Source organism: Crinia signifera, chromosome 1 (genome assembly GCF_055691185.1).
Source record: "Crinia signifera chromosome 1, ASM5569118v1, whole genome shotgun sequence".
Lineage (NCBI taxonomy): Eukaryota > Metazoa > Chordata > Amphibia > Anura > Myobatrachidae > Crinia > Crinia signifera.
The window spans coordinates 99,173,034-99,461,391 of record NC_139217.1 but is presented as its reverse complement, the minus strand read 5'-3'; the positions used below and the strand labels follow the sequence as shown (position 1 = coordinate 99,461,391).

Genomic DNA, 288,358 nt, shown 5'->3' with positions numbered 1-288,358 from the left:
CCATACTTACCGGAGACAGCAAGGAGGCGGACGGCAGCGGGGAACGGGGCGCAGCCCCCTTCTGACGGATGGCGGTGTATGTATGGGTAGAGTTAGGCTGCGGGAGTGTACTGATGGAGCCCCTCACAGTCAGCTCCAGCACTTGCCAGCGGGGATGTCCCCGCTGACGAGCGCAGGACTGAGAGTGACTCCATTAGAATGGGCCGCGTGAGCAACTTACACGCACGCGTGTCAAAGTCACTCGGCGGAACCCTGCACGTCTCCACTTCAGGGAGATAGGCAGGGTTAGGGGGGGAATACTTACCGGCGACGGCTAGGTGGTGCACAGCAGCGGGAGTTCTGTCGGAACGGGGTACTCAAGCGTTCGTTGCATGCGTGACCCCCTTCTGATGGGTGGCGGGGCCTGGGGGTGTGGGTAGAGTTAGGCTGCAGGGGGGTTGGTGTATGGGTAGAGTTAGGCTGAGGTAGTGTGTGTGTATGGGTAGAGTAAGGCTGAGGGGGTGTGTGTATGGGTATAGTTAGGCTGAGGGGGTGTGGTTATGGATATGATTAGGCTGTGGGGATGTGTATGGTTAGTTAGGCTTTGTTGGGTGTGTATGGATTTGTTGGGTCAGGCTGCAGGGAAGGGGGTGTATGGTTAGGATTAAGCTGTTTTGGGGGTGGTTAGGGCTAGGCTGTGGGGGGGATACTGTATGGTAAGAATTAGGCTGTGAGGGGGTTGTATGGTTAGGCTGTGGGTGGGGGATGTATGGTTTGGGCTGTGGTTGGAGAGTACAGTATATGGTTTGGGTTGGACTGCCAGGGGGGGATGGGGGCGGCTACTGATAACCCTGACTGTTTGAGCACCTTTTGTCCAGTGTAGTGTGGTGTACTAACCTGGCCCTTTGCACCAGCTTGAGTTTCTTCATGTGACCTGGAGTCCCCTCCATCGCTGACCGGTTGTACGTCCGATCCCTTTCATCGCTGTGCTTCTTCATCCCGATCTCCCGGTAAACCCCTGACAGACAGCCTGGCAGACATAGACTTGGCGGCGGAAGTCAAGGAAGCCCTGAGATACAGCCCAGCAAAAACAATGAGCCAGGCACTTCCAGTTAGCGTGCCACAGTGGCACACAAATCCAGGAACGGTGGCAGCTGGCCAGCAGTGTGGCAAGGCAGAGTACTGACTGATCGTCCGGCCAGGGGATTGCCAGGTATCCCGGTGGGGCAATCCGCCCCTGCAGTGTATTGGAACAATCCCCCTATCCCCTGACAGTCGCAATGGGTGATCGGGATATTAAACATCTGCAAAAATGGCAATTGCAGAATCTGGACTTTTTAACGATCCTCCTACTGGTTACCGATCAGCGAAACAGTTGACGGAATTGGAGTTCGTGCCCACAGGTGTATGGGCACCATGACACACACATCCTCCTACTGACATTCCTCCACACACACTGACAGGTCCTTCACACAGGCAGCCCCACTGCTTCCCTTGCAACTGACACCTCTCTAACACTCATCTGCCCCCACACATACTATATGCCTATACATCCCCCCTCACACACATACACACACATCTCCCCCCAAACATACTGTATATATACATCCCCTCCCACACATACTGTATATGCACACATCCCCCCTCATACACACACTGTATATGCATACATTCCCTTCCCCCTCACACACACACACACTGTATATGCACAACCCCCTCAAATACTGTATATGCACACTGCCGGCACACACATACTGTATATGCACACCGACACATCCCCCCCCCCCCCCAGACACATACTGTATATGCACACACATACCCCTCCCCCCCACCACCCAAACACACACATCACCACACCACACACACACACACACACACACAATGTATATGCACCCGAACATGTTGTATATGCACGCCGCCTGCACACACTTACTGTATATGCACACATCCCCGCATACACCCTCCCCCACATATACTGTATATGCACACATACACACACTGTATATGCACACACCACCCCCCCCCCCACACACACACACACACATGCAAACGGATTCGGTATGCATCCACACCGCCTGCGCACACACACACACACACTGTATATGCACACACATCCCCCCCACACACACTGTATACGCGCCCCCACACATACTGTATATGCACACCGACACATCCCCCCCCCAGACACATACTGTATATGCACACACATACCCCTTCCCCCCACCACCCAAACACACACATCACCACACAATGTATATGCACCCCCACATGTTGTATATGCACGCCGCCTGCACATACTTACTGTATATGCACACATCCCCGCATACACCCTCCCCCACATATACTGTATATGCACACATACACACACTGTATATGCACACACATCCCCCCCACACACACATGCAAACGGATTTGGTATGCATGCACACCGCCTGCACACACACACACACATACTGTATATGCACACACATCCCCCCCCCCCCCCACACACACACACACACTGTATATGCGCCCCCACACATACTATATATGCACCCCCACACACTGTATAGTCACATATCTCTCCTCCCTCACCCCGACAACTGCACAATGCCGCGGCTAGCTGAGTTTTCCCTCCGTACACTGCGAGCAGCAGTGTGGCGAGCAGGTATTTAGGCCACGCCCACCGCCGATCTTTTTACGTTCTTCCGCGGCGGCTCCCTGTCCCTGAAACGGCTGTTGCTAGACTACTAGGTTGACTACCGTAGTGGTAGTCATGACTGCCGTAGTGGTAGTCATGACTACCGCAGTGGTAGTCATGACTACCGCAGTGGTAGTCCCCAGTGCACCAGTCCCATAGTGCACTGCTTCACAGCGATCGCAGTACAGCTGGCTCACAGTATTGTCGGAACCTACCTGCAGATGTGTGGGTGGGTGGGTGGGGGGGGGGGGGGGGGGGGGGGCGGCGGATTACTGTCCAGGGTCAGACACTGAGGAAGAGCTCCGGGAGCAGGACAGGGACAAAACTCTATGAACACCAGTTCCTGCTGACCTCAGCCACACACATTCAGCAGTCAGCCATACGTCACACATGATTCAGCAAATCAGCAGTGGACTGCTAGGGATGGTCATCGACCATCGATGATTAGAAATCATCGATGGTTTATGGCCGATGTTGAATATTTTTGACATCGATGGGGGAGAACCAGATGGTTTCCCACCATCGATGTCAAGCTTAACGTAATAGTTTCTTTTTTCATCAAGAGGGAGCTGAGCGGGTGAGTGTGATAAAGACTTCGCAGCCACCGCGGCCTCTCTCCCACCGAATCTCCGATGTCCCCACTCTGTGTCCATCCCTGGCAGTGGCAATAGCTCCTGCAGACCCCAGCGCCCAAATTTACTCTGCGCCTCAAAGCCACAATGGGGTATTGTTACGCCACTGGGTAAGGATGGGTGGCCATCGGTGCAGATGCCATCGATGGTGATTTTGCACCCAGCCATTGTTAGTAGTAAACTATTTGATGAGTAACCATCGATAGTTTTAGTGATCGATGGTCAGCCATTATATGTCAATGAATGGGCCGTGGGACAATCAGAACTCGGGGGTGGGACTTCCGGGTGTCGGAAGCTATGCTCTGTGTCCCGGCACCTTGGGGGAAAAAAACAGAAACATCGGTGCTTCTTTGCCATCGATGTAGGGAACCATCTGGTTCTTCCACATCGATGGCAAAAGTATTCGGCATTGGCCATAAACCATCATTAAATCATCAATGGTCGATGGCCGTCCCTACACTGCGGCCAGCCATGAGGTGATATGTACTGCAGTGACGTGCAGTCAGGGGAGGCAGGGGAGGCAGAGCCTCACCTGTTATAACTAATAAAAAAATAAATCAAACATGATATTTATAACACACAATAACATATGCTGATGTTATAAATATCTTATTTGACTTTTTTCTTTATTAATTCTTTGATGGGAGTCCGTGGGGACAGTGCGGGGAGGCTGGGCGGCAGGGGGAGCTGTGCCTCAGGCAGACAATAGAAAACTGTCAGGCAGCTGGGGGCGGGCATAATGCGCAGGGAGAGAAATGAGGCTGGGAAGCCCATTGGAATTATATGGGGAAGCGGCATCTACTCCTCTGCCTCAATGACAGGGACGGATGCCCCAGTCACTGAGACAGATGTGATAGGACAGCGGAGCAGGCTGTCACTCACTGATAGCCTGTATCCGCTGTCCAGGAGCTTCAGTGTGTCAGTGAGTGTCTGCACGCAGGGAGGAACAGCAACACCGACATGTAAGTGTTTAGTTAATGCACCTAAAGTCACACACACACACACACTTTTATATTAAAAAAAAAGCCAAATCCCCCCCCCACTACAAACACATTGATTTTTATTTAGTAACCCCCTAGCCTAGCTAGCCTAGCACACATTTTATTTCATTATCCCCCCGCTCCCCCCTTGCAGCCCAGCGCGGCTGCGGTAGCGGGCTGCAGGCATTAGATAATAAATAATTGCCTTATAATAATTAATTATTTTGTGCTCCCCCCATGTTGGTACTTTAACTTTAATTCAGATAGGAGTATGATTTTTATTTCTCCATGTCCCCGGCGGCTCCTGCATCTCGGCGCGGCGGCGCGGCTATCACACACAGTCGGGGTGATAGCTGATAGCGGAGGCTAAATGCCCGCTATCACCCCGCAGGCCGCCGATGATCAGAGCTGCAGAACGGCGGTGCGGCTGGAGCTATGAGCCGGCTACGCGCTACCACACAGTACAGACTGACTGTGTGTGATAGCCGCGCCGAGATGCAGGAGCCGCCGGGGACATGGAGAAATAAAAATCATACTCCTATCTGAATTAAAGTTAAAGTACCAACATGGGGGGAGCACAAAATAATTAATTATTATAAGGCAATTAGAATGATTTCTGCGCCGTGGGGGCAGCCGCAGCAGGGAAGAAATATGTCGGGCATAAGTATTTATTTTCTGTAAAAAAGCAGGGAAATGTACTGTATGTTACTGTTCAATTTCAATTAAATGGTTAACCTATTGGGTCTATACTGTAAGTGTGTAAATCTTACTCTGATACTAGCCAGTGCCTCACCAGTCATTGACCTCACCGCACGTCACTGATGTACTGTACATGCAGGCTACTGTCTGGGGACTCCATTTATTTGTGCCTAGTGCAGTGGTTCCCAAACGTTTTTGAATCACTGCACCATAGAGAATCTTTTTTTCATGGCACCATTAAGTCAAAACTTTCTTATTGACACATTTTGAAAAAAAATATTAACTAAAAAAATATTAAATAAAGTATTTTGTGTTTATACTGTATGTCATTTCTAGGTTCAATTTTGTGGTGAAGGACAGGATTTGCTTGTGTTTGTCCACATAAATTATAATTGGAAGCCACAAGCAATGGTTTGGCCTATTACTTTGACCATAAATAATTAGCCCAACCCAGGGCATCCCTGCAAGTGTCCTAAGCCACCCCAGGGTGCCTGGGCACACGGTTCGGGAACAACTGGCCTATGTACTGTATATACAGTAGACAATATACATATGTTTATGTATGTACAATTGTGCATATATACATACAGTAAGTTTCTGTATATATATTGTGCATGTGTGCGGGAGGAGTGGGTTAGACTGCAGGAGGGGTGTGTTAAAATAACGGTACTTTTTTTCCTAGCAGGGCACCCAATTTCCTTACATACGGTATCGTACTGAAATTGCATTGCACCGCATGTCACATTATAATGGCATGCACTTCGATTTCAGTACGGCTCCCATTCCCACTCCCTGTCATTCCCGCCCTATCAGATCCTGTCAGAATCATTCTGAGGTGAATTTCTGACAGGAATGGTAGCATCCCTCAGACCTGCAGGAGAAATGTCCCTACCAGTGAACATGTTCACGCAGAATTGCACCAACGGGCACCCTATGCGGTTGTCCGTAAAGGAATGTATGTGGTGGTGCCATGTGAAAGCATGTCTTCTCAAAGTGAGCCTCAGAGCGGCCCATTGGTTTCCAGGGGGCTGCTTACCTTCGTCACTATGATTCGCTTCATATATTCCTGGGCCCAGGAGCTCACCTCCATCGAATATTGTGGGCGACAGCTGGAAATATCTAAAAAAAACTGTGGTCCTGTATAACCGATGGATGCGGGAGGCTTGCACCATGGACATTATGGCGCAGCCCCAGTGGCATATCGGTGGTCCTGGACACATTGTGGAGGTGTAAACCATAGGTTTCATTTCATTGTCCCGGCCACAGGGGTTCATACCGAGAATGTGGAGAGACTTTGGGATGCATGCAAATGGCGCAATAAGCGCCAAAGAGGCACAGCACGCCACCAGCTCCAATCATATTTGCAGGAGTTTATGTGGCAAAAGACTTTGGGTGCTGATAACCCATTTGAACGCATACTTCGTGCACTTACGCTCAGTGACGTGCGGTGAGGTTACTGGTTGGTGAGGCACTGGCTTGGTGGAGCGAGCGCTGTCAGGCTCTGTCGGGAGTGTTGGGTCAGGGTTGCTTCTGTGCTGACAAGCAGGTGCGGGCAGCCCCCGGCGCTCACCCGCTCCACGGGGAAGGGGATGACGCGGCCACCGCTTCGCTCCACCGGGGGTGGGGGGTGGAAGCGGGAGATGTGGCGTAGCGCAGCTCCACAGGGGGGAGAGGGAGCAGCGTTTCGCTCCATGGGGGGGAGGGAGCAGCAGCTCTCCATGGGGGGGCGGCGGGAGGTGCGTCGCTCCATGGGGGGGTGGGAGAGGGAGATGCTCACCTTGACCCTGGGGGGGGGGCTCCCAAGTGGCCAGCACCCTAGGCAAATGCCTAAGGCTGCCTAGTGGTGGCGCTGGCCCTGGGTGCGGGAGCTGCCTGTCAGCAGAGAAGGACAGAGCAGAAGCAAGCCAGATGCAGCGCTTGCCACAGACCCCGTCGTCGCTGGCTCCAGCAAGCCGCCATGGGGTCTGCCCATTGGTCTGCCCACAGGGCCGGACTGGCCATCTGGCACTTCTGGCAAATGCCAGAAGGGCCGATGGCCTTGTGGGCCGATTTTGTGCAGAAAGTGAGAACTTTCTGCAGCAGCATCGAGCCCAGTCCTGGCTTCACTCACTGTGCGCCGCTGACCGCGTCATTTGCATATGCGGCCGTACCTGTCTGCAGCCAGCGTGGGTCGGGGGAGCTGGGAGGGCCCTCTCCCCACTTAAAGCACTGTAGCGGCAGTGCCGCACTATGACCTGGCCGCGACATCCCCCGCCAGGCGACATCCCCCCCTCGTTGTTGCAGTGACGGACCTGGGAGCCTGACAGCCACCGAGAGCCGCACACATGATGGAGGAGCTGCACTCACAGTCCGCGGCCGCCCGACAGTTTACAGCTGCCTGCAGGTTAGACAGGGGAAATGGATGGGGAGAGGTATCGGGAAACAACTCCAGGACCAGTGAGAGCAATGTGTGCGTGTGTGTGTGTGACTTCTATGTGTAACAGTGTGTGTGTGTGACAGACTGTGTGTGCGTGCTGTGTGTTACAGTGGGTGCATATTGTGTGTACAGTGTTTGCGTACTGTGTGTGACAGTGGGACGGTGTTTGAAGTTGAACATTGTGTAATGCAGTGTGCATCTGTCCTCAGAAAGGAAGGTGTCAGGCCAGTTCAGCAGCCTTGTGGTCTCCATAAAGCATTAATAAGTTTACTCCAGGGTGGATTGAACTACTTCAAGTTTATATGTGACCGCTGCAAACCAATCCATCCATGACAGGAGTTCCCTGTGTGTGTCATAATGTGTAATATGCATAATGGATTGTGTCGTAGTCTGTAATGAACATCATGGTGTGTTCCATACTGTGTAATGGGCACTACGGTGTGTTCCACAATGTGTAATGCCTCCTTTTTGTGATGCCACGCCTCATTTCCATGAGGCCACGCCCCCTTTTCGGTGCGCGGCTTCACCGCGAAAGGGTCCCGCCTACTGCGGGTGGGCCTGTGTGCTCAAAATGCCAGGGCCGATTTCTGGTCCCAGTCCGGCCCTGTCTGCCCACATACCTCCTGTTCCTTTAAAAAAAACACGTGGCCAAATGTACTAGCCGGAGTTCAGTGGCTGTGTGGGATGCCGACTGAACTCTGTTTTAAAAACAAAAACAAAGGCAATCATGGTATTGCCTTGTAGATGTCTGCCTCTTTAAAAGAACCTCTGAGTTCAGCCGGCATCCTGCACAGCCTTTGAACTCTGACTAGTACATTTGACCCATATATTTCTTTCATTTACAGAAACACACAGATACAGTGCACCCCTCTATCACTTTACACAAACACACACCTCTGTCACTTTACACAAACACACACCTCTATCACTTTACACAAACACACACCTCTATCACTTTACACAAACACACACCTCTATCAATTTACACAAACACACACCTCTGTCACTTTACACAAACACACACCTCTATCACTTTACACAAACACACACCTCTATCACTTTACACACACTCCTCTATCACTTTACACACACCTCTATCACTTTACACAAACCTCTATCACTTTACACAAACACACACCTCTGTTACTTAACACTAACACACCCAAACCCCGGTGTCACTTGACTTAACACAAACTATCACCTGTGTCACTTAACAAAAAAAACACAGCCTCCACAAGCGCCACACACACACACAGCACCATTTTGCACAGCTTACCTAAGCAGCACAAACAACTGTGACTGGCACCCAGATAAAGAACCAGAGTGCCGGGCGGGAGGCAGAAGAGAACCCCAGAGAGGAGAGGGTAAGAGACCGCATGGGGCATGATCCGGTGCCCAGATAGCAGCGGGAGCTGTCGGCGTGGCTCCACGAACTCCCCCCCTCCTCCTCTCCCCTGACGACAGCAATACAAGTCGGCGGATGAGTCGTGCAGCAGTGCACTGTGCGGCTCGTATGACTATGCAGCAGCTATAGAAAAGCTTTGGTGTTAATTAGGGACGTGCTTTCTGCCTATATTAAAGCACGCCCCTGTCAGTCAGGAGTCGCCACTGTCCCCAATCACATCCGCTGCAGTGACAGGGGCGTGCTTTCATGTAGGCAGAAAGCACGTCCCTGTCACTGAGGCACCGCTATAGGTGCCGTATATGCACCTTTTTAAATAGGCTTGTGCAGCCGGGTGCTCGGCCCCTCCCACTGCCCGCCCCCTGCTTCTAATACTACACTATAGGCAGCGGGAGGCACCGCACTTGGTGCCTCCTAAACTAATAAAAACGGAGTAAAAATTATTATAATACAAAGCATATACTTATGACACATAATATGTGTCATAAGTATTTTCTTTGTATTATTTTATTATATTAATCATTAATGACAGGGGAGGCACAGCCTCCCCTGCCTGCACGTCCCTGCTTACGCTCCTCCCTAAAACAGATTGACTGTTTTTTACTATGTTTTCTTTCATGATTTTTAGTAATTCATTTTGTAATGTTGTAAGTTGATTCATTGTTATTATTATCATTATTTATTATAATTAATGTGATTAATTCATTATGCTTTTTCATTCTTATTATTTAAGTAAATTACAGTTATTCATTAACACATGTTGTCATTACTGTCAGATGTATGATATTGCAGGTGTGAATGTGTTCCTAAAACACCACCACTATCCATGCCACCCCGAAGCGTAGAGTCAGGGAGCGACTCTCTAATGTTTGGGGGAGCGAGCTGCCCCCTTGCCCGGTACCGGCAAGCCTGCATACAGGCATATGTGTGGGTGTACAGGTGAGCAGACGGGCATACAGGTGGGTGGACGGGCATTGTTTAAGTGGTCACGGATGGAGACAGGTAGCTCCCTGTGAAACATAGCCGCTGAGTGGGTAAGGGTATACAGCTACCCTTGTGGGTGAGCAGGGGAGGGAGCCAGGTTCTCTGTCTCATAAAAAAAAAAAAAGCAATGCTCGAAGAAGTGTCAGTATGCCATACTGGTGTATACCGGCACTGACAGTGGTTGAAGTGTAAATTTAAAGTAAGGGTATGGAAAAAGTGAAGCTTGCTGCTATGTGCGAGCAAGAAAAACAAATGTTGCCAAGCAACAATACCGGGCGCTGGTCTGGGGTGCGTATGCGAAACAGCTACTTAAAGGGGTGAGTAATCCCTTAAAAAGATAGGTACAGAAAAAGGAAAAGAAGTAGCGCTGATAACACCAATGAACATTCACAATATTTAATAACAAGAAATAAAAACAAATAACAATAATGGTAAAACAACAGGATCCGTTCCTATAAATGCCACCGCTAATAGTGATTTGCTCCAATAATATCCAAAGGAAAATATGTAATGGGCACCAGTTGGTGGTATGCTGGTAGTGGGTGGAATTGAATAGTTACCACAGTTGCCACAGTTGGATCACCAGGAGGAATTGTTCCATTCGGAGTGCATAAACAGCACTGTCTCTCCAAAATAGGTGAAGGTGCCAGAGTCCAGTGGAATGAAATAAATGGAGTGCGCGGTTGTGGCGCGGGGGGTGGCTGGTCCAGATCCAGTGGAATAAAAAGTGCTGGGTGCAATGTCCAGGGCTCCTGACGCGTTTCCCTGCAACTAGGTGCAGCTTTGTCAAAGGAAACTTTGACAAAGCTGCACCTAGTTGCAGGGATATTATTGGAGCAATTCACTATTAGCGGTGGCATTTATAGGAACGGATCCTGTTGTTTTACCATTATTGTTATTTGTTTTTAATTCTTGTTATTAAATATTGTGAATGTTCATTGGTGTTGTCAGCGCTACTTCTTTTCCTTTTTCTGCTATGTGCGAGCCAAAGGATACAGAAAAGGGGGCGTGGTCACTAAAACGCAGGCGTGTGCATGAGTGTAGTGTGCCACACCATATACCTCTTATACACATTATGCAACACAATAGTAGACCCCCTTTTACTTGCCCCATAAACATTATGTGACACACAATGAGCCAAAATTCGAATGGAATTAGCCAAAAATCACATTATACAGTACCACACGGATGGAGCAAAAATTCACGTTAAGGTACCAATACATGGAGGTACTCTGTATGTTTTTTAACTAGATCGCATTGCATCTAGTTAAAAACGTATGCGATGAGCTAAAGCAGCGTCGTTTTGAACTAGATGCAATGTGACCTAGTTCAAAAACACATACTTTTAGTGCTTTGTGATGTAGGGGACCACCTATCACCTCGCAAAACAGGATCACTCTGTGTATGGGCAGCTTAGGCCAAAATGAAAGTGCCAAAATTCACCCAGATTTAGCTAAAATCTAGTGTCAAACGCATTATTTTTAGAGGTGCATTGGAGTATGTATAGGAGTCTGGGGAGTGGTAACAGCCTTGAAAAATGGTCTTTTTATACACTAGATACTATGGTATACAGTATTAATATTTATCAGTACAGATGGTCTAAAGTATAGGCTGTTTCAAACATTTAAATCAGATAAGTGGTCAAGAAAAATTCACATCATGCCACACATATTGAGTCAAAATTCACATCATGCCACCCGGAATGAGGCAAAATTCACATCATGCCATCCAGATTGAGCAAAAATCCACATCATGCCACCCAGACTGAGCCAAAATTCACATCATTCCACTCGGATTGAGCCAAAATTCACATCATGCCACCCCGAATGAGGCAAAATTCACACCATGCTACCCAGATTGAGCCAAAATCCACATCATGCCCCCCAGACTGAGCAAATATTCACATCATGCCACACTGAAAGAGCAAACATTCACGTTATGCCACACATATTCTTTACGGTCAGAGCAGTCAAACTGTGGAACTCTCTTCCTGGAGAGGTGGTGTCGGCGAACACAATAAATATGTTTAAAATAAGGTTGGACAAGCATCTATTGGATAAAAACATCCAAGGGTACTAATAAGAATCATATTCTTATATATCTTTAAAAATGATTAAAACCCAGGTTGAACTCGATGGCCGCAAGTCTTTATTTATCCTTATCTACTATGTAACTATGGGCCTTATTCTGGTCTGTGTGGATGGAGCCGAATATGCGGCCAGGACCGTGCGTCCTAAACCCCGCCTTTCGTACGGATCGCTCACTCCGTCCGAATGCGGTAAGAAGCTGTCCGAACGGACCGCAAGTGTATTTCTCATGAATACACCTCCTCCATCTCAGGGAACCTCCCCCATCATTCGATGGTCGCAGACCATCGAATGCAGGACCGAGTGGTCAAGCAGCTCCCGCAACCTCAGACCACACGGGCATTTCTCCGTGCAAAAGCAGGGATCTGGGCAAGCAGCTGACATCCGGCAATGTCATATGTCCGCCCCCTACACGTGCGTCACGACCGCATTACCATACGTACGCCCAGCGTTTTCATGGGAACGCCCATGAAACGCGGGGTGTAAACATATGGTAATGAGCCCAAACAGCCCTTCACACCCCTCTCCACCCCCTGTTCGTAGTGTACACATTTAATGCGGAATGTGGCCGTGCGTCCCGCTCGCACATGCGCAGAGACGCCTCTGCACATGCGCAGACACAAAACATCGGCGGACCGACCGCACGCAGTCATTACCGCACCAACCAGAATAAGGGCCTATGTATGTAACTATGTAACTATGTATTATGCCAAAATTCTCATCATGCCAACCGGTTTGAGCCAAAATTCACATCATGCCACCCAGACTGAGCAAAAATTCACATTATGCTACACTGAAAGAGCAAAAATTCACATTATGCAACACGTATTAAGCCAAAATTCACATCATGTCACCCAGATTGAAACAAAATTCACCTCATGCCACCCGGATTGCGACAAAATTCACATCATGACACCCAGATTTAGCCAAAATCCAAGAATAAAAAAGAATGGCAGAAGAAGTCTCCAACTGCCATGGAGATGAACCACTTTGCGTCACTTCTGGTTCCATCTGCAGCAGCATCATCATCATCTCTTGCTTTTGCCCGCACTGCCCTCAGACATCAGCAATCATCTGCCCTGCACTGACACGGTGTGAAGGAAACAGCAACATAAATTATACAGGCATTAACCATTCAACTGCAGTGAATCCTGTTTTGGAATCACCATGCTTTTGCCATCCTCCCTATCCGCCACCAGCCCTCCCTCTCACCGTATTCAACTTGTCAGGGGCTCAGTGCCCCTGACAGCAAATTTGTACTCACCCCGCGAATGCCGCACACAGCTGGGAGGATGGCAGCCTCCCTGCCTGCACCGCACGCTGCACACAGCAGCAGGGGGACGGTGGAGGAGAAGGAGGGCTGGAGGGGAGACAGGCAGCAGAAGCTGCGGCCGGAGAGAAGACAGAGCAGGCGGGGAGGTGCTGGGAGCGCTGTGCTGGTCCTGCATATGAAATGATTGGGATCTAGTGCAGTGAATATTATTGAGTGGGTCCCCATCCCCCTGCATACGTCATGTAAAAAAAAAATGTTTACAATATATTCATGTGCTGCATGTTTTTTTAATAACATTTGCAAGACCCTTCAAATAATAAAATAAACTGATTTTTGGACACCAAAAAAATGAATAGAAAACATTTATTTTAAAAATACACATTACAGTTCACCTAAAAAAGATGTTGCATGCAACATGATGAAACTGCGAAAATCACGGTGACAGCAGTTCTCCAATTTAGCATTGAATACGCTTTCGGCGAATTAGAGTCAAAACCCCATTGAAATACACCAGCGAACAGTGAACATTGAATACAGCGATTATCATTTTTGGAGAAAAAATTCACCGCTTCACTGAAAAACAGCCAAGTTCACCAAAAAAAGCTGTGAATCAAGAGTATTGAATACTGTCCAAAGTCTGGGCAGAGAGGATTATCTTCTGCCATGAATGGCAAGCCATGGTCCTTTTTTTTACAAAGGTAAATGTGGTCACATTTGTAGTTTATTTTATATCTTACAAACATAATTTTTTTTTAAAACAATTTATATTACTTAAATAGAGTAATAAAATATATTTTTTTAAACCCCTGATAAATATTATCTAATCAGTAAATCAGTGGTATTATATAAATAAACTATAACAAAAATAATATAATAATAAATATATACAGTATTTCATGTTTTTTCACAATACAAAATTTAAACAGAGAACCAGTTCAGCTTTTGATTGCAGATCAGGAATCAACTCTGCCACAGGGCCATCTTAACGTACGGGCTCATAGGCAGATGTCCAAGGGCCCCCCAGTTCTAGGGGCCGTAGAGCTGGGGCAAACTGGATTGTGGGCATCTGCGTCCTGAGCTTCTTGGAAGGCAGTGGAGAATGCGGCCTGGTTGCTCTGATTGTGAATTGAGTGGTGAGGCAACATTCTCTACCTGCCTCCCAGCCTGCAGCCAGACAGCGAATGACTGTCAGCATGCTGATTGGTGCATGGCTGGAGCTATCCACCTATCAGGTTCAGTATTCAATTCTTGTGAATTGTGCTGCTGATTACTTGTATGCTGATTTGCTGTATTCCTGTGAAAAACCTGGAGAAATAAAGAAGCTGTGATCCTTGCCACAACCACATAAACTAGAGAACATGTTTTTCCTCTAGGAGATTGTTAAAGTAGAGGAATTACTGCCTGGGAATACTGGGTCCTGTGTCTATTCTGTCTAATTTTATACTGTATATGTCAGGAAAACACATGCAGATAACTTTTTCACAGAAGTCAATATATACAGTACTGATATAAATAACTGATTAAAGTCATCTGTCTCCATGTTCTACAAAATCATCATATACTGTAAATAATATACTGTAAATCTTCAACAAGTCTGTACTCATGTTTCCACTCCTTTTCTATTCCCAGGAAATATAAATTCATCTAATGACATAAAACATAAGAAAAAGGGCAAAGGCACAAACCATTAGTACAGTATAATGCAGTCTGAGGGCCAGCAATGCTGTGCATTGATACTACAGTATATCATTAGATGACTTAGTTCTAGTGCAGTGTTGAGGGGGAAATTTATTAAAGCAAATTTGTAAAAAATAGTTGGATTTGTATCCAGAAATACACCTATTTTTTACACATTCGTATATTCGGGATTTACTATCGCCAATTCGTATTCGTATTGATGGCACATTCATATTTGTATTTACAAATATGAATGGCTAATTAAACGGTAAACGGACGATAATTGCTGGACAAATACGCCAGGAAAATACACTTCATTTTCCTGGCATATTTGACTTTAGTGTGTAAAAAACAAAGAAAAATAAATACATAAATAAAAATGGCGTGGGGGGTGGCAGGCTGTCACTTTTAGGGTGTCACAGGCAGACACAGAAGAGAGGGAGGGGCATGCTGTCACTTGTTGGGAGTTACAGGCAGACACAGGAGAGAGGGGGGGCAGGCAGACACAAGAGAGGGGACAGGCTGTCACTTGTGGGGGGGGGGGCAGGCAGACACAAGAGAGGGGGCAGGCTGTCACTTGTGGGGGGGGGTGCAGGCAGAAACAAGAGAGGGGGCAGGCTGTCACTTGTGGGTGGGTATGCAGGCAGACACAAGAGAGGGGGCAGGCTGTCACTTGTGTGGGGGGGGGGTTGCAGGCAGACACAAGAGAAGGCACAGGCTGTCACTTCTGGGGAGGGGGTTGAATGCAGACACAAGCGAGGGGCCAGGCTGTCACTTGTGGGGAGGGGGTTGAATGCAGACACAAGAGAGGGGGCAGGTGGTCACTTGAGGAGGGGTTGCAGGCAGTCACAAGAGAAGGCACAGGCTGTCACTTGTGAGGGGGGTTTGCAGGCCGACACAAGAGAGGGGGCAGGCTGTCACATGTGGGGGGGTTGAATGCAAACACAAGAGAGGGGGCAGGCTGTCACTTGTGGGGGGGGGGGGGGGGGCTTGAATGCAGACACAAGAGAGGGGGCAGGCTGTCACTTGTGGGGGGGAGGGGTTTTGCAGGCAGACACTGAAGAGAGGGAGGGTTGCAGGCTGTCACTTGTGGGGGGGGGGGTGCAGGCAGGCACAGAAGAGAGAGGGATAGGCTATCACAGGGTGGGTTGGCAGGCACATGCGGACTGTAAGGGACTCAGGAGGAAGCAGGCTTTTACTTGCAGGGGGAGGGGGCAGCAGCACCTCCAGACACCCGGTCGCCCACCCCACCCAGTTACCTGTTCCTCAGTGAGTTTGGTGGCATCCGGTGAGCTCCACAGCGGGCCGGGTCCAGGGACGGGTGATTGTCAGTGGCCATCTGACTCTGCTCAGTCTGCTGCACTGGGCACTGGCCTGGGGAGGAGCTCTGTGTCACCCTCCAACCGACGTTCTGGCGCAGCGGCAGCATGTGATAAGCGTACATATGACTCACTGCCGCTTCTTTCTAGCCACCAGGCGCTCTCCCATATGGTCAACATGCACAAGGTCGACATAGACAAAATGGTGTCGTGGCAATGATCGACACATGAAAAGGTTGACATGAATTTTAGGCACACAGTAGGTCGTACTACTTTATCATGGATATTTTTTTAATATACTGTACTATACAGAACAAGTGTGTAATCCTTGTCACAGTATACTATTTACTGTATATTCATTATATACCATGATTAGCTCCACTAAGTTCTTATATGACTCCATCCAGGGGAGTCGGGAGGGTGGCTCCGGTGGAGCATTAGCTCCAGGAGCTGAGGAGGTTAGAGGGCATGCCATCAGCCCCCTCTCCTTCATTCTTACTAGTCAATCAGAGCTCATGTGCTGGCAGCAGTGGTTAGTTATAGGCTGCCAGGCCGCGAGCTCCGATTGGCTCGCAAGCCAGTGCCATATTTGAAATGACTGCCAGACAAAGTGATGGGTGGACGAAGCTTGTGTTCCACTTTCCTTCCTTCAGTGAAAGCCAGTGGAAAGGATAGAAGTGTCGGAGGCCGGCCCAGAGCAGTAAGTCCTACTAGGAGCATTATATTTAAGCAGCAATAGTGGGGGCATTAGGTCTATAAGTGACACTAGTGGGGGCATTATGTTTAGAGGTGGCTCTAGTGGGGGCATTACAGTATGTGTAATTGGCCCTAGTGGGAGAATTATATGTATAAGCAGAATTACAGGCATGGGCGTAACTAGATATTCGTAGGCCCCATAGCAAAAGTTTGTAAGGGCCCCTATATACCAAATAATGGCGATAAATGTATATAGCAAATATAACTTATACAGTAAAGATGGGCCCCCCTTTAGCTCTGGGCCCCATAGCAACTGCACCCCTTGCACCTATGGTAGTTACGCCCTTGATTACAGGGGGCATTATGGAGGTTATTTTGGTTCACTCTTTCTGACAAATTCCTTCTAAGATGGACAAAACCATGTGCACTGTAGGTGGGGCAGATGTTACTTGTGCAGAGAGAATTAGATTTGGGTGGGGTTTTACTTCAAAGTGAGATCTATATTGCAGTGTAAAAATAAAGCAGCCAGTATTTACCCTGCACAGAAACAAAATAACTCACCCAAATCTAATTCTCTCTGCACATTTTAGATCTGCCCCCCTGCAGTGCACATGGTTTTGTCCACCTAAGAAAGATTTTGTCAGAAAGAGTGAACTAGAATAAGGCCCAATGTGTGTAAGCAGCACTGCATGGGGCATTATGTGTAAGTGTCTCAACATTGGGCCTTATGTGTATAAGCGGCAATAGTGGAGGCATTATGGGCCTTATTCAGATCTGAGCTTAGTAGAAATTTGTTTGGAAAATGGTCAAAACCATGTGTACTGCAGGTGAAGCAGACATAACATGTATATAGAGAGTTAAGGTGCCCATACACTGAGGCGATTTGGTCCGACTCCGGCCAATTGCGACCAATTGGCCCGTTAATTCGGACCAAATCGCCTCTCCTTGACATCCAGGTCCGATGCACACGGGACCGCGCATCGGACCCGATCAGGTGGTCGGACCAGCTGGCCATCCTGGGACATCCCTCCAGGCAGCGAGGCGGGCGGGAAGCAGGGACGCATGCGATCCATCACAACAGATGCCCCTGTAGGGTCAGGTGTCCGAACACTGCTGCGAGACGTTGCAGCAGTGTATGGGCACCTTCAGATTTGTGTGTGTTATTTTGTTTCTGTGCAGGGTAAATACTGGCTGCATTATTTTTACACTGCAATTTAGATTTTCGTTTCAGCACACCCCGCCCAAATTTAACTCTCTCTGCACAGGTTACATTTGCCCCACCTGCAATGCACATGGTTTTGTCCATTTTCCAAACAAATTTGTACTGAGCTCAGATCTGAATAAGACCCTATGTGTATAAGAGGCACGACAGGTGGCATTATATGTGTAAGTGGCACTAGTGTCAGCATTATGTGTGTGTGTGTGTAAGCACCGTAAGTTTGTGTATTATTTGTGTAAGAAGCACTACAGGGGGCATTGTGTGTGTATCTGGCACTAGTATGAGCATTATGTGTGTAAGCGGCACTAGTGAGGGCATTATGTGCATAAGGGGCACTACAGGGGACATTATGTGTATAACCAGCACTGCAGGGGGGCATAATGTGTGTAAGCAGCAGTATTGAGGGCATTATGTGTGTAAGCGGAAATACAGGGGGCATTATCGGCCTGATTCTGGTTCACTTGCAAAGCACCTTTGGTTTGCTAATGGACAAAACCATGTGCACTGCAGGTGGTAACATGTGCAGATAGAGTTAGATTTGGGTGAATTATTTTGTTTCTGTGCAGGGAGAATCCTGACTGCTTTATTTTTCCATTGCAATATAGATATCAGTTTGAAGTACAAACCCCACCCAAATATAATAATCTCTGCACATGTTACATCTGCCCCACCTGCAGTGCGCATGGTTTTCTCCATTAGCAAACAAAATGTGCTTTGCAAGTGAACCAGAATCAGGCCCTACAGTATGTGTAAGTGGCACTAAAATGCCATGGGGGGGTGCAACATGTATAATTATGCCACTGCGTGTGTAGCATTACCCAGAAGTGCTGGGAATGCTGTTGCCACCAGGAAAAAATGTAGACAGCTGCATGTTTTGCCATAAAACCCCTGGCAAAGAGTAATTACAAGCCTTAATATGGGGCATAATTTGTAAGGGGCATTTTTGTGTGTGGGACATAAAATTGTGTCAGCGGCATAACTGTGTTTGGCATATTATGTAACAGGCATTATGGTGTGTGGCATAAAGGTAAATGAGAAGTACAATGTGTGGCATAATGTGTAATCTGCATTACAGTGTGTGGCAAAAAGTGAAATAAGAATTGCGGTGTGTGGCATAGTGTTTAATGGGCATTAAGTCTGTGGCATAATGTGTAATGGGTATTTTGATTTGTGGCATAATGTGTAAGTGGCATAACAGTGTGTGTCATAATGGGGTTTATTCTAGTTCATTCTTTCTGACAAAATCCTTCTTAGATGGACAAAACCATGTGCACTGCAGGGGGGGGCAGATGTAACATGTGCAGAGAGAATTAGATTTGGGTGAGTTTTTTTGTTTCTGTGCAGGGAAAATACTGACTGCATGATTTTACACTGCAATATAGATCTCACTTTGAAGAAAACCCCCACCCAAATCTAATTCTCTCTGCACAAGTTACATCTGCCCCACCCGCAGTGCACATGGTTTTGTCCAGCTAAGAAGGATTTTGTCAGAAAGAATGAACTAGAATAACCCCCAATGTGATATGTTGCATAATGTGTAAGGGGCATTAATATAAGAAGGAAAAATTACAAGGGAGGATTTCTAAACATATCCTCACTTCGAGCACCATTTCAACTAGCTACACTTCTGCCTCAACCAAAAGATAGTGCTAGTAACTGCTTATTGAGAAAAAGTAAATTGTTAGCATTTTGCTGTAGAATAGAATAAAACTAAAATGTATTCTTACCAGAAGAGAGATTTCCCATAGAAACTTTGATTTGCTAATTTTGTAGATGCTTGCCTTTGTTTTTACAGGGCAAGAATAACAACGAACATACCTTTTTATTGTACTATGACTTGTTTTTAAATATTAACAGTAATAAAACCATTATGTAACATAAAGGTGTCAATGTGTTCTTTGTGACATGCTTTGTTTCAAATATATATATTAAAGTAGTGGTGATGTTCTTAATGTTTAACTTTTCCAGTAACCCCTTTGTGATGGCTTTAAATTATAAAATATTTATACTGTAGCAGTGTAGCAGATAGCAGTGTTATAAATACTGTACTATTAGTAATTATACTAATCAAACCAGTTCAAGGTTAATATGACACATCCCCCCCCCTTAGTAGGTAACTGAATTTACTAAACAGTGTTTCTGAATTAAAATGCAATAACAGATTCCAGTAGAAATCAGAAAAAATGTAACAAATTATGTAATGTGTGGAGTCCATCTGGACATGCCGGAAACAATCCAGATGAATATATGATAATCTATGTTGCTGCAGGCTGCCTCCCAACGTAGTCATCAATGAAGGAACTGGGAGGAAACTGAATTGAAATAATACAAGGAAGCCTTTTCTCAACACCCATCCCTAAAGCTTCATCTAAACAACCATTGTTTTGATTGTCTTACGTTAAAACTTAATAATACAGTTAATTTGTAGGACTACGTTATCTGATTTATAAAAAAATATATGTTGGCTTCATCCAACAAATGGGGTTTTTTGGATGTAGATCCACAAACTGGTCTGCGCTATTGTTTGAGCAGCCCAATATGAGAGGTTACTGTGGGGATGCTGGGAAGCAGAATATATCGGGCGCTTGTTAAAATAATAAAGAGAATTTTGAAAAAATAGGGATTTTTTTGCTGCAGGGAGTGGTAGGGGTGGGAGAGATAAAGTGAAGCGAATAGAATAGTTGGTGAGATTAGGGGTTAGGCAGAACAAGTGCTGTTTGCAAGAAGGAAGAAATAGAATAAAAAGTAAATGGAAGATAAATAAAAATAAAATTAAAATAAAAATAAAAGTAAATTAAATTGAAATAAATAAAATAAAATAAAATAAATAAATACAGGCAAAAGTGAATAAAAATAAAATAAAATTACTAAACAAATAAAAGACAAATAAAAGACTATTGCGGCATGTTTACAATTCCCTTGTAGGAATAAGTAAGGAGGATTACAGTCCAGCTTGTCTAACTCACCCTAACTAGTCCTGCCTGGGGTCCGTTTTTTATGGACGCTCCGGGCGGCAGTGGGCGGCACGGGTCCTGCGCTTGTATGCGCCGGGCTTCTGTCGGGTTTCTGGGATCTCGGCAGAGCAGCGGCTAGCAGCGGCTGTGGATCTCGGCAGTGGCTGGTTCTGCTGGTTCTTCTGGTACCTCCTGTAGTACACATCCAACGGGTTTCACATCGGGTAGATGCTTTGTCAAGGATGACTGTGTTTGGGGCTTGCTGCTTTTTATAGCAAAAAAACTTTATTGATAAAAACGGAAGTGCCCGGAATTTCTGGTACTTAATTCAGCGGCAACCTCATGGCTTTTTTTCTAAGTGATTTAAAATATTTTTTTTCTCCTATTTTTTTCTCCATGCGCAAAAAATAAATAAAAATAAATAATAAATAAAACAAAAAAATAATAAAAAATAAAACAAAAAAATAATAAGAATAAAAATAAATAAACGAGAATAAACAAAGATGTAAGATTTTGAAGCAAGATAAGGATAGTTGAAAGGGTAGGGGAAGTTGATCTGCAGGGGGAATTTTTTATAGAAATGCTTTGAGCTCAATGTCAATATTCAGACCCTTTGGCTCCAGGGTGTCCAGAAGATATATCCACTTTGTTTCTGTTCTTTTCAAAGTGGATACTATATCCTCTACTCTCCAATGCGGGGTTACATTCTGGATCCCCATAAAAGTGAGGCCTCTTGGGTCTTTGTTATGTCTTTCTAGGAAATGGGCAGAGACACTGTGGGTTTTCAATCCTCTTTTTATATTATATATGTGTTCTGTGATCCTTGTTTTTAATTTCCTCTTGGTCTGCCCAACATATTGGTGGCCGCACGGACATTCTGGGGTTTATTCTAGTTCATTCTTTCTGACAAAATCCTTCTTAGATGGTCAAAACCATGTACACTGCAGGGGGGCAGATGTAACATGTGCAGAGAGAATTAGATTTGGGTGAGTTATTTTGTTTCTGTGCAGGGAAAATACTGACTGCATGATTTTACACTTCAATATAGATCTCACTTTGAAGAAAAACCCTACCCAAATCTAATTCTCTCTGCACAAGTTACATCTGCCCCACCCGCAGTGCACATGGTTTTGTCCATCTAAGAAGGATTTTGTCAGAAAGAATGGACTAGAATAACCCCCTCTAAGAGATAAATTGCCCCTTCTGTGTTGCAGGAAAGGTGGTCCTTTACTTGAAAGACTTTGTTATTTTGTTTTGATGTAAACTCTTTTATGGGTTTTGTGCTTGTTTGTTGATTTTTGCATCCCGTGCATTTCGTGCATTGGAAAAAACCTTTTGTTATTTTTTTCTTCTTGTTTTCTGTCGGAAGGTAGCTGCTTGTTAATGCTTGTTTTAGATTTTTTTGCCTTCCGATAGATGACTTTCGGTTTTGCTGTCAGAGTTCCTTTTAGTTGTTCGTCTAGCATTAGAATATGCCAGTGCTTGTTTAACATTTTTTCTATGGTTCTGTGATTGCTATTGTATTTTGTGATGAATGTGAGTGGCATATCTTTTCGGGTTGTAGCTGATTAACTCATCTCGCTTCAATTCTCTCGTTTTTTTTATTTGAGTTTGTAGAAAGTTTTGCTGGTATCCTTTTTGTAGGAAATTTTTTTTCCATGTCTTTGCTCTGGTGTTAGAATACTTCATCTTCTGTGCAGTTTCGCCTTAGTCGACGAAATTGGCCTCCTGGAATGTTACTTATCATTTGTTGATGGTGGTTGCTGTTGTGTGCCAGCATGTTGTTCCCATTCACGGTGTTTATGTGTTCTCGTTTGAATTTTTTTATTTTTGATGTAGATCTCTAAATCTAGGAAGACAACCATTTCTGTTGTAAACTCTAAGTTGAGTGAGTTGCTGTTCATGTATAGTTTGAATTCTTCTAGTTCTTCTGGTGATCCCTCCCATATAAAGAAGAGGTCATCTATATAGCGTTTCCAGCATTGGATCTTCTCCAGATATACGTTGTTCTTCCAAATGTTTGAACGAATCCACAGTAATGAAGTTCACCAGCAGTAATTTCAGTCATGCTAAGATACTATATATATATATATATATATATATATATATATATATATATATACACACAGTGGTTGAAGTGGGCCGGTATACAGCGGTATGTCATACCGGCACTTCTTCGACCACTGACCCGGAAGTGCTTTTATTTAATATAAAAGTGTGCAGCAGGAGGCAGTGGAAGTGGCCAGCCTGCCGCACTGCTGCCGACAGATGTATGGAGGCTGCCCGCTGAAGATTTCATCTACCAGCACCCTCCTCCCCCCGCAAGTGGTGCCGCCAGTGGCATAAGTGTCGACGGTGCAAGGGGTGCAGCTGTTGTGGGACCGGAGCCGTCTCCAGGACCCACTGCTCACCTGCGCCCGGTTTACACAGACCACACTACAGAAAGGGCACCAGCGAACTGTGCCGCTCTCTCCCCCCCAGACGCCGGAAATCTGAGGCGCTCTCTTCCCCTGGACGCTCTAACTCACCCACCCCAGACACCGGAGATGTTCTGCGCAGCCATCTCCCTGCCCAGCAGCCTTGACGCCTCCAGCAGCTGAACCGTTTGTAAAGGGCCAGGATGCGGTGCTTGCCTGCCTTCTGCTTCTGCACAGGGATGACTACCCTGTGCTTCCAGCCTGGCGGGCACCCTTCATTCCCATTCAGGATTCCTCTGCTGCCAGTCTCCCCTTCACCCTATGCCTGGGTCCATGGGCCTTATACATTACACCCTGCAGCTCATTACCCCACAGATATGTAAGTGCCTGGTGAGCCCTATATCTATATGCACCCCCCAGTGTGTGACACCCTGTGTTTGTAAAACTTTTGTACCCCCTACCCTGTTCCTCTGTGTATGACCCCCCTCAAACCTCCATCATCTCTGGTGTATGTCCCCATGTGTGTGACACCTTGCCTCCCCCCCCAATCCCTGGTGTGTCCCCACAACCCCTATGTGTGACACCTTGCCCCCCCCCACCCTAATCCCTGGTGTGTCCCCACAACCCCTGTGTGTGTTTGTGAAACCTTGTCTCCCACTTTCCTCTGTATGTGACCTCTACACCCTCTTTATCCCCTATCCCTGTGGTGACCCCCCCCCCCCTGGAGCCCACTACCCATGTGTGTCACCCTGTACAAGTATGTGTGTCACCCTGTAAAAGTGGGTCCCTCTTAAAATGTTGCTATGGGGCCCCTGGGTGCCGCTCTCCCAGTAGAAGAAAGCAGCTGCACGCTGCGCTTACATCCAGCCACACGGCCGTCTGTCACGCACAATAGAGATGCGAGTGTCAAGAGCCGCAAAAAGGATTCCATCTGCCAGACCTTCAGCAAGCGATCCCTTCCGTCGCACACAAGCAGAGACACAAGCATCAGGAGCCGCTTCCAATACCCAAGTCTGGTAAGCTTTAATATTAAACCCCATCTTCCCAAAAGTACTCCCCACCCTGCGTCCCCCTCCCACCCTGCATCTCCGCGATCCCTGTCCCTGCATCCCCGCGGTCCCTGTCCCTGCCTCCCCGCGGTCCCCCCAAAAAATTTTGGCTCAATCTGTGTTGCATTATGCTCAATCCCTGTGGCAAAAAGTGATATTATTCTCAATCCATGTGACATAACATGAATTTTGGCTCAATCCGGTGACATGATGTGAATTTTGGCTCAATCCGGGTGACATGATGTGAATTTTGGCTTAATCCGGGTGGCATGATATGAATTTTGGCTCAATCCAGGTGGCATGATGTGAATTTTGGCTCAATCCGAGGGACATGATGTGAATTTTGGCTCAATCCGGGTGGCATGATGTGAATTTTGGTTTAATCCGGGTGGCATGATGTGAATTTCGGCTCAATCCGGGTGGCATGATGTGAATTTTGGCTTAATCCGGGTGGCATGATATGAATTTTGGCTCAATCCGGGTGACATGATGTGAATTTTGGCTTAATCCGGGTGGCATGATGTGAATTTCGGCTCAATCCGGGTGGCATGATGTGAATTTTGGCTCAATCCGGGTGGCATGATGTGAATTTTGGCTCAATCCGGGTGGCATGATGTGAATTTTGGCTCAATCTGGGTGACATGATGTGAATTTCGGCTCAATCCGGATGGCATGATGTAAATTTTGGCTTAATCCAGTTGGCATGATGTGAATTTTGGCTCAATTTGTGTTGCATAATGTGAAATTTTGGTCTGTCAGTGTGGCTTGATGTGAATTTTGGCTCAATCCGGGTGTTATAATATGATTTTTGGGGGCTTATCCCATTTGATTTTTGCCTCATTGCATGTCGGATAAGGTGAATTTTGGCTCAGTCTGTGTGGCATAATTTTTAAGGGGCAAGTACTGTATAAAGGGGTCTACTAATGTGTTGCATAATGTATATAAGAGGTATATAGTGTGGCACACTACATGGGACCACGCCCCTTTAATGTGACCAGACACCCTTTTAAGTGACCACGCCCCTTTTCCTGGAGCGTGCGCATGTCAATTTTCTTCACTTTTCCATACCCCCACTTTAAATATATATATATATATAGATACACATATTCCTTGTACAAGAAGTTACTGACTATATGCAAATGAAATATAAAAACAACATGTAAAAGTGTAGGCATTCTTTAAATATACACTAGCTGACTTTTAGGTTTTCTTTTTTTTATATATTATGTAGAGTGAATAGAGCATATTAATTATTTTCATATTAAATGTAATTATTTATTTATTAACTGTTTCTTATATAGCGCACACATATTCCGCAGCGCTTTACAGAGAACATTCACATCAGTCCCTGCCCCAGTGGAGCTTACAATCTTTATTCCCTACCACATGTACACGTACACAAAGATATTCTAGGGTTAGTTTGTTGGGAGCCAATTACAGATGGAGCGCCTCTCACTATTGCTCCGGGATCGCCAGAATCTGTTCGCTGGCGATCGCCGGCGGAGAGGCGCTCCATCTGACTGAGACGCGCGTGCGTCTCACACGATCGCGAGTCTCAGTTTCCCGTCGGTGGGGGGACGGGAACCCTGTCTGTCTCCGCTTCAGGGAGACGGACAGGGTTAGGGGGTGTGCAGCAAGGTGGCGGGGACCCGGGCCTACCCTCGGCGAGGCAGCGGGGACCCGGGGGGGACCGTTGTAAGGGGATGCGCGCATCTCGTGCGCACGCATACCCTTATGGCGGCTGGCGGGGGATGGCGGATGGCGAATCTCTCGCCACCCCCTGCAAAGATGGCACGAGCTCCATCTGTAAGTTACTTTTACATTTTTGGATTGTAGGAGGAAACCACACAAGTACGGGGAGAATATACAAACTCCACACAGTTAGGGCCATGGTAGGAATTGAACCCATGACCTCAGTGCTGTGAGGCAGTAATGCTAACCATTACACCATCCGTACTGCCCCAATCTTTTCACAATCTCAATCTGAAGTAATATCTGAAGTAATAATGAGGCTTACGCACACACACAAGGGCGGCATTTTCTTGTGTCCGTGAAATCACACACATGTATGACATTTTGAGGGCATCTTTGGGGGTCATGCCCCAATTTTTGTAATGCTGAGAGCTTGCCCAGAACTCTGGGCACTGCTATTCACCTCCCCGGCAGAATGTGGATGACGCGTACAAGTTCTGTTACACACCTGGTGCAGCCCACACCCCTCTTGTGATAACATTGGCTAAGTATACTGCAATCTCAGTGGTCAGCCTTAGCCATTATATCAGGGGTGGGTGAACCTTTTTTGTGGCAAGGGCTGTTTGTATGGGGAAAAAATCCTTCGGGGACCATATGTAAAAATCGAGCGAGATCTACCGACCTCTTGCGAGAATTCCCCTGTACTTGACTCCCGCAAAAGCCGAGGGGTGGGTGGGCGGGCCACCTAGACAGGCTACGGGGGCTGCATACGGCCTAAGGTTCCCCACCCCCTGATATTTCACATCACACACAGCACAATGGGGGTTATTCTAGTCCATTCTTTCTGACAAAATCCTTCTTAGATGGACAAAACCATGTGCACTGCGGGTGGGGCAGATGTAACTTGTGCAGAGAGAATTAGATTTGGGTGGGGTTTTTCTTCAAAGTGAGATCTATATTGAAGTGTAAAATCATGCAGTCAGTATTTTCCCTGCACAGAAACAAAATAACTCACCCAAATCTAATTCTCTCTGCACATGTTACATCTGCCCCCCTGCAGTGCACATGGTTTTGTCCACCTAAGAAGGATTTTGTCAGAAAGAATGAACTAGAATAAACCCCAATGTCCTTTTATATGATGTAATTTTGCAAGATTTAGATACTACCGCCATACTAAGCTTCTGAAGTACAGCAAAAAATGTGTATTTTATTCCCATTGGGCCTCATCTGCAGCTGACATTTTTAAATAAATAAAATTATTTTTTACAAATTAAATTATTGGTACTTGTTTCCTAGCACGGCGCCCACTACGGCATTTGCGTAGTGGGCTATTCAGCATAGTTAAATCGCATCGCATGCCATTATTGTATGGCATGCGATGCGATGCGATTTTTGTATGTAATGTATTGACTGCTCTCAGTCAGTGAATACATTACAAAGATAGAGTGTGATAAAAAATTGCTTCCCATCGCATCGCATACCATTACTGTATGGCATGCGATGCGATGGGATGCGATTTTTTATCGCACCCTATCTTTTTAATGATATGATTGCACATACAATAATGGCATTGAATGTGCTACACCATTAAATGACATATATGTCATTTATTCCCCCCCACTAACCACATCATCCCGAAGCGTGGCAAGCGCAGTGAGCCCCGCGAGGGGCGGTGGGACGCGTCCGTCTGACCTTTTCATACCCCCACTATCCACGTCGGCATGGAATTGATATTATATAGTGTGGCAAGCGCAGCAAGCCACCGAGCCCGAAGCGTGGCGAGTGCACGCGTAATACATGTTACATAATGTGCGTCCCATCGTGGGGCTCGCTGCGCTCGCCACGCTTCGGGGTGACGTTGATACTGGGGGGGGAGGGGGGGGCATAAATAAATGACATTATATGTGATTTAGTGGTATAGTACATTAAATCCCATTATAACGGGTAAAATCGCATCGCATGCCAAACAATAATGGCATGCGATGGGATGCGATTTCACTACGTTTGCGTACGTAGTAAAATCGGGCGCCGTGCTAGGAAACAAGTATCAAAATATCGACATTTACAGGAGGGTTAGCGCTAGTCACTAGGGGCGGGATGTATTAATATACATCGCTGCCCTTCGTCTGACAGCCGCCACGATGCTGCCGCATATGTACTAATATATGCGGCCAGCATCGGGTTGCGGTGACGGAGACCCTCGCAATACCTTTGATGTGGTCTGTGGGGGTCTCCGTCACATCCCGGCGGCTGCCAGTGTCACCCTGCGTCTCCTCCTCCCCCCTGCAGCCAGATGTCCTGCCGGCTGTGACACCTGCTGGGGGAGGAGGAGATCAGGAGGACGGGAGGGGGGGGGGGGGGGGGGCGCGCGGACGTCGGACGTCGGGTGGCGATAGAAGCCCATAGGCTTCTATAGGGTATCGCCACCCTCTGGGTATTGGTAACTAGGAAAATGCTGTAAAACCCCCGTTTTACCGCTTTTCCCTTTAGTACATCCCGCCCTAGGAGAAGAGTTGGGGTTCCACCAGAATTAATCATTAGATGAATACCAGACCTGGAACACATTGCTGAACCTTGTGAATGTTGACATAATGATTTTCAATTAAATATAACACACCTTCTACCACAACGGGGAACGATTTATTTTTAGTTGATTTGTATAGCATCTTATTTCTATATGTGGCACTACAGATGCATTTAGCACACTATACTAAGTTGCACAACTAAAGCTCAGTATTTACACATTTTCTGTGTTGGATGGAAATACATTTAGGGAGATGGTCTTATTCTGCTTAGCACCTTTGAGGATGCATGTATTGCTGTCTTGAGATAGCATTATGGGGGTTATTTTGGTTCATTCTTTCTAAAAAATTCCTTCTTAGATGGACAAAACCATGCGCACTGCAGGGGGGCAGATGTAAAATGTGCAGAGAAAATAAGATTTGGGTGAGTTATTTTGTTTCTGTGCAGGGAAAATACGGACTGCTTTATTTTTACACTGCAATATAGATCTCACTTTAAAGTTAAACCCCACCCAAATCTAACTCTCTCTGCACAAGTAACATCTACCCCACCTGCAGTGCACATGGTTTTGTCCATCTAAAAAGGAATTTGTCAGAAAGAGTGTACCAAAATAACTCCCTTTGTGCTTATTTTATTGAAAACTAGTCTTACGGGCCATCGGATGGGCGAAAGTCTATGCTTATGCAATTTTCAAAAGTTTTGTAAAGTGAAAATGTTTTTCATTTAATGGTCCCTTATAGGCCATTAACCACTTCAGTGGTATGCCCTGAAAATAAAGAGCCTCATCCACAACTATGACAAAAGACTTTAAGCTGTCATTGATGTTAAAAGGGGCAATACACGGTATTAACAACTGAGGTATGTAAACTTTTGATCAGAGTCATTTGGGTAGTTTCTGTTGTCATTATGATTTAAAAAGAGTAAACACAGTTGTTTGACAGTAAATGGCTTCACCCAAACACTACCCATGAGTGAAAGAAAAGTTTGTGAGTTATCATTCATATTCTCTTATAAATGGGCAGATAATCACAACCTCTGCTAGGGTATGTAAACTTATACATAGGCAGAACATTTTGACCCACCTCCCCCCCGTGGCTTGAAACCCCCCGCGACCCCCGCTCCCATGATTCGCGGACCACTTGCGACACCCCCGCCCACCCTCCCATGATAAAGGGGATGCCGTGCCTCGCGGGGAAATCCGGCCCTGCTTATGAACTGTATGTGCTGCAGAAACCACAGCTGTGCAAAAAACACCAACCAGCAGTGGCGGGCTGGGCTGGGGGGCAGGGTGCCAACTGTCCCCTGGGCCAGTATAATGTAGCTATTTGGGGCCGAAGGCAGGTTCACATGCACATACAAGATTGCGGCCGGGAGACATACAGTGTGCTCCCGGGCACTCTGATCTGATGAGACACAGTCACACTCAGTCAGCAGTCAGCACTGTGGCCACTGAGGAAGGGGGCGGAGTTTTGGTTTGGGGGGCAGAGTTATCTCGGATCACTGCAGCTGCTGGAATAAAGGGCTGCGATGTGGCTGAAGCTGTGGCTGTTAAGGTGCTGTACTGGCTGCTGCATTCTGTAGCATGTCAGACTGCTCAGGGCTGCTCTCAGTGCTGTCCTCCAGAGTTATTAGGAAGACACTCAGGGAAGCCATACTGTGAAGTAAGTAGCTGGACCCTCCTCAATAAGCTGAGATCTACTCCAGGCTGCCCCCTCCCCTCCTGTCCCCCATGCTCTTGCCTTACCTATCCCTCACCTCTCCTCCCAGTATTCCCCATGCCTCTGGCTTCTTTTTACTAGCACTACCCTCTGCTCTGACACCTGCATTTATTAGCTCCAACCAGGGCTAATACATCACATTATGCAGCTAACCTTAGGACACTGGGACTGGGAGATAGCCCCAGGGAGAAAGGAAAATGCAGCATTAACATTCAATGCTAACAGTGAGAAGGACATGCAGGAGGACCAGCATTGTCTGCTTTTGAGTCCATGCTCTTGTCATCATTAACACCTGGGTATTGCCTGGCAAACATGGCCAAACTGCACTTGATGCACTTGATGCGCAGGAGAAAAGCCAGAGTCTCTGGGCACAGGAGAATCTAATCCCAGGTGAAGAGAGACTTCCCTGGTATGTACAACGCTGGACCACTGGCGCAGTGCAGTCATGTCCCCAGGTCATGTGTTCCTCCTCACCCCCAGGTCCAGTGCCCCTCCTCTATGCTCCCCCCCCCTTATATTGGGCCCAGCAACCCCAGAGTCTTCAATCCCCCCTTTCCACCCCATCCAACCCATTCTCTATTATGCATGCCCCACAACAATCTTACCCCCTCTCCCCGCAGCCTGACGATAACCCTACCCACTAGTGCCTAAACCCATAACCCCACTACCTAAACCTAACCCCCTGTCTAATTTCCTAACCTTCCCTCCCCAGCATAACTCTGTATATACACACTTGCCGAAGCAATCTGTTCAGACAGGGCTACGGAGGGCATTGTTAATGACCTGTGGGAGTGTGCATATATGGCGATATTTAGCATACACACTGAGCAATATTTTAAACAATATCGTTCTCAGAAGGGGGGAAATTAGCAAAATTGTTTAAAATATTGTTTAATGTGTGGGGGGCTTCAGTTCCCCCCCCCCCCCCCCATGTTCAATGTGAACGTGCCCCAATGGCTATTAAACCATACCCAAGGTAAACCCCCAACACTTTTTGACATGCCTATTTTTTCCGTTTCATGCATTGGCAGAAATTCTGGGCCACTTAGTTGAGTCTGCCCCCCCAGTGCCTTAGTACTGTTATAAGAGAAATGAAAATGCAATGGAATCTGTGGTTTCTCTGCACTTTTCTTTTTCTACATAAATGAGCGCCTTTCTCTACCAAAAATACTGGAGAACAGCATTTATATCATTCACTAAATAGACCGCTGTTTGTCCTTTTTGCAATCATTATGAGTCTGATGGTGCGTTTGTTTATATGGGTTGCCATGGCGTGTAATGAGGTTAGGGTTCTCTATGTTGGGTTCATTCTGCACCAGTTTGATGTAGGAGAGTAATATCATTACCCTAATATGCTGTAACAGTGATGTCATTTTCTTTGAGATAATTGTATGTAATATGCTGAATGTTGGAATATTTATGGTGATGTCAGTTGCTTTAATATAAATGTGCTTGAATAATGCCTATTATTGTGATATTTATAATGATGATTAGAAAAGAAAGACCAAACATTATGCACAGAGAGAAATGACAGAAATATATACATGACTCTATTCCAGGCAGACTGCTTCCAACAACAAAGCGCAGGGTAATGACAAAGATTATGTTGGCATACACAGGAAATGACTTCACATTCAAAACAAAAACAAAAAAATATGAATAAATATATTGTAAATCAGTGTAAGTCCATACACATTATATAAATAGCAATATACAGTAGGGGAGGGAAAAGATCAAAATGGCATGTGTTGTTTGTTAATTTTATAGTTTTTCATCAAGTTCCCAGTACTTCAGAGTTTATAGTTATCAAAAAATAGTTCAAAAGTATATATAATTTTTATAAAAAATACACACATTATGATTTCAGAGAAAATATAAGATATAAGGTTAAAGAAATTCCAGAACTTACTACAAAGTGCACTGCAGGTGGGGCTGATGTAACATGTGCAGAGAGAGTTAGATTTGGGTGGTATGTACTTCAAACTGATATCTACAGTATATTGTAGTGTAAAATAAAGCAGCCAGTATTTACCCTGCACAGAAACAATAAAACACCTAAATCTAACTCTTTCTGCACATGTTACATCAGCCCCACCTGCAGTGCATATGTTTTTGTCCATTAGAGAGTGATTGTGCCTTTCCGAGTGAATCATAAAAAAGGTATCAGTTTGAAGTACACCACCCACCCAGGGCTTAAAGTGGTTCTGGAGAGGTGGTGGAACTCCGTTCCCCCAACAATGACCCCACCCGGTTAGGCGGAGCCTAGACCAGTGCCAGGGAATTTGTACCCCACCACCCATAAAGGGATAATGGTTCCACAACACATGGTAGCACAATAGTATACACATTACACTGCATGTAGTGCCATTAATTCATATTAAACCACACAGTAATGCCCCTTATACACATAATGTCCACAGTAGTTCATCTTAACTTTACATTACATACGTCGTACCAGAAGAAGCCGCTGGGACAGGCTTTTCTGTTGGAATTACTTTTCAGGACGGTGGTAGAGGTGGAACTCAGTTCCCCCTACCATTAGAGGTGGTGGAACTCAGTTCCACCCCGTTCCCCCTCACTTTAACCCCTGCACCCACCCAAATCTAACTCTTTCTGCACATGTTACATCAGCCCCACCTGCAGTGCATATGTTTTTGTCCATTAGAGAGTGATTGTGCCTTTCCGAGTGAATCATAAAAAAGGTATCAGTTTGAAGTACACCACCCACCCAAATCTAACTCTTTCTGCACATGTTACATCAGCCCCACCTGCAGTGCATATGTTTTTGTCCATTAAAGAGTGATTGTGCCTTTCCGAGTGAATCATACTAACCCCATACCCCTGTACAGTGATGAATGGATTATGTATGCTGGACATGCATTCTGCATGACAAGAAATGGGAGTGCGACAAGCAGCCACGCCACTAAAACATAATACACAAGAAAGTATGGCCCTGTAGGCACAAATACCCACCTCCCTTTGCAAGCACATGATTTCCTATGGGTCCCTCTGATAATGTTGGGAGGCATGAAAGTCCTTCAAATGCCATAATCATAGCGTGGACCAGAGTTGACTTTTCAACAAGCCAGATACAAAAAACACGCATCTCCTTCCATAAGGTAACCACTGGTGGGAACCCGACTTCTTCATAGCCTTAGTGGATGCTTCCTGAAAAGAGAAATCAAGACACAATTTCTCTCTCCTCTGCACTCTCTTCTGTCCAGCACTACCACAAATGAAATTCCATTCTGCACAGGGATGACCGCATTATCAATCATATGTGCTGACAGTAGAACAAAATTGACTATACTTTGCAACATAGGGCCGTATTCAATGTTGTGCGAAAATGGTTATGTTTACGATTTTTCGCACCTTTCTCTTCTTTCGGTACAGTGAAGCGATTACTAATTTCGATTTTTCGTGTATTCAAAGTTTCGTTTTCGTGGAACGCCTAAATGCGTAAACTAACCAATGAAGTGAAAACTGGGCGTTTCGTTTTCGCTACCCAGCCTCGCCCGTTTACTATATAAGGAAGAGTACTGCGTAGTGTACTGCGTAGTTTACCCTCCATTTTGGAACACTGCGGAGCGCTGATTTGTATCGTGGACTGTGTGCTGGAAAAGCATATCCAAACGAAGGCAGAGCACTGGAATCACTCGCGGTCTTGAGGTTAACCTTTTTTTTAAAACTGAGTGTAATGTAATTGTTTTATTTTGTTTGCAAATGTTTTTTATGATGACAAGTGTGCAGGGATGAATTCCAGTTTTGGGGTGGCCGGTTTGATAGATTTGACAATTCTAAAATGCAATTTTAGAATGTATGTTTTTTGTGAAATTGCGGTTTGCTGTTTTATTGTGCAGGTTTGGGGTGTCCTTTTTTTTGCGCCAAAGATCAGGGTGTGGCTCTTAGCCTACTGTACACTGCTAGTAAGGTTTGTTTGGGGGCTGCAGGGCTGCTGAATGATGTCTTTGGGGTACCATGTGGGGTGAATATTGTCATTGTCCCTGTTTTTTATCCACCACACATCAGGGTGTGGCTCTTAACCTACTGTACTCTGCTTGTAAGGTTTGTTTGGGGGCTGCAGGGCTGCTGAATGATGTCTTTGGGGTACCATGTGGGGTGAATATTGTCATTGTCCCTGTTTTTTATCCACCACACATCAGGGTGTGGCTCTTAACCTACTGTACTCTGCTTGTAAGGTTTGTTTGGGGGCTGCAGGGCTGCTGAATGATGTCTTTGGGGTACCATGTGGGGTGAATATTGGCATTGTCCCTGTTTTTTTGCCACCACACATCAGGGTGTGGCTCTTAACCTACTGTACTCTGCTTGTAAGGTTTGTTTGGGGGCTGCAGGGCTGCTGAATGATGTCTTTGGGGTACCATGTGGGGTGAATATTGTCATTGTCCCTGTTTTTTATCCACCACACATCAGGGTGTGGCTCTTAACCTACTGTACTCTGCTTGTAAGGTTTGTTTGGGGGCTGCAGGGCTGCTGAATGATGTCTTTGGGGTACCATGTGGGGTGAATATTGTCATTGTCCCTGTTTTTTATCCACCACACATCAGGGTGTGGCTCTTAACCTACTGTACACTTGTAGTAAGGTTTGTTTGGGGGCTGCAGGGCTGCTGAATGATGTCTTTGGGGTACCATGTGGGGTCAATATTGGCATTGTCCCTGTTTTTTTGCCACCACACATCAGGGTGTGGCTCTTAACCTACTGTACACTTGTAGTAAGGTTTGTTTGGGGGCTGCAGGGCTGCTGAATGATGTCTTTGGGGTACCATGTGGGGTCAATATTGGCATTGTCCCTGTTTTTTTTCCAACAAACATTAGTGTGATAAGTTGAGATTGAACATATTTCACTTTTATTCATAGAAATGTTGAGGAACTCTCAAAGACATTTCAATGAGCAGGAAGCACATTCGGATGATTCCCTGAGGTTATCCAGTGAGTCAGGGCAAGACACAGAGGAAAACAATGTGCCCGGTCCAAGCACAAAAGAATGCAACAAATTAAGGAAGTCCAAAAGAAAGGTAATGTTCTCCTCAATTTGTACCACCCCACTATTGCATTCGCATGCACTGTCCAATAAATGTATTTAATTAATTTTCATTTTCTTATAGGCATGTCACAATTGTTGTCCGACTTTACCTGTTATTTTACATTGATTTTATATTTATTGTTTCAATGGCTGCATGTGTACATTATTTACGCAGACTTCAAGAATGAGAAGCACTCATCTTTCTGAAAATTCGACATCTGAGGAATCGCTAGGAAGATTTGATAATGCTTGGGAGGACAGTGAAGAATTTAGATTGTGGCGATCAAAAATATCATCATCTCGCCGAAAGGAAAATACTTCTGCAAATTCTCAAACCAAAGTAAGTTAAATACTGTATACTTCTTGTTTTTATTTCAAAAGAATGATGCTAATATTTTGGCTTTGTATCTTTTTTATTAGCAAAATGAAGAAACCCATTCCCGTAGGCATGATACAACTGTTCGACACAGGCGTCAAGAAGATGGTCACCAACATGAAATACGTTGTACAGAACCACAAGCTCCAAGGCATACAGGCAATCGTGATAATGATGGAAATTCAGATGCAGGTGGATCACATAATTCTCCCGGAGATGGATCTGCAGAAGAAAACTGCAAGAAGATGCAGAGAGGAATCCGTTTCAATGAGTCAGAAAGCTTTGCCTTAGTTGATTTAGTTGATCGTTACTACGACATGCTATTCGGGCCAAGGGCACAAACTACTGCTCCTAGACAAAAAAGAAAAATATGGAACACAATTGCTGAGAAAGTAACATCGATTTCTGGAATACGCAGGGATGCAAAGCATTGCATGAAGAGATATAACGACTGCCGTCGTCAAACTAAAAAAAAAATTAGGAATTCAACGAAGGCACGAAATGGGGACCGGTGGAGGGCCGGAACTGAAAGTGAATTGGCTTTCATGGGAGGAAGTTATAAAAAAAAGATTAAACCCAATCATGGTTACAGGCGTAGCAGGCAGAATTGACTCCAGACGTCAGGGAGATTTTGTGCACGAAGAGGAGCCTTCCAGAAGGAAAAGAGGATCTGTAATGAAAGACAGAAACAATAAAAGAAGGCAAATAGGTAAATACAATTTTATTTTACACTTCAAGTTTCAGGTATGACCCAAACACTCTGGTCTGAGATGAAACTTGATCGAAACTGAGGTTTAAGCCAAATTCTCAAGTATGTATGGCTGCCCATTGTGTGCTGCCACACGCTATACTGCGTCAATGTCACCTGGAAAGCTATTCGTCTGCAGGTTATTTTCGCAGATGAACAGCATTTATGATGGCGTTGCAAAGTGCTCGGCTATGCAACGCTGTCTACACACTATACTTTGTTGATGGGTGGTGTTTTGAACTACTAGCAAAAAAAATCAGTGCTTATTGACCTGATATTGTTACATAATAATTTCATAAGTATTTCTTCTAAATGATATTGATTTTTTAAATTATATTTGCAGATGATCGTCCAGTTATTGGTCAAAGCATTTGTAATGAAACAGCTGTAACAGCACTTCAAAAGAACGCCTTTACACCCAGTAGAACCCAAGAAATGCTAAGCATACCAAGTTGTTTTTTAAGTTCATCAGAGACTACTTTCCAGGGTTTTGAAGCAAGTTTACCTGAAAAACAAACATCATCAAGAGATTTGCATCAAAGTAAATCACGAGGAAACAGTGTTGATTCAGTAGAAAATGCACCAACACCGACTGAAGGTACAATATTTATTTTTCCACAGTTGAATGTCCATGGTGTACATATATATATATATATATATATATATATATATATATATATATATATATATATATATATATATTGAAACAACTCAATTTATAATTTTATTTATAGATGACAATCCAATGAACATTGCAGGAATGTCCTCCTGTATTGATCCATGTTTTAGTCCAGATTTGATCGGAAATAATTCCAATGAAGAGAATGATGAGCATCAAGCAGCTTCTACACCAATTGGTAATTAGTGTTTTGATAAATAACATTCATCTAAAAAACTCTTAAATTACTTATTAAACCATATAACTGTAATTTGTTTAACTTTATTCACAGCAAGACAGCCAAGGGTGCAAGTAACAACTAGCAAAGAGATTCCAGATGCAGAATATCAGCACATCCTTGCTCTCTCTGATCAAATGCAGGATCGACACAAATCATTCCACACTCTTTTACAGCAAAGTATGGGTAGCCTGGAAACTTCATTAACAGAATTAATTACCACAGTGCAAGAGAATGAAGTTAACCGTCAAAAAGACAACAAAGCATCTCAGGATATTATGATAATCATGGCGACTGCGCTTAACAAATTAGTAGAAAACACATCATGTCAAGCAAGTAGTCTAATGCTAATTTCAGAGGCAAATCAACATTCTGCAACATATTTGAATGTGATGGCAGAATGCCAACGTCAGACAGCATCAAGTTCTGTTTTGATTGCCACATCTTTAAAATTGATTGTTGAGAACATGGCCAATAAAGCTCAACGTAGATCGGATTCACAGCATGCTCAAACAAGTCATCAACAGTTAGAACGAAAGACCACTGCCCTTACAGCAGGTTCAGCAACCTATTCATATTCACAAATGTATACGGGGTTTCCAGGAATGTTGCCACCGGGCCGTTATCCTCCAACAGCAACAGTATCTGTGCAACCAATACAATCACCTTCCACGACTGAGAAGCTGGCTTCAAAGATCGCTGAAAATGAAGAGGAGTGTATTATACCACCAGAATAGGGTAACATTTTTGTCCATCTAATTTTTGGAAAAATATCCTTTTGAGCACTTCCCATTCCATCACGGCAGTGCCCTTTGTGCGAGTTCTCACCCACATCCCATAATGGAATGTAGGTGAGAAGAAGTACAGGGTACTGCCATGTTGGGATGTGTTAATGGCCTTTTCAGCTGTATCTGCTTGTACCCACACTTCCCATTCCATCACGGCAGTGCCCTTTGTGCGAGTTCTCACCCACATCCCATAATGGAATGTAGGTGAGAAGAAGTACAAGGTACTGCCATGTTGGGATGTGTTAATGGCCTTTTCAGCTGTATCTGCTTGTACCCACACTTCCCATTCCATCACGGCAGTGCCCTTTGTGCGAGTTCTCACCCACATCCCATAATGGAATGTAGGTGAGAAGAAGTACAGGGTACTGCCATGTTGGGATGTGTTAATGGCCTTTTCAGCTGTATCTGCTTGTACCCACACTTCCCATTCCATCACGGCAGTGCCCTTTGTGCGAGTTCTCACCCACATCCCATAATGGAATGTAGGTGAGAAGAAGTACAGGGTACTGCCATGTTGGGATGTGTTAATGGCCTTTTCAGCTGTATCTGCTTGTACCCACACTTCCCATTCCATCACGGCAGTGCCCTTTGTGCGAGTTCTCACCCACATCCCATAATGGAATGTAGGTGAGAAGAAGTACAAGGTACTGCCATGTTGGGATGTGTTAATGGCCTTTTCAGCTGTATCTGCTTGTACCCACACTTCCCATTCCATCACGGCAGTGCCCTTTGTGCGAGTTCTCACCCACATCCCATAATGGAATGTAGGTGAGAAGAAGTACAAGGTACTGCCATGTTGGGATGTGTTAATGGCCTTTTCAGCTGTATCTGCTTGTACCCACACTTCCCATTCCATCACGGCAGTGCCCTTTGTGCGAGTTCTCACCCACATCCCATAATGGAATGTAGGTGAGAAGAAGTACAAGGTACTGCCATGTTGGGATGTGTTAATGGCCTTTTCAGCTGTATCTGCTTGTACCCACACTTCCCATTCCATCACGGCAGTGCCCTTTGTGCGAGTTCTCACCCACATCCCATAATGGAATGTAGGTGAGAAGAAGTACAAGGTACTGCCATGTTGGGATGTGTTAATGGCCTTTTCAGCTGTATCTGCTTGTACTCACTTTTTACCCACACAACAGCAATTTGTTTAACGCTTTATCAATATCATTTCAGATGTCCATTTGAGGAATTGTGAAGAAAACAAGAATTTCTTTCAAAGTTTAACCAGTTTTAATTTTATTTTTTCTGGAACAAATTTGTTTTAAAATCTCTTTGACTTTTTCAAAATTTGGGTTCGATGGTCCGCTTTGAACTGCAGTACAATGTTGAGGTTCATTTCAATATTCTGAAGACAACACCCTTTAAAGACAGAAGAAGTTCGCAAATGTTAGAATTTTTTACGAAATAACAGCATTTATAAAAAATAATCGTAATAATGTTAAATTTTCTGTCAACAAGCAGAAATATGAGTACGCTTGAAAAGTTTAATGTCTGGCTACAATAGTAATGTGCATGTGATATCGCTTATAGGTGATACCTCATTTTAGAGTGACAGAATAAAAAAAAGCTTGTTCAGCATCATCAGTTACTCAGGATGACCAACTTGCACTATTGGAAATATCTTTACAGCCACCAGCGTACAATTTTTTTTTTTTAATAAAAAAAAAATCAGGAAATATGGTTTGGTTTTGGTCAGATGTGCGAAAAGAACGATTGCTACATTTGCAATGAGTGTTGGTGAATGACAGAATATACTTGGAGCAGATAAGATGGATAAATAATAATACAGATGTTTAGGTGGCACAGGAAAATTAGTGTGCAGTGTAACTAGGTTATCCTTGATTATGCCCCCAGCATGCGCAATGCTTTAACCAGTGCATAATAAAATGCAAAGGTTGCCACAAGATCACATGTCTGCAGATGTGTATTTGTAAATATTGTACTACCTACATAGCTACATATCAGAGACCCATACTTTAATTGGGCATGTGCTAACAACAGAGAAAGGTAATATCTATGGGAGTGTGGGTTTGTGGACATTTCCAGATTACCTTGCCTGGAACTAGAGGTTACAAATCTAATTTAAATAACAGCAGCCTACATTTTCAGAAGATTTTCCAGGCCAACCTTTTGGACAAAGTTTAATTTCAAGAATAAAATATAGATAAATGAATCACGTTTTGCCAAAATGTCATCCGTAAATCAAGTTATATGGTAAGGAAGAATATTAACCTCTGTTTCCTGACATTTTTTAAGAACGGAAGCGCACACACTTTACAGGGGGGCAGGGGTTCAGATTAGCATACTCACCAATTTCATCAGCAGAGGAGCAGATAATCCCACCGTCAACAGATCCATCCGTAAAGGTGAGCAGGCAGAAGGGTCATAACTGAGCAGGTCCGGCAGCCACACAGCACATCCTGCAAGGGAAAACAGACGGGGGGCACAGGTTATTGACTGTTTGGATGGGTAGGAGTCTTGACACTGGATTCCCATGCGCACAGAGCGCACACACTTTACAGGGGGCAGGGGTTCAGATTAGCATACTCACCAATTTCATCAGCAGAGGAGCAGATAATCCCACCGTCAACAGATCCATCCGTAAAGGTGAGCAGGCAGAAGTGTCATAACTGAGCAGGTCCGGCAGCCACACAGCACATCCTGCAAGGGAAAACAGACGGGGGGCACAGGTTATTGACTGTTTGGATGGGTAGGAGTCTTGACACCGGATTCCCATGCGCACAGAGCGCACACACTTTACAGGGGGGCAGGGGTTCAGATTAGCATACTCACCAATTTCATCAGCAGAGGAGCAGATAATCCCACCGTCAACAGATCCATCCGTAAAGGTGAGCAGGCAGAAGGGTCATAACTGAGCAGGTCCGGCAGCCACACAGCACATCCTGCAAGGGAAAACAGACGGGGGGCACAGGTTATTGACTGTTTGGATGGGTAGGAGTCTTGACACCGGATTCCCATGCGCACAGAGCGCACACACTTTACAGGGGGGCAGGGGTTCAGATTAGCATACTCACCAATTTCATCAGCAGAGGAGCAGATAATCCCACCGTCAACAGATCCATCCGTAAAGGTGAGCAGGCAGAAGGGTCATAACTGAGCAGGTCCGGCAGCCACACAGCACATCCTGCAAGGGAAAACAGACGGGGGGCACAGGTTATTGACTGTTTGGATGGGTAGGAGTCTTGACACCGGATTCCCATGCGCACAGAGCGCACACACTTTACAGGGGGGCAGGGGTTCAGATTAGCATACTCACCAATTTCATCAGCAGAGGAGCAGATAATCCCACCGTCAACAGATCCATCCGTAAAGGTGAGCAGGCAGAAGGGTCATAACTGAGCAGGTCCGGCAGCCACACAGCACATCCTGCAAGGGAAAACAGACGGGGGGCACAGGTTATTGACTGTTTGGATGGGTAGGAGTCTTGACACCGGATTCCCATGCGCACAGAGAGCACACACTTTACAGGGGGGCAGGGGTTCAGATTAGCATACTCACCAATTTCATCAGCAGAGGAGCAGATAATCCCACCGTCAACAGATCCATCCGTAAAGGTGAGCAGGCAGAAGGGTCATAACTGAGCAGGTCCGGCAGCCACACAGCACATCCTGCAAGGGAAAACAGACGGGGGGCACAGGTTATTGACTGTTTGGATGGGTAGGAGTCTTGACACCGGAATCCCCTACATAGTTTTGGAATATGGCTAACTCACCAGATTAGACGGAGATGAGATCACTCATCCAAGGTAACCAGGCTTCCACAGAAACATCCTTAAAAGCAGACAATAGAAAGGGATAACCACCAACAACCTGTATGGAAAGTATGTGAAAATGTAAAACAGGACATATGAATTTTCAATCAACAAAAATGTAAATAGATCACATCTCACCTGCATAATGAACAATCTTTTGAAATTTATTATCACTTTAGAGGACTTTTAAATAAAACTTCCAACCACGAAACAGTAATAACAGCAACTGGGCAAACAAACTCAATGAACTGTAATGAACTCCATCAAGAACAAACTCTGTAAAATAAAAGGTAAATAACATTTATGTAGATAAATGATATATTTATATATATATATATATATCTATATATATATATATAGATATATAGATATATAGATATATATGTGTGTGTGTTTGTGTACAGATGATTTGTATATACTCACATGAGAAGAAGGTGTCAATAAGATGCCTTCTGGTCTCTGCTCCTTCGTCCATACCCACAGATAATACCGAAGAAAGATCCCCATCCTGGCTAACACCAGCATGAATATTCACCGGCAAACGTCTTGCGACACAGATATTATGCAGAATGCAACAGGCATTAATAATGCCGCAAACTTTTCCCGGTGAATATAAGAGGGTCCCGCCGGAGATATCTAAACACCTGAACCGGCTCTTAAGTACACCGAAGGTCCTTTCAATTACACCCCTCGATGCAATGTGAACCTCCTGGTATCTTCTTTCGGCATCACCTACAGGATCAGGTAATGGGGTCAACAGCCAAGGTTTATTCGGATAACCCGCATCACCTAAAAGGGATAATTGAAAAGGTATTAAACTTTTTTAATTACAGTAGCAACTTAAAAAAAATAATGAAAACTTACATACCCAACAGCCAGCCATCTGGCATTCGACCTTCCTCAAAGTCCAGGAATAGAGATGACTGGCTTAAAACGAAGGAGTCGTGGGTCGACCCAGGGAAACCCACACAAATGTCCAATAATCTCATTGTGGAATCACACACCATCTGTACATTGAGGGAATGGAAGTGTTTTCGATTCCGATAACATTCTTCCGATTCCCTGGGAGGTGTGAGTCGCACATGGGTGCAGTCTATCGCGCCCAACACATTGGGGAATTTCCATTTTTGAAAGAAACCAAATTTGATCTCATTCCATTCGCTGTCAGTGTCTGGGAATTTTATAACCTGGGTCGTTAATTTACGGAAAGCTTTTATGACCTGGGACAAACAGCGTGACATTGTTGGCTGAGAAAAACCGCATGTCTGGGACAAAGTAGGCTGGAAGGTGCCTGACGCAAAAAATTGCAATGCAGCCAGTAGTTTCTGGAAACCACTGACTGCATGATTTGACCGTACCCGAGGTTCCAGGTCAGCTTCCAACAGATCATACAGCGAATAGATATCCTGAGACGATAAGCGAAAGGTACCTATCACTTCCGCCTCAGAGAGACCGTCCAGTACACGCCTAGTACGATACTGGCGTGGACGTGGAATTGAAACACGCACTGACTCACCAAATGTAGACAGATGCTGACCACGATGCTGATATCCACGCCCCTGACCATGATGCTGATATCCACGTGCCAGGCGACGACGTTTGCATCGCAGCATGTATGTCGATAGGACCATGAACATCACAATCAAGTCAGCAAAATACTCCATTATTGTAGGCAGTGATTGAAAAATAATTATTTCTTCTCCAAAAACGCAAATTGCCCTAAAAAAACGCTTCCAAATACAGCTGACTGCAATAAGCTGCTACTCCCTGAAGTCCCAAACGTAGGAGTGAGGCACTGTGAGGGGTGAACAGCATCTTGGGAAAAAATAACATGTGCTTTACCAATGCATGATGGGAAATCAAGTGTATTAATAACAATTTATATATGCCCCTTCTTAGGAAAACAGCAACTTTCAAAGAGGCAAACATTTCTCCAACAAGAATGTTTAGGTTCCGGAGGTTAAAAGGAGGCATCACTCAATAAAAATTTGTATTCGTGACCCATTGGGCGTCGAAATGAAAATGGAGAAACGGATCAAACATGTGCAGATAACAATTTCGTCATCTCACGATTGAATACATTTGTGCAAAAAAGCGAAAAAATCTATAAAAAAAACCACGAAATGTAAGGGTTTGACCAAGCGAAATAAGCGAAACGCAAGCGAAACTTAAAACTTTCGCATGCGTGAAAAATCACAACATTGAATACACGAAGTCTTTTCGTCGCGAAAAAACGAAATTTTTTAGAGAAAAAATGGATTTCGCAAGGGATTGAATACGGCCCATAGGCAGAATTATCTATAGTATCTCATCTGTCGTTCACTGATCATGGCACACATCAGACAGCAGAAGGGAAATTACCATTTGTGCAGGCTCTAGTAACTGTCTTTCAAAGTTTAACACAACATCTGCTTTTCTATTGTGTATGAAATCGCTATACAGTAGTAACCCCTTTGTGGTGGGTTTTTTTTGGGAGCGCTTCCCACCCGGGGCAAGGTTTTTATGGAGAGCGCTCCCTTAAAAAAAAAACACCACTGTCTCCCTAGGTCTGGGCAGCGCCGCTGAACTGTCAATCAGTGGCTGCCCAGACCTGCACCCCCGCACCTTGTCCCTGTCCCCCGCAGCCGGCTTGTCATAAGCCGGCACCGGGGACTTCAATACAAAACCCGGAGGGGAGGAGGAGGCGCCGGAGAGGGGAGGGAGCCGGGCAGCGCTGAAGCTGCCTGAGTTCAGTGATTGAACTCAGCAGCGCTGTCCGGCTGTAAACAGTGGCAATCCCGAGAATTTTCTGGGCTTGCCAGACTGGGCACTGAGGCACAGTCCGGAAAATTCTCGGGATTGCCACTGAAGGGGTTAAGCCTGCTTCATTCAAGCTCTATACAGAGGATTATGTCTGACTTGTCACGACCACCATCTCAGCTACCCTGGCTCCCTATGCTGTCCTGGTCCCATATACCACTGATGTGCTACCTTCTGTCTTGGCGCTCACCTCCGCTGCTAATACCCATGCCGGCTGTCTGCGTCTTGTCACTCTGTCACCACCGGGTGACAGCTGTGGTGTGCAGTCTCCTGCCGTGCAGGCACCGGGTGGCGTGATGCACGAGCCGCCATGATGGTGTCCGCATCATGTTAGGCCTCAGGCTGGAAGCGCCGGCTGGTTTCTGTCGCTGCACCTGGCAGCGGCCATCTTTTTGGTTTTCACAGCCTATGCTGCTCGGCTCCAAGGATGATGTCACTCACGCAGCCAATCATCATGAAGTTCAACCCTTAAATACTGACTAGCATTCAGTACAATGATGTCCACCCATTAGCATCATTGGACATTCCTGGCTATCCCTGTAATATCCACTACAGGTCTCCATCGCGTCTTGGTGAAAGTCTATCCTGATCTCCCTGCTGATCGTCCACTGCTCCACCATATCATCACGGAACCCTCTGCCGCCTATTAGGATAAGGACAAGGTTATCCCCCCCAAAGGGTGTCATCTTCATCCTCTTCTCCTGACGGTTATTATCCGTGGTCAGCATCTCTGGTTCTGCAGCTAGGATCTCATTCAGCACAGATTTCAACTGGACTTCATCTTCTTCTTATTCCCTTCTTCATCCAATCAGCCAATCATCCAATCCTTCATCCAATTATTCAATCATCCAATCTTTCATCCAATCATCCAATCTTTCATTCAATCAACCAATCATCCAATCCTGCAATCATCCAATCATTCAACTTCTCAATCATCTTCAAGCTCTTTCAATAAGTATTGTTTATTATTGTCTCATTCCTGTCAGGAACCCCGGTTCTCAAACCGCACGCGTGCGCCCCTTACCGGTACAGTCTGTAATCCCTGGTGTGATGTCTCCTGCTTCCAAGTCATCCCCTGCGTCACTTAGAGCTCCAGGTGTATTCCCTGATCAGATTGCGGGTCACATGATCCAGGTAAGCTCTAACTGACTTCCTGGTCTGTGTGCTGCTGCTGCGGCTGATTCCCTCACCTGCGTCTGATCCCTCATTACCTGGAGGGATAAAAGCCTGTCTCACAGTCTCCTCCCCATCTTGAACAACTCGTCAGTTTCCCCTGAGAGTTCTCCAGTGTCAGCTCCTGTCAAGACTCCCCACTTGCTCCAGAGGTCCGGTTTCCTGAGTCCGCTGTTACCTGTATCATTCTCAGCGTCCCTGGTCATTCCACTCCTGCCAAAAGCTTTCACGAGTTCCATCTGCCGTGTGATCCAGCCTTCTCTGTGCAGCCCAGGTTGTCTCCTCAGTGTCCATGCCCATCTCCTCTCGGCTCCCAGGCCGCTCCAGCGATCCCCAGTGATCTCCAGTGTTCCCCAGTGATCTCCAGTGATTCCCAGTGATCACCATCGAGTTCCCTCCGGCTCCCAGGCCGCATCTCACGGTACTCAGTCCCCATCACTGTGTACATCCTGCTTTACATATTCCTCTGTGCCCTCCGTGTTGCTACCAAGCATTCAGAGCCATCGATCACCATCGATGGTTTAAGTACCCCTCAAACATCTTTGCTCTAGAGACTCCAGAGTATAAAACCCTGCTAAAGCCACAGAGGAACCTGGGCAGAGGGCCGCAACCTGGTCGGCAGTTGCAGCGAAGTCCATATCCCCTTGCGGGGGTCCCTGGTGAATACCGCTGTCTGCTTAGACCCCGCGCCTCTGCTTTAGGTCTCAGCCAATCCTCTGTGTCCCCGGCAGGTTATCCTCCGTGCATGAGCTCCAGCTACCTCAAGCCTCCCCGCTTCCGGTTCCCTGCGCCCTCCACTGGCGCACCCAGGTCAGTGCCAGGAACACAGCTAGTCCAGGCCGTGACAATTCCAATTTATCAATATCTACAGTTATTCATTGGGCCATCATTCATATCTTGTACTGCAGTATCTTTATTAAAAAAGGTTTAATTTTATCCAATTGCTTCACTCCAGTCTGTCGTTCATGCAGCAGCCCTACATTAAAGCACCCAGCCTCCGTTACACTCCAGCTGGTGCTTCACGAAACGTGACATGACTCCTATGACCCATATATATATATATTAACGTTTTATCTAATGTAAGGAAACTAACACTCACTAACTTGTTAATTTTGTCATATAATGTATAAGTGATTAATAAGACACTATACACATAGTAATATGGTTTTTTGATTGTGTTTTTTCCCCAAGCACAGGTATGTTTAGTTTCTATTTTAGTTTTACATTTGTGCCTGTTATTTAAGCCTCTACAGTATATAGCCTATATAGGTGTGATGCACTGCATTCAGGAGGTGCGAAGTCTGAGGTGAACAGTGGAATCTACACAGAGACCAGCGCCAGCTGAACTTCACTGCCAGCACCAGTCAACGGCCACCATGGGGCATACACCTCCTACATGCCTTCTACAGCAGGCTCCCCACACACACCGGCAACAAGCAAAGGCCCAGGGAAGCAGGGATGGGAACAGTAATGATGGGGACTGGATAAGCTACTGCCATGCTTCCCTGCACTATGACCGTGGTGGCAGGTGGCAGGAGGGGATGGCATCTGCCCGGCCTTACCTCGTGCAGCCAACCCGTACCTGCTGCAGTCTAATCTTAAACATTCTTATAGTGCCTAATCATTCCTTTAATGCCTACCATAACTATCCTCCTGATATCTAACCCTAATCTCTCCCCAAAACCTAACCTCCACTTACACCAAATCTCCCCATAAACATAACCTAAACTCTAACCTTCCCCCTAAAGAAAGGGCACCCGTGGACGGGAGGAGGATGTGGGGGAGAAGACCTGCATATAACACGATGATCCCCACCATTGACCTTCAGAGGTTCAGGACGCGGCATAGGACCCAGCCGCAGGCGCACAGCTGGGCCCCCAGAGGCACCCAATGCTGCAGCACACACAAATGCTCTGGGTAATACACACCTGGCAGCAGCGCCGCCCCCCCCCCCTCCCCATGGGAGGAGGTAGGATCAGACTATCGAAGGCAGCAAAGTGTAACTCAGCCCAGGGAGGGCCCAACTCCAGCCCCAGACCTCACTGTCTCTCCCCAGGCTCCTCAGTGACTCTCTCCCCCCCCCCCCACCACAGCCCACGCTGGCTCTCCTACAGGAAGATGGCCTGTTGAGGCCTTCAAGATGGCCCTGCAAATGGCTACCAAGGAACTGTGCACTCAGCTACAGTATGTAACCCCGTGTCTTTGCTCTACTGTTACCTGCCTGGCTGCTGCAGCGACCAGTGGCGCTGCTGATGGCTTCCTAGGTGCTGTGCAGCTTGGATGGTATGTGTTTCCTGTGTGATAACTATACAGTCCCTGATTATATTGTTACTACCTGGCTTCTGCAACGACCACGGCTGCCTAGGCGCTGTGCAGCTCGGCGGGTATGTGTTCCCTGTGTGATAAACTGTACTGTCCCTGCTTATATTGGGGGAGATTCTTTAAAGCAGACATGCAGTAAAAACCCAGTTATCGGGTTTTTACAGCATTTCTGTATGCTCTGTCCCCCCTCTGCAGTGTCACCACTGCGGAGGGAATCTCCAGCAAAAGCTGGCGATTTCCTGCAGAAGCCTATGGGCTTTTTACCGCAGCGCTGTGTGAGGGATCCCTCCCAGCATGCCCTGCGGCCGGCGCTGTGCTTTGCACATGCGCAGATGGACTCCTGGATCACAGACCTGGAAGTCCAGCACCGGCGCCGCATCGCAAGGGACAGCTCTTATCGCAAGAGCTGTCCCTTGCATTAATGACCACATATGTTAGAGCATATGCGATCATTAAGAATGCGGTGGCCGGCGAATGGAGGCGATAGAGGGCTGCGGATGTTAGAACATCCCACCCATTGTCACCTAGCAGCTGCTGCAATGATCAGTGGCGCCGCTGATGGCTGCCTAGGCGCTGTGCAGCTCGGCGGGCATGTGTTCCCTGCATGTAATGTCTTAGTGTAATGTATGTAATGTATCCCCCCCCCCCTCCATCCCTGGTTGATGCTGCACTGTAATCCACAAAAAATTCCTAGGAATCCAAAAACTCCTCCTCCAATGCAATTTCTGCAACTAGGATTTACAGTATCTGCTGGCACATAGTTCAACTATGTTTCATCTATCAATCATGTGACTGCCTGGTTATCAAGATTGCATTTATACACTAGTTTGAAGTTAATTAAGGATGCCATAAATGTCAGGAAAATTACTTCTACAGTGTTCCCTCTAATTGCCCTTTTCAGAATGAAAGATAAGAAAGGTCAGCTCTTACTTGTTTTCCCAAGGGAAACGTTCAGCTATAAAATATAATATAGGATGCCACTTATACTAAAAATACAGCTAAAAGTGACTTCGGAATTTAATGTTTTCCAGTCAAATTGTTGTGGTGTTTTTTCCTATAAATATAACAAGCATTGTATATTTTTTTGTTAGATTACAAAGAACCTGAAGTGCTTCATACTATATAAAGAAGAATGAACTCTATAAAGTGCTAAGCATGGCGTCCTGTGAGTAAGTGCACTCGGAGCGCCTCAGTGTTATAGCGAGATTAAGGAAGCTGGGAGTTTCTAGGCAGAGGCACATTTCATTCATGGAATTTCAGTTAGCGCCAGATAATTATAGCTGAGGAGCTAAAAGGGAAGAAAATACTCACTAGCCAACTTTTATGTCAACACTGGCACTCTGTGTGTTTCTATTGCTGACATCCTGTGACTTTTCACAGATCACTTATCTTAGCTGTTTTTCTTTGTATTTACTATTTCTTGACTGTGGAGTTAATATATTTTTAAAATATACTATAAAAGAACCAGTGCACACAAGTAGTAACAACACCAAATTGACAAATCCATTCACTATAGATATACATACACCATTTATTTTAGGAAATCATCATAATCACACATTGTTAATGTTTCCCTAATAAGATGCGTTCCTGCAGGCTTAAATTAGTTACTATCAGCTATGTGGCAGAGCATGCTTGGACTGGTAGAACAACGGAGTTGTCCAAATTTGAACTAGGCGTTATTTCTAGGCAATATATGACTGGTTTTGTGCATGTCCCTGTCCTGTTGGGTATCTCTGTGCTATAGATATAATTGACAATTGGGGTATGTTTGTACCTCATGCAGTATTATTCAAAGTGTAGCTGGCAATGGTGGTACTACTGTGTATGTAAAGTATGACTTTAAAATAGTCCAAAATGGCTTGCAAAAAGAATATCTCTGAAATATACGTCTTCCATTGGGTTTTTTACTGCCAGAGCTGAGGGGCACTAAAGACTGGGTGACCCTGAAGACCAACAATTGGGATACAGGGATAGACCCTTATTCAGATGTGGTTGGAGTGACTATAGCTGCTGTTTGCATATTTATTTATTCATTTATTTATTAGCAGTTTCTTATATAGCATAGAAGCAGCAGAGATAGCACTAGTGTCGGACTGGGGCATGAAGGGCCCACTGGAAGATGAAGTTATAGGAGGCCAGGAGTGTGGCCAGTCTCCAGAGGGAGTGGGGCCAGCTGCCACAAAATGTTGACTAACTGATAAAGAGTATGAATAGTATAGTCAAATAAATACTGCTAGTGTATACATGATAGTGTACCAAATTTATAACAGCAATGCGCTGTCGATAATACACCATAGTGTTGTGCAGTATAATATAACATTAGTATAATGTATAATTCATGTCCACAGGCTGGAACCTTAACCATATTGTTGAAGGTGAGCTCCAAGGCAGTGGGGCCTACTGGGGTCAGTCCAACACTGGATAACACTAATATGGTCATGCAGCAGGAGGCATCCTGCCTCACACATTGCTTCTCAGCATCACACGCACAAAAGGCGGGAGCGTTACCTGCCTCCTTTACTCATGCAAACAGGACTGTCCTACCAAATTGTGATGGGAAAGGGAAGCAGTCAGCACCCTGGTGATCAGATGTCAGTGTTTAATATACACCAGCCCTGGGATATCGTTTGTATTCTGCACATGCATATATACTGTTACACACATACAGTCACACATACATCATACATTTGTCATGCACAGTAATAAACATATATATATAGTACATGTATCACAAACCTACAATACAGTACATATAATGACACAGTTTACACACATATATAGAGTACCCCTCTCCTCCCTCTTACCTACACTATCACTGGCTTGCCTGACTGGGTGGGCTGCTGGGTGGGCACATTGTGCACAGCTCCTATTCCTGCCTTCTCCCCATCCTACTTTCACATGCAGTGCTGCAGCACTGAAAGCACAGTGCCCTGTAGCTCCGCCCCCGGCTCGGACACTGCCCCCTCCCTTCTCCCTTGTAGTTTAAACAGATGGCATGCGATTTGCACTGAAGCTGCAACTAATTCCCCCTACACACAGGGCAATTCATGGTTACTTTCGTTTCGATTTTGACTATATAGTCGAATCCAAAATAGTATGGTTTTCAGCCGTATTGGATCCCGCGGTCCCGTTCAGTCTACAGTATATTGAAGAAAAAAATAGACGGTGCAGGCAAGACTATATAGCACAGATATAGTACAGATCTGTATTATATAGTCAAAATTGAATGGGAACACTGTGCCATCCGGTTTAATGCCGATTGAATAGAAAAGGAATCGCATGTGTGTACACCCCTTAAAGCTGGTGGGTCCCCAACCCTGGCAATGAGCATGGAACTCCTGGCAACGAACATGTAGGTAAGCTGTACTAACAATTTGATTAATTGCAGAAAAATCATGCGATTAATTGAATGTAAAACTTGTATTCATTGCACAGCACTATGTATAGTGGGCACCTTTAGAGTAGGGCATAGTAGTTTGGTAACTATAAATATGAGCTTGACACGGTAGTCTGATAAGTAGATGTTGGAGCTCTAGTAACTAGACATGAGAGCATGGTATGGGACTTTGATAACTACATGTTGGAGCCCTGATTGTTGCAGTGGCATCTAGATGTAGAAGCATTGCATGGTACTCTGATAACATTTTTAAAACAGCATTGTTCTTTGGCAGCAACATGTAGAACCTTTTTGATACTTTGATATCTAGAGGTTAAAGCTCTGCTCGGCAGATTGATTACGAGATAATCGATGCAACATGCTCTCGTGGAAATTTGTAGAAATTTCTATTAGTGATGTGTTAATAATAATTAGAACTTTAACATTGCAACATGTTATTAATTTTAATGACTGAGTAAGTCATGCCACCTTCAATTGAAAAAAAACCCCTCATCCATACATTGCTTTACTATGCAATAGAAGTATCATCAGTTTCTGGTCCAGGCATCAGCAATGGATGCAAGAATTATAAATAAATGGATTACTGTTGCATTGGTTTAAACAATCTATTTAGTTGTGAATCATTAGGTTGACCAAAAGGTTGACATAGTCAATTGGTTGACATGTAAAATATAGACACCTGAAAGGTTCAACAGGTACAAAAGGTCACACAGTAAAAATGGCAACAGAATTTTTTTTTTTTTGTCATTTTGTAAGTTCAACCATTTAAAAGCTAAATTAGTGGAAACTCATTGGCTCGCTGCACTTGCCACACTTTGGGCATCACAATCCACTACCATTGTGCTAATTGGAATCCATGTAGATCAGGGCTGGGCAACACCGGCCCTCCAGATGTTAATGAACTACACATCCCAGGATGCTTTGCATTAGTTTTGCTATGTGGCCATGCTGAAACTGATGCAAGGCATGCTGGGATGTGTAGTTCATCAACATCTGGAGGGCCTGTGTTGCTCCGCCCTGATGTAGATGGTAAAGTATAAAATAGTTGAAAATAATTCAACCAGTAGCCCAGTTTAACTTGTCGACTTTAAGCACTGTTGACCTTTTACATGTTGATTTATTGACCATGTCGATCTTTCACAAATACCTCTTAATTAAATTTGAAAGAAATCCCCTCTTATAATTAAAAATATGTTTACATTTTATTTAACAAATAAAAGGGTTGAAAATAAGATTTACATTTCATCTATTTTTACGGCTTCAGTATGAAATCCCGGCGTTCAAAATCCCGACGCCGGAATCCCGACCGCCGAAATCCCAACAAGGGGGGGAAATGGATCGCCCCCCCTTGTGGGCTCGCTGCGCTCGCCATGCAGTGGGCCCGGTGCATAGCTACACTCGGCACGCTCATTTATTCTCCCTCCAGGGGTGTCGTGCACACCCCTGGAGGGAGAAACTGTCGGGATTTCGGCGGTCGGGATTCTGGCGTCGGGATTCTGAATGCCGGGATCCCGACCGCCGGGATTTAAACTGCATCCCATTTATACATATATTTAAAATCCAGAGAAAGATAAAGAGAAAAATTCACAATTTGATATTAATTAATTAGTTAAGACATTTACTGTAGATGAAACTATAGGCCTAATTCAGATCTGATCACTGTGCTGTGAGTGTTCAGATTCCAACGCTGCCCCGGCTGAGTAAAAATCTGCCCCTGTGCACAGCTGCAAATACATTTGCAGCCATGAACACTGGAGGAAAAACATTTGCACTCACTCACCTTCAAATGGTTTCCCCCTGCTCACAGCCGATGAGTAAAGGCCCCCATACATTAGTCCGACTTGTCCTAGGGACAAGTCAGACCTGATTTCCCCTGCAGCTTCCCGGGAGGGGGAAGCACGATTAGGCACTTGATGTGCCAAGGTTTGCATATGATAAATCACATGGATTTATCATATGCAGTCCCCGGGGAGCTGCAGGAGGAGGGAGCCGTGCGGGGGATGGCAGCGGGATGCCGGCTAATTGAGAGCCGAGCAGGGAGAGGCAACATAGGGACCCGGGCAGGAGGAAGCTGTGTTGCGGTGGGGTGACAGCGGGAGGCGAGCAGGGAGAAGTTGAGAACTTGATGACATGACGCTGGCTGCCGGGCAGCGCCGCAGCGGCGGGAGCCGGGAGAAACAGATAACTTAAAAAAAAAAAAACGCCCATAGAGATGACTAGCAAGCCATTGATTGGCTGAAACCTCTCTCAGTTATCTGTTTCTGTTTCTGGCTGCCGGGCAGCGCCGCAGCTCCCGCCGCTGCGGCGCTGCCCGGCAGCCAGCGTCATGTCATCAAGTTCTCCCTGCTTGCCTCCCGCTGTCACCCCACCGCAACACAGCTTCCTCCAGCCCGGCGCCATATGCAGCCTCCCCCTGCTTGGCTCTCTATAGCCGGCATCCCCCGCCCGCTGCTGTCCCCCGCACGGCTCCGGGGCTGGGCTGCACATAAGATTTGGCAAATCTTATGTGCAGCCCGTCCGACCTCCCGACCCCGATCCGATGCGCACGGGACCGCGCATCGGATCGGAGGGGATGTCTGCAAGTGCGATTTGGGCCGATTTCACTGCCCGATTCATCCGAATCGGGTGAAATCGTTCCCATATCGCATAATGTATGGGGGCCTTTTGTCTACACTTACTCAGTGACTGCAAAGGCCATGGTGAGAAGGAGGCCACTGCTGATGTCAGCTGCCCTCCCACCCAATGGCCGGGCGGAAGCGTTTTTTGGGGCACTCCATGAAAATGCCAGCATGTTGCCCATAAATGGCCACCAGCTGTCAATCACCTTGCGTATGGACAGCAAAGGCTAGCCTTCGCTTGCTCCATATGCATTGACAGCTCGCACATGCACACAGCGTACTGTGTGCATTCGCATTCATTCGATAAACACTTGGGCGGCGAACTTGCAGCCCAGGGACTGGGTCTGAATTCAACCCTATGTTTCTTCAGTTATATTATATTACAAAAATACTGAAAGTATTGAGACTAAATACATAAAGAAAGATAAGTGACAATAATGTATAAGTGGGTGTGTGAGGCATGTGGCAATATGTCAGCAAATTAGCCTGTTTTTTTTTTTATATATACTGTGGGAGAAAAAGAACCCAAAACACCTGATAGACTGTGAAAATAATAATAATAATAATAATAATTATAATACAAATAAATACAGAATTGTATGACAATCCTTTTGTTGTTTGCCACATATAAGAAAAAGTATGCAGTGTCATTTGTTAATCAGTCAATAAATAATTAAGCATAAATTTGAAAATAAGTGGTTATTTACCTCAAAAATAACACTGGCAAACAAAATGTTAATTATTTTCAAATTCAATCCCATAAAGTAAAATGTGAAATTCAAATCTGCTTTAGAATTTCTCTAAAAATTCTTTGCATATTTTTTTTAGAACAGATGAAAATGAGTCAGTGTACACATTTTTCCCCAATGGGGCTATTACTACTGTTCATATAAAATATATATAAAATGTACCCTTGAAATGTTGACTATTTTCGACTATATTTCCCTACAGGAGTACTGTATCTCTTTTCAATGTCCAGCAATAGCTAACAAAATAGTCTGGCTCCACTTTCACCGGTACCGCTTTTCCATGTGCCTGATGAAATTGCTCTCAACTTATTGACCCAAGATTTTAAAGGCAGATACAAGACTCATATTGCATCCAAGAGCTCTAAACGAGGTCAGAAGGTTGTCAACAATGTTATGATAGTTTTTTGTTTAGTGATTTCCCAAAACTTCCTTGAAAATTCTCTTGTATGACAACCATGCAGCTTTTTCATGTTCATTATACTCTGCGTCAATTTTTTTTTTATACAGTATCTTGAAGCAGTTCCCTGAAGCAGGTGGGGGGCTGTTTGTATGTCTGGTTCAGTCATGTTTGTACAGGCTTCTAGAAAGTTATTGATCTTTGTATTTAATAATACTTCTCTTTGATTATAATAAATAATTATGGATTTAATCGGTTAAAGATAATGTTCTTTAACCCCTTCCTGACAGAGCCAGTTTTTGCGTTCCTGACAGAGCCCTTTTTTTCAAATCTGACATGTCTCACTTAAGTGGGGATAACTTTTTTTTGCTTTTACTTATCCCAGTGGTTTTGAGATTGTTTTTTCGTGACACATTGTACTTCAAATTAGTGGTAAATTTGGGTCGATACAGTCTGTGTTTTTTTGTGAAAAATACCAAAATATCGTGAAAAAATGGAAAATTTAGCGATTTGCAAAATGTTAAATTTTCTGCTTGTGAGACAAATAATCTTACCACTCAAAATAGTGAATAACTAACATAGACCATATGTCTACTTTATGTTGACATCATTATTTCAACTTCCTTTTAATTTTTTGGGACACTAGGAGGCTTACAATATGAATAGCAAATTCTCAAATTTTCAAGAAAATTTCAAACACTGATTTTTTTAGGGACCAGTTCAGTTCTGATGTGACTTTGAGGGACTTGTATGTGAGACACCCCCATAAATGATGCCATTTCAAAAACTGCACCCCTCACAGTATTCAAAACAGCATTTTGGAAGTTTGTTAACCCTTTAGGTGTTTCACAGGAATTAAAACAAAGTGTAGGTGAAATTTCAAAATTTCTTTTTTTTTGCAGATTTGCAATTTTAATACATTTTTATAAGGAACACAGTACATTTTACTAGAGAAATGTGACTAAAAATTGATTCCCCCAATTCTTTTGTTTTCATAAATATCCTATATGTGGCCCTAGTGTGCACGGTGACCAAACCACAGGCTTCATAATAGAAGGAGCACCTACTTGATTTTGGAGCCTCCTTTTTATGAGATTATTTTTTAGGCACCATGTAGGTTTCAAGGCACCATAAGATGCTAAAAGTTAGGAACCCCCCCACAAGTGACCCCATTTTGCAAACTACACCCCTCAGGGAATTCATCTAGGGGTATAGTGTACATTTCAAACCCCCAGGGGTTTCACCAATTGTGGTACAACTGGGCAGTGAAAATGAAAAATTATTTTTTTTACACAAAAATGCAGTTCTGGCTCCAAATTTGTCATTTTCAGAAGGTATGAAGGAGACAAAGCACCCCAAAATCTGTGCCCCAATTTCTCCCGAGTACGGCAATGCCTCACATGTGACCAAAAAATACCAGTTGGGTGCATGGCAGGACTCAGAAGGGAAGGAGTGATTTTTGGATTTTGCAGCTCAGATTCTGGTGGAATTTTGGTGGGTGCTATGTCGCATTAGCAAGACCCCCCAAGCACCAATACAGTGGAACCCCCCCACAAGTCACCCCATTTTGCAAACTACACCCCTCAGGGAATTCATCTAGGGGTATAGTGTACATTTCAAACCCCCAGGGGTTTCACCAATTTTGATACAAGTGGGCAGTGAAAATGAAAAATTACATTTTTTTACACAAAAATGCAGTTCTGGCTCAAAATTTTTCATTTTCAGAAGGTATGAAGGAGAAAAAGCACCCCAAAATCTGTGCCCCAATTTCTCCCGAGTACGGCAATGCCTCACATGTGACCAAAAAATACCAGTTGGGTGCATGGCAGGACTCAGAAGGGAAGGAGTGATTTTTGGATTTTGCAGCACAGATTCTGGTGGAATGAATGGTGGGTGCTATGTTGCACCAATACAGTGGAACCCCCCCACAAGTCACCCCATTTTGCAAAGTACACCCCTCAGGGAATTCATCTAGGGGTATAGTGTACATTTCAAACCCCCAGGGGTTTCACCAATTTTGATACAAGTGGGCAGTGAAAATGAAAAATTACATTTTTTTACACAAAAATGCAGTTCTGGCTCAAAATTTTTCATTTTCAGAAGGTATGAAGGAGAAAAAGCACCCCAAAATATGTGCCCCAATTTCTCCCGAGTACGGAAATGCCTCACATGTGACCAAAAAATACCAGTTGGGTGCATGGCAGGACTCAGAACGGAAGGAGTGATTTTTGGATTTTGCGGCTCAGATTCTGGTGGAATTTTGGTGGGTGCTATGTCGCATTAGCAAGACCCCCCAAGCACCAATACAGTGGAACCCCCCCACAAGTCACCCCATTTTGAAAACTACACCCCTCAGGGAATTCATCTAGGGGTATAGTGTACATTTCAAACCCCCAGGGGTTTCACCAATTTTGATACAAGTGGGCAGTGAAAATGAAAAATTACATTTTTTACACAAAAATGCAGTTCTGGCTCGAAATTTTTCATTTTCAGAAGGTATGAAGGAGAAAAAGCACCCCAAAATCTGTGCCCCAATTTCTCCCGAGTACGGCAATGCCTCACATGTGACCAAAAAATACCAGTTGGGTGCATGGCAGGACTCAGAACGGAAGGAGTGATTTTTGGATTTTGCAGCTCAGATTCTGGTGGAATTTTGGTGGGTGCTATGTCGCATTAGCAAGACCCCCCAAGCACCAATACAGTGGAACCCCCCCACAAGTCACCCCATTTTGAAAACTACACCCCTCAGGGAATTCATCTAGGGGTATAGTGTACATTTCAAACCCCCAGGGGTTTCACCAATTTTGATACAAGTGGGCAGTGAAAATGAAAAATTACATTTTTTTACACAAAAATGCAGTTCTGGCTCAAAATTTTTCATTTTCAGAAGGTATGAAGGAGAAAAAGCACCCCAAAATCTGTGCCCCAATTTCTCCCGAGTACGGCAATGCCTCACATGTGACCAAAAAATACCAGTTGGGTGCATGGCAGGACTCAGAACGGAAGGAGTGATTTTTGGATTTTGCAGCACAGATTTTGGTGGAATGAATGGTGGGTGCTATGTTGCACCAATACAGTGGAACCCCCCCACAAGTCACCCCATTTTGCAAACTACACCCCTCAGGGAATTCATCTAGGGGTATAGTGTACATTTCAAACCCCCAGGGGTTTCACCAATTTTGATACAAGTGGGCAGTGAAAATGAAAAATTACATTTTTTTACACAAAAATGCAGTTCTGGCTCAAAATTTTTCATTTTCAGAAGGTATGAAGGAGACAAAGCACCCCAAAATCTGTGCCCCAATTTCTCCCGAGTACGGCAATGCCTCACATGTGACCAAAAAATACCAGTTGGGTGCATGGCAGGACTCAGAAGGGAAGGAGTGATTTTTGGATTTTGCAGCTCAGATTCTGGTGGAATTTTGGTGGGTGCTATGTTGCATTAGCAAGACCCCCCAAGCACCAATACAGTGGAACCCCCCCACAAGTGACCCCATTTTGCAAACTACACCCCTCAGGGAATTCATCTAGGGGTATAGTGTACATTTCAAACCCCCAGGGGTTTCACCAATTTTGATACAAGTGGGCAGTAAACATGAAAAATTACATTTTTTACACAAAAATGCAGTTCTGGCTCAAAATTTTTCATTTTCAGAAGGTATGAAGGAGAAAAAGCACCCCAAAATCTGTGCCCCAATTTCTCCCGAGTACGGCAATGCCTCACATGTGACCAAAAAATACCAGTTGGGTGCATGGCAGGACTCAAAAGGGAAGGAGTGATTTTTGGATTTTGCAGCTCAGATTCTGGTGGAATTTTGGTGGGTGCTATGTCGCATTAGCAAGACCCCCCAAGCACCAATACAGTGGAACCCCCCCACAAGTGACCCCATTTTGCAAACTACACCCCTCAGGGAATTCATCTAGGGGTATAGTGTACATTTAAAACCCCCAGGGGTTTCACCAATTTTGATACAAGTGGGCAGTGAAAAAGAAAAATTACATTTTTTACACAAAAATGCAGTTCTGGCTCAAAATTTTTCATTTTCAGAAGGTATGAAGGAGAAAAAGCACCCCAAAATCTGTGCCCCAATTTCTCCCGAGTACGGCAATGCCTCACATGTGACCAAAAAATACCAGTTGGGTGCATGGCAGGACTCAGAAGGGAAGGAGTGATTTTTGGATTTTGCAGCACAGATTCTGGTGGAATGAATGGTGGGTGCTATGTTGCACCAATACAGTGGAACCCCCCCACAAGTCACCCCATTTTGCAAACTACACCCCTCAGGGAATTCATCTAGGGGTATAGTGTACATTTCAAACCCCCAGGGGTTTCACCAATTTTGATACAAGTGGGCAGTGAAAATGAAAAATTACATTTTTTTAAACAAAAATGCAGTTCTGGCTCAAAATTTTTCATTTTCAGAAGGAATGAAGGAGACAAAGCACCCCAAAATCTGTGCCCCAATTTCTCCCGAGTACGGCAATGCCTCATGTGTGACCAAAAAGTGGCAGGACTCAGAAGGGAAGGAGTGATATTTGGATTTTGCAGCACAAATTCTGGTGGAATGATGGTGGGTGCTATGTCGCATTAGCAAGACCCCCAAAGCACCAATACAGTGGAACCCCCCCACAAGTGACCCCATTTTGCAAACTACACCCCTCAGGGAATTCATCTAGGGGTATAGTGTACATTTCAAACCCCCAGGGGTTTCACCAATTTTGATACAAGTGGGCAGTGAACATGAAAAATTACATTTTTTTGCACAAAAATGCAGTTCTGGCTCAAAATTTTTCATTTTCACAAGGAATGAAGGAGACAAAGCACCCCAAAATCTGTGCCCCAATTTCTCCCGAGTACGGCAATGCCTCACATGTGACCAAAAAATACCAGTTGGGTGCATGGCAGGACTCAGAAGGGAAGGAGTGATTTTTGGATTTTGCGGCTCAGATTCTGGTGGAATGAATGGTGGGTGCTATGTGGCATTAGCAAGACCCCCGAAGCACGGTGAAATTATGAACCTAATATTCCATAGATGTGTGGTATATTTTAAAACACTCCTTTATACATAGGCCGGGTTTGTCGGGGCAAGTGTCACACTGGAAAATAGTTTGCTTTCTTATTCCCTTTTTATAGCAAACTTTGCACCTTTTTTGTGTCCTGCCCTTTTTTCCAGTGGAGGGGATTTCATCAGGAAAATGCTGCCCTGGTACAATACGGGGGCCAGTACTAGAAGTACTGGGGCCCTCTGCCTGCTGGTTCCCAAATATTAGGCCCTTTATGACTTCCTCTTGAAAGTGCATAAATGTCCCCCTCTGGCCGGTAGAACGGAATAGCACGTAAGCGTTATACAGTGCCATCTGGATGATATACACGGCCACCTTCTTGTACCAGATTTTTGTTTTCCGCAGGGCACTGTACGGCTTCAGTACCTGATCTGAAAGATCCACTCCGCCCATGTACCTATTGTAATCCAGGATACAATTAGGTTTTGAGGTGTGGGTACTGGTACCTCGTACAGGGACGGAGGTGGTACTGTCTCCGTGAATTGTTGTCAGTATAAGGACATCCCTCTTGTCCTTATATTTGACCAACAACATATTTTCGTTGCATATTCCCCTGCTTTCACCCCTTCTCATTACTTGGGCAATGTGCGTTTTTGGGAGGCCTCTTTGGTTCTTGCGCACAGTACCGCAAGCTGCTGTACCTCTTGAACCAAGGGCCTTAAACAGGGGGATGCTGGTGTAAAAGTTATCCACATAGAGGTGATAACCTTTATCCAGGAAGGGGTGCACTAAATCCCAGACAATTTTCCCACTAACACCTACGAGGGAGGGGGGGCATTCTGGCGGTTGAATTCTTGAATCCTTCCCTTCATAAACCCTAAACCTGTGGGTGTACCCTGAGGTGCTTTCACACAGTTTATACATTTTTATGCCATACCTTGCCCTCTTACTGGGAAGGTACTGGCGGAATTTAACCCTTCCTTTAAAATGTATAAGGGACTCGTCGATACAAATAAATTTTTCAGGGATGTACACCTCTTCAAATTTGGCACTGAAATGATCAATGACCGGCCTGACTTTGAATAGCCGGTCAAAGGTGGGATCATCTCTGGGTGGGCACTGTGCATTATCGGTGTAATGTATAAATTTAAGAATTGTCTCAAATCGAGTCCGGGGCATGGCCATACGGTAAAATGGAGTACTGTACAGAACATCTGTACTCCAATATTGCCTAATTTCTGGCTTTTTTACTATGCCCATATGAAACACCAGACCCCAAAACGTCATCATCTCTACTGCATCTACAGGGGTCCACCTAGCAAATGATGACGTGGGGTTTTGAGCAATAAACTGCTGGGCATATAAATTAGTTTGGTCCACCATTAAATTTATAAAATCATCAGAGAAAAATAATTTGAAAAAGTCAATTTCTCTGAGACCTGTGGAATCAAATTGGATTCCTGGCATGGCCAAAAACTCAGGAACCTGGGGCTCAAAATTGTCTGGTGGTGGGGTCCATACTAGATCAATTATTGGGGGGGGAATCTCAGCTGATCTACGGGGGCGTCTTTGAGGGGGTCCCTCATCACCAGAGAAGGAAGAGGAGCTTAAGACGAATCCTTCAAATTCCCCGCTTGCATCACTGCCTGTGTCAGAGTCAGAGGCAAGCATGGCATATGCCTCCTCCACTGAATACATTCTCCTGGATGACTGGGAGGACATTTGGGAGGACATTTGGGAGGACATTTGGGATGCCATTTTTATTTTTGTGTTACTGGTAGTGAAATGTTTCAACACGTGTATAGTGTAGGGGGGGGTACAAACTTTATTTCAATCCGGGGGGTATGTAGTGTGTAGTGTGTATGTGGTGCAGAAAAAAAAAAATACTTTATACCAATAAAAAAAAAAAAAAATGAAGGGGTTAAAAATAAAAAATTGAAGGGGTAAAAAAAAAAAAAAAAGGTCCTGCGCCAAAAATTGAGCACAGATGTTGGTCAGTAACGTCTGTCACTGAACAGCGCTCAAAGGCAACAGGAATCTGATCAAAAAAAAAAAAAAAAATTGATCAACCCTGTGCCGAAAAAGCTGATCAGTGATGTACGTCACTGATCGGCGCACAGTGGCCACAGGACACCCACAAAATCAGTGTGTGTAAAAAAAAAATTAAAAAAAGACCCCACAGCACTCACAAAAAAAAAAAAAGGTGATCAGTGATGCGACACTGATTACCAGTGAGGGACAGCAGGTGCACAACCTTTGGTGCAACTGACAGTGCAACTGGCAGCAACTGACAGGTATATATATAAAAAAAAAACCTCTGCGCCCCCAAAAAGTTGCTGATCAGCACAGATATACTGATCAGCACAAAAGGGGGGGTAGCAGACACAAAATATACACTCTCTATCACTCTCTGTCACTATCTCTCTCTATCTCTCTATCTCTCACTATCTCTCACTATCTATCACTCTAGGACACTGCAGCAGCAGCACTGACAGTTATATGTATAAAAAAAAACTGCACCCCCAAAAAGGGGGGGTAGCAGACACAAAATATACACTCTCTATCACTCTCTGTCACTATCTCTCTCTATCTCTCTATCTCTCACTATCTATCACTATCTATCACTCTATGACACTGCAGCAGCAGCACTGACAGTTATATATATAAAATAAAACCCCTGCACCCCCAAAAAGGGGGGGTAGCAGACACAAATCTCTCTATCTCTCTACCTCTCACTATCTATCACTATCTATCACTATCTATCACTGTATGACACTGCAGCAGCAGCACTGACAGTTATTTATATATAGAAAACCCCTGCACCCCCAAAAAGGGGGGGTAGCAGACACAAAATATAGCTCTCTCTGTCACTATCTCTCTATCTCTCTCTATCTCTCTCTATCTCTCTCTCTATCTCTCTATCTCTCTATCACACTGCAGCAGCAGCAGGAAGTCTCAGGAAGTCAGATCCAGGAAGCGTCCAGCACGCTACAAGCAGTGATAAGGTGATCAGGTAAGGTATTTGCAAGGATCAGGTAAGTATTAGCAAGGATCAGGTCGGTATTCACGGCAGGCAGGCACGGTGACCGTTCTGCACGCTATTCCAGACCGGAATGGCGTCTGCAGCGCAGTCACCGTCAGTTTAAATGTCGCGCCTTGGCTGTGATTAGTCCGTGGGTCCCACGGACCAATCACAGCCTTGGGGGCAGGTGGGGTGAGGGTGGGGTGAGGTGTCATCGTCACCGATGACCCCCTCATGCCCCCTGACGCCCGGCGGTGATTGACACCTGTGTTACCGAGCGTCCGATTCGCTGGTAACACAGGAAAACGCTGTGAATGGCTGTTCACACTGAACAGCCAATCACAGCGATCGCCGACGGGGGGGCGACATCGCAGCCCCCCCTGGGCATGCAGGGACATGTCTGCTGTCAGGGACAGCAGACATCGTCCCTCTGTCACTGCGTCTCGAGACGCAGTGACAGTTTAAACTCATGACGTACATTTATGCCATGTGTCGGGAAGTACCTCCCGGCCATGACGTAAATGTACGTCAAATGTCGGGAAGGGGTTAATCGATTAAAAAAAACTATGAAAATAGCTACAATATGTTTGCTATTATTTTGGTTCCAAATGATCAAAAGAGCTTTCGCTGGCACAAAAAACTATGGGTCATAGTAAAATTCTAAAACCATGTTTAAATTCAAGGTGAAAAAAGTATATTAGAATCACATATTTTGCATGAGACTATCTCTGGTAACAAATGTAATTTTACAAGTGGATTACATTTTTTGCTAAACAAAAACTTATCCAGATTACAAATTAAAGCTTTTATTACAAAATACATTTTATCCATCAAAACAGTTATACATTTATAATTCAAAATCTCCAGATAGGAAAAAAAATATATAAATTTTGTTGTAAATAGTAAAATGTGCATTTCCAATGTGTGTCTCTTCCCTGGCCAGCTCCACTGGGCATGTGCGAGATCTCACTAATCTTCCAAGATCTCCTGTGTAGCTTGGATCAGGGGGATGCTGCTGACAAGGAAAGAGATGTCCCTGCTGCGGTGAATGTAGAAAGGCCCCTTATAGGCTCATCTCTGCTTGGATGCATAAATTATAATTATTTATTTTATGACAAAACTAAAGACAGACACTCAGACGCAGAACTCATAGTGGGACACACTTTGGATTAGTAGGATAAATTATGACTTTTATTATTATTATTATATTAATACAATGGGTAGACTGTAAACAAAGAAACAGGAAGTCATAAATACCCTTCAGGATTATTTTCATGACAACAGGAAAATAGTGTGTAAAAGGCTGAGAGAACCGAAATGAACCAGAGAGTCAGTGCATCTGTATGGCTATATGAACATAAATAACAGGATAGTGGTGAACAAAAGGATCAGATCACAGTTACTATGTCAGAAATACATGATAGATTGCTGCAGAAAACACTAGAGGGCTTCCTTTATGGACATGATTAAGCAAAACCATAAAGGGTCACAAATTGGACAAAGAGAACCAGTGTGTGTACTAAATGCTGCCGTTTAGTAGTGGTAAAGTATATTAGGACATGTTTTTTGAATAAACAATTGTTATTATTTTTAATAAAGGAGTAATTATACAACGATACATTTGTGTTGTGCGAGGTCTTTCACATAAATTATTGAACTAGCCACGCATCAAAAGGCTCAAACTGGTAACATGCAGGTCTGGTCATGGACCACCAGGATCTAGTAGGCGATATGTCTAATTATAAAGCTCATAACTAGAGCTAGAGTTCCAATGGGTCAACACAGCCGCCCCATGATAATACGAAGATGTGCGTTGGCAGAATGATAAACCTTGACATTGCTCAATTGCCTGATCAGGTCCAACACAGCAATATTAACTAAATATCAACTTATGAAAGAAATCAAACAACAACAGATGAAAGGTGTAGAGACAGTGAGAGGAGGAGGAGGGGTGGGAGAGGGGTCAACTGGTCGTAGTGATTACTAGTTTGTTACATTACACTATCCATGGGGTGGGCCTCATGCGTGGATCCAGACATCTCAAAATATTAACAACAATAATAATAATAATGAAGGAGAAAGTAAAAACATGGGTATGTTGCCTGTGTAGAGAGGTCATATCTAGAAAAGTAAACAGTATTGAGAGAGGCATTATCAAATATTAGTACATGTTTTAAAGAAATACTTTGCATGTTGAAGTCAGCTAACAGCAATTCCTCCAATCCAGCTCCTGCATTACAGCACATAACTTCCGCTGACAATCCACAGCAAGGGTGCCATATATAAGTCTCACCAGGTCCATCTCTCAATTACCAGTCCAACTTCTGATAATCCTGTCTTTTGCCTCAGAGTTTTGGGTCCACAGTACCGCTTTCTGAGTGCTATTCTTGTAGTGTGTACTTTGACTATAAGCACAACCTGCCAGCAGCAACCTCTACTCACTTTTGCCATGAAAACACCGGGACTAGGCCTACTACCCCTCTGTCTGGGGACATCAGGGCTGCCCATGGGTCTACTCCTCAAACGTACTTCAGCCACACCATGTGCTTTTCATGTAATGTGTAACTCCACTGACTGCAACCCCTGCCAGCAGCAATCTACAGCGTGCACCCCAGATTGTTGCCTAGGGTGACATGCTTATGGATGGCATGAAAATACATGGACCTGGTGGTTTTGTACGGACCTTATTTTAAACATTAGGATGCTACCATCACCCTATTTAGTATCATCTTTTCTAGGTAGACTACTCCTCCTAGCTTTGCTAAAGCTCCCAAATAGGAGCAAAATGCGTAAGATGAGTTCTGTGGACCCCAATATTGTGTGGTGAAAAGTTGAAGAGACAGGAGCGAAAAGGTGCCCAATCCCGGCACTAGGAGAATTGGAACCCAGCCACATACTGCAGTTCAAGCTGCACAGCACAGACAGGATACGTGTGGCAGACATTTACAAACAGCTGCATATTATGGAAAGGTCAAACTGAAAGACGGCCTGACCGATTCATGGTCTCCCGCAGTAGGGAAAGGGCACACTATTACATTACTGAGTTATATTGTGCTCTACAGATGGAGCCGGTCTCATCAGAGCAGCTCCCATCATTCCGTCCGCCACACTGCGATGCCGGCAGCGAGCAGATGGGTGCACATGTGTCTCACACGCTCGTGCACCCCCTTATCCACTATGGATGCGCAAACGTGTGGGACACTTGCGCATCCACGTCCGCCTGACTGCCCACTGCCAGTGCTCGCCAGCTAGTGAAATCTGGTGCATTGGCGGCAAGTAGGAGTCTGACTCCATCTGTATTTTGATGATCATTGCTCCAGATATAGTCACTAATGGGGATAGAAATCATCAAGAGAGAGGCTTCAACATTTAAAACTTTGGATACATTATGACTTGGTCCAAATGAAGATTCTTTTTATCGTTTTTAATATTTTTTTTCTGATCCACCTATTTCTCCGTAGAAAATGTGTAGATAAATTCTATATTTGTTTTTCAATTGTTTTATATATAATATATATATATATATATATATATATATATATATATATATATATATGTGCATATATTTATCATTGTATGGTGATATTACTTATGGTACGATGATACTATATTATTGACATTGAGGCAATATTAAATATTTTATATGCTATTAAAAAGTGGATGTGCATTTTGTTGCTGAGTATCTAATAGTGCAGATGTTTATGTTTGTTTATTTATTTGCAGACCCTGCCAGCAGCAACCACTGAGAACACAAGAACTAGGCCTACTAACTCTCTGTCTGAGAACATCAGAGCTGCCCATGGGTCTACCCCTCAAGCGTACTTTAGCTGTGTGCTTTTCCTGTAATGTGTACCTCCACTAATTGCATCCCCTGCCAGCAGTAAACTTCAAAGTGCACCCAAGATGGTGGCCATGAGTGGGTCTTCCATAGGCAGGATGTACTTCATATGAAAATTTCCATACAGAGTATATCATGCTACTACACAAATGTCAGTTTTCCTATAGGCATTGGGACCTTGCTTGTATGTTTCACCTCCCACAATGTAACCTTCGTAGTGCGTACAACATGGTGGCCGTATCGGCTATGCTTATGGATAGGATAAAGAAAAAAAATGAGCCTGGCGGTTTTGTAGGGACCTTACTTTGAATATGAGACTGCTGCCATTACCCCATTAAGTAGAGGTAGAATGCTCTTCTGAGCATAGGCAAACACAGAGGGATTACGGTTGCACAGAAATCCCCCCCCTGTTGGCAAGTTACTAAAATTATTACAACAATAGCATTGGTGTACATGCCCAGTGGTAGCATCTTCTACCAACTTTGCTGTGTGTGTGTGTGTGTGTATCTGAGCCCTTAATAAGTGCACTGGACAAAAGAGTAGCTACCAGGAAGAAAAGGCAGGAGCCTTACAATGAGGTGGGAGAACGGGTGCTTAGAAAAGGCAGTATTTTTGCTCTATTATGGTCATGTATTTATTTATTATGCAATGTTCTTTTTCCAGATAATTAATTTATTTATATTATTTAAATGTTTGATACAGCCTACTGTATATTAGAGACTATCTATAGTGTTAAAAATCAATACTGTATTTCATATCCAATGTATAAAAATACAAATTTTTTACATTAATATCAAGGGTCATCACTAGGTTCCTCTACTGCTCCCCCAGACTCCTGCACTTGCTCCAATGTCCCACAGAGTGGGGGATTGTGGAATGCATTTGGTAATTCCCCTCTAGAAATCATGCATTTGCCACTGCCTCACCTGGTTCCCTGAGAAGGTGTTATTTCCCAACTGGTGAAAATTTTAATGCCTAAATCCCTTTTTATGTACAGTATGTTTGGCTTGTCAGTTGCTGTATTACTCAAATATTTTGTATTTATGTACATTCATTTTGATGATTGTAAAGTGTCTTGAGTTTTGTTGTCAACATTTTTGTTCTTCTTACTATTAATATTATTATCATTATTATTATTTTCATTATTATGAGACCATGTTTCATATTTATTTCCATCACATCCTGCTGAGTCCTGCTTTCACCTCAGTTGTTATAGTGCACTTCAAGTATTATTCTGTTCCCATCTACAGCACAAGTCTCAGTCTATTCCTGTTAAAGTGCACTTCAAGCACCAGTCTGTTCCTGTCTACAGCCCAGGTCTCAGTCTGTTCCTGTCTACAGCACAGGTCTCCATTTGTTCCTGTTAAAAATGCACTACAAATTTGAATCTGTATACAGCATGTGGGCAATCATCTTCCTGGGTAGCTCAGCCATCTCCTGTGCCTGCAGTGTCTACCCTCATTGAAGGACTTCCTCTCCTGAGCTGTCTGCTTCTAGTGCTACATCCTTCTCCTGGGTTCTTGCTATTGTACCTTTGCTGTACATACTGTATACCAGTCTACAGGATATCACTGTTTGATTGTATTTGCCAGCCCTGCTAGTAAACAGAGACTGCGGCTGTGTCTCTCACCTGTATCCTGTTATTAATAAATAATATCTATTTGTATGAAGAGGAACTTGCTCAGACCTCCCAGATTTCTCCATACACACTGAAGCTGTCTTTAGCCAAAGTTACCAATCCAAACCAATCATCTATCATGCTCTAGTAGATGATGTGAGCCCGAATTTATACACAAGAACAAATTCTAATGAACTTATCCAAAATAAACTTATCTAAAGCAAAGAAAATGAGACATGTTGGCAGGTTAAGGGTCAACTTTTATTAAATAAAGAGGGATATCTAATGTTTCCAGAAGAGAAAATACCTGGGTGTTTTCCTCACGGGTCAGTATTTTCAACTCTATCAAGCGAAAAATCTGGCCTTGATTTATGGTACAACCAATTTATAACCTGGATAGGTGAAACTCACATCGACCTTTTAACCATGTCAACCTTTTGTCTGTCGACCTTTTGACCATGTCTAACCTTTTTAATATTGACCCTTTAACCATGTCGACCTTTTACCTGTCACCCTTTAGACCCTGTCAACCTTGTGACTGTTGACCATTAGTGGTCAACCATATGACTTTCTATCATGAGTCAGTCTGTTTTCATAGTAGATAGCAGAACTGAAGCAGCCTGAGACAGCCCAGTACCTAAACTGGTGCTACTGTATATGCAGTGACAGAGGGACCCTGATGTTAGCCATGCCTTGATCAGCAGACCCTCAAACCTCTACCATAGGTTCCAAAGATGACACTAGAGAATTGCACGGTGTGAACACCACCACAAAATCCAAACCAGGGATAACAGCAGGTGCAGAGAAGGGTATACCAGCCTGAGCACTTGGTTTGCGCATTGTGATGCTGCTGGCCATACCTAGCCAGCATAAGCACACACTCCCCTAGGTAACAAAGCTGGGCCATTGCAGATAAAATGACTCGTATAGCAGTAGAATGCTCTAACAATATAGAAGCCAATCTGAGTTCTTATACAGGTTCATAAACCCAAGGTTCAAGGTTCATAAAAACCAAAAGGTATCACCAAAAAGGGATGTGATCCTGGGTAAAGCTAGGATTCCTGCAGAGCTTTACCCAGGCTCACAACCCTTTTTGACATCAAAAAGTGGTTACTTTTTATGTTTACATTCTGTATACATAATCTAAGTATAAGTTTAGTTTTTAAATGTACAGTTCTATAGAATGAAGAAGAGAAAGTATTCTCCTGGTAATTTTACTTTGCCTGTCTGTTCAATACATCATTTAGCTGAGCCATTGTTTGGGAAAGACAAGGAAGCTTGTTCTATTTATAGAATTACTAGGTTTAACATATTGTCAAGTTGATAATCATTCAGCTCATTGTTATCCTTTAGTGTTTATTATTATATTGAAACGTGTTACTGCACTGCAGCGAACCCATGTAGCACAGCACTGAAACCTTTGCACAGCCTTCATTTACAGTATAAATATTATTCTAAACTTGTTTTATGTCATAAAGACCATCTAGGAAATATGAATTTAGTATAGGTATGTAATTTACTGGATATCATTCATTAGGATAAAACATTAACCCTGTGAGTGCCAATGTTGCTGTGAGAGATCCTCAAAATATCCGTTAAAAATGCCAGCGTTACCCCCCCTCCCCCCTTTTTCTACTCCTTTCTTCCTTCCCTCCCCCTTATTACTCCAAATCGCAACACGTTTCTATCCTCAACACATATTCGTCTCTTCTCTGCTTTTCTATCTTTTGAGATCCATTAATAAGCACTTATTCAGTGTTTTAATGTTTCAATGTATAAATTGTTTGTTTTGCTTCGTACATGTACACTGGGTGTGCTCTGTCACGTTTCGTGAAACACCAGCTGGAGTGTAACGGAGGCTGGGTGCTTTGATATAAGGTTGTTGCATTAACGACAGAAGGGAGTGAAGCAATGAGATAAAGTAAAACCTTATTTAATGAAGATACTGCGATACAGGTTGTAAATGGTGGCACGATAATATACTGTAGGTTATGGAATGATAAAAGTCAATAATACAATACTTTCTTGAAGAGGATGGAGATGCTTGGTAATTGGAAGAAGTATTGGAGGATTGGTTGAAGAATTGGATGATTGGTTTTAGGGTTGGATGATTGGATAAAGAATTGGATGATTGAATGAAGAGTTGAATGCTTGAATGAGGATTGGATGATTGGATGAAGAATTGGATGAAGAGTTGAATGCTTGAATGAGGATTGGATGATTGGATGAAGAATTGGATGAATTCTTCACGACACCCATAGAGGGAGAATAAAATAGCGTGCCGAGCGTAGCGAGGCACCGGGCCCGCTGCGTGGCGAGCGCAGCGAGCCCGCAAGGGGGGGCGATCCACGTCCCCCCCATGTCGGGATTTCGGTGGTCGGGATTCCAGTGTCGGGATTCCGACCGCCGGGATCCCGACTGCCGGGATTACGTATCGGATCCGTTTGAAAGAGCCTATATTGTAGACCATCTGTACTGTTAAATATTAATCCTGTATTTCATATAGTAACCAGTGTATAAAAAGACCCATTTTCAGGGCTGTTACCACTCCCGACTCCCGAGCTTACTCCATTGTGCTGCAGAGTGGTTTTGGATTACATTTGGAAACAAAGAGGCAAGAGGGCCCTGTTCTCAAGTTTACAATCTACAGTATATAACATCCATGGGACATAGTAGGAGTACCTAGGAGAATTATTACTGCAGGATATTGCACTGATCCCAATAAAGTACTGCAGCACATCACACTGATGCCAGGAGGACAATGAGCACAGAAAAATAAGTAGCACACATGACATCACTTACACTATAAATAGTAACACTGCAGTACATTGCGCTAATCCCATTAACACATTATATCTAGGCAGCAGCGTTTTAAGAGAGGCGGAGGCCCATGTGCTGACTCCTCCGTAGGGCCCCCTTCTCTCTGTCAGCAGCTGCACTATAGAACTGTGAACTAGGGGGCTGTAACTATAATGCACATGCGTAGCAGCCATTTTTCCTGCAATTTCTGCAGCACTTCTGCTGTCAACGCGGGACCCCAGAAAGGTAAGTATTAAAAACATTTGTGTAGCATGTGCGATGTGGCTCCCTGGTCTCAGAGTCCTGTGTGCACTGCACATATTACTTCCATTTTAAATATACCACTGATCCTTGGGCTGAAGGACATTGCACCCCAACCAGTATGACTGGAGACCACTCCCAGGGTTGCAGTATGCAATTGCATTGACACCAGTATAACTGAAGACCACTCCCAAGGTTGCAGTATGCATTGCATTGACACCAGTATGACTGAAGACCACTCCCAGGGTTGCAGTGTGCCATTGCATTGACACCAGTATAACTGAAGACCACTCCCAAGGTTGCAGTATGCATTGCATTGACACCAGTATGACTGAAGACCACTCCCAGGGTTGCAGTATGCCATTGCATTGACACCAGTATGACTGAAGACCACTCCCAAGGTTGCAGTATGCATTGCATTGACACCAGTATAACTGAAGACCACTCCCAAGGTTGCAGTATGCCATTGCATTGACACCAGTATGACTGAAGACCACTCCCAGGGTTGCAGTATGCCATTGCATTGACACCAGTATGACTGAAGACCACTCCCATGGTTGCAGTATGCCATTGCATTGACACCAGTATGACTGAAGACCACTCCCATGGTTGCAGTATGCCATTGCATTGACACCAGTATGACTGAAGACCACTCCCATGGTTGCAGTATGCCATTGCATTGACACCAGTATGACTGAAGGACACTACTCAGTCCCAGGTTTGCAGACCATTGTACTCATACCTGTATAGTTGTTGGACATTACTCCCAGGGCTGTAGCAGCTTTGCAACCGCATCTGAATTAGGCCCAGGGTTTGATATTTCATATTGTATTGACTTATTTCTGAGTGCTCCAGATTCCTTCAGTGGCCCATAAACATATTGTACGGTGATACTAATTGGCTATATATTAAGCCTATTTCCAATACCCTGTGTATTAGCTGCAATCAGAATAAAACATTTCTGTGAAATTAGTTTGTAAACTCCATTTGGGACATGGGCTTATTCATATATAATTATCTCCTAGTAAATGATTTGTGCTAGTATGCTAAATACAGAAATAACCCTATATTTGGCACTGTTTGATTTGACTTGTTTTCGCTATTTGTTTGTTGTTTTCTCTAAGCTCAGATGATATATTATATTGTACGGTACAAACAAGAGAACAGTTTGACCTATTCTATTTAAGCTCTGGCAATTTACCCTCGCAGCGACACCCAACTCCTGATATCTGTGTGTACCATCTGTACTGAAGTAATGCATGAAAACATGATTCAGGTCACTTTAAATGTAAGTTCAGCTTTGGGATAAATGGCAACACTTTCTTACTCTTTTTTTTCCCCACCACCCATGTTGCTGAAACAAATACAGTACAGATAAATATGTAGTGATTTATACTGGAAAAATACTGGCCAGATGTCAGGCATAGGAAGAAGAACATCACAGTGATAACAAACTTGCTGACATATAGGCTAAACATACCACGGACTAGTGGCACTTGCCAGACAGGCCTTCTCTCATGCCCACCAGTGTTCAGACCCTGTGTGTGCTGGATAATGACACGATGACATAAACACTGAGACAAATAGACGAAATATGAACCTCAAAATGTTATAAACCGTAAGGACATAGGGGGAATGCCACCTCAAATGGCTTCTTTACCAGAACAACTAATGCTCATACAAATCCTTTGCAATATTTCAGAAGTTTACATTGTACATCTTAAATAACACACACTCAGATGTTTATCATTATGTGTTAATGTTTCCTGATACATTTCTGCACAATTCCTGGCATGGTTCCTGGTTCCTTTTGAACTTATACCTTTCTATTTAAGCTTAGTAGTCTTCCTAAGTCTGTATATATCTCCTCTACCCTTCTGCCATACAGTATATCCTTTCCAGTTCATCCTCCAACTGTTTACCCCTTCCACTTAGTAAGTGCTGTAAGCACTCATAAGCAAGGCCCTCTGTTCTCCCCATAGCAATATACATATTACCTGTGCTCTACTCCCTGGACTCCTATTCCCCCCTTGGAAACCGGGCACTACTTGAGTATAGAGATACATGCATGTGGTAATGCAAATATATATCTATATAGAAGCACCCAAACATAGCATGACGAAGAGAATGCGTCCTTTAAAGCAATCTCTGTTCATTACTGGTTCCTTCATGTTCCCCTTGAGCAGGATGGTCTGAGGACGGGCATGGCACAATGGAAGGATCACTTTCCCTTACTAAGTACTAAGAAACTATTGAAATCTCTGGATATTTCTATCAATTGGTTTCTACAGCCTCCTATACAGAGTTATTCCTGAATATTTTGCATAGAAAATATTTATCCCCACACCATTGCGACTTGATGGGTTTGATTGATACTCATATATGCCTAAGATGTGGCTCCCAAAGGGCGGAATCATACCACTGCCTGTGGCAATGTCCCACAGCCAGGGGCTTTTGGACCCAAGTCTGGAGATTTACCACAATTAGGCCCTTATTCTGATCGGTGCGGATATATCCGCGTGCGTTCGGCCCGCCGATGTTTTGTGTCTGCGCATGTGCAGAGGCGTCTCTGTGCATGTGCGAGCGGGGCGTACGGCCAAATTCCGCATGATATGTGAACACTCCGAACAGGGGGTGGAGAGGGGCGTGAAGGCTATTTGGGCTCATTACCATATGCATACGCCCCGCGTTTCATGGGAGTTCCCATGAAAACGCTGGGCGTACGTATGGTAATGCGCCCGTGACGCACGTGTAGGGGGCGGACATATGACATCGCCGGATGTCAGCTGCCCGCCCAGATCTCTGCTTTTGCACGGAAAAATGTCCGTGTGGTCTGAGGTTGCGGGAGCTGGTGGAGCACTCGGTCCTGCATTCGATGGTCTGCGACCATCGAATGATGGGGGAGGTTCCCTTAGATGGAGGAGGCGTATTCCGTGAAAAATACTCGTGCGGTCCGTTCGGACAGCTTCTTACCGCATACGGACGGAGTTGGCGATCCGTATGGAAGGCGGGGTTTCGCACGCACGGTCCTGGCCGCATAATCGGCTCCGGCCGCACCGATCAGAATAAGGGCCTTAGTCACAACAATGCCTTTGGCTCCCGAGTGGGTGATATTTGACATTTCATGTGTCCCAGGGGTTCTGGAAACCTTTTATTATTGTGTCCACAGCTGCTAAAAAATATCATCTTATATATCATGCTACTGCCCCACTCCCCCCCATTCTCCCTCTTGCTAAATAATTGTTTCACATTTTTAGGATGGAATGGCTTGAGGCCTCTATACAAAAGGATCTTTCTACTGAAACTTTGAAAGAACAAGTGTGGAAGTGCTTCACAAATATTCTATGGTACGAAACGTGAATTTTCATGCAAGACCAACCAATTTCATTTGACAATGCCTGCCCTAGATTGTCTGTGTTGGGGATGTTGTATGGACATTTGGACCCGGGGGCCGGGGCCATCAATATGTTGTGCTGCCATATTGTTAGTTTGGTAGATATCTTTTTTATTTTTCCCTGTTTTAGTGATATTACTCTGTAAATTAGAGACAGTTATACACTGGAATGATATTGTATTGTACCTGTTTTATTTTGATGATGCATTGTATATTTTGCATGTTATCTTATGCACATACTTTCATTGTTATGACTTATACTCTGCTGCTTCAATGAATAAAAGTAAAAAAGAAAGAGAGACCACAATGAAAATCACTTTTTGACCGTTATTCTGGTTGAATCGGCCAGGTATGAATTCGCACTGGGACCGATGTTTCACATATGCGCAGCAGCATTTCTGCGCATGTGTATACACTGGGAGCGTGCAAAATCGGCACAAAATCTGTTCGCCAAGTGCAGGCTCCCTGCCTTTCGAGCGGGGGTGGAGAGGGGTGTGGGGTACCGGCCTGGGACATTAGCATATGTGAACGCCCAGCATTTCATGGGCGTTCCCATGAAAATGCTGGGGGTACACATGCTAATGCGTTCACGACGGACGTGTGTGGGGGGATTCAGACAGCTGACATAACCGTATGTCAGCTGCATGCCCTATTCCTGGAATTCTAAAGGCATATGTACGAGTGGTCTGCACCACACTTACATATGAGTGCGCCTTCACCATCATTGAGCGAGTCAATCAGAATAAGGGCCTTTGCTCACAACCTGTACCAGACGGGAAGCAGTCGGCAGGTCGACATTCAATAGTTCGACTTCGATTGGTCGACAGGCCATAGGTCGACACATTAAAAATATCAACATACAGTAGGAGCAAGTTTCATCTTTGCTCCTTTGTCCATGGCTAGCCATGGCTATTCTATTGTTCTCAGCTGCAATACAATACGTATTGTAGCTGAGAACAATAGAATAGCCATGGCCAAAGGAGCAAAGATGAAACTTGCTCCTACTGTACCTTAGGCTGACATGGTCAAAAGGTCTTGCAATATGTCGACATGGGAAAGGTCTAAATAAAAATGTCGACAGGAGTTAAAAAAAAAATCCAAAACAGGTGGTTTATCATACTTTACTATCCAAGTGGACATAGCGTTAGATCAGCGGTTCTCAAACTGTGGGTCCTGACCTCAAAGTGGGTCCCGACCTTCTCAGCCTGGGGTCAAGACTCCATGTTGCTGACCATCAGGCTGATGACTTATCAAATCTCAGTCAGTGATTAAAGGAGTCTGACAAATCTGTTGAATTGTCTGTTATTTTAAACTCCTCCCATCATTTTGTGCCTCCACAATGCTGCCATGTATTTGCTGTCTGCTGCCTACACATGTGATGTGATGACTTTCTGCAGTAACTTGCTGGGGTCCCGTAATAATTTTTTTTGGTCTGATGGGGTCCCAGAGCAAAATAGTTTGAGGACCCCTGCGTTAGATTATATGCCCAAAGTGTGGCAAGTATAGCGAGCACATCGAATGGATGCGTTACTCTTATACGGTGTCCATGTTAAAGGATGTCAACATAGACACCAAAAGCGTGAAAAACTCATGTCAACTTTTTTTTAATGTAAACCTATTGTCTATGTTGACCTTTTGATCCCATCCACCCAAAGCATGTTGACATTTTTCATGTTTTCGACCTATGGCCTGTCAACAAATAGTGGTCGACCTATTGACTGTGGACCTTCTTACCCTATGACCCATACCCTTTTACTTTAATGCTCTGGTATTTTATTCTGTATAAATAGTTTACAGATAACTTTATAAACTATATGTTGAAAATAAAATAAAATTTACACGAAAAGTTTTACCAAACAACTTATTTCAAATATTTTCATGCAAAGCCATTCGTAGTTTGCTCGTACCTTACACATGCGTGCAATTGTAGTTTGTCAGTGGAAGTATATGTCAGTCACAATCACTGGGCTACTGTAGGTGCTGATCTATAGGTTTTGAGTGTGCAGTTAGGCCTAAGGGCCTGATTCCAGTTCACTTGCAAAATCAAATTCTCTCTCTAATGGACAAAACGATGTGCACTGCAGTTTGGGCAGGGCCGGATTAAGGGGGGGGGGCTCAGGGGTCAGTTGTGGTGTTCATGGGAGTGGGGTAGTGCTGCAGCTTCACATATCTGCCTTGTGTGACAATGATTAATGGTGCTAAGCATCGGGAGCCATGGCACACTGACTACACAAATGTGCAGTGCATTACTGGAAGTTAACATAAGACTTTGGACAAGAGATCAGAGGCTGAGAGGCTTGGTGGAGCTCAACACATCATTCTTAGGCCCATGGAGGACAGCAGCAGCAGCCTCATTTTCATTTTTAATCAGAGGTAGCGCTGAGCCTTTGAGGTCTCTTATTGAGTAAGGTACAGAGCGACAAACACGGGATATTCATATTGTGTGTGTGTATAACTATATATATATATATATATATATATATCAGAGAATATATATGAGCAGAGTTATTAAATCATCAGAAGATGTCACCACGCTTCAAAATGATCTTGACAATCTAGACGAGTGGGCAAAAAAGTGGAAGATGAGGTTCAATGTGGACAAATGCAAGGTCATGCACCTTGGGAGACATAACCAGTGTGCTAGTTATAACCTAAGCGGGATGAATTGAGTAATTCAGTACTCAAAAAGGATCTAGGAGTCCAAATAGACAACAAACTAGGGTGTAGTGCTCAATGTAATATAGCAACTAAAAAGGCCAATAAAACTCTAGCATGTATTAAAAGGGGCATGGAAACTAGGGACTCAAAAGTAATTATGCCTCTGTACAAATCATTGGTTAGACCACACCTCGAATACGCAGTGCAGTTCTGGGCCCCTCACTACTGTATAAAAAGGACATCATAAAATTAGAAAAAATCCAAAGAAGAGCAACTAAGCTTATTAGGGGAATGGAGAGAGACTTTAAGCTACGAGGAGAGATTAAGCAAGCTGGGACTATTTACACTTGAGAAGAGACGTTTAAGGGGGGACATGCTGAACATGTACAAATATATCAGGGGCCAATATAAGGTACTGTCAAGCACCCTTTTTTCTGCTAGACAGGAATCTAGGACGAGAGGGCACGAGTTTAGATTAGAAGAAAAAAGATTTGTTCATTTAGAAGAAAAAAATTCTTTACAGTCAGAACAGTGAAACTTTGGAACTCTCTTCCTGCAGAAGTGGTGTCGGCAGACACTATGAATACGTTTAAAATAAGGTTGGATAAACATTTATTGGTTAAAAACATCCACGGGTATGAATAAGTAACAATCTGTCTTTAAAATATCAAAACATACCATACAACAAGGGATTAGTTACTATAAACATAGGTTGAACTAGATGGACGCAAGTCTTTATTCAGCCTCACCTACTATGTAACTATGTAACTATATATATATATGACAAGTGGGAGGAGGACTCCCTGTCTAAAGTGACCCAGGCCCCCCTGAAGGTTTAATCCGGCCCTGAGGTGAGGCAGATGTAACATGTGCAGAGAGAGTTAGATTTGGGTGGGGTTTGTACCGATATCTATATTGCAGTGTAAAAATAAAACAGCCAGTATTTAGTCTGCACAGGAACAAAATAACCACCCAAATCTAACTCTCTCTGCACGTTACATCTGCCCCCCTGCAGTGAACATGGTTTTGTCCATTAGAGAGAGCATTTGCTTTTGCAAGTGAACCAGAATCAGGCACATTTTTTCTCAAATGGACAAAACCGTGTTGCACTGCATCTGAGAGAACTAGAATTGGGTGAGTTATTTTGTTTTTGAGCAGCGTAAATAATGGCTGATTTATTCTTACACTGCAGTTTAGATTTCAGTTTAAACACACCCAACCCAAATCTAACTCACTCCGCACATGTGACATTTACCTCACCTGCAGTGCAGCATGGTTTTGTCCATCTGAGGAAAAAATGCGCTTTGCAATTAATTCTGAAATAAGCCCTAAACCCTCTGCTCTATCTGTGCGCCAATTATATTAACGGTAAAGTAATGTAGATGATTTTTACAGTAAACTCATTAAACAAGGAGATTTAAATATGTACAGACAGTGCTACACTTTATAATTTTAAGATTAAATGTTCATTTAAAATGTCCGTACGAAGACGCTTCACTTGTTAAGGTTAAAATGAAAATGTCCATTTTTTTTAAAAGTGAATATCAAATGGAGAGTGAAAAACCGAAGAGAAATTAGCTCCCCGTAACCTGCTGCATTCCATAACACTTGGTGATTTATGAAGGACTACACCCATGATAACTGGCGTATTTGAGAAGAACCACGCATATTAAAAACAAATGTCAGGTACAAAACAAGGAACTTATCAGACAGACATGAAACTATTAAAGTCCAAACATGTAAAATGATTGTTTAAAGATTCAAACCATGAGCCCGAAATTTAATATTTCAGGAAACTTCACCCTTTTGTCTAATCAGGGCCATACTGGCAATCTGGCAGGTATAGAATCTGAACAGAACATTTAATTGAGGAACATACACCGCCGGCCAAATATAATAGCCTCCGAGTTCGATGGCCATGCGGGATGCCGGACAAACTCAGGGGATTTTTTTTTAAAGGGGCAGTCATTTACAAGGCAAGGCCATGCCTTGTAAATGATGGGATAGGGTCATAGGTTGACTCAATGAAGGGCGATATACATTGAGTTGACCCCTGAAGGTCGACAGGGATTAGATCTACACTTGAAATAGGTCGACTTGGCTAAAGTCAACAGGGTCAGAAGGTTGACACAAGCATTAGGTCAACATTGGGAGAGTCAATAGTCAAAAGGTCCACATGAGTTTTTCACTGTATTTTTAGCCGACATGCGCCGACAGACGGTATTTCATACCCCACCATCCACTATGGTGTGGTGGGAGAATATTATAGTGTGCTGAGCGCAGCGAGGCACCTTGCCATAAGCATGGTGAGGAGACTCAGTACACTTAGAAGGTGTCCATGGTGACTATGTTGATATTGGAGACAAAAACGTGAAAAACTCATGTCAACTTAGTGCTTGTGCCAACCTTCCGAACCTGTCCGAACCAAATGTGAGAGGATGGCGAGGGTCGCCGCAAATGCAGTGAGTTTGCTGTATTTTGTGGTGAGCCCCGCCGTTTTAATGGCTACACTTGCTGTGTCTACTTTGCCTCAGGGAACCAGCAAGGGGAGGGAGTTAAATACTTGATGGCGTGCTATCGGGACTTCTCGCCATCATAGCTCGCTGTCAGGGGCATGAAATACCCCTCATGATCTTAACCAGTTGAACAAGCATATTTTTTAAAAAATCCTCAACTAACGTATCTACAGTAGCTACAGTAGATATTTGCTGTTTTTCGGTCAATGACTATCTGACACAAACACATAAAATAGTTAGGTGGCTACACCTTATAAACAGATCACTGTATACTATACTACATTTTTGTCTGTTCATTTCCCTTTTCCCCTGTCTTCCGGACATCGTGGTGCACAATATAAATGAAAAGAGAAAATTTGAATTTTCATCAGTCAACAATATTTGGAAAACTCATGTTCTTTTGGATCCGATATGATATCCCGGCGGTCGGGATCCCGGCGGTCGGAATCCCGACACTGGAATCCCGACCGCCGAAATCCCGACAAGGGGGGGACATGGATCGCCCCCCCTTGCGGGCTCGCTGCGCTCGCCACGCAGCGGGCCCGGTGCCTCGCTACGCTCGGCACGCTATTATATTCTCCCTCTATGGGTGTCGTGGACACCCACGGAGGGAGAAAGTTTCGGGATTTCGGCGGTCGGGATTCCAGTGTCGGGATTCCGACCGCCGGGATCCCGACCGCCGGGAAATTAACCGCATCCCGTTCTTTTTAGATGAAAGATAACCCCAAATATTCTGTATTGATATACTTGGAGTGTAGGATTAATGTTATTTTACAACTCTAGAAAATTCTATTGACTGACCCTGTGCTTTATCCTTATACAGTATTCAGTACTATTTATCTCTTTCCTTATTTTGAGTCTGAAATCTGTATTCAGTTCAATGAATAATTTTTTTCAGCACAAAAAAAAACATTATTCCTTTGGAACCTATTGAACCCACCCTACATATCCAGTTTATTAAATCACTCCACAATCAAAAACTGTATTTCATTTTAGTATTATTTTTTGCCATTTGTGTTGGCATCTGTATATTGTATTAAGGCCAAAGGTATATTAAAAATGTTTGTAGATCCAAAACCTTTTTTCTTTATAACCTTAATAGTACCAACCACTCCTTTCACAAAACAGCAGGAATTCTGTTTTGAAAATTCTAATTTTCCTTGAGGGATTGGATGTTGATTGGGCATTTAAAACCTAACCTTGAACTGTGTCCAGCAAGCCAGTTCATATGTATATCTTGATACTAAAATAACCCATTTTATTTCGTGTTTAAATATGCAACCATCTGTTTGAAGTTACACTTTTCCAAATTCCATCACATTGTTGCAGGCACGTGTTTAAGATGTTCCGTCATAATGTCATGCAGATAGCGATATTTAAAAGGTATTCTCATTTGTGCATACTCTATCCTTATTTGGCGTATTTACTGACCTGAGCTATGATTTTATTTTGGAAACTGTAATATATACATTTATAGTTTGAAGCTTGTGTTCAAAATTGCTTGAAAGATGTTTGTGGTTATAGTAACACTAATATTTTATTGCTATGACTTTATTCTCTTTTTAATGAACACATTATTTCCATGCAAAATGAAAATATGTTCAGTCATGACAGAAGGCCTCTATGCTCAAAAAATATTTGTTGATTTATTTTGACTGGAATTATTTTATTGCAATTCTGTAAATTAATAAAATGTCATGAGTGCTAAAGAAGACCTTTAAGTACTGCAGCTTTAGTTTATTTAGATGTTAACCACTTCGGTGGTATGCCCAGAAATTTTCCGTGCTCAGCTGTACCTCCGCAGCGGGCTGTCCTGGAAAATTTCCGGGCTTACCACCAGTAGATAGGTGTGCGCCAGTGCTGCCTCCAGCTGTGCACCACTGGCGCATCAAGTGTAGCGGCACTCTCCCATTGCCCCCTCTGTCGCTCCCCTTTGACCTCTGCGCTCCGGCAATCTTATGTCAAAGCTCCCCTGCCGCTGCTCCCGCTGCCATTTGCACTGCATCAGTGACCAGGAGGCAGACCCCGCTCAGGGAGGTTTGGGGCAGCTCGGGGGAAATCGGGAGCGCTCTGGAGTTTGGGAGCCTGAGTCTCCCCAAGTCACCCCGAACCTCCCCAAGCATGGCCTGCCACCTGGTCACTACTGTAGTGAGAATTGCATCAGGGAGGTCCAGTGTAAGATCGCAGGAGGGCGGAGGTCAGTAACAGGGTGGGCGACAGAAGGGGGGGAGTCTGGACTGGCTGCTGCCCTTGAGTGCTGAGTATTGCTGGGGCAGGACAAACCTTCCCTGGTAGGTTTGTTCTGCCTCAGCAAATCCCACCACTCAAGGAGTTAAATTGTCTGTATGTGTTCCCCCCACTTGTTACCCTTCTGGCTGCGGCACTGTAAAAAAAGCCCCACACTACATATTCCCTCCCATTCATACCTTTGGGTATGGGTTATTGGGTCAACGTGCATTGGGTAGACCACTGAAGGTCGACAGGGCTTAGGTCTACACCTGCAAAAAGTTGACATGGCTTAGGTCGACAGGGTTGAAAGGGCAGCACAAGCATTAGGTCGGTAATGGCAAGGTCAACACTCAAAAGGTCGATATGAGTTTTTCATGTTTTTTCCTGAGTGTCTACATAGTCGGCATGGGCACCATCAAAGTGTACCATGTCCCCTTGCTTGGCTCACTGTGCTCGCCGTGCTTCAGGCACGGTGCTTCGCTGCACTCGGCACGCTATTTTATTCTCCCTCCAGGCCGTAGGGCATAAAATACCGCCTGTCGGCACATGCCAGTTAAAAAATGTCAACCTAATGCTTGTGTCGACCTTCCTACCCTGTCAACCTAAGCCATGTTGCCCTACTTCAGGTGTCAAACTAAGGCCCTTATTCTGAATCGTGCGGTACGGCCCGCGTGCGGCCGTACCGCCGATGTTTTCAGTCTGCACATGCGCAGAGGTCAATCTGCGCATGTGCAGCCCAATTCGCCGCAGACGTAGTTCGTCCGCCGCAAAGGGGGCGTATAGGGGCGTGAGGGGCTTCATACCCTCATTTCCCTATGCATACGCCCCACGTTTCATGGGCGTTCCCATGCAAACGCGGGGTGTATGCATGCTAATGAGGGTATGACGCCAGTGATGGGGGCGGGAAGCTGACGTCGCCGGATGTCAGCTCTCAGCCCCCATACAAGCTATCACACGGACGATTGTCCGTGTGGTCTCAGCTTGCGGGACCTGGTGGGGCGTGCGGCCCTGCCTTCGATGGTCGCCGACCATCGAATGCAGGGGGCAGCTCCCACCATGGTGGAGGCGTACGCCCCACCATTTTCTTGCGGATCGCCAGCCGTCCGTGTACGGACGGCCGTGGCGATCCGTATCGTGGGCGGGAATTGGTTTGTGCGGCCGGAGCACCGTGTGCGGCTCCGGCCGCACAGATCTGAATAAGGGCCTAAGCACTGTCGACCTTCAGTTCACCCAATGCATGTCGACCTAGTGACTGTATCCCCATACCCTTGATGTCGATTCATACAGTAAATTTAGAGAAAGTTATTAGAGTTGGATACGTTATACACAAGTTCATGAAGACAGATAAGAGATATGCATTTCAGTGTTGTAAACCTGAGTTTGTGTGATGTATTGGATTATGCCATTGTACTGTAGGTACATGAAGGGCAATTCATATTCTGTCATTTTCCATTCTTGGAAGGTACAGAAATGCAATGCTTGTTCAGGGTATAGCAGCCTTTTCTACTTTTTCTTCTCTTACCCCACAAACTTTTGTTCTGCAAATGAGACACTGGTGTTAGCAGAGCCATATAAAGGGGGGCTCTGTGCAGCCACGGGGATCAGCATCTGGCCAGTCTTTTAAATTTAAGCAGCTCTATCCTACCCACAAATAGCGACACAGGCTATCAGCTGCCAGTGGAGCTGGGGAATGCGGCGTGTCTGCAGTGCCACTCACCTCTGGGAAGAGTGCTGCTGTGCTGCCACTGAGAGCGAGTGCGGGCTCGGCTGTTAGCGAGAGCGGCGGCTGGGGGTGCACTCACGGCTCTCTGTTCTGCTTGTAGCGGATTAGTGGCAGCGGCTCCCCCTCCACTTGCTGAGTTGGGAGAAAGTGCAGTGATTGGACGCCATCCTCACCGAGACCATCCCCATCCATGGCCGCGGCAACTTCCCCATGCTGGATATGAAGCTCCGGAAGATCATGAAGGTGGTGCGGTGCCGGCTGGAGGAACATCAATGTCCAGCTGAGCAGCTTGGCAGCCACTCACACTCTGTATGAGGACAGCGGGCTGGTTTACAAGGACCTGGACCGCTGCTGCCCTGATCACCACCTCCCAAATGAACAGATACCCGACATCCAGACCCCGACGTCTTTCCCATTGGGAAAGACGGCACTACATGGCAGTGGGGTAGTGCTGCAGCTTCACCTATCAGCTGACGATGATTAATAGTGAGACCATCGATTTGCATTGAGGATTACAGGCTGCGACTGAGTTTGCAGTACATGGATCACAAATGCAGCAAGGAGGATTGCAAATGACACTTTCTTCTGCATTTGCATTTTTAGTGGACGGATTTGCAGAGCAGCTTGAGTGCAGCTTTGCCAATCTGTCCACTTCTGAACAAAGCCCTAGATCCGTAGATTTGCAAAAATATATTGGCATCATAATTGGATGCTTTGTTTGGAGTTATGTAGCAACAACCACCTACCATTAAATGTGACAGTTGGTGAATGATGTGGGTGTTCCCCCACAGCCTGCAAATGGATGTTTATGTTAAACATCCATTTGCAGCCCTTGCGTTTGAACGCGGCGTGCAAGGGGGGCACGTGTATCGGTATTCGTAGGGTGGCGTCTGGTGGACTCCCAAGGCTGTGAATTCAACCAGAATAAGGTCCTTTCTCCAGTCAATGCACTACCAATCTGGACCAGACCTTGTGACTCATTTGCTGCTTAGTACCATCCACCTGCCAGCAAGAACTGTTGGCTCCACTCCAAGGACCTCCCTGGCTATACGCAAGCCTCAAACAAAAGAGAGGTCCTACAACTGGAGAGTGTCAGAGACCACCCACGGCAAGGTTATACATTATATTATATCTTCCCATTTAATAAGATCACTATTAGAAACAGGACTACTGCACTTTTCCAACCCACTGGGTGAGAGACTGCTACACATTGCTACTAATGGTACTATTTTTATTATCAACTGCCATATTTTAATTTTATTTTGCATTGCTATTCATAATTTATGCACCAATTTTAATAATAAATTGTTATATTAACCTATCCCATGCTATATGAATTTTATTCTCTCCCCTCAACATTAGCGCTCCAATATTATTGTTGTTATTATTTACTAGCTATATAAGACACTGTAACGGAATCTGCTGCGCTATATAAAGACGCTGTAACGGAATCTGCTGCGCTATATAAGACACTGTAACGGAATCTGCTGCGCTATATAAGGTGCTGTAACGGAATCTGCTGCTCTATATAACACTCTGTAACGGAATCTGCTGCACTATATAAGACACTAACGGAATCTGCTGCTCTATATAAGACACTGTAACAGAATCTGCTGCGCTATATAACACTTTGTAACGGAATCTGCTGCGCTATATAAGACACTGTAACGGAATCTGCTGCACTATATAAGACACTAACAGAATCTGCTGCGTTATATAAGACACTGTAACGGAATCTGCTGCACTATATAAGACACTGTAACGGAATCTGCTGCGCTATATAAGACACTGTAACGGAATCTGCTGCGCTATATAAGACGCTGTAACGGAATCTGCTGCGCTATATAAGACACTGTAACGGAATTTGCTGCGCTATATAAGAACCTATAACGGAATCTGCTGCGCTATATAAGAACCTATAACGGAATCTGCTGTGCTATATAAGACACTGTAACGGAATCTCCTGCTCTATATAACACACTGTAACGGAAGCTGCTGCGCTATATAACACACTGTAACAGAATCTGCTGCGCTATATAAGAGGCTGTAACGGAATCTGCTGTGCTATAAAAGACACTGTAATGGAATCTGCTGCGCTATATAACACACTGTAACGGAAGCTGCTGCGCTATATAACACACTGTAACGGAAGCTGCTGCGCTATATAACACACTGTAACGGAATCTGCTGCGCTATATAAGACGCTGTAACATAATCTGCTGCGCTATATAAGAACCTATAACAGAATCTGCTGCGCTATATAAGACACTGTAACGGAATCTGCTGCGCTATATAAGATGCTGTAAATAAATACAGCATCCCCTACCCTACCCCGGGCCCCACCAATCGCGCAAACCCCAAGTTTATAACATCATGAATTAGCTGTATATAAAAAAACATCCACCTTCACCTTGGCTAAGGATCAATGATTGCAGCAGGTCCAGGGCAGCACGGGCAGCAGCAGAACACCGTCTCCTCCTCCAGGCTACAGCCAGCGCTTGGGATGGCTGATGACGCTGCTGTAGCCAGGGAGGAGGGTAGCATGGGCAGGTGACTGTAAGAGGAGTCTGGAGTTATGCTGCGCTGCGCTGCCCGGAAGCCGGCCCGAGCAGCAGCAGCAACAGAGAGCAGTGAGTTAGCCGCCCGGCCTCACCGTCCGGTCCGTGACGTTTGGACCGGGTGAGCAGGGCAGGAGGCAGGCGCCGGGCAGGGCAGCCGCCGGCGCACGCTGGCCGCTGCCTGTTAAATTCTATTCTTAAGATGTAGTGCACGGATGATTTGCAGAGGGGGGGCGGGCCAGCGGCTCTATTCAACCATTCGGCGCCCGGAGCGTGAGCTCCAGTGGCTCCGCCCTCCCTACGCCTCTGAGTATGCTGTGCCAAAGACCTAAGATTGTAATTTGTTAAAGATTCCACCATAATGTTAGAATGTGTTTGCATTGATACTCAATGACGGCAATGAAATCAGGTGTGGTGTTGTTGTTTGAAACACAACGCTCCTGAGTATAACTTGTATAACACATACATGAATTCCACATCCACTCCTGAGATTTAGCACCTATGACATACCTTCAAACATCTGAGGGTCAGAAATCGGTACAAAATCAGAAAGGGACGTGGCCACACCTCCATTTCTATACTTTCAATGGTACAGTTTCTAGGGAGTGTAATTACAGGCGCTGAGTGCGTAGAGACGGGGGTGGGCTTTACTTACCGCGCCATAATTAATTAAAAATTCACCGCTCCCTGCCACTGCCGCTCCCCTCACCGATCCTGCCTGCAGCAGTCTCTCAGGTCTGGAGATCTGTAAAGCACATGCACCGGGCGTCTCTAACAAACAGTGGGGCAGCCCCTGAGTGTGGAAGCAGGTCTGCGGGCCTGGCCACATGACATCATGACGTGACGCACGCTACCCGCACCACTGCAATGCACCACTGGGAACGGGTGCAATGGGCCAAATTCTTCCCTACACCCGCCGGGCCAATCCACCGATCCAGCCATCGCAATCATAAATGGGTGCATTGATAAGGTTTGGAGTGTAAGAAATTGAAGAATAAGACTGAGATAAAGATTTGCCATGTTAAAGTGCACAATTTACTCAATAAATCGTAAAAAAAATATAAGTGCAATCAAGAAATGAAAGTAGGATTTAAAAATAAGTTCTGATTCAAACTGATAATTGTTTGAATGGAGGTGGGTTGCAAAAAAAAGTCTACAGGTGGGGGGTATGGATATTGTGGGCATAATTGGTGTTTGGTACACCTACAGGGGGTACTCAATTTATGGGATTTTCACTACAGTGTCACGGTCACAGTGTCACCATAGCGGGATTTCCAATTATGGTCCAAGTGGTCTTTTGGGGACCCTTTACAATCCCGTAGGTCTCTTCTCCTTGCGCCTATGGTCTCCCTTAGTGATAGTCAATCACTGAGGGAGACCATAGACTCCAGGAGAAGAGACCAACGGGATTGTAAAGGGGTCCCTAAAAGACCACCTGAACCCCAATTGGAAATCCCCCTACGGTGACACTGTAGTGAAAATTTCTCATCAACTGGGGACCCCCTGTAGGTGTACCAAACACCAATTATGCCACCAATATCCATACCCCCTCCACATATAGATTTGTTTCGCAACCAACCCCCATCCAAACAATTATAAGTTTGAATCAGAATTTACTTTTTAATCCTACTTTCATTTCTTGATTGTACTTCTATGTACACATATTTTTTTCACGATTTATTGAGTACATTGTACATTTTAACGTGAAATCTTCATCTCAGTCTTATTCTTCAACTTCTTACACTCATAACATTCAAATAAATACATGCAGCACTCATGCCCATCGACCAAACATTATCTATGAACCAAAAGGGTCTGGGAAACCCTTAAGGCAGAGCAGCACCTAACATCCAACTGACTAACAGGGTGAGTGCAGTGTACCCACTTTGTATTGATCAACGGGTGCATTGGCCAGGACAAAGATTTCTCAGTGCAACCGGCCGGGGAGCGGAGTGACAGGCTGGAGGACTGGAGAGACGGATAATGGAAAAAAAGAAAAAAAAAGTACATTAGGTACAGTTTTTATTTGCCGGTACAGACTGTTAAATAAATGGCAAATTCTTTTTTATGTGTTCTGTGTGTTTGTGTGTGTTGTACTGTTTTTGCACGTGTGTTGTAGTGTATGTGGTTGTGTGTGTTGTGTTGTATGTATCTGTCCAATGCGTAAGTGTGTGAGGTGTGCTATGTATATACAGTATGTGTATTTGTGTGTTGTGTCTTTGTGTATCTGTGCAATGTTTAAGTGTGTGTTTTGTGTGTGTTGTACTGTTTTTTGGGTGTGTGTGGTGAATGTGGGTGTGTGTTGTGCTGTTAGAGGTATGTTATGTGTGTGTTGTGTGTATCTGCGCAATGCGTAAGTGCGTAAGGTGTGCTACGTATAAATGTGTGTGTGTAGTGTGATGTGTGTATCTGTGCAATGTTTAAGTGTGTGTGTTCTGTGTGTTGTACTCTTTTTGGGTGTGTGTTGTAGTGAATGTGGATGTGTGTTGTACTGTGAGTGGTGTGTTATGTGTGTGTGTTGTGTTGTGTGTATCAGCCGAATGTGTAAGTTGGTGAGGTGCGCTATGTATATATATGTGTGTAGTGTGCTGTGCTTATCCTGGCAATGTTTAAGTGTGTGTGCTCTGTGTGTTTCTGTATCTGCACAATGTGTGTGTGTGTTCTGTGTTTGTTGTACTGTTGTTGGGTGTGTGTTGTAGTGTATATGGGTTTGTGTTGTACTGCATGTGGTGTGTTATGTGTGTGTTTTGTTGTGTGTATCTGTCCAATGTGTAAGTGTGTGAGGTGTGCTACGTATATATGTGTGTCTTGTGTGCGTATGTGGTGTACTGTGTGTGTGCGTGTACAATGTGTACGTGTGTGTGTCATGTGTGGTCTATGTATATCCTCAATTACTGTATTCCTAATTGTTTAAAGCCTTCACCATAATGTTATAATGTGTAATTCATGCTCAATGACAGCAATGAAATCAGGTGTGGAGTTGTTCCTACTTCAACGGTTTCCCAGATCGTCGATCTTTTCCCCAGATCATCAATGAAGGCAAATTAAAACTTGGTGTTTTTTTTAAATTTCTAAGTGAAATTTCCCAAAAACAGCTTCGAGGTGCACACCACCGGGTCCAGAGGTATCTTGTTGCTCGCACACACGCATGCACACACGCATGCACGCACACACACTCTTCAATTTATTATATAGAATAGATTATTACAAATTACATTTGTATTTTTTAAGAATCACCTTTGCAAAGCCTAACAATAAAGAATGAATCTAATAATGACAGTATTCTTCTACACAAAACAAATGTTTCCAAATGTTTTACTGCTGAATATTTTAGTGCAAGATATGGAAGACCATAATCCAGGTTATATAACAGAAGCAGTGTTCTTGTCAGTACGTTTTTTTTTTTGCAATATCCACAATTTGCAATCATCAGTCATTTTACTTTAACAATTCAGTAATTCATTTCAGGTACATTCTTATCTTACTCCATAACATTGCAGTATGTCAGTCCTCCCTGGGAAGAAGGAGATAAAATGCATATGCCACACACACAAACATTTCCCAAATGTTTGTGTGGTATATTATCCTTATCTTGACATGATAACACCAGCAAATCAATAGCACCTGAAATTACTAGTGATTTAAACTATATTCCAAAAGAAATTACAAGTATAGTATTCTAGACTCTTAGGGGGAAATTTACTAAGGCAAATACGCCTAAAAAAAATTGTATTTGTATACTAAAATGCGATTTTTTTAAGCGTATTCGTATTTTTGGCATTTACTTTGCCAAAAATACACATTCGTATTCGCAATTATGACAATACGAATAGGAATCACCATTCAAAAGAATGGTGATTCCTAATTTACTAAGCGTCCGTATTGAAAATCCATCCGCTAATTAGCATAAATCAGCTGTAATGGCCGGCCAAATACATCAGGAAATAGACTTCAAGTTCCGGCGTATTTGGCTTTAGCCTGCATGGATCAGTCAGATCCGTGCAGGCTGCAGTGTGTAAAAAAATAATAAACAAATTTAAAAAACGGCGTATAGATTAGTATTCATTCGTATTAAGAATACGAATACAAAAAAAATCGTATTTGTATTCTTAGTAAATTTCCCCCTTAAGGTGCCCATACACGCTGCGAGAATCGCATTCGTTATAGGCTAGATCGCATCGCACGGCATGCAATGTGCGTGGGATCAGAAAGCAGTACAAAAATTATGCAGACATACTTTTGTACTTTGCGATGGGATGCCCGCGGGATGTCCATCGCATCGGAACGCACGCTGCTGTCGCAGCGTGTATGGGCACCATTAGGGGTAAATTAACTTGGAAACATGTTCAAAATTTTACATGTTGGGCATCGCTGGGATAAATGGGAGCTTTTTAAGATCAAATCAAATTTATGAAGAATCGGATTTCAATGAGTCATGTTTTTTGATGGCCTTTTCCCTTTCACATTCTGCTTCCCCCTGCTTTTCCCTGTCACCCAGTGCCGTGTTGCTATTTGTGTACTTGGATTTGGATGGAGGAAGGGGGCCCAAAATATATTTTTGCACCTGGACTCCCAACCCATAAGCCCTGCCACTGTGACCATATACATATACATATAATACGGTGCCTTTTATATACAGTATATACAGTAAATCATAAGAGCAAGTTTGACCCACTACTGCATCTAACCAATTATCTCTGCTCTTTAGGAGGTTTAACATCATTGGCATGAAGCAATTAGCCCATCTATTTACGAAGCCTTGGAGAAAGATAAAGTGCAGAGAGATCAAGTTCCAACCAATCAGCTACTAATTTCCATGTTACAGGCTGTGCTTGAAAAATTACAGTTTTGTCACTGGGCACACTTGTAGTTCTTCAGCAATGTTAGCCGATTGCTACAAATTTGAGATGAACTTTTCAGCTACAATTTGAATTACACTCAGACTGGCCTAGCATTTTCCCGGACACTCCCAGTGTTTTCCTAGGCACGTCGGCATTTTTCTTAGCACTCCCACTTAATGGCCTGTTTCCACCCCCAGACGCCTACTTCCTGTCATTCAGCTTACGAAAGGCTTGCAAATAGAAAAAAGTATTTTATATGAGGGGAAACTGGGGAGGATGGATGTGGTTCAATCCACACTAATCTATCATCACATAAATTGTTATTGTCTTATTATTTTTATTTAAATTTCGTCATCCATTTACACTGAATTATAATCTATTCTCCTTTATCATTAGGGTTGGTGCTACCAGTCTCTAAAATACGTCATTTATATGCAAAAAAAATAAGAACAAAAAGTAGAATAATATGGTGCACTCTAAGGAATTTTCTGTTGGGACTCCACTGAGAAAAAAATGGACTATTTAAAAATGAACTTTTTCAGTGGAGTCCCAATAGAAAAGTTCTTATTGTGCACCATATAAATAGAAAAAGTAGCAGGATTTCATCGCAGAACTGCCTCACACATGCAAAGTGCATGCCGTACGCATACGCAGTCTACCAATAATTGTCTGCCATGCAAATTCACAGCCTTGCAGTCAGGTCTGAACAACCCCTTCTGATAGTTTGCCTCTAATTGCGGACAGCTTTGCCATCCACTGGTTCTCTGACATTGATGACTTAGAAGCCGTGATTTTTTCCACCACTTGGATCCCTTTTGATTAATTGGTAATGCAACCTAGTGGCTTCCTAAGGTCTATGATGGTCATATATAATGTCAATGCATCCCTGCCCCCCCCCCCCCCCTTTTTTGTTTAAAAAAAAAAAAGGGACACAATATAACAGTTTATTTAACATATTGATCTAAAGGAGACATGGTTGATAAGTATAAGCCTGTCAGGAAGGGGGCGCAGCTACTTTTAGTAGTACCCCCCTTCTCCAACTCCAGCCTTACCTGCATCTACAGTAAATACCCACATGTTTTACTATGGCATTGACTTCATTTATTGAGTCAAAAGAAACATACTGTACATAATAACAATACGTTGCAAGAATAATATATAATACATTTTAACCTATCCACATCCTATCCAGTCCTTATCACCTACAGTATATGAGTGTAAGATGCCAGTGGTGTGCAATGCAAATGTCTGACACCTTAAGGCTTAAGCTGTGCTCTTGTCGTTGTTGAACACATAATAATTTCATAGTTTCCCTAACATGACACAGTCAGATTACTAGGGATATCCTTATTGTTAAAGCATTAACTCTTTAATATATTGTTTTCGGCATAAATACAGGAAACTCTATATAGATAAAACCTCTCAGACAGTTTTAGATTCAGTTCTATTGACCATTTTTGTTCACTCAGGAGATAACTAGGGTTAAATGCACTAATCAGGTCCAAACTCAATATGCCCTCTTGTTTGAGGGATTTGTTGTTTCACTAGCCTTTGAATGTAAAATTTAATGTGCAATTTCCACTGGGCTGAAGCTTCCTCCTCACTTCCTGATACAGGGATTAATTGTTCTATGAAATCTCTTAGGAGACATTTTGAAGTATCTGACGTAGGCACTTACTAAAATACTAGTAAGCCCGCTCCAAGCAAAAGCCTGGAAAGCTAGTCTGCTTCTGTGTTTGTGCATGTGTAAGAAAGAGTTTTAGTATTACTCTCTGTCAGCAGATGGTAGTGTTTTGGAGACTCGTGGACATTAGACATAGATATAGGGATTGCGGTCAGAATCCCAGTGGTTGAAACACCAACACCGGGATCCTGACCCACACCATCCTGACATATTCTCCCTCTGTGGGTGTCCACAACACCCATAGAAGGAGAATAAATTAGTGTGCCGAACGTAGCGAAGCACCGGGTCCGCAGAGTAGTGAGCGCAGATAGCTCGCAAGGGTCGGTGTGGATTGTTGTGGTCGGGATCCTGGCATCAGTATTTCCACCGCCAGGATTCCAACTGCCGGGATCTCATACCGGACCTATACATAGCAGGGTTGCCTACCTTTGGGGGAGAGGGCAGACAGTTTTTTTGAGGCAGGGGGTAGGAAAGGGGCTGGATGGAGGTGGCGCTAGAAAGGTATGATGCATTTGGGGGCATGGCCAGCATGATCGCATCATTGTAGCCACCCCCTGATGGGCACCTTTCCGGGGGGCCAGGAGGGGGGCCCAATTTTAGGGACCATCCGGCCATTCTGGTAAGGGTAGGCAACCATGATATATAGATGATATTCTAGACACAAGCTATTTAGACCAGGCATTGGTGTTATAATAGAATAATTGTACAGATGGTGTAATGGTTAGCATTACTGGCACACAGCACTGAGGTCATGGGTTCGATTCCCACCATGGCCCTAACTGTGCGTAGTTTGTATATTCTCCCCGTACTTGCGTGGGTTTCCTCCGGGTACTCCAGTTTCCTCCCACAATCCAAAAATATACTGGTAGGTTAATTGGCTCCCAACAAATTAACCCTAGAATGTCTGTGTGCGCGTGTACATGTGGTAGGGAACATAGATTGTAAGCTCTACTGGGGCAGGGACTGATGTAAATGTTCAAATATTCTCTGTAAAGCGCTGCGGAATATGTATGCGCTATATAAGAAACTGTTAATAAATAAATAACACACATGCATTCAGCAAAAGATTAAGTGCTATACATGGAATGCTATAATAACCACAGAGGTTATGAAGCAGTTTTGATAGAACACTGCTACTACAGCAGCTGTCAGACAATCCTACTCTGGATGCTTATGAAAATAGTGCCCAAAAAAGTACTGTAAATCATAACCACCAATCAAAGTCACTTTTATTACAGTTAAGATAATAAAAGCAAATGTCTCATTGGTTGTTGTGAGTATCAACACAATTTCTAGTTACGCGTGCAACAGATTTCATAACTCTGCTATAATGTCTCAGCTGTGAATAGTTGTGTGTGTTATTCCGACGTTTAAATGTCCTGAAGTTATGGCATGTGCACACGCTTCTTGGAAACAGTCATGCATGCAAAAATCAATTTGTATATGAGAAGGCAAGAATGTGCCATTGATTTTATGTGACATTAATGGACATTACCTAAAGTATTTTGAAATCTGCAGGTTGAGTGCACATTAAAGCATCACAACTGATTTGTGCTAAGTACATTTGGAACTGGATAAAAGTACATGTTCTGCGAACCTCAGATTAGTTTTCCTTATTACCTTAAATAGCCAGAATAAAATATCAGACAGTGATCTGTTCTTGTGTGCTAACATAACAAGCTACTTGAAAACAAAACAAAATACAAAAAACACAGAGGCAGATGTACTAAGACTTGGAGAGTGATACATTCAAGAGAGATAAACTATCAACTGATCGGCTTCTGTCATTTTTCAAAAACAGCCTTTAAAAATGACAGTTAGGGGCTGATTGATTGGTAGTTTCTCTCTCTCCCCTTTAAAACTCTCCAAGGCTTAGAACTACTCCTCCATAATCTGTGCAAGTTTTGCTGACAGTTTTCCAATGCCATGACTGATCATTTTTAGAAACCTCTGTATTATACCAAAGTTCCAAAGCTGAATGTAGCCAGACAATGAAATAATAGAGATAACTTTGTTCCAGAAACATCCAAGTGGAATATGAAATAAAAATGATTTACTAAGTTTATGCAATTGTTATTTTTTGATTTGTTTCATTGTTCCATCACAGATATTGTTTGGCCAGTAACGCACAGACATATTATAAATGCACTTATGGGGATATTTATATATTGGCTTTCTCCCATTAGTGGCCGGTTATTGCTCCTGTTTTCTTGTCCATTGATAGGCTCATTCCTGTCCATAGCACACATTAAGCTTGGATTGCCTGATCTAGACAAAGACACCATCCTGATGTTTGCGTCTTATTTGTTCTGCACGTCCATCTGAACTACACTGCAAATACATCAGGACAGATTACTGGAATCGGCTGCAGTGAGGATTTCTATGCAGCGATTGGCAGTCTCAAGGTGTTTATGGGAGGTACAGTAATGTTGTTGTTTTTTACCAAAGGTGGAGTCAACACCAAAGACCAAATAGATGGGAGTAGAAGGAGGACTCATGGACAGGTTAAGGAGGAGGAAGGTCAGTGACGTTGCCAGGGTGATGGTACAGGCCAGGGGCAGGGCCTAATGGTACTCTTTACCTATCACGGCGCCCACGATCTCCATCGCGGGCGTCGCGGGTAAAGAAATCGCGGGGATGGCGGGGATCGCGGCCAGTACATTAACGCAGCGAGCCCGCGAGGGGCGGCGGTACGCGTCCTCCGACCTTTTCATACCCCCACTATCCACGTCGGCGTGGAGTTGAGAATAGAATAGTGTGGCGAGCGCAGCGAGCCACCGAGCCCGAAGCGTGGCGAGCGCAGCGAGCCCCGCGAGGGGACGCGGATACCTTCACAGGTAAACGTGGCCCTACGCGGGCTTCACAGGTATCCGCGTGCGCTCGCCACGCTTCGGGCTCGGTGGCTCGCTGCACTCGCCACACTATTCTATTCTCAACTCCACGCCGACGTGGATAGTGGGGGTATGAAAAGGTCGGAGGACGCGTACCGCCGCCCCTCGCGGGCTCGCTGCGCTCGCCACGCTTCGGGTTGGCGTGGATCGTGGGGTGGCGTTACAAATTTGGGGGGACATTTAAGTGTTAATTGTGCCTATTTGGGCTCTGTGGCCCATTTAACATTGATTCCTATGGCCAAATCGCGGCCATTGAAGCATTGAATGTAAAATCGCGGGCAGCACTAAATTTAACATTGAACCCTATGGGAAATCGCGGGGATCGCGGGCATCGCGTCGCGGCCGTTAATGTACTGGCCGCGATGCCCGCGATCCCCGCGATGGGCGCCCAACTAAGTAAAGAGTACCGGCCTAATTAGCAGAACCTTGATCCCAGGTCCAAACAAAGTTGCAGCCATGATGTAATGATATCATGATGCTGCAAGTTGGAGACTGAAAGGGGGTAGCACAGTACAGGACATATAGATGGAGTGTGGGGACATAATGCAAAACACAGAAATGAGGAGGATGTACGGTATGAAGAGGAACAGCCAGCGTATGTGCACCTGGAAACAACAAAACTGTGTGTAATGTGTAGAGACAGGATTATATGCAATATAAAAAGCTTGAAATATGCATGCAAATATGCATGAAAAATACTTAAAATATGCATGAAAAGTGTTAAAATATGCTACATTAAATAATGGAAAAAAGTCATTTTTAACTTATTTATTTAAAAATCAGCAGCCAGTTGCAAATAAACCTCAAAAATAGGCCCACAGCATCTGCAGATGTTTAGTGCTGTACACAGGATTTTTTTTCTTCCAGGCTGCTACAGCACACTGCAGCGCCCTAGGCTCTTCTGTTATCAACTACACATACCCTCATCTCCAGCGCCGATGGATCAAATGTCAGCATAGCATGTGAAAGTGGCGCAGTGGAAGGCTTTCTCCCTGCGCCGCATACTCACTGTGACCCGGAGTTTCCTCACAATCCATCCGCCCACCTCCTCTGCTACAGAAGTCTCTCTCTTGGCGCAAAGTCCCAGGACAGGGGCAGGCAAAGGTTCAGGAGCTTTGTGGCATAACCTGCCCCGACTGACTTTTATTTTATTTGCCTAGAGCAATGGCCCCCACACTGCGCACATATTGGTCCGGCCTGCACACTCTACCACTAACTGGCCAGCAGGAGGGCAAATCAGTGCTGTGATTCGTGGATGGAAAGGTGGTGGGTCCTAAAATATGCACCATCACTAGATTTTAGGTAAAATATGCAATAACAAGTGAGAATGGGCAAAATATGCGAATGCATATGCAAATATGCAAATGCATATAATCCTGTCTCTAGTAATGTGTGTTTCATTTACCAGGAGATTCTGCACCACTCCATAATTATTGTGTCATTGTACACAAGGATACTGGGCACACCGCTCCATAATTGTGTCATTGTACACAAGGATACTAGGCACACTGCTCCATAATGGCTGCCGGACGGGGTCCCGACAGTCGGGATCCCGACGTCGGGATCCCGACTGTTAAAACACTGACGGCCGGGTTCCCGACGGCTGTCAGCTATTTTCCCTCATGGGGGTCCACGACCCCCATAGAGGGAGAATAGAATAGGTGGCGAGCGTAGCTCGCCACTGTGCCCGCAGCGTGGCGAGTGCAGTGAGCCCGCAAGGGGCTTTGTTGCGCTGGCCACGCTGTCTGAGACCAGGCAGTTGGGATCCCGATGTCGGGATAATGACTGTCGGGATCCCGACTGTCGGTGAATCATACCACACCCCTCCATAATTGTGTCATTGTACACAAGGATACTGGGCACACCGCTCCATACTTATTGTGTCATTGTACACAAGGATACTGGGCACACCGCTCCATAATTGTGTCATTGTACACAAGGATACTGGGCACACCGCTCCATAACTGTGTCATTGTACACAAGGATACTGGGCACACCACTCCATAACGGTGTCATTGTACACAAGGATACTGGGCACACCGCTCCATAATTGTGTCATTGTACACAAGGATACTGGGCACACCGCTCCATAATTGTGTCATTGTACACAAGGATACTGGGCACACCGCTCCATAATTGTGTCATTGTACACAAGGATACTGGGCACACCGCTCCATAATTATTGTGTCATTGTACACAAGGATACTGGGCACACCGCTCCATAATTGTGTCATTGTACACAAGGATACTGGGCACACCACTCCATAACTGTGTCATTGTACACAAGGATACTGGGCACACCGCTCCATAATTGTGTCATTGTACACAAGGATACTGGGCACACCACTCCATAACTGTGTCATTGTACACAAGGATACTGGGCACACCGCTCCATAATTGTGTCATTGTACACAAGGATACTGGGCACACCGCTCCTCTCTACACTGTAAGAAGCAACCGTGGCAAGTGGTTTTTGATTGTGTCAATGCTTGGGTAACGTCAAGAGAACTATTGACAACTGCTGAAAGGATATTAAGGGGTACATTTACTAAAGCTTCTAAAAATGAATAGAGGTGATGTTGCCCATAGCATCCAATCAGATTCTGTCTATCATTTCTCTAATGCATCCTAGAAAATGATAAACAGAATCTGATTAACTGCTATGGGCAACATCACCTCTTTTCCTTTTTAGAAGCTTTAGTAAATTTACCCTTAAGTGGTGGCTGAATTAAAAGCTGAGTAACCACTGCATATGGCTTATACTCAAGTGAAGAGGTGTGTCAGATCATACCACCAGAAATCATTATTATTATTTCCTTATAAAAAAATCACCCAAAAAGCAGTATCGGGTGGATCAATTCAAGCTCTGATGAAGACACATAGGGGGTTAGTCAATTAAGTCTGGGGTTTTTTTTCTGACTAGCCAAAAATACATAACTATTTGCCATTTTTAGATCAAATTTAGAACTTATTCAATCAAAGAGACGATTTTTGGGTAATTGAAATATTGGGCTTGGCCAATAAATATTCGACTAGCTTTTAATTATTTTTTTACTGATGCAGTTTCCCAAAAAAAGTGAAACTGCATTAACGAAAAATGACTAAGAACCATCAAAAAATGGCTGCAATTGAATAGGAATGGGTTCAATTAGTCCTGAAAAGAAATGACTAATTGAATCCCTCCATAGGCTAGAAACTTTTCATTATTTACTATTATTTTACATTTTTATGCATCAACATTATCCACCTTATACATACTGTACATTGTAGTGCTTGTTTATAAACTGGCGACAGACCTACCCAGCTTCATAATATTTCACTATTTATTTACAAATAATATGAAGGAATTCTTGTCTTGCTAATTATTTTGGAAAATTGCTGTATGGAAAGCCAAACGCAGTTATCTATGAAGATTACTTAGATCATTTAAAAACAGAACAGATCATGGCCAGCTACATGCTTAGAATAAACTCTGTTTCACCTTTGCCCCTTTCCCACAACGCACTATTTTAGACTTTGCATTCTAACATTCATCTTTATAAGATTTTTCAAGCATAAATATATTTTATGAAAAAAAGAAGACAAAATAGCAATAAAATAAAAATAAATCTTTTCTTTAGTGTGGGTAATGTCTCCCGTAGAAGCTTACATGAGCAGTTAGACATTTGCAGCAGTTGTTATATGATATCAGGTGACCTTACCCTAATCCCACCAGCAAACTACTGTATGCTGTCGTGCTCTCCACTGAATATCCAGACTTGTTACAACAATTTTCATATTATTAAGTCCTTTGTGATTCTTGCCAAGCTTGTTCTTTTCTGAAAATGCTCTCAGAATATTTGACATCGCTGTCATGATTGATTGAACATTTTGTAAAATATTTAATGGTATCATAGTATATTATATAACGAATGAGTGTGCTGCTAATAATTGTTTTTGTTTTTAACTAGGCTTTGTAATAAGGCATTATGTATGGTATACTGTAGTGTACATTTGAAAGATATTAAAAGCTACTCAATAGTTCTATGATAATATACTAATGTAAGAGGCAGTATGGATGGTGTAATGGTTAGCATTACTGCCTCACAGCACTGTGGCCATCGGTTCGATTCCCACCATGGACTTATATACTGGAAGGTTATTTGGCTCCTAACAAAACTTAACCCTAGAATATCTATGTGTGCGTGTACATGTGGTAGGGAATTAGGGTTACCAACTCATCCCTTTAATCTGGGACACATATTAATTACACAAGTTCTGTGGCTGGCTTTCACCTGGTTTTAAACTGCCATACCTCGAGACTCCATTTCACCTGGTTTTAAACTGCCACAGAACCTGTGTAATTAATATGTGTCCCGGATTAAAGGGATGAGTTGGTCACCCTATAGGGAATATAGATTGTAAGATCCACTGGGCAGGGACTGATGTGAGTCTCTTATATATTTGGCTACATCTGTCACTCAAAGTGTGCCTTAAGCTGTAACGCTGGGTGGAGCCTCTGACTCACATGACTGACTCACACGACAGAGAACCAGCCCAGTGAGCCCACAGTGCCAGACTGCCAGGGTCTGCCTCTCCATGTTACACAGCAAAGACACAGCTACTCACCAGACACACCAGGTGAGTGCCCCACACCTCCATACCTCCCAACATGATCCTCTCCAGGAGGGACAGAATGCTCTGTTTGTGGACTTCCATCTTAATTTATGATTGTCATCACCTGTTTTAAACAGGGTAATTGATAAGAAAGGTGTTTAAGCACAGGTGATGGTAATCCATAAATTAAGAAGAAAGTCCAGAAACAGAGCAATGTGTCCCCCCCCATTCACGGCAACCCCACGAGTAAATGGCACATGCAAAACACTGACATGGCTATGGTCGACAATGAAAAAGGTTGACATGAGTTTTTGAAGATTTATTTTTCACTTTTTCAATGTTTTCATATTCATTCTCATGTGTCGACATGGACACCAATGAAGTGCCACACTTATGTCAACATTTACATGTGTTGACCTTTCTGTGTTGATTTTTTCTTGTAGCAATTTTTTTACAGTGACAATTATGTGCACGTCAACCTACACATCATCAACCAATTCGTTGTATAATATATAACACCTGTTCTGTTTTACTGTAGGTGTTTTAAGTCAGATCTTTTACTGCTACTATTACTGTTTATGTAAATGCATTCTGAATGACAGCAACATCCTACCATTCTTCTACAAGAATATATAACCAACTAGGTGATTTATCGCGCCCCGTGCCCCCCCCCTCCCGCAATTCACGGACCCCCCGCGCACCCCCCCCCCACGATTCACGTCACCCCCCGCACACACCCCCCTCCCGCAATTCGCAACCCCCCCCTCCCGCAATTCACGCCCCCTCCCACGCTTTGCGGACCCCCGCCCTCTCCCGCGTTCCATGGACACCTGCGCCCCCTCCCTCCCTTGATTCACGGCACCCCCCACGCCCCTCCCACAATTCACGGCACCCCTAAGCCCCTCTTTAGTCCCCCGTATACTCACACACCCCTATCACTACCCAGCTTCCTGCTCTCCTGAACCGTAACTTCCACCACTGGGGAGTCGCTGACGCTGTTTTGCCCACATGCCCCTATCATGCCTCATAGCCCAGCCTCCTGCTCTCATGTACCCTAACTCCCACCCAGTAGGAGGAGACACTGACTCAGGGCCACCATCCTGTACTCCTGTACTGCCACACTGGACCCTCACCCACTGGCAGAAGCTGCACAGTATCTCCCACCCTCCTCTTTAGTCCCCCTTATGTCCACACACCCCTATCACTACCCAGCCTCCTGTTTTCCTGTGTCGTGACCTCCGCCAGTGGGGAGCCGCTGACTCAAAAACACCCTACTATACTATTGCACACACACACACCTAAACAACATGCACGCACAGCCCCCCCCCACACCCACAAATGTCACTGTACCATCCACACTATCAATGTACATCTTACTCTGTAACCGCTTTTTAATTAAACAAAACAATACACACCCCCTTCCAAATCATATGCTCTCTATTTAACACATTTCACCTATAACTCAAGTTGCAATACAGGCCATCTTTCATCCAATTTTAACCGTCTTTCTCATATACAAATGTTCACAAATTAAGGGGGCGCAGCCCCTGATGACGGTGTGAAGAGCGCCCGTAGGGCGCGATGAATCACCTAGTGTTCATATATTCTCTGTACAGCACTGCGGAATATGTGTGCGCTATATAAGAAACTGTTAATAAATAATGTTCTTATTCATGCCTAACTTTTGTATTGCTCCTTTGCAAGATGCAAAAGGGAAAGATTACCAAGTAGTCTATTGGAATGCAGTTTTCAAATCACTGCACATCTGAAGGGGTTTATACCCAATCACAAGGGTGATGCGGGCCACATTAACAATCCATGCTAAATTAGCCAACCTGTCAGGATTCTCTCCATTTGGATTCTGGCATCGGTATTCTAACCGCTGTCATCCTGACCACCATCCATATGTATCCCCATACTTTTCTACATGAAACTGTACCTCTGTACCTCAAAAAATCTGCAAATACTTGAATCAGTTTAGGACACTGATTGCAATCATTTTTCAACCATTAATTAAAAAAATAATAAAATGCATTTTCAAATCCTCCAGTACTTTTCTTATTGCCACTAACAACCTTATCCATGGTCCTACTATCTCAGTTGCCACTTTTTGTGCGGTCCAGATGGTTTACCCATACACTTCTCGTGGGTTGTTTTTTTGTAGTCACACAACCTCAAGCAACTAGCATGAATTAGCATTTCTAATTGCATGTCACATTTCTTAGGTGAGCACATTCGTGTAATGTATGCAAGTTTCTGAAAACAAACACACCGGATCCAAGTTCCATGGTGTCATCTACTGACAAGTTTTTTTTTTATAAGTAGCAAGGGATAGGATAATTTCTTACAGCACACTATGCCACCAGGGTAAGAGATGCCAGCCAGCCCCTATCATCTGCAGAATGTCCACATTAGGACTCGGATGCTGGCACAAGCGGGCCAATGGTGGAGCAGTAATACTCACCTGATCTCCGTGCCATCAGATATCTCCATCACCATTCTATCATGGTATTTCATCAGTGCTGTCATGACTAAGCATGTCGACAGTATGACCATGTCTACATTATGAATGTTAACATACCACATCCATTTAAAGATGCTACTATTATAATGTGGTTAGCAAAATCTGAATTTGTCTTTCTTGATTTTAGATTAATGATTCAATACATTTTACATTTAAAAAAAACACATACTTGAAAAATTTGGAATTGACCAAAGTCTTAAGAAACCAAAGAACCTGGCTGTACGTGTGATAAATAAAATTGTGTCAAAGTTTAACTGTCAGCCAAATCCCTATAGAAATGCTGAAACACATCCAAGGAACTGAAGGACATATAACCACAGCATTTGAGTAGATCTTTCCAACAACCAATTAATATATTTGAAACACTTTCAACTGGAACCTTCTCATTGTCTGGGGACACCATTACAAATTCAAGATTTGGTGATGAACTCCTTACAACTGTGAAGAAACTGGATAAACCACCTGGTCGATATACTGTATACATATTTTAGAATTAAACAAATCATCTTAAACAAATACCTTCTAGAAATATGAGAGCAAAAGTTAAAGAGCTATTAAAGCTAAATGAACACAGCATGAGCCTTTTTAAGCACCTCAAATCTTTTAGGAGGTATATCTATTGCTACTTCCTATCCATGGGACAAGGGGGGTAATTCTGTTTTGTTTGGCCCCCCGTGCGTTTTCATGGGGGACCAATGTTTTTTTTCTGCGCACGTGCAGATGCAGGTTGCGAGTGGGCACGGCAAAAAAAAGAAAATCGAACTTTGAGGTTTTTCCTCCTCCGACAGAACAATCACCTAAAGCACATCTCCAAATTATGCAATAACTATTTTGGGAAAAAGCAGGCAGCTGGCATACTGTCTGTAATGGAGTGGCCAGAGCAGTGACCAGATCTCAACTAGGGATGCCAGTCCTGGGGTATTTTTTCAATCCCGGGAACTGGAATTGAAAAATGCTCAATCCCGGGATTCCCAGGATTAGCATTACTAATTTAAAAAATCGCCCCCCGTCCCTCACATTAATTTACTTTGGGGAGCAGAGGAGCTTATTATGACCTAGTCATGCTGTGCAGGCCGCATGCCAGGGTCGGGAACAGCCAGGCAGTGTCTGAGTGGGTGCTCAAAAGCTGCCCGACATTAGACTGCGCATGTACAGTCTAATCCTAAAATCCCAGGATTGGAGTATACATTCCCGTGATTGAAATCCCAGACATTTTGGGGCCAAATCCAAGGATCCCAATTTTGGGATAGGCCACCCTAATCTGAGCTGTTGTGGTAGTAGCTTTATCGTATGGTACGCAAGAAGTGCCCATCCAGCCAAGATGTCAGGGTCTGCAGCTGTAGTGTAAAATGAATCTGCACAATGACTAGTAAAAGGCAAACTATTGGTTGTTGGTAACAAACTATGGACTATGGGGTAAATTTACTAAAATGGGTTAATAAAATGGAGTTGTTGTCTATAGCAACCAATCATATTCTACAGATGGAGCACCTGTCATTCAACGCCAGAGCTTGCCAGATCCCCTCCACTGGCGAGAGCCAGTGGACAGGCACTCCTACTGGCGGGGACGTGCGAGCATCTCACATGCACACGCGTCACGATCTCACAGCGGCGGGGAGCAGAATCCCTGCCCATCTCCACTTTAGGGAGATGGGCAGGGTTAGGGGGGGGGGGGTGTGGGGAGACACAGGGGAGCAGCGGGGAAGCAATGGGATCTCTTGTAATCTGTCTGTCTCCCCTTTTGTAAGCTCCTCTGAGCAGGGCCCTCTTCCCTCTTGTTGTCAAAGCCCACTTCTCTTCACATTTCACTCACAGCTCTCCTATACTCCAACACTCAGTGACCATCTTTATCCGCATACTTCTCTCCATCATTGGCATCTAGCCTCTAGTTGTATGTTGATTGAGTCCTCACTACTTACATTTAAGCTGTAATGTGTATTGATCTGTGGCGCTATTTATTTGTACTGAATTTTTGTTATTTATTCAATGTTATGCCAAGCTTTGTCTCCCTGTATTGTTCCTTTGTACGGCGCTGCGAAACACTTGTGGTGCCTTATAAATAAAATTATAATAATATTAATGGGAGGCGGTGGTGAGCTCCGACAGATTAGGGCGTGCAAGCTTCTCCTGCGCGCGCCCCCTTCCGTCTGATGGCGGGTCATGGTGATTGAATAGACAGGACCCGCAACAGTGAGGGTGGCTTCATCTGTTCTTCACATTTATTTAGCACCTTCTAGGGCAGGGCTGGGCAACACCGGCCCTCCAGATGTTAATGAACTACACATCCCAGGAGGCTTTGCATTAGTTTTGCTATGTGGCCATGCTAAAACTGTTGCAAGGCATGCTGGGATGTATAGTTCATCAACATCTGGAGGGCCGGTGTTGCCCAGCCCTGTTCTAGGGCATGTGGTTCTGAAACTCAGTCCCCCCACACAGTTCTCGTTTTCCAGGTCACCCAGCACTCATTACTGAATTACACATTTTAAAAGATCCACAGGTGGAGCTAATTATTTCACTTGTGATTATGTGAGAAGTCTTGCAAAACATGCACTGTGTGGGGTCCTGAGGACCGAGTTTGAGAACCTGTGTTCTAAGATGTAATACAACATTAGTGCTAAATTCCAAATCCAGAATCGAAATATTTTTTAAGAGACCTTAGTGCTTTAACAGATATTAGAGTAGAGAACCTATAATATCTATTTTTTATCCACAAAGAAGGAATGCTACAGATTTTTAACCTAACACCTAATCATAATTATTTCCCCAGGAATCTAAAAATTAAGTAATTTACCTGATGTTTAAAGAGCAGAAATCACAAACTGTATTTATTTATTATATTAATAGCTTTCTTTCTCCATCTTGTTTCATTTTGGCCAGAAATACAACATAGTTTTGTTCCTGTTGGTTACATGAGGCAATGCGTGGTAAGGAAAAGGGGAGTTTGTAAAGGTGCCCATACACGTTACAATTATTGTATACAATATTGTATACAATATCGCATCTCATCGCATATCGGTTTTGCGGTGAGATGAGATCTAGTACAAAAAGTATGTTCTGCACATACTTTTTGTACTAGATCTCATCTCATCTGATCTCATCGCAAAACCGATATGCGATGAGATGCGATATTGTATACAATATTGTATACAATAATTGTAACGTGTATGGGCACCTTCACTTCCACAAATGGGACTTTGGGGGGTAATTTACTAATGAAAGTGCAAATGTACAGTTCCCTAAGTAACCAAAGGCAGCTAATCAGGCCTTGCTGCCAGGACTTAAACCTCTAGCAGTAGGGGCTTACACAATGATTTAGAGACCGCAGGGAATTAGCTGGAGAACATGAAATAGAATACTGGATTGGAACACATGAACTAGAGGAGACATGCAGGGGCCGATCCAGGAGAAAAGGACAGGGGGCACCCTGATAGGAGAGGATTTGGGAAGGGGAGGGGGGTTTGTTAGTGGTGCCAGTGTACATGCTAAGAGAGCGGTGAGAGAAAGGAAGTGAGCAGAGAGAGGGCGGGAATGGGATTAAAAATAGGCCCTGGTGTTTATAGTACACAGGCCCACCTTGGTGTCAAAGTGAAGGATGTAGTTGTGCGCGCACCAAAGGCGTGCTCTGGAAAAAGGTGTGTGTGGTTGCTCAAAAGGGGGCGTGTCCTTGAGTGTAGTGTGCCACACCATATACCCCTTCTACACAATATGCAACAAAATACTAGACCCTATTATACTTGCCCATTACACATAATGCCACACGGATTGAGACAATATTCACATAATGCCACATGGATTGCGCCAAAATTCGCACAATGCCACACGGATTGTTCCAAAATTCACATAATGCCACACGGATTGAGCCAAAATTCAACTAATGCCACACGGATTGAGCCAAAATTCACATAATGCTACACGGATTGAGCCAAAATTAACATAACGCTACACGGATTGAGCCAAAATTCACAATATGCTTCATAAACAGGGGCATTGCACGCCTTTAGTGCCCATTAAAAATGTACACCATAATGTCCATTATATGTTACGCCACACACCATGTCCATTACGTATTATGCCAAACACATCATTAAAAATGATGCTACATACTGTAAGTGCTGCTTACCTACATGCTCGTTGCCATGTGGGATTACATGCTCATTGCCAAGGGGGAATACATGCTCGCTGTAACTGAGGGACAGCCGCCGCCACGCAGAAGTGACAGCCATTGTCAGCCGGGCAAAGAGCGTGGGGCTGCCCAGCTGTGTTCATAGCACTGCATATCCCACCTATATAAAATAATAACCCTTTCCTACCAAAAAATGCAGGGATTTACCTGGGAATATGGTCCCTGGATCATGCATTTTCTGGTGTGAGGGGGAGAGAAAACCACACCCCTTTAACCAGCTATATTGTTTAGCAGGCTATATCTTCAGAACCAACTGACCCATTTACATGAGACCAGTATCATATTGAAGAACTTTTTAGTGGACTTCGAATGATTTTGGTCCCGTGAATCTGGGCCATTTGGTTCAAAGGAAATGGCCCTCATAGAACATAAACAGCCATGAAATTACATTTCAGAAATAAAAAAATTGGTTTAATCGCAATACTGTATCCCTGGAATCAATTAACCCATATATACCAGCGTGGTATCAATTTAAAGGCCCAGCAATTTGGTTTCAAATGAGATCAACCACAAGCTTCTGTGATTTCAGGGGGTAACTGGTATCCATCAGAACAGGATGGGGTCCAAATTAATGTGTCCTAGGTTATCCTATAGGGAAAATGTTCCAGCTTTGCCCGGTGGTATCTCCTGTTCCCGGGGGGCTAGAGACGTGGGACTGGGCTTGTTGGAAAGCCCCAGTCCTCAAATGAGCTATGTCATAAAGGACAGGGGAGGACATGCCCATGTGCCCTGCCCCCCCTCCCCCTGAATCCGCCACTGGAGACATGGAAAGGTTCAAGATGGCACAGTTCAGATCGTAACAACTTTCAGGGTGAGCACAAAGGGACACAATGGAGATAGACAAGAGCTTAATAGTACTGGTACAGGACAGGGATTCAGTGTGACTGATAGGCAGATAATTCAACCGATAGAAAAATTTCAGGATGAGAACAGGTCCAGGCACCTAAAACATAGACCAGCAGTTCACACCAAGGCACAAACTATAACTGCATGCTGGTCTGACTGGCCTTTAAAGGACTCAGGACCAATCAACAGTGCTGAGGGGGAGATCACCAACTAATTACAAATCCTGTGCAACTGTTGCACTAAATGTCTCTCCTGATCCTGGCTGCCGGCAGTAGACAGCCCCAGGAACCTTAGGGCTGATGTCCTTGTTGCCTAGCATTCATCAGGGAATTGCGGGTGGGAGCAATTGTCAGGACCTGCAGGGAGGACAAACTGCAGCAGCATCGGCTGGTAAAAGTTAGCGGCCTGTTTGAAAAAGAATATATGCATCTCAAGCAGCCTAACAATAGTATTATTCCCTATCTCCACGCTGTATCTATCTCACCACTATAGCTTTCTCGCTGACCATAACCTCCAAAGCGGTCTGCCTCATCCCCCCATCAACATCTGAGCCAACTTATCTCCATATTTCACTGCCTCGCCTCCATAGCAGTTTCATCAACCAGAGTCCCAACTTTCCTATATCTGTACCTCCACTTCAATAGCATTTACATTGCTCCTTTTGCCACTCTATCTACTCAGAGTATCTACTTACTAACCATTAGCATCCCTACCTGCAGTGACACCTGGTTAGGAATCATACATAGTGCATGTGGTGAAACCGCAAGCCAGTAATAAAGCATCATGGCCTCATGGATAGGTGCATGGGCTTGCGGCATGAATCCTCATTGTCATCACTTGGAGGCTTTCAAAGCTGCTGGGCTGTCCTCGGAGACCAGTCTGTATACAGTGCCAGCTTATACATGGTGTCAAGAGCCGGATGCTCCAAATAATGTGCAGCACCCAGCTCCGGCCACCGAGGGGTTGGCATTGTGGTTTACCAAAAGATAATTAAAGAATATGCTGCAGACTATCAGCTTTAGTTTTGAGGGTATTCACAACCAAATTAGATATAGAGTTTAGGAATTACAGTGGTTTAATATGTAGCCCTTATGTAGCGGTTTCATGGACAGTTTTTGGCTATTCCTTTCCTTTATTTCTCCATCAATTAAGTAAGCAGTACATTTGAGTTGATTCCAATGGGGCAATAATTTACAATGCACAACCATGCCTTGTAAATGATTGCCGCTTTAAAAAAAAAAAAACATCTGGCCCTATTACATTTCCCTGTAAGTATGACATTTGCATTTGGAAGCTGTTGCTGTAAACCCACAGCATCTGGTCACTGGAGCTCTCAATGCAACTGAAACAGGCCATCCTCAGGCTCAAAAAACAAAAGAAATAGTGGGAACCTTAGGAGCAGCCAAATCAACAGTTTGGTACAGTCTGAGCAAAAAAAAAAAAGAATGCTTTGGTCAGCTCAGCAACACAGAAAGGCCTGTACATCCACAAAAGACAACCATGGTAGATGATTGTAGGATTCTTTCCATTGTAAAGCTATTAGGGGTATCACCAGGGGAAGGTTGGTCAAAGGCGTTTTATGATCCAAAGCATACCAAAGCTTCCAGTGGCACTGGGTCAGTCTGTGCAATTTCAACTCTGCTAGCCATATGCTTGTTTGAATAGTTGTCATCAGAGTGCGCACAATACATCTCCAGAATGGGATAATGTGCAAAGAATATTTCACACTTTTTTATTTTCTTTTACTTTCACTCTCCTCTGACAAAATACATGACTGCCCAAATGGGCCACAAGAAAATTAGGAAAAAGACCAGAAAAACCTATATCTCTGAGCTGGTGCAAAGTTCATGAGTTTTTACAGCATGGAAATATACTCCTCACCTCAACACCGAAAGAATTAAAATGTGCCTAATCCACCTCTTCACCATCTCAGTTCAAGAATCTTGCCCCAGATAAGAAAATTACAATTCAGCAAAACTCTGTATGGTTCTAACTCTCCACAGACATTCCCATCCTGCTTAGCAACATATGCCCTTTGGCATTACTGCAGGTACACTTGCAGAAATCAAGGTGCATGGTGGGACCTAGGCTAGTTTCTGTTACGTTTTCAATGACCTCCAGAGAATGGCTTTGAGGAAAAATAAATGTGTCCCTCAGTCAGTTATTTTTGGATATTTCATTAGAATTAGAAAAATGTCAGCATTGAATTGCTATTTTGGATTTATTTTTAAGGACCATAATTATAATCTCTCTAAATGACAAGTAGCTAATCCCATCCAATGCATATTTTATAAACAATTTCCTTGGTTTAGTAGCCATCAAGATGCATAACCATTTGTTTTACACTGCATTGTAAATGAGTAACTCTTAACTTGTTAATGTTTACCAGTAAGTATTCAGAGCCATAGACGTCTTCAATACTTTAGTGTAAAGCTGGAATCGTTGGCCTTAACAATGACTTAAAATCTACATTTAAACTTATGACCACATAAATGTGCCTTAAAGTGTGCACAACTCATGCAAATATTTATTGTAAAGATGTTTGTAAAAAGTGGCTCAGTTACTAAATAAAGCAGTGGAATAGGTGGGCATATCCTGGAATAGGACCATTGTAAGAACATCTGTGATGCCCTCTTTTCTCATCAAAAAGCCATTCGATCAGATGTGCTTTCCTATCTCTGATGGCAGTTTCCCCTAAACAGCAGGTACTATGTTTTGGACACTGCAAACCTCTGGATATTAAATAAGATGGCCAGGGCACTAACATTTGAGGAAATATGACCAAATCCACAAGCTGTGACCATGTATCCTTTTGAAATAAAATAAAATACGTATTGCTGCATGCTATTAATAAAGACAGCTGGTAGCAGGAGCCTCCATTAGTTCCATCTTCTTTTCCCTTCAGTGCCCTAACCAATGGCTTGGAATTCAAAAATCTTAATCCAAGCACAGCAATTTCAAAACTGACAAAACCCCGCTGTCTTCCTTAATGTGTCCCATAATTCTTCCAGTTTGGGGCCGATTCAGGCCCTTTCATACATGTCCGAAATTTGGCCCAGTTTTCGATGGTTGGGGTCTGCTCATGGGCGAATATGTGCAATTAATTGAGATTTTAATATGAGCTCTGATTTATTCTCATGAATGACTATTTAAGGAAATGTTTTTGGTTTGTTAACATATATTTTTATATTCCCACATTATATTATATATTATTATACATCACTTAGTTATTCACATAACGCAAATACAGAGACCTCACAGCTCATTCCTTTATGGAGTATGAAAACTCTTTCTAGGATTGTTAGTATACAAAGCAGTTCCCATTCTTGGATTGCATGGATACCATATAGATGCCATTGTAATATTATTCATTTATTTTATTTATTTACAGTTTCTTATATAGCGCAGCAGATTCCGTTGCGCTTTACAATAGATCAGGTAATATGGTCAGGTATGCAGTAAAAGATATTCCATGATGGACCAACGGGTAATGGAAAGCATTTCTAGGATGGCCGCCTACAAAATAGGATCAATGCAACATAAATCTTACTTGTGGCTAGTGTATAAATTAGCCCATTATCTTGTGATTACTACTGAAGTTAAAAAAATTGTCAATGGCATATGTTTAAAAAATATTAAAAACCATGATTGATATATGTTCCACATACTACGTTGATTGAGATATTTTAAAAACCGACCAACTGAAGGTAATACTGTCTACTTGGTTCTATACATGTATGTCAATGACCATTTACAATATTTAAAGATTAGGGGCCAGATGCACTAAGCTTCAAAAAGTGATAAAATGGAGAGTGATAAACAACCAACCAATCAGCTCCTACCTGACATTTATCTAACACAGCCTGTGACATGGCAGTTAGGAGCTGATTGGTTAGCTGTTTAACACTCTCCATTTTATCACTTTTGAAGCTTAGTGCATCTGTCCCTAGATACCTTATCCAACTTCCAACAGAACCCAATCCTTCGGATCCCAGTGAGTGCATTCCTTATTGGCTCCTAAGGGCTATAACCAGCCTGTAAAAAAATAGCTGTTCACTGTTGAGAGTTCTCACACCTTCTAAAGAGGACAGATGGAGAAGGAACCAATTCCAAACAATTAGCTTCTAGATATTGTATAGAATTCACATGATAAACTAGAAACTATCTGCAATTTTTCCACGATGTCTTCTTTAGATGTTTTAATATTTTCCCCTTTCAGGTATTGGTATCAGTAGCTTTCTTGCTGTACTGAACTACTATTCCCCAAGTCTATACCATATAATGTACACTATTAGTACAGAGGTCAGGCACTTTGATCAGCTCTTTATGCCTTACCATTAAAGATCTATCAAACCAAAAAAAGTCATCACAAGAGAAAAATCATTGATGGTATGTGAAATGTGCATTTTTGTGGTTTTGGATTTCCCATACAATTTATCAATTTTAAAATAAAAGGTTTAATGTACAGTATTTAATGTTTTAAGGATTTTTTTTGTGACTGCACAATTTTTTTCCTATGGAGAAATAATTTAAAATAGATAACTGGTAGGGAAATCTGCTGATTCAGGGGTGAAGGGTAAATGTATTAAAAAAACATAGTTATGGGGATGTATCAATATAGAAGTGAGGGGACCCAGGGGAGGGGTGTGCTTTGCTCACTATGGGGGTTATTTTGGTTCACTCTGACAAATTCCTTCTTAGATGGACGAAACCATGTGCACTACAGGTGGGGCAGATGTTACCTGTGCAGAGAGAGTTAGATTTGGGTGGGGTTTTACTTCAAAGTGAGACCTATATTGCAGTGTAAAAATAAAGCAGTTTGTATTTTCCCTGCACAGAAACAAAATTACTTACCCAAATCTAATTCTCTCTGCACATTTCAGATCTGTCCCCCTGCAGTGCACATGGTTTTGTCCATATAAGAAGGAATTTGTCAGAAAGAGTGAACCAAAATAATCCCCTGTGTGAGATCCGCATCTATTTAATGTTTAATCACGCTGTGTCTAATGATGCTCTCCCACCTTTTGTGCAATACTGAGAGGTTGGGAAGGCTGCAAAAGATTGTGCTTTTCCTATAGTAAAATGGTTTGTGAATACATGATCTAAGATATTTGGGGAAAAATATGCTGAAACCTGCAATTATTTTTTTGAAAATACAACTTTAATAGTTTAAATATCAAGCAATTACTAAAATAGACTTTAAAAGTAACAAACTAGGCAGTATAATATGTTTTTCAAATATTTATTGCAAATTCAGATACCTCAAGCATTTCAGAAATATTTGCACTTTCATGGAAATCCTGCATAAAACATTTATACGAAATAAAAAAAAAAAAATGGCAGAAATGTAATTATGTCATTATGACCATATAATAGCAATACATTCATTTTTTCATGAATTTAAAACCACAAAATGTGGGTTCTTATGGACTGAGAGAGACAAGTGTATCCTAAACAGCATTATAGGGAATAGGAATAGGTTAAAAATAGTAATAAATGCCTTCAGACTTTGGCCATCTTTGGAACAGATCATTTTTAAAAAGTTGATTTTGTATCAAAAGTGCAATTGTTTCCTTTAAATTATCATTCTCCCTATAAAAGTATGAAGCCAAGAGCAAAAACTTAAAAGTGTGATTTTAGACAATAGTAGAAAAAAAAAACCTAAAAAAAGCAAAAACTTGACAAACAATGGTACATTTATGCTGAATTCAAAGATATTTCTCCAAACATCAGATTTCATTTTGGCTCAGAGTAAATGTGAATATTTTCACATCTTGCATAACATCACACTTCGGTAAATTCAGGTTCTAATGTAGTCCAACCTCACGTTCAGAATTAATTCACACTTCACAAAACATTACAAACATGGTCAAAAGGTCGCATGTCTGAAAATAAAACACTCATCAAGGTCATATTTTACATTCTAAATGCAGAGAAGTACTGTACTTAGACAAAAGATACATGGCACAGGCAAAGTATGAGCTATGGCTTCTCAAAATACAATTCACAAAGTTATCCTGTGCTATATATATTATAGCGATTTAATGTTTAATATTATGTATAAAGTAATACTATATACCTACACCAGTGTTTCCAAACTGCAGTCCTTAGTAACCTCTAGCAGTGCATGATTTACAGATCTCATCAGTAGCACAACAGAAACATTTGCATAACTTTTTGAAAATGTGTTAGCCAGTAATGAGTTCACCTGTGCACCAACAAGGAGATCTGTAAAACATGCACTGTTAGGGGTACATGAGGACTGGAGTTTGGGAACACAGAAGTACACTATATACATATAATATTATATATACACACATATAATATTACTATATGATTTTCTGCTAATCCCAGGAGCCACAAATGTTCAATAAATTCTTTAACAGAGCAAACAGAATTTATTTGTTTCGTTAGCTGCCAGATTGTTTTGTAAGGCCACTGGAACCCATGAAATAAGGTGCCAGCAGTTAGACATTTAGGCATGAGAGCTACCTGGGTTTTCCCCTAATGATCAGATACTAGAATGACATAAACATGACATTTTTGCACAGGAAATATTTAGTTGTAAAAGGGAAATGTAACCTTTTTCTTTGTTTTGAATGTTTTTGTAAACACAATGTATAAAAGTGTGAGCTGTCACATTGGCTTTTCGTCTGACATTATTAAAGTGTGAGTGGTCACACTGCCTATTCTGACGACATTATAAAGCCATGAGATAAGTTCACTGTTGGATGATGTAGGTCAGTGGTTCTCAACCTTAATCCTCAGGGACCCCCAACAGTGCACGTTTTCTAGGTCTCCACACAGAATCACAGGTGAAATAATTAGCTCTACTTGTTACCTTTTAAAATGTGCCAGTGAGTAATTATAGTGCACCTGTGTATCTGTGAGGTGACCTGGAAAACGTGCACCGCTGGGGGTCCCTGAGGACCACTGATGTAGGGGACCATACACCTTTCACTACCATAAAGGTGCACAATTACACACAGCACCTATCTGATGTGCCCATCCTCAGGACACCATTAGCTTCGGTACAGTATATGATCTTTGCAAATCCATTCAGATGTCTTTCCTGGTCAACATCCGATACCAATTTGAACTGGAATTGGTTGTTTGTCTATAAACTCTCATAATTCTGTGTAAATCCTCCAAATTTTTTACTTCCTACCCATCTCAATCTCAATCAACTCCTCAGATGGTGATACTATAGTATATGCAACCCTGTCCTCATATAAAAAGGTCACATAGCTCCCACAGTATAATGTCACTAACAGCCTGAAATAATATGTGCTGCTGTGAGCAGTGACATCACAAGACCTGCTACAGGTAATTACATGCCTGTTCACATAAAAACAGGAGACCTAAAAGAAAAGCAGGAGATGACGATTGTTAGATAAGACACAGAGATGAGTTTAAGTCAAGTTCAGCTATGTGCACCATAAAATTTCCATTTATTAATTATATAAGGTATGCTGTTTTCTTCAATTATGCTTTCAGTGTGCAAATATTCCATGTGATGCTCTGCATTTTATATGAAATATATATATATATATTTTTTTATTTGTCATCAGAACACTTTTGGAAAAGTAATGAGAGCTTAAGAGGAAATATTTTGGTAAGAATCCATTTGCAAGCGATGTGTCGCTAGATAATGTGTGTTTATTTGATCAATTCTATTGTGTAATGATGATTCATGAACGCTAATATTGTACAATCCATGTGCTAGCAACATATAGAACTCATGGCAACTATCGCTGACTTGTACCCAATTTATATTAGACATACTGTAGTTGGGTACACTAATCTGAATGTGAAGAAACATTGGAGGTTTATAGAAATACAATAAAAGTACAGTACTTATAAGACTTCTGTTCCCAGGTGCTTCCTTCCAATTAACGTAAGACCTAGAAATGAGAAGGCAGTGCAATACTGGTGGTAAATTTGCATTGTTGAATAAAATCTCAGTTGCAAAATCCAAAATACTAAAATTAGAATAAAAAAATAAAATGATTTAGAAAAAGGGTACTCTTGAGGTGTGAAATGGAATCCAACGGAGAATATTTGTGGCTTATAGTACAAGTATTTTTTTTTTTACTTTAAACATATTTTACATGATATAAAAATATTACTCACAGTGCACTTTTACATTAATATTGCTATAAACAGAAATGATGCACAATATTTTTAGTGGAAATAAATTATATAGTCATTATCTTGATTTAAAAAAAAACCCACAAGGGAAAACATGGACTTGCTTTGCCATTGTAGAAAAATGTCCTATCAAGTCATTGTAAGAAAAAAAAAAAAAAAACTTGGTCGAAGTTAAAATTTGGTTCCAGACTTGTACATAATGCATAGTGTAGGTGTCTTTACTCCATATAGGGTATCCAATGCAAAAGTAGATCCAGAAAGTAGAATAAAAAAAAAGTATTTTTTTTCCATAGCATATAAAACATATGCTAATTCTAGTTCATTTGTGGTCTTTTCCAGTATGTGGGTACACAGCGACATACTTCTTCACTATAATAAAATCCAGGTTCACAACGTTTCGGTCGAGTTTTACAAGGGGGTCTGTAACAACTAGAAAAGAAAACAAAAGAATTAGTCATTATTAATGTACAGTATAATTCAATTCTCTTTCTTGTGACAATCTTGCTATTTGTAGATGAAGCTAGAGTGCAACACAAAAGATCTAGGTTTCCTTAATGAATTGTAGTTTCCTTATATTTTTGCTTTTGAAATCAATCAGGTCTACGTAACGTGCCAAAACATAAATTATTAGGGCTGTTGAACTTAGACATCCAGTAGTGGCTCCAGATGTGGCTCCAGACATGGGGCTGGAGCGGGATATGGTAACTAGATCAACAAGGGGAAGGCCGACATGCATTGGGTTGACCACTGAAGGTCAACATGCATCAAGGTCGACACAGATGAAGGTCGACGTGGGCTTAGCTCGACACATGCATTAGATTGACATGGGCTGTGTCAACAGTCAAAAGGTCGACATGGGGTTTTCCCCCAAAAACATTTTTAGGTGACATGTGCCGACGGTATTTCATGCCCTACCAACCACTAGGGCGAATAATAAAATAGTGTGTGCCGAGCGTAGCGAGGCACTGTGCCCAAAACATGGCAAGCGCAGCGGTGCACATTTTTAGTGTCTATGTCGACATTTGGGATAAAAAACTAGGACTGTCAACCTAGCCCATGTCAACCTAATGCATGTGTTGACCTAATGACCTGTTGACCTAAGCCCATGTCAACCTTCAGGTGTGTTGACCTTCAAGCATGTCAACCTTCAGTGGTTGACCCAATGCATGTCGACCTCAATGCTGTCGACCCTATGACCCATACCTGGCTGCAACACAGATATAATAAGGGAGCTGCACTAACTGCCAGTGAGTCCCAGCCAGTGATGTTTGGCATTATTAGGGGTGATAGTGGGTGTTGCGCCCCTATTTCTATTCTGGACTGTGCTGCATACCCGCCTCTGGAGCTGCCACTGGTTGGATCTCCGTTTATGTTGTGTAAACGTGTTTCACCAAAAATTAAAGTTCTGTCTTTTAGATGCCGATTTTGAATAACTGGATAATATTGGCATAAAAAGTGAGACTATAACTCACATAAATGATGCCTGGTACACACCAGATCGATTGAGATCGGGAGCAGATCGTAAGACGATCGTACGATCGTCTCGTGATCTGTTGAAGCACACAACCTGAGCACGATCTGCTCCCGATCAGTACCTAGTTGATGGGGTCATTTTCAAAAATACCTGCTGCAGGTAGGATCTGAAAAAACGACCAAACGACATGCGGGGCCACGCATCGGATCAGATCAGAAATGGACCAAAACATGCCCAATTTACATACAATCGGTCGAGATTGTATCTAAGTCGGGTGTTTTGAGGCCAAATCGTTCTGATGTGTACCCTACATAAGATGCAGCCATCATCTGATTAGACTTAACCAACTGTCAATCACCAACTGAAAGATCTTGATCAGGTTTAATGTGGCAATGGTATTACTTGTTGCCGATATTATAGTATGTACTGTGACATACATTAGTTCTGAATGGCAAAGTGCATTGGGACCTGTATTCATAATGGCTTACTTATCTTTTGAAAGCAATAATTACATATCATTTTGGTTCAGTAGGTTTTAAAAATGACCTTACTCTACTTTTGGCCATGGCACACTAACAACCAAGGACATGGTGGTATACTTAAACAACAAGAAAGCAATACGTTTCTTCCTTATGTCATATGCTGGACCCTTGGTTCTCGTAATGCAATAGCCAAAAACAGCATTTGTACATGTGACTATTCATTGAAGGATTCAGGAATTGGAGAATAAAATAATAGTGAAATATTTACTTATTCTTGGCTGAATATACTAAATATAAGAATACTTTCCACAATATATATATATATATATATATATATATATATATATATATATAAACACACTTCTAACTGAACAACCTGTGACTATAAAAGATGGTACCCTAGATTTACAGTGTTCTGCCGATGTACCTGCATGTTTGAGGATTAAATCTCTGTGCTCTGAGAAAACATTTATTTGGCGTCTCTACACATTCGCAGGCACATTTTATAGGATTCAGTGGCTGGTGTTTTGGGCAGGTCTTTTTACACACACACTGGCATCTCTCTTCATCGTACTCCTTGTTGGGACCACAGGACGTGGAAAGAAGTTTGTTTTTGCAGACACACTGACAAGATGTCCGGTCTAGCTCTTTATGAGGAGCGCAGCTTGATGGTAACAAGCCCCCTTTGCAGACACACTGGCAGGTTTCTTCATCTAATTCTTTGTTGGGGCCACAGATATCATGGAATTCCTCAGCGGATTCTAAACAAAATAAAAACAAAGAGAAACAAAAATTTCAATACAAAAAAAAAAAGGTATAAACAAGTCAATCTTGAACTTGTATACATACAGAATACGTGCTTATGCAGACAGAGCTGAAAGCAGGTCACTGTGTAGCAGAGCCTTAACTAGCTGTGTGCAGAGTGTGCCTTGCACACAATGCAGGTCACCTTGGGGCGGAACAGACAGCCATCCACTGCTGCCTTCTTTCCTCACCAAGCCTCCACTCCCCAACTCCGTCCCTCTGCACCCCCGGCAGCAGCAAAAGCAGAGTAAAGCAGGGAAGCTGCCTCCCCCCACACCTTCCCTGGCAGTAGCGCTAAGTGGGGAAGCTGCCTTTCAGACCAGCTCCGATCGCTCCCCCTCGCTGGCAGCAATGCCATTCAGGGAAGCTTGGAAGCTGCCTCTTCTGTCCAGCCCCCTCCCCCCCCTTGCTGGCGGCAGTGCGGAGCGGGGAAACTGTCTCCTCTCACCACTGAGCCTCCTCTCCCTAAATAGACTACCTGCTTCCCACTTGGCTTTCCCAAGGTTCCCCACATGGAGCAGCGAGCGGCTACTGCGTGGGTGCCATCGCCATGCAGCTACACTACTTGTATTATCATGTGAATAAGGGTCACTGCGTGTGCTGTAATGTGAAGGGAGAAGGTACAATTACACCATCGGTGGCAGCGACATGGAACCCAGCCTAAAGAGGGCCCAACTCCAGCCCCAGGCCTCACTGACTCTCCCCAGGCCTCACTGACTCACTCTCCCCCTGCCCCCCCCCCCCACACTGGTTCTCCCACAGGAAGATGGCGCCGCAAATGGCTGCCAAGGAAAATGTGCACTCAGCCTACGTAACCCTATGTCTCCCTTGTGATAACCATACTGTCTCTGCTATACTGTGCTGTCTTGCTCTATTGTTACATACCTGGCTGCTGCAATGACCAGTGGCGCCGCTGATGGCTGCCTAGGCACTGTGCAGTTGGCAGGTATGTGTTCCCTGTGTGATAACTGTACTGTCCCTGTTTATATTGCTACCTACCGGGCTGCTGCAACAACCAGTGGCGCCATGGACGGCTGCCTAGGCGTTGTGCAGCTTTGACGAGTATGTGCTCCCTGTGTGATAACCTGTACTGTCCCTGCTTATGTTGTTACCCACCTGGCAGCTGCAACGACCAGTGGCACCGTTGATGGCTGCCTAGGCGCTGTGCAGCTCAGCGGGTAGGTGTTCCCGTGTGATAAATGTACTGTGCCTGCTTATATTGCTACCCACCTGGCTGCTGCAATGACCAGTGGCGCAGCTGATGGCTGCCTAGGCGCTGTGCAGCCCGGCGGGCAGGTGGTTCCTGCATGTAATGTCTTAATGTAATGTATGCAATGCCTCCCCCCCCCCCCCCCTCATCCCTGCCTGATGCTGCACTGTAATCCACAAAAAATTCCTAGTGTGCGCAAGCATACATGGCCAATAAAGTTGATTCTATTCTATTCTATTCTATTCTATAATGGGCACTACATGTGTTGTAATGTGAATAAGGGCCACTATGTGTGTTGTAATGTGAATGATGGGCACTGCCTGTTGTGTAATGTGAATAATGGGCACTATGTGTGGTGTAATGTGAATAGGATTTTTCTACTTTGTGACACAATTCAAACTGAGGATACTATTGTGTGGCTACTGTTCATTCTTGTGATACCAAACCCCTTTTTGTTGCATGAGCCTTTGGCACTTGCTGTTCTTTTGTGGAACATGGGAGGTAGGAATCAAATTTATAGTTTTTAGGGTGGCGTCGAACACTCTAGCACAATGGCATGATGTGTAAAAGAGGGCTCTACATGGCTTAATGTGTAAAAGGGGCTCTACCTGGCAAATTGTGTAACTGTTGGAGTAATCTACTTGGAGTAATGTGTATAAGTGGCACGACTCTGTGTGCAATTTGCATTAGTATTATTTTGTGACCACACACCGTACCCACGAAATTACGCCCCTATACTTTTTGGCACGTGCCTTAAGAATGCACTGTCCCTATTTTAAGTATAGGGGGAGCACAAATTTTCATTCGGGCACAGGGAACCAAAATGTCTAGTTATGGTTCTGCTGTGTAGACATATCCTGTGTATGTTCTGGGCGATATACAGTAAGTAATAAAGTATGCAACCCAGTTGTTTCTCAACTTGCAGCTGACAAGGGGTATCTGCTATATAAAGGGGTATTCTCATGTCAACTCATTTAGGTCCAGATGTACTAAGCTTAAATAGTGATAAAATGAAGAGTGATAAAGCACCAGCCAATCAGCTTCTAACTGCCATGTCACAGGCTATGTTTGAAAAATAACAGGAAGGAGCTGATTCGTTGAGTTGATCACTCTCAATTTTATCACTTTTTAAGCTTAGTACATCTCGCCCCTAGTCTGCCTACAGATGAGGCAGCTCTCAGCGTTGCCGCCAGAGTGCCATCCGCAGGTTTTTGGCAGATGGCGATCTGGCGGACAGGGACGGGACATGGATGTGTGATGACCGTGTCCATTGCCAAGAATTGCGAGCGTCTTGACGGACATGCACCACATTCTGGCGCAGGGTGTCGCACGGCGGACGGTCTGATGAGAGTGGCTCTATCTGTATGTACACAAAACACAATTACACATAAGGGATGATTTTTGTTAGGAACCATTATATTTTCAAATTGTCTGAGGAAACTCGAGTACCTGGAGGAAATCCACGGAAGCACGGGGAGAATATACAAACTCCACAAAGTTATGGGCCGTTGTGGAAATTGAAGTCAGGATCTCAGTATTGTGAGGCTTAATGCTAACCATTACACCAGTTTCAGTCTTTTTTTGCAGATATTATTCTGTGTACCCAAAACGAGAATCCATTACAGCCAACTTGCATGTAACCCTGATCAGCCCCACTGTGTTGCATATCTAGAGGCAAGATGCACCCCTAAGGTAGTGATTACCATTAGCCAAAAATAGTTAACACCCATCAATGATTTGCCACTGATGGTCAGTGGTTCTTCACCATCATAAGCCAACTGGGAGAAGATTTTTTTTTCTCTGTCATAACCAAGAGCACATAGCTTAGCCTCGACTTTGTGACCCATTAACTCAGTCTCCAATACTGATTGGCCCACAGCCCGCTATTCCCTCCAACAGCAGTGGCCCTTGAGAGGCAGAAACAATCAATGGTTCAGTGTTCATGGTTTTATGCCATTGACTCTAATCAATGAGGGCACATCAATGATTAACCCACTGATAGCCACCCCTATCATAAGGTGGATGGATCTAGAGGGGACAGGGTAAATTCTTGACTGAAACATGTTACTTCTTACTACATGTGATCATTGCTTTACTTCCAAGAGCATAACCAGACTTTCCTCTCTGAAGATGCTGAACGTCAGTTAATGCAGGATACTACTACCATTTTCCTTTTTTTTTTTTTTAAATATACTAGAAATCCAGCCAGTACATTGCACATGAATAAAGAGGGTCAAGTGATTGTTTGGATGATACACAGCAAATTAATTGTTACTGTATCTTCCAATTTGAGAAGAATTCATACTTTGTTTTTAGTTAATAAAATGTCTTCCGAATAATTACAAATCATTCATCTTTAAATAAATAGATGGAAGATAATCATGCATGCGGAAAAGTTTAACATTTATCGTACGGTATTTATTATAATATTATCATATTTCTTTGCCGTAATTGTCTTATCTTGGTAGAACAAGTTGTCACATTGCCTGAATTATTCATTATAATGAAAACAAAGCAGTAATGTGGTATTACGTCAGTACTATGTAATAAGCATAATTATTTTATAGTTGAAATGATTTATGTAAACAATAACTCATGAGCATGGCAATTTTTCTAAAGAAGAAATGTTCTACTCCCCAAGGATAAGAACACACACAAGTAAAGAAAATAATTAATTACATTCTGAAGGAATGATCTCTTGTAATGAGTTCAGCATGGTGGGAATCTCTTCTTACCTGATTCCTCCTGATGTGATGCGTACCCAAAGTCGTGCTGCTGTATACATCTGCACAAATGGTTATTCCAAATAAGGTTTCTAGGACACGTCTTATTTGTCACTTGGCATCTGAAAGAGATGTATTTTATAGGTTATATTCTAGCAGTTCTTTGTTGAGAAAGGTTACATCAACATCATGTTGTACTGCCAATTCTAGTTTTTGGATGCACAACGCTACTGGTTTACGCAGTGTGTATGCGGCCTTATCCTTCTGCTTCAGCTTAAACTGCTTAATCTTCCAGATGTGTTTTGGGGTCAAACATAACACGTGTCACAACTTTGGACTCGGGAGTCTGCATGACATATGAATGTGCAAGGGTTAATTAAGACCAAACCTCAGTGGGGATTAAAATCGCATCATTAATATCCCTCTCACACCCTTTTGTCCTCAATTCTGCCACCATTAACACTGGTTTCCCAAATCCAAAGTCAGACTAGATGGACTTCAGTTCACCAAAAATTCTCAACTTACAGTAATCACATGCAATGTCCCAGTGAACAGGACGCCAGCGCAATGGAGCCCTGCACGTGCCTTAAAAGGGGAATGGCTTAATGGGGATGCCACAACTGCAAGCTATGCCACCTGTTTTATGTAACTGGGGCATGGCCAGCATTATGTAAGCTGCTGGCCATGTCCCTGGCCCATATGCTTCACTGAATATATGCTGTGGGCAATGCTGAGCAGAGTAGCAGCAGGCAGGGGAGAGGGGGGACTCCCAACTGCCCCCCACCGCAGACACTATAAGACAGGCATGTCCAACGTTGGCCCTCCAGATGTTTTGAAGCTACACATCCCAGCATGCTTTGCAATAGTTTTAGAATTCTCTAATAGCAAAACTGTGGCAAAGCATGCTGGGATGTGTAGTTTCACAACATCTGGAGGGCCAACGTTGGACATGCCTGCTATAAGAGATGTTACTTGGCACTACTTTGTGACTTAAAATGGCTTTCAATCATTTTATTAATGCCATTTTTCCCTATCATCTTATAGGTAAGAGTCATTATTATACTAGTCATTTTGAAAGTTTAATAAAGATGTGCTCTTTTTAAATTATATTCATTTTAAAATGTTGTAGTAAAGTTTGGTCTATAAAAAAAAGTGAATTATTCCACCTGGAACCTGGTTATTATTATTTCATCACCTTGCTAGAATAGCACAGCTGGATTGTTGTAAGACAGTTATGGGAAGAATTTCTGGCTACGAAAAAAAAAGGCAGGCATGTGTTGATGCTGAATGATGACCAACAAAAGCAGCACTACATGTTGTAGTCAAGTAGTCTCAAACATCAGTACCGGCCCACAGCTGGCAAATAAAGATAAAGCACCAGAAGTAGAAGACTCTTCAATACAATCAAATAATGCTTACAGTCAAATGGTATTGTCTGCAAAATATTCTAATGATAGAACTGTAACCTCTCCTAGGCCCTTATTCTGATCGGTGCGGATATTCCCGCTTGCGTACGGGCCGCCGATGTTTATCGTCTGCGCATGTGCAGAGGTCACTCTGCGCATGTGCAGGCGATTTCGCCGCATGGATTCTTTATACGCCGCACAGGGGGCGTAGAGGGGCGTGAGGGGCTACTTATCCTCATTACCCTATGCATACGCCCCGCGTTTCATGGGCGTTCCCATGCAAACGCGGGGCGTATGCATGGTAATGAGGCCGTGACGCGTGGGTACGGGGCGGGCATCTGACATCGCCGGATGTCAGCTGCCCGCCCCCATACAAGATTTCACACGGACAAGTGTCCGTGTGGTCTTGTGTTGCGGGACCTGGTGGAGCGTGCGGCCCTGCATTCGATGTTCGGCGACCATCGAATGCAGGGGCTGCTCCCACCATGGAGGAGGCGTATCCCCGTCCACATTCATGCGGACCGCCACATATCCGCATACGGACGGAGGTGGCGATCCGTATGGAAGGCGGGGATTCGCCAAGACGGACATCACCGCATATTTCTGATCGGGCCGCACCGATCAGAATAAGGGCCCTAATTATTAGTTCTGAACACTGCTCTTTATTACATGGAAACTCTTTAACCACTGGAATGTAGAGCATCCTACCAAAATGCCAGGCACACATGCACAGAACATCCTACCAAAATGCCAGCCACACATGCACAGAACATCCTACCAAAATGCCAGCCACACATGTACAGAACATCCTACCAAAATGCCAGCCACACATGCACAGAACATCCTACCAAAATGCCAGCCACACATGTACAGAACATCCTACCAAAATGCCAGCCACACATGTACAGAACATCCTACCAAAATGCCAGCCACATATGTACAGAACATCCTACCAAAATGCCAGGCACACATGTACAGAACATCCTACCAAAATGCCAGCCACACATGCACAGAACATCCTACCAAAATGCCAGCCACACATGCACAGAACATCCTACCAAAATGCCAACCACACATGTACAGAACATCCTACCAAAATGCCAGCCACACATGTACAGGAAGGGACATGCTCCCAAGAAAGTGATGTCATTAGGTTGTCAGTTACAATTTTGACACATGCATAACGTCGACACCATAATATTGACTGTTAGGTAACATGTTGGCATTGTCAGAATGTGAATATTATGGTTCTGCTGTGCGTGGGAGGGTGAGTTTTCTGTTAGAAGTTGGGGATAGGCAATAGTGTTTGTGTGTGTGTGTGTGTGTGTGTGTGTGGAGGGGGGAAGATTAAGGACTAGCTAGATAGAAGGTTAGGGATTAGGGATAGGGGAATAATACATAACACTGGAGTATGAGAGGTCTGACTTGGAAGTAATGGTTACAGGACTGCCGGGACCCAATAGCCAGCAAGTCAGTCCACCACGAGGGACAATATGTCCACATTATAATATGTGGTTATGATAAATGACAACATGATCAATGGTTACATTCCGAAATGATGAATGTTAAAATGGTTGTCAACATACCACACCCATGTGAAACACTAGATAAAAAGAATATGCTATGAGACAACTTATTAGCATTTATTCATAGGGTACCATAAAGTTGACCACCACCATGAACGTACACAAAGGAACAGTTATATTTTGTGTAATTATGTGTATATGTACAGTAGGTATACATACAGTGGAAATGTACAGTACACAGTACCAATAGGTTTAGTTATTGAGCATTAAGCAGGATGTTGAAATAAGTGGGAGGGAATGCGATGCATAGGAGTTTATTTTCAGAATTTTTCATGCATATGACACATGAGTGGCTTATTAGAACACAATCCTAACCATTTAAATGCTAATAAGACATAAGACAAACATGTGCGATAAAGTAAATGTTTTTTGCCCATATTAAACACTTCTCATTACAAACATAAGTGCATAAATCAGGTGTCCTCATTTACCAGTAAGGTAGCACTATGTCGACCAACATTTGAACTATGTTTATAATAAATAATTAATAAGTATCCTGAATTCCCTGAATGCTTATATTTGTTTCATGTTTTCAGCGATTTCTAACAATAAAATGAAACATAAATCAGATCACACTTAAAATATTTTTTCCTCTGATGTATATAGTAACTTAAAACATCTCAGGGGCCACATTTATTGAGTGCTCGTAAAGCCGTAATAGACATTTCGGCCCAGTGCATAGCCCACATCTCACTGCTCTGAATGTACATCATCTATCTTATAGCGGAACAGATGTTTCTGACAAGAGATTCTGATTGGCTGACAAAGAACCAAAGATTGTAATTCAACTTTTAATATGTACCTTGTGACATAACAGCGCGTAAGGTAAAGATTGATAAGTTAGTTTAGTTAATTATTTTACAAAATATAGCTATATAATCTATAACAATCCAAAAGAAGCTTCAATATCACAGGTTTATCAGGAGGTTTTCCTACCACCACAAGCATCAGCCTGCCACAGCACATTTGAGCCACACTACTGAGATTTCAACACTTTAAACTAGGGCTTCAATGACACAAACTGAAGCATATTTTCAGCCAATTTTCAGACAGCAGCTTTGAATGCAGCCAATCAAAAGCTTCCTTCAAACCATCTGTGCTACATTGAACATAAATAAAACCAAGTCAGGACAATGGAATGTGGAGTACTGGGAGCATGTCAAGAAGGATCTCACTTCTTCAGCAATATAAAATAGGTGGAAAAAAATATACCAGACATATCCGAATGCAGAAATTGCACAAATAAAAGTATGCTAGCCAGGAGATAGGGTACTTCCTCATTTTTGCAGCAACCGCTAAGCCAGTTACGTTAGCCGCTACTTAACCACTATGTAAGGATTTTCAGCTAGGGAACCCTGGGTCCACACCACCATCTATTAATACTAGTAAAATTGTGGCAAGCGGAGTGGAGTGAGCCACCGAGCCTGAATCGTGGCAAGCGATGCAAGCCCTCAAGGGGACGATGATGCTTAGCAGCACTACGTAAGTTCCGTAATGTAAGCAGGGGCCGCGAAGATGAGTAAGTACAGAAGATAGTACCAAACAACTGAAAAGCAATACAGTATAGATTCTTTACATTTTCTATCTACCACCACTTTGGGCTGCTCTGTTTTTTTTCCCTGAAATTCCTAAAAACATTGTCTCGGTGGCAGTGGCTCTGCATTTGGGACACGCCAGTGGCCAGGGGCACCCTAAAACTAGCGGCACTGTCAACAGGAGAGATTGGAAGTCAACATACCCCTGTGGAGGTAGAAAGTAACTTTGTTTGTGTGGGCGGGAGCAATGTAGGGGGTGCCGGTGGCAGTCTGGGTATGAGAGAGAGAGAGAGGACAGGCTGCCGCTACCACAACCCCCAGCTCAGCACACAGCACTGTGCAGCATGTACTGAGCTGCGGAGAGAAGCTGCAGCAGCAGCAGGTAGTTTTCTTTCTATCTGCAAAGGGACTGGGGGATCTGGACTCAAGCCCCACCATCAGATCCGGGCCCGGGCAAAATGTACCCCCCCTCTTGGCGCCATTGCCCATGGCAATCCCAGAATGGCCTTTTTGTTTAATGTATATGTCAGACTACCACCCAGTCACTGTCCATGATTGTGCATTGAGAGATTGCAAGAGATTACATACACAACTGGGGTCTCTATGTACAGTCAGGGGATGCGTCCGCTGCAGGGGTTTTCCTGCATGTGCTGGAGCAAATTAATGGCTCAAACATCACCATTGCATCCATCTCTGAATCAGGTACTTAGCACTCCATAAACGAATGTCATTCTACAATGAAATGCGCTGCACATCTCAGTATTGTACATTCTACATGCAAAATTAGACTTTTTCCAGATGTGCGATGGCATTAGGCCAAGTTTTTCTATGTTTTTCTTAGAAAATCAATGCAAACACAGCAGCTTGTCACTTCAGCTTATACCAAAGTATTGCAAGACATAACAGCAGCAGACCTACAGTGATCTACAGCTCAATGGGAAACAGGACTGTCCTGAAGCTGAAGTGAGTGCGGTCAGTATGTCTAGTCAGGTAACAGTGACCCCTGCATTTCAAAAAAGGTACTGCTGATTTCAGGTACTGGAAGAATAATTACAAATATAATCATTGCAAGCAATGCCATTTATTATACTACTGTAACGTTAAAAGTCCAGAGATGAGGTATCTCTTATTTCACATGAAATAAAAAAAATGTTTGCTGTATTGACATAACGGACTTTAATTAAGGATGTTGGTGTAGAAGGACATTAACTACCAACGTTAACTGTTGGTAGCTCTCGAGGACTGGAGTTGGCTACCCCTGGTCTATACGAATGTTAAATGTTTATAAAAATTCAACAGTGGGTAATGGGTTCAAAATGTAAAATAATTTTAAAGCGAGGTAGTTTACACAAAAAAGCCAGGTATATTACAAGTAGTAATAGGTAATAATAGATTTGATGGCTTCATCATTTACTTGGTATCCAGACTCATGATAGTGATAAGGCAGACAGGGTCCAACTGGAAGAATGTGTCATGTGTGTCCTGATGACATTTTCAAAGCAGAGATGCATTGTCAAACTATATTCAGCTAACATTGCTGACTGTCACTCTAATACAATCTCAATTCCACTAATCTGGTTATGGTATTTTAGATCTACAGGGGGAAATTTACTAAAGGAAATTTGTAAAAAATAGGTGTATTTGTATTTAGAAATACACTTATTTTTGACATTTACAATCCCTAAAATACCGCCATTCGTATTCGTATTGATGTGCTATCAATACGAATAGCCGTATTTTCGGGATTGTAAATGTCAAAAATAAGTGTATTTCTAAATACAAATACAGCTATTTTTTTTACAAATTTCCTTTAGTAAATTTCCCCCACAATGTCTAGGTCTACAGTCATATGGGTCCAAAGGTTGACATGGTCCAAAGGTTGACATGGTCAAAAGATTGACATGCATTTTTTTTACAAAATTTTGAGCTATCAGGACACATGACACATTCTTCTAGTTGAAGTTATAAGGTTGACTTTGCATAAGACATATGAGAGGTATCCATAAAACAACAGGCTTCCTTGGATAGACGAATGATGGTCCAGCTGGATGAAGGAAGGTCATTCATCTTCATTATTGTGCATCACGTAAGCAAGCCACCATTTATTTTTATACAGAACAGATACATAGACATTTATTTGCATCAAGGTGATGTAGTAATCTAAGAAAAGGTTTTCACAGATATTTTTGGTTTACTTGAATTTAGGGACCAATACAGTATCATTCTTTTATACCTGTTGTTAATACAATGTCAAGTATTTTTATTGAACTTGATTGATATATTTAAACTATTGAAGCCACCAAATCTTACCTACAGTATTACTAGAATACAAAGATAGGTTAACTAGCCTGAATATGTTTTCACTGGAGAAATGGAGGGTGAGAGGAGATATGATTAGTATGTTCAAATACAGGATTGGGAATCATATGGAACTGGGAGATGTTTTGTTCACAAAATACTTAGGACACGCGGGCATGTACTGAGGCTCGAGGAAAAGAAATTCCGTACTGAATTAAGAAGAGGACACCATTAAAGCAGTAAAATTCTGGAACTCATTGCCGGTGGGGGGTGGTTACAGCAACTACTGTTAATGAATTTAAATCAAAACCGGATGGATTTTGTAAGGAAATCCCATAGATTTGACTTACGTCTTTTTTCAACTTTAATTACTATGCTACTATGTTAGCCAGCTTTTTTGAATAGACTATCTTCCCGAGTGCCAAGTGAATTTGTCAAAATTGGTGTGAAAATTGCCAAGCAAACATTTGTATTCATCACAATGACCTGTAATCTTTACCTTATATAGGGAATATAATCTTTTTTTACACAACATTTTCTATTTGAATTTATATATCAAATGTGAGCGACGCTGGCATTTTTAGACATTATATTGCACATCTTTTACAGAGCTGTTGGCATTTGTAAGAAGATTTTGCACATCTCACAGAGATGGTGGCACTTAAAGGGTTAAAAAAGTTTTAACTATGAAACTATTTTCCTCCCACTTTTATATTTTTTTAATTTAAATATTCTTTATTGTATCTGAACATTTTGTTCACATGACAGATCCGAGGGTACACATATTCCCCTCAAAAACAGTAAGTACATACACAAAGAGACATGACATACAAATAATGACAGAAAAATACATTACAACCCTCACATTACCCATACAATGACAAGACATGTTATCTTCCCAAGAAATATCTTATAGCACTTTATATCTGAAGGGGTAGGCGGGAGAGCCAAGGACCTTTCTTTTAGGAGGTCTCTTCCCCCTCTTTTCTAACTCCCAGACCTCTTTGTTTATTTTCTAGCGTGTCAACATGAGATACAACTTTCTCAGTACATCTCCCAATCTCTCCATAGTTGACTATTCTAGAGTTGCCATTTTTATCTAAAGTTTCCATCTTGTGATTATAACCACTTTTATATTTTGATAAACAGTTAGTATTGTTTATTAAGAATATCTTTAGTATAGAGTATTTCCTGAAATGTTGGGAATTTTTTATCAGCACACTTTTTGAGGTAATCATGATCAAAAATTTCAGTTTGAATTTGAAAATAAAAATTACTATTGTTTTGTATATCATAGGAAAGTTTCATAAAATTATGCGGTAAAACAAATAGGCGTTCCCCTGGATTTTATAAAACCATCACCAGGCTTAAGGGCAGGTCCTGGTTCCCAAAATACGGGGGAAAAATGAGTAGGGGTCCCCTGTATTTCTGATTTTTTATACAAGTCCCCCTGGCCAAAGCATCATCCCTCTTACCGGTCAGCATGGGCAGGGGTCCTGGAAAAATAAGGACCCCCCAAAGAAGGGCCCCCCCTCCAGAACTTACCTGCTCATGCTGAAGCCCGAATGATTTGGTGGGTACACGCAAAACTAAGACACTCTCAGGTGTGTTAGTTTTGCGTGTGTCCTGTACGAGGACAGGGTGGGCAGCTGAAATCCAATGATTTAAGCTGCCCGCCCCCGGCACCAGTGTCATTGGGGCGTTACCATGTGAAGGACCATGAAATGCTGGTGCTTCCCCTCGGTCGCCGCCCCACTGTTGTGTGCTAGCCCCCCGGCGAACACTCTGTGCACTACTGTAATGGGGACAGTTGGAAGGTATGGCTTATCTATGACGGGTACTATTCTGTATACACAAACATAGCTGTAATCTATCAATGTACAGTATACTGTATACAAGCAGGTGCATAAACGACAGGCTCAACACATGGCCAAAGCTCACATCTGCTATTATACTTACAGTAAGAGATTTGCTATCTTCATTTAAGTTGACTGAAAGCTATAACTTATGAAATCTCTCCCACCTTCCCTACTGTGCGACCTCCACATGCCTGCCCCCCTGTGCATACAATACCATTTTGTGTATTAAATAGTAAGTCTAGATGGGGCTTTGAAGAGAAGAACAGCTATAGGAGAGTAAGATTAGTTTCAGTGCAGCTGCCTTCTATAGGATGTCAGCTCTTAAAACAACTGTAACCTCAAAAGTTGCTCTTGCTTAATGATGACTGGTAATGGACTGTATACATTCAAGGGCTAAACGCAGGATTCTTGGAAGGGGCTTGTCAACTACTTGAATGAATTACATCTGAACAAGTTTTCCAATAACTCATTTGGACTCTGAACTTTGTACCTTATGTTCTGTACTATCACACTAAACAGGTTGTTGTCAAAGGGAGACATTGGTGCCATCTCACTTGTATTGTTTGTTTAACTACATTATGAGGTTCCCCACCTTCTGGAATTGAGTAGCCTTGTACTATATAGAATATATATCATCCATATATACAGTATGTCTAGTGTCCGCGAGTCTCGGAAACACTGCCATCTGCTGGCAGAGAGAGAAACTACATCTGTCTCACACAAGCACAAACACAGAGGGTAGCAGACTAGCTGTCAAAGCTTTAGCTTCGAGCGGGCTTACTAGTATAGGAATATATATATTATATAGATATTTAAAAGTGGTTTTTAGCACAAGAAAAATATTGTTTTGAGAATATATATATATATATATATATATATATAGCCTCAAAATACGAATATATAACAAATTAGAAACAGCGCACTCTAGTGTGTAATATATTTGTATGCAAATTTTTGAATATTTGTAATGAGCGTACTGTATAGAGAAGAATAATGAGCTCATCAATAAACCATATCCATTTGTCCTTATGGATGAAATCAAAATTACCAGGATGCCCCCAGATGTAGCCAAACAGTGGGGACATTATTTTCTCTGTGTATATGAGATTGCTCCTCAGTGTGAAGCCGTGTAGTTAAAAAGGAATAAACTCTAATTAAGAATAGTTAATGGAGTTTTATTTTATAGTGACAAATTACAAAAATAAATAAAAATGCTTACATAAACACAAAGGGAAGTAAATGTTTTTGAGAAACGTAAAGTCCAGAGCAATGTGTAATAGGCAGGTTATGGAAAGTTCAATCCAGACACCGATAAATAGTAAACAAACAGGTAAGTATCAAGATAAAAATCGGATTGTCCCACCACCAGCACCTTAATAGATTCTTAACTACTGTACAGGGCGTACAGTATTCTAGACTCTATTAATGCTCTGCTGGTGGGACCAATCCGATTGGTATCTCGATACTTACCTGTTTATAAACAGAAAGGTGCTGGTGTTAAATATATAGATCTCTCAACGCGTTTCATCACTCACGCCACTCGCTTAGAGCTGGACTTCAACAGGAGAATGTGCCGGCTTATGTCAACATAAGCACCAAAAACTATGAAAACACATGTCAACCTAATGCATGGCGACCTATGGACTCTCGACCTATTGCGGTTGACCTAATGGCTGTCTACCTATTATTGATTGACCCTATGACCCCATTGCCCTTCTGCTCCACGGGAGGTTTCTGTCCTCCCTGAGATCGCCTGCAAAACCAGTGTGTTTTGCCGCTTAAAAAAAACCCTGGAGATTTCTTACCAAATCTCTCACTTTCTGAATCTCTCATCCTATTAAATTTATGCATACACACAGACATAGTGTACATATAGTGACACAGACACATAGTATACATATACACGGACACACACATCCATAGGATACATACAGACAGACACACTTACTATGCATACACATAGCCGTGCACAGACACATGTTTCACATAAAAATCATCCGGATTTATTAAGGCACATACGCCACCACACTTTATTATAGATCATTCCACCCCCCTATCCCATATATGTGCTCACCTGGCCCGTAAAATGTATTACACACCTGCAGGGTCTGTCAATAATGAGGCAATCACTGCCTCCCCAGTCAGCCAAGCTCAGAAAAGTCAGAAAAGTCAGAGAAGATGCGCTCTGCAGCCCACTGCCCAGCGGCCTCTCAGTAAAAATATAAATAGGCAGCTCTGCTGGGTTATGACTGAAGCCGGCCATGATCCACTGCTAGAAAAAAAAACTATCCATCTGTGCAGATTTATCAGCAGGCAGGGGGGGGGGGGGGGGGGGGTTTCCAGGTATTCGGAACCCCCCTGCTTGCACGCATGGCATCAGACATAGCTGTATTGTATCCATTTGTGCAGGGCTAGGACAAAACTACTTTCCTGACCACAGTTCATTTAAAAGGATACCCTATTCTCAATTATAAAAACACATATACCCATGCCCACAAAACTGTATTCTGGGAAGATTATCACTATCAATTTGACATTTTAAGAATAGAAAATTGGGCAATAGAAAACAATAAAATTGTGCCATGAGGCTCTTGCAGGAGTGCCTCAGGTTGGTGGTGAAGGAGCAGATCAAATTGTTTATTTAATTTATGGGCAAAACCAGTGCTAGTGGCTGACATGGTAAGACATGTGGCCATTCAGAAGCACAACTGTACACACACAGAAACACACCACATAACTGACCCTAAGGATGACAGTAAAGCACAATTTACTTAATTTCATATATTTCTTCCCAAAAAATTTATCCTAGGGGTGCCAAAAAAAAAAAGCCATAATTCTTTGTGAATCCATGCAGTATTACCAGATTCTTGTGTCCCACCCAATCCAAAAAGATTCCCCAAATCTGCTAAGGGCATGTAATACTCTCAGGTCCTTAATCTGGTTCACTTGCAAATGCAAATTCCTTCTCAAATGGACAAAACCATGTACGCTGCAGGGGGGGCAGATGTAACTTGTGCAGAGAGAATTAGATTTGGGTGGGGTTTTATATTGCAGTGTAAAAATAAAGCAGTCAGTATTTCCACTGCACAGAAACAAAATAACTCACCAAATCTAACTCTCTCTGCACATGTTACATCTGCCCCCCTTCAATGCACATGGTTTTGTCCATTTGAAAAGGAATTTGCCTTTGCGAGTGAACCAGAATAAGGGCCTTATTCTCCCCACTCCAGCTAAGATGAGCTTTTCATAAAAGCAGCATGCAGTCCTCTGCCAGCATAACTGCTTGGGGGAAGAGGGGGCACCGAACCCCATGTAAGTAATATAATTCAATTATCTTTTACTTATGGAATTCAATCCAAATAAGGATTTGCGGTTTTGGAAGAATTATTATTTAATGGTACTGTGTGTCCTGAGTGATCCCTTTAAGTAGATTAAAAAGGGACATAAAGTTGGTACTTTATACATTTGTTCCGTAATGTTTACATTGCATGATCACAAGGGGGATAAAATAAGAATTATAGGCTTAAAGACGGTTTACTGTTTTACTTGCCAGCACAGAGCAATCAGCGCAAATGTAGAGTTCTTATCACAGGAAGTAGTTCCACACTATGAGCGCTGCCTGTCACACTTATATAAAGCTTATCTGCACTACTGTTTCATGACCTCATCCTCCAGTCTACACTGTCTGGCAAAGCAGGTGCATAAATGACAAGCTTAACACATGGACAAAGCTCACATCTGCTATTACACTTACAGTAAGAGATTTGTGATCTACATTTAAGTTGATTGAAAGCTAGAACTCATGCAATCTCTCCCACCTTAACTACTGTGCGACCTCCACATGACTGGCCCCCTATGAATAAAAACATCTTCTGTGTCTCTTACAATGAATTCGGTAGCAAGTAGGGAGCTTAGATAGAGCTTTGACTAGAAGAATAGTGATAGGAGAGAAAGATTAGTTTCAGTGTAGCTCTTAAGGCCTCTATACACTACGCGATTTGTGCCCGATTCCAGCGGGATGAGAAATCTGCCCAAGTCACAAGTGTATGACAACCGATCGGATGTGATGTGCCATCCAGTTGATACTCTAGGGCACCGTAACTCTAAAATTTTGAAATCACTGTAATACACTATTAGCTGATTTTTCTAATCAGTGTGTGTGTGTGTGTGTGTGTGGCACCCCTGAAAAGACACGCATGGTTATTAATACTTACTGTATTTGGGTTGCTGGCACTGATCGCCTAATGATTGAATGGACTTGTCTGTAAACATCCAATTTAGACATGCACCGGCAAGATGTATGGTTTGCAAAACTAATGGTTACTGGTTTTACTGGTCCTTGAGACAGCGGGACTGTGATTTCAAACAGCTAGGAGAAAAAGAAAAAAATGAAGTTTAATTTTTTTGTTGCTTTATCAACTTGAATCTAACAACATGAAACAGATGCAAAGCGCTTGCAGCTAGTTCGATATTGTTAAACTCAATGCACATATTGTTAACCCCTTGAGTGCCAACGTTGCTGTCAGAGATCTGCAAAATATCCATTAAAAATGCCAGTGCAGCGACTGTTCATTTTTTGGGTGCAATATTTAACGAAATTGCAATTAACGGACTATTTGTATTTATTTAAACTGAATGAACAGTCAGTGTGAGCAATTCTTATTTAGCGGATATTTTGAGGATCAATCACTGAAACGTTGGCACTCGGTGTTAATATTACCATCCTTGTACATATATCACAGTTAAACATTACACAGCACTTTACAATCAATATGTTTAGTTATTCACATACAGGGCAGTATTCAATGAGAAAAATTTGCCCTGTTTTATGGCGAATTTGTGCTTTTTTCGCCTTGGACGGAGCATTTTGCTCTCCAAAAGCGAGCAACCCTATTCAATGTGAAATATTTGCCGTCTTTTTAAGTGATTTTCGCCGTCTCTCGCCGTGTAGCAATTCTCCATCTTTTCATGGAGAGCTGGAATGTGGACTTTTAAACTAAAAGGTTTTTTTTTTTAAATTTGGTGTAAAAAAAAAAATCAGTATTTTTTTTCTGTGAAGGGGCATGTTATTTTTATTCATGTGCTTATAGCACATGAATATATATTTAATAAAAAAAAAATAATAATTTTTTTTTTTTTTTTTACACAGAGCAGCCAGCAGGGGGCCGGAGCGCTCGAGCCGCTCATTAGATATTCATATATTCACTGCATCCGATCATTACATATGCACGATCGGGTGCAGTGAATACTGGGTCCCCCGCTGGCTATAGGGGGGCAGCTTGTGCTGCCTGGGTCCCAGGGAGCCCACCTCCCCTCCCCATATGTTCTGGGGCAGCCAGGGAGACTTTAATCTCTCTGGCTGCCACCGTCCCACGGCTCCCTGCCAGCTCCCTGCCGCGGATGCTCGTCCGCTGCAGGGGTTAAGACTCGCCGCGAGTGGCGGCGAGTCTTAACCACATTGAATACAGGGAGCAGGAGTGGCAGCGAGCCCTCCGGAACAGGGCGAGTGCATGGCGAGAGAAAAAATCTCTCGCCATGCACTGCGAATTTTTTTCATTGAAAACTGCCCACAGTATGTATCTGCTTACAATCTAATTCCCTACCACAAACACAAGCACTCAATGCACTAGGCACATAGGATTTGGGCACTTTTTATGCGGTTGCAGTGATCAATCACATGAAAATGTTCTACTTATTTCCTCAGAGAAATGAGGAGGTTTGTACCGAACACAAATAATGATATTGTTATACAGTTATAGGAGGGTTAGGTTGCAGTGGGGGTTAGGGTTATGGAAAAGGTTACAGTACTAGTCAAAATATGTAAGTATAATAACAGTTGGGGTGCACTGCTGCTTCAAAATATTATTAAGCAAGAATTTCAGAGCTATCACTGTTGGGGTAGTGGCTTCGCTTTTGAACCCTTCCCTGATTCGGGTAGCATCTTGTTTAAACGGTTTGACGCAAGTCATCAGACAGTAAGGGCATCATTGCTAATAGGTAGCAGTGCTCAAAGCTTCAGATGTATACATAAAAATTTTAAACACATATAGGAAATGATATATTATTGTATTAATATTATACATAAAACATGTGTTTAACTTTACACAACATCATTTAGTCAATGAAAAAAGGTACAAATTTAAAAATAGATAATCACCGAGAGTGTTAACGCCCATACACACTGGGCACCTTTGAGCTGAAAGTCACTCAAAACACCCAGTTTGAGTGGCTTTGAGCTCAAAGCCGCCCAGTGTGTATGGCCCGGCGATGAGCGGTGAGCACTGCAGCGCACTCCCGAATCATCGCCGGGAAAGCCGTACATCTGCTGGTTATACCAGCAGATGAGCGGCTTTCAGGATGGCTTTGCATAGCGCTCCGCTATGTAACACCGTCCTCCCCCCTCTGTCGGCGCCGGGCAGGGGGAAAGTCGCTCAGTGTACATGCACTGAGCGGCTTTCCCCGCAGTGATGATTGGCATCATCGCTGTCCATACACGCTGGGCATAGTCGCCCAGTGTGTATGGACCGTTATACATTAGTTTCTTCAAAGATATTGTTCATGGACATAGACACCTGTTCCTCTGGAAATCACTGACGGGAGTTACTGATTTACTGCTTCCCTATTAGAGCAAAGTACTGTCCAATAACCACCATTGCAGGAAAAGATACAGTGGTAATTCCTTCTGCAGACAAACTGTTAGATGTGTGGAGCCCTGAAATTACTAAGGTGTATTCAGAGTCCTTATACCAGCAGAAAGCAATAGCATTTCAAGTGCAAATCTGGCACACCAGAGGTCTCCATTATACTGCAAGTACAGACAATGGAGGACATCGCTAATGACCCACAGGAGCACGCATTGTTAACAATATAGTGCATTCACACTAGACAATAGCATGCATATCATTACAAAAAAGAAATCACCTAGTGTTTATTCACCTTTACTTTTTTAAAGTGCGGGCTAGCCCAGTCAAAGATCGGAGTTTATGGGGTCTATTTACGAAGTCATGAAAAGAGATATGAAGAACCAAATAGTATGTCTTTCTAAACTCCCAGCTGGTCTAGTAGCCAAAGGTGAGGGGGATCAGGCACAATAGCCTCTGCCACTCTAGGTGCTCCTTGAAGCAGGCTCCCTCTTTCATTTGTAGGACACATTTCTTTCACAGGACATCAGCTGCACTTGGAGTCTCTGAGGGAATTACAGATGGGGCAGGTCCCATCTTGGCAGGGGATGGCGATGCCAGCCGCCATCCCCCGCCAGCGCCATATAGATGGCGAGAAGGGGACGTGCGCGCACGAGAGGCACGCGTGTCCCCTTCCGACGGCGCTTCCATCCGCTCCCCGCCGGCTTGTCGGCGGTAACCCGGGGTCCCCGCCACCTGCCCGCACCCCCCCCTAACCCTGTCCGTCTCCCTGAGGCAGAGACGGACAGGGTTTCTGTCGCCCTGCTGACGGAGATTGAGACGCGCGTGCGCGTGAGACGCACGCGCATCTCAGTCTGATGGATGGCGAGACTGCTGGCGGATCACCAGCGGGGACGTTCTGGCGATCCGCCAGCCAGGATGAGGCCTGCCCCATCTGTAACCTCAGCTAGCATCACCTGCTTGGATTAGTTTGGATGCTTTCTGCTGGCAGCTGACAGCAGAGCCGGGCCTAGCCTAAATGATGCCCTAGGCAAGATTTTGGCTGGTGCCCCCTAGCACCGCCACTAGTTCTGTCTCTGACCCTACTCCCCTTTCCCAGTACCATCAACCCTCATCATAGCAGTCATCATTTTGGTGCTCCTACCCGCAATATTTTAAATAGAAACAGTGAACACATTCGGTGCGCGGCCCAAACAGGGGTATGTTCTTGCTGGGAAGGGGCATGGCCACACAATAGTACCCCCAAAACACTGTAGTGCAACTTTATTCACATTGTATCATGCAATGGTGTCCCTTATACATGGAGCTTCCGGTGATTAAAATGATATGCAACATGCCTATATTCTGTGTGCGAATGTGGCTGTACCTGAATACGGAATGCTATGTTACAGTGATTTCCATGAATACACTATTTCATATGCAGATACAGCCTCACTCACACAAAGAATATAGGCATGTGGCATATCATTTTAATCAGCAGAAGCTGCTGGTGCCCATTCCAAATGCCCTAGGCAATTGCCTAGTTTGCCTATGCCTAGGGCCAGCTCTGGCTGACAGAATCCCGTAGAAGACATGTAGCAGATTCCTTCATACTAGATAGGGGCAGTTCATAAACAATGCTTCAAGTTATAGCAATAAAGCATATTTGGGTACTTGTTTCCTAGCACGGCTCCCATCGCATTGTATACCATAAGCCTTACAATGGTATGCGATGCCATATGACGCGATGGCACCCGATATTATACAATTTAAAATCGTATACCATCGCATTGTATGCCATATACAATGGTATACGATTTTAAATTGTATAAGCACCCTAATGGGTGTTTTCAATGTTAAATGGCCCCCCCTATAAGATTATTAATTGTATAAGCAGTAATGGGTGCTTACAATGTTAAAAGCACCCTCATGCCACCCCCAGTATCAACGCCAACCCGAAGCATGGCGAGTGCAGCGAGCCCGCGAGGGACGGCGGTACACGCCCTCCATCCTTTTCATACCCCCACTATCCACGTCAGCGTGTAGTAGACTTTAGATAGTGTGGCGAGCGCAGCGAGCCACTGAGCCCGAAGCGTGGTGAGCGCAGCGAGCCCCGCGAGGGGCCGCAGAATACATGTAAAGTAATAGTGTGCGCTCGCAACACTATCTAAAATCAATTCCACGCCGACGTGGATAGTGGGGGTATGAAAAGGTCGGAGGACGTGTACTGCCACCCCTTGCGGGCTCGCTGCGCTCGCCACGCTTCGGGTTGGCGTGGGGGTGCATAAGCACCCATTAGGGTGCTTATACAATTAAAAATTGTATAGGGGGGCCAAAATCGCATTGCATCGCATACAATGCATAAGATGCCATACGATTGAAAACAAGTACCCATGCCGTGCTAGGAAACAAGTACCCATATCTGTTCTACACAGTGGATATTTACAACCAGAATGTAGATTAGTAATCCATTAGTGATTGCTTAGGGGGACTATGGCTCTGATAGGTTTGGACTACAGCTCCCATTAGAACACTGGAGCCGGCTACTTATTCATGGATGGGATATATCCTGGAAATAATACAGTAGGTAAACAACATATTGGCAGTTACATAGCGGCTGATGTGTATCGTGAGTTAGTAATGGGCATGCTGAAATAAAAAGAAAATGCGGCTATTTCAGCTGTATGTAATTTGGGGGCACCAGTCATTATAATAAAGAGACTGGGGTGATAATGGGCATAATAGTGCAGGCACACACCCCTGCCAGTGTTCGTACAAATGTGAGCCATGCACACCAGCTGTGAGAAGTACTATACTTGGTAACTAGTATAGGACAGGTACAAATAAACTGCTGAAGATACTTACTAATATTAATCTAGGGGTATAAGGTACAGAGACGTACACGCTACCCACACTGATGCATCGCAGGTGCTACAAACAGTAAGGGCATTATTATACCGCTTTCACACTGCCAAAACGTTTAAAAATCCGGTATTTTTAAACGGTATTGAAAACGGGTCCGAGCCTTCACATTGCAGTAGATTACCGTTTTAAATACCGTTTAAATACCATTCACATCAGTCAAGCCGTTTAATCCCCTGAACACGTTTCAAGGCAGAATGCAGGGGACAGCCTATCACAGGTCTGTAGTCTGTTGTTTTTACTAAATACCATTTCAGAGCCATTCTCACTGCATAAAAAACGCCTCTGAAACATGTAGGACTATGCTTTTTAAATGCTTTGAAATACCGGTTATCTTTAACCGGTAAATCAACTCTGGTCCTGTCCCACTGCAGTCTTAAACGTTTTGAAATGGGAAAAAAAACGACAATATACCGTTTAACAAATGCGCTGTGAAAGTGGTATTCGTTTGCACATCTACAGTAATTTAAAAATTACAGATTTACGAACAGTAGCGGCTAAACCAGAATCCAACATTTCCAATGAAATAAAACTGCAGTTGGCTTCATGGAATCCTCATCCTTGTGTACAGAAATAACAACATTCCAATATAAACAATTAGATATATTTCTCCGCCAAGTAACAAATTACACTAGTCATATCAAGTAACAAGGTTAAGTAGAGTAATTACTACACACTCTGCACTAGCAGACAGCATTTCTGATGCTCCCAAATGTGTGATTGGCAATTAAAGGACTTTAGCTGCACATTACAGTATATAACAATTACTGTGCGGTCCAGTGTGATGTGGATGAACTGCTGATTTAGGTGTGTATCTAGGGATACAGCAGTTTCACTAAAGACACACAAGTGGATACTAATGGGGCATACACACGTAGAGATACTGTAGGGCCATTTTCTAAGCAATCACACTACATAGCTCTGTGCGTAGGGGCATAGCGATGTGATGCGTGGCCCCAGAGTGTTCTTACCGGAGAACATTGGCCCTAACAGATCGCTCAGCACACAGCGCTTACACATAGCTGTGTGCTGAACGATCTCCCCCTGTGTAGGTCCCTTCACAAGCCATTGTACTATGGCATGGACGCTATGGCTATTGTCTGACCTTAGTTAAAAATGTATTCTGTACATCTTTAGGTGTATGTGACACAAGGCTACTTTCTCTGGAAGCCCTATCAATCCATTGATAAATTTGCCTCTACATGTGCAGTTTATATGCAGGCCATTATAACTATTTTACTATTGTTCTGAAGTCTTTTGGAGGAATCAACAGAAACTGAATATGTATCCCGATGAGCATTCCAGCTACTACAGAGGGGTCCAGTAATGCTAGCAATGCATTTTCAAAAATATGTTATTGTGTATGTTTTAATAACTTTTGATATCTGCTGATATTGTAGGATTATTTTGGTAGATACATCGCTTCAGGTCATGTGCATCATTTCGTTTTCAATTTACAGTATATGGGAGCCAATTAACAAATGAGTACAGAATGGCCCTTATGTACAAAGCACTCCAGGAGCACCTGGAAAAATTGGGTTTGTGTTCGCCAGTGTACAGTATCTGCAGGTCCCACTAAGCTCACATCAAGGTGCAGGTCTAGTCTTGATCTTGGAAGTCTTCTCCCACCTAACAGAAGTAAAGGAGATGCAGAAGAATCTGCAGAGGTCCTCTGTGCAAAAGTGTAAACTTCGCATTAAAGTCCAACCTCAAATACTTTAGATTTTACAAAAATACCACTTGTCAATGCAATTAATCGCCTAAGCTTATCATTCGAGCAAAAGGATATTGTGACTACTTGTAAATGATTAAATCTACAGTATAAATACACTTCTAGGAATGAACCATAAATGTGCACAATACATCCAAATAAAAGAGTAGGAAAAATCCCAAAAAAACACCAACTGGGTGCAGGGGTGGAACATTTCACTGCGGGGTTCCAGAAATTTTTCTATGTCGACATAGGTCAACATGGACACTGTATAAGTGTACCGCATCCACTTGCATGGCTCATTGCACTCGCCGTGCTTCGGGCACGGTGCCTGGCTGCTCTTGGCACATATTCTCACTCTGAGCCCGCTTGGATAGAAAAGTGTGAACCAAGTCTGTCTTATAAAAAAAAAAAACATGAAAAATTGTTGTTGACTTCTGAGTGCTGACCATGTCAACCTGTGTCGACGATTCTTAGGTGACCTAGTTACTGCCGACAAACAGTGGTCGACCTAATGACCATACCTCCCAACTGTCCCGCTTTTCTCGTCCCGATTTTCTGTGACGTTCCCGCGTCCCTCTCTGGGGGCTGGCAGTGACATCAGGGCGGTGTGGGGCAGTTGGGAGTTCCCCCCTATCATTCGTGAATAGATGCTGTGCGCATGCGCACATTGTCCATTCCTGCAGCCTAAGGTCAGCAGCTCACAGAGCCACTAGCCATGCCCCCACAGAGGCGACAGGTCACACCCCAAAATTTTGGGCGCTTACCTCCGGCACCCGAAGTGTCCCTCCTCCGCATCTTCGAAAGTTGGGAGATATGCGAATGACTGTTGACATAGACATTGTTGACCCAGGGACCTAGGGTTACCACCCGTCCGTGATTACTCCGGACAGTCCGATAATTAGACCGGGTGTCCGGAGTCTGAACGGGTGTCGTTCCCGGACTATACAATGTCTGGGAACTGGAGACCGGAGATCCTGCGCAGCGCTGCCGGGGACAGCCAGGTAGAGACCGGCAGCGCTGCGACTGTGTGTGAGGACTCGGGAGAATGAGCAGGACCACCTGCGGCTATTTCAAATATTGCGCGTCCCCTGCTCGTGGTCAGCCAGCCAATCAGGTGCGGTGGCTCCTGATTGACAGCTGGACCGCGAGCAGGACAGGCTCAATTTTTGAAATAGCGCAACGGCCTCCGGGTGCAGCAGCCAGTGCCTACCTTCATTCAGCAGCTTGTAGCTCTGGGATTTCCTGCTCCTTCTCCTCTCTGAGAACTCCATTCTCCCCGAGCCTGCGGCGTCCAGGGCAGCAGGAATGCACGTATTGTTACGGTGATGCTGAGGGCATTAATAACTATGAGGAGGGGAATGAGGAGCAGGGACGGGACACCGTGGCTACAACCCAGCAGCAATGTGCTAAGTCTGTACATAACGCCTACCTCCTCCCATGCAAGCATCTGACCCGCTGTAAATGCCCCCATCTTGGACTGTAAAACATTCTTATTTTGTGTACCTAATCTTCTATATAACTTTAACTGTCATAAGAAATCCTCCAGAAAGTGGACATGAACATGAATTGAAGCTACAAACAGCATGCAACGGAAACAGAAGACGACCTTATGGGGCAGGCATAGCTGTAGTAATATGCAGGTAATATTATGAAGAAAATAATAATACCCATAACTGGGAACAGTGGCGGTTTTTACCTATGGGTTGCAGCCCTTCCAGGTAAAATCCGCCATTGTAGTGAAGCCATATGCAGTCTGTGAGACTGCACTGGCTTCACTGTGACTGGCAGTGACTTCCTATTGGAAGTCCCACCTGCCAGTCACCAAGGCTGTCCCATTGAGAGGTGTTCCCTCGCTCCGGGATGCCTTTCTATGCACAACTGCGGGGCAACGCCTAAAAAATGGGTTCTGCGCATGTGCAGTACCGCTGATGATACTGTGCATGCACTGGACCCGGGCCGTATACTATTCTACGGGTCTGCTCCCGAAGCAGCCCCATAGAGGCTAGGGTCGGCTCATGCGCTGTATCAAAGAGGCGGCGGCGGCTGCAGTGATGACTTGCGGGGACAGTCAGTGGCAGGCGGCACTGGAGGGGAGGGGGGGGCGCGGCCTCTCTGCCGCCACTGACTGGGAACATTTTTTCTGTTTTCTTCCTCGGCATATTGAAGCTAACCGTGCAACAAAATAGATTTGTATGTTAATACTTTGCTTCTTTCAATGTTTTTCTTCACCCTACAGCTAATTTGCATAAAGCTATTTAACAATGCTGAAAGGTGTTTACAGAGAATACCACGTTTCCAGAGCATAGTGAAATGAATCTGTAATTCACACTACTCAGGAGCCTGGTTTCCGAGCTTTCTTTAATTGTTGGCACAAAGACATTTCTGAAATTTCTGCAAGCAGCTGTGTTCGATGTATGAAGTCTGTTAGGAGCTTTTAAATTTGACACGGCTCATAAGAAAGGAAGATTAAAACCACACACGCCAGGAAAATGTTTTCACACCATACGTCGTCTAATACGTAGTATAAGGCATTGAAACCATGAAACCATTTTGGAAACAAACGGGATCTTTTTACTTTGTTTTGCAAAAATAAGTTCCTCGAACATGTAACTGTTCTATGTATTTATTTTACAGCCAAAATACACGTACTACAGTATATGTTTCCCTAGTTTGGCAGAGCTTGCAAGTACTGGCTGTAGGCAGCTCAGTGAGACTGTTGTTGTATATTCTACATTTCCCAATACAGCGTTAGTGAATTATTTGCTTAGCCGTTACATAGCGCTGTCAGCAGTCGTTGTTATACAGTGGTCACTGTATAAAAGGACCAGCATATTCCAAAGCTATAGTACGTCCAACAATCATGGCGCAAATCCACAAAAGAACTCCTAAACAATAGTTATACACACACCCACACAACACAAAACAAAAGAAAGAGTATGTGCGCCTGATAGACTATCTGAGGGAATACAGGGGCAGCACGTCTCTAACTTGACTCTGTATTCATCCTGGTGTCAACACTGCACGTGGTGGTGTGATGCCACAGTGCAGAGTCTGCTAAACTCTGCCATTACAGACAATGTTTTAAGAAAACAATGTGATAGGGGCACTATGACCCTTCCCCGCATACACATACATCCTCTCAAGCACATAACACAGAGAAGCCACAAGAAACACACGAGACATGTTGTAAAGCGCAACGGAATTTGCTGCGCTATATAAGAAACTGTAGATAAATAAGATATGTCTGCATACATCCATCCTCCATGCGCTACAAGTTGGGTTATATATAACTTGTGAGCACTGTATGACTCTGTAGTGCCAGGCAACATTGCTTGCAACTTTTTCCATTAAAATGCTAATTACATGCACAAGCAGCATCAGCGGATTAAAATGATGTGCAGCATTCCTGTTTTAATTTTGTGAAATTTTATATGCATATATAGCCACTGTCACACACAGAATAAAGGCATGCTACAAATCATTTAATTGTCCCACCCTGGAACACTACATGTAGCTAACGGTACCTCATACACTAACATGTGATATTAAGGCTTTGGTTGACGATGGCAAAACAGTATGCAGAGTGCCTTCCTTCATGAAGCCCCACAGATAATCACTTTAACCCTATGGAGGCTCACATTAGCATAGTAGTATACTACTAGCGAAGAAGTAAAACAGGTTTCCATGGGATCACAGAGCCATTTAATAAGTATGTCATTTCACTTTAGCACAGTACTTTCTGCATCATAATACATTTCACGTTTTCTTACTTTTTTTCTATTACTTCTTCCTACAGAATTTTCTTTGCCAAACTCTTATCTCACACATTTAACTCTATATGTAATTCAAATAAAACATCACATGGGAAATAAGTACAGGTTGAGTATCCCGTATCCAAAATGCTCGGGACCAGGAGAATTTTGGATAACGGATTATTCCGTATTTCAGAATATTTCAATATTTCAATGATGTATTTTGAAGTATCTTGCATTTATGTTGTATAAACACATCAAACACATGAAATGCACACAAATATATTTTATTTGTTCAAAAAACAAGGTTTCAAGAACATGAAAAAAGTTTGTGTACTATCTCAGATATTGAATTTGAATGCCAAGCAATCATGTTCTTGTACATATATAGTGCCAGTTACATATCATGTCCTCAGTAATGCTGTTACAAATGTCCCCAGTGAGTTTTTAACAAAAAAAAATAAAAAATTTCACTTTCTGGAATGTATGGTTTTCGGAATAATTCGGATAAGGGATATTCGGATACGGGATACTCAAACTGTACTGGGATCCTTGATATAAGCACATTCTTTCCACATAGCAAATCCGGTCAATACATCCAATACCGCTTTCACACTGCAAAAACTTTTCAAATACCGGTATTTTGAAACAGTATTTAAAACGGGTCTGAGCCTTCACATTGCAGTTGATTACCGTTTTAAATACCGTTTAAGTACCATTCACATCAGTCAACACGTTCAATCCCCTGAACACGTTTCAAGGCAGAATGCAGGGGACAGCCTATCACAGGTCTGTAATCTGTTGTTTTTACTAAATACCGTTTCAGAGCCATTCTCACTGCATAAAAAACGGCACTGAAACGTGTAGGACTCTGCTTTTCAAACGTTTTGAAATACCGGTTATCTTTAACCGGTAAATGTACTCTGGCGCTTTCCCACTGCAGCCTTAAACGTTTTGAAATGGGAAAAAACTTCACTATACCGTTTAACAAGTGCGGTGTGCAAGGGGTATAAGATGTCTAAATCGATCATGCTATGGTCGACTACGCTTAGTCAAAAGCATCTAGTTAGATGCCTAAAGATAGTCCACCGCGTCTACATAGACAGTAACGGAAGTTAGACGCAAGCGTTAGTTCGCTGGGAGCGTGGTCAACAGTCCCATGGTTGACATGAGTTTTTCACTTTTTTTGTGCTGTTGGTTTGTTGTATTTGAAATTCCTGCTTGTGAAGACTCCAAAGCGATATACAGTAGTATACATATGATAAAAACAGTAACTTCCCGGTCTTTCTGGTTGAAAATGATATGCAGTAATTCCATAGAAAGGAAGTCTATGGAATGAGCAGCCTATAACGTTTGCCTGGATTTTAGGCATAGACTTGGATCAATCTGAATTTCAAATAGTCATTTAATAAACTTAAACACAAAACTTGTTTTTAAAAACACACACACGCAAAAAAAAAGTCCCTCATGAATACAACTTTATTGATTAGATATAATTGTCAATATTGCTAATTTTGGCCCTTCTGAGCGATATTGCACTGCGTGTGTGCTGCACCTGAGTGCCGATGCGCACTATTGTTGATTTACTACCCTCTACGTCATCTGTGCATGAATCATTAACGAGGGCCATGCAGTATACATAATGCCCCCCGTCGCTCGTCACCCAACATTTGCAAGTGAGTATGCCGGCACCCCACCGGATCCCAGTGGCCGCCGTTACACACCTGCGATCCCCGCAGCAGCGGATAAGACAGAATAAAAAGAATAATTTATTTATATAACACTTTTCACCCAACAGGACACAACACTTAAAAATTAGTTTTGAAAGAAGACCAAACATTCAAGGCATCCCTAACTTCATTGTTACGGCGCACAAATCTACTTTAACAGTATACCAAGTAAAACACACGGTGAAAATCACAAGTGTAAAAGTAAAATTAAATTGGAAACCAGCACTGCATTCTAATTGTATATGACAAGTGAAAGCCTGAGATTCCTACAACATGAATATATTATACTGAATCATCGCAGTAGATAGAGGAGAATGTGCCCAGATGTGTTATTCTGTTTGCATTATCACTTCATAATACAAAAACGCAATGCTACATATGCAGTGACACGAACACTGATAAACTACATTATTTAAGCACATTGTCTGCGATTGTTTCAGTATGCTGAATAAGACAGCTTGGAATTTATTGGTCTGAAAATATTTCAGTCTGGAACACAATCTTCTTAAAGATTAACCCCAACCAGGAGCTTAAGATTCATCAGACACATTGGGATATAGTCATATAAATAGTGGCCCATAAGAAATAAGATCAACGATGTTTCAGGGTGCTGAAAGGTTTAATAGCAGCCAGACCATGCTATTGGATTAGATAAATATGAGAATATTAGGTCAATAAATAAGATTATATATAGATAGATGGATAAGTAGAAAGAGGAGATAAATATACAGATATTACATGGATATGAGATACGAGTGATAAATGGATGTGCAGTATGTAAGTTGATAGGAGAGAAATAAAGAATGTTCTAGGAGATAGAAAGATAACTTTCCTGAAGAAAGCACATTCCTGTACTTTGTTTCAGTAAAGCAGTGGGGGCTCTTTAATATAATAACCCTTTCATATCGCACCTCAGACATGGGTTATTGCTGGGTTGGTGACGTTTGGACTTGGGTTGAAGTGCGGCCACAGTTTATATCCCGGGTCGACCAACCTAGCAATTCGACTTGAGTTATAAGAAGGGTTAAAACTGGTTTTCCCTCTGTACAATGGCCGAACCGGGTTTTGTTTGAAAGTGCCAGACCCGGGTCAGAGCCATGTCGGACCCGACATTGCTATCCCAGGTCTGACACGGCTTAGTGATGTGAAAGGGGTATAAGAAATGCACAGTAATGGGGGCCATACATCAGCCAGGCTACTCCCGGACACCGAATCTGTGATAAATGCTCTACCAGGAATCAACAAAATACTGCATGTTAAAAATCCAAGAATCTCTTATCACAATCAGTTTTTTGGACATAATCAGCAAATTGAGGATTTCAAACATTTTGAATTTACCTGAACTCCCAATCCAGGCATCAGAGAATTACCCAGGATTAAGGATTATACTGATGTATCGAATTGTTAAAACATACTGTACCTTTATGTTGGTGGGATTGCAGCGGTCGCTGTACTGGGGAGAGCTTATTTTTACAAGTCAGATATGACTGGAAAGTTTAGCTGCAGTTTCCTATGGACCATTTCATCTCAAATCCTAATGTAATCTTGTTCTAAAAATATTGGGTTCAGGGGAATAAGTGTGGTGTGTCAATGTAAAGAATCATTGACATGGGTAGGATCTGTATCCAGATGATAAATCTACACTGTCTAGTTAGACAGTCAATAGGTTGACACCACATGCATTAGGTCAGGGATGGGAAACCTTTGGCCCTCCAGCTTTTATTGAACTACACATCCCAGCATGCCCTGCTACAGTTTTCTATTTGGCCAAGCTAAAACTGTCGCAGGGCATCCTAGGATGCATCAATCAACAGCAGGAGGGCCAAAGGTTCCCCATCCCTGCATTAGGTTCACAGGTACAAAATGTATACAGATGGAAGGTAGACAGAGCTTATGGTTGACAGGCAGAGAAGGTCCACAGGTTCCAAAGGTTGACACGACAATGGTCAACACCAGTGGCAGCTCCAGGGGTGGGACTGCAGCACAGTTAAAAATTCAAATGGGGAGAACGCCAGCTGCCATTGAGTCAGTTTAGAATGGCAGTTGGCGTGGCTCCCCTATTTGAATTTCGAACTGTGATGCAGCCCCTCCTCTGGAGCGGCCACTACAAATTATCTACACTTTATTTACTAACCACATGTACTACGATTAGTAGTAACCTGTGGTGAGTGCAGAGAGTTTGCACATAGCATGGCAAGCCCACAAGGATCTACAGATGTAGGTCAAATAATAGGGAATATACAAGACCTGGCCCATAAAAAAAACAAACCAAAAAAAAGTGTTGACCATTTTTGTGACAACTATTGTTATGTCAACCTTAACCACTGTTGACATTTTATCTGCTGATCTTTTGACCATGTTGACCCAATGCATATCGGCCATATGGTGTCAACCTGTTGATTCTTTATTTAAAATGTAAATCTATACCACACCAGTTACAAGTAATTACAAAGGATATTGTGGATTTGTGAAGGGCAGATTCAGGAGGTAGGCTGAGTAAGCTACAGGCTAGGGCTCTTCAACCCAATCTGAACCCACCACCAAGACAGTATGCAATTTTGCTATAAAATTCTAGTATTATATACAGATGAAGCCACTGCCATCTATCTCTATAATAGGATTAAGTGAGTAATTGGATTACTCTGCTAATCCCCTACTCTATTGTTCTATGTATTGTATTGCAGCTGAGAATAGGATAGCCATGACTAGCCATCCTGAGCCACGGCCTAAGGAAGATAGATGAGATGGGCTCCTACTGTAACTGCCCAGGTAGTATCCATTTATTATTAACAGTTTCTTATATAGTGTACACATATTCTGCAGTGCTATACAGAGTATAGTTGCCCATTCACATCAGTCCCTGCCCCAGTGGAGCTTACATTTTGCTGACATCTTGCCACATCCAGCTGTACGCTCGCCCTCCTTCATAAATCTTAGTTAGCTTCCTCACTGCAAGTCTTGTGGTGCGCAGTGATGTGAAAAAAGCTGGCCTATAGTTACATCTTGTTGGTTTGTATACAGAGAGCCCCAAAGTTTCTTAGTCCCTAACCTGATACCAGACTTGGAGTTGTCTTACTTGCCAGTTACAGTAAATTCCAGGCCTCAGTGTTACAAGTCATCAATGCTAGCTGCTGTGCTATGGAATGTCTGTCTGGGAGATAAATCTTTAAATCAAGCATTTCTTATTGGGTTTAACACAAGCCCAACAGCACACTCCTAGTTTCATGCACAAGTAACAACTGTATATAAGTAGAGATGAGCAAAGTCCTGGTCAATTGGCAGATAGAGTTTTGAAAGCGGAATATTAAAGGAATGTTTTAAAGTTGAAAAGTTCCATAAAATCTTTGATTTTGCTTTTGATCCATTATTCCATGGAAAGCAATTCCACACTGTTATTTGCATCATATGGAATGAACAGTGCTGGGGCAGCAACTCTGCAGCACAGTCGGTAGGGTGATTTCATGTGTCAGAGAGAAGGGACTGTCATTGGTAATCTATCATCTATGAACACTATACCACCCTACAGTTGCAATAAGCTCACAATTATTTCAAATGCCGTCATTGAAAACAAAAATGATGGATTACACATAAAATGCATTCATTGTAAATGTAACTTTCAGGTCACAGATATATGGGGAACATGGGGCTGATTTTTGGGGAATTTTGATCTGCCTGTCTCAGACGAGCAAAACAATTCCAAGATGACTGTTAGCAATGGGGACAATTGAATATCTCAAGAAGATTACTTATCCCATGGTAAGCTACTGCAGGCAATTTGATTCCCCTATGTTCTTCAAACAAGAAAAAGTTTAACTTTCAGAAAGATCTGGATAGTTAATATAATGAAATTCTAGGGTTAAGGCAGAGCAGGAGGAAAAGCTAGATCTTGTGGTGGGAGGACAAGGTGTGGAAAGCAAGAACTGTAGAGTGGGGGAGAAGTCTACAAATCGATGGTCAGATTAAGACTGATATAGAAGGGGGAGTAGCTAAAAAAAAAGCTTTGAAGATAAGAAGACGGAAGTGATAAAGTGTTTGACCAGTAGCCACAGAAGAGCTCTAAAGACAGAATGACGGGGAGGGGAGGATAAATTAGAGAAAGAATCATGTAAAGAATAGACACTGGCTGTATGAGAAGTAATATGTGAAATTATCAACAGTTTGCAGAAGATGTAACACACACACACACACGTGCGTCCTTACTCATAACGATGCTTTAAGATCTAAGTAGTGCTATGCAATTATTAATAAATAAAAGGTCATGTTAATGCTTCCTCTGATTTATTTGATGTGTGATGGTCCATTATGTAATGACTTGAACAAATGACAGATTTCACTTGCGGATAACTTTTGCTCCATTCAGGATGAAGACATTGGGCCCAATTCAGATCTGCAAACAAGTGCATTTAGCGTCTGGAGCTGTGATTACTGTATTGCACATAAGTCCGAGCCCAGCCCCACACATTAAGAACCTATGGGAGGTCAGAGTTGAATGCATCCTGTACTCCTTCATCGCACATGTATCTACATTTGAGATGAATGAGCGTAACTGTGCGGCACCTTGGTAGTGACACACATGCTATGTTTTTTGAGGCGTATAAAAGGTAATTGTGTACTTTATAGATCTGAGCATACACAGGTATAAGGATTTCACAAGTGGCCAGATAGGGGGAAATTTACTAAAGGACATTTGTAAAAATATAGGTGTATTTGTATCCAGAAATACACTTATTTTTGACATTTACTATCCCGAAAATACGGCAATTCGTAGTCGTATTGATGTGTTATCAATACGAATACGAATTGCCGTATTTTCGGGATAGTAAATGTCAAAAATAAGTGTATTTCTGGGTACAAATACACCTATATTTTACAAATTTCCTTTAGTAAATTTCCCCCATAGTCTCGGATCAACCCCGTAGAAGCAACCAATTATGAATACAGAAGATCTATATTTTGCGGCTGACTTTTGTGCAAAACTGAATATGGCCCATTATGATCTGTAGACAACATTCTTATCAAAGTACAAATTTCAATATAGTAAGAAGTGGAATGGACTTCTACCATTTAGGAAAATGTATTCCAGTATATAGACAGTCACAGCGAGGTCAGTGCTGCAATGTGATGTGCTTAACATTCATCCTTTTTTATACACAGTTTAGGTATTTTGTTGACCTACATATATCTATCTACACAAACCTTAAACTGTTCTGCCTAATAATAAGGCATATGATTCTGTAGTCTGTATACAGGTGGTATATGGCAGGCATGTCCAAACTGTGGCACTCCAGCTGTTGTAAAACTACACACCCCAGCATGCCTATCTGCCAATAGGTAATGTACCTTTACAAGACTCCATATACATATTATTACATTTTTTGGAACAATAACTTGCATGGCCCAATAACCGTAATAAAACATGCACGTGGCTTTGCTAAATACTGCTAGAACCATGAGTGGTAATATTCAGTTGATTTTACGGGTCACACACACTATTCTTCTGTGCTCTAGTTTCCATAAAATGTCCTCAAATTACTGAACAATCTGATTACCTAACATAAGTAGTGCAGCAATTCAGTTTACTTAACATGTAATTAGCTTACAGGAAACGAGATGTAATACCGCCTATCACTTTCACACCGTGACAGAAAAAAAATACATGTCATTCTGCGTCAGAAAACAATTGTCATCTTGGATTAGCATGTTTGCATATGCACGAAAAATTAATCCGGAAACAAAAATCATTTGGAGGACAAATACTACTTCTGCATAAAGCGCTGAGCAGAGCGGGAGTGTTTGGAAAACATTGGAATGTTAAGGAGTAATCAGCTATTAGGAAAAGGAGGTTGTATACAGAGATTAGAAGAGCTTGGATTTGGCTTAACATACCAAAATGATTTTGTCACCTCTTGCCAAATGCAGCCCTAGATGCGTGAATAACAGTAACTCACAAAAACATAAGAACTACACATAAAAACAAATAAATTGTTTGATTTATAGATTCAATATAATGTGAGAATTGTCTTTTTCCCCGTCGTCATGGTCAACATCTATCACATTAATAATTGCATTAAGTTTTGTAGTACATAACTGATCGGTGTCCTCTCTTTATCCCCCACCTAAAGCCACTATTTCTGCACCATGTCTCAATGATGAAATGTGATAACTACAGCAAAGCTCATCCTTGTATTTACATTACTGGCACGCTGTCATTTATTTTGTCTGCTCTCATTCATGCTGACACTTGCTGCTTAATGTCGAAAATGTAAACAACTAAAGAAAATAAGGGCTTTGCAGCAAGATATATATATATATATGTAGTTCATACAAAACCACTCCGTAGCAGTTACAAAATAATAAAAACGTGTATAGGAACGGCATTATATGGATTTCAATAGCGCAAAAAAACATCAATAATAACACAATAAACCTAAATTTTGTGCAGACTTTAATTAAAAAAACTAAACAAAACACAATGTTCTTCCAAATTGCTTTCCCATTTCAACTGAAGCAATTATTATTTGAAACGTCGAATAATCTAATTGGACAAGAGTGGTCTGCATTACACACTATTGCCTGACAATGATGAGTGCTCGTGAGAGTGCTAAACATACAAACTATTTCCTTTTCTTTTGATCACCACAAGTCCACTAATCACTGCCAAACTTGAACTTTACTACATGCGTTATAATGTAAAATCTGCTGTGTGGCTTTCAGGAGAAAGACATTACTTCAGGGATCAAAGCTGTAATAGAAATGTGACAAAACAATATCCTCAGTAACGGAAAAGAAAAGTCAGATGTTGCAGACCCTTAGAAATTTTTGGGAAAAGTGTTCAGTACAGTACAGATAATTTGTCTAAATGGGTAGAGAGATTTGCTTTGTTCCTTTGCTCTGTATGGTAAGAATCTGAGTGTGATTGAACTTACTGTCTTGCTGACATACGTAGAGCTAGTGTTCATGCAATGCAACCCTTCACTGTTGCAGCAGCCCCCACATCTGTACAGGGAAACACAGGGGGGTTTAAAGAAAATGTTTGTTGCAGCCCCAAACTCTTTCCCCACGTCCACACACACTTCACGTGGCATACATAGGGTTTTCCTCCATTCTGTTTCAATACCTGGGGAAAAAAAAGAGGAAAGTTGATCATTGTTTTTGAATGCCAATAACCCATAAGTACTTGGAGGTACATTTAATAAGCTTCTAAATTAATATGTATGTATCTATCATTTCCTAGACTGCAGTAGGTTAAAATGGTTGTCATTGTCGCAGACAGATCTGCATATGCACAGTACAGATCCTGTGCAGATCTAAAAACTTTTTGCATAAGCAGCCGGGTTTTGTATAGATCTCTCTGAATCTGATCTAATGTTGCCGATATAGACCAGAACATGCATGTTTTCCTCCTTGTTTTGTTTTCTGCACATTAACCCTTTGAGTGCCAAATGAATTTGTCAAAATAGGTGAAAATTGCCAGGCAAACATACTGTATTTATTCGCAATAATGAACTGTAATGTTTACCTTATATAGGAAATATTTTTTTATTTGAAATTAAAAAGCAAATCTGAGCGATGATGGAATTTTTTGCAGATATTTTGAACACCTTTCACAGAGATGATGGCACCCAATGGGTTAAGAGCAATGTACTAATGGGATCTTCTAAAATTGAAAATATGATATAAAGTCTCTGTGATTTTGCTGTCCGTGTGTATAAGACAAACAGCTTCATAATGTGCCTTTATGCAAAACCCTATCCAACTTGTAGATTCGGTAGGCAGTGTAGTGGTGAGTGCTGGTGTTACCCAGCAGTAGACCATGGTGCCGATCCCCCCCCCCCCCCATGGATGCTGTGCTGTATAAGACCATACTAAGGGCCTTATTCTAGTTCACTCTTTCTGACAAAATCCTTCTTAGATGGACAAAACCATGTGCACTGCAGATGTGCAGAGAGAATTAGATTTGGGTGAGTTATTTTGTTTCTATGCAGGGTAAATACTGACTGCTTTATTTTTACACTGCAATATAGATCTCACTTTGAAGTAAAACCCCACCCAAATCTAATTTTCTCTGCACAAGTAACATCTGCCCCACCTACAGTGCACATGGTTTTGTCCATCTAAGAAGGATTTTGTCAGAAAGAGTGAACTAGAATAAGGCCCTAAATGCTTAGTAATTTTTTTTTTTTTTTACTAATGTTGCTCTTAAATCTAGTTTCTGTTTATGACTGAATGTAATGACAAAAGTAGTGACTTTAAAAAAAAAAAGAGGCAAAATTAAAAAAACCTATAAATTACAATATAAAAAACGCAATCATACTACAGTATGTCCAGTGCCCCCTCTCTCCCAGTTTATATCAAATATAGTGCCCCCTCTCACCAAATGCGATTCACCCCAAATTACGTCATCAAGCTCTAGGATGTTACACTTCACTGGGAAAGTGGCCAGGATCTGGAAGGCTGACCTACTCCCAAAATCTGGCACTTCTATAATCCAGGACAGTAGGCTAGTAGCTAACTGCTATGCGGCTTAACTTGCTTTTTAAGGTGGCTTTCATAGTGCCTTGACTGCAGATGTAACATGTGCAAAGAGAATTAGATTTAGGTGGTGTTTTACTTCAAAGTGAGATCTATATTGCAGTGTCAAAATAAAGCAGTCAGTATTTTCCCTGCACAGAAACAAAATAACTCACCCAAGTCTAATTCTCTCTGCACAAGTTACATCTGCACCCCCCCCCCCTGCAGTGCACATGGTTTTGTCCATTTGAGAAGGAATTTGCCTTTGCAAGTGAACCAGCATAAGGGCCAGAGTCTGTTGCTGACACTGCTGTTGCTCCATTTATTTTCTCATATATTGAAGAGGTTAATTGGAAGAAACACCAAGTGTTTTATTTGTATTCAGTGTATCCATAGTTGTATTAACAACCGGTCTATAACTACACTGAAATCACACTCTGGGCTAACTGCGTGTCTGACAGAAGATAATTAATGGAATTACCTATATCACTAGCACTATGTCATAACATAACCCTACTTTAAATTCACTGTTGAGAAGGGGAAAAGAGTGGAGAAGTTGCCCAATGCAACCAATCACCACGGAGCACATAAAAAACCAGACTCAGACTCATGGAATTGATCGAGTTTTGCACTACTGTGTAAAAATGTGTAAAATGCGCATGTCATACACATTACACCAGTGGTTCCAAAACTTTTTCAAGTCAAGGCACCCTAGAATGTCAGAATATTTTTCATGGGACCACAAGGCCAAAAGTTGCTTGTTGAGAAATTTCAATTTTTGTGGAAAGGGGCCAGATATTCTTCTGTTTGCCAACTTATGCTATTAGGTCAGCCACCACCACTGGTTTTGAGTATTCCATTGGTCCTAGATAAATATGAATTGGTCCTGGACCACCAACCTGAGGCACCCCTGCAATTGTACTGAGGCGCCACAGAGCACAGTTTGGGAACCACTGCATTACACAGTATGTACTCAATTTAGGAGTCCTTCATAAATGCCATTGAGAAGTACTGAGGAGTGTTTCTAGTAAGTGACAGGGATGGGGTTATTAAAGTGTACAAATATCGTCTTATCCGTGTCAGCAATGTCTCACTAAAGTGGCTTTATCGTTCAAACTGGAAGACATGCACAAACAAACATGCAGATGTACACAAGGGCAGGACTATTTTGCAGCATCTGCATAAAGTTGCAGATGGGCAAATGCCAAAAGACACAGATGCAGGACTGCATAAATATTCATATTAGAATTAACAGATTTAGTTAGATGTTAGCATGGATTTAACTGTATCTAATTTTAGAAAGTAACTCAAACTAGTTACAGGTAAAGCCACTTTAATGTCTAGATACATTTAGAACTTCCAGCAGGATTTAAATAAAATACATTTTAATTGTGGGTGTAAAAGGCTATGCCAAAGGTCATTATTTCTGCATTCACCATGTAGACACTGATGAACTATCTCCATTGTTAGAATGTCAAAAGATCATACAGTGATTTACTGGCTCCTGACTGATGGACCTGCTCCAGCAGAGTGTCTGGGACCCAACAGTCTCTCTTCTGGGTCAGACTTGAGAACCTCCAGCGATCTGGTATCATTACACTTTTGCCAAACCACAATTCCTATCCCGATCTCTCCCCCTAACACCTAGTTCTAACAATCCTCCCCCATGCAGCCTCTCACCCCCAAAATCTTAAACGTAATATTTATTACAAAAAGCACATTAGTAGGTATGCAACTGCTAATTCGTTTTCACTAGTTTTACTGAACATGTGTGTGTTCCGTAGAAAAGTGTTTTTTTATTTTTGGGTGGCCAAATTGGATTGCCTGAAGAAAAAAAAAATACAGCATAAACATCGGGAAACCAAAAAACCCGGTGTTTATTCTCTTTTAATTGAATTCCCCTCACAAAATGCTATGTAATGTGCATATTACTTTATATTTGCAGGTAAATTACCCTCTGTGTTTATATTATACACACACAATTCATATCTATGTAATGGCAATACACTGTTAGAAGCGTGACGTCAGCGAAAGTGATTAAGGTATACAGTGAACGTAAAACACATAAAATGATTCAGGGCGGATTGCTTGGATTAAGGTTGTCATGCAAAGCTTGTGTCTGGTTTGATCTCATGTTAATCCCTTGGTTGCTAGGGGGGACAGGAGTTTGCAATGAAGTATGTTGTAAATGAATGATTTCACAAAAATGTAAACTTTAGATTTGCTGAAGCCATTCTCAAAGAAAGAAGCAGAGGCAGAGAAAATCATTAGCTATTTCTGCATACATAAAGGCAATGCCTATCGGTGCACCAAATCATGTCTCCCATATAAATGAAAGAACACAACGAGCTTTTTATTTATGAATGTGCAAATGTTCCCTGCAGAACCTAAAAGTACAGTATGTTGGTTTTTATAATGTGGTATACCTATTTCTGCACAAAAATGCAGCACTCCGTAAAAGGCACTTTTTGCTTTTTGATGCATGAACTCATAACTGTAGCATTTGAAAGAAAGTTGCATGAAAACAAAAATCTATTCATGTATAACTAATAAAACATTGCAGTATTCAATTATTAGTGTTTGTATACAGTAGTGGTTCCCAAACTGTGTGCCGTGGCTCTCTGGGGTGCCTCGGGACACTTGCAGGGGTGCCACGGGTTGGTGGACCAGGACCAATTCAAATTATTTATGGTCAATTATTTATGGCCAAAACCAGTGCTGGTGGCTGCCAATCGTAAAATATGTGTATAATCGGAAGCAAATCCTGCCCTTTACCACATAACTGAACCTAAGAAACACATATAAACACAGGCTACTTAATTTTATATATTTTTGGGGGGGCCTAGGGGTGCCGCGGAAAAATTCTGATACTCCAGGGTGCCACGATCCGAAAAAGATTGGGAACCTCTGGTATATAGAATAGGTATACATCCTCTGTTGACTATTTTTCCCTTAAAATCTATGGGCTAAATTGCCAAAATCATCCCGCTGCCGATTGCAGGATTCTCTATTTGGGCCTATACAGTATATTGGAATTCTAGTTCACTTCTTTGCTTTTGAACCTTTGTCAGATATATATCAATCAGCTACAGATAAACGGACTTCATCATATATGAGCAATTCACAGCTGCACTTACTTTTTTAGCACAAACTTTGTGATTCCACCAGTGACAGATGGTGGATATAGGAAGATCTGTCTGGTTGATAATGAGAAAGACACAGAAGCTCTAGATAACTCTTCATGACAAGTATAAAAGACTACGGGGTAAATTTACTAAGATGGGAATTAGACTTCACATGTGATGTTGCTATGGGCTATGATGTATCAACGGTAATAGTGCAACTGGCCATCGATAGTGTAAACTATGCAATGGATGACCATCGATATTCTGCTACCTAGCCTTGTTTTGTAGTACACAGCGCCCTGCCCATTTTATAATGTAGTAAAAGCACCCTGCCCTTTTGAATGTGCCCTGCCACTGAGCTGACAAGCCAGAGACCTCAGCGGCATGTCAGCACAGCTGAGCTGACAGCCACTGTAAGCAGAGGAGATCAGCTACGTGTCAGCACAACAAGGGGGCATCTGGAAGAGCCATGTTGTCTCGGCGTGTATCACTTAAGTGGTGGAGCAGTGAGAGCAAGTGACAGATTCACCAATCTGCATAATTATAATTAAGGGGAAACTGGGCAAATGCTGTACTCTGGATAAGGGCGTCCTACATATGATTGCTGTGTGCTCCCCTCTAGTGTGTAAATGGGTGTATAGATGGGCCAAGTGGTTCTTATCTGATGTCATACAAATGTAGCAGCACTCATCGTTGCCGTGTCAATTTCCATGTGCAAGATCCGTGGCAATTGGCGCTGCCCGATCGCCACACTTGTGCATCTATTTTGGATGCAGATTTGCTGCGATAAACGGTCACGAGTGGCTGTATCATGGCAACCATGGGAGCAGCTATATCTGTATTCTATTGTATTTATTAACTTCTGCCTCTCCTGGTTGCGGGAATGTGTCCTGCTCAATATATATATACACACACACACACACATATATATATATATATATATATACTGTATGTATACCGTATATAGCGTATATATATATATATATATATATTCTGGTTGGCCAGGTCCTGGTACCGTGTTGCCAACTTGTAATAGCCGGGGTGCGCATTTGGTGCATATGTAGGGAACAAAATAATTGCACTCCCACAGACGCAACAACCAGAGGAACACGTAGCACAGGGGTTGATTTCAAATCTACGTTTCTGTATTTTACTAACTTTTTCAAACCAGTAGACTGTTTTTTGTCTTGAAAAGTTAGTAAAATACAGAAATGTTGATTTAAAATCAACCCCTGTGCTACGTGTTCCACTGGTTGTTGAGTCTGTGGGAGTGCAATTATTTTGTTCCCTATATATGCACCGAATGTGCACCCCTGCATATATACATACACACACACACACACACACACAAATACTTATACAGTACATATTATATAAACACACACAAAACAAACACACGGTATATAACTGAGCCCTTCCACTGTCAAATGCATGCATGGATGGATGAATGGAGGTGATGGAGTCAAAATTTGAGGGTGTTTCCCAAAGCCTCTATAACTCCTGCAGTGTGATAGAGTTTCCATGCAGACTGGAGCACATACTCAAAGTAATATAACTGCTAAAACACAGTTAAGAAGGAATAAATGCAATTTGTACTTCTCATGAAATGCTTCCAGAGGGGTAACAAGGCTTTAAAGATTAGGGATTATTAATCTACGGTTTGCATAAAAGCAAATTAATTTCTTAAACTGTCCCCCATAGTTATTTTATTATGCAAAACAAAGTTTACAATCATGTTTTGTAAGGTTGCAAATGTCTTTTTCTAATGCTACAAATATTGTATAGAACGAACACCGGGTGTCTTGTGCTCTAATGCACTTACTTTTCCAGATATCAGCATTGTAATGTGCAGCTGCAAATTTAACACTATCATCTCTTCTAGCATCAAAGCCGGATTGTCCTCCTTGCCTTAATTGACACTTGAACATTTTCCAGGATTCAGGGTAAAGCAATGTCATCAGTTCATCCACACTGGACACGGATCGTAGTTGCTCTTCCAGCTCCTTGCCCGGTTGGTCCTTTAAATGAAAAAGACAAAATAAAGTTAAATTTTTCTTTGCCATTGGTCAAGACAAGTCACACGCCCTGTTATAGATATGTGTAGTGTTCATTCTAGCAACTGCCATCTTTGAAAACCCATGCAGTTCCTATTCCCTGCCTGGGGTGTCGCTTTCTGCTTCTAGCACAGTGGTGCTAGGATTGCTTCAAGCACAGTGTGGTCTGCATATCAGCACTGATATGCAAACCAGACCTGTGCTAGAAACACCACAGCAGACAGTGACACCCCAGGCAGGGAACAGGTACTGCATGGATTTTCAAAGATGGCGGGTGCTAGAATGAACACTATATTTGTATGGAGGAGGAAGAAAGCTAAAGAGAATCATTGCCACATTGTACATCTGGGTAGCCCATTTGTTTACTTTTAAAATATAGGATCTGGCTAATTAGAAAAAAAAATAAGATACGACATATTGGCACATCTGCTGAATTTAATAAGGGGCAACATTTGTTTTAGTTTATCTTAAAATGGGTATTGTGGTTATTCCAAGCCAAAATAAACTGCCAGGTGTGTGCTCAAACATCTATCCTCAATACACCATGCCCCACAAGATTCCTCTCAACTCTATTTACGCAACATTCCACACCATATGTACATAAAAAAACCATCAGCGATTTGCCTATCAGTATTCAATCATTGCCAAATGAGTTCATCTTTGGCCATGTCATTTCACTTTTTTTTTTTGGGGGGCAAATCGGCATGGACAAAAACCGCCGCAACAATGGGCACGAATTTGGCAAAACCATGTCAATCACTGTTTTTACCAATGCTGGATTTTTCACCCAGAAGATAAATCAGCACGGGGATTGAATAGGGCGTGTCAAACCTTTAGGGCGAAAAAGTGCAATTTTTTTTTCTAACATGGAATAAATCGCAGTTGCACACACAATATACAGTAAGAATACCTCATATCAATCAAATCAGCAAGATCGACTTGTGTGTCTTATTCAATGAGCAATGAGAATAAGACACATTTGATAACTGTTGCTACAAAGTCGCTTGGTACTACCAGATCGCGCCAATAGAGGGTCTATTTAACGCACAAGGAGGCTATATTTATGTGGACACATCTGTTTGAGGTGTTGTTAAAGTTAACAAATAGTAGTACAAAAACGGTGTTGCTCATAAAACCATACCATAAGGTTACATGTAAAATCTGCAAGTTTAGTTAGTACGCAACTCCAGAGAAGGTGAAAAAAATTATTATTTTGTGGTAAATGCCAGGACAAAGTGCAGTACCCTTAAGACACCTCTCCAAATGAATAGCAATGAATTTACAGTTTTGAAAAATCAAAATATATGGGCAATCAAGACCATCTGAAAAAGCAGAATAATGGGTAAATGTTGTATTAGAGGAAAATAGGTTCTGCAACATCAAAATGGGAGTCACCAAAGCGTCTTTAATCACATTTGAAATAATCAATATAGACGCAGTAAAAGTATTTAAAACCTACATTTCAACAAATTGACAACATTCAACTGCCTCCAATATGGCCATAACCGTCATACAAAGAACAATCAAATAAGTTGCATGGTGTTGCTCAGTGACATTGGCCCAAAGGTGTGTTACAGTGCTATAGCATGTAGTTGTATTCGTGGTGTGCAGGGTAGTCACGCATTACTTTGTGGCTTTTTTTCTTAATACTAATATGATGTAAACACATACTCAAAAAGGGACAAATGACACAGCACATTCCAATTTTATCAAAGCCTAATGCTATAATGTTATTTGGACATGCAATGGGGAAGGGAGCAATTCCTACAGCAAGACCTGGCTCTTCTCATCAGTTTGGGATTGGCTTGCTTCATAAAGGGATTATAGTGGATGCAGAGATAATTACTACTGTCACATGAATATCCCACATTTCTGGACTTCTAATGGTGGCAGTTCTGCCACTATACTTTATGGTTGTCAATTCTAATAGACAGTAAACTGCTTTGGCAGGGAAATCCTATATTGGGTGTATATTGTAAGATGATCAGTGTAGTGAGCATTAAATGTTCCTTATTAGCTGAGCTATTTGGAAAATAAATAGCTAATGGGCACATTTAATGAGAGCTCCACCATGAAGTCTTCCATTCATAATCTGCAGCATTTTCCTAAGAACGTTTACTTTTTAACACTATGATTTCCAGATCATTTGGCTTAAAACGAACTTTGGTTACAGGTTCCAACCCTCCCAAAGCCTCCTAACACATGGTACATATCACAAAGATGTTTAAACTACACAACCAATCAGCTTCTGTCATTTCATAAGCCGTGCTAGATCAATGAGGCTAATTAGTTGCTATGGGCACTTTTTCCACTTTTTCAAATGCTTGAAAAATCTCTCCTTTATAATTTAAAGCCAAGTGCAAAGTATTTGTTAAGCATTTCCTACTAAAATAGATAGAAACATAGCACATAGCAGGAGAAAACTATTCCATTAGTGCGTGACAAGTATTTGTGGTACTAAATAGCTGGGGAGTGGGGATATCCCAATAAATACCAGCCGAATCCTGAAAAGGATACTATACTACTAGCACATGTCTTCTTGTGGTAACTTCATCCTTCAATTGTACAGTCATTTACTCTGGAGGGAATGGAAAGGTCTCTTAAGAAATCACTGTCAAGTCACGAATTTCTCCATAATATAAAAGGACTGGATCTCCATAAAAGCCAGCACAGTTGGCCTGACAGACTTACCACACACGCCGGAATAAATGCTCTTTACAGCTCTGTGTATAGTTGGCAAGGTTTCAAACTATGCCAAAAACGTGTGAAACGTGCAAACTTTGCCAAAAAAAGAAAAAAATATGATACAACTCCTGCTATTCTAAAACACTGTAAAATTAGTGGGGTTGTTTGTAGAACCCAGATGGAATTTCTTAACAAATTAAAGCTGGTGCTTTGATTTTGAGAAATGAATCCGCATTACATAGAAATGACATCCTGATGTTGATACCATTTGTTGCAATAGCTGTAATTTCACTTTTTCCTCCACATGTCCCATTCAGCAAGTATATGGTCAAAATGTTTATTTTCCTGGCAAATGTCCATCAGCTGAATGGATGCTGAAACATGATAACCGCGCCTGTCACAATTTGTAATGTCACCACTTGGAAACGTGCAAGCTGTGTGACGAGCAGTATATGCTACTTGAAATATTACAAAATCGTGAATAATATTTCTCTCAGTGCCTAACACTATGTCTTCGGCAATGACATTATAAACACATCTATTTACACTTATTTACATGTGCTCGGCTACAAGCTGTTCCCTTTGGAGGAAATATAAATATGTTCCTGTTTAATTATATTAAACTAACCAAACACACTGACTGACTCCTCCATTTTGTTTATTGACGCTCTACATAATCATGCCATATAGAGCCATAGAATATTCAGACATGGAGCGGAGAGAAGATAAATTATCTGCAATAAATTATGTAGGTGCTATTATAGGATTACCAATACATTTTGAAATAGTAATATTACTTTAATTTGCCAAGTATTGAAGATCTTCAAAAACAAGCGCATAGTTCACCTTCCCGGTGTAAAAGGTTGTGCAGGCCTGGTCAATGGAGGTCGTGCCAACCAGTGGCGGCTCCAGGGGTGGGGCTGCTGGGCAGTCCAAGATTCAAATAGGGGAGCCACGCTAACTGCCACCACAAATGCTGACAAACATTTCTTTCTGGGACTCACTGGCAGTTGGTGTGGCTCCCCTATGAGAGTTTTGGACTGTGTTGCTGCCCAATCTCTGGAGCCACAACTGGTGCCAACTAAGGCAGAGTTGTGACCAAGTAGAATGACGAAAACTGCTGAAATGACAACTGCGTGACAAAATAAATGTTTGCAACCACTTGCTATGTTCTGACAGAGAACCATGAGTGTAGGAGATATTTCTAATAACTTACCTCCCAACTATGCCAAATCCACTAGATTGTCTTAATCGCTGGGCAGTAGGGTGGGTGTGTCTGTACACCGCTGCTTTGCTGCACCTGCCATTGGTACACGTGGCAGTTAAATGGTAATAGCAAAGTAACCAAAGGCACACAAGGGCAACCTAGCTCTTGTCAGCAGGCCCCTTACATGACATTGTCACACCACCTAGCCACAATTGGCAACAACCAATTTTTTTAGGTATGTAATACATCTTCATAGCGTCAAGCACATGCCAACCTTAAAATTAAGTTTTATATGTGGGATTAGATTGGATTCATGTAGTGGAGAAAGCAGACATTTTGACTGTAAGTCAGTCATAAACCTATACAATACAGCAGTGGGTCCCAGACATGGTCATATAACCACAACAGTCCAGGTTATTTGGATAATTGACTGAGATACAAATTAAGGGCCTGATTCACACCTGTTCGCTAGGCTGCATATGGTCGCAGCCTAGTGAAAAGGTAAATGCCGCCCGGCCGTACGCATTTAAAAAAAAAAACTTTTATGGGGACGCCCACAAAACACTGGATGTTTGTTTACCTACTACAGCACCCTGCCCTGCCAAATTCAGACCCGAATGAATGTGTCTGAATCGGCCCCTAAGTCACCTTATTTATTATATATTAACAGGGTACTTGTTTCCTATCTGGGCGCCCATCGCGGGCATCGCGTGTACATCGCATGCCATTATAATGACATGCGATGCGACCGACGCGATTACCGCGATTTTACATAGGGACCAATGTTAAATGTCCCAATTGACCCGCGATGACCACGATTTACCATAGGAAACAATGTTAAATGGATCAATTTCCCCAAATTATCATAGGGAACAATGGGAAATGGGGCAAAAACACCCCTGAACATAAAAATGTCCCCCCAAAAGTAGTTGACGCCACCCCGCCATCAACGTGAACCCGAAGCGTGGCGAGCGCAGCGAGCCCACGAGGGGCGGCGGTACGCGTCCTCCGACCTTTTCATGCCCTACTATCCACTAGGGCGTGGAGTGAGAATAGAATAGTGTGGCGAGCGCAGCGAGCCACCAAGCCCGAAGCGTGGAGAGCGCAGCGAGCCCCGCGAGGGGACGCGGATACCTTCACAGTTATACGCGTCCCCTCGCGGGCTTCCCAGGTGTCCATGGCGACGCGGACACCTGGGAAGCCCGCGAAGGGACGCGTTTACCTGTGAAGGTATCCGCGTGCGCTCGCCACGCTTCGGGCTCGGTGGTTCGCTACGCTCGCCACACTATTCTATTCTCACTCCACGCCCTAGTGGATAGTAGGGCATGAAAAGGTCGGAGGACGCGTACCGCCGCCCCTCGCGGCCTCGCTGCGCTCGCCACGCTTCGGGTTCACGTTGATGGCGGGGTGGCGTCAACTACTTTTGGGGGGACATTTCAATGTTCAGGGGTGTTTTTGGCCCATTTACTATTGTTCCTATGCTGATTTGGGTAAATTGATCCATTTAACATTGTTTCCTATGGTAAATCGTGGTCATCGCGGGTAAATTGAGGCATTTAACATTGTTCTCTATGGGAAAATCGCGGGCATCGCGTCTGGCCCATCGCACCCGATTTTTTTTATTAAAATCGTGGGCGCCCAGATAGGAAACAAGTACCATTAACAGTTTCTTATATAGCGCACACATATTCCGCAGCGCTTTACAGAGAACATTTGAAAATTCACATCAGTCCTGCCCCTGTGGGGGTTACAATCTATATTCCCTACCACATTCTAGGGTTAATTTTGTTGGGAGCCAATTAACCTACCAGTATATTTTTTGGATTGTGGGAGGAAACCGGAGCACCCGGGGTAAACCCACGCAAGTACAGGGAGAATATACAAACTCCGCAGTTAGGGCCATGGTGGGGATGGAACCCATGTGAGGCAGTAATGCTAACCATTAAACCATCCATACAGTGAATAAGAATGCTTATCCTTTAAACCTGAATGGTTCAGGTACCATGAGGACTGTTTTTGGGAACCTCTGCAACACAGCACAGAAATGGCATATTTAACAATAGTAGCACATACATAAAACACAAACAGTCCCCCATACAGTACATGTAACATGCTTAATAGATGTTTGTAGCCTACTAGATATGGAAGTTTACCAAAAATGCAAGAACCTATTTTTTATAACAGTGTCTGTATTTTTAATTAGTACTTTATATTATTTACTTTAGATATGAATCCAGACACTTTACTAAGTGAGACTGCATGTGGATAAACTGAATTCGTACTCGGCAATACAAACCATGTGTGTTTCGGACTGCTGACTGCTGTGGTTAATGTATGTAAATAATGAAAGTAACAGTTATTGTTCTGCAAAACCAGGAAAATGTTTTGACACGCACAAAAAAAAAAGAAAGAAATTGTTCTGCAACTTAAATGAAACAATATTCTCCTAAAGTAGACACCAGAGGGACAATGGGGAAAGCAGGTTTTAACAGACAGTTGTATCTAGAATATAAATGTTGGCACAGAGAAAGGGAGAAATGAGTTTGAAGAAACTCAGGGAGCCCGAGGTGTGCTCCCACCACCACCAGTGCTGTGCCTAAACACGTGCAAAGGGGGCAGCCGTACGAACGTGTGGACCCTCTCCCAAAGGAGAAAGGCCCCATGGTTCCCCTAACCCCCCTCAACCATAAGGCCGAGGAAGGGAAAAAAGGGATCGGTGGGTCCTCTTCGCCGAAGCTCAGAGAGACCCGCGTTTCCTCCACCCCCGGAAGGGTTTTGGACGGTGGGTCCTCCGCACCCGAAGGTTTGGAGAGACCCGCATAGGCTTCCCTTCGCCTTGCGGCTCGGGGTTGCCCTCGAGGGGACCGGGACTCTCCCCAAAAGGTGAAGAGTCCCAGTCAACGGAAGGCCCGTTAGGGACAGCCGCACTACCCAAATCAAAAAAACGTGACAAACTAACGAAAAACGTGAAGTGCTCAAAAGTGCAAATCAAAGAAAGAAATAAAAAGAGGCCCTAGCCAGAAGGCCGGGGTGGGGGTGTAAAAAATTGTCCTACCCCATCCAAAAGGACGAGGTAAGGACGTGTAGCCTAACCTAGAGGAAAGTGCGCGGTGCAAGTGCCATTCAGTGCATGGTGCTGGACATCACCAGTGCAAATCAGGCACCCCCGAGTTACCCCGGGGGCACAGTGCAGCCTCGGGCTCCAGGCAGCCGACCAGTCAGCGTCCGACCAAGTGTTTCTCCGTCTCACCAGCAGGTACTTTCCAGCCCCTGGCATGGGAATGGGTACTCCACTGGGCTTTTCGAAAGACTCCCTTAGGTGCTGCACCCCCCTCGGAAGAGCAATCTACTCAGTCCCAGTGTTTCTCCGCTCCCAGGGTTAAGATACTAGGCTGAGCTTTTCGCTGTGCCCAGGCTGGTGGCTTGCCCAACCTGGACCAATCTACTCGGTCTCAGCTTTTCTCCGCTCCCTGGGAATGGATACTAGACTGAGCCTTTCGCTGTCTTATCCTTCGGGGGCTACGAACCCCGTCAAGAGAGTCAAACTACTAGGCCCAGTGTTTCTCCCCCCCTCTTACCAGTGGATTTACGGAAACAACACCTCCTACCAAAGGCAGAGGTGAAGGTACTCAGCCAGACTTTTTACCACTCCCAGGCAAAAAAGAGGGGTCCCACACCCTCCGCCCATCAGAGCAGCTACTCAGTCCAGCCTTTCTCTATTCTCTGCCAGAGGCCAGTCCATACCCACTGATAAGAACAGATACTACACTTGATCTTAGCCAAAAGGCCGAGAAGCCTTTCATCTCTAGAGTCTTGCAAGGGTTTAAATCAAGGTTGTTCCTGTCACATTATGATGCCAAATGGCCTACTGTGCTTCTGTATGAGGTCTCATGCCCTTCTATTGACTAGCATTATGACTGTGGGATCATCTGCAAATTTGATGATTTTTTAACGATTGGTCTAAAGAGATGCAGTCATTGGTGTACAGCGGGGTGGGGTGGCGGCTATTGGTGATAGAATCACCAGGAGCAGCTCAAATAAGAACTGCTCCATCTGCAACAGCCAGTATAAGGAGATGGGGAAACATGACTGCATGGGTGTGGGGAGGTGCTGAGACAGAGTGGCTCCTTCTCGAGGCTGCAGTAGAAGTTATTCAATGCATCTGCCATTCTCTGATTCATGATGGTGGGTTTTGAATTTCTAATAGTTGGTTATGGATTGCAGCTGAAAGGATCGTTGGCTGAAATGTAATTTGTCAGCTTATCAGGGAACCACCTTTTTAGTCGATTTGATTTCTCTCATCAGGGAGTTCTGCACTGTTTGTACAGAGGTACATAAATACTAATTATTGAGTTTTGGATTAAATAATTTCAAATTTATCTAAGCTCTTCATAGGCAAGCAACTTCAGGTGGGGCAGGGCTTACATGTCATTAGGCCCCTTCCCATTGCTGCAAAATTATTTCTTGGTTGAAGAGGAAGAGGGTGGTACTAAATGTTCCACACAAAATGGATCCGTGCAAGGAATATGCTGGTCAATATTAAAAAATAAATAGGCCTGTGAGTCAGGTACAGTATATGCAATAATAGCTACAGTATTTAGCTACAGTAATAGCTACATCTACAGTATTGTACCCCCAAAATGTTAGGAACTTGCTTGACTAATGAGGTCACCTGGACGCAGTAAGCAAGCCATTACTTATGGCCATAACTATGCGAAGAACCTAGCTCAAAATGCAAAATTTTATTGCAATGATTATTATTAATACATTGGGAGTTTGAACTGTACACCTGCAACCTTTTCTTTGTATGCAGCATTACAGAAAGGTCTCCGCAGGGTCACACCTCATTACCGGTATGCACCCCAGGAACCCACCCCAGTGACCAGGAGGTACCACAGCCTAACAGATGTCTGGAAACGTGACACACACCACTGTGCGGTGGTGGCCAGGGGGTAACAGGCGGCACAGCCTAGCTGATGTCTGGGTACTGTGGCAGTAGAACAGACACCGTGGATTAGTGTCTAGTGGTGTTGCAGACCAAATGGTAGTGGAGTCCTTAACGCATTTCATCACGTGCACCGTGACTTTTTAAAATTTTCCGGGAGAGTTGGCAAGTATGGAGCAGCCCTGAGATAGCAGTTAATGCTTATTTCTACTCACACCTTTGAGAAGTGCAAAGACAACACAATACAACACAACACATGACTAACTGAATCAGCCCCTGAAGAGGTAGAATGGATTGCACTGTTACATTCAAGTGTAGGAAGAGTACAGGGGCTTTCTGGGTTGGAAAGCCAGCCCTAGAAACTTCTGAAGTCCTAAATAGGGATAAAAAAAAACCCAGAAAAGACAGCATATAGTTTGTTGGTTTGTGGAATACAAACAATTTTTTCCACCAGATACCTGAACCAGGACTTTGTGGACATCAACAACTTTGGAGCCATGCAAGGCCAACATAAGGACAACAAACAGCTATCACCAAATAGGAACAGGATCCAATTTAAATGAGGACATTAGGGGAGCTCTTCCCTAATCCAAAGCTGATTTATAATGCTTATTGACACTTTGCATTAAGTATTTTATTTAGTATGTCTATGTATCAGGTAATAAATTGTTTTTTCAAATTTTACACGCGGTGTGATAATTCCTTCCTCAAAGCGCAGTTTTCGCTTTTCTTCAGGATTCAACAAAAAATGATTGCAATCTCTGGGTTGAATATGTTGTCATTACAATATGTATTATGTCTACAGTTTTCAATTTTCCAGTAAACCCAGGTTTAAATAGTACGTACCGGCTTTTTGGCTACACAACGGAGTGAACTCATTCAGTCTTATTTTTCAGAACATCAGCTATAATACGTAATGTAATAAAATAAGTAAGCAGTCCGAAGCACAATTATACCATTCCATTTAACTTTCCAAAAATCACTACAACTGATACAAAATCCTTGCAGCTGGTGCAGTAAAATAGATTGATTTAGGAAAACATTTAAAATATTGGTTGCTTGCCGTATAATTGCAAATGTGTTAAATGGTTATTTGCATACCATTATAAAATTGGCTTAACTATTTAAATGCCTGAAAATATTGCCAAGTAAATAAAATGTAATTAAGATTAGCAATGGCACCTTGTATTCGCTAAAAAGAGACCATTGTATGTGGTTGCTGAAAATGCTAAATAATGTTGTTTCCCTCCGTCACTGCATGTGCAGTGCTGGTAAATGTTGGAATGTGATCACATCCACTTACTGTGGCTTACAACGCTGATGGTGTCTCACACATCTCTTGCGCTGGATGTACAAGCAAATTGCTTGGGAGTTCAGCACGGAACCACATCCTACCACAGGAAATTCTTACAGGATTTTCTTTCTTTTTCTTTTATTAGGAAAACAGTGTTTTTCATCCAAGTGGATATTGGTTTAGTCAAACATAATATAACCACACTTGATACACCAATCTGAAAAATAAATTAAACTGTGCCTATATCATTACGTTCTGTAAGTAAAAGCAATGCTATAGGTACAGTAAGAAGCCTGTGAAACATTTTTCCCTTTTTCTTTTTAGACCTGGTGAGTCTATCAATTTCGAGAATATTAATCTATAATAAGAAACTGTAAATAAATAAATAAATGGATTACGAGTACAATTTGCTTAATTTAATATTATTTTTTCAAATGTATGAATAAACTTTAATCCTAGGGGTGCTGTGAACAAAAAAATGCTGATACTCAAGGGTGCTGCTCCCCCGCCGCCTCCTATTCCCTTCATTAACATGCAAGGGGATGTGTAACGAAAACACATCCCCTCATATGCCTGCGCTGCAGGCGAAATACTTTGATGGTTGCTGACCATCGAATGATTTCTCCTGCCTTTGCAAATAAAAGTCAAAGCCAGTGGAAATCAACTTTTATTTGGGTGTACCTGGCCGAATATGCTGCGGGCGACTGACATCCTGTGACATCAGCCGCCCGCCCAGGATGTCGGCCCCTGCCCTCCGGCAGGAATCGGCACGTCCGCATCTCCATGGGAATGCCCAACATTTTCATGGGGATGCCCATAAAATACTGAGCATTCTCATGGGTGATCGCCGTCCCCTTACAAACGGCTATGCAAGTCTCCAAAGCCATCCGCAAAGGGGAGCTGCACATTCGGATAATAGGTTGTGCGCATGTTCAGTCCCCAAAACATTATGCATCAAAGTATAAAATTTCTATTTACTGCAAATCTTAGGGCCAAATTCTATTATTCACAGTAATCTGGATATTTACAGCAGCTAAACATGCTTATTGTGCTGTCATTTCTGCGACGGCCCTCCTGCTAGTCATACTACTGAATAATAAAATGCTTCTCCCAGGGGTGGTACAGTAGTTGTGCATAGCATTAGCAAAGTTAAGTCAAAATTGCCACTTGGCCCATACACACTGGGCTGAAAGCTGCACAAAACAGCCATTTTGAGCGGCTTTCAGTTTAAAGCCGCCCAGTGTGTATGGCCTGCCGATGAGCGGTGAACGCTATGCAAAGCCGTCCACCCCCTGCTGACGGTGCTGGGCAGGGGAAAAGCCGCACAGTATGTATGCACTGAGCGGCTTTCACCCTAGAAATGACAGTGGTCATTGCTGTCCATACACGCTAGGCATAAATCGCCCAGTGTGTATGGACCTTTAGTTCTCAAAACTGTGCCAGCCACTTTGAGGGGAGAGGCTGTCATGTCATTAGGCTCAATCACCATCACCCTAAAATGCTGTATAGGGGCATTTAGACACAATTAGCATAATTTTGCACCATTCCTCAATTCGGCACCGCTGTTCTAGCGATTATACCTCTATCTTGCCAGATTCCATATGAAGCTGCAAGGATGTAGTAGATCGGGCAACTGTTGCAGAGGCCCACCTGAGAATAAAAACCTAACTTCTGCAATATTAAAAACACCTCTCACTAATACCGCGCCCCCATAAAAAAACTTTCCAAAATCACTTAACCCAGAGGTTCTGAGATAAGTCTTAACATTTATTTACCTTAAACTAGGTATTTCCCCTACTTTTCACCTCAGAGGTTGCAAACAAAAAAACATGTTAAATCTTATTGAATGCTGGGTTATTTGAATTGCAAAAAAAAAAACAACAGTTGGCTGGTTAATGGTTATCATGGAAAACTGAAGTCAGCCCTTAGTATTTCATTGTAATAAAAATAAATAAGGATACCTGATCTGCGCTATGTGCCATGTTAAGAGCTGCTCAGTTAAACGGGTCAGATACGTTTAAATATTCATTTACTATAACTACATACTTTTAAGTATGAACAAGACTTATGGATGTTGGCCATTTATGCATTTAGAGGAAAACTAGTTTACAAAAAAGGTATTCACACTGGTTGCGATTAACCATACCATTGTATTCTTAGGAGGGCTGAATGCTGATGACAAAACAATTACTAATTTAAAAAATACTTTTTGGTTAAGAACAGGAAATATACTGTGTATTTACACTAATACTGCTTTAACACTGCCTTAACTATTCCAGGTTACTGCACGTGAATGTGAAACGAGCCTGCATTTCAACACGGCTAGCAAGCAGAGTTTAAAAAAGATTCAACCCTGCTCATGGTGCAGTGTAAACAGGTAACCGGGGCCGATGCGAACGGAGACCCATTCATTGCAATGTATCCATCCCTAAGCAAAGGCTCAGGACCCGCCTCCGCTGATGTAACCCGCTCGACATTATGCCAGGTAGGGAAGGCAATGTGAAAGGGTTACAAGCCGGGTCGTACCTGGGTTGTAGTCAAGTAGAAAATTGTCCATTTGGTATAAAAGCGGTATATGTAATATGATTACAAGCACAATGAAAATATGAACAGGTGCATAATACAGAGATTACATTTATAATGAAATTGTTGCAGGATCGCAGATAAAGAAAAAGGACTTCAATTACCCATGTCTCTACCTGCATATAAACCCACAAAAACACCTGGAGGGAACGTAGAGATTAGCAAAACTTCCTATTCACACTTTCATTGGAAAGAGGCAGCCAATACCATCTGGCTTAGGTTTTCAGAAATCAGTACACAGGGCTAGGCTGAGGAAGATTGATCAACATAGGAGAACGAGTAATATCTCCCATGTTCACACAAGTTAAATAGGCTAATCTGGATACTAAGTAGGCCCCTAAGCATCAAGGCCCCAAAAGTGCAAGAGGGTATTCCCTCTAAAGAGGAAATACCCTCTTGCTTCTGTACTTTCCTAGAAAGCTAGATAATTCATCTAAATGTATTGCAGTGGAATTATTGTATGATAAAATATTTGATATTATTCCATAATTCACAAGAAAAAAAAAAAAAAGATTCTCCCTCGTTAGGGGACCAAGTGCTGCAGCTGACCACAGGGGCTGGAGGCCACTCCCTCTAACAACAGAAATGTCCTTCCTTCAGATCTATACATGTCATTCATTAGATAAATGCTTTGGTGAAAGTAGATGAGTATGCTTAGTAAGCTACACCTACCAGTAGGTGTCAGTGGTTTATACTACAGTAAGTTAGAATTCTATACATGGGATAGAGGTTTAAGAGCAAACGCTTCCTCTCCACTTGAGAATAGCATTAAATCCTGTTGTAGTACAATCAAAGTATTTCCCCATGTTTTAAACCACAAATTGCTTCTAGTACAAAATGCAGTAAACTACCTATTTGTTCCCAATAGCTAAAGGGTTTTATAGAAGTGGACACCCCATGGATCTAGTTGTATAACCGCTTTGCATTAAATGAATATTGTTTGCATTCATGTGTTCTGTGCTAAATCCCTTATGTAATGCCAAGTACTTACAAGTCATTTAACTACATGGACGGAGATACTGTGCAGTGACAAACAGTTATAACCCAGGTGGAAAATGCGCTTTAACCGATGACACATTTAGAGGAATGATAATATATGTTTCCTTTCTTTTTTTTTTGGACTGATATAAAGATTGCAAGAAAGCAAAACTGCAACAATTACGGTCTAAAATTAAATATGAACATATGTAGACAGAACATTATTCGTAATAAAACAAATACCACCTATAAGAAAATGACTTAACTATGGTTACTACCTAAAAACATAGACAGAATGAAGCCCTGAATAGCTCTGGTCAACCACAATCAAGCATTTATGGAAGCAGGCGCTCTCCACTTAACCTACAACGCTGAGCCAAGGGAGAGTTGAAGCTCACCAGAAAACGGAAAGAAGACATGTAATCCAACACATATTCTGAGAACTCCAGTGCAACGAGGCAGCCAAATATACAACCAGAATGCAATGTGAAAAGCTGACAGGCCAGAGTACCAACTCACGTCAACAATATTGTAGCAACAGCATCGTAAACCCCGATCTGTGCGATTAAACAAAAAGGAATTATTCCATGCACATTATTTTACAAAATAATTGACACCCAATTAAGAAATGGTTGGGACTTTTAGAAAACCATAATATCTTTTAGGGTTAGCTTTCCTCCTGCGTCCAGTTTATAGTTGGTGACTTTATGGCAGCTACTGTAAAATTTAAAAGTGACTGGCATTGTACAGGGGAAAGGGGGGGGGGGGGTGATGCAACAGCCAGACCGGGCCACCAACTTTCAGTTACAGCTGCAGGGACCTGTGTGCAAATATGAGCAGTTGACTGGCTCAAGGAGACTTTCCCATTTTCCAGGTGGGGGAAGGAGCTTCACCCAATTTCACACTGTACATGCTCCGTAAATCAGCATACACAATGTCAAGATGTTGCTGCACGAATTTTAAGTTGTACAAGTCTCAGCCACGTTACCGGGCGGCTGAGAACAAATAAGCTGGGTGTTTGAGGCATGTAGGCTTTGTTTTTAAATTTCAGTAAGGCATCAAAAGGAGTAGCCGTCCACTACTGAATCAAACTCCACCTTGTAAATCTCAAAGCAGGGATGGGGAACCTTTGGCCCTCCAGTTGTTGTTGAACTATACATCCCAGCATGCCGTGCAACAGTTTTAGCATGGAAAAATAGAAAAACTGTAGCAGAGCATGCTGGGAGGTGTAGTTAAACAATAGCTGGAGCGCCGAAGGTTCACCATCTCTGCCTTAAAGCAAAGGAAGAAAGCCAACTGAAGATGGTAAGGAAAGGCTCTATTACTGGATACCTTGAGACCATATACAGTATGTGGGCCAGTTTCATTTGTGGACATCCTTTTCCAGCATGGAGATTCTAGTCAGCCATTGCTTGTACCCTGCAAGAAATCTTATTGATCTAACAACAACATGGACCTGGGCATTATGTCAATTACATTCATACTGTGGGGGGTATTCAATGTTTAGGTCACGGTGGTTGAGCTTGCTCGACTGCCGTGACCCTGTCCCGTTCTCGGTCAGCTCGACCAAGAACATGCAGGTGGGATTCAATGTGCCGCCTGCCTGGGAGCGAGAAGGGGGTGTGGCCGCGAGTTGCGGCTGGGAAGAGGCGAGCTGCAGCCGGCAGCTCGTCCCTTCCCAGCCGTTCTCGGCAGAACGAGCCCAACAGCTAGTGAAGCCAGGCTTGTTCTGCTAAGAAACCCTGCTCAATTACATAGTGTGGCGAGCGCAGCGAGCACGAAGCGTGGCGAGCGCAGCGAGCTCCGTGAGGGGACGTGTATTACATGTATTCCTCGTCCGCTCGCCACACTATATAAAATCAACTCCACGCAGACGTGGATGGTGGGGGTATTAAAAGGTCGGAGGACGCGTACCGCTACGCTCGCCACGCTTCGGGTTGGCAGTGATATTGGGGGTGTCGTGGGGGTGCTTTTAACATTGTAAGCACCCATTACGATACATTTAATAATATTATAGGTGGGTGGGGCATTTAACATTGAAACCACCCATTAGGGTGCTTATAAAATCGTATACCATCGCATTGCATCGCATTGTATGCCATATACAATGGTATAAGATTTTAAAATTGTATAACATCGGGTGCCATCGCATCGCATCCCATTGTAAGGCTTATGGTATACGATGCGATGGGCACCGTGCTAGGAAACAAGTACCTGCGGTTATATTCAAATGTTTTATTTTTTCTTACTTTTTTCACTGTTTTCTTTTCTAATAAAAGTCTTTGGACTGAAATAAACCAACACAGTCCGTCATTTGATTTCTATGTTTCAAGACCCATGAGAACCACCGAATATGCATTACATCATAAGTATTAATTTACTTTGGGGGAAACGGCATGATTAAGTCTACCCTAGAATGCGATTCATTGCTCCCTTTCCCCCTCTATTTGTCAGTATATACAAGTAACAGATAGCAGTGAGAGATGGCAGCACCCTCAGAACAGGTGAAGGCATAAGTAGAGCCATTGTCATTAACTCAAAACATAAACAGAGCAGTAAAGGGAATAAGGGACGTCCCTGGAGTATCTCTAGTGAGACCGCAAATCCACAAAATGCCTTCGTTCAAGAGACACCATTACAAATGTTCTTGAAACTGCCTGGGAAGGTTTCCCAAAAGTATTTTAGGAATACAATTCACATTCTAGTCTGTTGAAGGTGTCCCTATAGAAAAAAAAATGGTATCTAATCATGTGCTTCAAAATGGTTTGCTTAGAGAAAAGTTACTATGCGCCGGGCATTTTGAAGGCAGGCTGAATAATACTTTTGCTGAAAACCAGGCATTTCTTTCTTTGAACTGTTAAAAGAATGCACATAGTTTAATCATCTTAAGTGTATTACGATCCAGGAAGACCACCTACACTGTCATGTTACGTACTATGCCCTCTATAGTACACTACTATAGGATATTAATTTTCAGGAAACTCAATGGGAAAGGGAGATGTGAGATAAATGATGTCTTATGCTGGGTTGTTTTTAAAGTTGTATCAATAAATAAACTTTGTAAGGGAAAAACAAATCCACCATAAAGCAACAAAAGGTGTAACCAGGTAGGATGCTTCCTTGGTTTTATGGTTTCTCACCACCACAACAGAGAGGGAAGAATCTGGCTGCCCCTGACCCAAAGGAGGGCAAGTATAATGGGGTGGAATTTAGATAACCCAGCATATGCAGGGTTCTTATACTATTTGGACAATATGGTCTTTATTTTAATACTAAAAAGTCATCCCTAGTCAGACATCTGCCATAGAAGCACCTCTAACAGACTCATGAACATGCCCTACACCCAGCCCTCCCTACCAGCTCCAACAGGAGCAATGGAGAAAAGAGTCTACAGTATATTGGTAAGTAATATTTCCAAGACGTCTGAAGCCTTTCAGCAGCCATCAGTGCATATGGTTTACATGAAAAGTCTGTGACACACCAAGACATGAGCGTAGCTTATAAATAATGTACCACTAATACACTACACATGAAAAACTATTTAAAATGATAAAAGGGAGTAAGGTCACATTCTGGCATTTGTTATAATTACCTATTGAGACAAACTACAATATTTCTATCGCATATTAATAAACATTTTACCACTATTGGCAAAACAATGATATTCCAGTATGTAATGTTAGACTATTAATGACCAGTTTTAGATCCCAGGTGTATATTGATGCCTTTAAAGCTCAAACAACATGACTGTAATATGAGGCAGCCTCGGTGATTCATCAGCTCGGAACCGCCAGCTACAGTATAATGAGTACTGTGAAGAGAGACTCAAGTAAAACAATTTGTAAAGCAAAATTTTGTGCCACCAGTTCTTCTCACCACCAGGAGAAAACCAGGCTATCTTTCACTGGCAGGGAAACATCTGCATATTATACCCCTGTCAACATAATTAAAACTGAATGTGGGCCATTTGTACATATCAAGAACATAACTTAACTTTCTGGAGAATCTTTTCAATTAAGCAATATAGTTAAACAAAATGGTACTTCTTTACTTTCACGGCGCCACTAGATTAGGACAGATAGAAAATCGCGGTCATCGCGGGCATTGAATGCACTAAAAAATCGGGTGCGACGCGATGCCCGCGATTTCCCATAGGGACCAATGTTAAATTTCTCAATGGACACGATTTTCTGTTCAATGCCTCAATTGACACGATTTTTCCATAGGAAACAATGTTAAATGGCCCACAGAGGCCAAATAGGCACCCTCAAGTTGTTAACGCCACCCCACGATCAACGTCAACCCGAAGCGTGGCGAGCGCAGCGAGCCAGCGAGGGGCGGCGGTACGCGTCCTCCGACCTTTTCATGCCCTACTATCCACTAGGGCGTGGAGTGAGAATAGAATAGTGTGGCGAGCGCAGCGAGCCACCGAGCCCGAAGCGTGGCGAGCTCAGCGAGCCCCGCGAGGGGACGCGGATACCTGTGAAGCCCGCGAAGGGACGCGTTTACCTGTGAAGGTATCCGCGTCCGCTCGCCACGCTTCGGGCTCGGTGGCTCGCTGCGCTCGCCACACTATTCTATTCTCACTCCACGCCCTAGTGGATAGTAGGGCATGAAAAGGTCGGAGGACGCGTACCGCCGCCCCTCGCGGGCTCGCTGCGCTCGCCACGCTTCGGGTTGACGTTGATCGTGGGGTGGCGTTAACAATTGTGGGGGCCATTTCACACTTGAGGGTGCCTATTTGGCCTCTGTGGGCCATTTAACATTGTTTCCTATGGAAAAATCGTGTCAATTGAGGCATTGAACAGAAAATCGTGTCCATTGAGAAATTTAACATTGGTCCCTATGGGAAATCGCGGGCATCGCGGGCATCGCGTCGCACCCGATTTTTTAGTGCATTCAATGCCCGCGATGACCGCGATTTCTAGTGGCGCCGTGAAAGTAAAGAAGTACCAACAAAATATTAAACACTTAAATAAATTAAACATTGATGTAATGTGTATAAAACCTACAGTAAAAATAGCTATTTACTATGTAAAAAAAGCAAGCAGGCAAAATAAAAAACAAAAACAATTATTTCCCAGATTGTAAAGTGCATATAAGAAACCTGTGGCTCATCAGCAATTTGGATAAACTACCAGAGGCATGCTGGGCTTTCTGTTCTGCAAAAAGCTGCTTTATGCTTCAGGTGTAAGTAGTATGTCAGAGAATAGAATCCACATCCAGGCATTCTTCCCTGGTTTAAACCTTTGGCCAGTATTCAATGCCCTTTTTCGGCATGTGCAGCGAATCCTGTTTAGGATTCGCTGCATATTCGCCGTGTTCCAGAGGGCTGGAGCATTCTCTGCCTGCCCTCCTTGTCTCCCTATTCAACGCCTCAGGGGCTCACTGCACCTGACGGTGAATTTTAACCCACTGCAGGGAGTCGGGGGACGGCGGCAGACAGGGAGCTTGAAGTCTCCCTGCCTGCACCGGAATGTGTGTGTGCAGGGCTCCCGGGGACACAGCGGCTCCCCACCCCCTGCTGGCTTATGTGTAAAAAAAAAACGTTAAATATATATTCATGTGCAGCAAGCACGTGAATAAACATAGCATGCCCCTTCACAGAATAAAAAATACAGATTTTTTTACACCAAATAATAAAAAAATAAAAACTTTATTTTAAAAGATCACATTTCAGTTCACCATAAAAAGATGGCGATTGCTACACTGTGACACCCGTCGAAAATCACTTAGAAAAAAATTCACCATCCAAGCACCGAACACACTTATGGCATGTCATGACGAATCTCTTTGAAAAACCCATTAAAAACCAACGGCGAATTGCGGCGACTAGAAGACAGCGAATTGTCGTCATTCCTAGTTCGACATTGGCGAATTGTGAGCATTGAATACGGCAAATGACTTTCCCAGGCAATAAAATTGCCAGGGAGCACGAAAATAGGACACATTTGGAGTGAAAAGCGGCGAATCAGCGGCATTGAATACGGTCCTTTGAGTTCCAACGTTGCTGTGAGAGATTCCCAAATATTCACAAAAAATGGCAGCATCGCTCACAGCAACTGTTCTTTTGGTATAAGTAAATACAAATACGGCCAAGTCAAGTAATTGAAGTTTAGTTAAATATTGCAACCAAGTTGCCAAGAAAATTACGATGATGGACATCCTCAACTCCACCTTTCTGATCAGCTGTGAAGGCGACCCTGCTGCAATGATTGTATATGGATAGGAGAGCTATGCTCCCTGACATTGAAAGTGGAGTCCTAAAATTCCATTAAAAAATGGGGTATTTACGTGGTGCAAACTCACATCTACACCATGTTTAAGGGTACAAATTGGTTCTTGCAGCGAGGATTTATTTTCTTATTTTTCTCTTGCATCAAATTACCGCTTTAAAAATTGCTGTGGGACAGGCTGTTGTGTCTTTGGGCAGTATTCAATGTGAAAAATTTGCCGTGCATGGCGAGAGATTTTTTTCTCTCGCCATGCACTCGCCCTGTTCCGGAGGGCTCGCTGCCACTCCTGCTCCCACTATTCAATGTGTTTAAGAATCGCCACCACTCGCGGCGAGTCTTAACCCCTGCAGCGGACGAGCGTCCGCGGCAGGGAGCTGGCAGGGAGCAAGGGGACGGTGGCAGCCAGGGAGATTAAAGCCTCCCTGGCTGCCCCAGAACATATGTGGAGGGGAGGTGGGCTCCCCAGGACCCAGGCAGCACAAGCTGCCCCCCCCCCTATAGCCAGCGGGGGACCAGTATTCACTGCACCCGATCGTGCATATGTAATGATCGGATGCAGTGAATATATGAATATCTAATGAGCGGCTCGAGTGCTCCGGCCCCCTGCTGGCTGCTCTGTGTAAAAAATAAAATAAAAAAAATTAAAAAAAATATATATTTTTTTTAATTAAATATATATTCATGTGCTATAAGCACATGAATAAAAATAACATGCCCCTTCACAGAAAAAAAATCCTGATTTTTTGACACCAAAATTAAAAAAACAAAACCTTTTAGTTTAAAAATTCACATTCCTGTTCTCCATGAAAAGATGGAGAATTGCTACACTGAGAGACACGGCAAAAATCACTTAAAAAGACGGCGAAAATATCACATTGAATAGGGTGGTTCACTTTTGGAGAGCAAAATGCTCCTTCCAACGTGAAAACAGCACAAACTCGCCATAAAACAAGGCAAATTTTTCTCATTGAATACTGGCCTTTTACTGGATACAGAATGCTTTGAGCGACCGATAGAATGTAAAAAGAGCAGAATTGTACATGTTAACAATGCGATTGTGATCGGATCCCTGCCCCTGTCGGTTGTTTGGAGATTTTTTCTGCTGCACTAAAGATTCATCATCTACATTGGATTGTGTACTCCAATCCAACTGTGCGACCATCATACGATTTCAGGGAATTGTTTCACGATCGTCGCATGATCATGGTCGTTCTGGTGTGTACCTTACATTGGGTGAAATTATTTTTATTTCCCAAATGATTTTTATTTTGTCAATTATGTCAGACAAAACATAACTTATGATGATATGCAATTATTCCTATATGGATAGCACTGATATATATATATATATATATATATATATATATATATAATTAGCAACAGTGCTATCCATATAGGAATAATTGCATATCATCATAAGTTATGTTTTGTTATTTGGGAAATAAAAATAATTTCACCCAAAAAAAACAAACAATTACCATGAGCGGCACTGGCATTTTAAATATATATTTTGGAGGATCTCTCAAAGCAACACTGGCACTTAAAGGGTTAATAAAAAGGTTTGACTGGCAATTTTCACTCCTACTTTGATAAATTCCCTTGGCATTCAAAGGGTTAAATGTTATTGTAAGAATGGTTTCAGTATTTGTACTGAAATATTAGCACTATAGACTGCAAATACAGAATAATGACTGTAATCATAGAACTTCGTATGAGCTGTTATTATCTAGTACCCATAAAGTGGCATTGATTTTTATGGTCATCTACAATTATTAAGCTGGGGCAGTGTAATGATGAATCAATGATAGAAAATTGTAATAATACAAAAAAACTTCAATGAAAAAACTTCAATGAAAAAGCTTAAGGGGAGTATTCAATCTGTGCCGATATTTCCTGACAGGGGAAATACCGGCACTCACCTATTCAATGCTGCCGACATTTTTATCTTTTAAAGTCGTATCGGTCTTGTTGGAAATGGCCGCAGATTGTCAAATTCACGTCTGGTTTCCGACAATCCGCATGAGTTTCTGACAATTTACGGACTTTACGACACTCGACAGTCAGAACATTTAATTCGGAGTGTCAACTTAGTATCGGATCTAATGAAAACCTTCGCGATTCCGACTGTCGGAATCTTAAATGACAATTTATTTACAACAATTAGCAATACAAATTAATGACTAAAGCAGCATATTAACAATTTTTAGTTGTGAAAATAATATGTAAATGGATCATAGTGTCGAAAGCAGGAAGGTCGACAGTCAATAGGAAGACAGTCCACAGGTCGACTCTTGAAAGGGCTAATTGCTCCCCAAGGCAGGGCCATCTTAACACTATTGCAGGCCAAAGCAATGTACTGGGGCCCCTACACATCCACTCCTTGGAACCAATTAAAGTAAAATCTTAATATGTTCCTCCTTGTGCCCAGTGCAGTCTCTCCACAGGCTTCCATAAAGTAAATGGCTGTTATCACTTTGGTGGATTGTTGGAGCTACCCACCAATCTGCATTCTGATAACCATTCGCTGTCTGACTGCATGCTCTTATGCAGGAAGAGAATGCTGCCTGGCTGTTCTGATTATGTGGCTACCACCTGCCCCTTCCTAAAGGCCTCCAGGATCTGTGCAGTTGACCAATATACCTAGACCTGAAGATGGCTCTACCTCCAAGGCTAGTCAATTAGACCAGTAAGGCAGCCCACAAGCTGAATTTAATGGGGATTTATTTTTACATCTGAACAAACCCAAAAGAAATCCCCCAAAAAATAGCTTAGTTTGAGGCTCTATGCCAGTGTTAACATGTTAATTTAATGGGTCAGAAAAATGGTCTGTAATTGAATAACCCCAGACAAAAATAAGACTGTGTTCAGATATTGGGCACCAATGTCTAAATAATTGCAGAACGTCCCCTCCTATTGCTACACCTCTCCACATAGCTGAATTTAGACTGAAAAAATGTATATAGAGGAAAAGGACGGGTAATTGCGCTATTAATATCAAGAAAAAAATATCAAGAAAAATAAAACTGGTGAACTTTAAGTGAATTAAAGCTTGTGGCTACCTCCCTTTTTCACCCTGATTAATTTAACCGGGCTAAATAAATTCACCCGAGTGTGTAAAATACATAAAACACTATTATACAAACAAGAACTCAAAAAGAGCATTAACCAAGACTAATATTTATCAAATCCTGTAGTTGGAGATAAAAATGCCTTTTTTCCCCGCGTGACACAGGAAAAACAATATTTGTTCTCTATTTACAGTTAAAAAGAAGGGCTCTTCTGAATAAAGATTACGTCTTCTGTGGATTTACTTTTAGTGATCATAATTATTATTTTGATTAGCAATTAGTTATGTATAATTATAAACAAACCAGACATCCTCTGTAATCTGTAGTGATGCATACTAACATGTGAGGTAAGGGTCAAACTTGCCAAAACCGCAAATGTAATCTCTAAAGCATTTTTTAAACGAAAATGGAATCCAAATTATGACTAACTAAAACAAAATAAAAAATGCCAAACGGCATTAAAAATGGATATCTGCAGCTAGATTCCGATGCACACTGCAGTTCCCCAAATGATCTGTTTACACCAAATCAATTATTTACTGTATAGTTTTTATTTTGGAACCTGCCTGAAACACTTTTGGAAGTCATACAGAGTTGTTGTTTACTGAAATTGGTGCTAAATTGCTACATTCATTTTGGAATACCCAGCATAAAAATTGACATCACTCAGTTTATCCAATAAATGATCTGGTACATTTCCATAAACCATAATAGTATAAATCATTTTTCCTGTTTATGTTTAAATAAAACTACAATCTTCCTACTTGTATGTGCACATGAAAGCAGCGTCAATTCATAGATAAATAAATGTGGTAATCATTGAGCTCTGATGCCTGATTTACAGCACATTTCAATTATTAAAAAAAACAATCTGAACTTCGTCAAAAAGTGTGGAAAGCTGCAAATAGAATGGAGCAAAGGTCAAGATGCTGATCTGAATTCAATTACAGACATATCCAACAACAGTTTCAATTTCACAAAAAGTAAAAAAAAAATTCCTAACACTTAAACATTACAGAAGAGTCAAATAGATAAAACATTCATGCTGTAAAATGTGCAGAATCATTACCGCACTCATAACTGTCTTAAAATAAAAACTTTTTTTTCTGCTTGGATAGCTGTGTGTCTTAAGCAGTAAAATGGGAAATACGTACATATGGTTACTTTTAATTTTCAATTTTACCAATTGTTATAAAATTAAGATGAACAACAGAAAACGCCCAATGGTGAGCTATGTATAAATCAGTAAAAGGCAAAACACAGTAAATAAGGTCTAATTTAGAAACAAAAAAGGAGGAAGTGAGAGCCAGTCTCCCATCTACCCCAAACCCAAAGTATTGCTGCTCGCTGGTTGGACATCGGGACAGTTGGGATGTATGTTTTAACATAAACTAGTAATTCAGTCTCTAATGGGTGGCCCATAATGATACTCATTTTACTCAATACTCAAGTCACCAGTCCACTGCAGCAAATCAACAGAAAAATGCCATGGTGGCAATCTTCCCTGCACTGTGCCCATGTGCAGTGGGAAGATCTTAGGATATCTGGGCATGCGTAATGCATTGTTTACCCACTAATGCTTAGACCATAATGATGCCAGTTACAGGGAAGGTGGAAGGGGACCAGACCAAGTAGGCTGCACATGGGCCCCTCCTCTGTTAATATGCCTGTACCTTTTTTGAATCACGGTGCCCCATATCAGTAGTTGACTCCAATCCTGACCCAGTCACCAGCAGACTACATTCCTGGATCCCTCATCTACATGCATATATATCCACAGGGAGCACCTGGCTGTCAGGCACTACCTGGGGATTTGGGGCTGTAGGACAATTACAGATAAAACAGGCAGACTACAATCAGACTCAGAGGAGCCAGATCTCAAGATGAGCTCTGAATCAAAAGAACCTCATGTAAGTAAATTCAGCACGGAGGTGGGAGGTCATCCGCAGGCAAAAGGAGAGGTGGTTCCAAAAAGTAGCACAAAGCAGGGCCATCTAACGTATGGGCTTACTGGGAAGCTTCCTTAGGGCCTCACAGTCATAGGGGCCTTCAAGCAGGGGTTTGCTGGTGCCTCCAGGGTTACTTGTGAGGCTAGTAATCAGAGCTGCCTGGAAATATTCACAGTTAAAACCATGGTGGGAATTGAACCCATGACCTCAGCGCTTTGAGGCAGTAATGCTAACCATTACACCATCCGTACTGCCCCGAAGTCTGATGCAAAAGAGTAAATACATCCACCTCCCACCTAACCATTTTCTTATACTTGCCAACTCTCCCTTAAGAGAGTCTACCAGATTGCACCTTACCCCATTATGTAGCTCTTATATACTTAGAATTAAAATAAATACTGTAGATCTAACCAATGCAGGGAAATTATAAACATTCACATGGGAGAATGTCTATGGCTACATGCAAATTCAAATAATGATTCTCATGGCAGCTTGTATATGCATATTATTTGCCAAACTATAAAACGTAACATTAATTATGATTTTTACCTATATGCTTGTTGACAGGTTTCATGAACATTGCCAGGTGTTTCATGCTCACCGGTGGCAGCAGCATTTATGGAACCCTGGTACTTCTGGGTAATGCAAGCTTCCCTGACCGATGCTCGAGATCCAGTAGGACTACTAGCATCTGTCTCCTCCAAGGCAGTGGCCATGTTTTCATAAAGGACAATTTCAGCAAATTTGGACGGCCAGACCCCATGAAATCTGCATAATACAGGTGCTCCCACACCACCGTGGGGACTATTGCTATGCCAGGGGTTACAAAAGCAACAATAAAATGAGTAAATAGTATAAAAACTAGGAGTATCCACAACACAGGAAATGGCACCAGTTGCTAAATTCTTGTGAAAAATTAATTGCTGTCAAACATAACATTGTAAAAGGGGTAAATTTACTAAAGCTTGTAAAAATAAAGAAGTGATGTTGCCTAAAGCAACCAATTAGATTCTGTCTAACATTTCTCTGTTACATCCTAGAGGATGATAGACAGAATGTGATAGGTTGCTATGAGCAACATTACCTCTTTTTAATTTTAGAAGCTTTATTACATTTACCATGAAGTTTGGATGTTATAGTACTGTTTATTGGGTGTCCCTTTTGGTCAGGAGGAGCTTGGGTAGAGCCCCAGCCTAAGCTGTGGCCCTTGGCTGCTGTATTAGAATGAAGTGACAGCTTGCTGAGACTTTAAATCCATAGTGACAGTATCCTAAAGACGAGGAAGAATTTTATTGTTCCAGTAACATTTTTATTTCAAGGTTTAGATCTTAAACATTTGAGTGCCAGGAGGATTTGTCAAAATAGGTGTAAAAATTGCCAAGCAAACTTTAAAATAAACCATTTTAGTGGCAACGTTGCTACGAGAGATCCTCAAAATATCCATCAAAAATGCCAGCGTTGCTCACAGCAAACAGTGTTTTGGGTGCAATATTTAACTAAACTTCAATAAATTGACTTGGCTCTATTTATACCAAAAGAACAGTTGCTGTAAGCGACGCTGTCATTCTTAGCGGTTATGTCGAGGATCGCTCACAGCAACATTGGCACTCAAAAGGGATAAAAAAAAAAATATTTATTTTCAGTTGTACTTTAAATGAATAATAATAATAATAATAATAATAATAATAGTAAATGACAATCGCTCATACTTAAACCATTTTTGATGGCACCAAATCCTGCAGTTTTCTGCCACCCTGACAATTTATTCCAGAGTTGTCTGCTGACGCAGCTATGTTAATCTACCCTGTACTTGTCCCTACTTATTTATTTTATTATTTATTAACAGTTTCTTATATAGCGCATACATATTCCGCAACGCTTTACAGAGTAGAGTTGCCCATTCACATCAGTCCCTGCCCCAGTGGAGCTTACAATCTATATTCCCTACCACATGTACACGCACACACACACACAGACATTCTAGGGTTCTAGCGCTGTGAGGCAGTAATGCTAACCATTACACCGTCCGTGCTGCCCTACTGAATTCAACTGTAAGTCACTGTTTTGCTTATCTGTATATGTACTCTGTAATGGGCGCTGCGGATCTCTTGTGGTGCATATAAATAAATAAATAAATATAAAAGCAGCATTAAGAAGAAGTGTGCCAGTGGAAAAGTAGTCCATGGCAACCAATCAGCACTGAAGTAATATTTATTATTTCCATACCAAAAAATTATACAGAGCAGCCGATTGGTTGACATATGCAACTTCTCCACTGGCTCACTGCTTCATTTACCCCACAATTTGTTACATGACTTGCATGTTAAGGGCTGAACACAAGTCACAGTCCCGACTGCAAAGTAAGCACACATTTCTTCTAGGTATGACGATTGCCACTTGAAGCACCCGAAGTGACCAAATGATTACTTCAGTAACCATAAAAAAAAAAAAAAAAAAATATCTTGCATCAAAGATACATTTATTCTTGGCTAAGCAAATGTAAAAAGGAAATTCAGCCAAATAATCTATAGTAAGATTGCACATGGGAAGAATACATATTTGTCCGATGAAAGACGGGAATTTAATATAAGTATGTGTTAATCATGTCAGTGTTTAGTGTAGATTCCCATTGTAAAACCCCACTGACACTCGGCTCATTCATTATACAGTACAGAGATGTCATCACATCGTGTAAAAACAATAATTTCAATCAGTTGTTCACAAAAAAAGACTTTGCCATAGAGAAAGTAATTAACTATCCATACACAAGCATATATATATATATACACATTATGCTAGGACTCATTAAGAGTTGGCTTTAAAAGCAAGTTGTCATTTTCTGTTTTATCTCTATTGCACATGGGAACCCAAAATTTGAATAAATCCATAGCACCTATGGCCTATAGCGACGGGGACACAATCTTAGCTTAAACCTCCATGCACTTAGATAGCTGGAATGCGGGTTGAAAGTATTGTTGAACCAGTCTCCCCTCAGGCTGTGATACTTCTGGCACATAATCATTGTGAAGGATATAAAGCCCAAGTCTATTCTCAGATATCCCTAAATGCAGTGCCCTTAAAGATAAGGAGAAGATGCTTTATAAAATCACACTTTTTTTATTCCTGCTTTGTAATGTATAGCTTAGTGTTCATTCTAGCACCCACTACCTTTGAAAACCCATGCAGTTCCTCTTCCCTGCCTGGGATGTCACTGTCTAATGTAGTGCTTCTAGCACAGTGTGGTCTGTATATCAGCACTGATATGCAAACCAGACCTGTGCTAGAAACACCACAGCAGACAGTGACACCCCAAGCAGGGAAGAAGAACTGCATGGGTTTTCAAAGATAGCCGGTGCTAGAATGAACACTAAAGCGTCCTAGGTAACATCACACAATCACCAAAGTGCTTTTAACAACATCTCATAAATATGAAACGGACATCGGTCTCCCCAAAAGTCATAGCGGAGAATTCAATTGCGATGGGTGTCTAATTTTCATTTATAAAACAGGACTGTTTAGACGCGAAACAATTGTTACAATTCAATTGTTGTTTGGGAACACCAAACAGACAGGATTCAGCCACGTAAAACGACCAAACCCGTCTAAAGTCCTGCTTTGTGTCTCCAAACTACCGCGTGTCTGCACACATTTTTTCTGCAGCTCAGGAAGCGTTTAGAAAAAGTGGCAGCCGCAATAAAAGCAAGTGAGTGTCTGCCCTCTTGTTTTTCCCTAAGGTCATGGGTCTTCAACCTATGGCCCTCCAGATGTTGTGAAACTACATGTTCCAACATGCATTGCCAAATTTTTTCCTATAAGAGCATGCCAAAACTGTCAGGGCATGCTGGGAAATGTAGTTCCACAACATCTGGAGGGCCACAGGTTGAAGACATGTGCTTTAGGTTATATCAACCCTATTTGATCCTTAGTCCTAATCCTTTAAACTCATCATTAGCAGTTTCCCCAGTTAAACACTGTTCCTACCAGGATTTCTGGCAAACAACTCCAGCTGAACCAAGATGCCGAAGAAATCCAGGGTCTTGGCAGGGCCAAGTTAACAAGTCCCACCATCATAACAGCTTGATGATCTTCTGATAGACACCAGCTGGCCAAATGGTTGGCCATAAATCATAAAAATTAAAATTATTGCATTCCTATTTTACGCATTTTTTGTACTTTTATATATTTACTGTAGCCCTTTTTAGGGACAATAGCTAAATGCATTTAATATTTTTTTTTAACTATTGGCGAAGTGCTAAAAAGTAAATAAACTAATCTATATGTCATTTTTTGTAAATTAAACTTTTTGACACTTTTACTGTTCATAATTTTTAGTGCCAGAAATGCCCCCACACAAATGTATTCCTAGTATATTGCACATCGAGTAAGCAGAGGACTCTGTGGAAATGGGCTACTAGTAGTATATGAGTAAGATGGAAGATGACGGCAATCTAGGATTGTATCCAGATCCTTTTGTAGCCAGAACAATACATTCATCTATATAGAAGTATTGATGTGGATATATTCTGAGCTTGGAACTGTACCCCATCACCTCCGCCAAGAAAATGATTTTTTTTTTTAAATATGTTTGAGTGAATAAGTTGATTGTTTGCTGCTGTGTATTGTTATATAAAGATAAGATACAGTACATCATACATTCCAATAGCTCCACGTCTGGCATGACAGTCCCAACTCAAAGTGACTGTGCCTCTGTGCCCAGTGTATTGTCCTGATTGCATGTCAGTGCTGTGAGCCAACTGTCAGTTACTGCCAAACTGTGCTCTAAGGGTAAGATGTACTAAGCCTTGAAAAGTGATAAAATGGAGAGTGATAAACCACCAGCCAATCAACTCATACCTGTCATTTTTCAAACACAGCCTGTGACATGGCATTTACGAGTTGATTGGCTGGCTGTTTATCACTCCCTAGGTCTTCTGGGGTCATTTCAGTAGAGGGCAGGGACATTCCTAAAGCTACAGGCTCCCCCAAAATGGTGCTACTATTCCAGTGACACCACCCTATTGTGACACAGCCAAGTGCCTTTTTGTTAGTAAAAAAAAAAACAATTGAAACATAAAATAGGTAGTGATAGGCTTTCAAAATTGGACAGCATTGTAGATTATTGGGCAGCCATTGTCAGTACAGATACCAGTACCTTCACTGTAATAGTAATAAATACTAATGTCTCAGGTAGAGAACCCCTACGATATACAGAGGAATAACATCACAAGAGATGAAGCCGCCTAGGGGTACAAAGATTAGCCAAGCAGAATGAAAAGAATTTTTGACTGTAAATATAACCTTAGTTGGACTTCACAAAAAAAGTGATACAATTACTCATTGTAAATTTTCAGACACTTGCCAAACACAAGGTTAATTGGGGTTTTAGAAAAAAAGACATTTAAGGAGACTGGATATGGGATAGGAACACTTGCAGTAAAGCAAGTCTGTTATATGCAAATACAAAGAAGTTCATTAGGTCTGATTGGTAGATGAGGACTATGGATGAATCTCCATTTTAGGATTTAAAAGATACACTTAAAAAATGCTTTGTGTTACTGCTATAATACTATGTTTACAGTACACATACCTATGTACTACAAACAGAACATTTGGCATAAAATAGGAATCATTTTAACTAGTAATTAAAATGACATTTAAAACAAGATGAAATCACTGTTCCATAACATTATAGACTGATGTGCTGCATAATAAATAACACTGCTGAGAGGCATACTGTATATATATACACTACTACAAGGCATATGCAGATGCTGTGTGCACACTGATGTGCTGCATAATACATAACACTGCTGAGGCATACTGTATATACACACTCCTACAAGACATATGCAGATGCTGTGTGCACACTGATGTGCTGCATAATAAATAACACTGCTGAGAGGCATACTGTATATACACACTACAAGGCATATGCAGATGCTGTGTGCACACTGATGTGCTGCATAATACATAACACTGCTGAGGCATACTGTATATACACTACTACAAGGCATATGCAGATGCTGTGTGCACACTGATGTGCTGCATAATACATAACACTGCTGAGGCATACTGTATATACACTACTACAAGGCATATGCAGATGCTGTGTGCACACTGATGTGCTGCATAATACATAACACTGCTGAGGCATACTGTATATACACTACTACAAGGCATATGCAGATGCTGTGTGCACACTGATGTGCTGCATAATACATAACACTGCTGAGAGGCATACAGATACTGTATATACACTACTAGATGACAGAATTGCTGTACTGCAGAGATGGAATGACAAATGTCAACAAAACAGGCCACACAGCCACGTTGGCCCACCGGCAATCTCTAAAGGAATCCCCTGCAATAAGTATTTCAATGAATAAAATAGACTGCTTGTTATTTGTATAAATATATATGTATATGTGTGTGTGTGTTTGTTTGTGTGTTTGTTTGTGTGTGTGTGTGTGAGAAATTTAGTGCCCTCAAATTACCCCAAATACCACACAACTTTACTTCCCTCTGAATTTTTGTTTAGTTTCTTTTGAACGGGAGTCATTCTGGTTGGCTCACTAAGCAGTGGTAAGTTCACTATTTAGCAAGCCTAAATATCCATGCCACACTGCGATGTTTTTTTTGCATAAACATCCATTGCTGGGTAGCATGCGGGACAAAATAATTTTACCCTGTTCACAAATATGTCAGTCTGGGCTGACTTAGACTTGCGGCATCCGGGTCCTGTGAGGTCAGCCTCCCGCCCGCCTACGCTTGCATGGTGACCCCCGAGTTTTTTTCGTGGGCGCACACCATACTTGCCTACCTTACCCTCTCCTTCAGGGAGAAAATGCTCTGTTCCTGGGCTTCCCTTGTAATGTATGATTACCATCACCTGTGGTGAGCTAGGTAATTGATAAGAAAGGTGTTTCACCACAGGTGATGGCAATCCTACATTACCAGGGAAGTCCAGGAACAGAGCGTTTTCTCCCTCATGGAGACAGTCAGGTAGGCAAGTATGGTGCACCCAGAGTTTTCATGGGTAGGCCCAGGAGACACAGGGCGTTCTCATGTGCACGCAACTGTGCTCCGTAATATAAATTGGTATTATTTTCGGCTACACCCCTTCCCCATGAAGCCACTCCTCTATATTTTTTTGCTTGAGCACCCACCAGCAAAAACATAAATCGGAACCTATGATCCCGCCCCCCTGTGCTAACGCCACAGAAACAATGCAAGTCAGCAAAAGGTGCCTGCACAGAAGACCTGCACACACATAAGCAAATATGCACATTATATGCAAATATGCAAATTATTTTTCCATAGTTAATTACCTACTCTTCTTGGGCTACCTAAAAACATCAGTTTATTCCATTGAAACCAGCATGAATTTATAACTGGATGGCAAAAAGCTACATTCTGAATTTTTACTTGCATATAAAAAAAAAACAAAAAAAACCACAACAGACAACTAATTGAATCGGCGCTAAATGTTACACTTGCACATCTGAAAATAGGAATAACAGAGTGAGTAGTAATCAAGGTAAAGTGTACAGATCATGTGTATACAAAAAAATTGGCTTGGTCCCTTTATATAAATTTATATTCAACTAGACGAGATTTCATACTTTTAAAAAACTTACTGCAATTGAATGTACATCAGTACAGCTTGGCTTTGTTCACACATGGAAGGATTAGCCGTATATCCCAAACCTTATACAAAATATCCTTTTTTAGTCCACTAGTCCATTTTATATACTTTATCTAGATTATGATGAATGATCTATTGCTTCCCTATTGCTCATCCTGTCATTATGGAACTTTTTATATCTCTCTCTAAATTCCATCTTTTTGCATTACTTGACTTTGTCAGCCGAGCCAGACATTGGTCTCGATGCAGTTCTCAACACAATTTATGTACATAATACATGACGATGAGCTTAACTCTCCTTCCAGTTGGGGTCTACAAGGAATACTAAATTGTGATGAATATGTATCATTAACTACTACTTATTTTTGCCTCTCCTATAAACAAAGCAATTTTGCATAATATTTCTTTAACAAATTGCAAAACTAATTTAGGAGATCTTTGCACACACAAAAAGAACTGCGTAAAGTCCCTGGCAGAGACAGCCGCGCGCGTTTCTCTGTGCTCCTTGGTGGTTACTCTGCATAGATTGTCTTTCCCTGCATTGTTTTTTTTATATTTCATTTTCACTTAACACACGCTTCAAGTATTTCACCATTAATCAAGAATGAGTTACACTTTGGAAAATAGGAAACTCACATGGGTTCCTGTGCTGTAGTTGTGTGTCTATCATTATACTGCATGAAGGCCACGACAAGAACATTCATCTTTAACAGTGCCATCTATGCTTCACATAAGATGAATCTTAGATGTAAAAACAAAATCCCACTTTACAGGCTTTTGAGAACTCAGGGATGTTTGCCACAAATATAAGGACCTATTTATCAATTCTGTATCACCAGTATGTTTAAAATTGGCTGTCTTTAGTACTACAATAGTAAGGCATTCTATATAGGTGTATAGACGTATGTAGAGTTCATTCTAGCACCCGCTATCTTTGTAAACCCATGCAGTTCCTCTTCCCTGCCTGGGGTGTCGCTGTCTGCTGTAGTGATTCTTGCACAGTGTGGTCTGTATATCAGCACTGATATGCAAACCAGACCTGTGCTAGAAACACCACAGCAGACAGCGACACCCCAGGCAGGGAACAGGAACTGCATGGGTTTTCAAAGAGGGTGGGTGCTAGAATGAACACTACGTATGCAATTGAACAGTATGTGGTGGTTTCAAAGTGCTAGAAATGGTCATGTAAATTGAATGGAGATGGTTTATCTGGCATTAAACAGATTATATACAACGAATTTAGAAAAACATAATTGTGGGATATCTAAAAAAACAGCTATCTTCAGCGAGTACATGCAAATACAGGTTGAACACCAGCACTGAGCAGGATTAACATTTTTGCTGGATTAACAGTGGTACCTGCAGCACGATTCCACCCCTTTGCAGCTTGTCACCTGCTTGTAGGGCGTCCAAGCCCCGGCAGAACAACCCCCCCCCCCACAACCCCCTGCCCCTCTAAGCCGTCCCTTTGCCCTTCCTATCCCTCACAGAGCTCCTTCTACATCGAACAAACTGAATTCTAACTTCACCCTGACACCTCATGTACAGTATCAGGATTAGAGTAGGTTCTAGACTATCAGGTGCCGTAAAATCAGTGTTTAACCTGTATAATATCCTGAATGTATCTATGGGGACCACAGCAGATTTGGCAATATCTGAAGTGATCCCCTATTACTGCGGTGATCCCCTATTACTGTTCACAAAAGCAGCAGCCACAGGTGTCACACACACACACATATATATATATATATATATATATATATATATATATATATATATATATATATATATATATATATATATATAGCCAGAAATGGAATTATTATTATTAAACAACATTTAATAATTTGTGTTGTGTGACATGCATGCCACAGAGGATGCTGGGATCGCGTAGGATCCCTCACAGCAGGAAACCACAATAGAAGCCCATAGAATTCTATAGGGCAATGCCGACTCTAAACATTGGTGCTGCCCATCGCATCCAAGCTTCTGTATCAATGAGCAGACATAACCTCCGAAAACTGTATTTTTTCTATTCGTATTTATATTTTTATATAGGCAGAAATTCCCCAAAGTGGTCCTATGCCAGAATGGACCAAGTGTAATTGCTCAGGAGTCAGATAAGTTATCACTGAATAATTATGAAAGTTTTGAACTGGTGATCTCAAGTTGTTTACGAGGAACCCATTCACACCAACAGAGTTGTGCAGGTCCAGAGTTAACTGGATCTCAAAACTGGATCTTATTGGCTATCCAGCTGTCACATGTTTTGGAGCAGAAACATGTGAAAGCATATAGCCAATAAGATCCCGTTTTGAGATCCGGGTAAATCAGGACCTGCACATCTCTACCAACAGTACATAATTAATTCAAGCAAAAGGAAAAAAGGTGCTAGATTTGGCGCTCCAAATTTTTTTTTTTACAAAAAAAATATACAGCGGGTAAAAAGTATTGAAAACATCAACTTTTTTCTCAATAAATATATTTGCAATGGGTTTTGGAATGATTTTTTTTCCAAATGTCGCAAACACATACAAAACACACAAAAAAACATGAAACCATTGATGAACATATGAAATAATGTGAAATGATGCAGAGAAAGAGATTGATCACATGGAGTAAGAGAGGTGCAAAAAGGCATGGAAAGCCAATACACCAGCTGAAATCGGTAATTAGAAATCAACACTGCCCTTGTCAGTGCAAATGAATATAAGTTGGTTAGTCCCAACTGTTGGCCTATGAAAAAAGGTGTCACACAAGAAAAATCTCATGATGGGTAAAAGCATCCCTTATTGTTACAAAACATACAAACACACAGAAGAAATTGCTCACTGGAACAATTTGTGTAGGTTAAAGTGTTGGTAGAACATCAGTGCACAACATTTGGACAAGCATAGGATCAACGGTATGAAGGTCGACAATGTTAAGGTTGACACATGAAATAGGTTGACAGGCCTAAGATCGACATGGTCAGAAGGTTGACAAGCATTAGGTTGACAATTGGAAGGTCAACGGACAAAAGGTAGACATGAGTTTTTCAAATTTTTGTGTGCAGAATGTTGACATGGACACCGTATCAGTGCACAGCAATGTTCATTGCACTCACCATACTTGGCACACTACTTCTCCCTCTATGCCCTAGTGCAGGGCTGGGCAATTGCGGCCCTCCAGATGTTGAGGAACTACACACCCCAGGATGCTTTGCATTAGTTTTGCTATGCGGCCATGCTGAAACTGATGCAAGGTATGCTGGGATGTGTAGTTCCTCAACATCTGGAGGGCTGCAATTGCCCAGCCCTGCCCTAGTGGATGGTAGGGTATGAAATACTGCATGTTTCAAAAGAAAAAAACAGTGAAAAACTAATGTAGACCTTCCCATTGTCAACCTAATGCTTGGGTCAACCTTCAGTGGTCGACATAATGCATGTCAACCTAGCAATCATCTCCCACTGTTAAATACTGGAAGAACATATAGTCTGGTCAGATGAGATCAGAATTTATCTCTTTGAATGCCTAGTTTAGATCTTACGTCTCTCTCTGCAGAAGCCTCCTGCAGCATTGTTCACATTGCTGGTGCGTCCAATGATGCAAATAGCATCCACTTCTGAATCAAACACATAGCTTCCTGGATTATAGTGGAAAATTGCACTAATGTTAACTTTAGAGCATGGCCATCCCAATACATGAGGAAGTAGGACTAGGATAAAGCGAGGGCTGCATAGTGACGAGATTATTTTAGAGACTTCGAATTTTGTGATTGGTTATCGTAGTGCTTGTTACTAGATAGATCATCAGAGGTGTGGTTGTTTATTTTGTATTGCTAGCCAATTAGGTAGTTAGGGGGAGGTACTCTATTTGGGGGGTATATTAAGCAAATTGGAATGTGATCACTTCCTCTTGAGATTTTTCTGGAAGACCACCCTCCCTTTCCTTTCCCTTCCCTCATTTCCGGGGCTATCATTCAATTGGCTTTTCAATTCTAATTGGCTTACAATAATTTTTTTGGCGGGAAGGCGTTTTTGACCAGCGGTCATGATGAGGTATAGGTGTTTGCTAGGAGCCAATTGCCCACCTTTACGTGGATGGCTGGTGAGTCCTGCCTTTGTGGGGGGCATTGGGTACTTTCTTATGGAGTGCCCTCGCCATGCCATAGGAAGGGGTGGTAGGGAGTCCTAGCGTGGTTTATGCCTCTAGTTAGATGGGGTATTTAGTCGCCACCATTTTGTAAGTTGGGTGCGTTTGTCACCACCATTTTAACGGAGCTGACTGGAGCTGGTCATATTGGCGCCTTCCTTGCCATCCCTTTACAAATAGGGTCATACCATTTAATAAATATTTATGATCTTTAACTTAGGCAGTTGTTGTCTGTGTTTATTTTAAGTGATAAACTAGCTTAATCAAGGTTATGATGCTTTAGATGTCCCTTTAATTAATTTGTTGTCATTCTATCATCATGTATCACATATAAGCCACCACAGCAGTCCAGTGCAAACACAAAAGAGCGAGCGTGTTCTGTACAAGGTGTGTGCGCAGGGGCGTAGCTAAAGGTTCATGGGCCCTGGTGCGAACGGTCAGCTTGGGGCCCCCCTACATACAACAAAATTAAAATCTCGGTCTGTTTATATTTTAATACATCAAGTATATTATGTTAATAATAGAACTAACATTTAAACATAGGAGAGTAGTTTATTTAAATAAAATATTAAAAGAACAAAGATGATAAAACTGGAGAGGCCCAGGTTACTGGAAGCTCAGATGGTGGCAGACCTAGGAGCAGTAAGAATGTTTGTTGTTAGGAGTGGTAATAATAGTATTGTAAAGTGCTCCTTTCATTATATATAACATATAACCTGTAGTGTTACTTATAAACAAGCAAAACAGAATGCATAATCTCACATCAAATAAATATATTCAGAAGAAGGCAAAAACAACCCAGCTAAGGGCTGTAGCTAATAATCCTCAGATAATGTTCCTTCACAAATCCAATGTGGCAAACACAAAAAACAGCTCTCTAACGCAATCACCCTGCTATGCAGAACTTACTCACATCAGTTCTCACCTCTCAATGTACTCACTCTATATCACAGACACTAAGGGGAGGGGCACAAAACTTCAACACATGCGGCAACTTATATGCACTTGCACCTCCTCCACATTACAGTAAATAGAACCCCCCCCCCCACATGCAGTATATATACATATAGTATGTATACATTAAATACATAGATATAGATTTTTTTTTTAAATGGAGCCTTAAACAATTGCAGATTAGAGAAAACATACCAGTCCCTTGTTGCTTCCCCCTCCTCAGCTAGTCTCTCAGGCTTCGGGCTTGCCATCCACAAAGCAGCCAATAAGCCTTTGGCGCTCAGCTTCTGCGGTGGCCGGGTGCGCGGTGACGTCACCCGCGCACCCACAATCGACGTTCTGGCCACCTCTGCATTAGAAAAGCCGTGGGAGGGGCTGCGTGAAGCTGCGCATGCGCAACAGCCCTCCAGCGGCCATCTTTTAATCTATAAATGCTGCGGATGGCCGCGGCCATATTTGTTTTGGGCACAAGTTGGACGCTGCGGCCGCGGCTGCTCAACTGTGCAGTCTTGTGGTCCGCGGCCCATCCAGGGGGGGACCTGCTGCCATGGGCCCCCCCCGGCTCAGGGGCCCGGTCGCACCTGCGACCGGGCCCCTGAGCTTCACGGGGGGGCAGATGTAGCTACGCCTGCGACCCCTGTAGCTACGCCACTGTGTGTGCGCCTTCTTACACTTTTTGTTTTACTTTACAGAACAGTTGTATATATTTCTTTTCTGTCACAACTGTAACTGAGAATTGATTTTATCCAGTTTTTACTGCTGTAATCTTCTGTTTACAGAAATCGCACATTTGTTTCTTGTAATCTTTTCAAAACTTGTCTGCCAGAACCATTCCTAATTGTTAGTATATGTATTGTTTGCATTTCAACTATCAAACTATACCAGAGCTCAGTGATTTTCACATACCATTCAGCCCTGTAATGTAACCTACTTCCCAACTGTCTCTGTGTTCCCAATTACCCAAACCACTCGGCCTCATTTGCATACATGCTCCTTGCAAATTAAAAGCAATAAACTAAAATACCAATTTTGATGAGGCTGAAAAGGAATGCTATAGCACTTACTGGGGGTCCACCACAATTTGGCAATCACATAATATGTACAGCAGTTGAAGAATTCACTTTCTATTCTTACATACGTATATGGAGCAGTGTTGTGGTTTCCCATCATCCTGTGAAACTTATAAAAGAGAAGCAATGACAACATCACGGACTACAAGAGATGAGAGGATCACAGCACTGGACCACTTCAGGGTTTGGAGGAAATTCACATTGAAAATTAATCTATTTTTTTTAGGATACATAATGCAGTCAAAAGTCATATAATATTTATCAATATTTTATTTTATAATATCTGTTTGTATGGCTAGTGATGATCGGGCAAGTCTCTAATTTACACACTTTGTGGGCACATCGCTGGGTAGGACTCAGAATGCAGGGTGGCCTTGCACTGTGCTGGGAGGTCCCCCGCAGCCTGTGGTCACAAGTTGTAATTTACCTAGTCCTCGCTAAACTGCAACACACTATGAATTGGGTGAAACGCCCACTGTAGCAGCGTCTCATATACACATAATGCCCACAGTAGCAGCACCTATTATACACATAATGCCCGCAGTAGCAGCACCTATTATACACACAATACCCGCAGTAGCAGCACCTATTATACACACACAATGCCCGCAGTAGCAGCACCTATTATACACACAATGCCCGCAGTAGCAGCACCTATTATACACACAATGCCCGCAGTAGCAGCACCTATTATACACACAATGCCCGCAGTAGCAGAGCATCTTATACACATAATGCCCGCAGAAGCAGCACTTATTATACACTTAATGCCCGCAGTAGCAGAGCCTCTTATACACATAATGCCTGCAGTAGCAGCACTTATTATACACATAATGCCCACAGTTTTCAAGCCTCTTATACACATAATGCCTGCAGTAGCAGTACCTCTTATACACATAACGCATGCAGGAGTGGCTAATCTTATATACCTAATGCCCATAGGAGGAGCTCATCTTATACACATAATGCCTGCAGGTGCACTGCTGCTTATACACACCATGCCTCCATTAGTACCAGTTCTACACATAACACACACTTTTTCACTTCTTGCCAAGCCACTAACTGTAGAAAAGTCTGGCCCCTCTGCTGCCTATGAAAAATACAGCGGACCTGCGCAGCTTTGCCCCCTCACTTCCATGTAGCTCAGCCCTCTTTTAAAGGACATGCTTCGATGTGGTCACAGAAAGGGAGGGTGGTGCTTCAAGCTGTCAGCACAGCTGCCATGTGACAGGCGCAGCAGGCTGCCACAGTGGTCAGCAGTGGGGATGCAGAACAGAGAGAGTGCCTCTCCTGCCTGGCGCCTCCCTGCTGTGAATCCGCTGCTGAGCGTGTTCTGGCGGCTCTGCAATAAACATCTGTAGCCATTTTCATACACGGCAACTACATTTTGTGAAATTCTTTTGAGTATAAATTAGAGTATTATTAAAATATTAGGCATTTTGTGATTACTGTACATAGTATTTTTTTTTTATCTTTATGAAACATTTTAGCAAAAATGTATATTTTAAACTTGTACAAATGTCCCATACATGACAGTGGAATGAATTGCCCTGCTGGGGACTGAGAAGAGGAAGGAGTAGTAAGAGGAAGCAATCACTTTGTATCAGTCATGTCATGTATCAGCTTGATCTGCTCTGTATAATGATCCGAGTCCATGACATTATGCAGTGCTTGTGACTGCTGAAATAACCCAGAAGGCTGGCACTCCAGGGAAGCCGTAGAAAGTGTTTCCATTACAAAACATATTTGTAACTGTTGCTTTTAGAATGAATTTAAGGCTTAGCAAAGGTATATTAATTAAAAGCCATCAAAACAATGATTCTGAAGACAAGACACAAAATCAATATTTTTAATTTAAAAAGTGACATTTAGCAAACATTCAAACTAAACTTAAAAACCAAAATCTTGAATATTATGGACTGCATAAAACATCTTTTAGATTGGTTTCACTGTTGAGGACACATTTCATGCTAATGTTTTCCAGCTTCACAAGTGCTCATGACTTATGTTTATACTGATTTTATTGCATGTGGGAAAGTGCAGTCCTATTAAATGTCACTACCGCTGAACCACCATTAGTTATTTTAAAATAAAAAAAAAACACTCTGAGCCAAATGTAATAGGGTGTGAGAATCAGAAAGAGATTTTGGGAGAGTTTTTCCATTTTTTTTTAAAAGCAGCAATCATTTACATGGCAAAATCAATCTGCATCCAGATTGTATCCCGGTCTCAATGATTACGTGGGTGTGCCAGTGATGTCACAGGACCGGGAATGCCTCTGAATATGGACGCCGTGGACCAGGTGAGTACAAAAACGGTACAGGAGGGTAAAAAAAAGAAACACGGGAAAAAAAGGAGATATTCCAAGTACAGTAGGAGCCCATCTCATCTATCCTCATTAGGCCATGGCTCACCGTGGTTCACCATGGCTATCCTATTGCTCTCAGCTGCAATACAATACATAGAACAACAGAGTAGGGGATTAGCAGAGTAATCTAATTACTCACTTAATCCTATTATAGGGATAGATGACAGTGGCTCCAACTGTACCTACGGTTTTTAGATATACGGATGAGGTATACTCAACCTGTATAAACTTATGGCCTTAACTATAATAGAGAAGAAAATTACATGCATCTCCATTTACATACAATGCGAGTAGGATGTGCACAAGACCGATTAAATACTGCTTAAAAGGGTACTTGTGTAGTTTCACGGCGCCAGTATGGCGAGCGTAGAACCCGGAAGTAGCACGGCGCCATGCTGGCGCCGTGAAACTACACATGTACCCTTAATAGCACATGAAAAGAGGTCCTTAGCATTCCCAATGGGGTTTAGCCACGCTCTCTAGTACTGGGGCATGATCGATCTCCTGGCAGCATTTACCTTTCAAACAGTGCTTTAAATTCTACACTATTAATACAGAACAGAAAAATGCACACAGAACACTGATAGAGGAAATAAATATATAGTATGTTAAAAATAATCTTTGTTATTTAAATTCTGCATTATAGGTTGTACAATACATTTAATTAAGCTGAGGCAGAGAATAATGTGCCACGCTATAGAAGAAATGATTAAAAAATATACACTGTTTTAGTTCCACGAATTGTGAACAAAACTTTAAGTTATTATAAGCTTGCGAGCAGGGCCCTTCTACCTTTTTGACTCTAAATAACCAGTTTGTTGCATCACTGTTTTAAGTTAGATGACCTAGAGAAGGGCTCAGCTGCACAAATAGGTTCATAAAACAGAGGTCTAACAACATGCTGTATAAAGATCATTAAATATTCTGCAACCACTGGCAAAGAGAAATACAGCTTTTAAAATGTATGGCCTCAAATTTCCGCTCGCTTGATTAACATTGCATAAAAGTCACAATGAAAATGTCCCAGTACATCTCACAAATATCACACTTTATTAATGTGGTCGTATACTAGAAAAGTTCAGTTTATTACTGACCACAAACATCAGCCAAATACGAGTTGTGGTTTTCAAATAATAGAAACCAAAAATGATACCTTCGTGTTCCATAAAAAGAACAAAGAATTGTGTAAAACACGTGTCTCACACTGAGCACAAAAGCTGAACCACCATTTGTTTATATAAAAGCCTAAGCAAATCTTTACAGAAGCACTAGAAGGATAAGTGCCACATCTGATAGACAGAGATGTCAGTCAAGGGGATATGCAAGTATGGTTAGCGTGAATGTACAGAGAAGGATCGGCCTTGGCCTGTTAAGAATGCCATCGGCAATGATGCATTATAAACTAAACTATTGTAGAGGAGAAATTCACACAACAGAACGTTGTGCAGTTTGTTAAGAGCACAGATAAGAACATTGGCTTTTATTCAGATCTAATCGCAGTACAAATTTGTTTGGAAAATGGGCAAAACCATGTGCACTGCAGGTGGGGCAGATGTAACGTGCAGAGAGTTAGATTTGTGTGAGTTATTTTGTTTCTGTGCAGGGAAAATACTGACTGCATTATTTTTACACTGCAATTTAGATTTCAGTTTCAACACACCCCACCCAAATGTAACTCTCTCTGCACACGTTATATCTGCCCCACCTGCAGTGCACATGGTTTTGCCCATTTTCCAAACAAATTTGTACTGCTATCAGATCTGAATAAGGGCCATTACACATACACTGTGTAAGAGGTTTGCAGTATGTTTACACACAAAGTAAAGGAGACTAATATGCTAAAAATCTGAATATTCAGTTTGTCAGTATGATCTTAAACAGTTATTTAAAATATGTGATCTAACAATAATGGGTAATGACGTGAAAAAAAACACGCAAGAATAAAAATTTTGAATACTGTATATTTCGGTCCATTTTTTACAGCTGGTGCACAGGTAACTACAAGTGTTGTGCACAGAGGTGAGAATTACATAGCACTTTGAACAGCTAAGAAAGTGTAGACTAACCGCTAATGTTGTATGCTTACACAACTTCTAGCTTTGCTTGGACATAAGACTGTCCATACACTCTCCATACTCCATATACTGGACAGCATGATAGGGCTTTACCATTTTATCCATTAATCAACTACACATACTTAAACGTAGTGTTCCATGTGAGAGCATGGGACACTTGGATAAGAGCTTGATGATCAGCAGACTTAGCACCTCTCTTATCTGAATCACTTCTCTATATCTGGGTTGTGTGTGTGTGTGTGTGTGTGTGTGTGTGTGTGTGTGTGTGTGTGTGTGTGTGTACTGCATCGGTTCAGCTTTTCTACAGAAAAAAAATGTCACCTTGGGCACTACAAAACTTAAAGCTGCATATAAAACTTAAAAAAAAAAAAAGGAGGTCACCGGGGCCATGGCCTGAAGTACTGGGAGTAAGATGTGACTACTGGCTCTCCTGCCTGACATTCTGAATTTCATATCCTTTGCGGTTATATTAACCACCGATACAGGCATATTGCGCCAGTGGAGTGTCCCCTGAACCTCTGGCAGTGATCCGTCATCACCACTTTCCAGCCTCCTAGCGCTTTTGGCGAGGAGTTCTCCCCGGTCGGGCCTGCCAGAGGAGCACTCAGTGCTGCATTATCCTGCATCAAGAACTGTGTCCGGTGACTGTGTTCCTCCTCAGTGTCCACTTTGTCCCTTGCCGCTGTACCCGGGGTCTGGGCGCATCCCAAGGCCATTTTGGATCTGCCTGTATCACCAATTCATATGGTAAGAGTGAAGCACTCACTGCCACCTACACCAAATCTCCTGTACAACTGAGCTATCTACCTCAAGTCCTGGTGTCCATACTTTCTGGACTTTATCATTGCAAAAATACTGACTGCACTCCAACTGTATCTTATTGGTAACTATTCCGTGACACAGCACTGCTCAGCTTCTTGGCTTCACTATGTCCATCTCCCAATATCTCCAGTGTATCTGGGACTCTAATTACAGGCTCCTCAGAAAATTAGATCTGCTATATGCTGACCTGTCTGCTGCTGCACCTGTCTCTATACAGAGGGATGAAGAGGCTGACATTATCTCATCCGACTGTGGTAACCAAGATATTAATATTCACCCCAAAATTAAGAGATTGGATGATGTAACACGTGCAGGAGCTCAGGTGAAGAAAACTGGAGGGCCTGGTATTATTCTACATTCCAGCTACGATTCTATGTATATACATTTATCATGACTTCTCCTATAAACGTTCATCTACACATGATCCTCCAGGAAATGCCTATTATTGAAGAAAAGGTTACGACTCCTGCTGCCCTTGTTGATATTGCCACTAATGATACATACTGTATCTTAATGGCCGTGCCATGGAGCAGTTCGGTCTTCTGGCTCTACTTTACTCTTAGGCCTGATACTGTTTGTCTAAGTAGGGCGAGGCGAGGGCGAGGCTTCTTGCTTATTCGAACTCTATCATGTGGATGCCCCCTATCTACCGACGTTGCTACCTATCCTGATGTCTGTTGGGATACTCCGAGAACACCCACGAGGGATTTCCTCTCCATGCTCCTGCGTTTTTGGAATGTGGGTCCGATGTCCAGAAGATGTACTTTCAAATCATTTTGGCCTGGCCAGATTGAGTCCATGTTACATTTAATAGCATTGGCAGTTTTGTGTGTACCGATTATACTTGATTTCAACTACATCATCTTATGTTGTTCGTAATGATTTGACTTTACTTATATTTTACCTACTTCCTTCTAATGTTTCCCCCTTTTTTCTTTTTTTTATGGTTGTCTATATAATAAGTTGAAGAGTGTGTGCGCGTGTGTGTGTGTGCGTGTCTGTCGCATTGCACACACACCATGGCACTCAGAGCCACCAAATTCAACATCAAGATACCTCTGGGCCAGGTGGTGTGCCCCTCGAAGCTGTTTTTGGGAATTATTTTCTGATACTAGTACAGGTTGGAACTCCCCATTGTGCAAATACTGCACTTATTATATCCTGTTAACTTCTGACCTGAGGTACCCGAGTGGCGCCCTCGAGTGCCTGGGCATTTCTACCATGTCATAGGAGAATATTGTATGTTCTGTCTTTCATACACACTTTGCAACCAACCGTGTACTGTACTAAGCACTGCATCGTTGTTATATACTGTTGGTGTTCATTATGTATTACACCTGTTAAGCTTTATCTTTTTGTTTGTGGGTATTTACATAAAAATTTTAATAAAAAAAAAAAAAAGGGTGGTCACCGGACCACTGATGAAATATAGAAGGAAAAAGAAAAAAAGTCTCACATGCGCTAAAATTATAGTCCAAAAGGAATGATCCTCCACGTGACTCAACTTTTTCACTCCCAAATTCGAATATGTGGAGAAAAGGAGAGCATACAATAATATATAACTGTATATATTACAATAAAACGTTCTCCTTTTAGGTGAATCGAAAAGGCGTTCCCAACGATCGAGGGTAATTTATCGGGTCACCTCATTCGTGCAAATATGCAAGAGTGCTCACATGTATGCTTACATATGACAGGCTTTGTGTACTCCCATAAAGGTACTAGACACTGCAGACAAATGCTCCACTCCCTGCTGCATTAAAATGGTCCGACACTTGATTCAATTCAATGCTACGCGTTTCGGCACACTGCGTGCCTTTTTCAAGAAATGTGTCTATGGATAATAATACAAATAGATATCCTTAAAAACAGTATGCATAAGAATACTGCCAGTTATACAGAAAAATAAAATGTAGCCAATGCTTACCATGTATCGGTATGCTTTAAGCATGCGGGTGTCCAGGTCTGATTAATACAGACCATACACTAGAATGATATACTATTTGAACGAACAATTTTCAATGGGCCGCGCAATCGATTGTGTGCACATTGTGCAGTATTTTCGGTTTGTTGCCCAGTCCCGCGGGTGAAAATGACGATCCTCAGACCATACGTGCTGCATGTCTGATCATTCGTGATTGGGTGCAGATTGTGATGCACGTGCTATCAGTCATTCGATGGATCGTGAGACCGGCCTCATTTGACTGGCAGTTTAGCGGACACTCCCACCCCGCCTCCTCTGGCACATGAAACGATCTATCGTACGTGGCAACTGGATCGCACAATGGATGGTAAGAACCTAGTGTGTCAAAAATGCCCCAAATCGGAAGTACTGGGCTGCCGGGGAGGTCTAGGGAAATCATGACACTATCAGAATTGCAATCTGGTCATTCTAGTGTATAGCTACTGTAGCTTAAGATAAAAACCACAAGAATGTGGAATAACAAAAGTGATTCCCTAACAGTAGGCTTATTTTTTTTTTATATATATAAGATTTTATGGTGTTGTGCCTGTAGTCACAACATATTAAAAATCAGAGTAGTTTAAAAAAAAATTGGTTTAAAACCAGCCAATCCTGGACAAAACACAGAAGATAATAGAACATTAAAGTCCTACAAAATTAGATCAGGCTGAGTTCGTGATTTTCTGGTGCAGCGTGAGCAGAGCCAATGGTTTTACAATATACTAATCTAAATATTTTGCCATTTTGGTCATTGTACAATAAAACCCCCCAAACAATTGTTTATGGTATGTGACTGAGTGGGAGATGTGTGGAGTGTGTGACGCAGTGAGAGATTCGGTGGGACGTAAAGGGACCTGTGCACATTATTAGTTAATACTTTTTAATTAAGTTACATAGTAGGTAAGGCTGAAAAAAGACTTGCGTCCATCTAGTTCAACCTGGTATAGATATCCATTGTGGATTTGGTAGGTTCTGATATTTTACAGACAGATTATATTTCTTATTTGTACCCATGGATGTTTTTCTCCAGTAAAGGTTTGTCCAACTTTGCCTTGAACGCATTTAATGAGCCAGCCGTTACCACCTCTCTGGGAAGAGAGTTACAGAGTTTGACTGTTCTGACCGTAAAGAAATTCTTTCTACTAGCTGAATGAAATCTTTTTTCATCTAATCTATACTCATGCCCTCGTGTCCTAGATTCCTTTCTAGTAGAAAAGAGGGTGTGTGACAGTTCCTTATATTGGCCCTTGATATACTTGTACATGTTGAGCATGTCCCCCTTTAAACGTCTCTTTTCCAATGTAAATAGTCCCAAATTGCTTAATCTCTCCCCGTAGCTTAAATTCTCCATTCCCCTAATAAGCTTTGTTGCTCGCCTTTGGACTTTTTCTAATTCTATGATGTACTTTTTATAGTGTGGGGCCCAGAACTGCACTCCGTACTCGAGGTGAGGTCTCACCAATGCTTTATACAGTGGCATAATTACCCTTGAGTCCCTAGTTTCCATTCCCCTCTTAATACATGCCAGAATTTTGTTGGCCTTTTTTGTAGCTACATTACAATGGGCACTACATCCCAGTTTGCTGTCTATTTGGACTCCTAGGTCCTTTTCAAGTATGGAATTACCCAGTTCCTCTAAGGTTGTAACTTGCACACTGGTTGTGTCTCCCAAGGTGCATAGTTAATATTGAATGCACTAAAGTATGTGTAAAACCATTTATTTTACTATTGAGTCATAATAAACCTTTTAAACTTCCTCTTAAAATCCTGCTATTCACATGCCTTGGTTTCCAATTGTAGCTCACTTCATTACGATTAGCATTACATAAATACTAGTGTTGCCGCATAGCTCTAAAGGAGAAACAGGTTTTTTTTTTTTTCACCAACTTTACCTTTAAAAAGCAGTGAATTCAAAAAATATTTTTTTTGTTAGTTTGATTTCACTCTCCCTGTAAGGGCCCAATACCAGGGCCTGGAATTTGTTTTGGGTAATGCTAGTTAAGAATGCAATAGGCAATTATGCATTATACATGAATCTAGGAGAGGTATTCAGAAGGAATGCTGTCAATGTACTGGCAGTAAAAATACCAATGGTCAAAATACCGCCAATCATTGGCACTCAAAATACCGACCCATTTAAAATGCCAACATGCATTATGCAGACAGTCAAAATGTTGACATTTGTTTTCCATGATTTTTTTTCTTGGGCACCGGCTTCTTCTTACTTCACAATCCAAGTGGGCATAGAGTTAGATTATAAGTGTGCCAAGCGCCATTCTCAAAGCATTGCGAGTGCAGACATAAACATCAAAAAATAAAAACGCAACACATCAACATTGGAAATATCGGAATTTTGGTTGTGTCGGCATACTGACTGCCAATGAACCGATTCAAGAAAGAGGGGGAAATTACTAAAATGTGTATTCTACTTATCATGTGATGTTGCTATGGGCAACCAATCAGAATCTACTTCTTATTTATTTAGCACCCTCTAGAAGATAGTAGACAGGATCTGAATGATTGTCCATAGCAACATCACATGTGAAGTAGAATACACATCTTAGTAAATTTCCCCCAGAGTGTGGTGCAGTTTGGTAATGGTGCAGATAAGAACATTATGCATACAAGAGAAGTTTGGAGAATATGCACAGGGAAACCAGGACAGAGTAGCAAAAAAGTAAAAAAATTCACTACTACAAAAAGATTTTCCCCCCCAAAACTGCAGATACCGATGGACAAAAAGTCAAACTGTAACTGCATTAGTAATTACAGCTATTTACCCAGTTCAAAATCCAGCATCTGTGCAAAAGGATCCCTGGATTTATCACAGACACAAGTCCCAGGGAGAACCGCCGTAATGAATATAAAGTGTTGAAGTAACTTGAGCAATGGATGATAAATGGCAAGCTGTATTTTAACCAAGACGAATTCCAGTTTTTGTTACATTGATCGATGCATTCAAGTGAGTTAATGATTTTCTAACATTTTTACAAACATATGAATGATACAGTGTTACCCCTCAACTTTACCTCAGACAGAACATAATCCTAACAAGATATTTTCTTAGAAGTTACTGTAAAAGTATTTCATTATTGGTCTAGGGAAAAAAAAATATTTCATGAAGGTTTATTTTTATTTTTGAAAGTACAAAATGACATTGTAAATATTCAATAATTTAAAAAACTATTGGTACTTGTGTAGTTTCATGGTGGCACCTTACACTACGTTTGAAGCTATACTATTAGCGTAGCCCAACGGCTGCCTTACTTGTGTAGTTTCACGGCGGCAGCCTAAGCTACGTTCTCAGCATAGGCTGCCACTGTGAAACTACACAAGTAACTACCGTACTTTTGGTGGGCAGTGCATCTCTGTCCCCGCCAAGCCAACTCCGCGCCTCTCTCACACCGCCGGCGCCAGCACGATTTCCTCTCTTTGGCGGATTGGGGATCATACTGGCACCGGCGGAGAGGCGCTCCATCTGTTTGACACGCAGGAGCGTCTCAGACGCTCCAGCAATGACACACTCCTGCGTCTGAGTGGCTATTACGGCAGGGTACAGCAACCCTGCCTACAGGGTTAGGGGGTTCTGTAGCGCCTTTTCAAACCACCACTATCCACGGCAGCCCGAAGTGCGGCAAGCGGACGCGTTACGCATCCTCCACACCTTTTCATACCCCCACTATCCACATCGGCGTAAAGTTGATTTTGCCCAAAGTGTGGTGAACGCAGCGAGCCCCACGAGTAGACCCGGATTACATGTAAGGTAATCCGCTGCGCTCGCCACGCTTCGGGCTCGGTGGCTTGCTGCATTGTCACACTATATAAAATCAACTCCACGCCGACGTGGATAGTGTGGGTATGAAAAGGTCGAAAGGACGCATAACGCGTCCGCTCGCCACTCTTCGGGCTGCCGTGGATATTGGGGTTTGAAAAGGCTTTACAGAGCCCCTAACCCTGTAGGCGGGGTTGTTGTACCCTGCTGTAATAGCTACTTAGACGCAGGAGCGTCTCATTTCTGGAGCGTCTGAGACGCTCCTGCGTGTCAAACAGATGGAGTGCCTCTCCGCCGGCACCAGTATAATCCCCTCTCCGCCAAAGAGAGGGGATCATGCTTGCGCCGGCGGTGTGTGAGGCGTGCGGAGTAGGCTTGCCAGGGACGCTGGGGACAGAGATGCAGTTCCCGGAAACAGTACGGTAGTTACTTGTGTTGTTTCACGGCAGCAGCCTACGCTGATAATGTAGCCAGGGACGATTAAGCGGCCGCGGGAACACTATGCTACTTCTGACTGACTACGCTGGCCGCGGGAACACTACGCTGATTCTGACAGGGCCGCTACGCTGACAGCATAATCTGCCGCCATGAAACTACACAAGTACCAAAGTATTATTTGTAGAATCAGACAACCCCCCCACAATTAGTATTTATTTCCCTCTCTCTCTCCAGCATAATAGTAGCAATCACCCCCATGAAACACTTATTATTCTAATGCACAGTACTAAGAACTTTAATGACATGGTTGATTGGAGACTTTGGTGAAACGTACCTTTGTAAGTACATGTAACTGTGGAAGATCGATTACTCAGGTCATGATTTGTACAGTGCCACATAGAGCAAATGGTAGACTGTTTACTGGGGAATTTTCTACAGTGATTAAAAAAAAAAAAAAAAGTGGCAGATTTTACCTTTGGGCTCCTGGACTGCAGCCTCCCCCCCCCCCCCCCCCCCCCAACCTCCCCTATAAAATCCAGCACTATGCTAAGTGTCACTAAAACCAATAGTCCTTGACTGCAATGGCTTCACTGTGATTGGCAGTGACTTCCTATTGGAAGTTCTACCTGTTAAGGCCCCATACATTAGTGTGATTTGTCCTGATTTTGATGGTGTGGACCGAGAAAAAGGGTGAAATCGGGATAAAATCGCATTTATTTGAAATCTGTTGCCCATAAGATAAATCGTACAGTATGTGCAGCCATCAGCGGCACAATGCAGGTGCTGTATAGCACGTGAATCGCATGCAATTTATCACATCAAGTGTCAAGTCTGTCCCATTGGGAAAAAAAACAGGAGTGGTTGATTGCGCTAGAACATTTTGTACATTATTAAATTTAAATAAATATAAATGGTCAGGTGTAAATATATAATAGAAGATACATTTATTATGACATAATACAATAGTAAAAATGAATAAAAGGTTGAATTAAAAATAGGGACGATGATGTAATAGTCACCCAAATCTTTGGAGCGGTGGATACCAGACTGGTTAGGGAATAATCCCAAATGGATGTGATGGTCCTGGATGTGTAATTTGTAATCCAAGTTAGTTTGGGAAAGCACTCAATTGCCGTTGCCGCTTGTAATCCACAGAATGGTTCCCGGGCTTCTTTTAGGAGGTGGCATGCCTCCACGATGTACCTTTGCCTCGGATAGTGGTTAGGGACCGGTCAGCAAGATTTGTAAGCGAGTGTCCCAAATCAAAGACGTAGTAACTGGTTTTCCAAACTCCAAACAGTGTAAGAAGGGTGCTGGTTGTCAGGGTCCCTTTGGGGTAGCACCTACGCGTTTCGCTGTCGTGGGGCAGCTTTTTCACACCTTGAAAAAGCTGCCCCACGACAGCGAAACGCGTAGGTGCTACCCCAAAGGGACCCTGACAACCAGCACCCTTCTTACACTGTTTGGAGTTTGGAAAACCAGTTACTACGTCTTTGATCTGGGACACTCGCTTACAAATCTTGCTGACCGGTCCCTAACCACTATCCGAGGCAAAGGTACAGCGTGGAGGCACGCCACCTCCTAAAAGAAGCTCGGGAACCATTCTGTGGATTACAAGCGGCAACGGCAATTGAGTGCTTTCCCAAACTAACTTGGATTACAAATTACACATCCAGGACCATCACATCCATTTGGGATTATTCCCTAACCAGTCTGGTATCCACCGCTCCAAAGATTTGGGTGACTATTACATCATCGCCCCTATTTTTAATTCAACCTTTTATTCATTTTTACTATTGTATTATGTCATAATAAATGTATTTTCTATTATATATTCACACCTGACCATTTATATTTATTTAAATGTATTTAAATTTAATAATGTACAAAATGTTCTAGCGCAATCAACCACTCCTGTTTTTTTGTCTATTGTATTGGAGGTGACTCCCCAATTTTAGATTGCAGCTGTACAGCCAAGCACACTCATATTAAAGCGCCTCTAAAAAATTGATATAGATTTCTATATCTTCCCCCTTTTTTCTGTCCCATTGGGAGGTGTTTCCTCCCTCTGGTGCTGCCAGATAGGGCTGCGATTAGTAGATAACCAGCTTCTTGTATGAAGCCAATCTCTGTTTTTAGTGCAGCCCAATCCGGCTTCTATGGGTTGCAGCTAATGCAGTCCAGAGAAGCTGGTGTTTTTGGATGTGCAGTCCAGCTGCTGCTGGTGTGAATGCACTGGTCCTGGCACCTGATAGATCCCATATGCAGGTGCCCGGACCAAGACTGCCTCAATCAAGACCTCCTTGGACAGGCACAGGTAGTGGCAGCCCCCCTACCACAGTCAGGTAGGAGACACTGCTAAAAACAAAATAGATATTATAACACGAAGACTGATGTCCTGTTATGCCTAATGTGTTGGATATTGCAATGACCAAATGGCCATTATAGCGGTATCCAATAAGCATCCATTTTTATTGGCCGAAAATTGAGCCAAAATTGAGGGGAAAAAAATACATGGGATCAGGGATAAGTACTCAATCCCTTGTGTTATCGTTGGGTCCTGGCGTCTGCTTTTCACGCTGCAGCAACTCTACACATGCCATAATGCAGATACAGGCAAGATGTTCAGTTGTTGTTTAGACAAAAACACATGAATGGGAAGCACACATTATTTATGTGACTGAGATAATTGTTGTTTATAATTATAGGTAAAGGCAGGGCCGGAGCTACCATTAGGCAGCTGCCTAAGGAGGCCGCCACTGGAGGGTGCTCTTTGCTCAGCCCAAGTATAAATGAAGCATTGGTGGCAGCAGTGGGTCCCGTGAATAGTTGTAATTTTCCCCCAGTACTGTAGCAACAGTTTCCAGGGGAGGAGGAGTGAGGGGAGGCACTTCATTCCACAGTGCAGCAGCTGCCTTCCCCCTCAGCAGCTGCAGCGCTGCTAGGGAGCCAGTGGCAGCATTGGAGACCAGTGCCTCCCCACCAGAAAACAGCCACCCTTCCAGTGCCTTCCCGCCAGCAGACAGCGATGTCACCAGTGAAAAGCGACTCCCCCAACTCAGACAGCGGTAATTTGATATTTTTGGGGCTTATGCAGCACCCGGGGTAGCGACTGCCTGGAGTCACTACCCGGGACTAGTGGATACATTGTGCTTTGGCTGTGGAGGAAGGGTGATGGATATACTGATGCGTGTCAGTGTGTACACACACACACACATACACCCCTAAAAAAATCCAAGGGTATCGCACAATTAGTAGGTTCCTGGATAGGATAGTAATTGACATAGACAAAGAACAATGATATTGCACTAATTATAACAGATGCACTAAGTCTAATTCACACTCTCAGAACACAATGGTTTTGATATTTCAATATTACTCTAAAAATTACACAATAAAAATTCAATTGCCAGGTTGCCACCCGCAAATATACATCTATATATAAAGCATGCTATACTAACAAATACTCATTTAAATGTGTAAAGCCTTTAAATATGCTCATAAAAGAACAAACATGATCTTGTGACCACTGAATGTTTAAAATGTAGCACAGTCTGCAATTAAGTTGTAAAAAATGCAGCTTACCACTGGTGTGTGGTTAGTATAATAAAAATAGTCTCACATGAGGCAGTAGTATTAAAATCCTTATATGTATCCAGTTGGGGAAATCCGCTGTGCATGTATAAATACTACAAGCCTTAATGCAATGGTACCACCTGCTGTTGGTGCCTCCTGGCTGACTAGTAACTATTTATGGAAGGCATCCACTGCGTGCCCACCTTTCCATCAATCATTTGGTCCCCCATTCCTATGTGGTACAAGCCATCTCTTGGAGGAATGCCACCTCCTTAAAGTGGGTGAGGAATTTTTCATTCAACATTGCATAACTACATCAGAAATGGGTGTACTTTAAATATGGCTGTCTTTGGACTGACAGATAATAAGGGTGATAATTAATCTTTTATAGTGTTATTAAATGATATGGTTTGTGTCACACCTGACCTCTCATTATTATATACTCCTTCCTGTTTCTTACAAATATAACGGTGTGTGATTAAATATTCACTGCTTACAATGAAAATAATGTCATAAGTACCGCTATCTGAGGTTGACATTGAGTCTCTGTCAATATTGAGGCATTCTCTTATGCAGTCCTGCTTCTGAGCAGTAATAGCAATGACAGCGGCACTGGGGGCAGGGCCGGATTTGTGCCTAGGCCCGTGAGGCACGGGCCTCAGGGCGGCACCAATCAAGGGCGGCACAGCGCGCTGCCATTCTTTTATATAGCAGCATGGCAGAGCGGGTGGGAAGCGGCAAGTGACAAGCGGTGCCGCCGCTGACATGATTCATCATATGTCAGCGGCAGCGTCGCTCGTTACCCGCCGCTACCCTCCCGCTCTGCCATGCACACAGTACATTGTTCGCACCCGGGCTGACTGACAGCCGCCAGCGCCAAGGGAGGCTATAAAACAGTACCTGTGTCAACTGGGCGGGCGGCGTGTCAGTAGAGCAGCCTGGGCGCTTCCCGGGATCATAGCAGATTCTTACTGCTTCTTTCCCGGCCAGGGCCGTGCGGAGTGTTCCAGCAGCTGCTGCTGTGTGGCCTGAGCGGCTGCGGCTCCGGCTCCCAGTGCGGGCACCGGGATGTACCGGTATGTGTGGGCAGTGGCATCAGAACAGGGGAGGTAAGGGGGCAGCTTGGTCGGCACCCGGAGTTGCAGAAGTGGCACTTGCAGACAGGGACAGCGCAAGCAGCGCGGCTGTCCTGTGACTGTCTGTTCATCGGCAGCGTGTCCTCCAGTTCCTGGCTCCAGAATGACACTAATGACAGCCTGTCTCTGTGCCAGCACCAAAGTAAGGGCCTTGCTAAGGCTTACTTTCTTAAAACAAGGATGTTGTACATGTAATGTGTATGTGTATATATGTGTATATATATATATATATATATATATATATATATATATATATATAGATATATATATATATATATATATATATATCTATATATATATATATCTATATACAGTATATAGATATATATATATAGATATATTTATCTATATATATATCTATATACAGTATATAGATATATATATATATATATATATCATATATTTAGCCACATGTGTCAATCATGTGTGTGTGTGTATATAACGCTGGGCGGAGTTACACCCCGCCCAGCGTTATACACACTAGCTAAATATATAAGAAGAACAGTGTGTGTAAGTGTGTGTATAACGCCAAGCCCCTCGCAAGCCCCTCGCACAGAGCCGCCCACTTCGCCCCCGTCACACTGCTGCGCTGCCACACAGCAGGATTGGCAGCAGGCGCAAGCGTCTGGAGGGAGCCGCCGGGGGATAGGATAACCGCCCTCCCTTCCGTCCGTCCTGTCCACTACAGTATGTATGCCGCCCGACCTCCCTCCCGTCTGTCCACTATGTAGCCGCCCGCCCTCCCTTATGTCCACCATGTAGCTGCCCGCCCTCCCTCCCTTCTGTCCACTATGTAGCTGCCCACCCTCCCGTCTGTCCGTGCACTATGTAGCCACCTTCCCTCCTGTCCATCCACTATGTGGCCGCCCTCCCTCCCTTTCGTCCGTCCACTATGTAGCCGTCTTCCCTCCCTTCTGTCCGTCCACTATGTAGCCGCCCTCCCTCCCTTCCGTCCGTCCGTCCACTATGTAGCCGCCCGCCTTCCCTCCCTTCCACTATGTAGCCGCCCTCCCTCCCAATGTCTAAACTTAACCCTCCCTCCCTCACCGTCAACCCTAACCCTACCTCATCGTCAACCCTCCCTCCCTCATTGTCAACCCTGACCCTCCCTCAGCGTCTACCCTCTCCATTAAGCATTTACATGTTAAGGGGGCGGAGCCCCTTACGATGGTGTGAAGAGCGCCCATAGGGCGCGAAGAATCACCTAGTATGTGTATATATTATATATATATATTTATATACATATGTATATATATATATATATATATATATATATATATATATAGAAGTCCGTGGATGGTGCGGCACTCAGCGCGGTATTGCAAATAAACGTACCAACGACAGTGGCTTTTAGACAACGTTTCAGTTGTATTTATCACAACTTTTTTCAAGTCATACAGGTATGACTTGAAAAAAGTTGTGATAAATACAACTGAAACGTTGTCTAAAAGCCACTGTCGTTGGTACGTTTATTTGCAATACCGCGCTGAGTGCCGCACCATCCACGGACTTCCATTTACATTTCTGTGCTGGCACCAGTCCAAGTTGCCATTCTTATTGGGAGTGCCGGACCTACGGATACTATATATATATATATATATATATATATATATATATAAATTATTGAAAAAGGTTTTATCTCTAGGCTCATTTTACTATTACAGTATACTGGCAAGTTAGGACTCATACCTTAATAATGATTACATTAAAATAGGGGGGGGGGGGGGGCGGCCAAAAATGTTGTGCCTAGGGGCGGCCTGACCCCTAAATTCGCCCCTGACTGGGGGGAGGTATAATGTGCAGCACACTTGGATGGAGACACTGGCATCAGTCTCCTACCTGGTTATCCAATTGCGGGGGTCCAAACTTCGCACCCCATTTACCCATCTGATGATCTCAGTACTAGTCATAATCATCAGCACTTACTGCACAAAGCAGCCTTTGCAAGATTAAGATGACAATGTTTAGCAAGGCACGCGCGCACGGAAAACACACACACACACACAGATCTGCAGGCTACACTCTGCATTTGGAATGACAGGACAGCCACTCACAGAAGTAGATTAAATATGTGGACCGTAACATGACAAGAGCTTTGAAAAGAAAATAACATACATCTAAAAGAGAAGATAACCAACTAAAACAATACTGCTTATTCTACACAACATTTGGAATAGTACAATGTATACAAAGACAACAAGTCAAAAGTCAGATGTAAGTTTAAATACAGACAAATCTCAGATTCTAGCATTTTACTCTGTGACAAAGTAAGAAATGGACAGTTGTTTGTGCCTGGAACAGGTGTACACATGACAGGGATTTCTAGTTAATCAGATTCAATTAAAGGCCTAATTCTAGATATGCTGCAGAGTTAAAAAATGAGCAAAATAGATTATACAGAATATGTGTATATACAGAATATCTTTCTGTAGAATAGATTACAAATTGCCCGATCATTTGATTGCCAACATCAATTTAGACTGTAAATTTTCAAATGTATGTACAATAGAACAGCCCCACTGTATAGAACATAACAGAATAGTAGACCCACCAAACTGGTATCTGAGGCAGCCATCACAGACACTATTGATAGCATAGCAATTCACTCTCATCCCCTAACTGTTGCAATTATGGGGTATATTCAATGCAAGGTGTGTGGGGGGGAGGGGGGCTGACGGCAATCTATACAGCAAGCAGCGCCGATAGCTCACCATCAGGATTCAACTAACCCCCCGCCCCGGCGAGGAGAAAACGGCCAAGTGTGGCCATCAAAATGGCGAGGCGAGGCTCAAAATGTAGCGGGTTCGCTGCATTTACGGCGAACCTCCCCATCCTGTGACAGCGAGGATTTCCCTGGAATGTAGAATATGGCGATAGGTCGGCAAGGGGGCTCGCTAAAAAAAAAGCCATCTTCTCCATACAAACCCCCATTGAATATACCCCATTTGGCGGGAGTGTCACAATTCACAGACCATGGAGGGGGTATAGCTTATTTATAAATTGACAAAGCTATATAAAAAAGGGATATGTGTGGGTGGATCAGATAGGTCACGACAAGCCTATTTTGCATTTATAAATGTTGGGATGTATGTTTCAAGCAGGGACACGCTTAGAACTTTAATAAAATAACAATCATTTTTTTTTCATATTTGCCCCCCTGCAGCATAGCACAGTTTCACTGGATTCCCCATCGACTCTAAATGAGACGCCAGGTTTCAGTTTCCCCTTTCTAGTCTTCCAAAGGGTAAATTAGGTATTTTATAGTCATAAAGCTGAATGTAATTTCCTCCATCCTGGATTTAAAGACCAATAACTAAACTATATACATAAAAAAAATAATAACAATACAATACAGAAATAAAAAAAATAAAGCTTCATGCTTAATGTGGCACAAACAGAAGAAGCACAACTTGAGCCAAGGCAACTAGACACTTACTTTCATTAGTCTGACCAGACTGATCTAAGGTTTGCTATATGTGTACATCCAAAAAAGAACAGAATATAGCAAAGAAAGGGATGCCAAATCTTTCTTGTGTAATATACACTGTACATTTCATTATTCTCACATGACATATGGCAATTCCTACAACGCTAATATTTATAATGAATTTCCAGATGCTCAGCCTAAGACATGAATTAGCCAAAAGTATGTCCTATGTATTAACAATGTATAATGGGCAAATGCAAGTTTTCTTCACGGGTTTTTCTAAAGGTTTGATTTTTAGGCAAAAATTTACTAACAATTAGTATTTCATACATGGTCATCCATATTCATATTTTTATGACATTGAATGGCTACGTACATACAGTATTTGTGTTGTAAAATGTAAGACCATGGTCCATGTACGTATAATTTACTAAGTCATATTTGGGTCATGTTTAATTTCCAATGTTGTTGCCTTTCGTAGTCATTTGAATACTATACGTTCGTAATGAATACAATTCGTAAAAAATACATCCGTATCTGCAACTACAGGGTCTCATCTTAAGTACATAGATTTATTGTTACAATTTGAACTCTAGCACAGCATGTAATGATGGGGTTGTCAAGATATTTGATATTACATTTTGAATTGCACATTTTTCAAAGTACAGATGGAGCAGGTCCCATCCTGGCAGGGGATGGCGCTGGCGACGCCAGCCGCCATCCCCTCCAGCGCCATATCGATGGCGAGAAGGGGACGCTCGCCCGGGTCCCCGTCGGCGGTAACCCGGGGTCCCCGCCGCCTGCCCGCATCCCCCCTAACCCTGTCCGTCTCCCTGAGGCGGAGACGGACAGGGTTTCCGTCGCCCCGTCGACGGAGACGCGCGTGAGACGCACGCGCGTCTCAGTCTAATGGATGGCGAGGCTGCTGGCGGATCGCCAGCAGGGACGTTCTGGCGATCCGCCAGCCAGGATGTAGCCTGCCCCATCTGTAGCTTTTGCTGTATGGTAAATAGGAAATATTACAAAGCCTGATATTTTACAAATGCAAATTATCTATTGCTATTATTCTGAAATTGCATAGAGTCAAAAAGAAAAGTGAATGTGCTTTGACATTCTACATACATAAATGTGGGGGGATGACTATTGTTGCCATGGAACCCCACTTCCCCACAGCCTGGCCAGCGGCCCCTACATGCAGTATAAAGGGTGGAATGGAGCACACCCAGTTGCATCCTATTTTCCTACTAAGGGCCAGATGCACTAAGTTTCTAAAGTGGTAAAATGGAGAGTGATAAACAGCCAGCCAATCAGCACCTACCTGCCATGTCAGAGACTGTTTGAGAAATAACAGATAGGAGGTGATTGGCTGGCTGTTTATCACCCTGGGCCACATGCACTAAACTTCAAAAGTGATAAAATGAAGAGTGATAAACAGCCAGCCAATCAGCTCCTGCCTGACATTTTTCAAACACAGAATGTGACATAGCAGGTAGGAGCTGATTGGCTGGCTGTTTATAACTCTCCATTTTATCACTTTTGAATAATACCTCTACATCGCTCTGTGTGTAGGGGCACAGCGATGCACAGCTCCACGCAATGCTATTGCTCAGCGATTTATATTCAGCATGCTGGATAAATCTAGTAATTGTTGGCCCCGACAGATCGCTCAGCAAACACCACTGACACATGGCTGTGCAGCGCTGCATGCCGAGTGATCTTGCTGAGCATTCTAGCATCGTGTGTAGTCTCATACAAATTCAAACTCCAAGAATTATTAAAATAGATTAATATTATTATAGGAATCCTTTTAAAATCTGTAGAAATATTCTCATCATTCTCTGGGTGTCCTGTTCTTGTTTCCAAAAATAGGATCTCTCTGCATGACCAGCCAGGTTTAATATGAATTTATGGTATCTTTCATACTATTTCTGTTGAGCAATATCATACTGGAAAAAAAAATGCTCTGAAAATTGGAAGATATTTAAAATATTGTAAATATCTGGCCACTTCTATAGGAAAGCATTTTAATCTGAAACATCGGTGCATTTATGGGAATTCGTACTTTCAACTCTTCAACTACGTGCAAGATATAAATCACTGGAGAACATATAGAATATACATTGCTAACACTAAAGATCAAATGTATGTGCATACACAAGGTCGTATCAAGGATTTCCAATAGATACTATTTTTAGAAGTCAGGAAAAAAAATGCATATTTTAGTACATTCAGGATCTACTCTGTTAATTTTAGTGTAGAACTTCCCAAAAAGAATTGCAGGGCATCCCAAACTCATTCACCATGGCACCCAAGGGCATAACTACCATATGTGCAGCGAGTGCAGTTGCTATGGGACAGGTTCCCGGCCGCATGCGCAGTATGGTCCGCTGTACTGCACATGCGCAGAACCGGTATTGGGGCTGCTGCGCATTTGCGCACAGAGAGGCATCCCGGAGGGAGGGAACACCTCCCGATGGGATGTCTTGAGTGACTGACAGGTCGGACTTCCAATAGGAAGTCACTGCCAGTCACAGTGAGGCCAGAGCAGTCTCACAGACTGCATCTGGCTTCACTTTAGGCAGAGACAGTGGCGGATTTTACCTGGGGGGGCTGCAGCCCTGCAGCCCATAGGTAAAAACCGCCACTGATTAAAACTCTTTCCTATGGCGCATACAAATATCTAGTTATGCCCCTGGTGGAACCATAAAAGTCCAGGTATTAAAGTTCTTCATATTTTTAAATAATAATGACTGAGGCACTTATTAAGTCATCAGTGCTCAACCATGGAAAATCATACAATCTGGGCTGTTGGCACACCTCATTGACTGAATTTGGTAACCAATAACACAGAGGAGTTAAATATTGAACACTACCCTATACTTTATTAACAAGTAAATTCTCTTAACTGAATGTATTTTTTTTTTTATATAGTCTTTATTTTAACTTATTTTTCATATACAAAAACATAAAAACAAGCACGTGATGTACATACATCTTACATTATTGCTTCCCATCACATCCTGGGATATCACATCTCATTCCCTATTCCCATTATCCTCTATATACCAAGGATATCTATCATAGAAAACAACACCTCATACAAGACCTGCGTTCATACTTTACCCTTACCACACATATATCGCCCCCCCCCCCGGGATCTGTTCTATTTCCTTACTTCCTATTTGTGAACTTATCTATCACTATTACTATTATTCTTTTTTCTACTTATTGTGTTTCTTCTTTGTGTTGCCTTTTGTGCATTTTGTGTTCATTTTTATTACTATTCTCCATTGTAATACTTTGATTTCATCCAAATATCCCATATTTGGTGGAATTTATTTAATTTTCCCCTTTGTGTACATATACCTTTCGTGATTAATTGTGCTGTTAACCAAGTTTACCCATTGTTTGATGTTTGGGCTGTCGTGTGCCAGCCATTTCCTAACTATCAGGACTTTTACTAGTGTCAGTAGATTTATATGATGCATTGTGCCTGGTATTTATTTATCCCTATTAGTGTCGTACTATTTAATAAACATGCTTTTTTATTTATTGTGAAGTCTGTGATACCCATTGCTGCTTTCCCACTTCCAAACCTGCTTTGACCCGTTTTTTTAAACGGGTCAAAGCAGGTTTAACCCCTTCCCCACTGCATGTAGTAAACGGTATATTACTGGTTAATTACCGTTTTTGTACCTTTCACATTGAACCCCTTGTGAAAGCTACAAAACGGTAATTAACCAGTAATATACCCCCCTTCCCCTGGTACCTGCCATGTGCCCACCCTCCCCTGATACTTACCTGCGTGTGGGGATCCCGGCAGCGGGGTTCACGCACTGCTGGTGAGGCATCGGGTCCAGCATGGGCACAGTACTTCGGGTCCTTCTGGATGCTGGGCAGTGGGGACGCTGCGGGGTCCATCCCACATGGGCGCGGTGCTGGTGGTGCAGCAGGGTCATTTCGGGGTCCATTCGGAGTCCATACGGTGTCGGGGCAGTCCCTGCAGCTGATGGGAACTAATAGTTCCCACTATGCGCATGTCTACTGAGCGCCGTGCATATCAATGAGCCGCTCATTACATATGCGCATATGTAATTAGCGGCTCATTGATATGCACGGCACTCATTAAATATGCTCATAGTGGGAACTATTAGTTCAAATCAGCTGCAGGGACTGCCCCGACACCGTATGGACCCCGAAATGACCCTGCTGCACCACCAGCATCCACAGCACAGTGCCCATGTGGGATGGACCCCGGAGCGTCCCCACTGCCCAGCATCCTGAGGGACCCGAAGTACTGTGCCCATGCCAGACCCGATGCCTCCCCAGAAGTGCGTGAACCCCGCTGCACGGATCCCCCACGCAGGTAAGTATCAGGGGAGGGTGGGCACAGGGCAGCCTTTGCGGCATCTAGTGATACAATCGCTGGCTCACCCCCTACTTGTTGTTCTATTTGTGTATTTACATAGAATCTTCTAATGTTTTTTGCCGTACTTTGATCTTTACAAAACCCTGTCTGATCATTATGAATGAGGTTTGTGCCCACATATTCCATTCTATTTGCCAATACCTTGGCTAATATTTTGCCATCTGAATTGATCAATGAGATCGGCCTATATGCTTCTAGCGCTCTTGGATCTTTATCCTCTTTTAGGATTAGCACAATTACTGCCTCACTCATTGTTTCTGGGATTTTCCCATTTTGCAGGCTCCTATTAAACATCTCTGTCATTTTTGGGGCCATTTTATTACGAAATTTCTTATATATTTCTGATGGTAGCCCATCACACCCAGATGCTTTTCCAGTCGGGGATGCATTTATCACTTGGCGCACTTCTTCTCCCGAGATGGGTTGTTCTAGTATTTTTCTCTCAGTCTCACTTAAACAAGGCAGTTCTATCTTACTTAGGATTTTTTTTATTTCTCCCCCTGTATCTGTTGATGTAGAGGCGTATAGGTTTTTAAAATACTGCAAGAACACGTTTGCAATGTCCGGTGTGCTATCCACCACTAAACCATCCCCCCTAACAATTTGTACAACATTATTATATTTTTTTCCTCCCTGGCCAACTGTGCCAGGTAGCTACCTGGTCTATCATACATTATATATCTGTTGTGTGCTAGAAAGGATTCTTGCTTTACAGCCCTCTTTTGGATTTCATCCATATTGCATTTGCGCTTAGCCATTCTACTTTGGCTTCTTCTGTTCTCTCTTGCCAGTATTTTTTCTCCAGTTCTTTGCTCACTCTCTCTGTCTCCTCATTCCTTTCTCTGGCCTGCTTTTTTATATACTGTATGCAATTCTTTTTATTATCAACCCCCTCATGTATGCTTTCCCCACATCCCACACAATCTCCCCCTTGGCTGATCCTTCGTTGTTCTTGAAGTATGTTTCCCAATCTCCTATTATCTCCAATCCAGCACCCATCTGTTCCAGCCATGATGGATGACATTTCCATATCCTCATCCCCTTTTCTATATGTTCTTTCAGCTGGACCATGATGGGTGCGTGATCAAAAGATTCCCCGGGGCATATATTCTACTTGCTCAACATAGGGGAACAGAGTATTATCCATCCATGCCATGTCTATACGAGATAGTGAATCATATGAGTGGGAGTGAATCATATGAGTGGGAGTAACATGATAAGGTGTTTGTTTTAGGGTGCTTCTCCCTCCACCAATCTTTCCAGCCGGGTGCCGGACGGGTTCCCGACAGTCGGGATCCCGACAATCATTTACCCGACGTCGGGATCCCGACTGTCAAAATGCCGACAGCCGGGTGCCCGACGGCCACCCGCTATTTTACCTCGTGGGGGTCCACGACCCCCATAGAGGGAGAATAGAATAGGTGGCTTGCATAGCGAGCCACCGTGCCCGCAGCGTGGCGAGCACAGCGAGCCCGCAAGGGGCTTTTTTGCACTCGCCATGCTGTCTGACTCTGGCCAGTCGGGATCCCGACTGTCGGGATAATGACTGTCGGGATAATGACTGTCGGGATCCCGACTGTCAGAGTTCCATACCACACCCTTCCAGCCAACATCTTCTATAAAGTGGTGTAATCCTTTGTTTCCTATATTTTTACTAGGGCTTCCCTTCTTCCATCTATCCAGGCTGGGGTTGAGTACATTGTTCATGTCCCCCATACACAGTACCGCGGCCCCCTCAGATTTGGCCGTGAATTCCACAGCCCTTCTCAGCACTTCATATTGGAAGGGTGGCGGAATATACACTGCCAATACACATATTTGCATTTTACATAACTGACCTTGTAGGAATATGTATCTATCCATGCTGTCAATTTCTTGTCATTCTCATTTAAATGGAGTATTCTTATGGAATATTACAGATACTCCTCTGGCTGCATTTGAGAAACAGGAGTTGTACATACTGCCTACCCACGCCCTTTTTAGGGCTTTCGTTTTTTCCCCCCCATCAAATGTGTTTCCCCCAAGCATATCACTTGCGCCCCATACTGTTTTATTTGATTCATCACCGTAGCACTTTTGATCCTATCATTTAATCCTCGTACATTCCAATATACTACCTTCACCATTTTTTTATTTTGTTTCTGGTATACTGTTTCTTTTTAGGCAACACCTTCCATAGTTCTACTTTAGACCGATCCCTGCCCTTTCCCTCCCCCCCCCCACCCTGTATACCACCCCATCTGTAGTATACATTCTGTCCTTTCCCACCCACCTCCTTTTTTTTACAATAGACATTTTCTTACACATATACCTCTATCACTTGGGGCAATATTTACTCTGTATGATCACTCTCACGAGTGAGACCCCTGGCGTTCCTAATTATCAATAGACATCTTGGAGAGAACAACACTTAAGACAGAAAAAAAAAAAACGAAAAAAAAAAAAAAAAACACACTGCACTTATGAGCCCAGTTCAGTATTCTACAATATAGCACTCTACTATTTCCCTTTGGGGTTATGGCTTTCTAGTCATGTCATCGCTTCTTCAGGGCTAGTGTAGAATCTAGTCTGTCCATCCATAATAATCCTTAATTTATCCTTAATAATCCTTAATAAAATACTGAATGTATTTTTAATATACCAGTAACATTAACAAATAAATATTCAATTTTTTTTTAAGAGCCAGCAACACAGATTACAAAATCAACAAATTGTGTGATGTACATCATAAACATTGCTAAAAATATTGCAACAGAGTTTCTCCTACAGATTCCGTTACTCTGTTTCAGCAAAATTCCAAAGAATTGGGAAATTCTGGTATGTTCAAGTTGCTAAAATGCACACACACACACACACACACACACACACACACACACACACACGAAAGGACATGCTTATTTTTGTCTGTATAGACAATAGGACTTTATACAGAGATATACAGTAATTCAATGTTTATGCACATCTCCTATGGTTTGAGATCTGCTCATACGCAGGATGTTTACTGCACATGTGCAGATATGTGTCTGCGATGACTGTTAGTGCACCCCAACCCACATTAAGACTGACAAAAATGCCTGGCCATTTGGGGGCGAGAAGCGGGTGGCTATGGCCAGTATTACAGATAGTGTGAGTTTGCTGGTCCTGTGTTCTAGTTGCTCCAGGGCGAGCGGCTGTATCCAGGTTTTGGATGCGATATAAACTTTTATGGAAAAAAAAGTGCTCACCTTTAGCACTCATTTACCCTCTTTCCTAAGACCATTAAGATGTCATTACATGGGACACCTATACTCTATTCACAAGGCCCCTCCCATTAAATCCTTTTCATTTTGCATGAGGCTGGGGAGTTTGTAATGCTTTGTCAATACAATAGGTATGCGGATGATAAGTTAACAGTGTCTAGACAGACAGTCAATAGGTCATGACCAAAAGGTCAAAGGGCACTATGTCAACATTGACAAAAAGGTCAACACAGGCAAAAAGGTGGCAATGGTCAACATGTGTTTTTTTAATGATTTTTTTCAATTTTTTCATACTCCGATAGGAAATGGTAAAGTGAGCCAAGTGTAGCAGAGCAAGGCACATTGCAGAAGCATGGCGAGTGCAATGAGTTATGCAAGTGTACATGCAATGCTAATTGGAGGTCCATGTGCTCATGTGTCAACATTGACACAAAAATGCGAAGGAAAACCGCATGTCCATCTTTCATGCATTGGCATCAAACATTTGTCACTGTAGACCATCTATTTAAACACCGGCAACCATTTAATCCGGAACCTTGTCAATACTGTAGCGCTCAAAAGTATTTTAACAAATAGTTTACTATGGATTTCTTTACTGCTCCCCACTTTCAGCAATACAGTAGCACTTATCCTATACAATCGAAGGCTAACATTGCTCCCTCTTCTCCATGGAGGGAATGTACGTTTTTTGTGTGTCGGCAGCTTTTAGACGGAGCAAGTCAAGTGTTGTCCATTAAGGCATGCACAGCTGCCAGCGAGGACATTACTGGGTACTTGTGTATTATCAGGGTGCCCATCGCATACCACTATTTAAGGTATGCGATGGGACCCGCACTGTACAATAAAATATCACATCGCATGCCATTAAAATGGCATGCGATGCGATTTTAAATTGTACAAGCACCCTGATGGGTGATAACAATGGGGATGCATTTAACATAGTAAACGCCACCCCAACTATCAACGCCAACCCGAAGCACGGTACGCGTCCTCCGACCTTTTCATAACCCCACTATTCATGTCGGTGTGGAGTTAATTTTAGATAGTGTGGCGAGCGCAGCGAGCCGAGCCCGAAGTGTGGCGAGTGCAGCGAGCCCCGCGGATTACATGTGAAGTAATCCGCGTGCGCTCGCCACACTTCGGGCTCGGTGGCTCGCCACACTATCTGAAATCAACTCCACGCCGACATGGATAGTGGGGGTATGCAAAGGTCGGAGGACGCGTACCACCGCCCCTCGCGGGCTCACTGCACTCGCCACACTTCGGGTTGGTGTTGATAGTGGGGTTGGCGTTAACAATGGGGGTGCATTTAACATAGTAATCACCCATCAGGGTGCCTGTACAATTGAAAGTCGGGTCAAATCGCATTGCATGCGATGCGACCAATACGATGCCGTACGATGTAAATCTTGGGCGCCCTGATAATACACAAGTACCCATTATTGTTATGTTGTTCCATCTTTCTGAAGTAACTAGTTTTATATACTTCTTGCAAAATATAAAGATTTTGCAACTGACTTTGTTACTGCTAACACTGTGTGTATGATAAAAAACACAATATCCTGATGCTCATAATTATTTTGACTAAACAAAATATATCAAGAAATGCATAACCTGCAACACCACACCACAAAATGATATATGTAAAAAACAGCAGCAGTAGTACTATGTTGAAAAACCAGTTGCGTATAATACAGCATGGCATACCTGGGGCACAGATTCAACAAGACAGTAGACATTCATTAGGGGCAAAAAAAGGACTCCTGGGTCTTTACCTGACTCGCTTTCTAAAAGTGGGGGATATAATTGAGCTCTGGACGGACTCAAAATTAAAACCGGTACCTTTGATAAAGTCGTGGGAGCATGACGAAACATGTCAGGCGGCACATGCACTCTTTAAAATTAAGGTACTTGTTTCCTAGCAGGGAACCCAGATTTGCTACATACGCAAACGTAGTCAAATCGCATCGCATAACGCATAGTACTAGCATGCAATGTGATTTTCACGTTCCCGCTCCCTGTCAATCCCGCCCCCTGACAGATCCTGACAGAAATCACTCTGAGGTGATTTTGTGTAGAGAGGAAGCATAGCAGAGAGCTGGTATTTATCGCTATTATTATCGAGATGGCTGGATGGATTAATATTTTTTCGCTGCCGCACACAGGAGGAGGAGGCTATTGCGTTTTTCCAAGCCCATGGTCTTCTTCCTGTGGTAATGAATTGCGAAAATGGGCACGCCATGCGACTTTCTTTGAAGGAGTCAATGTGGCGCTGCCATGCCCGAGTGTGTCGGCTGAAGGTGAGCCTGAGAGCGGCACACTGGTTTCCAGGCTGCCGCTTGTCGTTTGTGACAATGCTGCGGTTTCTTTATTCATGGGCACAGGAGCTCACCTCTATTGAGTACTGCAGCCAGCAGCTGGACATCACTAAAAAACCCACTGTCCTCTATAACCGGTGGATGCGTGAGGCATGCGCTCTGGATATAATGGCGCAGCCCCAGCGGCGGATTGGAGGACCGGGCCTAATCGTCGAAGTGGATGAGACCCTCTTCGTAAAGAGGAAGAACAACGCTGGCTGCATTCTTCCACAGCAGTAGATATTCGGAGGGATATGCCGGGAGACAGGCCAGTGCTTTCTGCAAATGGTGCCCAGGCGGGATGCCACTACCTTGATGGACTGCATCCGGGAGAATGTAGAGCCGGGCACAACAATCTATACAGACTGTTGGAGGGCGTATTCTACCGCCCAACTTGAACTGGCTGGATATCAGCACTTTACGGTAAACCACCGGTTCTATTTCATTGATCCGGCAACAGGGGTTCCGCTGGGGAACTACCAGGGTGGTTCAAGGAGAATCTGCTGCAACTATTCCCCTCATAGAAGTCAAAGTAGTGTATGGGGGCCTCATGATAGCCTCACATCCTTCAAGTATTCTGTGCAGTCTGTCCTCATCCTACCCATCGGGGAATGCTGCAACAGTCTCTGATTAATTTACTGTAAACAGTATTCAGTACACTTGATGTCAAAAGACTTTTTATCCATCTCCCCAAGGGGTCTACAAATCCTGGGTAGCCCCTGTGCTGAGGGAAAACATGTATACTTGTAATATACGTTTATCACTGTAGTGTGAAAGCTGGTCTCTCAAAATACTTTTCAGCTGTATTGTAATGTGCATAGTATCTAAAATTACCCAGAGGTAATCCCATAACTGAACGCATTAAGAATCATGATGGCATTTTCTGGATGGTTTCCAATCTAGAATTGAGTCAGGGAGGGAACATTATGTGGCGCTGTTTATTCTACATTTCATTAATATTTACAAAATGACAGTACTAAGATGTAAACAGTGACTACTTCTATGTGACATCAACCTCACACTCATGTTGCATGTTTTGTAGTGAAGCACACCACAAAATGACTTCATGATGTATTACTGTACATTTTACTTGATCTAATGCTAATTAATTTTCTGGGATAATTTGTATAATCTCAAATTGGTTTACATTTCATAGCTGAACTACTTAAGGGGCTGTCACGTAAATGATTCTCTTAGAAGTGGCAGCTGTAATAAAAGGAGAGGTTTACCTGACACCACTATTGAGCAGCTTTTAAAGGAATCTTCAGTTGTACGTCTATGAATCGCTCACAGCCTGTCTATGGGCCTTATTTTGGTTCATTCTTTCTGACAAAATCCTTCATAGATGGGCAAAACTATGTGCACTGCAGGTGGGGCAGATGTAACATGTGCAGAGAGAATTAGATTTGGGTGGGGTTTTACTTCAAAGTGAGATATATATTGCAGTGTAAAAATAAAGGAGTCAGTATTTTCCCTGCACAGAAACAAAATTACTCACCCAAATCTAATTCTCTCTGCACATGTTACATCTGCCCCCCCTGCAGTGCACATGGTTTTGTCCATCTAAGAAGGATTTTGTCAAAAAGAATGAACCAAAATAAGGCCCTATGTCTGGTGAACCAATATCCATAAAAGCAGCTCCATTTTTAGAGGAACAGGTCTGTGTGTTTTTGGGAGAAAATGGGTCTTATCGGTAGATCTAACTGGACAGGCCGATCATCAAAACATCAGGAAAATCAAATGTGTTTTGCAGCCGATGTTTTAGCAGGGGTAATTGGATACCGCCTTTCGTTGGGTCTCTATGCTGGTTGGGTGGTGCCAGTAGGGGGCACCACCCAACCATTGTACATTTAAATTTTTTATATTTGGTCAACATTCATAATGTCGACACACACCATATGAACATTCATCATGTGAAAGGTATCAAAGACAATATTTAATACCCTTCAAAGGGGCTGTACGTTACTCTTAATTGCTGTAGAGCTGCATATTCAATTGACACATTTAAACAATTAAAGAGACCATTATCTAGAATGGCATATTAGCAGGCCTTTTAAACAGTATTACAAGTTACATAAAAACACACACACTCAGAAACAGAGCCGGAAGAAATTGGGGATCCAAACGAAGGCTTGAAGGGCCACATGTGACCCATCACTGGCATAAACTCTCCTTGCTCCAAATGATTGGTTTCCTGCAGGCATATGCAAGAAAGTATTTAATGAGTTAAAACTATAAAGCTGATTCAGAACACACATATATGTGTAGTCTACAAGAAAAGGGTCAAACAGAGTAATGTATTATTCTTTATCTAGATCAGATGTGAATAAAAAAAAAGTCCACATTAAACCTAAATCTCAGACTCACATTTAATACTATTGTTTTTTAATGCAGCAAACCCATTAATCGCAAGCACAATATGAGCTAATGGTGTAGGAAATGGGAACACTTATACCAGCAATTTCTCATTTCCATTTCATGCCTGGTAACAAGTATTTTACAGGACTGGAAGACGCTGATAAGAGGGGACATAAGGCCACAAATACATGTAGCACGTTTCTACTTGTTTATTTGTGCGTTTTCTTTTTAAAAATGAGAGACCATTAAGAGTCCATGAAACCTACAAACATCATATGTCCAAGTCTAATAGTACAGGGTTTCTTATGGCCAGGAAGGGAATGGGTTGTCCCAATTTAGGTCAACAAACATTGCGTCTACCACTGAAGCTCGACAAGCCTTCGGTCAACAAGGCTAAGGTCAACACAAGCATTAGGTCAACAATGGGAAGGTCGTCAGTCAAAAAGTTTTCACGTTTTTCGTCAAAGTGTACCACGCAAGGCTTCGGGTCTCGTTGCACTTGGCACACTTTTATTCTCCCACCATGTCGTATTGGATGGTAGGGCATGAAATACTGCCTGTCGGCACAGGCCAGCTCCAAAAAATTTGAAAAACCTCACATGAACCTTTTGACTGTGGACCTTCCCATTGTTGACCTAATGCTTGTGTTGACCTTCCGACCCTGTCGACCTTAGCCATGATTAGCTATTTCAGGTGTAACGCTAAGGCCTGTCCACCTTAATAGGATCAACCTAGTGATCATATCCGAGCCAGGACAAACTGCATCATGCATTCATTGGCTAGTATGTTTGCTGATAATGTGCTTCCTTTTCATAGCTTAAGTGTATTGTTAAAAATTTAATGAATAGGAATGGCCGACTTTACAAAACATTAACTGCATTACATTGTATCTTAAGTGCCAAATCTTTTCTAAACACTCATGACCTTAAGTGACATTGATGGCTGTATAGCGTTACTAATTATTATTTACAGAGAACTTGCTTCCAGGGAGTGAGCAGAACACAAATGCAGGGACTCCAATATAGGGTGGGTATTTAATACCGACAGATATTTCCAATCCTCGGAAATATCTACTGATTTTGCATAGAAGAGATAGAATTCACATTCGATATACTCAATGATGTTCTTTTTTCCCTGAGTTTTGGGAACATTCCGAAAGTTGGAAAAGATGTGGATCATCGTCCATTTCTGCAAATGCAGATTTGGCTTTTCAAAGAGCTGAATCTGCAGCGGTGAGTCTCGGCTAAAAAAGAGTATTGGAAATATCGCCAAGCATTGAATAATGAATACCGCCCATAGTGCACTCGCAAACCTTATTTTCAGAAAGAAGACCCAATTTAAATCCCATGGTTGTGTAAATACCGAATACAGAAAACAGTGATCTCATGCATTAGTCAAACATATGAAGAATACTGCAATCCCATCGATTATCAAAAGGGCACGATGTTTTGGAGCAATTTATCAAGCGCTTATATTTTTAGCTTTTCAAAGTTTTACCCTAATGGCTATTGGCCATTTAAGGATGGCTTTAGTAGAGAAATACGGAGATCACCAATGAGCATGTGAAGGGGCTATGTGGTCTTTACAGATCTAATATTTATAGTGCCATGGTGGGAGAAAGGAGTCTCCAATGACAGACCTGGTTAATACCTACCATAAAGCTGTTCCAGCATCCCTGCACTTCATGTGCAGCATCTACTCACCTGCTGGTGAGCTGTATGAAACCCCACTCCTCGTAGGCTCCACTCCAGCACCATTGTACATGTAACAGGAAGGACAGCTGGACCTGCTAGCTACCAATAAACCAACACCACTGATTGGGTAGCTAGGCTGTGTGTGCCTATATAACTCTGAATTATCAACACCTGCACACACATCATATCCAACAGATTCAACTGTTTTTGGAGCAGAATTTTTGGTCCTTATGTAATATCTGGGCTCCCGTTTTTCTTATGAGATCGCGTCCCCTCGCGGGGCACGGTGGCTCGCTGTGCTCGCCACACTATATAAAATCAACTCCATGCGTAGTTGGATAGTAGGGGTATGAAAAAATGGGGTGCATTTAACATGGGAGCCCAGATAATACATAAGTACCGAATTTTTTTCACTAAATGGGGACAATAAGGCACAGTCATCCTGGGACAACCTCATAGGAAACACGCTGTCCTGGAAAGTCTAACTGTAAATTACTGCAATAAAATCAGGTTAACTCTGTGGGCAGTATTCAATGACGCTGATTCGCCATGTTCCACACGATTGTGTGCTACTTTCGTGCTTTAAGGCGAATCTTTTTACTGAAACAGTGATTCGCCCTATTCAACGTTCTCTATTTGCCGACGGCAAACAGTGAATGATGGACAATCGCCGTCTGATAGTCGCCACAATTCGCTGTGGTTTTTCAATGTGAATCACCGTGAGTGTATTCAATGATCAGATGGCGAATTAATTTTAAGTTTTTTTTTCGCCGTGCTTCACCGTGTAGAAATCGCAATCTTTTTAAGGTGAACTGGAATGTTATCTTTTAAAATAGGTTTTTTTTTGTTTATTTGGTGTAAAAAAAAAGAAAAAAAAATTAGCGGCTCCCTAACCTCGTCCCCTGCCAGCTCTCGGCTCAGGCAGGGAGACTTCCATCTCCCTGCGGCAGATTAAAATTTGCCGTCAGGGACAGCAAGCCCCTGTGGCATTGAATAGGGTGACAGGGAAGGCTGGCAGCGAATGCTCCAGCCCTCTGGAACGCGGCGAATGTGCAGCGAATCCTAAACAGGATTCGCTGCACATGCCAAGAATCGACATTGAATACTGCCCTGTGAATAGCTGTAATAACACATATTAGGGGGAAATGTGGTACTAGTAAAAAGGCAATATTCTCTTTCAAATCTGTTTTAATCCATTAAAATAAACTATACTATATATGCATCAAATGTTGTATTACTCATTGCTTGTAAAGCTTAATAAAAAAAAGAATCATAAAGAATTAAAATAAATGCCCCTGTTGGTCATTCATCTCAGAACTCCCTCTTAGCTATTCCTCTACAACCATCCCCCTCTCATCTATGCACCCCACCCTTCCTCTGAAATCTGTTCCCAGTAGACCAGGCATGTCCAAACTATGGCCCTCCAGCTATTGTGAAACTGCAAGTACCATCATGCCTTGCCACAGTTTTGCTATTAGGGAAAGCTTAAACTATGGCAAGGCATGCTGGGATGTGTAGTTTCACAACAGCTGGAGGGCCACAGTTTGGACATGCCTGCAGTAGACAGTTGGAGTGGTTTTCTGAAAGGATCCATGGGTAATGCTGGGATCATAGAGGGTGTGTGTGGGTTTGTGTGTAGAGGGGGGTTACACTACATCCAAGCAATGATAAGTGTCTTCTCTCATTTATGCCATAATCTTTATTCTTTGTCCTCCCAGTCTTACTATCACTTTTGTCCTCAACCCTTTTCCCATCCCCTTCCTTCTGTCTTGTTCAAGGGTTCAGGGTTAGGTTATGACAGGGTTGCCTACCTGACCCTCTCCTTCAGGGAGAAAATGCTCTGTTCCTGGACTTCCATGGTAATGTATGATTGCCATCAGGAACAGGGTCTCCATACTGAGTCTGTGCTACTTCATTATGTATTATTTTTAGGTCAATGCCTGAAGCCTAGTCATACTGTAGTTTGTAGATTTTGACATAAAAAAAATATTAAACTTCAAATAATCGCCCTTCACCTTTTTGACTTGAACTCAAAGTCACTGACTATTTAGATCTCAAGAATTATGTATTTCTCACTATATTTCATGCTAGTTTATAAAAATGTCCTTAATACTGGATTTCTTGGCAATCTACCATCTATGGTAACAAAACTCTCACTGTAAATGACCCATTCCTTCTATTTTACTCTATAAATCTTACTGCAGTCACTGAAACTTGGCGTTCTCACCTAGAATCTGCTGTTCAAATCTTCCCCACAAGCCCCTCACTGGCAAAATAATGGTATAATTGCGGTTTCTCTCTCTCTCCATCTAAGCTGCTATTTCCTTGAACTGTGGGGTAGGTTTGCTTGCAGTATTGGCGAATGTTAGAACATCTTGGCTTAGATGTACTTTGTCTATCAGTGACAAAGGCATGCCAATAGTATTATAGGTACTTGTTTCCTAGCACGGGGCCCATCTCGTTGATTGTATGCCTTAACTTTAAGGCACTTAAGGCATACAATCAACGCAATGGACCCGATTTTCTGCCAATCATCAGCTAATTTGCCGATGAAAGAGAAAAATGTGAGATGTTAAATTGTGGTACACATTAAGGATGTGCATTAATCTTACCAAATGCCACCAGGAGAAGTTCAAGAAAATGTGGGTAAAGCACACCATCAAAGACACACACAAAAAAGTGGCAACTGAGAATACAGGACCATATAGAAAGTGGCCAAAAGGAAGCAATCCAAGGTCCACAAAAGTTGGGAACTGATGATTTTTCCATTTTATAATAATGATTGAAAATTTATAGCAAAAAACATTACTCATCTAATTAAAATATGTCTAACATTTTGGGATACAGAAACATTTTTGTATAGTAAAATACGTAAAAAGTTGTAATACTTTTTCCTCATCTGACAGTTCAAAATTCATTCTCATTCCTAAGGCCTCCATCCACTAGTGCGATATGGGCACTTTTCATGCAATTTTGATGCATTGTTGCAATGGATCGCATGAAAAGTGTCATATCGCATGTCCTTTTCTGGCGATTGTGATGCAAGACGCGTTCCCTTGCTCCTCGCATCAAAAATCAGACTGGCTGCCATGAATATATACTGTACATCGCAGACTGCAGCCCTTGCTAGGATTGCTTACAATACATTGTATGTGATCCAGCTGCCTGGAAGCCGCCGGGTGAATTGGTGGGGTATCACATGCGATACCTCCCACTAGTAAATGGAGGCCTTTATTTTAAATATTTTGCTACATATTTTAAAAAAGGTTATTCTATTCAGTTTTTAATTAAAATAAAGTAATCGTATTTTAACATATATTATTTCAAATTTAGACCTGGTGTGCCTCCATACTCAAATATGTTTTACTTTCTTGCTTTTACTTGACATTTGCATCTTTAGGAGTTTGCTGCAATTTACAGCAGCTGATAGATCACACAAGTAAAGCTGGGTACACATATGTACAATTTCATTTTTCTTGCGACCGTTCGATCGACCGAATACACGTTCGGCCGTCCGAAACATACGACCGATCTGCGCGTACACATATGTACAATTTTACTGGCGACGTCCGATGTACTCCCGTCCAAACAATCGCAAGAAAAAGATTGTACCACCGTACACACTCTCCCGTTCTGGCTATTCGCACGATAAAAATGTACACAACATTATCATAATGGGCTGGATTAAAAGAGCATACCAAAACGAGGCGTGATCACGGAACAAAGAATCGTTCGTGTAGTACAGTGAATAGAGCCGTGACTATTCAGATCATTGCTAGCTGTACTGGATATACGTACGTACGTTCGTTCGTCTATCGGTGCATTTGGGCCTTTTTAATTATGAGCTTGAGGAGAAGGAAGGCTCGTGCGTGCATTTTGGCTGCTATGGCCATTAGATTGCGGGCTATTAAAAAAAGAAAAAGGACCAAGAATCGGAGCTGCTGGACCAGAGACTGGCTTCTGAGGAGAGACACCTTCTCCCACATGCCATTGCTACAGGAGATACGGGAGAACAATCCTGATGATTTCAGGAATTATCTCCGTATGGATGACGCTACCTTCATGGAGCTGCTGACACTGGTTACCCCTTTAATAGAGAGAGAGGACACCTATTTCAGGAGGCCTATTTCTGCAGAGCAGAGACTGGTGGCAACGCTGCGTTACCTGGCAACAGGCAGGACCCTTGCCGACCTGAGATTCACCACCGCAATATCATCTCAAGCGCTGGGGTTGATAATACCAGACACCTGTGATGCCATCGTCCAAGTTCTACAGGACAAATACATGAAGGTAAATATGGAAATTACATACATGTCCCCCATATGTATAGCTGTGCACATACCTGTACCCTATATGTATATCTTTACAATGCCTGTTGATTTAATCTTTTACACCAGTGGGTGGGGGGTCATTTTGATAAGGCGGGTAATAGCTTTGAGGCTGCAATGGGGGAGGGCTGATGGGTCTAAAATCAACCCAACAGATTATTAATACGCATATACTTTTATATTGCAGTTTCCATCGACCAAGGAGGAGTGGCAAAATATTGCACGTGATTTCCGTGATCTTTGGAATTTCCCTAATTGTGGTGGAGCTATCGATGGCAAACACGTCAGAATCATGCCCCCTGCAAAGAGTGGCTCTTTTTATTATAACTATAAGGGGTTCTTCAGCATTGTTCTAATGGCCATCGCTACTGCTCGATACGAGTTTGTATTTGTGGACATTGGGAAAAATGGTAGAGTTTCAGATGGAGGAGCCCTGGAGTATACCTTTTTCCACGACCAACTGAAAAAAAATGAACTGAATCTGCCAGAGCGGACTGAAAATGAGCACGGTTTGAACTTTGTTTTTGTGGCGGATGAGGCCTTTGCATTGCACCCTAATGTCCTTAAACCCTACCCACAAAGGGCACTGAACAGGGAACGGCGCATTTTTAACTATCGCCTGTCACGTGCCAGGCGAGTGGTTGAAAATGCGTTTGGGATTCTGAGTAATAAATTCAGAATTTTTCACAGTGCCATCAATCTGCGCCTAGATAAGATTGACAAAGTGGTGCTGGCCTGCTGTGTGCTGCACAACTACATGCGCAGAAAAGCGGTGCACACACAACAACTGGGGGCTACAGTGGACGACAGCCAAGTTGTTGACGAGCCTATTGGTCTGACAGCTTTGGCAAATAATTTAAACACCAGAAATGCATCAACGCAAGCAAAGTTGTCAAGAGACGAGTACTTGGATTATTTCAATGGTGTTGGGGCTGTGGAGTGGCAGAATGACATGATTGCTTAAAAATTTACGTTTTTGTCATTGTAAATATATTGTTTTTTGGTGTGTACTAATCAATATTTTGCCAATAAAATTTGTATACTCACAGTTCCGCACAAGTTGTCCTCTGCGTCTTATTGCAGCAAGGAGGGGGAGGTGGAGGCCGAATCACGGCAAGTGAGTGGTAGTACTCAGGTGCCAGGCATTCCTGGAGGGCACAATGCCACGGCACCTGGAGTGCAGACTGTACCCAGTACTGGTGTTTATGTACTAGCAAGTAGTTGCTCCACCACACCTATTTCTATGCCAATTTCTCCTGGTACTTTTGTACAGTCTCCAGGAGCAATACATGAAGGTAAATATTGAAACAACATGCATGTACCCCATATGTATATCTGTGCCCTATAGTCACCCTGCATGGTAAATGATATTTTCACACGGACACCAACTAGATTACAGAATTTTTAATTTTTATATAAATTATTAACTTATAAACTTATAAAAAATATAACATAAATAACAAGTAAATAAATAATAAAGAAATACTTAAACATAAAAATATTTAAAACAATAATGCACTTAAATAAACTATATAAAATATTTACATATGGTGGTAAACTTGTCCCACCCCATAATCCCCTGTATCCATCGGTGGTTGGGAGGGAGATGGACTTTCCAATAAACTCTGGAAGGGGCCACCAGGTGGACCTGGTGGGAGCGTATTAGCCAACGTTGCCGGTTGGTGCTGCCTTTGCCCAGTTGGTGGCTGTAAATGTTGATACTGGGGATATTGCACCGGGTGAAATACCGCTTGTTGGGGTATAGGAGCTGGGCTGATGGGTTGAAATTCAACCCTAGGCAGAGGGGTCTCATCGGTGAGACGTGTGTGCCGGGACAGAGTCCCCACACGGGCCCGGTACAGCGTCTCAAAAAATATGCGCTCTACCTCCACCCTTGTAGCCGGGTCCAACTTTCGCAAATTGTCAGCTAATACACTCCCCACCCGGTCCGCATCATCCTCATCCATGCTCATCAATCTGTTGGCAGACTCCAGGATCTTGGTGGTTGCCACGTCCGCAGCATCTGGAGTCTGCCTCGGCCTTTTGCGTCCTCTTCGTGATGGCGCTTCTGCTGGAGGTTGAGCGCTTGTTTGAGGTTCAGCAGCGCTGGTCGTGGCGGTTGGTGTGGGGGTGGAGCAGAGGGTCGGTGAAGGCAGCTGTGATGCCACCTCCAGCGATGCCGAAGATTCCTCCTCAAATAGCGATGGCTGTAACAAAACAAGATGATGTATCACTATCGATTTTTAACACTTCCATATATTTTTATATCTACGCAGAAGAACGCAGCCCACACACCACCATGTTGCTGCCATGGATGAAAGTGAGCTAGTTGAAGAGGCGTTATGACTGGCATCTCTGGAAACTAATTATTTAGATACCAGACATACCAAATACTAATTTAAACACCAGAAATGCATCTATGCGAGCTAAATTAACAGGGATGAATACATGCAGTATTTTATTGGTGTTGGCGCTGTGGATTGGCAGAATGATATTATTTCGTTAATTTTAGACAACAAAAAAATATTACAATAATCCGCGCCAGAAAGACTACAACAGTGTAGATACCAGGGATTACCAATGGCAACCAAAAGTTCCAAATACAAAAATATTCCAAATACTGAATATTGATCACTGTGTTCTCAGGCGGATAAGAGTATAGCTCCACCACTGAGAAGAACCAGAATTAGGGCCACAGAGAAGGTCAAATTGACGATGTATAACCAAAAGGGTGGGGTATCGCCCCCTGCAACTGACCTCTCTGTTGTGCCCAACAGAGAGGTCAGCTGCAGGGGGCGATACCCCTCCTTTTAATTTTACATGTTCACAATTTTTATACTGTACTTGCTGTTATATTTATCTGGTTTGAAAAAAAAATTTAAAAAAAAATCCGTCTACTTACTGTGCCGCAAAGGGTGTCATCAGAAACCTCTTGGTTGCACGCGGAGGTGGAGGGGGCAGGCTGGTTCCTTGAAGTGTTGCCCACCGAATCCCTGGGCAGCTCCTGGTCCACCGTGAAGGCCAGCAGGTCGTAGTACCACAGCCTGGGCACATAGACTTGGTCTGCCCCTGCCCCAGACCGCTTTGAGGACTCAACCTTATTCAGTTCTTTTTTAAAGACGGTCCTCATATTGGCAATCCGAGTCCGGACCCACTCTACATTGGCTGTGGGGTAGTAGGTCTGGCTCACCCTCACCAGCTCCTCCAGAGCAGATAGCCTCTTCTGCCGATTGGAATGGTCTCTGGATTTTGTGTTCCAGAGACAATTTTGATCCCTGTAGGCCTCAATGAAGTCCTTCATGAACTCGACATTTTTTTCTGCCATGGTTGAATTTCTGTTCCAAAAAATTAAATAAAAAGGCATATTATTTTCTTGATACACAAAGCACACCATAAACCATTTAATGTACAGGTGTTCAGTCTGTGGGCCACTAGATATACTGTAGCTATAGTACAGGAGTTGAAACTCTGTGGGACATAGGATACACGGTCACTACAAGCCCCAGCATACCCATGGCCCACAGATTGAAGTCCCTGTCATAGAAAACTACACATTTTGTTTTAATACTCACCGAAATAAATGTCGATACAGTCCGGAAAATTCGCTGCGCTGCTCCGATCAATCCAACAGCAACGACGGAATATTCTTTCGTGCTGAACGTGGCTTGAAACACAGTGATTGGATGAGCACACGAATCTCCGCCCCACTCACGTGCTTCGCGTCACACAGACACGGGACATCGAGGAGCCATGTCGGAGGGTCTGGCGCCACCGCATATGGGGGAGGCCAGTACAGAACCTACAGAACCTTTGTTTTCCAATTCAGCACTGATAACAACAGATAAAGAAATCGCTGACAACAAGGAGAAAAAAGTGACGCGCGCATCCGCCATGTCATCTGCAGAGGTGGAACTGATGGTCAAAATGCTGGATAGAAGGGACTACGATTGTTCGAGAAAAACATACCCCAAGACAAATTATAGAAAATAAATTATTATGCAGCGTGTATGCAAGGAGATAAAGGAGAAGTTTGGGAAAAGAAGGTCCAAATACCAGCTCCAAAAACGGTGGTCGGACCTGAAGCACAAGGAGCAGGCCAAGCTCAAGAAAATTCGTGGAATTATTAAAAGAAGTGAGTCCAATGCCCTAGGTAGCTTTATTAATATACTGTCATGATCCATTACATTTTGTGTGTTTTGCTGACATGTTGCTTGTTTTTACTCAGAGGAAATCCATCCCAGGAGAAGACATGAGGAAGGCAGAGACAGGGCCTCCAACCTAAAAATAAAGAAGGAGAGTACAACAGGTAAGGTTTTGTACCAGCACACCAACAGAACAACACATGTTTTATACACACAACAAGGGGTAGTAATATGTCACTTTACCTTGTCACTATAGATGATATCCAGGCTGCGCAGCCGATGGAAGGGACCGCAGAGGGCCACCAAGTGATTGCGATCACCAGCAGTGTAGATGGTGAGTGTATACTGCAAATCATCTTTATGGGATAGTGACGTATCATTTGTGGAAAGGTAAACCTTTCTTTATCTGTACTTATTATAGATATCATCGAGATTTCAGATGTCAGTGCAGAGGGGGAGAAGAACACACCATCACCTGACACGTCCAGCGACGAAAGCACAATGCAAGAAAACATGACACAAGTCCATAAATGTCTACAAGAACTAAGCGGAAAAGTCCATACCGTAGCCCAAAAAATTTCAAAAATCCAAAAAGGCGTAGCAGTAGTACACTCTTTATATGAGAAAATTTACAACGGTTTGCATTGTAAAGTCAAAAAATAGTTTGTGTACTTTATTTAACTTTTTTTCTCCTTCTTGTTTATTTGGAGGCCAGAAGCATGGTGCATGTCGTGGCAAGCAGTCTCACGGCAGCAACGCATCCCATGTGAGCAGGCCGGGATGTTCCCATGTGATGCGTTGCTGCCGTGGGACCGCTTTCCACTACATACACCACCATGTTCAAATGTGTTTTTATGTTTTTTGGGTGGGTGGGCTTTCCTGCTAAACCTTCACACGTGGCACTTATGTCATGGCAAGCAGTCCCACGGCAGCAACGCATCCCATGTGAGCAGGCCGGGATGTTCCCATGTGATGCGTTGCTGCCGTGGGACCGCTTTCCACTACATACACCACCATGTTCAAATGTGTTTTTATGTTTTTTGGGTGGGTGGCCTTTCCTGCTAAACCTTCACACGTGGCACTTATGTCATGGCAAGCAGTCCCACGGCAGCAACGCATCACATGTGAGCAGGCCGGGATGTTCCCATGTGATGCGTTGCTGCCGTGGGACCGCTTTCCACTACATACACCACCATGTTCAAATGTGTTTTTATGTTTTTTGGGTGGGTGGGCTTTCCTGCTAAACCTTCACGCAAGCACCTGTATGTGATACTCTGTTCAGGTCCGACCACCCAAATAAACAAAGTGTTCACAGTATTTTTTGTCAGTATTTCTTAATAAATGTTAAGTGTTTATGCAGAACAATAATCATCACATATCTATCTATCTATCTTCTAAAAACTATATCTGTCAGGAATGCACACACAACAAACTATATCTGTCAGGAATGCACACACAACGATTATTTATTTCAAAAGGAATGCACATACAACGAATATTCTTTAACAGCATGGCGCGGAAAGTACGGGGGAGAAGACTTCCTGTTGTTTACATGCTGCGCTGATGGAGGGATGACGCAGCTAGTCAACACCCACATGGGCGTGCTGCTTTTGGGAGGAATGATCGCAGGAACGGGCTGCATATCGATCGAACGTGCGTACACATGTCACTTTTCTTTCGATATGGAGCCGTCCTGTCGGAAGAATATTAAGCAGCAAAGAACCTGCGACCGACCGACCGTGGACGGCCAAGAGCGTTTTTGGCCGTTTATCGATCGCAACGAAGGGATCGGGACAGCGTACACATATATACAATCGAACGGCCGTTCGTCCGCAGATCGGAAGAACGGCCCGACGATTGTACATATGTGTACCCAGCTTTAGGTCAGGCCTGGCCAACTTGTGGCTCTCCAGATGTTGTGAAACTACAAATCCCAGCATGCCATGCCACAGTTTTAACACTACCTTATAGCAATCCTGTTGCAAGGCATGCTGGGATTTGTAGTTTCACAACATCTGGAGAGCCACAGGTTGGCCAGGCCTGAGTTAGGTGTTTTAATGCAACGGTCTTCATACAGTTTAGTGTACAGAAAACAGAAATCAAATAATCAAATTGAAACACCTTGCTGTCCGATGCGAACTATACACAGATGACGTAGTAGATAGGCGACCAGATAATGCTGGAAGCTTTTGGCACTCTGCAGAGAACAAAAATAAAACACCAGATTTAAACTCAAAACAGCAAACTCTAGCTAACACCAGATTTGAAGTGTGAATTCTTCCTTAACTCCTGCAACAGTTCGTAAAACAAGCAGGCAGACCGCTGACCAATAGCAGTTCCATTTCGCTGGTTTCGTATGAAGCTCTTGTTCCTCATTCTTGAGAACAGTGCGTATTAGGCATATTATACGTACAGAAGTCAAATTTCATTCAGGTTCAAAGAACAGCTGTCTAGTAGACAGAGCTAAATCTTATTGGACATGGTTAAAGCAAGATGTGGTTAACAACCCAGCAAATAGGATGCCTGCAGTTAACCCCTTCATGACAGAGCCAGTTTGTGCCTTCATGACAGAGCCCTTTTTTTCAAATCTGACATGTCTCACTTAAGTGGGGATAACTTTTTTTTGCTTTTACTTATCCCAGTGATTTTGAGATTGTTTTCTCGTGACACATTGTACTTCAAGTTAGTGGTAAATTTTGGTCGATACAGTCTGTGTTTTTTTGTGAAAAATACCAAAATATCGTGAAAAAATGGAAAATTTAGCAATATGCAAAATGTCACATTTTCTGCTTGTGAGACAAATAATCATACCACTCAAAATAGTTAATAATTAACAAAGACCATATGTCTACTTTATGTTGCAATCATTATTTCAACCCCCTTTTCATTTTTTTGGACACTAGGAGGCTTCAAATATGACTAGCAAATTCTCAAATTTTCAAGAAAATTTCAAACTCTGATTTTTTTAGGGACCAGGTCAGTTTTGATGTGACTTTGAGGGACTTGTATGTGAGACACCCCCATAAATGATGCCATTTCAAAAACTGCACCCCTCACAGTATTCAAAACAGCATTTTGGAAGTTTGTTAACCCTTTAGGTGTTTCACAGGAATTAAAACAAAGTGTAGGTGAAATTTCAAAATTTCATTTTTTTTGCAGATTTGCAATTTTAATACATTTTTCTAAGGAACACAGTACATTTTACTAGAGAAATGTGACTAAAAATTGATTCCCCCAATTCTTTGGTTTTCATAAATATCCTATATGTGGCCCTAGTGTGCACGGTGACCAAACCACAGGCTTCATAATAGAAGGAGCACCTACTTGATTTTGGAGCCTCCTTTTTATGAGATTATTTTTTAGGCACCATGTAGGTTTCTAGGCACCATAAGATGCTAAAAGTTAGGAACCCCCCCACAAGTGACCCCATTTTGCAAACGACACCCCTCAGGGAATTCATCTAGGGGTATAGTGTACATTTCAAACCCCCAGGGGTTTCACCAATTGTGGTACAACTGGGCAGTGAAAATGAAAAAAAATAATTTTTCATTTTCACAGCTCAGTTGTATCAAAATTGGTGAAACCTCGGGGGGTTTGAAATGTACTCTATACCCCTAGATGAATTCCCTGAGGGGTGTAGTTTGCAAAATGGGGTCACTTGTGGGGGGGTTCCACTGTATGGGTGTTTCGGGGGTCATTCAACCAGAATCTGTGCTGCAAAATCCAAAAATCACTCCTTCCCTTCTGAGTCCTGCCATGCACCCAACTGGTATTTTTTGGTCACATGTGAGGCATTGCCGTACCCGGGAGAAATTGGGGCACAGATTTTGGGGTGCTTTGTCTCCTTCATTCCTTGTGAAAATGAAAAATTTTGAGCCAGATCTGCATTTTTGTGTAAAAAAATTTAATTTTTTACACAAAAATGCAGTTCTGGCTCAAAATTTTTAATTTTCACAAGGAATGAAGGAGACAAAGCACCCCAAAATCTGTGCCCCAATTTCTCCCGAGTACGGCAATGCCTCACATGTGACCAAAAAATACCAGTTGGGTGCATGGCAGGACTCAGAAGGGAAGGAGTGATTTTTGGTGGTGGAATGAATGGTGGGTGCTATGTCGCATTAGCAAGACCCCCGAAGCACCAATACAGTGGAACCCCCCCACAAGTGACCCCATTTTGGTCACCAGCTTTGGGAGGGGGGCTGGCGCTGCGGCTGGCGGGGGGGTGGGAGGGGTGCTGGCGCTGCGGCAGCCGGGTGGGTGGGAGGGAGGGGGGCTGCCGGGTGGGAGGGGGGGGGGCTGGCGATCGTTGGTGATCGGTGCGGTATACACACACACATATATATATATATATATATATATATATATATATATATATATATGTGTGTGTGTGTGTGTGTGTGTGTGTGTGTGTGTGTGTGTGTGTGTGTGTGTGTGTGTGTGTGTGTGTATATATATATATATATATATATATATATATATATATAGATAGCGCAGGCCTTATGCTTGCTGGCGAATCGCCAGCAGCATGCTGCTGGCGATCCGCCAGCAACACGGCGCGCCATCTGACTGAGACGCGCGTGCGTCCCCCACGCACGCGCGTCTCAGTATCCGGGCGGCCGGGCGGCGAGGCGGACACAATACTGTCCGCCTCCCGCTCGAGGGGGGCTGGGGGGACCCGAGGAGGCTGTGGGGGGGTGCGGGCGCCCGGTGTGGGCACCGGGCGACCGAGGGCAGCACCGTCGGAAGGGGACGCGCGCGCACCTCGTGCGCGCGCGTCCCCTTCCGACACACAGATGGCGCGGGAGCAGGGAATGGCGATGGCGACGCCATCGCCATCCCCTGCAAAGATGAGCCCGGCCCCATCTGTATGTATATGTGTGTGTGTGTGTGTGTGTGTGTGTGTGTGTGTGTGTGTGTGTGTGTGTGTGTGTGTATATATATATATATATATATATATATATACACACATTTGCAATACTTCTTTTTTATTTTATTTTAACTTTTCTAGCAGCATGATGCTGCTGCTGCTGCTGCTGCGGGGGGGAGGGGGGAGGAGGGCAGCGCTGCGTGCGCACCGGGGGAGCCGGGGGAGCTGCTGCCGCTGACGGGAGAGTGCCCGGCGGGTGGGAGGGGGGGGCTGCACATCGGTGGTGATCGGTGCTGCACCGATCACCACCGTTTTCTGTGTTACCGAGCGGCTTAGCCGCCGGTAACACAGGAAACGCTGTGATTGACTGTTCAGATTTGAACAGCCAATCACAGCGATCGCCGACCGGGGGGGGCACCCCTGCCCCCCTGGGCGACGAGGGGGGATGTCTGCTGTCAGGGACAGCAGACATCACCTAACTGTCACTGCGTCTCTAGACGCAGTGACAGTTAGAAGTCATGACGTATATATACGTCATGTGTCGGGAAGTACTTCCCGACCATGACGTATATATACGTCAAATGTCGTGAAGGGGTTAAACTACAGACACCAGCATCACAACCGTAACATCAATGAGGATGCAGATTGCAGAATTCCAATCAACAGCATCCCGAACATTAGTATGTGGGGTGTGCTAACATTAGACCAGGGTGTTATGCTAAGAAGGCAGGGGGAAGGTTTAGGCAACAAACTGCGAGGGTTAGGCAACAGGGTACAAAGACATACCTCCCAACATGACCCATTCCAGGAAGGACAAAATGCTCTGCTCCTGGACATCCTTGCCAGTGGCAATTGCAGAGGTGGGACTGCACCACTGTCCAAATTCAAATAGGGGAGCCACAGCCGCCAGTGATCCTTGACTGTGGAGTTTGGGGTTGCAGTTGGTGCAGCTCCCCTATCTGAATTTTTGACGTTGCTACAGCCCTGCAACTCTGCAAATGTCAGTGGCATGGAAGTCCAGGAACAGAGCATGTTGTCACTACTGGAATGGGTCATGTTGGGAGGCTTGCAAAGGTTAGGATTAGGCACTTACTAGGGGACTTGGGGTTAGGGTAGGGCAGGGGGAAGAAAATATGGCATTCAATCCGCATTCCAATAAAACAATAGGCATTATAGGTTTCCGAAAAATTAGCTATAGAATCCTGCAACATTAAGCATACATTTACTACAGGTTAAAATTAAACCAGAACCAAGTCTAACATAGAACTTCTCTCCATAGGCAAACAACCTGTTTCCTGGGAACCCCGTTTTCCCATACCCTGTCCAACAGCCATTACATGCCATATAAATGGTGGAATGGAGCCAGCGCAAGTGCCAATAAGGGGGTACATTTATTAAAGCTTCTAATAGCCCATAGCAACCAAGCAGTTTGTCTAATATTTCTCTATTGCATCTTAGAAATTGATAAGACAGTCATAGATCACATTGAATAACCCCCTAAGTTATTATTAGTATTTTATTACATAAACTGCACGTGTTCCTACTAATTGTGCATCCTTCAATTGCTTGTGTTAAACATTTGGAAATCCTCATCCAGAAAGCCTGCGTTTGCCTCCTCCCTCCCTATACTCAAAAGAACTTTCTGATCCCCAAATCAAAAAATGCTGCATGACTACACTATTACAGTATGTACCCATTTACATCTGTCTAGACCAGGGCTGGGCAACACCGGCCCTCCAGATGTTGATAAACTACACATCCCAGCATGCCTTGCATCAGTTTCAGCATGACCACATAGCAAAACTAATGTTTGGGATGTGTAGTTCATTAACATCTGGAGGGCTGGTGTTGCCCAGCCCTGGTCTAGACTAATATGCAATTTGTGACTTTAAGCTCATTTAACAGCTATTTTTGTCTTGCTTCATTACGGAGTTTGTTCTCAACTTTAAGTGCTGTTTAAGTTGCTGCAAATGTTAATGGACAAACCATAATTGTTGTCCATGATATTTTTTTTCAGTTGTATTTCTGTATTTGTTTTAGTTTCTATACTGATTCATGTTACACGTTTTTGGTCTTCAAATATATCTTTGTAGACCCAAACATAGGTAACAACATTCATTTTGTTCAAGTTGTAGTTATCAATGGAAGATTTATGTATGTACACTCCAAACAGCTACCTGTTTGGAGTGTATTTCTTCATGAGACAGGATTGCCGCTGACAATATCTCTCTCTCTCTCTCTCTCTCTCTCTCTCTCTCTCTCTCTCTATATATAGGCAACGATTAACCCGCACCCATCGGATTTCTTCAGGCTTTAGGCAATGTTTCGGGGGTTAATTCCCGTCCTCAGGCTTGTTACGGGAATTAACCCCCGAAACGTTGCTTAAGGCCTATGGCGTCCGAGTAATTATTTGATTCTGAAGAAATCCGATGGGTGCGGGTTAATTGTTGCCTACATTACCTATGTTCTCCTGCACCGCGGTAATTAATTATATATATATATATATATATATATAACAGTATGGTAGCCACTGGTGGTGGTTGAAATGTTACTCGACGACGGGGGGTTGCACACCAGAACGTAGTATAATACATTTTTGGTTAATTTCTAAATTCCTGGAGTGCTTTGTTTTGGACCACCACTAGTGGCTACCATACTGTGCTTTTAATTATTTCAAGAAAGGCACCCAGGTACGTGACTACTAAACTCGGAGTGCAAGTTCTTCCAACTCTCTCTCTCTCTACTTTGTGGATAAAGAAGGCCTGGTATAGAATATATCCAATATACATTGGTCTTCATTTCTGAAATGCAAAATGACTGAGGCTTCTTCCAAAACTGAAGTGTTTGAGCAACATTGGGCAGCATTTGGGGAGGATGAGGACAATTGTCAGCCAATTGAATGTATAAGATGGGCATTTCTTTGTAAGTACAGAATAAATGCACATCAATGCACCTAGATTTTCAGAGCAGTGCAGACATGGAAAATATGGGATTGTTGCGAAGGAGTGCATATTACGGGGTGCTTGTTAGCATATTCACCTCTAGTACACTCACAAATGGACACTATCAGCTAAATGTAATAAGGTCTGAGCTCGCCCGGGGTGCAGGATACTGGCCGAACTCTAATGGTGTGTACACACTATAACCTTTTTTTTTTTTAAAGCGGCAATCATTTATATTGCCGCTTTAAAAAATAAATAAAAGGAGTTCGACCAGCATCTCACACCTCCAGCGAACTCAGACCAGATTTCATTTTGCAACATGTTTCAGTTCAGTGGTAGCTGGGGAGGTATGTCTGAAATGAGTAACATGACAAACATGCCAGCTGTACTTAACAATATTTACCTTAATACTGTAAGTCAATGAGTGAGGAGTGTTGTACCAGACTACAGTAGATATTGTATACAGGTGATGGAACAATTCCAAACAGTAGATGGCAATGCTGCTTCAGGTTAGAGATGTATCTTGTCATATGCAGTCTATACAATGCATATGTAAACACTTTACTCACTTCAGTCTTGCCACTTATGCTGCTTTTCCACTGCAGACCAGTTTAAAGTACTGGTAATCTTAAATGGTATTTAAAACGGTATTAGCATTCCCACTGCAGCAGATTACCGTTTTAAATACCATTTAAGTACCATTCCCATTGCAGTGAACCGTGTAAAATGTAGAGTTCCTAACCCCCCTCCCCAGTGTAAAGAGTGCCTAATCCCCCATCCCCCAAGTGTAAAGAGTGCCTAACCCCCCGTACCTGCCCTGTGCCCCCAACTCCCCTCCCCTTGTACTTACCTGCACGGGGATGCAGGGCAGTGGGGAGGCAGCGGGGGTCCATGCGGGGTACAGGCAGTCCCAGTGCCTGATGAGAACTAGTAGTTCTCACTTTGCGCATATGTAATGAGTGGCTCTTTATTATGCACGTGAACTCATTACACATGCAGAAAGTGAGAACTACTAGGTCTCATCAGGCACTGGGACTGCCTGGAGGCTAAATAACGTTTAAGAGGCATTCCCACTGCCTCTTAAACGTTATTTCAACGTGTAGGACTCTGCTTTAAAAACGGGTTGAAATACCATTTAACTTTAAACGGTATTTCAACTCTGGCACTTTCCCACTGCAGCCTTAAACGGTAAATTGCGCTGAAAATCGGCAATTTACCGTTTTTTAGCTGCAGTGGGAAAGGGGCATTAAGAATTCTAATTAAGGAACATAGGCAAGAACTATGGCAATGTAATTATAAAGTTTGGGTGCACCTGTCTTTTAATGAACAGATGAGAGAAAATAGACATTCCTACCCGGAGAGAATATATCTGTTCCCCGAGCAGCTCATAATACCCGGGAATATAGATTGTTTATCTGATACATTCCTTGCAGTAGAACACTTGCATAACACATAAAATGATCTACTAAAGAGTCATGAATTGTTACAAAAGAAATAGCTGAAAACCTATGGTAACATTATTATGATGGTATTGTTTCCACTCACTCAGAGGTAATGGAACGTGCTTCACTTCTGATGAAGTCATTAACACATTCAGCACTGGAACACTGAGCACTCACTGGAGGAAACCGGTCATCCAGACACAACTCTACGGCTATTAAGCCCTGTTTGCTTTGCTTGCTTATGGATGAGGCATATAAACAAACCCAATTATAAACCAAAGGAGTGAGATACATTATAATGAATAAAGCAATTATATTAACGAAGAAAGTGATCAGGTTATAGACCAGATAATTACAATTTATCCTCTCTATACATTGCAAGAAGAAATTCTGTACCTTCCGGATGCACACAGAAACGCAACTAGGGACATTCTCCAATAGAAGTCAGTTCTTACAATGGGGTGTATTCAATGCTCCGGCGAGCGGGGCATAGCGTTCTCCATTTTTCGTTCATTGTGAATTCGCCATTTTTTTCTACCCCTCACTATGCCTCCTGCTCATCCTATTCAATGCGTCAGTTGCTCGCCGCCCCTGATAGTGAGCATTGACCAATGCTGCGTACGAGGAGTTAGTTGTAGGCAGTGTTCAAATATTGCAAAAATATGCAAATTGGCCTAAAAAGAGGATTCCAAAGCAGCTGATGTGTAAAAAGCTGTGTATCTCCTCAAAGTCCAAACGAAGGAGTGAGGTAGAAGAGGTGAATCATGGGTAATAACTGAGGGGAATCATTGGTAGAATAATCAGTGAGAAAAAAAATGCATCATGAGGGGGGGGGGGGTGAAAAAACACACAAAAAATCTATTAATGTGGCGCTTCTATAGAAAAAAAAAATATAGTTCCTTCAAATAACAAAAAAAAATAGACTTGTAGACACCAAAAAACAAAACAAAACAAACAAGAAAAACATTTATTTTATAAGTACCTATGTTGAGTTCACCTAAAAAAAGATACTGAGAGCAAAAAAAGAAAATGAGCAGCGTTCTCCATTTTTGTATTGAATACACAAACGGCGAAGTACACAAAATTTCCTATAAGAAAGCAACGGCGAACAATGGTGATGACCAAGCGGCAAACAGGGCAAAGCTCTTTGTTTATTTTTGGCAAACCGGGAGCGTTGAATAGGGCGATAGGGCAAACCTCACTGAAACAAAAAGCTAAATGGGAGCATTTAATATTGCCCAATGTGTAAAGTATAGTGATCGCTTTGAAAAAGCTGTCAGTTGGACGGTGAAACATGTCAGGGAGCACCTGCTGATTTGATTTTATTGGGTTACTGGCGAATTGGATATCTTGTTCCTTGGAGTATCGACTTGGTACATATACTGGACTGTTTGCTGGACATTATTTCCATCTGGTACCATCTATTCTGGGACACCACCACCTGCATAATAAGGATCGTAGGGGCGCATCTCGTCGAGGATACCCACAATCCCAGTGGGCCAATATTCTTCCTCCAGCGTCACTTATCCGGCAAGGTATATGGACCCCATCACAAACCAGCTACAAACCACATAAAAATTGCCAACATACAAGTACCAACATACAAGTACCTCCAATAACAATTCAACAAGAATCCAGCCTATAAGTATCATACCCATTCTTTTTCTTGTATTCATTCTCAATGTTATTATTTGTATTTTGATATTTTTAACTTGCAATTGTGTACACGTTTTATACCTGTGTAGTGGATATATTCCACTTTATATTGTGTAATGAATAAATATGCACAGCAAACCACAAGCTAATAACTCAGTGCTATCTATAAATTATGGGAAGGTAGGAGGCACAGGTGTCTGAATCTACCGCTCACTGAGAAATATGGAATTGACTTTGTACTATTTAACTAATTAACTGTGAAGAGACAGCACTTCCATGTGCCAGGCACAGAGATACAAAGAGCTATGCCAAACAAACAGAAGAAACAATACTCTAATAAGAAGTTCACCCAACAATACCCCCCTCTGCCCTGTAAAGGGCCATTGGGGACAGGCAATGCTTTGTAGCAAAAAGAAAGCCCCAGGTTTCCATCTGACAGCTGTTTTAACATCATACGATATTCCTCAGACAACGATACCATAATCATACAGATGAGAATGAATTACCAGGAATATAGAACCTGTTTGCCTTACTAGTGTGCCAGGGTATTTGCTGTTAGGATATAAAAAGTGTTGTTCTACATGGACTACTAAAGCCATCCAAAATCATAGCAAAGATAGCATGGCTTCTGTTGACTTCTATTTCCATGAAAAGAAATACAGAATAGTTTTGGGGAGAAAACACGAAAAGTACATAGCAACCTGTGATGTTTGTAAACGAGACAAGCAGAATCATGTTCCATCATTCTTTTAGAGCTACTTCGTTATGTCACATACAAGATTTATTTTTTATGCAAACACTTCATTGCTTGATTAGAATGCTGGACAGCACAAAAGACAAACAAATGGTATTGTGAAAGGGCTATACACTACGGCGACTTCTCCCCTTGGAGAAAATAGACAGTGATCGGCCTTGAGCGGCCCGGGATCTTCCCCGGTGATAGGATCGCAAGTGATCACAGCCAAGCCTCCCTGGTTTAGAAGCAATCCAAGAGATTGCTTCTGCAGCAGGTGCAATTCACAATGCGCACAGGACTGCACTGGACCTTCTGTCTTTCACCTGCAATTTGGGCTCTTTTAATCATCACAATCTCAAGAAAAAAAGCACAAATTGCAGTTAAATTGTCTGGGACCTTGTGTGTGTGGGGACCTTGACTCTAGCACAATCAAAAAATAGAAAAGATTTTGAAATTGATTAAAATAAACCTGGGATTCATATATAAAAAAAGTTATACAGGTGCCTTTAAAACATCTCTAGTTGAGCCCACAGGTTCATTATAAGTGACTGTGGGGCAGATGTATTAAGCCTGGGGAAGGGAAAGTGTCCGGAGAGAATGCACAAGCCAATCAGCTCCTAGTGCGGCCTACAGACGGCCGCGATTTCAGGTCATTTTCTAAGCAGTCTCACCAGATCGCTTAGAAAATGCCCCTACATCGCTCCGGCGATTAAAATCTGGCATGCTGGATAAATCTAGGTAATCACCGGTCAGGGCCAGTGTTCTCAACCGAGAACACTGGCCCTGACATATCGCTCAGCACCAGGGGCGGATCCAGGATAAAATGACAGGGGGGGCACCATGATAAAAGGGTTTGGGTGGGGGAGGGGTGGTGTTAGTGGTGCCAGTGTACATGCTAAGAGAGCGGCAGGAGAGGGTGGGAATGGAATTAAAAATAGGCCCTGGCATTTAAAGTACGCAGGCCCAACATGGCGACAAAAGTGAAGGATGTAGTTGTGCGTTTCGGAAAAGGGTGTGTGGCCACTCAACAGGGGGCGTGTCAACACCATATACAACTTCTACACATTATGCAACAAAATACTAGACCCCATTATACTTGCCCCTTACACATGATGCCAAATGGAATGAGCCAAAATTCACATAATGCCACATGGATTGAGCCAAAATTTACATAATAACACACACGGATTGAGCCAAAATTCACATAATGCCAAATGGATTGTGTCAAAATTCACATAATGCCACACGGATTGAGCCAAATGCATAAAATACCATAGGGATTGAGCCAAAATTCACATAATGCCACATGGATTGAGCCAAAATTCACATAATGCCACACAGATTGAGCCAAAATTCACATAATGCCACACGGATTGGGAAAAAATTCACATAATGCCACACAGATTAAGCCAAAATTCACAATACACTTCATAAACAGGGACATTGTCCACCAAAGGCTCGCATTAAACATTTACACCATAATGTCCATTACACGTTAAGTTACACGCCATTATGTCCATTATGTGTTATGCCAAACACCATAATGCCTATTAAAAATTATGCTACATAAGTGCTGCTTCTCTACATGCTCATTGCCAAGGTTTCCATGCTCATTGCCAGAGGTTCCATGCTCGTTGCCATGTGGGATTACATGCTCATTGCCAAGGGGGAATAAATGCTTGTGGTAAATAGGGGACAGACACCGCCAGGCAGAAGTGATAGCCACTGACAGTGGCAGAGCCTGGCTGTATTCAGAGCACTGCAGGTCCCGGCTATTAGAAATAATGCCCCTTTCACACCTGGAACTTTTGGTTCCAGAGTAATCTGCCCTCAAAGAACATGATCAGCCATGAAATTACATTTCAAAAATAAAAAAATCGGTTTACACGCAATATCTCTGGAACCGATTGACCCATTTGGACCAACCTGGTATCATATTGAAGGCCCAGCGATTTGGAATTGCATGAAATCAACCACATGCTTCTGTGATGCCAGGGCGGGAACTGGCAGCCATCGGAACCAGGTGGGGGTCGGAATTGACGGGTCCCATATTATCCTATGGGGAAAAAACGTTACAGGTTTGCCAGGCGATATCTCTGGTTCCCGGGGGGGCTAGAGACACGGGGCTGGGCTCGTTGGAAAGCCCTGGTCCTCAGCTACAAAATAAATGACAGGGGGGGGCACGTGCCTGGGTGCCCCCCCCCCTGAATCCGCCACTGCTCAGCACACATCACTGAGCTGAGCGATCCTGAGCTATCTACATTGCTCAGAAACATCTCCCCATGTGGTTAGGTTTCTTATCTGTCAAGTTACAGGCTGTGTTTGAAAAATGACAGCTAGGGGCTAATTGGCTGCAGCATTATCACCGAACACTTTATCACTTCACCAGGCTTAATAAATCTCTACAGTGTCTGCCTAGCAAGCCACTGGCCATTAGGAAGGTGTTTTCACTAATAAAACGTGGACACCAAATGAAATTGTAAAAGCAAATAAATCAGTTATATTTTAGGCAGGTGATGTTTAGTGCACTAATAAAAATTATTTTGATACAAGGTTACTGGTCCATTTTAAAAGAAGTTTGTTTCTATAAGTGTATTTTACATCTGTATTCTCCTCTGGTTACACTTACAATAATTAAAATTGGGGAATGGTTTGTTGTTGATTCATTCCCCCTGCTGTGTTCCAAAATCTGAACATGTTTAAAACTACAGAATGTGGCAAAACAGCGAGCTACCGGTACAATGGGCCTCACTGGTAAAAGCTCAGTGCATTCAGAAAGTCTGAAAAGGAACAATCTTTAAAACGCATCTCAAGTTTCCTAATTTCCCAGCACCTATGTCAGTAGCAGCTGTGATTAAATTATGATAATGTTGCAAGAGGAGTCTAGTGTAACCTACCTGGGGTGTCACGGTCTGCTTTGATGCTTATACAACAGCCTGGTCTGTATCGGGATACAGACCAGACTGTACTAGTAAAACTACGTCAGAGAATGACAGGCAGGAAAGAGGAACTGCATGGGTTTTGAAAGATGCAGGGTGCTAGAATGAACACTAATTTTAGATTATATACCATACTTGCCTACCTTCCCGGCCATGAGTCTTCCAAATACAACAGCCTGGTCTGTATCAGGATACAGACCAGACTGTACTAGTAAAACTACGGCAGAGAATGACAGGCAGGAAAGAGGAACTGCATGGGTTTTGAAAGATGCAGGGCGCTAGAATGAACACTAATTTTAGATTATATACCATACTTGCCTACCTTCCCGGCCATGAGTCTTCCAAAAACCGGGTCCCCCTCCCAGCCCCCCAGGAAGGTGGGCAAGGCTCCCGCATTCCCCCCAGAGCCCCCGCTCCCCCCCCCCCGGAGCTGGGGAAAGAAGTCCTGTAAATCGCGGGTCCGGAGGAGGGGGCGGGACTAAAATGACGCAAATCATGTCATTTTAGCCCCGCCCCCTACTTGCGGACCCGCGAATTGTGGCGATTGTGGGCGGGGCTTTGATACGGCAGCCTTGTCCCCGACCTTCACATTTTGTTGTCCTCTCCGGGCTTCTCCCGCAGAGAAATCCAATCTGAAAACATGCCGAATTGAGTCAGGGAGGACGGCGCTGGGTGAGCAGCAGCCGCATCTTACACAGCACCGTCCTCCTGTCCGCCATCTCCCGTACCACCGCACTCACCTATCCCGCCACCAGGGCCGTGAGAGCAGGTCACCTAGCCCCGTCCAGCCTCCCGCCGCTGTGCTTACCCAGTCCCCACGCCGGCCGGGTGAGCATCAATCAGCGGCCAAATGCGACATCAGGATTTGCCCACTGATTGAATAATAGATTCCGGCGAAATAATGTCGAAATGGAGCCGCCATCAATTGAATATACCCCAATATATTATACAAATTAGCTTGATGGACTCAGCAAGTCATCCTATACACTTACGACTCTCTATACACTTATGACTATGTGGCCACTACGAGCTCCACCAACATCATTAAGTTTGCAGCTGACACTGTAGTGGTGGGCCTGATCTCTAACAATGATGAGACAGCCTACCTAGAGGAGGTTAGCAACCTGGAATCTTGGTGCCAGGTCAACAATCTCTACCTGAACATCAGCAAAACTAAGGAACTAATAGTGGACCTCGGGACAAAGCGGGAGAAAAACTACCAGCCACTGACCATCGACGGGACCCCAGTGGAGAGAGGAGACAGTTTCAGGTACCTGGGTGTCTACATCACGCAGGACCTGACATGGTCCTGCCATGCCAACTCCCTGGTGAAGAAGGCCCGGCAACATCTTTATCATCTTAGATGACTGATGGACTTTAGACTATCCTCAAGGGTACTAAAGAATTTCTATGCCTGCACCATTGAGAGCATCCTGACAGGAAATATCACGGCCTAGTTTGGTAACAGCACCAAAAAGGACAGACAAGCTCTCCAGAGGGTTGTGCGATCGGCAGAGCGTACCATCCGTATCGAGCTTCCAGATCTGGACATGATATGCAGAAAGTGATGCTGAACAAAAGCCAGGAAGATTATGAAGGACCTCAGCCATTCCAACAATGGACTCTTCTCCCTACTGCGATCAGGGAAACGCTACCACTCATTGAAGGCAAACACAGAGCGAATGAGAAGGAGCTTCTTCCCGCAGGCCATAAGAGCCCTCAACCCGACCTCCTAGTACCAGGACTTTCCTTCCTTCTTTCTAGACATACCCCACACAATCTCTCTATCTACACTCTTCCTCAGCCGATCTACTTATTCTAATGTAAAGTAGGCAAGTTGTATAAGCAGTTGTATAAGTATTTCACTACATATTGTACTATGTATGACTTGTACGTGACAAATACAATTTGATTTGATCCTTCTGCTATGGACGTGCCATCAGGAAACAGAGCATCTATTAGCATTTAGCATAAATTGATCTGAAAGATTATCAATCAGTCCGATAATACACTATAGAAAATCTATCCCATCAGCAATCATGCATAACCTGCATTCAGAAATGCATGCAAGTATTGCACCTATTACCCCAGAATCCTGACATAACAGGGTAAACAGACAGATGTATTCTATATCATGTGTTACTTCAAAAGAACAATATAACCAGTTCCACTCAGTATAGTAACTGAACGTTCCCACTGTACCAAGACACAGATCTGACATTTGCCTGACTATTCCCTATATCCTATTTTTCATTTCTTTTCTGCCAACTATTTTACAGCTGCTAAATGACTAGCTCCATGATTTACTGTCCTTCATTCTCCAAGGGGGGACAAAGGGAGACAATTCAGTATAGGACCACGTTTGGAATTCCCATTCGAGTGAAGTTATTTTGGATATGAATAGAATTGTAGAATATATAATTGTATATCATAATTATAAAGTGTCACCAATATAAGAGTGACGTTAAAAAGAGAAATTTGCTAAACATTTTAGCACAGTTTTGGTTTTGCGTGTAAAATTCTTAATTTAAAACTATGATCATACAAAGCCTAAAAATGCCAAATGACACACAAGCCCGTAGAGTTGGAGATTAGGGATGCAAGGATCTGCCAAGAATACAAAAAAAAAAAAAAAAGTTGCAAAATGTCAAATTGCTTTTTTTGGAAGAGAGCTGTAAGCATTACTAAAAATGTGAGCAGGGGTCAGAAGACTTGGATTAATCTCTGCTTTGGTTGTACTGTATCGTAAGCAATGTAATCCCAGTTTATTCAAATTTCCACTGCTGAAACGACTACGGTTCCCAAATCCTAGCAGAGTGAGGAGCGTATCATTTTAGCAACTGGTACATTCTGACAGGTCTGAAGGCCGGTCTACCAACTTTCACTTTACTTTTTGCTCCCAGCTAATTACTCATGCACTGTTTGGAATGTAGTAATCTGCGGATAGGAAGAAGAATACAACTTCCATCGTTACAATGATCTCAGTTGATAAACTATGTCGTTTTTGGTTTTCATTAACATTAGATAGGACGGTCTGTGCGTTTCCCAGGTACAGTACATAAGAAAATCTACACAATACAGCAATTCCATAGTCCCCCCAAAGTGCCCCCATACTCCCCCTAAAGTAAACATGGGGAAAATATACATACACATGTACATAATAACATCATAACCATTGTGTCACTGCCATGATGATCAGCACTCCATAAGCCTGCGAGCAGGGCCCTCATACCTTTTGATGGTCTGTAAATACCCAGTTTGTTGTATCACTGACTCTTATTGTAAAGCACAACGGAATCTGCTGCGCTATATAAGAAACTGTTAATAAATACATTTCACAGTGAATATTTTCATCTGTAATGAAAATCCCCCTACTATGTACTATATGAAATCCACAGGGATAGTAGTAGTGATAACCGGGAATATAACACAGTGCATTCAAGTTACTTCACTGGCATTTTTGGAGACATTTTTCCCATTTGTGCATGCGCACGGTGTCAGTTTCCAGAATGGCAGCCAGCAGTGAACAGAAGCGGCGAGACCAATCGGAAGCTCGATCAGGAAAATATGCCTCCATAAACTGAAAGCAGTTCAGATGGCATCTTTAGAGTAGCTTCACATTTTAGAGTTTGGTATTAAAGGCATCAGATCATAGCCCCACTGAAAATAAATACAAAATCTCTTGCATTAGGCTATTTGTAAAAAACAGGAACACAAAAATAATTATGCATATACTGCTGTTTCTATATAATAATAAAAAGTTTAATAAAATAGGCCCCTAGTTCACAAAACCTAGATACACTCTGGGAGCAAGGAGACACGCAGAATTGTAAATTAATTGAGACTTGGGGAAAGTTTCCAAGATGGGAGTTCTATGAGCAACCAGTAACAATCTACTTATTTATTAAGCATCTTCTAGAAGAGAATAGATTTATTTCATTGGTTTCCCGGAGTACTCGGAGGAAACCCACACAAGCACGGGGAGAACATACAAACTACACAGTTAGCACCATGATGGGAATAGAACATGGTGGCTCAGCAATGCTAACCATTACACCATCTGTGCTGTAACACACAAAACAATATATATTGAAGCGACCTGCTACTAATTGGATGTTATGGCCACTTGCTCCGAACACCTATATGCCAGAATAAATAATTTGCTGTTACATGTATTTGATCGTAATCTGTAAATAGTCACTTTAATGCAATTAGTTACATTTTTTGCATCAAAAGGTTCATTTCAAAACTATGAAATATATCACAGAACAAGCAAAGAGTTGTTTTTTAAAGTATACACAAACATTAAAGGCCCAGAAGGAGTACAAATTCCAGCCGTTACCTTTTTACCTACTGGTCAGTTGAATAAATACCACTATCTCCTGATGTCTCTGTTTATCTAACTGTAATTAGGTAATAATACCATTGCCTTTTCCAATTCTGGGAACCTGCTCCAGGACCAGACCACCACAATATGGTGTATTTTAACCCACAGCAAATATTTATTCACATATAGTGCCTGTATATTCCATCGCACTTTACAAATAGGGAACAAAAAACAGCAATACTGTTAATAACAGACACAGATGAGAAACTGACACCTACAGCAACACTTTCTAGACTGCTAGCTGGCTCCTTTGGTTCTTCCCCAGTCACAGAGCAGTTCATACAACAGCTTTGCAGACTTAAAGGAACAAATTGTCTCTATCAGTCACAAGTGAGTGAAAACACGTGCTGGCATATTGAGTGGAATTCTTAGGATGTCAGATTAACCTGTTAGCTGCTGGGTACAGTACAGTCACCATGTATGAAGAAAAAGAAAAAAAAAAAGTGCTCATCTTTTATGATACTTTATATTGAGTGTGTTCCTTGGAAAACCGAGGTACTGTAAGGAAGTCACCCCAGACACCCTGCACTGTGGAAACCACTGGCACCAGTACATGTCATGCTATTGTGTAGCCCAAACTCATTGTTGTCTGCGATGACATCATAGAGGCAGTGAGACTTCTCCATATAATAAATCACTTAAATACAAAAGAATTTCACAATCATTCCTCATTGTAGACTTCCAGAAATTATCTCCGAATACTGCAAAACACTTAAGTCTTTCCTCTCCACCTATTCTGACATCAGAATAGCCCCAAGTTAATGGTATTTATTAAAGTTGGAGTAAATATTTATACAAGAAACCCAAATCATGTATATTAGAATTGGCACAATCTAGTACAGTTTATATAAATGCAAATTAATCTGATGCAGTTTCCACCTAATGGGATGGAAATGGGAACTGGGACTTGTGGCAGAAGTTGGCTGTGCCACCACAACGTGCCACCCACACCCACAAGCTGGGCATGCCCTTACCTTGAAGTCACCAAATTCCGGATCGTCGTAATAGCCTTGCCCTGACTCATAAGCTATGTCCCCCTGGATTAATACTGTGTATAGAAGAAGTAGTGCTACTTTCAGCAAGTGCATTTTCCACTCCGGGATGCGGCAAGTGCTTGTGTCAGTCGGGCTAGTGCTCCTAGTACACCCTCACTCAGTCCAGCAAGCCCCACAGCATCAGCCTCTTCCAAGCAAGTGATCCAGAGCTTGCCAAGTAATGGAACAAAGTTGCCTCAGGAAATCGGACATCCGAGTTCATTGCTACAAGCGAGTTTGCGCCCAGTGTCTAGTGCCAGCATCGGTTAGACGTGCGAGATCGCGACAAGCCTAGTAGTAACTCGCACGTGTTAGGAGGGGTGCCTGGCAGATGTCAGTGGGGTACAGAGGCAGCGATCCCAGCCCGCATGAGCACTGTGCGATAATGAGAAGCATGCAGGGATGGCAGGTCTAAGCAGTGCGTGTGAGCAGGAGGAGGAGGCACACAAACAATCATACCTCCCTCCTCTCATCCTCTGATTGTTAGTAAGTGCTGCTGGTCTCCTCCTTCTCGCACTCCCCCCTCCCTGGGTGGAAACGTCTTAGTACCACTGTGATGAACAGCTGTTCTTGCTGAGAAGTGCGCATTTCATGGTCGCCATTCCAAGGGTCCTTCATCTCCAGGGGGAAAGTCAGGTTTTAAAGGCATTGTCCTTGGAGATGTTCCAGACTGCCATCGATGGTTGCGCAGCCCCTTATCTTTAGATCTGTGGGTGCGATGATGACCTCAGTGTACTGTTATAGAAGACAACTATTTAATATAAGAAGTGAATGAAACAAGCTGAGATGTCACGTTGTGCTGTGGGTGTCATCCTTTATGTTTAAATGACTGAGATATTTCCTCTACAAAGTAGCAGAGTTCTCTGGAATCAATATGGTTTCTTGACTTTTTCAATTGTTCCACATTAAGGCCCTAATTCAGATCTGATTGCAGTACAAATTTGTTTGGAAAATGGGCAAAACCATGTGCGCTGCAGGTGGGGCAGATGTAATGTGCAGAGAGAGTCCTTTTTATTTATTACAGTAATGTCATAATTCCTTATTTCATTGTGGAACAAGGATTCAAAGCTTTTATAAAGGGATCCTCAAATCCAGACATGTTTTCCTTGAACTGTTATCCATCTTGGAACAATTTAACTCTTTAAATAAATCATGTTCCTATTTTACTAGGAATCATATTTCATAGATGTGACATCACAAAAATATAATATTACACACACACACACACACACACACACACACACACACACACACACATCTATGGTACACTCACACATTTCATTGGCCATACCTCACAAATAGTTGCATCATATAGAAGGCTGTTATTGGCCATAAGCAATGTATTGGATGTTCCTCAAATATATCATTTGGTTAATTTTAAAGGAAAATAAATGAAATGGTGGAAAACGATAGACGGCAAGTGTTTTTCAGTAAATCATAATCTTTACAGTATTTTAGGGTGCCGAAAAATGTCTAAAATTGGTGGAAGTAAAACAGATAACGGACGTGTTTATCAGCCAAATTATACTATTTAAACCCCTCAAAGTGCAATCTTAGTAATGCTGCGTTCTCATTGCCGCCCCTGCAAAATCCCGCGTTTTTCTTGCTGGATTTTTGGCGGGGCACAGAGCTTCTCAGCTCAACAGACCCCCTTCATACTGCACCTCACACCTGGGAATTTCCCGTGTCTGCCCCTTTCACACTGCTTTCCATGGTCTGCCTTCAAACAAATGTGTGGAATTTGATTGGGTGTTAGGAAATTTGTACAAATTGCTGTGATTGGCTGTTTAAAAACCAGCTTTTATTGGCTGGCTGTCACATATTACATGATTACATCCCCCAATGAGCTTTTTTTTTGCCATCATGTGTGAAAAACACGAGTCTGTGCCGTTCACACTGACATACACCCGTGTATTACCCATAAAAAAACCCTGCAAAAAACCTGTGTCGAATTCCCGGGGCATAACACCCGGGAATTTGTAAAAGACCCTTTCACACTGAGATGCGACACGGGAATTTTCCGCTTGCCCCGGAAAATACCCGGGTTTTTGCGGCAGTGAGAACGGGGTATAATTGGGGAGGGCGTACCAGATCCAGGTCACAGTGTCCCATAATTTTTACAGATGTAGCCAGCCTCATTTAGCCTCTGCTACGTTGTGGATGCGACATGCATGGCGTAATGTGTACACATGCTGCTGCGCACATGCTACATGAATCGAAGTCACACATAACTGGTGGTGTGGCGCAGACCGGCACTCCCATCACAGATGCGACTTGGTGCACCAAATCGGCACTAGCGGCTTATGATGAAGCCACAATGAGTGTAGCTACATCTGTACCTTAAAATAAATATTTTCCCTCTCTGTTCACCTGCTCACCATCAATTTGCAGAGAAGATTGCGTGTTTGGAACTGGATTGCAAATGAAATTAGCAGTGTGAATTTGTGGTAAGAACAGCTCACACTATTGACCCATATGTGACAAATATTTTTCATTTAAATCTATTTTCCAGACATGTTCGTATTTAACTGAGTGCAAGTTTTAAATGCTGCATAATCTGCTTGTAATTCCTGCAGCAATCAAGATAAAATTACCACTGTTGTGGCAGGTTTACTGCATCTGGGCCCTGGTGACTAATGGGCCCACCATTACCCAGTCCCACATGACCATTATGATATATGATTGGCCGAGTGCTAGCAGCAGGGTGGGCCCAACTCTGAGGGAAGTGGCCCTTATCACAAGGAAGCTGGGCTGGCCGTGTGTGTGTGTGTATGTGTGTTTGTGTGTGCAGCCGCATTAGTCTGCCATCTGGGCTAGACTTGATAGAAAAGGCCTGCTGCCTATCAGCATTAATGAATGCCTAACTGAATCTAATAACTTGTTTAGACATACAACCCTTGAGTTTCCCTGCTCAGACCCTGGATTTTATCTTCTGCAAGTTCCTGGGTTTTTGTTTGAGACCCCCTTTCACACTACTCGACGGACCTGGGAAATTCCTTGGTAGTGTCAATCGGACATAATGCGGGTCGCCAACCCGGGAAGAAAGACCTGGTAAAAATCCAGACATAACAAAATCCCGAACATAACAAAATCCCGGATTGATGCGCTGTCGTGTGAAAAAACCTGGGATTTTGGTGGATGTCTAAAAGTAGTATAATTCCCAGCCATGATCCAACATCAAACTGAGTAACGCACATCGGGCATGGCCCCCTCCCACATATATATGCCACTGTGTCCTCATTATTAAATTGTAGGGCCCAACACTGAAAAATAAGCAGTCCCCTCCCCATGGAGTCAGTGCTGTGGATAATGTGGATGGAGCCAACCACCTCCATCTCACACATATACCCAGGCTTGCCCCATCCACATCCATCTAACACATATATAACCCTGCCTTCTACAGTATATCTCATTAACATATAATCCAACCGTGCCCCTTTAATCTCCTACGCACAAACAATTACCTTGGCCCATTGCCTGTCACAGATATATGTCTTCTTGATTCACCGCTGTCAGCTGACGTTCCCCAGTGTGCTAGTTAGTCTGCCACAATCCTGCAAACATAATGTTGCCTTCCCTTTGACATTGGAGTAATTTTGCCATGAACAGGTTGCACTTGTGAACAACAAACACAGATAAGGATGGGTACGCCATTCTAAAAAGTCACCACTTGTATATTTATCCAATTTTTTCGTCACATTTAAAAGAAACCTTTATAGGTGTACCTCCACCTATCACTGTGTGAGTGAGGTACGCTCACATAAAGGAAATTCATCTTCCTCCCCTTTAAGGGAAGTAATGTCTTAATTTTACAAAGCAAATCTACACATTTGTTGTTTATATTTTATTTTTATGTACACCTATTTGGAGCCAAAGAGGTTAATCTGAAACCCTGAGGGACAGTACAAGAAAAGAAAACGCTACGTAATTATACCCCGCCATAGATACTGTGAGTGGGGTACGCCCGTCCATATCTCTTCTGTTTTTGAATTATTTGGATACCATCTTATACATGCTGAATGTTATGTAACCATTGGTTCTCCTGTTGGTTTTTTCCCTATATTGCCGGGAGTATATTGAAAGAGAAATATCCAAGGTGTCGATAAGATCTACTAGGGTACCGACGCTTGATATACCATCACAATCCTCTGCGCCTTAAAAGTCCGGAACCCCAATCTGTGTTTGTTGTTTGGTAGTGTAAAATTGTTATTGGGTGATAACTGTGGTTAGTACAGACTTTGAGGCAGCAATAGCGCCAGTAGGCGGCCATATCCTATATTTCCACATTCTGTAGGTTGCACTTGTGACTGCATCACGATTGCTGCATCCTTGTGTGACTCATTTGTGGGAGTGTATGCACAGGTGCAATCCTGTTAATCAGGGTACATTACACAAACACCTACAGGCTCTCTAAGACAGGTGCTGGATGACAGCCCGGCAATCAGGATTCCGACGGTCAGTACTCCAGCATCAAAATCCCGACTGTTTGAATGCTCAACAGTGGGAATCTCGACTGGGGGTCCACAACCCCCATATAGGGAGATCAGAACCTGGCATCTAAATATAAAAAATGGTGATGTTACCGAAAGCAACCAATCAGATTCTGTCTATCATTTTCTATAATGCAATAGAGAAATGATAGACAGAATCTGGTTGGTTGCTATGGGTCATTTTTAGAAGCTTAAGTAAATGTACCACTTAATCTGTGTAGTAAGTAAATTAATTACAATAAAACAATAAAATATACACTTATCTGTAACTAGTAAGCCCGCTCGAAGCAAAAGCTTCGAAAGCTAGTCTGCTACCGTCTGTATTTGTGCATGTCTGAGAATGAGATGGTGTTTCACTCTCTGCTATATATATATATATATATATATATATATATATATATATATAGACAGTTTCTGGGGTAGAAGCAGCACTCCAGCCTTGAAAAAAATAGTGCTTTAATAGGTCACAGCATACAAACAGCAACGTTTCAATACATGGTGTATTTTCCTCAGGCTAGTGAATCAAACAAATTACTGACCTTTTATAACAAAACCGCGTCTCATCAGCGGCGTGGACGCCGGGATTGCTCACCAGTGACGTCAATCAAATCAGCCGCGCTGCGGCAACATAGTGTACAATGGTTGTCATGGTGCTATCGGGCCACGCTCCGTTAAAGAGACATGGCTCTAAATATATATTTAAAGTGCTAGTAGTGCTACATTTAAACTACACAAAACACATTACAAGACAATACATGGGCACAATACATAAACAGATACAAAGCCATAACTGATCGGATAGGCGGAACTACAATGTATCTAAAGCTACTAAATAGATAGTACATATTACGCGGCCGTACTCAATGATACTAATGCCTGTATAATGGTAGGGTAACTCAATTCATAACTAGAACAATAAAGTTTATGATAAGACTCCCAACCCTGCTGCCTCATTTAAACCCCGCGGGGCCACTGTATCAAGCGACATAATCCATTTACTCTCTCTCTGCAACAAACGTAACCCTCTGTTTCCACCCCTAATGGATTCCTCTACCTGATCTATCATGCGATATTTTATGCTTAATAAGCTATGTCCCATTATTGCAAAATGACGGGCTACTGGTTGTGGACTGGTCCCTGCTACTAACGCTGCCTTTATGGCTGAGCGATGTGCGTATATAGATGATAATAACATATCATCGGTCATTTAAAGCAATCAAAGTTAACAAAACAAATATGGCAAAGATGGAGAGGGCTGGGGACTGCAAATTAAGGTTTGTTGTTCTGTATTCGGACCCAAGAACAACTGTTGCCTATCAGTATAAACACTACATTCATTTTGGAAATAAGCATGGATGTAAATTTCATTACAGTGCAATGATAAATGAAAAAAGTCGAATCTGTATGGTCAAAAATGGCTACTGGAATGCTGAATCCGCAGTAGTTTTTGACCAAGTACACAAGGATTTTGACAATCCAAACATTAAATACCCCCTTATTTCAAGCAATATACAGTTGTGCTCATAAGTTTACATACCCTAGCAGAATTTGTAATTTTCTGCCCATTTTTTCAGAGAATATGAATGATAACTCACAAACTTTTCTTTCAATCATGGTTGATGGTTGGGTGATGCCATTTATTGTAAAAAAAACAACTGTTTACTCTTTTTAAATCATAATGACAACAGAAACTGACCCTGATCAAAAGTTTACATAACCCAGTTCTTAATACCGTGTATTGCCCTCTTTAGCATCAATGACAGCTTGACATTTTTTGTGGTAGTTGTGGATGAGGCTCTTTATTTTCTCAGGTGGTAAAGCTGCCCATTCTTCTGGGCACAAAGCCTCCAGTTCCTGTAAATTCTTGGGCTGACTTGCACATTTGAGATCTCACATACTTCACTGGACCGCCTGTAAACCATCCGAACACAGAAGCTAAGCAGTGATAGGCTGGACCAGTACCTATATGGGGGACCTATAGGGAACATCCAGTGCTGTATTCATCCACTGGGGCAGTACGCCTGTTAATTTTGTTGAGATGCAGCCACAACAAATTTGAACCCTTCCATTCTCTCTTCCATCTTTTGCCCTAACAATCCATACCCACCCTCACCTACACTGTGGTGGACATCGTAGTGGCGGTGCGCAGTGACCAGTGCCCTCTTTTGATTGCCGATAACCATATATTATATATAAAAATTTGGTACTAGGCAATTTATTATCTAAACATTTTCGCTCTTGTTGTAATAACTTGATTTTTGATATTGTCACAATTATTGGCGTGAGTCCACCTTATACGGTGCTCTCCAATTATCACATAAACGGTGTGTGGATATATTAATAGGAATTTATTTTATTTAACGAAGCTTTCCATTAAAAGTTACGTTTTATTGCTATATCATATGTACATCACTTAAACTGTATTTTATCATATCAAGTGTGCCCCAAAAACCTTTTTTGGTTCTTCTTTAGTCTTCTCCTTTAGACTACATCCCTTTTCAGTTTATATTCTGAACTTTGTTTGGGAGCACCACCAACCGTTAACAGCCAGTCAGGGTTTTTCCCGCTTGGCCTTTAGCTTATGTTGGTTCACATCAATTAATAACACCTAAACTATATTTAACAATTGTCCCCCTAGCCTGTGCCAGCCCAACCCCTGTCTCAACATTTGAGATCTCCCCAGAGTGGCTCAATAATATTGAGTTCAGGAGATTAAGATGGCCACTCCAGAACCTTTACTTTATTCTGCTGCTGTAGCCAATGACAGGTCGACTTGGCCTTGTGTTTTGGATCATTGTCTTGTTGGAATGTTATGTGCTAAGGCGTAGCTACCATATGTGCAAAGGTTCAGCTGCTATGGGGCCCAGAGCTGATGGGGGCCCATCTTACCTGAATAATTTACATTTGTTTTGTAAATGTATCCCCAAACTTTTGCTATGGGCCTACAAATATCTAGTTAGACTCTGTGCATCATCATCTGGTTAGACGACACCTAACTTTGTTTAAATCAATTTGTACTGAAGTCTAGTCTACTTTCCACACTGAAATATATATGAGGATTTCCACAGCTTGTTCATGTGTTATGTACATTATTACTAGGGATTGAAATATGGATAGTTGTTTTGTGTAAAATTGCTGATTCATTTCTGGCCATATTTACATATTTCTCTGTATGGAATGTGTGTCTGACAAGATAACTTATCAATGTACATACTGCACTGTGTCTCTCACAGACAAACAAAAAAGCCAAAACATCTGACATCATAATTTATAGCACACAGAACTGTTGGAGATGACTTATAAGTTACATTACACAAAATAGCAACAAAACACTTAGGGGACTATTTATCAATATTATTTTTCACAAAAATAATTTGAAAAGGATGTTTTCACAGCCTTTTCACATTATTTTGGTTTTACAGAAATGTATTAAATGGATTTTGGTGATATTTTCAAGAAAAACTAGTATCAGATTGCAATCCCCAGAAATATGATCTAGACAATTTTTTTAAAAAAACTGCAGTAACCCCTGTGATAATGACACTGTCTAGCATACTAACAGCACTCATTCTAATTCCCCTATCCCTGCACAGCATTCACTGCTTGCTGGCAAAGAGCTGGCACCTGGCCAGTGTGATCAGCTATGAGTGTCCCATGGAAACACAAGCTGATCACTGTAGAAATAAAAGTAAAAGAATAATACTTACCTACACCCAGGGACAAGTGCAGTAAAGTGATGCTGCAAAGTGGCAGATCACTTTACAGCAGGAGCATCGGCCTCTGGGTCTGGTAAGTAAAATCGGTGATTGGGTAGAAGTTGCGATGGGAAAAGTGGCAACTGGATTCGCAGGGACAGAGATTACTTGCATGTAGAGCTTAGAATAAATATCCCTTGATTAGACACTGCTCCAAGTTCTAATTCCAGTCTCTTAGTCGGTAGTGCCCCAGAGTCTAAAATTGGGAATTGGAGCAGTGTCTAACCCGGGGACATCTATTCTTACTTATCTCCTGTATATTTACCAATGCTTTATTATGTGGATTGTGTATACCGGTACTTGAATTGCAATTGTATATATTATTAGATTAAAACTGTACTTCAATATAGTACATGTTTTTCACCATTTTTGTGAGGAATGTCCCTGGATCCACCTGAGCATTAACAGTGTGGGATCCAGAAAAGACATCCATAAAAATTGTGAACAAACAAGCGTGGTTAAGTGGATACCATTTTCTTCTGGTGTATAGTACTGGGCAGAGGAACCCTACTTTTTGGTGTTCCACTGACTCAGCTGCTTTGATAGCACATGATTTATATACACAACTACTGTATTGTTCTCAGTTTATACTAATATCTAAACTAAAAGATTCAACAGTGATCACCTAATAGCTGACGTGCCAGCTATACTGCATCTGTCAGTACTTCCCTTCTCGGGAACACTGATCCCTGGTGACAAAACTGGATTTCCTTAATATGTAGAAGTTCACAACTTCTACATTTGGATAATGTAGCTTCCGCTTTGAATGCTATGTACAATGTTTGCTTGCCAGGAGCCAAATATAACACAACCTTGGTAATAAGTTATTCCTGGCATAACTGACATCAAAGCGTATAATTGCTTTTTTAAATTAAACTCTAGCCCATATCCTATGTACTGCGCAAGTGGGTCTTTCTCTTTATGAAAATTGTATTGTCCCAGAGCATTTTAGAAGGTATCCGTATGTAAGATAGACAGTAACTATGTGGACCGGTTGGTCGACAGCCAGGTTGACATGCATACAGCATGTTGACACAAAAAAGGTTGATACAGATAGAGCCATCCTCATCTAGCCCTTAAATAGGATTAAGTGAGCCAGAGCTGTCAGACTTAATTCTATGCTAATCCCCTACTGTATTGTTCTATGTATTGTATTGCTGCTGACAGTGGCATAACTAAGTTTTGGGCGCCCCCCCGCCGTGAGGGGGGGCGCCCCCCCAATCCCCCGCCGCCGCCCCGCCAAGCACCCCCAATTCCCCGCCACCCATGCAAACCCCCCCAATCCCCTGCAGCCTTACCTATTGCGCTGGTCCCGGCGGCTCCGTTCTTCTTCTGCTGAGGACCACCACAAAATGGCCGCCCCCATACAGCAGACAGTTTCAGAGAACTGTGTGCTATATGGGGGCGGCCATTTTGTGGTGGTCCTCAGCAGAAGAACGGAGCCGCCGGGACCAGCGAGATAGGTAAGTCTGCGGGGGATTGGGGGGGGGGGGTGTAACTATAGCACCGCAGCCCCCGGCGCCCCCACATGCACAGCGCCCCCCGCGGTGGCGGGGGCTGCGGTGCTATAGTTACGCCGCTGGCTGCTGAGAACAATAGGCCTTGGCTCACCATGGCTATCCAGAAAAGGCTAGCTGAAGAAGGCTCCATCTGTACATGGTTTTTCATGATTTTAATGGTAGGGTTACAGGTAGGGTAAGGCAATTGGAGAAGTGTTACAGTTCAGCTGATGGAGGGGAAAGTCAGGGTTAGACACTTGACAGTGGGTTAAAGTTAGGTACTTGGAGGCTGCCGAAGGGGATGTTCAGGGTTATATATTAGGGGTGGGTAGCCACTAGCAGTAATTATGTGTGTCTATTAGGATAGATCAATGTTTTGATTTCACTTGTTTCAGTGTTGAAATATAAAAAGACTCAAAGGGAAATAGATCCAAGCATTAATAGCAGTTTGAGTGCAGCACATTTCACATTGAGTATTTCTCCATTGGTACAGTTCTCAAAAGTCAATGTTTCCTACCTTCAGGAAAGATTTAAGTCTGTCATCCTCAAAAAGTTCAAGCATTTCAATCTGAGAAGTTTCTTAATCTGTGACCAATGGCTTTTAAGGTGTCAGCATCGGAAATGAAAGGGTCATCTAGGAATCTAATCTGCAGTCTTTTCAGCTGTAGATCCAGGGATCTTTCCAGAAAGTCATCTTTAAATTCTTCAGTCAATGCTGCATACCGCTACTTTTTAAGACATAAGGTGCTTGTTCACTTTCCTTTAATAGTGAAGGAAATTGGGTTAGTTCCACCCTCTTGAAGTTGTATATTGAAAATTTGAGTTGTTGACAAATTTAAATATACTTTGCACCATGTCAAGCGTTTTTTTTTAATTTCCTTTGACGATCCAGGTAGAGCCTATCCAGATGCTGCAGCATGTACACAAGAAACGCCCAGGTTAAAGCCTATTGTGGGTCTTCTTTTTCTTTTGCTTACAGGAAATGCTCCATAGGGTTAAAAAGTTCCAAAAAACATCAAAACACCTAACAATACATTAAAGCAGCAGATCACCTGATAGACTTTGGTCAAGCTCAGCATTGAAACCCATACATAAAAAATCCAGGCAGAGGTCCAAAAACTCCAGCAAAGTCCAAACCACCTTAAAAACCACCAATGTGATAGACTCCATCCCTCTATTATGGCTGTTCAATCCAGTCCAGGTAGCATCTCCATGATTCATTTGAAAGTGGTGCAAGCAATCCACAAAATGAGAAGCCTCAATGCTACACTTGTGATACTGTGATCCATTTTTTGCCCGTCATATGGACGGGCTCCTATTGAAGCCGCTGTATTTTGATGTAATGAATGATACAAATAGTGGCAATAAGAAATTATAATTAGTGAGTTGCTGAACTTCAATAACCTATGTTTTTTCTTCTATTGACAGGAACAGAATGAAGCAGTGATAAGGGAGGAGAAGTGGTAAAGTGCATGGTACTTTATCACTGACCAATCAGCTTCTGACTGTGAAGTTACAGGCTGGGTTTAAATAGGAGCTGATTGGCAGGTGATAAATAACCAGGCACTGTATCACTTCTCCTCCCTTTGACTGCTTCATAAATCTACCCCACAATTTGTGGTGCATTCATTAGTTTCAAGACAACTCCCATTCAGATTTGGGCACACATTTTGAAGTTTTAAGTTTTGTAGTAATTCATAAGCCATTAATTATATCATTATAAGTTTGTCTTGGATACCTGGATACTTTTACTGCTTTTAATTTGGTTTCAGGAGATATCTAGACCTGGGGAATTATTGTATAGCCTGTTGTCTACCTGACTTGTGGTAGCCTCTACTGATTCAGGAGTAGATATATGAAGCAGTGATAAGGGAGGAGAAGTGAGCCAGAGGAGAACTGGCCCATGTCAACCAATCAGCACATAAGTAACATATATAATTTGCATAATATAAAATTATACAGAGCAATTGATTGGTTGCCATGGACCACTTCTCTGGCTCACTTCTCCCTTGTCACTGCTTCATACGTCTACCCCTCAGTAACCAATCTATGTGCAGTGTACACAGAGTGCATAGAATACTTCTCTAAAGTGGCCTATACATGTGGAGATGTGCTGAGCATTCTAAACGATGCTAGATTGCTAGGAAGGCTCAGCAAGATTGTGAGGGCCAGTGTTCTAAGGTGAGAACACTGGCCCTGAATAATTAATATCCAGCATGCTGGATAGTAATTGCCCAGCGATAGCGACGCGTGGGGGCACACATCACTATCGCTATGGCCCCTACACATGGAGCGATGTAGGGGCATTTACGGAGTGGTCTAGGGAGATCGCTTAGAAAATGATCCTAAATCACTACTTGTGTAGCCCCATAAAACACAATCTGATGCTTTAAGAAGCTTTTTCTTTCTTAAACAGGCAGTCACATCTGCCCCAATATTAGGACAGCCTTAGCAGAGAAAAGATTTTTCTTTGGAAGGGGATGCATTTAATTTGGGGTAGGGGAAATCCTATCTGAAAGAGGCAATGATTGTTGTTGATTCTTTTCTACAAAGTTTCTTCCAGTGGAATTTTTTTTTTATATAGGAGAAGGTGCTACACGGTTTAATTATCAAGGAAGGAGTGATATCATTATTTGGAGGGGGGGGGGGGGGGGTTCCTGTGATTTGTTTACTGACCAAAAGAGTGTGCTGTACTTGCAGACCACAGTGTGTATGAATCCCAGACAGGCTCTGTAGTTTCTATTATGTAACCAGATGTAACCTTGTCTTTACATGTAAAGCCAGGTATTTAAACAAACAGGCACATGTCTTGTTCAGAGCCTTCAATTCCAAGGAAGAAGACATAATAGCAGAAACCAATTACATAATTGATCCTGAATGTTGTGTAGACACATTTGAAACCCAGGAAGTAGATCCACCACCTGGTAAACCTTTTGTACCTGACAGTTCTCATAAACATCTTTTAAGATGGGCACATGAGTCCTTGATATCCGGTCATCAGGGAGTATTTAAATAATTTGCTTAATGACGAGACAATACTCTATTAAGAAGAATGCCAAGGCTTTTAACTCTTGGAAAAAAACTCATCCTGTGCCTCTCTGGGTTATCATCAGCTCTTTCCTTAGCTAATGTGCTTATGAAGGATATATTCCATTTGCATGGGTTGGCTACAGAAATCATATCGGACAGAGATGTCCAGTTGGTATCCACATTTTGGTGGACATTGTATAAATATTTTGGAATTCGGTTAAATATTTTTCTCAGTTTGCTATTTACAATCCAGTGACCAGGTAAGCAGGGTTAAACAAATTCTGGAGATTTCATCATCCAGGATTACTGGGTAGATTTTATGCCATGGGCTGAGTATGCCACTAACAACCAGTACCACAAGTCATCCGTGCAGTCACTGCTTTATGTGATACAGTATATGGCAGACACCCATGTTTCCAACATCATTGTTACGGCAATCTCTGATAATATCTTTTTCCATTATTTTGACAAAGGCGATGAAGGATTTGGTTTTGGTAGATTTAAGATTCAGACTTCTAGCGAGAGAGTCTGACTATCCACCAACAACATCCGTCTGATTGTTCTGCCTATAAAGTTTAATTGATTTCCATGTAAGACTCCCCGCTTCTGACTTTGCATTATTCCTTGTGTAACCTGCTGATCTCTGGCAGCCAACACATGTTCCCAAATCCATTGGTGTTTGATCCTCATGGTTCCTAGTGGTGTGCTAAGTTCAAGCCTGTTTCCTATGTGTATATTTTCCAAACTGTAATTCGGTGCAAATTTGTCATAATTTACAGAGCTGGCATTGGCCCTTATTCTGGTTCACTCGCAAAGGCAAATTCCTTCTCAAATGGACAAAACCATGTGCACTACAGGCGGGGCAGATGTAACATGTGCAGAGAGAGTTAGATTTGGGTGAGTTATTTTGTTTCTGTGCAGGGAAAAACTGACTGCTCTCTTTTTAAACTGCAATATAGATCTCAGTTTGATGTAAAACCCCACCCAAATCTAATAATCTCTGCACAAGTTACATCTGTCCCACCAGTGGCGTAGCTACGTTTTGGGCGCCCCCCCGCCGTTAGGCCCCCCCTCGCCGCCCCGCCGAGCACCCCTACCCCGCCGAGCACCCTTACCCCGCCACCCATGCATTGCAAACCCCCCCTCAATCCCCCGCAGCGCAGACTTACCTATCGCGCTGGTCCCGGCGGCTCCGTTCTTCTGCTGAGGACCACCAGAAAATGGCCGCCCCCATACAGCAGACAGTTTCAGATAACTGTGTGCTGTATGGGGGCGGCCATTTTCTGGTGGTCCTCAGCAGAAGAACGGAGCCGCCGGGACCAGCGCGATAGGTAAGTCTGCGCTGCGGGGGATTGAGGGGGGGTTTAACTATAGCACCGCAGCCCCCGGCGCCCCCACATGCACAGCGCCCCCCCCCCGCGGTGGCGGGGGCTGCGGTGCTATAGTTACGCCTCTGTGTCCCACCTGCAGTGCACATGGTTTTGTCCATTTTGAAAAGGAATTTGCCTTTGTGAGTGAACTAGAATTAGGGCCATTGTACATTGGACTCACCACATCCCTAGTACTTTTCTGTTGCTGTGTTGTGTGACCTAATCGCTGCACCCACTATGATTGGACTGCAGCTCTCTGTGCTATACATGCGCAGATTTCTGTATAGTGTTCTCTGTGTTCTCAGACATTTGGGTGTTTGGGCGCTCAGGTGTTCGGGCAGATGGCAATCGGCGGGGGAAGTGATCAGCAGCGGTAGGCCCCATCGTATGATCAACGGGGTGAGCGTTGGGGTGAGGGTGTGTGAGCGATGATGGGGGAAGTGGCCTTGCAGGTGGTGCTGGCAGATGGTCCACCAATGAAGGGACTACTGGTGCACACATAGATGTCAGTGGCATGGATTGAAATTTTCCGGGGGAGCGTACGGTGGCAGTGCATGACAGCCCAGAATATTTCCTGGTATACCACTGAAGTGGTTAAAACTAGACTGTTAGGGTGCCTTGAGGACAGAGTTTAGGAACCACTGGGCTAGACTCAGGGGTATATTAATGGTGACCCATATGCAGCCTCCTCTGCCTGGGCCCCTTCCTCTCTAGCCGGCAGCACATTAAAGTCTGAGCAGTAGGGGAACAGATTTCTTTACTGCATATGTGCAAAACACTGTGAAAATGACCATTGCACCATTCTCCCAGTAAATTGTGGAGAGTTCTTTCTCTAACGTGGACCCTAATAAAAAGTGAGGGTACTTGTGTACTAGCACGGCGCCCACGATATTTGGTCACACGACATATAATCGCATCACATCGCATGGCATACACCCGATGCACTGCGATGCGATTTGAAATTGTATAAGCTTGCTATACGATGTTTAATTGTATAAGCACCCTAATGGGGGCGTACAATGTTAAATGCACCCCCACTATGAACGTGAACCCGAAGCGTGGCGAGATGCGGCGGTACGCGTCCTACGACCATTTCATACCCCAACTATCCACGTCGGCGTGTAGTTGATTTTATATAGTGTGGCGAGCACAGCGAGCCACGGGGAGCGCAGCGAGCCTCGCGAGGGGACGCGTATTACTTTACATGTATTCCGCGTCCCCTCGCTGCGCTCGCCACACTATATAAAATCAACTCCACACCGACGTGGATAGTGGGGGTATGAAAAGGTCGTAGGATGCGTACCGCCAGCGCTCGCCACGCTTCGGGTTGGCGTTGATAGTGGGGGTGCTTTTAACATAGTAAGCACCCAACACTTTTAATTAACTTATAGGGACCACCTTTAACATGGGAAAACCCTTTAGGGTGCTTATACAATTTAAAATCGCATACCATTGTATATACGATAGAATGGCATACAATGCCATACAATTCGATGGTATACAATTTAAGATTGTATAACATCGGGTGCCATCGTATCGGTTCGACTACCATCGCATGCCTTATGGTCTGCGATGCGATGGGCGCCATGCTAGTACACAAGTACCAAAGTGAGTATGGTATAAATGGGTGCCCATGTGTACCGCACACACTGCACCTATTATTAATGCACCACTGGCTAGACTATAATTTTGTTTCATTTATAATGTACAGTACCATTATGGAAAAATGGCTAATTATACAAACTATTATGATTCAGTTGTGTACTAAATAGACCTCATCTTTGCCGTGGTTATTTCTAATTATCACAGAGCATTTTCTGAATTATAGAAAACTGTGTACTGATGAAATGAAGGAATTTAGAACCATAATGAAGTAATTTAAAGGGTGGATTCTATTCTATTCTAGTCTATGCAAAAAACATTATAGTTTTTTTTTTTATTTACTTTCATTCATTCATTCCATGTTATATGCCTGCAGAAAATGAAAGGAATTATTTTGCTCTAACTTTATAAAATCGATGTTTATATTATGCAAGTAAACTAGAGATGAGCTCTTTCGGATCCTAGAGATCTGAATGCACCAGAACTTCCCTGATCTGAGGTGTTTCAGAGCAGCTCACTTCCATCCCGCCAATAATCCGAGTTGAAAACGAGATTCAACGTCATCTTCCCATTGTCGGATTCTCGTGAGATCGGCGCCATCTTCAGTTCGCATGTGAAATTCAGACATGCACAGATGTGTATGCAGAGAGGGAAAATGCTATGGTGGCTGCAGGGCGAAAGGCTAATAAATGGAGGACAAACTAATGGGGGGAAAACTAATGAGGGAACTAACAGAGACTGCCAAACTTAATGGGAGCTGCTTAAGGGGTGTATCTACTAAAGGGGAACTACTGAACGGGAAATTAGTAAAGGCCAGGGTACTACTACTAAGGGGGAACTACTGGTGGAGGAACTATTTACAACTACTAAGGGGGAACTACTGTACTGTGGGGGAACTACTGAAGGTACAACTACTAAGGGGACATTACTAAGAGTACTATTATAGGTGCACTACTAAGGGGAGCTGCTATATGGGACTGCGTGGAGGACAACTAAGGGGCTCTCTGCAGGGCTGCCGCGTATCCAGTGTCCTGTATCAGTCCAGCTGTGCTGCCCAGTGTCCCGTAACAGTCCAAAACAAAAAAGGTGTTTTTGTTTTTTTACTGCAAGGGCTGTTAAGTGTTCTGTATCAGTCCAGGGGTGAGCCAAGTGTGCTGTATAATTCATGGGGTGCTGCTAAATCTGCCGTATCAATCCAGGGGTGCTGCCCTTTTTAATTAAAAGAAAATATATATATATATTTTTTTTACTGCAAGGGCTTTTAAGTGTGCCATATAATTCCAGGGGTGAGCCAAGTGTGTCATATAATTCCAGGGGTGAGCTAAGTGTTCCATATAATTCATGGGATGCTGCTAAGTCTGCAGTATCAATCTAGGGATCCTGCCCTGTTTTTATTAAAATATTAAAGATTTTTATTTTTACTGCAGGAGTGTCACCATGTGTGCCATATAATTTCATATGTGCTGTATCAGTCAAGGGGTTCCGCCATCTGTGCCGCATAATTCCATGTGTGCCGCCATGGGTGCTGTTTAAGGTCAGGGATGCTGCCCTGTGTCCTGTGTCAGTCCAGGGAAGTTGCCAATTTATTTTACTTAAATGAAAAAGAAGGTTTTTTTTTTTTTTTTATTTTTACTGTAAATGTCTTGTAGAATTTTAGCGGAGCTCCCCTTTTTTTCACTTAAAAGAGAAAAAACTTTTTTTTTTTCTTCCTACAGCCAGGGCTGTTAAGTGTGCTGTATGTGTCCAGGGGTGAGCAAAGTGTGCTGTATAATTCCTGGGGTGAGCCAAATGTGTCATATAATTACTGTGATGAGGCTAATTCAACTGTATAGTTCCTAGGGAGCTGCCGTCATGTGTGCTGTATCAGGTCAGGGGTGTCACGCACCACCTGTGCTGTATAATTCCTGGGGCGAGCAAAGTCTGCCATATAATTCGTGGGGTGCTGCCAAGTGTGCTCTATCAGTCCAGGGGTGATGCTAAGTGTTCCATATCAGTCCAGGGGTAATGCTATCTATGTCGGGTCAGTCCAGGGGTGTTACTAAATGTGCCATATGGACTGATATGGCACACTTAGTAGCACCCCTGGACTGATCCGACATAGTAAGCATTATCAAGGGTCATAATATGTGTGCCGTATAAGTCCAGTGTTTGTGCCGCCAACTTGTGTCGCACTGCATAGTCATCCATCTACTTCAGGTGCAATCTATTTGCCTAAAAACAACATTGTGAGGTGTTCAGGATAGACTGGAATTGATTGTTAATGAGCGTAGGATAAAAAAAAAACAGATTCCAAACAATAAAACAGCCCCACCTATTGGCCCACCTACAGTAAGTCCCCTAGAATATGCATCACACACTTTTTAGAGAAAGAAGAAAGAGTGTCACTGCGTGGTGCATATGAAAGAGAAATAAAGTAGAATATAACCTTTTTTAAATTCTTGATAAAATGTTGCGAAATATTGACATAAAAACTATACATATAGGGGGAAATTTAATTTGTAAAAAAATAGGTGTATTTGTATCCAGAAATACACTTATTTTTGACATTTTGGGTGACATTCTATGGGATGAGAGTTTTTCCCACGTCAGTTTTTCGCCCATTATCGCACTTTTTTCAAATTGCATTTTTGCCTTGGATTCGCATAATTAATGAGGTGCTTGTTCCGGCAAGAAAAGTGCGATTGAGTGCGATAATGGGCGAATTTTCGGCATGAAAATGTGCGATTTTTAGGCATGAAAATGTGCGAATTTGAGCTTATGTGCGATTTTGGGTTTGTATTAAAAAAAAAAATAATAATTGCGTGGGGTCCCCCCTCCTGAGCATAACCAGCCCCGGACTCTTGGACCGGTCCTAGTTCCAAAAATACGGGGGACAAAAAATCTTGGGGGTTCCACGTATTTTGAAACCAGCTCCGGGCTCCAACAGCCCGCAGTGTCATGCCACAGCCGGGGGACACTTTTTACATAAGGTCCCCCAGCCGTACCATGAGCACCGTGGCTGGTCAGCCTTGGATGGGGTACCTGGAGGAGTGGGGACCCCCCAATAAAGGGGTCCCCCCCCAAGGCTTCACCCGTCCAGGGCTGAAGCCCGGGGCTGTCACCGGCGTCCCTGGCCAGTGGACGCCGGCCTGATGGTGTAAAATCTTTCAATCCTAACATTGCTTTATACAGGAGAGCTACAAGTCCCAGCAGACCTCCCCCGCAGGCTAGGACTTGGAGAACAACAAGTCCCAGCATGCGGGGCATTAATGGGCCCACTGGGACTTGTAGTCCACCTGTAAAAAGAATGTTAACCCCTTCCCGACATTTGACGTATATATACGTCATGGCCGGGAAGTACTTCCCGACACATGACGTATATATACGTCATGACTTCTAACTGTCACTGCGTCTAGAGACGCAGTGACAGAGGGACGATGTCTGCTGTCCCTGACAGCAGACATGTCCCTGCATGCCCAGGGGGGGCTGCGATGCAGCCCCCCCGTCGGCGATCGCTGTGATTGGCTGTTCAGTGTGAACAGCCAATTACAGCGTTTTCTGTGTCACCGGCGAATAACGTTCGCCGGTGACACGGGATCGGAGGTGATTGGTGCTGTAAAGTACAGCACCAATCACCGCGGGGTGTAAGGGTGACACTGGTGTCACCCCACCTCACCCCGCCCGCCCCCAAAGGCCGTGATTGGTCCGTCGGACCGACGGACCAATCACAGCCATGGAGGGGGGTTTAAACTAACGGGGACTACACTGCAGACGCCATTCCGGTCTGGAATAGCATGCAGTGCGGTCACCGTGCCCAGCTGTCGCCATTTACTGACCAGAACCTTGCTCAATACTTACCTGATCACTGCTTGGGATCTTGCTTCATCTTGTGACATCCTGTGCTGTGTTGTGCTGTGTTGTGCTGCTGCAGTGTCATCGAGTTAGAGAGAGAGAGAGATAGAGAGAGAGAGATAGAGAGGCCTAGTGACAGAGAGTGCTATATTTTGTGCTGCTGCAGTGTAATAGAGTTATAGATAGAGAGATAGAGAGAGATAGAGAGAGATAGAGAGATAGTGACAGATCGTGCTATATATTTTTTATATAACTGACTGCTGCCCCCCCTTTTGTGCTGATCAGTATAAATTAACTGATCAGCAACTTTTTGGGGGCGCAGGGTATTTTTTTTATATATATATATATATATACCTGTCAGTGCTGCTGCTGCTGCAGTGTCATAGAGTGATAGATAGTGAGAAATAGAGAGATAGAGAGATAGAGAGAGATAGTGACAGAGAGTGATAGAGACTGCTATATTTTGTGTCTGCTGCCCCCCTTTTGTGCACCCCCAGCAACTTTTTGGGGGTGCAGGGGTTATTTTTCATATATATAACTGTCAGTGCTGCTGCTGCAGTGTCATAGAGTGATAGATAGTGAGAGATAGAGAGATAGAGAGAGATAGTGACAGAGAGTGATAGAGAGTGCTAAATTTTGTGTCTGCTGCCCCCGCCTTTTGTGCTGATCACTATATCTGAGGTGATCAGCAACTTTTTAGGGGTGCAGAGGTTTTTTTTTTTTATATATACCTGCCAGTTGCACTGTCAGTTGCACCAAAGGTTGTGCACCTGCTGCCCCTCACTGGTAATCAGTGTCGCATCACTGATCACCTTTTTTTTTTTTGTGTGTGCTGTGGGGTCTTTTTTTAATTATTTTTTTACACACACTGTGATTTTGGGGGTGTCCTGTGGCCGCTGTGCACTGATCAGTGACGTACATCACTGATCATCTTTTTCGGCACAGGGTTGATCTATTTTTTTTTTTTTTTTGATCAAATTCCTGTTGCCTTTGAGCGCTGTTCAGTGACGGACGTTACTGACCAACATCTGTGCTCAATTTTTGGCGCAGGACCTTTTTTTTTTTTTTTTAACCCCTTCAATTTTTTTTTTTTAACCCCTTCAATTTTTTTTTTTTTAACCCCTTCATTTTTTTTTTTTTGTATAAAGTATTTTTTTTTTCTGCACTACATACACACTACACACTACATACCCCCCTGGTTGAAATAAAGTTTGTACCCCCCCCTACACTATACACGTGTTGAAACATTTCACTACCAGTAACACAAAAATAAAAATGGCATCCCAAATGTCATCCCAAATGTCATCCCAGTCATCCAGAAGAATGTATTCAGCAGAGGAGGCATATGCCATGCTTGCTTCTGACTCTGACACAGCCAGTGATGCAAGCGGGGAATTTGAAGGATTCGCCTTAAGCTCCTCTTCCTCCTCTGGTGATGAGGGACCCCCTCAAAGACGCCCCCGTAGAGCAGCTGAGACCCCCCCCCAATAATTGACTTCGTATGGACCCCACCACCAGCCAATTTTGAGCCCCAGGTTCCTGAGTTTTTGGCCATGCCAGGAATCCAATTTGATTCCACAGGTCTCAGAGAAATTGACTTTTTCAAATTATTTTTCTCTGATGATTTTATAAATTTAATGGTGGACCAAACTAATTTATATGCCCAGCAGTTTATTGCTCAAAACCCCACGTCATCATTTGCTAGGTGGACCCCTGTAGATGCAGTAGAGATGATGACGTTTTGGGGTCTGGTGTTTCATATGGGCATAGTAAAAAAGCCAGAAATTAGGCAATATTGGAGTACAGATGTTCTGTACAGCACCCCATTTTACCGTATGGCCATGCCCCGGGCTCGATTTGAGACGATCCTTAAATTTTTGCATTACAACGATAATGCACAGTGCCCACCCAGAGATGATCCCACCTTTGACCGGCTATTCAAAGTCAGGCCGGTCATTGATCATTTCAGTGCCAAATTTGAAGAGATGTACATCCCAGATAAATTCATTTGCATAGACGAGTCCCTTATACATTTTAAAGGAAGGGTTAAATTCCGCCAGTACCTTCCCAGTAAGAGGGCAAGGTATGGCATAAAAATGTATAAGCTGTGTGAAAGCACCTCAGGGTACACTCACAGGTTTAGGGTATATGAAGGGAAGGATTCAAGAATTGAACCGCCAGAATGCCCCCCCTCCCTCGTAGGTGTTAGTGGAAAAATTGTCTGGGATTTAGTGCACCCCTTCCTTGATAAAGGTTATCACCTCTATGTGGATAACTTTTACACTAGCATCCCCCTGTTTAAGGCCTTTGGTTCAAGAGGTACAGCAGCTTGCGGTACTGTGCGCAAGAACCAAAGAGGCCTCCCAAAAACGCACATTGCCCAAGTAATGAGAAGGGGTGAAAGCAGGGGAATATGCACCGAAAATATGTTGTTGGTCAAATATAAGGACAAGAGGGATGTCCTTATACTGACAACAATTCACGGAGACAGTACCACCTCCGTCCCTGTACGAGGTACCAGTACCCACACCTCAAGACCTAATTGTATCCTGGATTACAATAGGTACATGGGCGGAGTGGATCTTTCAGATCAGGTACTGAAGCCGTACAGTGCCCTGCGGAAAACAAAAATCTGGTACAAGAAGCTGGCCGTGTATATCATCCAGATGGCACTGTATAACGCTTACGTGCTATTCCGTTCTACCGGCCAGAGGGGGACATTTATGCACTTTCAAGAGGAAGTCATAAAGGGCCTAGTATTTGGGAACCAGCAGGCAGAGGGCCCCAGTACTTCTAGTACTGGCCCCCGTATTGTACCAGGGCAGCATTTTCAGAACGAAATCCCCTCCACTGCAAGAAAGGGCAGGACACAAAAAAGGTGCAAAGTTTGCTATAAAAAGGGAATAAGAAAGGAAACTATTTTCCACTGTGAAACTTGCCCCGACAAACCCGGCCTATGTATAAAGGAGTGTTTTAAAATATACCACACATCTATGGATTATTAGGTTCATCATTTCACCGTGCTTCGGGGGTCTTGCTAATGCCACATAGCACCCACCAACATTCCACCAGAATCTGAGCTGCAAAATCCAAAAATCACTCTTTCCCTTCTGAGTCCTGCCATGCACCCAACTGGTATTTTTTGGTCACATATGAGGCATTGCCATACTCGGGAGAAATTAGGGCACAGATTTTGGGGTGCTTTTTCTCCTTCATACCTTCTGAAAATGAAAAATTTTGAGCCAGAACTGCATTTTTGTGTAAAAAAATGTAATTTTTCATTTTCACTGCCCACTTGTATCAAAATTGGTGAAACCCCTGGGGGTTTGAAATGTACACTATACCCCTAGATGAATTCCCTGAGGGGTGTAGTTTGCAAAATGGGGTCACTTGTGGGGGGGTTCCACTGCATTGGTGCTTTGGGGGTCTTGCTAATGCGACATAGCACCCACCATCATTCCACCAGAATTTGTGCTGCAAAATCCAAATATCACTCCTTCCCTTCTGAGTCCTGCCACTTTTTGGTCACACATGAGGCATTGCCGTACTCGGGAGAAATTGGGGCACATTTTGGGGTGCTTTGTCTCCTTCATTCCTTCTGAAAATGAAAAATTTTGAGCCAGAACTGCATTTTTGTGTAAAAAAATGTAATTTTTCATTTTCACTGCCCACTTGTATCAAAATTGGTGAAACCCCTGGGGGTTTGAAATGTACACTATACCCCTAGATCAATTCCCTGAGGGGTGTAGTTTGCAAAATGGGGTGACTTGTGGGGGGGTTCCACTGTATTGGTGCAACATAGCACCCACCATTCATTCCACCAAAATCTGTGCTGCAAAATCCAAAAATCACTCCTTCCCTTCTGAGTCCTGCCATGCACCCAACTGGTATTTTTTGGTCACATGTGAGGCATTGCCGTACTCGGGAGAAATTGGGGCACAGATTTTGGGGTGCTTTTTCTCCTTCATACCTTCTGAAAATGAAAAATTTTGAGCCAGAACTGCATTTTTGTGTAAAAAAATGTAATTTTTCATTTTCACTGCCCACTTGTATCAAAATTGGTGAAACCCCTGGGGGTTTGAAATGTACACTATACCCCTAGATGAATTCCCTGAGGGGTGTAGTTTGCAAAATGGGGTCACTTGTGGGGGGGTTCCACTGTATTGGTGCTTGGGGGGTCTTGCTAATGCGACATAGCACCCACCAAAATTCCACCAGAATCTGAGCTGCAAAATCCAAAAATCACTCCTTCCCTTCTGAGTCCTGCCATGCACCCAACTGGTATTTTTTGGTCACATGTGAGGCATTGCCGTACTCGGGAGAAATTGGGGCACAGATTTTAGGGTGCTTTTTCTCCTTCATACCTTCTGAAAATGAAAAATTTTGAGCCAGAACTGCATTTTTGTGTAAAAAAATGTAATTTTTAATTTTCACTGCCCAGTTGTATCAAAATTGGTGAAACCCCTGGGGGTTTGAAATGTACACTATACCCCTAGATGAATTCCCTGAGGGGTGTAGTTTGCAAAATGGGGTCACTTGTGGGGGGGTTCCACTGTATTGGTGCTTGTGGGGTCTTGCTAATGCGACATAGCACCCACCAAAATTCCACCAGAATCTGAGCTGCAAAATCCAAAAATCACTCCTTCCCTTCTGAGTCCTGCCATGCACCCAACTGGTATTTTTTGGTCACATGTGAGGCATTGCCGTACTCGGGAGAAATTGGGGCACAGATTTTGGGGTGCTTTTTCTCCTTCATACCTTCTGAAAATGAAAAATTTTGAGCCAGAACTGCATTTTTGTGTAAAAAAATGTAATTTTTCATTTTCACTGCCCACTTGTATCAAAATTGGTGAAACCCCTGGGGGTTTGAAATGTACACTATACCCCTAGATGAATTCCCTGAGGGGTGTACTTTGCAAAATGGGGTGACTTGTGGGGGGGTTCCACTGTATTGGTGCAACATAGCACCCACCATTCATTCCCCCAAAATCTGTGCTGCAAAATCCAAAAATCACTCCTTCCCTTCTGAGTCCTGCCATGCACCCAACTGGTATTTTTTGGTCACATGTGAGGCATTGCCGTACTCGGGAGAAATTGGGGCACAGATTTTGGGGTGCTTTTTCTCCTTCATACCTTCTGGAAATGAAAAATTTTGAGCCAGAACTGCATTTTTGTGTAAAAAAATGTAATTTTTCATTTTCACTGCCCACTTGTATCAAAATTGGTGAAACCCCTGGGGGTTTGAAATGTACACTATACCCTTAGATGAATTCCCTGAGGGGTGTAG

At 42.8% G+C, this 288,358-nt stretch overlaps 2 protein-coding genes and 1 pseudogene across 2 annotated transcripts; 1 reads left to right on the top strand and 2 right to left on the bottom strand.

The window, feature by feature from the left end:
- Positions 1 to 35,648: 35,648 nt before the first annotated feature.
- On the top strand, positions 35,649 to 38,194 carry LOC146039103 (uncharacterized). The gene is made up of 5 exons (XM_083161404.1): positions 35,649 to 35,777; positions 35,858 to 36,522; positions 36,905 to 37,159; positions 37,296 to 37,418; positions 37,512 to 38,194. The coding sequence occupies exons 2-5, from the start codon at positions 36,315 to 36,317 to the stop codon at positions 38,192 to 38,194; spliced, it is 1,269 nt and encodes a 422-aa protein (XP_083017530.1). The 5' UTR covers positions 35,649 to 35,777; positions 35,858 to 36,314.
- Positions 38,195 to 113,891: 75,697 nt separating this feature from the next.
- Positions 113,892 to 264,007, bottom strand: VEGFC (vascular endothelial growth factor C). Its single transcript, XM_083170786.1, has 7 exons — positions 263,435 to 264,007; positions 162,388 to 162,583; positions 155,856 to 156,046; positions 136,406 to 136,560; positions 123,520 to 123,629; positions 119,198 to 119,531; positions 113,892 to 117,243 (listed from the first exon to the last, which is right to left on the bottom strand). Exons 1-7 carry the CDS (start codon positions 263,546 to 263,548, stop codon positions 117,129 to 117,131), a joined length of 1,215 nt encoding a protein of 404 aa, XP_083026912.1. The 5' UTR covers positions 263,549 to 264,007; the 3' UTR covers positions 113,892 to 117,128.
- LOC146045307 (U2 spliceosomal RNA) lies at positions 170,175 to 170,310 on the bottom strand (annotated as a pseudogene).
- Positions 264,008 to 288,358: the final 24,351 nt, after the last annotated feature.

What these genes read in the sequence shown, in the direction of transcription:
- VEGFC (XM_083170786.1), bottom strand. Translation starts at nt 263,548, where the DNA reads ATGCACTTGCTGAAAGTAGCACTACTTCTTCTATACACAGTATTAATC. An exon ending in GTGCCAGCAACCCAAATACA is followed by an intron (nt 123,630 to 136,405) that starts GTAAGTATTAAT and finishes CATCTCTTTCAG; the next exon opens with ATGCCAAGTGACAAATAAGA. An exon ending in TTTAATCCTCAAACATGCAG is followed by an intron (nt 117,244 to 119,197) that starts GTACATCGGCAG and finishes TTTCTTTTCTAG; the next exon opens with TTGTTACAGACCCCCTTGTA.
- LOC146039103 (XM_083161404.1), top strand. Translation starts at nt 36,315, where the DNA reads ATGGGGACCGGTGGAGGGCCGGAACTGAAAGTGAATTGGCTTTCATGG. An exon ending in TGCACCAACACCGACTGAAG is followed by an intron (nt 37,160 to 37,295) that starts GTACAATATTTA and finishes TTTTATTTATAG; the next exon opens with ATGACAATCCAATGAACATT. An exon ending in AGCAGCTTCTACACCAATTG is followed by an intron (nt 37,419 to 37,511) that starts GTAATTAGTGTT and finishes CTTTATTCACAG; the next exon opens with CAAGACAGCCAAGGGTGCAA.